Here is a 288358-nt window from a genome sequence, read left to right as displayed (position 1 = left end):
ATAACAACGGGAAGGGGCAAAGCACCAGGAGGAGGGACGTACGGGGGTGGCGCAGAGGCATCGGGCCTTCGTTCATGCCAAAGTTTATTAATCAATTAATCTGACGTATGAAAATCTTTTGAAGGGTACATTTTCTGAATGCCTAATTGAAACTCCCTGTCCGTGTTCCTAACTGGCTCCAATTGTTTATTTTGATCACATAACCGTGCCTTTTCGACACTTGTCATAAGTCTACGCATATGTTTCTCTCTACTCTTTTGTTGCTGCAAAGCTTCTGTTTTCCAACTATGCAATGCGTCAAATGCTTCAGGTCTAGCCTTTTTCTTTACTAATACAGACTCTAGATATTCTATACGAGGGATTTCAAAACTACCATTGGTTGGCCACCAAAGATTAGAATTATGTCTGGTCTGTCTGTGCCAAATGTCATTAAATGCTATACTACCAAAGCCTTTCTTACAGTACATAGTACATGCCGGCGACCCCTCCTGTGGTGCGGGACGGCTATCTTCCAAAGATTATCTGTCACTGCGGAATAATGCCCTAAAGCAGGCAGACAATTTCCCAGGAATATCAAAGTTCTGGTGTTACCTGGTCAAGTAATTGTGCTCGCTAGTACAATGCGCCAAATTGAAATTGTCAGGTTTAAATTAAGAATCGGGTCACGATTCACCTGACCAAAGGACTGGGAGGCCCGATCGGGTTACTAAGGACAATGCTAAGGACCCACGTGTCTGGTGATTTTCAGAAAATGTACCCACCTCGATATAAGGACCCTCGTCAAAACGTCGGCTCGGGCTACAGCTCACCGTTCAGGGATCGGATCGTGCAGTTTTGTGGAGGAATTTGCTTCTCGTCCAGAGTGGCCGTTTCTGTTGGCACTGTCCGATCCCGGTCCGATAGCCGAGCCAACCTTCAACGAGACGAAATCGATCTTGAGGGTCCCTATTCGGGCACCATCTGTGGAATCAGAAAAATACAATATTCACTGGTCGATTCATGGAATTAATGTGCGCCGAAAATTCCCGCGCAGGGGTGCCAAAACGTGCGAATTGCAGTAAAAGTGCAAAAATCGCAGGGAAACCAGCGCACATCGATTCATGGAAGTCCGTGCGTGAGAAAAACATTGGATGTGCGCTGAAAAAGTGCGCGGCGCACACCGGCGCACAGGTCATCCAACAGCATGCGCCACGGCCACTGCGAAATTGCACATAGCGCGGCGCACATCACAAAAGTAGGCGACACACGGGGCGTAACACTCGGAATGGGGAACAACGCGTGAAAATATGGGCGTCATGGGGGAAGTGCAGGAGGCAAGTGCGCAGAACACCCACACGCTCACCCTCAACCCGTATTCATGGAATTGAATAGAGCAAACCAGCGCACGGTCAAAGACGCGCACAGGGCCAAACAAGTACGGCACAAGAAAGCAGGCGGTAGCGTCCCTGCGCCTAAAATAAATGTGCGCTAACAAAAAGCACCCATATACAGCCATGATGAATGGTCCCTACAGTGGCCCTCTAGGACAAATGAGGTGCAAAGGGGTACCGACAAACACGGACACCCGCTGTGTGAAAAATAGCGTGTGCGTGTACTTCGGGGTGCGTGGGAAATTCCACACGCGATTGGCCTGGGTACGTGTGTTTCGGGATGCGCGGGAAGTTCCACACGCGATTGGCCTGGGTACGTGTACTTCGGGGTGCGCGGGAAGTTCCACATGCGATTGGCCTGGGTACGTGTGTTTAGGGATGCGCGGGAAGTTCCACACGCGATTGGCCTGGGTACGTGTACTTCGGGGTGCACGGGAAGTTCCACACGCGATTGGCCTGGGTACGTGTGTTTTGGGATGCGCGGGAGGTTCCACACGCGATTGGCCTGGGTACGTGTACTTCGGGGTGCGCGGGAAGTTCCACATGCGATTGGCCTTGGTACGTGTGTTTCGGGATGCGCGGGAAGCTCCACACGATTGGCCTGGGTACGTGTACTTCGGGGTGCGCAGGAAGTTCCACACGCGATTGGCTTGGGTACGTGTGTTTTGGGATGCGTGGGAAGTTCCACACGCGATTGGCCTGGGTACATGTACTTCGGGGTGCTCGGGAAGTCCCACACGTGATTTCAGCAGGGTACGTGTATTCCGAGGTGCGCGGGAAGTTTCACACGCGATTTCAGCAGGGTACGTGTATTTCGGTGGTGCCGGGGAGTGCTACACGTGATTTGGCCGTGTGGGTCCTCCCAGGTGTTCCCTCTACACCCTCCATGGCCCCTGCAGGCTGCCCACACCACAGGGGACTACCCTGCACCCCTGCTCATGTCCCACAGGCAACCCATCCACCATGGTCATGCCCCCCAGCCAACCCACATGTCACCTTGCACTACTGATCACCAACATATGTCCCCCTGCACCCCCACCCCCAAGCACTGTGGGGCACCCTCCACCAGGCCCCCACTCATGTCCCCCTGCACCCCCACCCCCCGGCACTGTGGGGCACCTGCCAGCAGGCCCCCACTCATGTCCCACTCATGTCCCCCTGCACCCCCACCCCCCAGCATCCAGGGGCACCTTCCACCAGGCCCTCACTCATGTCTTCCAGCACCCCCACCCCCCACCAGTCAGGGACACCCTCCACCAGGCCCCCAATCATGTCTCCCAGCACCCCCACCCCCAGCACTGTGGGGCACCCTCCACCAGGCCCCAACTTATGTCTCCCAGCACCCCCACCCCCCACCAGTCAGGGGCACCCTCCACCAGGCCCCCACTCATGTCTCCCAGCACCGCCACCCCCCAGCACTGTGGGGCACCCTCCACCAGGCCCCCGATCATGTCTCCCAGCACCCCCACCCCCCACCAGTCAGGGGCACCCTCCACCAGGCCCCCACTCATGTCTCCCAGCACCCCCACCCCCCAGCACTGTGGGGCACCCTCCACCAGGCCCCAACTCATGTCTCCCAGCACCCCCACCCCCCACCAGTCAGGGGCACCCTCCACCAGGCCCCCACTCATGTCTCCCAGCACCTCCACCCCCCCAGCACTGTGGGGCACCTGCCAGAAGGCCCCCACTTATGTCCCCCTGCACCCCCACCCCCCAGCATCCAGGGGTACCCTCCACCAGGCCCCCACTCATGTCTCCCAGCACCCCCACCCCCCAGCACTGTGGGGCACCTGCCAGCAGGCCCCCACTCATGTCCCACTCATGTCCCCCTGCACCCCCAACCCCCAGCACTGTGGGGCACCCTCCACCAGGCCCCCACTCATGTCTCCCAGCACCCCCACCCCCCAGCACTGTGGCGCACCCTCCACCAGGCCCCCACTCATGTCCCCCTGCACCCCCACCCCCCAGCAGTGTGGGGCACCTGCCAGCAGGCCCCCACTCATGTCCCACTCATGTCCTCCTGCACCCCCACCCCCAAGCATCCAGGGGCACCCTCTACCAGGCCCCCACCCATGTCCCCCTGCACCCCCACCCCCCAGCATCCAGGGGCACCCTCCACCAGGCCCCCACTCATGTCTCCCAGCACCCCCACACCCCACCACTGTGGGGCACCCTCCACCAGGCCCCCACTCATGTCTCCCAGCACCCCCACCCCCCCACCAGTCAGGGGCACCTTCCACCAGGCCCCCACTCATGTCTCCCAGCACCCCCACCCCCCAGCACTGTGGGGCACCTGCCAGCAGGCCCCCACTCATGTCCCACTCATGTCCCCCTGCACCCCCACCCCCCAGCATCCAGGGGCACCCTCCACCAGGCTCCCACTCATGTCCCCCTGGACCCAGGTCCTAACAATCCTCAATCATGGCTGTTATGGCCAGCCTCCCCAGCCAAAAGGCCCAACCAAGTATCCCATCCACCCACATAGAAAAGGCAATTACATGATACACCCCCAATCTAAAGTATGTAAATGAACACATGTCTGTCACACACACACAATGGTTGCAAGTGAATGTGAAAACCCATATCATGACATGCATGAAACCAATGAGATGATACCACACATCAAAGTATGAATCCAAAAAATGTATTTAAAAAAACATGAATGGGAATGAAATTAAAAAAAAAACAGTGGGAATGAAAAAATGAAACCTGCATGTCCCTTTTGAAATCAAAAACAAGAAATCAGAATCCAAATGAATGTAGTCCAAAATCAAATTAAAAAAAAAAAAGTAATCCAAGGGAAAAACCATAAACAAAACCATTGCTCCATGGTGAAACTAAAAATAATCAGGAAAAGATAAATCCAATGTTGAACTATGTACAAATGAACAATCCAGGGTCCATGAGCCCAACTAACTAAATGAAACCTACCAAAAACTAATACCTAAGAAAAAAACTATATACACAAATGTGGTGCATAGTCCAAGCGCAATCAAAAGAAAAAAAGACCAAAGGAAACCTAACACTAACTAAATAACTATATACAATGGTGGCGGGCAAGTCCAGCGGCTCACTCCGTGGTGTCCCGGGCCAGGGCATCATCGAACTCCTGGTTGATATCCCGGAGGCGGTCCACTTCCATGGCCCAGAGGGTCCGCAGGGACGACGACATGCTCTCCTCCAAATCCCTGCGGATTGCCTCGAGGCACTCGGCCCGCCTCAGGGCCCTCCGCATGAAGTTCTCCGCCCTGACCATTGTGAGCCGCGCCTCTTCCGCCCGCCGCCGCTCCGCACCTATCTGCTGGCCCAAACGCTGCCACACGGAAGACACTCCCATTCCAGGGTCCTCCTGCCCTCCGGCCGATGCCTGCCCCTCTGATGTAGATGTCCCCGAGCCATGATGCCTCCCACGTCGAGCCTGCCGCTGCCTCCGATGCAACTGCCTCTGCCAGCACAATGGCATCCAGGCTGATGGAATCCACCGACGCCGTCGTGAACGTGCCCTGCCCGATGATGCCGTCACATCCTCCATCTGCTGGTGTCCAGTGGCTGGTGTGTCCACCCCTGCTGGACCTCCGACTCCCGACTGTGGCAGGGCTGGGATCCCCACTGAGCTGGCTGCATTGGTCAGGGCAGGTCCACAGGGGACCCTGGTGGCATCTGGGCCGGAAGATGGCATGGAGAACGACTGGCGCATAGTCTCCCCAGAGGAGGAGAGGGCTGCCAGAATGGCCTACACATGTACGAAATCCCTGACCATGGCCACTCCCAACTGGGCCACGTTGGCACGGTGCTCTTCATGATGACGTGCGTGCTCCACCCGTGAAGCACGCACGTCATCACGAATGACACCGTGCGCAACGCGACACCAATCAGGACCTTCTCCATACGGCCAGGGGTCCCCTCGTCCGCAGGTGGAGGGGAGTCAGATGACATGGACATCCCTCCTACCTGCGGACGGGCCTGGGATGGGGCATCCCTGCTGGTGCATGGTGTTGCAGTCACAGTGTCAGGGACAGTGACATGCACAGGCCCCTCCACGGCGACCTGTGCTGCCTCCTGCCCCTGCCCCTGGACTGCACCACTTGCACCAGCAGGGATGCCCCCACCAGGCCCCATGTGCGGCTCAGTAGCGGCCTCCTCCTCCCCTGCGGGAAACCACCAACCTGGATGGCTCCACACCATCTTCCGCCGTTGCAAGCCCCTGTGGGGGCTCACCCACCCCTTCCGCTGCAGCCGTGGGGGCATCCCCGCCGCTTTTCTCCACAGCGCCGTCTCTGCCCTCTTCTTCACTTGCCGCTGTGTAGAAGGAGACATAGAACACAAGCATCAGGGTACTGTACAATGGTCCCCTAGACAGGAAGCAATAGCAGATGAGTGGCACTGTCAAAGATCACTTCCATCATGTCCCTCCACAATACATGGGTCAGTGCAGGCAAGACACATGCAGTAACAGGCATGGCACATGCTATGGACATTAGCATACATGTCCAAGGGACTCTTGAAACATACAATGTTGTTTTGAAACTCACATGCATCATGGGTCATGCCTATCACATGCACACACTTCACCTTAGTTTCATCCATCTGGCCTCGTACACCCCAGACACAGTGGATACAAGGGTAACTAGGCTGCATCATTGAATTTGAACATTGTCACAGACATGTGTCATGCATCCATGGCATTCACAAGTCACTGACACGCAGGTCAGACACACAGACATGGACACATACATGTACATGGCATCAGGACCCATCCCTCACCCCCACCCATGTCCAGGAACACAGACTGGCATGCTCTCGTGTCCATTCGGCAGAGGGCTCCCCATGTTGCATTTAAACACATGCACCAACCATGTGGTACACACATTACTGGCCTCACATGCATGACCATGATGTCCCTGCACACATACATGCGTACATTGCCTATGTCACACATACAGGCAAGTATCAGACAACCAGCACACTGCAACATGCCCTGTCTCACACAGCAATGCTTGGCCACTTACCGCTCAACTCCAGACGGGTCTGCCTCTCAAGGATCTGGGCGTGGAACGCTGGGCGTACACGTTCCAGGACCCTCAGCTGGATGGTACTCATGCGGCCCTGGCCCCCTCCACGAGGTGCCAGGCCTTCAAGAGGGTCCTGGACCTCAAGTCCTCCCAGCGCTTCTTGACTTTGCTTGATGTTGCGGGTTGCCACCCCCTCCGTGTTGATGGCAACCACAAAGTCGTCCCAGATCCTGTCCCGTCCTTCCTTGTTGGCGCGAGATGATCCGAAGAGGGCATCATACTGCCCCAGGACTTGCTCCACCAGGACACCAACTTCGGTGGCAGTGAAGCTGGTGCCCCTCTGCCTCTCTGGCCGGGGGTTGCCAGTGGTGCCAGATGTTGCAGTGCCCGACATGGCAACCCCAGAGGCAGGAGTGGGTGGGCAACTGGGTCCTGGGTCCTGGGGCTGGGCTGTGGAGCGATGGTATACCAGTCGGGAGTCTTCTGTTCCAGCAGGGGTGGACACAGCAACTGGATCCCTGCAGATGGCAGATGTGCAGGCACAAATTGTCAGGGCACAGTGGCAGCAGGCAGCAGCAGATGGCTCGTGGGAGGCTGCTCGGGGCTCTGGGGGGCAGTAATTTGGCCTTTTGGGCAGGAGGGTGGTCTTCCGTGTGTTTTTGCGTGGCCAGCTTGATACGGAGTGATTTGGCACGTGAAAAAATTGCACGTCAGCGTGTAATTCGAGGAAAGGCACTTAGCGCGTAAGCGCGTCAGCACACATACGCGATTTCATTGGACCAAAGGCCCCTAGCGCATAAGCGCATCTGTGACGTATGGCGCACGGGCGTTGCCCTGGCAGGGCTTGCAGATCCCATGTGGATTTCCCCCAATCGCGTGTGAAACTTCCCGCGCACCCCTGAAATACACGTACCCAGGCCAATCGCGTGTGAAACTTCCCGCGCACCCCTGAAATACACGTACCCAGGCCAATCGCGTGTGAAACTTCCCGCGCACCCCTGAAGTACACGTACCCAGGCCAATCGCGTGTGGAACTTCCCATGCACCCCTGAAATACGCGTACCCAGGCCAATCGCGTGTGAAACTTCCCGCGCACTCCTGAAATACATTTACCCAGGCCAATCGCGTGTGGAACTTCCCACGCACCCCTGAAATACACGTACCCAGGCCAATCGCGTGTGGAACTTCCCACGCACCCCTGAAATACACGTACCCAGGCCAATCGCGTGAACGCTCACTTCCCTCCGATTACACGCGATGACACTCGGACGTGCAGTTTTACCACGTGTGCTCTGTCATCACGTGTTATGAGGGAAACACCCGCGCTAAGGGCCTTTGGTCCAATGAAATTGCATATACGTGCTGACGTGCATACGCACTAAGGGCCTTTCCTCGAATTACACGCAGACATGCAGGATTTTCACGTGCCAAATAACTCCAGACCACGCTCCTGCCCAGAAGGCCGAATTACTGCCCCCCAGAGCCCCGAGCACGCTCCCACCTGCCATCTGCTGCTGCCTGACTGCCTGCTGCCCACGTGCCCTGCCATTTGCTGCCTGCACATCAGCCAGGGGTGCTGTTGCTGTGACCACCTCTGCTGGAACCGAAGACTGGGATTCCATCGCTCCACAGCCCAGCCCCAGGACCCAGTTTCCCACCCACTCCTGCCTCTGGGGTTGTCATGTCGGGCACTGCAACATATGGCACCACTGACAACCCCCGGCCAGAGAGGCAGAGGGGCACCAGCTTCACTGCCACCGAAGTTGGTGTCCTGGTGGAGCAAGTCCTGGGGCAGTATGATGCCCTCTTCGGAAGTTCCCGCGCCGACAAGGAAGGACGGACTTAGATCTGGACGGACATCGTGACTGCCATCAACGCAGAGGGGGTGGCAGTCCGCGACTTCCAACATGTCAAGAAGCGCTGGGAGGACTTCAGGTCCAGGACCCTCAACAAGGCCCGGCGCCTCTTGAAGGCAGCGGATGCTAAGGGGCACCGGGGCCACTTGTCGGAAGATCAGATGAGGGTCCTGGAACGCATATCCCCAGCGCTCCACGTCCTGGTCCTTGAGAGGCAGACCTGTCTGGAGTCGAGCGGTAAGTGTACATGCATCATGATTGTAAGCTGTGCGTGTGGTGATGTGCCAGTAGTGTGCAGGTTGCACATCTGTTTGTATGGGGCCGAGTATGGGTGGGGGTGTACAGGGCCGTGAGGCTAACACATGAGAGGGCTGTCATGTGTGAGACATGGATGGTGCTTGTGTGTGTAAGCTTGCATGCCAAATGCAGTTGTGTGGGCACACATGTTTGGATGAATGTGTATGTAAGTAGACATGTTCGTGATGTCACGTATGTATGTTGTTTTCAGCTGCATGTATCAGCACTGTGCACATGTGCATGTGTGTGTATTTGACAAGGGTGCAACAGTGATGCAACATGGATGCATGTGACAGCGGGATGTGGAAGCCTGATTGGTAGATGTGACATGGATGCCCATCTGAACACTGCAATAGTTGGCAGAGGTGTACACATGCATACAAGTGTGGTGGTGTGTGCATGTGTAGTGCACTCCCTGTGTTGCATGTGATGTCTGGCTCAGCTTTGCCTGCTCATGCTGTTGTATGTGTATGGATGGTGCTGGCAGTTGCGATATGGCTGTGGTATGGCTCATGTGTGCAAGTTAAAATGACATGTGTGTTGGCGATGGTGATGCCATGTCTGAGGTTTGCCAATGCCACTCATGTACAACTGTCATGTGTGTATGTGTCCATTGTACAGTGCCCTGATGCCTGTGTTTTATTTCTCCCTGTCTGCAGCGTCAACTGATGAAGAGGGCGGAGAAGGTGCTGTGGAGCACAGCGGCGGGGATCGCACCACCAGCCGGAGACACAAGGCCCGGCTCCCCTCCCAGGTTGTGATCTCGTCGGGGAGTGAGGAGTCCGGTGCCGCGTCCTAGGCCGCAGCTGCCGGGGGGAGGTCCAAGAGGCGGAGGCCGGAGTTGGACTCCTCGGCAGCAGAAGGGGCAGCTGGGACCCCACAGGGCCCAACAGGGGAAGATGGCACGGAGTCATCCAGGTTGGTGGGGGGTTTGGTGGAGGAGGAGGCCGTGCAAGCAACAGAGACGGCGTCTGGAGGTGGGGATTCCACTGGTGCTAGTGGTGCAGTGCAGGACCAGGGACAGGAGGCAGCACAGGCCGCCGCGGAGGTGCCTGTGTGCAATCCTGTCCCTGATCCTGTCACTGTATCATCTTGCACCAGCAGGGATGCCTACGTCCAGACCCGTTTTCAGGCAGGGGATGAGCTCACAACAACTGGCCTTCCTCTACCTGCGGACGTGGCTATCCAGGTCCGGGTTGAGCCTGTCCTGACTGGTGTGGCGTTGCGTCAACGGGCCATGCGAGGTGACCTGCAGTGTTTTCATGAGGAGACTGCACGTCATCTCGAATGGCTCGTTGACCGCGTCGGCCTACTGGGACAGGTCACCTAGGCCAGATTCCTCCGTTTGATGGGGCTTGCTCAGACCACCTCCTCAACTGAACCCCCTATGCGCCAGTCGTCCTCTGTGCCATCTTCCCACCCATTAGTCACCTGGATGCCCTGTGGAGCTGCCTCTGACGGTGCAGCCAGGCTGGTGGAGGAGGCATCCCTGCCACAGTCGGGAGTCGGACGTCCAGCAGGTGTGGCCACATCAACGTCTGCACCCCAGCCAGCGGAGGATGTGCAGGCAGCAGGAGGCAGTTCACGGGCAGAGGCACAGCAGCAGCAACGTGGTGGGAGCCATGATGGCTAGGGGCCTTCGACATCGGAGGGGCAGGCATCGGCCGAAGGGCAGGAGGACCCAGGACAGGAAGTGTCTTCCGTGTGGCAGCGGTTGGGCCACGCCATAGATGCGGAGCGGCAGCGGGCGGAAGAGGCACGGCTCACGATGGTCAGGGCGGAGAACTCCATGCGGAGGGCCCTAAGGCGGGCCGAGTGCCTCGAGGCAATCCGCAGGGAGTTGGAGGTGAACATGTCGACGGCCCTGCGGACCCTCGGGGCCATGGAGGAGGACCGCCTCCAGGACATTGAGCAGGAGTTCGATGATGCCCTGGCCCGGAACATCCCGAAGTGAGCCGTCGGACTAGCCCGCTGCCCTTGTAAATAGTTCTGTAGTTAGTGTTAGGTTTCCTTTGGTTTAGCATTTTTTTGGACCTTTTGGACAATGGGCCACATTTTTGTATATAGTTTCTTTTTTTTAGGTAGTGTTATTAGATAGGTTTCATTTCTTCTGTTGGGATCATGGACCCTGGATTGTTTATCTGTATATAGTTGACTTTTGGATTTTCATTTTTTTTTATGATTTACCCATGGAGCATGGTTTTCGATTTTAATTTTCCATTGGATTTACTTTTGTGGACTGTGACTTTGGACACCTTTCCTTTGGATTATGATTTGTGGTTTTGCATTATTTCACGGACATGCTGGTTTATTTTTTTTTATTTCCATTATTGTTTGTTTATTTTTGCATAAATTTATTTTGCTTTTAATACATATTTTTCCTTAAAACTTCAATGTGTAGTATCATCTCATTCGTTTCATGCATATCATGATATGGGTTTTGACATTCATTGACACTCATTGTGTGTATGTGAGGGACATGTGTCCATTTCCAAACTTTCAATTGGGGTTCTATCATGTTATTGCCATTTCTAAGTGGGTGGATGCAATACTCTGGTGGGTGTTTTGCATTTGGAGGCTGACCATAAGGGCCAGGGATCTAGATTGTGATGACATGCTGGGGGACATGTGTGGGTGCCTGGTGGAGGGTGCCCCACAGTGCTGGGGGGTGGGGGTGGAGGGGGACATGAGTTGGACATGAGTGGGGGCTTGCTGGCAGGTGCCCCACAGTGCTGGGGGTGGGGGTGCAGAGAGACATGAGTGGGGGCCTGGTGGAGGGTGCCCCTGGATGCAGGGGGTGGGGGTGCAGGGGGACATGAGTGGGGGCCTGGTGGAGGGTGCCCCTGGATGCTGGGGGGTGGGGGTGCTGGGGGACATGAGTTGGACATGAGTGGGGGCCTGCTGGCAGGTGCCCCACAGTGCTGGGGGGTGGGGTGCGGGGGGACATGAGTGGGGGCCTGGTGGAGGGTGCCCCTGACTGGTGGGGGGTGGGGGTGCAGGGTGACATGAGTGGGGGCCTGGTGGAGGGTGCCCCTGGATGCTGGGGGTGGGGGTGCAAGGAGACATGAGTTGGACATGAGTGGGGGCCTGGTGGAGGGTGCCCCTGACTGGTGGGGGATGGGGGTGCAGGGAGACATGAGTGGGGGCCTGGTGGAGGGTGCCCCTGGATGCTGGGGGGTAGGGGTGCAAGGAGACATGAGTTGGACATGTGTGGGGGCCTGGTGGAGGGTGCCCCTGACTGGTGGGGGGTGGGGGTGCAGGGAGACATGAGTGGGGGCCTGGTGGAGGGTGCCCCTGGATGCTGGGGGGTGAGGGTGCAAGGAGACATGAGTTGGACATGAGTGGGGGCCTGGTGGAGGGTGCCCCTGACTGGTAGGGGGTGGGGGTGCAGGGAGACATGAGTTGGGGCTTGGTGGAGGGTGCCCCTGGATGCTGGGGGGTGGGGGTGCAATGAGACATGAGTTGGACATGAGTGGGGGCCTGGTGGAGGGTGCCCCTGACTGGTGGGGGGTGGAGGTGCAGGGAGACGTGAGTGGGGGCCTGGGGAGGGTGCCCCTGACTGGTGGGAGGTGGGGGTGCAGGGGGACATGAGTGGGGGCCTGGTGGAGGGTGCCCCACAGTGCTGGGGGTGGGGGTGCAGGGAGCCATGAGTGGGGGCCTGGTGGAAGGTGCCCCTGGATGCTGGGGGGTGGGGGTGCAGGGGGACATGAGTGGGGGCCTGGTGGAGTGTGCCCCAGGATGCTGGGGGGTGGGGGTGCTGGGGGACATGAGTGGGGGCCTGTTGGCAGGTGCCCCACAGTGCTGGGGGGTGGGGGTGCAGGGGGACATGAGTGGGGGCCTGGTGGAGGGTGCCCCTGGATGCTGGGGGGTGGCGGTGCAGGGGGACATGAGTGGGGGTCTGGTGGAGGGTGCCCCTGACTGGTGGGGGGTGGGGGTGCAGGGAGACATGTGTGGGGGCCTGGTGGAGGGTGCCCCTGGATGCTGGGGGGTGGGGGTGCAAGGAGACATGAGTTGGACATGAGTGGGGGCCTGGTGGAGGGTGCCCCTGACTGGTGGGGGGTGGGGGTGCAAGGAGACATGAGTTGGACATGAGTGGGGGCCTGGTGGAGGGTGCCCCTGACTGGTGGGGGTGGGGATGCAGGGAGACATGAGTGGGGGCCTGGTGGAGGGTGCCCCTGACTGGTGGGGGGTGGAGGTGCAGGGAGACGTGAGTGGGGGGCCTGGTGGAGGGTGCCCCTGACTGGTGGGGGTGGGGGTGAGGGGGACATGAGTGGGGGCCTGGTGGAGGGTGCCCCACAGTGCTGGGGGGTGGGGGTGCAGGGAGCCATGAGTGGGGGCCTGGTGGAGGGTGCCCCTGGATGCTGGGGGGTGGGGGTGCAGGGGGACATGAGTGGGGGCCTGGTGGAGTGTGCCCCTGGATGCTGGGGGTTGGGAGTGCTGGGGGACATGAGTGGGGGCCTGTTGGCAGGTGCCCCACAGTGCTGGGGGGTGGGGGTGCAGGGGGACATGAGTGGGGGCCTGGTGGAGGGTGCCCCTGGATGCTGGGGGGTGGCGGTGCAGGGGGACATGAGTGGGGGCCTGGTGGAGGGTGCCCCTGACTGGTGGGGGGTGAGGGTGCAGGGAGACATGAGTGGGGGCCTGGTGGAGGGTGCCCCTGGATGCTGGGGGGTGGGGGTGCAAGGACACATGAGTTGGACATGAGTGGGGGCCTGGTGGAGGGTGCCCCTGACTGGTGGGGGGTGGGGATGCAGGGAGACATGAGCGGGGGCCTGGTGGAGGGTGCCCCTGGATTCCAGGGGGTGGGGGTGCAAGGAGACATGAGTTGGACATGAGTGGGGGCCTGGTGGAGGGTGCCCCTGACTGGTGGGGGGTGGGGGTGCAGGGAGACATGAGTGGGGGCCTGGTGGAGGGTGCCCCTGGATGCTGGGGGATGGGGGTGCAAGGAGAAATGAGTTGGACATGAGTGGGGCCCTGGTGGAGGGTACCCCTGACTGGTGGGGGTTGGGGGTGCAGGGAGACATGGGTGGGGGCCTGGTGGAGGGTGCCCCTGACTGGTGGGGGGTGGGGGTGCAGGGGGACATGAGTGGGGGCCTGGTGGAGGGTGCCGCACAGTGCTGGGGGTGGGGGTGCAGGGAGACATGAGTGGGGGCCTGGTGGAGGGTGCCCCTGGATGCTGGGGGGTGGGGGTGCAGGGGGACATGAGTGGGGGCCTGGTGGAGGGTGCCCCTGGATGCTGGGGGGTGGGGGTGCAGGGAGACATGAGTGGGGGCCTGGTGGAGGGTGCCCCTGGATGCTGGGGGGTGGGGGTGCAAGAACACATGAGTGGGGGCCTGGTGGAGGGTGCCCCTGGATGCTGGGGGGTGCGGGTGCAGGGGGACATGAGTGGGGGCCTGGTGGAGGGTGCCCCTGACTGGTGGGGGGGTGGGGGTGCAGGGAGACATGAGTGGGGGCCCGGTGGAGGGTGTCCCTGGATGCTGGGGGGTGGGGATGCAGGGGGACATGAGTGGGGGGCTGGTGGAGGGTGCCCCTGGATGCTGGGGGGTGGGGTGCAGGGAGACATGAGTGGGGGCCTGGTGGAGGGTGACCCACAGTGCTGGGGGGTGGGGGTGCAGGGAGCCATGAGTGGGGGCCTGGTGGAGGGTGCCCCTGGATGCTGGGGGGTGGGGATGCAGGGGGACATGAGTGGGGGGCTGGTGGAGGGTGCCCCTGGATGCTGGGGGGTGGGGTGCAGGGAGACATGAGTGGGGTCCTGGTGGAGGGTGCCCCTAGATTCTGGAGTGTGGGGGTGCAAGGAGACATGAGTTGGACATGAGTGGGGGCCTGGTGGAGGGTGCCTCTGACTGGTGGGGGGTGGGGTGCAGGGAGAAATGAGTGGGGGCCTGGTGGAGGGTGCCCCTGGATGCTGGGGGGTGGGGTTGCAAGGAGACATGAGTTGGACATGAGTGGGGGCCTGGTGGAGGATGCCCCTGACTGGTGGGGGTGGGGTGCAGGAAGACATGAGTGGGGGCCTGGTGGAGGGTGCCCCTGGATGCTGGGGGGTGGGGGTGCAAGGAGACATGAGTTGGACATGAGTGGGGGCCTGGTGGAGGGTGCCCCTGACTGGTGGGGGGTGGGGGTGCAGGGAGACATGAGTGGGGGCCTGGTGGAGGGTGCCCCTGGATGCTGGGGGGTGGGGGTGCAAGGAGACATGAGTTGGACATGAGTGGGGGCCTGGTGGAGGGTGCCCCTGACTGGTGGGGGGTGGGGGTGCAGGGAGACATGAGTGGGGGCCTGGTGGAGGGTGCCCCTGACTGGTGGGGGGTGGGGGTACAGGGGGACATGAGTGGGGGCCTGGTGGAGGGTGCCCCACAGTGTTGGGGGTGCAGGGAGACATGAGTGGGGGCCTGGTGGAGGGTGCCCCTGGATGCTGGGGGTGGGGGTGCAGGGGGACATGAGTGGGGGCCTGGTGGAGGGTGCCCCTGGATGCTGGGGGTGGGGGTGCAGGGAGACATGAGTGGGGGCCTGGTGGAGGGTGCCCCTGGATGCTGGGGGGTGGGGGTGCAAGGAGACATGAGTTGGACATGGGGGTGCAGGGAGACATGAGTGGGGGCCTGGTGGATGGTGCCCCACAGTGCTGGGGGGTGGGGGTGCAGGGGGACATGAGTTGGACATGACTGGGGGCCTGCTGGCAGGTGCCCCACAGTGCTGGGGGGTGGGGGTGCAGGGGGACATGAGTTGGACATGACTGGGGGCCTGCTGGCAGGTGCCCCACAGTGCTGGGAGGTGGGGGTGCAGGGGGACATGAGTGGGACATGAGTGGGGGCCTGCTGGCAGGTGCCCCACAGTGCTGGGGGTGGTGGTGCAGGGGGACATGAGTGCGGGCCTGGTGGAGGGTGCCCCTGGATGCTGGGGGGTGGGGGTGCTGGGGGACATGAGTTGGACATGAGTGGGGGCCTGCTGGCAGGTGCCCCACAGTGCTGGGGGGTGGGGGTGCAGGGGGACATGAGTTGGACATGAGTGGGGCCTGCTGGCAGGTGCCCCACAGTGCTGGGGGGTGGGGGTGCAGGGGGACATGAGTTGGACATGAGTGGGGGCCTGCTGGCAGGTTCCCCACAGTGCTGGGGGGTGGGGTGCAGGGAGACATGAGTGGGGGCCTTGTGGAGGGTGCCCCTGGATGCTGGGGGTGGGGGTGCTGGTGGACATGAGTTGGACATGAGTGGGGGCCTGCTGGCAGGTGCCCCACAGTGCTGGGGGTGGGGGTGCAGGGGGGCATGAGTGGGGGCCTGCTGGCAGGTGCCCCACTGTGCTGGGGGTGGGGGTGCAGGGGGACATGAGTGGGGGCCTGGTGGAGACTGCCCCACAGTGCTGGGGGGTGGGGGTACAGGGGGACATGAGTGGGGGCCTAGTGGAGGGTGCCCCTGGATGCTGGGGGGTGGGGGTCCAGGGGGACATGAGTGGGGGCCTAGTGGAGGGTGCCCCTGACTGGTGGGGGTAGGGGGTGCAGGGAGACATGAGTGGGTCCTCGTGGAGGGTGCCCCTGACTGGTGGGGGGTGGGGGTGCAGGGGGACATGAGTGGGGGCCTGGTGGAGGGTGCCCCACAGTGCTGGGGGGTGGGGGTGCAGGGGGACATGAGTGGGGGCCTGGTGGAGGGTGCCCCTGGATGCTGGGGGGTGGGGTTGCAGGGGGACATGAGTGGGGGCCTGGTGGACGGTGCCCCTGACTGGTGGGGGTGCAGGGAGACATGAGTGGGGGCTTGGTGGAGGGTGCCCCTGGATGCTGGGGGGTGGGGGTGCAAGGAGACATGAGTTGGACATGAGTGGGGGCCTGGTGGAGGGTGCCCCTGACTGGTGGGGGGTGGGGGTGCAGGGAGACATGAGTGGGGGCCTGGTGGAGGGTGCCCCTGGATGCTGGGGGGTAGGGGTGCAAGGAGACATGAGTTGGACATGAGTGGGGGCCTGGTGGAGGGTGCCCCTGACTGGTGGGGGGTGGGGGTGCAGGGAGACATGAGTGGGGGCCTGGTGGAGGGTGCCCCTGGATGATGGGGGGTGGGGGTGCAAGGAGACATGAGTTGGACATGAGTGGGGGCCTGGTGGAGGGTGCCCCTGACTGGTGGGGGGTGGGGGTGCAGGGAGACATGAGTGGGGGCCTGGTGGAGGGTGCCCCACAGTGCTGGGGGGTGGGGGTGCAGGGGGACATGAGTTGGACATGAGTGGGGGCCTGCTGGCAGGTGCTCCACAGTGCTGGGGGGTGGGAGTGCAGGGGGACATGAGTTGGACATGAGTGGGGCCCTGCTGGCAGGTGCCCCACAGTGCTGGGGGGTGGGGGTGCAGGGGGACATGAGTGTGACATGAGTGAGTGCCTGCTGGCAGGTGCCCCACAGTGCGGGGGGGTGGGGGTGCTCGGAGACATGCATTGTTGATCAGCAGTGCAAGGTGACATGTGGCTTGGCTGGGGGGCATGCCCATGGTGGATGGGCTGCCTGCGGGACATGAGCAGGGGTGCAGGGTAGTCCCCTGTGGTGTGGGCTGCCTGCAGGGGCCGTGGAGGGTGTAGAGGGAACACCTGGGAGGACCCATACGGCCAATTTACGTGTGGAACTTGCCGCACACCTCTGAAATACACGTAACCTGCTGAATTCGTGTGTGAGACTTCCCGCGCACCCCTGAAATACACGTGCCCTGATGGAATCGCCTGTGAAACTTCACAAGCACCCCTGAAATACATGTACCCAGGACAATCGCGTGTGGAACTTCCCGCGCACCCCTGAAATACACGTACCCAGGACAATCGCGTGTGGAACTTCCCGCCCACCCCTGAAATACACGTACCCTGCTGTATTCGCGTGTGAAACTTCCCGCGCACCCCTGAAATACACGTGCCTTGATGGAATCGCATGTGAAACTTCACGCGCACCCCTGAAATACACGTACCCAGGACAATCGCGTGTAGAACTTCCCAAATTCGCGTGTGAGACTTCCTGCACACCCCTGGAATACACATACCCAGGACAATTGCGTGTGGAACTTCCCGTGCACCCCTGAAATACACGTACCCTGTTGTATTCGCGTGTGAAACTTCCTGCGTACCCCTGAAATACACGTGCCCTGATGGAATCGCGTGTGAAACTTCCCGCGCACCCCTGAAATACACCTACCCAGGACAATTGCGTGTGAAACTTCCCGCGAACCCCAGAAATACACGTTCCCCGCTTGGCGTTTGCTGTTTGGCAGCCCTGTGAACTGGTCCAGGGTTGGCGCAGCCCTTTGCGATGAATTGGGGATTTTGAAGGCTTTTCCTTGTGCGAGGGTGTTCTTGGGGGCGTAACTGGCGCTGCTGCAGGGTCGCTGCTCCACTCTGTGCCACGGCTGGTTTTAGAGACTAAAATCCATGAATACGCTGTGCGATGAAATGGATTTTATCGCACTCGGCTGGTGCAGTGTATCGCACGGGGACACTGTGCGCCAGCCGCGTGCGCCACTTTTGTGCGAAATTCTATGAATTACCCTGTCAGGCTTTTACACCATGCAAAGGAAAATACACCGACACGGGCTTGTAAAGATTCCCAGAATCTTTATTACAAAACTGAACAGTTATAAAACAAAGTACACAAATAGCTATTTGGCCGTCAATACATCACAGAGACCCCCAGCAGGGTTCAATGTGAGCAGTGAGCAGGATTTGCTAGCTGGACATCAGCGTATTTATACAGTTTATTATAATGATGTCCAGCCTCCTGCAAGTTAATCATGTACTGGCTAGGGTCGTGCCAGGTTTGTTCCTAAATTACATATCTTGTGCATGCGGTTTACTTTTTAATACATTCACTAACAAACATTATTATTCCCTAGTTTAACGTTACACTCTTTACACATTGCTTTAATACAGATCAAACAAATGTTTCGCATGTCATATTTGGATAGCATTATTGTTCTTGTATACTTGTAGGTTAACAATGCTGATTCAAGTAATCCCCTGATCCCGAGTTCAACAAAGGACAAGGTCTACATGACCCTAACATGTAGCCTGAAGGCAGGCTGGACATTAACTCTCCTACAGAGGTTGAAGAGGTTAAGGCAAGAACAAGAGCACACAAGACGGCCATTTTAGACGACAGGGTGACTTTGTACAATAAACTAAAATGGCGGCTCTAACCTAAAATGGAGGCTTGATTCACTTGAGGTCATGACCTTGTAATAACGATTTCCTCGCAAAGCGACTGGGCATAGGCCAACATATACAATGAGGACGAAACAATATTATATCAGTTCTAACACTCTGACTCAGAGGCACTGCTCCCAGAGGTGCCCGTCTGATCTTTCAGGTTTTCCCGGATTCTGCGAGCCTGGGAATGGCTGGCAGAATGTGGGGACCTAGTCTCTTGTGTCCTGGGATGCTCAGAGGAGTCTTCAGATTCCTCCTTGCTGCCCGGATTTGATGGGTACCCCCCACTGACCTAACTGGACAGAGGTTTTCAGAATGCCCTTAGAGGGCCTACTCTCCCGGGGTTCCCCACTAAATTGCACTGTACTTGGGTGCCCATACCCGGATGCCCGCCCATCCATTCCTGGGAGGTACTGGCCTATGAGCCCTATACTTCTAGCTGGATAGTAATCTGCCATCCCAGTGGCCCTGGGCTCATGTGCGCCAGGGGACATGGGGGTGGCAGAGTCCAGGGAATGGGAGAGATGGAGGCCTCTGGTACTAGGGCTCCTGAGGTTATGCTCAGGTGTTTCCCTTTCCCAGCGAACCTCATCTCTATCAGCCCCTGCTCCCTGTTGCCCTGCCATAGCCTGTGCTTTCAGTTCCTCAATCAAGGCCTTACTAGACTCTATCAGTCTCTCCTTCATGGCTACCTGTTGCTGGAGCCTATCATTGTACTGACAGAGAGCCTCATTTCCTTCTGTGCTTCCTGGTTGGTCCTGGAGTACTGGGTCAGTCTTTGCTGCAGGAGGGTTACCTCCTGGGTACCGTCCCTACTGGCCTGCTCCTTTCTTGCCAGAGCATCTTCCACCCTCCTGATGTGCTCTAACAAGTTCTGATGCTCTTTTTGGAGGTCACTCATTCCCTGGAGGGCCAGGTGATTTTCTTACATTTTCCTTTTTAAGTGGCAGACTTCCTGGCCTAAGGTGTCCCTTTCCTGAGTAAGAGCCTGCCTCTGTGACACCAGGTCATCCCTCTGCCTTTGAAGGGCACCAGTTTTCTGGCGCTCTTCCTCAAATTCTGCCTGGGTGTCCAGGTCTTTCAGGAATAATGTGTTGCTCTCTGGGTTCTCCCTATCTAGGTGGCTTTGCAGGGTGACTACCTACTCTGTGCATCCCCTGTTGAAGTCCAGTTGTTGCTCCAGCTTTTTCTGGCTGTGCAGTAGGGAGTCCAAACCTTCTTGATACTCATTCTGCAAGGCCAGAATTCTGGTATCCTGGTCTGCCCTTTCCTGTTGCAGGATACCCATATCCTCTTTTATTTTAATGATATACTGCCTACTTTCATTTTCTGACTCCTGGCTCCTCTGCAGCCTCTGCTCAGAAGAGTCCAGGTCAGATTGGGCCTTCTCTAATGCCCTCAGTCGCCTATTTGCCAAATCTTGGCCTTCAGCACATTTGTCCTGTATGGCTCCCATATATAAATATAAATATGCCGCTATCCTGACAATCTTGTCGTGCTCATCCTTGGCTTTAGTGGCCATATATAGTTCACTCAGGGCCACGTGTAAGGGGCCCTGATCTCTCCAGATATCTTACCCAGTTGCAGAGACCTGTTGTGTGATTGCCTGCAACCACACATGCTGCTCCTGCTCAGTCCATTCATCTCTCACAAATAGCTTATGTAAGAGGTGCTCTCTCGCTATCTTGATATCTACCAATGTCGCCATTCTGGAAATTGATTTCCTTCCTGACTAACAGAAGTTTGTTATGTTAATTTGCAAAACAGACCATTTCCTGAGAGCGTTCCTTTCTGATGGGTGCTTTTACAGCATAACACAGCGTAGTAGCCCAACAGGATTTATGTATCCTATTAGTTAGCACACTGTATTAAGCTGCACAAGTGGTAGTTCTAATCCAGAAGTTCTGTAATGAGCCCCCAATCTGTAAGGGACTTCAATGCAGTACTCCAACTAAGTCAATGCCTAGTCTGGGATGCCCAATGGAACCCCTTATTTATATATTTTTATGTCAAAGTTTGTAAATCTGGATGATGGACCCTTATATAACACCCCTCTCTTTGGATTTCCTCGACCTCACTGAGCCAAGAAGTAGGTTTGTTTTGCAAATTAAAAGATTTATTTGAAGAATTAAACAATATATATATCACACTTTTATAGACAAAATAATATTTTATGTGATTCAAGGAAATGCAATAATGGGAAAGAATGCAACACATAAATAAACCTTGATATGATTTTAATCAAAAGATAATATGGTCACTTTTTCCCATGTGACTTCTCACTCCCCCCCTATGCAATATGAAGAGATGGAAATGAGGACACACGGGTTTCAGGAATACAATCAAGAATGCAGTTCAATTCCAGTTCCCCCAGCAAGCTTAGAGAGACCATGAATGATTTTAAAACACAGGTCAAAACGCTTTTGAAAGTGATTGCAATGGATGGAAAAATATTCTAAAATGATTTTAATTCACTAACGGATATTCAGAATAAGTGATTGTTACTTTAGATTGGTTCAGGTCAACACTAGCAATGATTCATGAATGATTATCAGATTGAAAACGAAATTCAGCAGTGAAAAGCAAGAAGCAGCTATTTTTAACATGTGGTGAAATTGAGCTAAATTTCAATTCGCTGCACTTTTTCCGCATGCATAAATTGCGATTACGGAAAAACTATAAGGAATAGGTTTATTGGAAAGCTGAGGATCTTAGCTTTAAAATGACAGTTAAATTTCGCTTCTAGGATATACGGTTCAAAAGATACGGACGTTTTTGTGAAGGTAGATTTTCAGAAATAAAGTCAAGATTTCAGAATGACAAATGGAGCTTTTACAGATTTGAAATCACAGGATGGACACAAAATGCTAAATGCAGTTCTGGACAGGTTGAAATGGATGGGATAAGATTATTTTAGTCTAAGAGATTGGTTCTGTATAGTTCTAAACTAGATACTCACTACTAGTTTTGGAAAGGAATGGAAATGGGCCTCGTCACCGATCTGGTCAGGTTTGGACTTCACTCCCCACCGGACAGTCTCAGGCACTGGTTCTGGTCACAGCACGGCCTCTGGTCGGGGTCTGACGGGTTCTGGATACAGCACTGCTCTCTCTGGGTCTGGATATGGGTTCTAGCACAGGGTTCTTAGCTAGAACAGCAAAAAAGCTCAGCGAGGCTGTTGGATTTTGAGATGCCCCTGGGAAGCTTTAGGGGTTAGAATCGGGTTGCAAAAGATCCTGAAGGCCTGTTGAAAAGAATTCAGGGATTGTGTGGTTGTGTCACACCGTGGGGAATCTGGCGGCTGTGGAATAGGTGGAGACTGCGTCCGCCTTTGCTGGCACCATCACGTCCAATGAAAACGTGAGGTGTCGGTCTAGTTGTTCCTGCAGCCTCCCGACACCGGTATTTATACATTTCACTTCCGGGGTCGGGTTGCGTTGCAACGTACAGTTTTCGTTCTGTCTCTTGCCTGCGCTATCTCCGTTTGGTATTCCCTTTCTGGTTATTACTGTTTTCTTCCATCTTTTCCTCCCCGCCTGTTTTTCTGATCCTCTTAATATTCCCTTCCACCCTCCCGTCTTCCGTGAGTGCGCTTCCCTTCGTTTCTTTCAGTTTACTTTTTCCTGGCTACCCTGGTTCCTTCCTCTCTCGCGGAGTTTGTTCTCCTTCCTCTCTCCTTCTTTTCTTTTCTCTCCACTGATTTCCCGGTTCCAACTTTTGCCTGCATATCGGATTGCCCTGCCTCGCCCATTCCTGCTTGGATTTACCTATTGCTCCTCCCGTGTATCGACCACTGCCTGCATTTCGGATTGCCCTGCCTCGCCCATTCCTGCTTGGATTTACCTATTGCTCCTCCCGTGTATCGACCACTGCCTGTTTTTCGGATTGCCTTGCCTACCATTTCTGGCTGGAGTACTTACGGCTTCACTCTTTCTATCGCTATCTGCCTTTCTTGTCAGCACCTCCACCCCTGCTGTGTTGGATCCGTTCCTACTTCACTACAGTATCCTTTGGAGTCATAATACTCGAGCTTCCTTCAGCTGCGGAATCTCATCTCTTCCGGGGTTTTTTATGCCTTTGGCTTTTTCCCCAGTACTCGGCGGCTGCGGAGGGTTGCCACAGATCACCCTTTGGGTGTCACTGTGGCGTCCTACCTTGGTCGCCTTCATCTGCAAAAAAAAGGAGTAAAGACTCGAGCAAAAGACAACCCAACGCTGTCACAACGCCGGAGACTTCAAGGTGAGGTGGAAAGGGAGGAAGGGGAGTCGGGGGCATATTCGGAAGAAGAGGATAAGTTAGACCATACTGACAGTTTGCAACGCCCAGAATCAGATATGGCTACGCTGCAACAGGTCCAGGAATTGATCGCGGCGGTTCAAAGCCTGAACTTGGAAGTTCAAAACCTCAAGAGCACCAATGTTGCGCTACAACAAAGAGTAGCAGAGCGGGATCCACCCACTGCTGACTTACCCCCTTTGCCACTGGTGTCTGGGAAGTTTGATGGGTCGCCTAAGAGGTTACAAGAATTCTTGGATGCCTGCCACCTGCATTTTTCTTTTCGGGCTCATGCCTTTTCTACGGGTCATGCCAAGGTGGGATACATGATAACTCATATGTCTGGCAATGCCTTGGCTTGGGCCACCCCACTGGTTAACAGAACCGAACCGGTTCTCCAGGATTATGATGCTTTCAAAACCCTGATGAGACAGACATTTCTACGAACCGAAAGCACCTACATGGCCTCTGAGGACCTCTTAGATATCAGGCAAGGAAGCTCTGACCTGATGTCCTACATTACCTCGTTTAAGCAGGTCGCAGCAGAAGCTGGGTGGCAAGAACAGGCCCAGTATGCCATTTTTCGAAGGGGTCTTCGAGAAGAGTTGAAGGATGAACTTGCACGTATTGAACGTCCCCTAAACTTTGCAGATTTGATCACTGCAACACTTCGGATCGACTTCCGACTGTCCGAACGTCGAGCGGAGCGCCGCAAGATCAAGAGTGGTGGTGCCATGCCCCTTGTCCCTCCTTCCTCGATGCCACCTCCCTCTACACGTCTTTCACGAGAAGAACCTATGCAAATCGGAACCACTCGTTCCCCTCTCACTACTGAAGAACGCAGACGACAAAGAGAAGGAAATCTATGCATGCATTGCGGATCCTCATCTCATTTACTTCGGGATTGTCCGTCTGTTCCTCCCCGGCGCTCGGTACACGAGCACCCTCGGTAAACTTAGGGACTTATTACCGAGGGAGTGATTCCAGTCCCTTTGTTACTCTTTCAGTCACTACTTCAGACCGTTCAGATGAATCAGATGATGCCCGACTCATGGTAATGGCCGTTACTCTTCTGATTGGCAAGAACTCCATTCAAACCCAAGCACTCCTTGATTGCGGGGCTGCTGGGAACTTTATGGATACTCATTGGGCAGAAAGCCAGGGCTTGTCACGGATTGCCAAGACGGAAGATCAAAAGGTGGAAGGTGTTGATGGGGAACCTTTGAGCTCAGGCCTCATTACTCATGCCACTGAAATCCTCACGATGCACATCAGGCAGCATTCCGAACGTCTTTCTTTTGATTTAATCCGAGCGGCCCACTTTCCCCTGATCATTGGCATTGGATGGTTACGTAAACACAATCCCACCATAGACTGGTCCAGAAACCTGTTGAGTTTTCACTCCGAGTACTGTAAGACAAACTGTTTGGCAAAACCCACTTTTTCTACCATCCAAACCTCCTGTGGAGAAGAAGAAGCAAAGACCATTCATTGTATACCCGCCTATCTCCAAGAATATACCGAAGTGGTTACAGAAAAGATCCCTTTGGAACTTCCCCCCCACCGACCAGAAGACTGTAGCATCGATTTACATCCAGGTGCTTTGGTCCCGTTTTGTCGGATGTATCCTTTGACGGTACTAGAAAGACAGTATCTGCGAGACTACCTTGATAAGAATCTGGCCAACGATCTAATCAAACCCTCCAAATCCCCTGCAGGCGGTTCTTTGTTTTTTATACCTAAAAAAGACACCCAGGAGCTACGACCTTGTATAGACTACTGGGGGCTGAACAAAGTTACTGTCAAGGACAGGTACCCGATGCCCCTGATCTCAGAAATCATCCATGCTGTAGAGTCAGCCACGGTGTTTACCAAACTCAATCTCCGTAATGCATACCATTTGCTTAGGATCCAAGCAGGGGACGAGTGGAAGACGGCGTTCAGAACCCCTTTCGGGTTATATGAGTACCAAGTGATGCCCTTTGGCTTGGTGAACGCGCCGTCTACATTCCAACGTTTTATGGACAGACTCTTTTCGGATCTCTTAGGACACTCAGTCATCGTATATCTCGATGACATTTTGGTCTTTTCCTTCTCTAAGGAAGAACATGTTGCACATGTCAAAGAGGTGTTCCGCAGACTCAAAGACAACTACCTTTCTGTCAAGTTGGAAAAATGTAAGTTTTCTGTAACATCTATCTCGTATCTGGGTTACGTTCTTTCCTCAGAGGGAATATCGATGGATCCTCAGAAGGTTAAATCTATCTTGGACTGGCCGTCCCCTAAATCTGTGAAGGAGATCCAAAGATTCCTAGGATTGTCAAATTTCTATCGGAAGTTCATTCCGAACTTCTCTCAATTAGTACTCCCGATGACCACACTCCTTAAAAAGTCCTCCCTACCATTTCAGTGGACTTCTCAAGCAAAGAAAGGATTTCTACAACTAAAACAGGCCTTTTGCTCCGCTCCCATACTAAGACAATCTGATCGTGGAGACGGACGCCTCTTCAGCTGCAGTAGGAGCAGTCTTGCTGCAGGAATATCAGGGTGAAGAACATCCAGTGTCGTACTACTCTAGGACACTGAATCCTAGCCAGCGTAATTATTCTGTTATAGAGAGGGAACTGCTGGCCATGAAGTTAGCTTGCACTGAATGGCGACATCTCCTTCAAGGTGGTGAACACCCTTTCACCCTTCGTACAGACCATAAGAATCTACAAGTGTTGCGTCAATTTGAATGTTACAATACTAGGCAGGCTAGGTGGGCTCATTTCTTTGCTCAATTTGACTTTAACATAACCTACATCCCGGGAGAGCAAAACGTTGTGGCTGATCGCCTGTCCCGACGTAGTGACTACTTGTCAGAACAGGAAACCACAGTTGAATTGATGTTTGCCAGATCTCCCTGTATCGGCTTGGTATCAACTTTCCTACAACAAGTCAAGGATGATTCAAGAGAGAGATTTGAAGATGAAATGCAGGGAGAGAAGCCGGAGTACGTTCTGAAGGATGGGCTGTATTTAGTCAACGCAAGGTTATACTTGCCAACCACATCCTTGAGAAGGACGGCCTTGTTCTGGTGTCATGATACCAAGATAGCAGGTCATCGTGGAGTAAAAAACACTCAAGATCTCTTATCGCGTTATTTCTTCTGGCCAAAGATGAGGGAAGAAGCCAGACTATACGTACAATCTTGTATCACCTGTCTCCGTAACAAGTCTTCTACCCAAAGACCATTGGGATTGTTGGAATCATGCCCGGTTCCCACAGGCCCGTGGACCACATTATCTACCGATTTCATCGTGGAATTGCCCGAATCTCAAGGATGCACCTGTATAATGGTGGTCGTTGATTCTTTTACCAAGATGGCACATTTTACACCTTTACCCGGAGTGCCTTCAGCCTCGAAGATGGCAGGGGTGTTTCTCAAAGACATATTTAGACTACACGGTCTGCCTACCAAAATCATTTCTGACCGTGGCACCCAATACACTTCGCATTTTTGGGCAGCCTTTTGTCGGCGGTTGGGCATAGAAAGAGCTCTGACCTCTGGGTTCCACCCACAATCAAATGGTCAGACGGAACGTCTCAATGGTACATTAGAGCAGTATCTTCGATGTTTCGTCAATCAACAACAAGACGATTGGGTCCAGTTGCTTCCTACTGCTGAATTTTCGTACAATAATTCTTCCCATTCTGCCATCGGTACCAGCCCTTTTTTTTGTACTTACGGTTTCCATCCCCGTATTTTTCTACCATTGACTGACATAGAGTCCTCAGTCCCTTTTGTTGAAACAACATTAGCAACCGTAAAAGAAGCCCAAGACCGGGCTAGACAGGGACTCAAAGATACACAAGACAGAAACAGGCTCCAAGCCAACAAACACCGGAGACCTGTCCCAGATTGGACAGTCGGTTCTAGAGTGCTTCTCTCCACTAAATTCTTACCACGGTGGGTGCGTCCTTCAAAATTGTCACCTAAATTCATCGGACCATACAAGATAACACACGTGGTTAATCCAGTGGCCTTTCGTCTCCTATTACCCACACAACTACGCCGAGTGCACCCAGTGTTTCACACCTCCCAACTAAAGACATTTGTTGAAGACAAATGGCTTCGGACGAAAGGGAAGGTATCTGTACCTCCGGATCCCTCTAAGGACTTTTATGAGGTCTCCCGTATTTGCGACTCTCGTTATCATCAAGGTCGATTGGAGTACCTGGTCCACTGGAAAGGCTATCCAAGCTCTGAGGACACATGGGAACCCAGATCCCACTTACGTACCCCCTTCCTTCTACGACAGTTCCATGCCAAGAACCCTTCTAAACCTGGGGGTGTGGACCTGGGGAGGGGGCATACTGTCACACCGCGAGGAATCTGGCGGCTGTGGAATAGGTGGAGACTGCGTCCGCCTTTGCTGGCACCATCACGTCCAATGAAAACGTGAGGTGTCGGTCTAGTTGTTCCTGCAGCCTCCCGACACCGGTATTTATACATTTCACTTCCGGGGTCGGGTTGCGTTGCAACGTACAGTTTTCGTTCTGTCTCTTGCCTGCGCTATCTCCGTTTGGTATTCCCTTTCTGGTTATTACTGTTTTCTTCCATCTTTTACTCCCTGCCTGTTTTTCTGATCCTCTTAATATTCCCTTCCACCCTCCCGTCTTCCGTGAGTGCGCTTCCCTTCGTTTCTTTCAGTTTACTTTTTCCTGGCTACCCTGGTTCCTTCCTCTCTCGTGGAGTTTGTTCTCCTTCCTCTCTCCTTCTTTTCTTTTCTCTCCACTGATTTCCCGGTTCCAACTTTTGCCTGCATATCGGATTGCCCTGCCTCGCCCATTCCTGCTTGGATTTACCTATTGCTCCTCCCGTGTATCGACCACTGCCTGCATTTCGGATTGCCCTGCCTCGCCCATTCCTGCTTGGATATACCTATTGCTCCTCCCGTGTATCGACCACTGCCTGTTATTCGGATTGCCTTGCCTACCATTTCTGGCTGGAGTACTTACGGCTTCACTCTTTCTATCGCTATCTGCCTTTCTTGTCAGCACCTCCACCCCCGCTGTGTTGGATCCGTTCCTACTTCACTACAGTATCCTTTGGAGTCATAATACTCGAGCTTCCTTCAGCTGCGGAATCTCATCTCTTCCGGGGTTTTTTATGCCTTTGGCTTTTTCCCCACTACTCGGCGGCTGCGGAGGGTTGCCACAGATCACCCTTTGGGTGTCACTGTGGCGTCCTACCTTGGTCGCCTTCATCTGCAAAAAAAAGGAGTAAAGACTCGAGCAAAAGACAACCCAACGCTGTCACAACGCCGGAGACTTCAAGGTGAGGTGGAAAGGGAGGAAGGGGAGTCGGGGGCATATTCGGAAGAAGAGGATAAGTTAGACCATACTGACAGGTTGCTTCAGGTTCTAGAGCTTGGTCTAGAGTCTGGTCTCTGGATCTATCTGGAGTCTGGAGTCTGGATATTGTCTGGATCTGGTCCGGCAGAGTGCTGCGCAGGAATCGGTTGAAGTGGAAAAATGAGTGTGTCTCATCTGTCCTGAGCAGTCTCTTTTTATGTGTTTTCAAAGTGGGTGGGAAGGCTGATTCTACATGCCCAACCCTCTAAGGATTTGATAGGTCAGAGAATTTCCTGTGACCTGACTGGAGAAAGGATTAGCGTGTCAGAACGAGTCAGAGTGATGCTGTGTTTTAAAATCTAGTGAAGAAACTCCCCTTTGCTTTTACTTAGAAAATCAATTTTTCAAAAAAACATATTTCCCAGATACACAAGTTGTTGAGAATACATGTACACCTCACAGATTAATTAAGGCAGGTCTCTGTTCAAGCCCCATGTTCCTACGAGCTTGGGTTCAGAAATGACAACTTATTTTTGTTTTTGGTGAATTTGCCAAGATTGGTTCTGCATCAAATTTTACATACGTACACACCTTCTCTGAGCATATTACTGTACGTTTTTTATGTTTCTAGCATAAACACTGCAGCTACAATATTAATAATTACAGGGGTTGGTCTCAGAACATCACACGGCGTCCAGCTTAGTCTTGAACTGTGAGTGCATTTTTAATTTTAAGAATCTCCAAGTTGTACATTTTTGTCAGCTTGGAACACTTTGTAAAATGCAATTTTATAAAACATATATTTGCTCTCAATTGAATACACATCTCAGTCTGGTCAGCCCCTAGAAGCTTGGTGAGTCAGATGGTCACATGGCCTGTTTCTCCCAGGGGAGTTGTTGTGGACAGATACACCCAAATCAGCATATTCTATTCAGCTGAAAGAATCCATTGTCTCTTTTTCCTGCCAGCAGGGGAAATCTCCTCCTGTCACAACAGTTCTAATTAACATGTCCATGCAATCTCCTGTCCTGTTGCTGAGAAGGCCCCAGGTGTGAAGGATTCCCATGGAAGCAAGCCTTTTGGGGTTTTAATTAAATCAGATTGCCTTCTATCAATTTCAACAGAGTTCCTTGTAAAAAAAAATGTAACATTTATAACTTAAGGTAAGCAACATATCTTTAAATCAAGTCTTCTGTTTCAGAATATAGCTTTAAATGTTATCCACTTCTTAGCAAGTCTTTCTTTGGCATAGTTTGAGTTCAATTGTTCATTTACAAAAGTGTTTTAAAACGCCGGCTTCTGGTCGTGGTGAGCAACAGTATTGCACCCATTTTTGACAGCTGTCTTTACATCAATATCTTTCAAAAAGGGGATTTTACTTGATAGCATATGATTCTTGCTGACATTGTATTGATGTGGATTCTTGCAGTCGAATAATGTGGATCACCCAACAAGAAGGTGGATCTTTTAGGTGATTTGTGAGCCAGGATTGTAGCAATTTTTGACAATCAAGAACATGAATTCCCAAACAGCTCTGGGTTGCTTTTGGCAATCAGTATTGCTATTTCCAAGTGGTTTCAGGCTACTGTGTGTGTAGCCCAATGGTGGTTTTAGGCAGTGTCCCAATATAGACAAAAGTGGGTGGCAGTCTATTTTTCCATTTTTTTCTGCGCATTTTTGGATGATTTTGAGCGAGCAGCATGCTTTTCAGTGGCCCTTCCGATGTTTCTGCTGCCAGCAATGTACAGTTGTAGGGCTTGGATGCGTAGGTTAAAACATCCCACACATCAACTCGAGGGGACATTTGATATGGTTGTCTTAATGGATACCGTTTTCCGAATACTCGCTGCGGTATTGGTAAAATAGCTGGTGTTAGACAGGGCACAGTCTCATGTCTCCAAGGCAGGGGAGGTAGGGGGTAGGATCCCCTGCGGATGTGTACGCCTGCTCCTCTACACTTTCATTTTCTGAAAAGTTAATTTTTGAGAGTTATTTAGAAGCAGGGAAAGCATTTCCTGTCACTATGGTTGCACGTGTACACCACAGAATCCCAGCAAAGGCAAAGCAGCAGGCACCAGACAGAAACTCTGCAAGGCATGTGCAGGTGCATGAATGGAGCCCTATGATGGCAAATGACCTATGACCACAACACAAGTCACCTAGATGGAAGCCAGTGAATTGGCTGACATGGCTAGGATTTCAACACTTTGCATTGTCCGCAGTTGCAGGAGATTATTACAAACGAAAACCTCATAAATATAAACGAAGGGAACGTTTTCAAATGTAAGATTGTGTTAAAAGAACTGTAGGAAACCATTCAATCAAAACAGAACTGTCCTTTGAGTAGTATACGCCACAAACATGCCCACTTGAAAACTCGTGTTGAGGCAGTTATAATAAAATAATAATAATTTGGCATTTATATAGTGCTGCGAACCCTCGGGTATCTGACCGCTGTTTATTATTACCCAGAGTGTGCGGTGCTCATTTATCACCTCGGAAGGACGAAAGGATAAGTTTGGCCTTGCTAGGACTCGAACCTGCGTCAGCAGACTCTGCACAGATGTCAAAGGAGCGCTCTACTCAGTGTGCTATCGGACCAACTGCTGCCCTGTGTTCTCTGCTCTGCCCTCTCTGATCCCCCTAACCACCCTCCCCTCAGTGCGTGTCTGAACTCTGACAGGTGTTTGTGTTAGAGAGGAAACAGGATGTTTTTCTCGCTGGGCCGCTCCCTGGCGCACTTGGCAGCGGTGGTACACGCATGTTCCTGTACCCCACCCTGCTTCTTTTAGTGCTTCCTTTACTGGCGCATCATGTGTGCATAAGCTGCCCGTGGCTACGCAGGCCTGATGAGCTTTATAGATTATAGTTTGCACAAAGGGTACATATAACGGCTGAGTAAATAGTACAAACAAAACGCGCCTACGGTATCCCATCGCTGATAATGGATGAAAAAAGCCACAGGCCACATCACCCGAGAGTCGCAGAGCTGTGGTATTCCTCTTTTAAAGTAGAATGTAAAACACGAATGGTTCTTACCTTTGCAGGTACATGGTCCTAAATCCGACTGGGGAGGCACTACTTCTGACTGATCAGGTGCCCCAAGTTGCCAGAGATTTGCAGTTATAGATGCGATCTGCGAAGTCGGGGGGCCCATATCGGCCTCGCGGCTGTACTGCAGCAGTCTCCGCTGCATCGTCCCAGCCTTACAGGCTGCCGCCCCAAGCAGCACCAGCAGAGCCTACTGGCGAGTGCCGACTCGGTTCTTCTGTGTGCGTGTGCATGCCTGCCTGCATCTGTGTTCATGTGCGGGGAGAGGGAGAGAGGGAGAGAGCTGCATCTGTGTTCATGTGCGGGGAGAGGGAGAGAGCTGCATCTGTGTTCATGTGCGGGGAGAGGGAGAGAGGTGCATCTGTGTTCATGTGCCTACGTGCCTAGCGATGTGGGGGCCTGGGTGCGTGTGCGTCCAATATGTGGAAAGTGGAATTGTGCTAATTATGACCACAATTCAACTTGGATTTAAGCATTGTTCTAGTTCTGCTAATAATAGAGAAGGGGACGATTAAAGTAAGTTACATGGAGTGTTCGGACTAAGGAACTGTGACTGCAAACTTGCCTTTCAATCTGTAAAATAGACCACATTTACGCATGTGGCGGGGGATGAATTTTGAAATTAATACAAAATATTTTTAAATATATTTGGAGAATTGTATTTCTAAAATGTTATTTTAATTTCTGAATGAGTCAGAAACTGCTTAAGGCCATCTGTTCCAATTATGTGTACCAATACGAGCTATGGGTCAAATAACTGTTTTAAAAAGAAAGCCGAATCTACAAGGCATTGTCAAATAAAAAGCATATGCTGTGGTTTTGTGATGCCTGTAGCCACGGTGTGGACAAAAGTGTGTTGCTAGTGGCTCTGTTAGAATGTGTTTTGCTTATGATGTGGGGTAAATGTGTTGCTCAATGTGGGGAGAAGCCTCTGGAATGGACAGACATGTTATCTTAATCCTCCATAGACATTTCCTTTCAATCTTCTCATATAGTCATTGATACAAAGGCCAACTAACCCCGATATGATTTATTGAAATCCCACTCATTTTTGGCAGATATTACTGCCCAATATGTTTCCAAACGCCCCATTTGGCAATACTTGTTCTGCAGTTCCTTCAACCCTTTTCTAGTTTTGACCAATAAAACCCCCTCTAGTTTACTTATTGGTGGAGAAACCTCCAAAACGCCACTAGAATTGTCTTATAACATTGTATTATCCAACTTTGACCAGTATCACAGGCCCAGGGTTCTTTCTATGGCACCATTTGCCACAAACTGTCCTTGGGGAAAACACCAATCTGCTCTGTAAATTGCCTTTAATCTTGTCCAGTTCAACCAATTCCATGTACTTCTGCTTATAATATGTGTGGCATTTGCGGTACAGTCTGGTGTTACTGTGTGTGGATCCAACTAAAGCGGAGTGTATTTCTATTGCGCTCGTTTTTACGGTAAGTCTGTGAAGTGGATGGTTTCTGATGTGACACCATTTAATATTACATTAGTGTTTCACAATGTACCATACTTAAAACTATGTCACCAATGTATGTTTCTTCTTTTTGAGGAATGTTTCATTTCCGAGGCTGATTAAGCAGAAACTCATTGTGTGGGTGGGTCTTTCTGGGATGAAATGTAGTCACTTATTGTACTCAAGGAGTCCTTTTCAATAGGAGGCTGGGAATGCAGAGGTGTGGTGTTATTTTGTGGTAAGCCAGGGGTGGGTCTGTTCAGTGAGAAAATGAGGAGCCCGACAGGGTACTTTTTTAAACACATATCGAAGTAATCAGACAGAAATGTTGCAGGCTTTAAGGGCGCCATTACAGCCAACGGCTATAATGAAATTCAGTTTATGCAGGTATACACATTTACACCATAAAGGAGGAATGTAAAACCTGATAGGCAGATTCCAGCAGGGTGTTGTTAGTATAGGGGAAATGTTTTAGGACACAATGGGCCTTATTACGAGTATGGAGGCAGCCATGCCCTTAATAAGGGCATGGCTGCCTCCATACCGGGCTCCAATACCGGGTTCTGTGAATGAGGAATTACCGGGGCATTCCAACCTTGGAGAACCCGGTAATTCCTTATGCACAAAACCATTCCCCATTCCCAGGGCTCAATGGGAATGGGGATGGAGCTAGTAACGGGCCCGGAAATAACGGGCCCGTTATTAGCTCCTTGGTCCCCTTGCGGGACCCGGAAAGGACATCTGGTTTTACCAGACGTCTGTTCCGGGTCCCGCTAGGGGACCTCGTAATCAAGCATCCCGTAATGAACAGTGCCGGTCCTGTACCGGCACTGTTCATTACGCGACAACCAGGGTCGTAATGAGGCCCAATATGTATTGATTTGCATTTATAAAGCGCACAAAACACCGCAGAGGCATAATGGCGCTGTTACATGGAATCGGCTAGTTACTTTTGCACGTAGGTGTACTTAATTGTACAGAATGTGTTACATGGAGGGAGATAAGGCTGCACAGGGTTACATAGTGTGTAGCAGATCTTTACATAGCACATAACATGCAGCTGTTATAGTTTGGGTACAGAATTGGCTAGGCCTGGGGACGTTAATGGATTACATGGGAGGTTTAGGCGAATAGTCTAGTTTTCAGAGCTTTGCAAAATGCGAGGTGTGAGGGTTCTGATCTGAGGCCAAGTGGGAGGGAGTTCCATTGCCTGGCAGTGATGAATATGTCACCTCTAGCCTAACTGTGCTAACTCAAAGAATGTATGCGACTTAAGACAAAGAAAAGTATTCATCATTAGTAATAATGATCATGTTTGAAATTAAATGTAAAAAATGGGGGTAAGGGAGGGGGAACAAGCATAGAGACCAGTATTTTCCAGCTATTTGATTTTATTGAAGAAACATGTAAACAATTATATTAAAGAAATCTGTTTTTGGCTTTCAATAAAGAACGGTATGACCATCAAAGGTGATGAAACGTATTTGTGACTTCAAATTTATAATGTACATGAAGTGATTGTGGAACGGAATAATGTATGACCATACATCGATTGTTAAAGTGAAATGCAATCATGTCCTTTGTGATTAATGTTTTCTGCCACCCCTCACTCACTCTCCCACTCACTCACAGGCACGCTACAGAGCTAATCAAGCACCATTATGTTGCATGTCTCCCGCAAACAGCAGACCAATAAAGTTCCTATCATGTAGTAGTAGTAGTTTGTCATCTGTAAAGCGCCTTTATCCGATTAGTATGGCCTCACAGCACTTGTGGGGGATGGGGGGACACCCCAGGGGAGCCAAGTGCAAGATATGGGAAAATTGTCAGAAAGGTTTGAATGCATGTGTGCGTTTGGCCAAATAAGAAATTGGGTGGGAGGGCCGAGCCCCAGTAAGATATCCATGATGCTCAGGCATGTGGATGGGTGCTGAGCGGTGGTCAGGAGGGTGCGCGAGTTCAGGAGACTTGTGTGTCCAGCTAAACTGAATTTTTGACATGGGACTTAGCTGCATTCTGATGGCAGAGATGTGGTGCGCTGTGTTTTAGTCTGGTGTATAGAGGCGAATGTGTGCAGGTGGGCAGCCATGCCTGCGGCTAGTGTCCACAGAAGTGGTGCGTAACTAAGTACCTTGAGTCTCAGTTGGAGCTTTGCTTTGATGTGGCCGTGGAATCTGTTTGTCCAGTCTATTCCAAAATAATACTTAACCTTGCTCTGGAGGATATACTGGGGAGGCACAAACAGTGTCATGGCCTAGGTGTCATGAGGGTAAGCATGAAGTGGGAAAGGCATTCAGGTTTCTAGAGGGAAGAACCAGGAGTGGGCGGCCAGAGGATCCTAGAGGAGAATTATATTCTATTGGATATGCGGTCCTAACATGTCCTACTAGTCCTGCTATGCTCTTTTAAAGAACTACATTATTCAATTAATTGTTCTTAACATAACTTATGTAAGCCTAATTCAGTACCTTACTTTACTCTATACCCATTTCATTTTGATCTCCTTTCACTCTGACTCTGTCGTTCTTTAACACACTTTTCCTAGACACCATATAATTACAGCCTTGAAGAAGTCCCACCATTAGATATGAAACATGTGTGGACTGTTGGACCACTGAATGCTGGAATACATACATTTTTACAAAGAGAACTTGTCTCATTGAAAGACAACTCCTAACTGAAGAATTGTTAACATTGTAATTTAACATGGTTATTTCTTCTGTTTGTAGACTTTACTTTTTGTTAAAGTAATCTTAACTCTTTTGTTAAAAAGTATTTTGTGTCAATTTTATTTCAGAGTTTTTTGTGTGGAGTATGGCATATAGCATATGAATGTATATCTTCTAAGAGTATGGTGTATAATTGTATGGCATATGGATTTTTTAGCTTTTGCCATATATGTATTCTGGATAAATGTATAGTGGGTAGGTGTATTGCATACGAGTGCATGTTGTATGATTGAATACATGGCATATAAGTGTGGTGTATGTTGTGTGATTGTACGGCATATACCTTTATGTTGTATGTGTTTATGCCGTGTATGTGTGTGTGTGTGTGTGTGTGTGTGTGTATGGCATATGAGTGTACGGTGTATCAGAGTATGGCATATGACTGTTTGACATGTACTGTATGCATACGAGTGTATGATGTCTGAGTGATTCACGAGTGTGTCACAGAGTGTAGAACCTCTTGCTTTTTGCCTCAAGTAGTAAGGTATCAGTGGTCGCCGATCGGGAATCCTTCCCTTTCCAAAATGGCAAGCCTGAAGTGAGAAACCCAGAAGGATTATATTGACACTGCATCACTACTGTTTTCTTTGTTCCACTAATGCTGTGCTTGGTAATCCCTGTTCTACCTTTACTCTGACCTTGCTCCTGGTTTCCTCTCTGATGCACTGCCCGCTCCAGTGCTTCTCCCAGACTGCCCCAGCCATCTGGTTAAAGCGCTGCCAGTTTTGGCTACCTTCTCGCCTACACCTGGCCCTGGTTCCCACTTGCTTCTTCTCTCTGGCCCCCTATGTCCTCCTACACCTTCCACAAACACTGTGGGGGACCTTTCTGAAGAGTCTACATTCTTGTCATCCTTCTTAAGCCTTCAAGAGGGTTTTATACCTTTGGTGTTTTTTTCTCCCTCGTGGGGTTTTCCTCCTTGTCTCTACCTATCCTTCCCCTGTAGTGGTCCAGGTGAAGGTGCTGTGACCCAGGGATGCCCAGCCAAAGCAAACAAAAAGAGGTGAGCACCTGCGATCTAGTATTCACTTTTGCTTCGCATCGTAATTAATGAGAGTGTGTTTGGTATGTGAGCACCTAACATATGAGTGTGTGTCGTATGAGTGTCACGTTTACAGCATATGGACAGATGTTGAATGAGTGTATAGCTTATAAGTGTGGGGTGTTTGAGTGTATGTCATGTGTGTGGCCTATGAGTGTATGGCATAGGAGTGTATGGCATATGAGTTTGGCATATGAGGTTATGGTGTATAAGTGGCCACATGAGTGTTTGGTATGTGAGCATGTGCCATATGAGCGCCTGGAATATGAAAGTCAGGTGTAGGGGTTATGTCTGTATTGCACCAGGGTCCCAGGTTGGACCATGTCAAGTGCAAACAGGGACTCCTCCAAACCTGGGTTGCTGGCCTACCCATAGCCAATCCTAACCGAGGCGGGCTGAGCGAGTTGATGGGGGGCAGTCCCTGAACCCCCTGAATGTGCCTTGTATGGGTTAAATGTTGGTGCCACTGGCTATCACACCATGCCCTCTATCCTCTTTTTTGGCCAGAGTTCTTTCTTGTAACTTGCAGGACCACAGTTACCAAGATCGAATTCATCAGCATGGGAGGGAGAACACCTCTTAAAAGATTCTGGGTTGCTGACCACGAGTCTCACTCCTCTGACATCATCCACACTAGCTGTGAGAACATACATCCAGGGGCTGAAGGAAGGAGACACCCATGGCAAATTATGATCAGACTTGGCTGCATAAGCCGAGTGATAGCCCGTGAGTGAAACGGAGACACGGACAAGTGTTTTTTTTAATGGTGTGTGATATTGTAACCTGGTCCCTGGAAAAGTGTAAGTAGATTGACCAGAGTGGTCAGCTGTCCAACGGTAAGGAGGAGGAGGCAGGGAGCAAGGAATAAAAGACCTGGACTCACAAGCGTGGATCAAATGTGTTTGGGTGAGGTCAGGAGGAGAGTTGGTGGACTGAGAGACCAGGTTAATGATGGAAGTTGGAGGAGAGTGCTGAGGAGTTGCTGAAAGCATTGTAGGGGAGTGCAGGTAAGGTATTGTGCGTGAGAGATTGTTACCCGCCTTGAGAAATTGGAGCAATTATTGTGAGAGTGTATGTTAGAGTGAGTGGTATTAGAGAAATAGGGTGTGGGATATAGAGGGCGAAGATAGATTGTGGAAGATAAGATTGGTACAGAGAGAGGGAGAGAAACAGACGAAGAAAGTGTGAGTGAAAGAGAGGGGATGGGAAATGGGAGAAATGAGACAGGTGTAGAGATGGAGGTTGGAGAGATAAATGAAGGATTAGTAGGAGGATGAGAGAGAAGGGAGGAGAGTGCAAAAGATCAGAGGCCGGAAGGGGGAGAGAGAGGAAGCAGGATATAGAGTGAAGGGAGAAGGGGACACATAGGCAGAGAGGAGAGATAGGAGAAGTAGAGGTAGAGAGAGAGAGAGAGAGAGAGAGAGAGTAGAAGGAGAACTGCATAGAGAGAGGAGGAGGGAGATGAGATCAGGAAGAGAGAGAGAGCGAGAAAGAAAGAAAGTGTTGGAAGGCAGACGATTACTCTATCCGTAGCTACTGCCCCTCCCCCAGCCCAATACTGCACAGTTGAGAAACGTTACTCACTAAGGCAACCATACTTCCCATGTCCCAGGCAGGTACAACTGGAGATGGGCACCATCTAAGCTAAAGATGGCAAAAATAAACAAATTGACAATGAAACAATAAATGTGCATACAATAGACACAAAGCAAATGTGCACTCAACATGAAGAACGCAAACACTAGGTAATACGTGCATTTATACATGAAGAATATTAACATGGCATCCATAAGACATGAAGAACACTAACAGAAGCAATGTATATGCTGAATTGAACATAAATGACACGCGACTATAGCCCACTAACATAGAAATGCAAGAGTAATGGGCAGTCATCTTTTTAAAAAATAAAGCCACAACACGTTTCTAAATAAATTAAATGCCTCAAGACCTCATGAGAACTCAAGATGCTGAAATCACAGAAACACAGATCCGTGCAGAACCCAGGCAGTAGTTGGTAATCAGAGCCAATGTTACTGATGAAAAAGGGCGGATAGGAACTTTGCAGAGAAAGCACAAGATAACGATCCGAAGACAAAAGCCATATATTCTTAGATTAATTAAAAGAACAACCAGCCTTTGTGAGCCAGCTGCGAGCGCACTTGCACTAATATTAGCTAAAATCGCAATAAATGCAGGGTGAAATGATTCCAAATGTGGTCTCATCACACGTGACCCATAATTGAAGAACACTGTATATTCATGAGCAACAAACACAGATAGGACACCTGCCTCACTTCTCCTGCGTATTCCCAGATCGAATACAAAGAAATCACCCTGGCGCATGGCCTAGGAATGAGGGTGGTATTTTCTTTAATTGAAGGGAAAGCAGTCAATGGACGTCTCTCCCCGAACTCCTGTCTGGCTCATGTCTTGTTACCTGTCAGTTGCACAAGGTTGGTCAGTAGAAAGCCAACCAATCAAAACCCCAATGTTAGGCCACCCAGTATGTATTATGCCAACCAATAGTTTATTGTAGAGATGATGTCTTTTTACTTTTATCAATTTAGAGGTGGTCTCAGGAGGAGTCATTAGACGAGCATTACCCAATCAGAACTTTAACCCCTACAGAATGTATATATAGTCTATCCCCTTAACCCATAGTTTTTGTAAACTGATATTATTTTATGATGTCATTGATGACACATTTGTAGTATTAAAGCAACTGTTTTTGATGAGCACGGTGAGAGCAACATGTTATGCTTGTATGCTGTCCCTGCTTTATTTGGACATTAATGAATCTGGCTTTTGCTTTGCACTTTGTCCTTTTCCTTAATTGAGTCTGGTTTGATCTGGCACCAGAACTTCTGTGTAATGTTGTCCTTTCCAGGCTGTCTTAACATATGGTAGCAGAGGTGATGGTTCGTTGGAGTCCTTGGATGGTCGAGGCTTCCCTGCCATGGCCCAAAGGCTACTAGAGGTGACCTGCAGAGAGCGGTATTACGGACAACAGAGAGAGGTCGACAGGAGCCCCCTTGGTGAAAAATCCTTTCCGGTCCCTGCAGGACACCCCATAGGGCGGATGGCAGCTTGCAGTTAAGGGAGACTCGATACCAAAGACCCTCAGCAGATCCACAGATGTAAGTATGACATAGGCCTGGAAAAACAGGGGAGGGGATTGTTTTGTATAGTCGGGGCTGTGATGAAATAAAGAGATGAGAGATAAAGAGATATCTTCTGACAAGGGTCGGGTAAGATCATGTGTTACACCTCGTTACGGGGTAATTATAAGAGAAGGATAACCTCACCAGGAGTTGGGAAGACGGATGTAGTGTATTTAATTGTGTAGCAGTTGCTGGTACCAGCCTCATGTTGTAAGACAGTTTTGATTTTGTGAAAAGTTACCTTTTTGTGCATATTGGTATATATATTGTGGTGGGTGTGAAGTTGTGGTGTGGACCGAGGAATGTGGTCCAGGGTGAGAGCAGAGAAGTGGGGCTGCTTAGACCGCAAGTGATGGGTGTGGTCTCACTCAGAAGGTTGGAGGGAACAGCAAGGGTAGGCTGTTCGGAGCATGAGTGGTGTTTGTGGTGCTGCTCTGAGACATTGGGTTACATAGGAGGCATGGTCTTGCGGAGAGACACATAAGTATTAAGTGTAAGAGAAGTATTGTTGGGAAAAGGTGTGAAAGGGAGGTAAAAGAAGGTCAGTAAGAATTGATATAAAATGTGGTATGTATTGGTAAGTTGAACGGTGGTGTATTATCATGGGAGACACTCCCATCATTCAGACATGCAAAGCATTACCCAGGTAAAAGGATACAATCCTTAAGAGACACTGTGGGCAAAATATGTATGCTCTGGCCGCAGGAAGGCACTCATTCGAAGGCAGTACTGCAACACATGCGCACATATTTAAATGCTGCATATAAAGGAAAACGGTTACTGAATCAATTAGCCATTCTGGAACTGTGGAAAATGTACGGGGAAGAGATAGAGGAGTCCGCCGTTAAAGAATGGATGCTATATCAGCATGATGAAGAGGGGACAGTGCCCCTCTTCCTCCTCCCCAGAGCAGTGATCTGCCTTTGCAAGCACAGGGATTACACCCATTATGATTGTTAAAAGCAGTGGTGGGGCACACTAATCCCACATACGCACCACCCGCATATAGCATTGAAGACAGGGAGAGAGAGTAAGAGTGCAGAAAATAGAGGAGAGAAAGAAAGAAGGAATTCATGAAGAATGAGAAAGAGAAAAGAAGCGAGAGGCAAGAGACAAGAAGAAGAAAGAGAAATGGAAAGACAGAGAGATGCAGAACGGGAAAAGGAAAAGCAAAAGGAGGAAGAGAGGGACAGAGAAAGAGATAGGAAGAAGCAGGGAAAGAAGACAACAATAAGTTGATGACATTACTAGTCGACGTACACTCCCTGACAAAGAGAGCGACCAGAGACAAGAACAGAGCGAAAGAGAGAGCAGCTTAGAAAGACGCCACAAGGAAGTAGATGAGAGTCATAAAAAAACATACTCTTCCAGATGAAGGATAGGAAGGGGCCATACAAAGGAGGGTTGGTAACCTGTATAGGAGCAGGAAGAATGATACTAGCAGCAGGATGGGGAGTCGAAGAGGGTCTTTGAAAGATGGAGGGAGGAAAGTATTGGAGGAAGTGATGAGTGGAGCATATAGGACGAGTCTCCTTGGGAGACTAGACTTTGAAGACAGCGAAGATGATGTAGGTGATGATAGTGATGATGCTATGTTCAACGATGAAGAGAGAGAGGAAAGTGGAGGGAGGAGGCTGCATGAGCTCCTTCTACAGGCATGAGGATAGGGAAGGAGATAGTGTGGTTAGATCTGGAAGTGAGGAGGCCAGAGCCTGTTGAATATCCTAAACACTAAGATGCAATCAAATAGTTTAGAAGAGAGAACGCCATATGTGAACATGCTGAGCAATTTAGCAGGACAGAAGATAATTAGTATGACAGGTGCAGTGACAAAAACAAAGGGTGCGAATGCACTCGGACGGGGCGATGTGTTCACCCAATTCCCCTTATCAGAGAAAGGGGGAGGACTTTCTCGCTCTTCTTCATTTCTTCTTTCCTTCTCTTTCTCTCTCTGCCTGCTGCTTGTTCTCTTCCTTTTTCTCTTGTCTTTCGCTTACTTCCTGATCTCTTTCTTTAAAATCATCCATGCCCTTTCCATCTAGTTCAGCATTATCTATCCTCGTGTACACTCATTCAGCATCCTTGCCGTCTAGTCTTTGCCACCCTGCTTATCTCTCATTCTCTGTACTTCCTCCCCGATTTCTGCCAACCTTGCCTGCAAGTTGCACCACTGTTAGAATGGATTTCTAAACTCTGGCATGGTGGACAGATGTTTAGGAGGCCACCCATGGTAGATGAAAAGGGGAACACTTCTGGGAAGATAGCCAGACCAATTCACGTTAGCTTGGAGAGCAGTCATGGCTAGGGCTCAAGAGGGGTGAGAGTGATAAGGGTTCTCGGATGAGCACACACACAACGAAACACCAAGGATTAGAATTAGACAGTCGTATATGAAAATATATACAATTTATAATGAATCATCAAATGCAATAGTAAAAATATCACTTAAGTAATAACACTATGCAACATATATACATTCATTGGAGTCAGTGCGAGAAAGTTAATAACTCCACTAATACCTGTAAAGGAAAAGGGTAAATAACATTTATAGCACAGACGACCTTCAGAGATGGCAACCCTCTAACTTTATAAATCCATCCCTAACATGAATAGAGCCTTGTGCTCAATGTTTCGATGCTCGCGTAAAAGTGCTCTGTCGTGCGTAAAGTTCACAAAGCACTTCTTAGGATGCTGGAAAAAGTTAGGGGAAGAATTCAGAAGGGCCGAAACGGGTTCCAAAAGTTAGAGGAGGGTCTGCTACATGAACAAAGCTGTTCACAACTTTCAGAAGGCTTTAGGGAGCGGATATTACCCAAGCCAAAAGGAAGATCAAAGTAGCCACCCATGCATAAATGCATTTGGATGTACAAAGGGCCACTGATAAGTCACTTTGCTACTCACTGGCATTATCTCGGGTTTGGTCCAGATTTAGCAGGTCTAAAGGTGGTCATTGGAGGTTTGATTTCATACCCTTCATTTGGTTTCCAGATGCATTTTGGGTGCTGACGGAGGTCTGTTATGGGACAGGAGCTGCTACTCTTGATTCAGATGAAGAATGAAGAACACATGGATACAGCAGGCCTCAGGGCACTGGAAGGAATGCAGGAAAACTGACTTCAGCCACTGTCACCGTCATACTGTGACGCAGGGGCACCCAACTCACAGTACAATGCATCCTCCTATTTTGCGATCCTAAGTTGCTGGGACAGTGAAATTCAGTAGAAAGGTGCTTTGTAGGATAATCTAAGATAAGCTGAGATTCCTCAAGTTCGCGAGTCGAAGGCTTACTTTCAGGCTTACAAGGATGCATCAAGGGATATTGGTCCCACCACTCCAAAGGTTTGAAGCACCTTCACAGGTCTTCTGAGATCAAGCGCAAAGCAAGGCTCGGCCGGGACAACAAAGGGATTCAGGTGTGTCTCAGGATCATCCTATGTTTGGCTCGGCTCGGCTCATCAGGATACTTGATTCCTTCTTCAGACTCATTCAAATCTGTTGCTGATTTGCAGAAATAGACACAGGACCCCTCCTCATATCCAAAGTCAGGCAAGTGCTCGCACCTGACTACCCATGAGAAGATCTGCCCCACGCATGCACGCCAGCAGTAGTCCAATCAGGACCACTAGTGTCCTCATGCTCTCATGCAACCATACACCCTGGCAACAGTAGTGTGGATTAGGACCAGACAGTCCCAACCCACTTCCTCAGTACCTACTCACATGGCCTGCAGGGACCCACGAAAGAAGCAGCTTTTGCAGGCAACTGCATGCCCAAATAATTAAGTCCCACACCTGGAAAGGCAGGGGGGATGAAAAATGGCCAAAGAAACAGCTAAAAGATCTTGTGGCACGGCCATGCTGGACACCAGCCACTGTCTTGGGCCTAGTGCGATAAATATGGTATGGCTCGATAAAATGTTATGCAAATATAAGAAAAAGCTTCTGCTGCCATCAGTCTGTCCTAAGGCACATTGTGCAACCACCAAAAATTCCTTATAGAGTGTCTAGGACCAAAAAACACATTGGCCCCATTGAGCAGTACTGTAAGGTACTTTGTGCAATGATAACATTTTACAAACAAGTGCCAACAATGTGGCAAGATTAAAAGAAAAAAGGTTTCTCAGTACTGGCAGCCTGAAGGACGTGTGTGTTTCCCCATAACAATGAGTAAAGGCCAGTGGAGGGAAGCAGGAGTCTTCTCTGTACTGGGTACATTTCAGGTCAGATTCAAAAAGATGAAAGTAAAAGGTTTGGGGTCCGTAGAACTGGAGGGAAAGTTGCTATAAAAAAAAGAAATCTTTCCTAACAAGCGCTCGTCATATTCCACATGTGTGAACAATGGTATTTCTTCGTTTGTTTTCTCCCTATTCATACTATCTTGACTGCTATATCTGGGGGAAGCATATGCGGGTTTAGTGAATCCTGTCGCTGCTTTTGTTTCTCAATGGATATATTTCCTGTACTTCAGGGGATGGATCAGTACTCCTGGGAGGAGCCGTGGCCGTTATGTGCCCCTCGTCATGCTGATTGAGCATCCATTCTTTCACAAGCATGTGCAGTGATCCTACAGTTGTGTGAGGGGTGGGGGGGATTTCAACGCTGTCCTTGACCAAGTTCATAATAGATCTGGTGGCAACAGGGGATCTCAGTCCAAGGCGGGTCGGTGTATTTTGGATATCTGTGAGATCGACGACTTAGTGGACATGTGTAGGATGCAACACTGGGATGTCCGTGATTACACTTTACATTCACAGGTACAGGGGTTGAGCTCCAGACTTGCTTATTTACCAATATACTTACCCAATGTTTGTTTCAATTACCTTTCACCCCCTCTTTAGCTCCCCTCTCACACCCTTCACCAACAATACTCTTTCTTGTGTGTCTCTTTGTGAGACCACGCCTACCGTGCCACCCAATACTCCCTAACGACACCACATATGCCGGTTGCACCCCAGGCAGTACCATTTCACTGCTCCCGCACCAGACCACATCCTTGGGGTCCAAATCACACCTTCTCGTCCTCCACAATGCACACCAATATACCCAAAAATTCACTTTTCACACAACCTTAACTGCCCTATAAAACAACGCTGGTGCCAGCAATCGCTACACAAATAAATACACTACGCCCTTCTTCCCAACTCCTGGTGAGGGTTTCCTTATCTCATTATTTTTACCTCACACAAGGTGTAATACGTAATCTTCCGTGAACTTGTCCCAGGATCTCTCATCACCATTAATACCTTGTATGAGGTGTATTGTGTAGTCTTCTGTGACGTTGTTACAGGCTATCCATCATCATCAATCCTTTATTTTACCACAATTCCCACAACATACAAACAATTCCCTCTGCTGTTTCCGTTTGCCCAGGCCAATGCTATACTTTCTGTAGATCAGCTAAGGGTCTTCGGTATCTAGTCTCCCCTCAATCGCCAACTGCCCTCTGCCCTACGGGGTGTGCCAAGGGGATCGGACAGGAATTTTCTCTAATGATGATGAATTTTCTCTCTGTGATGAACCCTGCGCAGTCCTCACAAAGACCATACCTAAGGTCTCCTCCCAGGTGGCCAGGGAAAGGCAAACGCTTCCTGATCCTGACCCTGGGGGTGGTATTAGCTGGGAGTACCACCTGAGAGGAGAAGGGTCGCAGGGGAACAGGAAAACTCTGTTGGGTGAGATGCAGTATTTGTCTTCCTCTAGGTAAGAAATATCAGTGATGCCAAAATATGTAATGGCTTGCTGTCAGAGAAAGCTTTTAAGTTGACCATCTTAAGGTGGTGAAAACATTCCTAACCTCTTATGCATTGGGAGGAATAAAATCCCTTTTAAAACCAAGGAAACTCATTAAGGTGAAAGCTCCCATGACTCCCAGAGGAATAGTAAAGACGAGTCTTTAAATATTCCCTATTTAGGCCCTGAAGATCTCTATTCCTATGTAAAGCTAAATATTTCATTAAACAATTATGATTCTCCTTTGAGGAATATAATTAAAGAAATAAATTAACACAGTATTAATATTCCCATAGGAAAAAGGAACAAGTTACTTAACTGTAACTGTTGTAATCCAGCATGGGTCTGGCATGGATTCACATGCTCATGAATATTCCCCGTCGTTAGGCTGGGAATCCTCGGTAAAGAAAAATCAGTTTCAGTTTCGTTTCTGAACTGTCTTTCTTAGTAGTAACCAATCACTGGTCGCTGGGTCATACTGCCCCTAGCCAATGACTGCCCTTTCCCTAAGCCCATCCCCCGGCAGCCATCCTCAGATATGGTAGCACGTAAAGTGGCAGTAGGACCAAGTGAAGAGCTGCAGAGGAGTAGGAGGGAGGGTTCGCATGTGAATTCATGCCACTTGTTCCTTCTCCAGCATGGGGTCTGGCATGGATTCACATGCTCATGAATACAAGAATACATAGCAGTGCACACATGCACAACCACGGGAGGTGGCAAGGCTCATCATTAAGCATTTCATCAACTCAACATTAAGCATCTCTTACCTCCTCACCAGGCACATCTTCAGGCGAACAGGTTGCGCAGCACTGCTTGGCCGACTCTGGACTCCTCCCTGGAATCCTAGTCGACGCAGTAGAATCTCGTGAAGGTGTGCGTCCACCTCCACGTAGCAGCTCTGCAGATGTCCTGCAGGGGCACACCAGATAGGAACGCCGTGGTAGCAGCGATCGCTCTGGTCGAATGGGCTCTTGGATGGCCGGGCAATGGTCAGTTTGCCAACCGGTGACAGTGCATGATGCAACCGGAGGGCCATCTGGAAATGGAAGCCTTCGAGAGGGCCTTCCCTTGGTTCACAGGTCCAAAGTTCACAAACAGTTGTGATGTCTCCCGAAGACTCTTTGTGCGGTCCACGTAGAACTTGAGCGCTCTAGCTACATCCAGCGAGTGCAAAGTCCTCTCAGCCGGTGACAAAGGCGACGGGAAGAAAACAGGTAACACCAAGGGCTCGTTGAGATGGATGTCCGACAGCACCTTGGGCATGAAGGAGGGATGCGTCCTCAGCACCACCCTCATCTCGTGGAAAGTCAGGTATGGAGGTTTACAGGAGAGGGCCTGGATCTCTCCCACTCGTCGTGCAGAGGGGATGGCCACAATAAATGCAGTCTTCCACGAGAGGAACTTCAACGGTGCCGAATGCAGAGGCTCAAATGGCAGCCCCATGAGCCTGCTCAGCACCACGTTGAGCTCCCACGCCGGGGATGGAGCCTTCACCGGCGGGAATAATCGGAACAATCCTTTCATAAGCTCCCTCACCAGACGATGGGACCACAGATATGATCGTCCTGGAGTTCTGGTGTAGCGGGAGATAGCCGCCAGATGGATTTTGATGGAGGCATGGGCCAGCCCCGCCTTGGCCAATGACAATAAGCACGGCAGCACTTGAGGGGCCGTAAACCGCAGAAGGTTAATCTTCAATACGCTGCACCAGACAGAAAACCTCTTCCACTTATGTAAATAGCACTTGAGATTTGAGGACCCCCTGGCCTTTGCAAGCATCTCCTTGCAGTCCGCCGGGATATCGTACCCTCCAAACTCTAGTGCTGCAGGAGCCAGGCCTGCAAGTTCAGCGACCTTGGGTCGTGATGGAGGATGGCGCCTCCTTCTCTGGCGAGGAGATCCGCGTCCGTCGGCAGCTTGACGGGGAGGGACGCTGACAAGTCCAGAAGGTCCGGGAACCAGACCTGTCTTGGCCACGCAGGTGCGACGAGGATCATCCTGCACCGGGACCTCTTGAGTTGGTTGATGAGTCGCAGCAACAATGGCAACAGCGGGAACACGTACAGGAACACGCTGTCCCAGGGGAATGAGAAGGCGTCGCCCATGCTCCCCGGCTGGGGAAACCTGCTGGCAAACCTCTGGCACTTGGTGTTCGCCGCCATCGCGAATAGGTCAATCTGGGGACTGCCCCATCGTTTGAATAGCCGATCCACTTGATCCTGCAGCAGCTCCCACTCGTGGCACGAGCGCAGCTCCCTGCTGAGCGAGTCTGCGATGGTGTTCTTTTTTCCTGCCAGGTGGAAGGGCACCAGAAACATCCCCGGGGCGACGGCCCAGTGCCACAGATCCTGGGCTTCCTTGGATAGGGGTTGGGATCTGATGCCTCCCTGCTTCTGGATGTAGAACATCGTGGTGGTGTTGTCGGTGAAGATCCTCGCCACCTTGCCCTTGAGGGACGGGAGGAACGACCTGAGAGCCGAGCCCAGAACACGGCTCAGAGCTCCAGGATGTTGATATGTAGTGACCTCTCCTCTGGGAGCCAAAGGCCTCTTGCGTGGAGATCTCCGGTGTGCGCCCCCCACCCCTCCAGGGAGGCATCCACCATCACCGTCTGGAAGCCCGCACCCGCCGCCAGATGCGCGTGGGCGCCCCACAACCGGATCGCTTGGCGGAATGTCTCGTTGAACAGGATCCTGTCTTCAAAGCTGCCCGCTGCTTGCATCCACCGAGCGTCGAGGAACTTTTACAGTGGACGCATCCGCAGTCTGCACAGGCGCACTAGGTAGATGCACGAGGACATCATGCCGAGAAGGGACTTGATGGACCTCACCCTGGCCACATCCATGGCCAACAGCTGCTGCACCTTGCCCATGATGGCCTTCGTCCTTTCCTCTGAAGGGGAGGCCAGTTGTGCTACTGTGTCGAGCTTGGCTCCCAGAAACAGTGCGACCTGCGACGGAACCAGGTCGGATTTGGTGAAGTTGATGGAGAAACCCAGATCCGTGAGCAGTTGGACGTTCTTCGCTGTGTGCCCGATGGCAAATTCTCTTGTCTTTGCTCGGATGAGCCAATCGTCCAGGTAGGGATAGACGTGGATCCCCTGCAGGCGCAGCCGCGCCGCCACTGGTGCTAGGCACTTGGTAAATACCCTGGGCGCTGACTTCAATCCGAAGGGAAGGGCCTTGAATTGGTAGTGCCGTCCTTGGACTACAAATCTGAGAAACTTTCGACGTGCTTTTAGAATGGGGATGTGAAAGTAGGCATCCTTCAAGTCCAGCGACGATAGGAAGTCGCCCTCCTCCAGCTGCCCCAGCACATGCTGGAGGGTGACCATCCGGAACTTCTGGGCCTTCATGTACTAGTTTAACCAACGAAGGTCCAGGATGGGTGGCCAACCGCCGGTCTTCTTTCTTACGAGGAAGTACCGTGAGTACACTCTGGAGCCCCGGAGCTTCTTTGCGACAAGCTTGATGGCCCCCTTCTTCAGCATCCCCCTTACTTCCAGCAACAGTTGAGGGATGTGTTTTTCCTTCCTGGCCACGGTTGGAATGCGGGGGCACTTCTTTAGAAACTCGAGAGTGTGCCCGCGGGCCAGGGCATCCAGCACCCATAGGTCGGTGGAGATGGACTCCCACAGGCACGAACTTCGCCAGCCGGCCTCCCACCGGGGTGCTCAGTTGGGGGCCCGATGCTATGGCCGGTCCAGTCCTGCTTGGCAGCGGCCTTGCCGCCTTGGCCTCCTTGGCGATGACGATGAGATTCTCCTGACTTGCTGCATCCTCTGTGGCCTCCTGCGACGAGGAGCGGGCCGCCTGGTGGTACGTCGAGGAGCCACCGCTGAATCCTTTGGAGGCACCTTGCTTGCCTCCAGAGTTCCAAAAGGGCATGTCTAAAACTCTGGTTTGCACATCCTGGCGGAAATCGGTCGCTTTAAGCCAACCACGCCGTCGAAGACAAACACCGTTGCCCAACTGGCAGAAACCGGTGTCAGCAATGTCCGTGGCCACCGTTATGGCTTGGTCAGATGCCACCTCACCTTCCTGCAGGATCTCCAGGGCCTTCGCCCTCTTGTCGTCTGGGAGAAAGTCCAGCAGAGGAGCTATCTTATACCAAAGCTCCCAGTCGTAGTCGCCCACAATCGCTAGGGCATTGACCGCCTTAATCGTCGTCGCTGCCATGGCGTCCAGTTTCTTCCCCTCGCCATCCGGAGGGGAGGTTGAAGTCTAAGCCGTAGCCCCTGCTGCCTTCTTCTTGGCCGCCGCCGAGATGACCGAATCCGGGGTCGGCTGCGCCTTGAGGCACAGAGGGGCAGAATCTGGGACCCGGTACTTCTTCTCGTACCGGTCTCTCTTAGCAGGGGTCGTGGGCAGGTTCTTCAGAAGCAACAGCCCCTCGTCCCAGATGTCGTCAAGTAACGGGACCGAGAGGACCGTCTTCCTTTTGGCCTCACGCCGTTGATAGAGGAAACCTTCCTTTTTCTTTTCTTCGGGGCAGAGCTCGAAGAGCTCGGATGCCCTGGCAATCATTGCGTGAAAGGAGCTAATTTCGTCGGGCGGGGAGGCCCGGGGAGATGGTGATGGAAGGCCCATCCCGTCGTCACCACCATCGTCATCTGTCCCCGTTGTGGCCGTCTCTGTTCCCGTGTCATCCCTAGGATCAGGGGAAGGATATGAAGGCTGCGAGGGCTGCGAAGGCTGGAAGGGTGGGGGTGTATGAACTCTCCTCCGTTTGTTTGGAGGGCTCCCCGATGGGCCAGGTTCCACTGGATCGTCCATTGGGGGTAAGGGTAACCTCGTAAGGCCTGGATCACCATCAAGATGGCTCCCGAGTTGTCCTGAGGCTCGGGGTACCGGCTGCGACGGGCGTGACGGTTGGGGAGTGAAATCCTTCACCTCCATGGGAACCTCGTCGGCACCACCATCGCTCTCTTCATCCGCCTCGTCAGGATCCCTCCCGTGGGACCGGACCTCCTCGAACTTCTTGTTGAGGATCTTCACGTCTCCAGCCAACTCCTCTTCAAAGGCTGAATCCGTGTCTGTGATGGCCACTGCCCCACCCCTTTTTCCACCGGGGTTCTCACAGGAGTCTTATCGATGGGCTGAAAAGAGGATTCCCTCTCCAGTGGCAGGGAAACTGGGCCCGAGGTCACCTCCACTGGGGTAGCCTCCAGAGGCTTCGCCAGGGCCGCCACGACTCCCTCGATAGAGGCCTTAGCTGGGTGAATCAAGGCCTTCACGACTTTAGGTGTGCTTGATGTCTTCACCTTGGGGGTAGGATCACTTCCTCGCTCCCTCTCGGCTGTTTCCATCGGGATCGACCGGGGCTTCTCCAGAAGCTTATCCGGGTTCTCCGATTTCCTCTTCCCCGAGCCAGAGCGTTGGCTCATGGTTGATGGCGTCGGTGAAAGCGCGCCCTGCCTGGCAGCTGAGGAGCCCGACCGTTCGCCGCTCCCGGCGCCCACGGACTCGTGGTGCTTAGACTTTTGTTGGGCCCCATCGCTGGAGCGCCCTTAAAGGACTTAGAAGACCGCTCGGACCTCTTCTTCTTATCACCGACTGCTGGGCTCTTCCCTTCCAGCCAGTTGGTGAGGCGGATACGCCGATCCTTCATGGTCCATTCTGACATGTTCTTGCAAAACGCACAGTCCTTCTCCACGTGCGTTTTGTCTTAGTGAAGGCAGTAGAGGCCTCTAGAATGCTCGTCCTCCTTGAAGATATTCTGCAATCCGCATCCAGGGCAGTTCCTGAACAGCTTGGATCCGGGCGTCGAGCTTCCTTTGTCCTGGGCCATGCCCACAGGATAGGCCTCAAGGTCTTCTGGAATCCTCCAAGAAGCGTAACTCGACGAAAACTTCGCCCTTGAGGGCGTAGAAAATTCCGAAACGGGTCCTCGTTGATCAGAAGTTGAAACGGTGGAGCTTGAGGCTCGATTGACCGAAGAAATGAGATTAAACTCTTTGAAAAATCACAAAATGCAGTAAAAGCTCGAGAGCTATAGCACGAGGACTCCCAACACTTGAACGTGCTGTAAAAATCTGAGGATGGCTGCCAGGGGAGGGCCTTAGGGAGAGGGCAGTCATTGGCTGGAGGCAGTATGACCCAGAGACCAGTGATTGTTTACTACTAAGAAAGACAGTTCAGAAACGAAACTGAAACTGATTTTTTCTTTACTGAGGATTCCCAGCCTGACGACGGGGAATATTCATGAGCATGTGAATCCATGCCAGGCCCCATGCTGGAGAAACAGGTTTTTTTTCATTGTGGACTACAAGTCCCCCAATTCCCAAAGTACTGGGACAAAGAAGAGGGCTGCAGAGGCACAAAACTGAAAAGTGCAGTTATTTAGTAAAAATGACCCACACCTGAGGGAGATCGGTAGACTTAAATGGCCCCCCTTGAGGTGCAGGTCATAGGAAAGGAGAAGGAGAAGAGTAGCAGCAAGACGTGAAGTAGCAGTGGTCTCTCCATGTTGCAGCCGAAGCAGAAACTGGAGGAGAGCAGAGACGCCCGGACCACGGTCGCAGGTCATCCAGTTGCCGGTCCTGGAAGGGTCTCTTCCTCTAGGAATTCTAATTGCAGAGTTTGTGTGGTGGGAAACGTACATTTTTAAAGTTTTCCCCCAGCTGAGGCAGTCTCTGGTGGCCTGCGAGCACCAGAGAGCCTTCGGAGCAGAGAACGCGCTGTTTGCGAGTGACAGAGACCGCTAACGGCTGGAAGAGGGAGGTTGCCTGGCTATGAAGATGCAAAAGCAAAAGACCTGGAGGCAGCAGAGTGAGCAGACGCGCACGCCACACCGGGAGAGTTCACTATGGTATTGTGACACCAGAGCACTCTGTAACTGCCCGCTTGCCAATCCAGTGTGCCCTAAGCCTAAACCTGTTGTGAAGAAAGTGCAGGGGCAAAACCAAACATATTTTCAATACTGAACTGAAGTAAAGCTGAACACTAAACCATTTAAAAACCAAGCTGATGTAAAGAAGAGGAGGAGGCAGAATTTGACAAACAGATCAGAAAGATATCGTTGTATGGGACAAAACATAAAGAGCCAACAACAACAGAGGGCGAGAGTTAAAGAGACCAATCCAAGCAACTTTTACCAAAGCCAATAGAAGGCAATTCACAAATCTAATGTTTGTAAAACCTGTAGCCTATATGTAAGGAAGCTCATGAGAGAAACTGGCTTAAACCAACCTACAATGCCAAAACCAAAGAAGTGCTAAAGTGAAACAAAATCAATGTCAGCATTTGGTTAACGTGGAAGTGGAGAAACGAGTGGCAGGAAAGTTGCTTTTCTGATAGAAAACATCCAGGAGGAGTGGAGCTCAACCTGTTTTGCATGGACAAGCACAAGGGTGTGCCAAATAGCACCAGGGTGTTGATTGTGTACCCCAAAATAATACTTGAGTTTGAATTTGTGGAGCAGAAGTGGGGAAACAAGAGTGGCAGGAGGGCTGCCCTTCTGATAAAAGGTATTCAGAGGAATTGGAGCATAATCTACCTTGTTTATGGCAATCGCAAAGATATAATTAACAGCACCAGTGTGGTTCATGTTTACCCAGAAGAAATTCTTAAACTTCATGTTTTGAAGCAAGAGACAATGCTAATGTGTTGGAAGTTAACCTCTACCACCGAAGCACAGATAGTTAATAGTTTATTCTGGCCTGGAAGGAGAGTTCACCAGGTCATTGAACTTTGTATTAGTAGGCCTGGCAGGTGACTGGACCAGGTGGAAGCTGATGAAATACTGTGGTGTGGTTGTGAAATGTCATAACGAAGAAGTGGCAGGAACCACTAATATGTCTTTTTGAAATATTACAGAATCATTCTGACAAACTTACATTGCTGAAGCAGGTGTTGTATAAACTGTTTCAGAATTATCTAACATTGTCTAAGCGAGTGTTATACAAACTGTTGCAGAATAATCCTGACAAAGACAATTTCTGTTGGTCCTAATGAACTAAGAAAGTGCTCTTGGCTTATAAGAACTTGTTTTGAGTTCTTTGTGTCACAAGTGGAAAGAAGATAAACCTTGTTGAACAATTCTGAAGTATTGGAACTTTTTGTTGCCAAAGTGGAATCGAATGATCTGCATTGGAACTTTGTTGCAAGATAGGATTTCCCTATTCTGTTAAAACTGTTGAAGAGAATCTTGCTTAAGTTTGGGGAAGGGGAATTCACACAGATTATCAGGAAAGAACATTATCCTGATGCAAACATAACTGTTATATTTGTTGGGTTTTGAAACTGCAATATATTACCTTGTGGAGTTGTTGTATGTACAAGTGTGAGGGACAGAAACTTTTGTTAGAGAGTTTCCTTTAGTTTATGTTAAGCAGGAACATCCTCATCTGGTTAGGGATAGTGAGGCGTTTATCCAACCTTTTGAGTTAATAAAATGGCATCTTTTGAAAAATCTTCACAAAGTTGTCCGCCTCACATTTCTGACCCCTCACTCAGGGCTCCTGTTGACTTCTCTCTATTCACATGTGATAACACTCTCCAAATGTCACCTCGTAGTCCTTCAGGCCACCATTTGGGAACCCTCTGCAATCCGATGACTCCTAACCAACCTCCACCTCTGCTGCATCTGTAATGCTGGCCTATAAATCCTCAGATTATGCAGTAGGTGTGGAGCCAGTAAAACTCTGACTTAATGTTGGAAAGAGTCAAAGTGAAAGGCAAAATCCAGCTTTATTAATGTCCAAAATAAAGCAGGGACAGCACACAAGCAGTAGAGTTGCAGCTCTCAAGATTTCTCATACAAAACATCAGATTATAAACCAAAAACATGTCATGATGATGACATAATACTAAAAAAACCTACCAGATAAAGGGATAGGTTAGGGGAATTGACTACATATGGACTCTATATGTGTTAAACGTTTGATTGAGTCATGCAAATCTTATCATCCACCTGAGACCACCCCTAAATTGATAATAGTGAATATATGACTTCTCTAAAATATATGATTGGTTGGCACGACATGTACTTGGTGGCTTAACATTGAGGGTCATGATTGGTTGGCATTATTCTGTCCAATCTTGGGCAACTGACAGGTCGTCAAGACATGAGCGAAAATGGAAGTAGAGGAGAGAAATCCTCAAACTGCTTTCCTTCAATTAAAAAAAGATACTATAAAACAGTAGGGGTGATCCTCAATTTTATAGTATCTAATCTGCCCCACCATGTGAGGTAGAGCAGGGACCACCTTGCAACTAATTCTGTAACTTTGTTAATGATGTAATTGGTATTAAGATTAATTGTGGAGATTATATCATTAGTTATTGAAAGACCTATGTAATGAATTTGTGACGATTGCCATGTTAATGCCAAAATAGGGGTGTTAGATCTATTACATGAGCAAGTTAGGGACATAATCTCGGATTTATCAAGGTTTAATTTGTATCCCGAAACTAGAGAGTAATCCTTTATTATGTTTATTAAATGAGGAATCGAAGTGGCCGGGTTAGAAAGATAAATAAGTATATCATCTGCGTGGGCTAATAATTTAGTTTCTATATTGTTTAAAGAAATTCCTTTAATTTAAAGATTTAATCGAATATTTTGGTGTAAAGGGTCTAACGCAAGATCAAATAATAATGGAGAGAGTGGACAACCTTGGCGAGTGCCTCTTTCAATATTAAAAGATGGAGATAAGAAATTAATGATTATAATATGTGAAGATGGAGTAGAGTATGGGATTTTAATTAAATTAATAAAATAATGAGGAATGCCATACCATGAAAGGGATTTATAAAGAATTACCAAGAAACACGATCAAACACTTTTTCTGCATCAAGTGTAATAACAGCGGAACCATAACACAATCAGGAACTGGGAATTAGATTGGACCTTCAACCCTCCCCGGAAACTTGGAATAAAATCTGGACTATATAATCATTCCGCCACATCAGCGGCCTATCTCACCCAAACATATTTCTTCATTATGCATAGAGCATTTATCACTCCACAACGCATCGCTAAAAATCTCCCAGGTTCCTCAAATAAATGCTGGTCTTGTAATGAGCCTAATGCTAACTTCTTACATATGATATTTGAATGCAATTTTGTTAATTATTTTGGACAAAGGTTTGGCAACAATTACAGTTAATTCTCACCTTTTCTGCTGCCTTATCACTTAAAAATTTGATGTGCAGCTCATTCGACATTCCTATTATCAGTCAATCTGAATGTTCTAATTTGTTCAATTTATTTGTTATAATTGCCTTTCATAATTTAACAAGCAACTGGAAAAAAGTAACCCATCTCTCATATATTTTGTGGTAGAATTCAATTTGTTCAATTCATAGAATGGAGCACTGCTTTGCATCAATGAATAATTTGTTACCCAAAGTCCATAAGAAATGGAATAAGTTTATACAGTATTTTATTTATAAGAATTAACTAATGTATCTATAATTTCACTGTGTATACTTTTCCTAGCCCCTCACCCTTTTGTCTCTTGTCTGTTTGTAAGCATATTTTATGTTTATTCCTTTATGTTTTGTCAATGTTTACCCATTATGAAATATTTTTTGGATTGAAAAACTAGTCCATTGTTAACTTCATAAGTTTTCTTACATTATTACAATTTAACCATTACTGTTTTCTATTATTAAGTCTTAAATGTTCTGTTAAAGTTTACTTACTAAATATCTTACAAAAAATGATCTACTATTGTTCATGAATGTATGAATTCTTAACTTATTAAAATTACTTAAACTAAAAAAAGATACTATCCCTTATTCCAAGGTCATGAGCCAGAGTAATTCCTCTGTAGTTGGCCTTGCATGGCACCTCATGCCTGGGAATCCGTGCAAGGAGTGACGCAGCTGTCCGATCTATGTCTATGGCTAATGAATGGGCATTGTTGTTCAAGCTGGGTCACGTGTGATGAGACCACATCAACAATTATCTCTCCCTACATTTATGGGGATTTTAGCTGATTTTAATATCAGTGTCATGTTTTTCACTAACACTAGGAACATTCTTGATCTATTCCCTATGTAGTAGTTAGCTTATAATTATTCTGCACCTGGCCTTCAAAGACTGGTTGTTCTTAAACTTAGGAAAATACGGTTTTGCCTTTGGAATTATTATCTTGTATTCTTTCTGAACTGTCTGGACCGTCCTTAATTTCTCAGCAACCTTGGCTAGGTTTGCATGGCTACTGTCTGTGCCCTGCACTGGTCTGTATTTCGGTGAATTAGGCAGGTTGGGTTTTTCTGGCATCTCAAGGCCTTTAATTCACTTAAATGCATGCTGTGGCTTCCATTTTGGAGAACATGGCTTCCCATTACTGTTGCGTTTCTGTTAGGCAGAATCATATGCAGTACCCTTTGGGAACACCACACACAATTAAGACTACAAGTGACAGTACAAATTCCCCTTTGGTACAAGCCTGTACTACACAGTAAAGTGGTAGTGATGGCTGAGCAGCCAGACTTATCTCAAGAGTAAAGTGAGCAGTATCAGAGGTTACACAAAGGACAGCAATTGCTATGGTTCAAACAAACACTGACTAAAGGTTTCTGAATAAAAGAATATACATTTATTCACACAATCATTTGTAAAACAGTTTACCAAGTAAAGCAGCAGAAAATCACAATCTTAATACACTACACAACACCCAATGAATTCTTGACATGTTAAGTTCAAAATGGAGTGTGAAGAAAATGGCACTCGAGCAATTTAAAAAGGGAGGGAAAGACAGGGTTAGTCAAAATCAAGCAGAACCAACAAGTAAGTAGGCAGGGCAATCTAGAAAAGGCTTACTACAATGATGATTCAAATCAATAGGCCTGGGCCAATGTTAATGGTTCAGAGTCTTTGCAGAGGATCACACGGTTCAGAGTAGTTCGCTGTTAAGTCTTTGCCAAGAGTTTGAAACGAGGTTGGTCAGAAGAAAAGTTACTTAAAAGAGTAGAGAAGGACAAGCCCTCAGATTGATGAATGATTTAAAACACTTTCACCGCAGTCGGATGGAATGAACAAGCGGGTTTGAACAGTACCTTAGAAGAGGAAGAATGCTGTAGCTGAGGCAGAAGTTCCTGGCAGATCCTGAAGGCTCACGGTTCCTGAAGCAACTGTCGGATTGACACAAAGAAGGAAGACTGGAGGGTCCTGCACTCCCCCAGGGAAGAACCAGCAGCAGAGCAAAGCAACGAATAAAAGGTGAGCTCCTTAAAACCCAAACAGGGTCCGGTACTCCTGGCTATCCGGTTCACTGCAGCGATGTACAGCAAATTCAACCAGGGGAGGGAGGCCTTGCTTGGTGTTTGGCGAAGTAGTTGGTCCCACCAGCTCAAGGGAAGAAGATTCCTTGCAGATCTTCTCTGTCGTCGAAGTGTAGGAGATTCGGACCCGCAACAAGGCTTCACCGGGATGTTCAGTAGTTGCAGCGGTCCTCTTCCTTCAGCTTCTCTTCGGTTCTCACGGTCCAGTGGCGACTGTGCCTTCCAAGTCCCAGAGACCTGCTTTTTATGCAGTTTTCCCCCATTCGCACAGCCTGGCTGTTAATCACACAGCAGGGTGGCTGTCCTGGCAGGACAGTCACCTAGCTAATCAAACAAGAGTGTGACTTGGGTCTCCAAGGAGACCCTGTGCAGGGGGCCTAAACTAAAACACCTCCCTCACATCCTGTCTACCTAGACTCTCAGGCACATAAGGAGGGCTTCTGTGCAAAAGCCCACCAAAGAACGGCAAACAAAGGAACCAAACCTGGTTTGGCGCGCAGAGCAAAACATGAGAAATACCTTTACAAAATGAAATGGTGAATAAACCCAGCCAGAACCAAATAAAGGTAAGTGGGGGCCAGCGGATTAAAGTTTGAGGCTATTCCTTTAGCCTAAAACAGTACCAAGGCTATTTTCATATACCGGGGTAGGAAAAATATGGTAGAGACCACTGCCACCAGCAAAATCTTAAAGAAAGAAGAACTAAATAATGTTGCAAGAAAAACAGACAAAAAGGGATAACTATTAACCCTTTCCAGTACTCTATGGAAGATAGTTTGTACTGGGTCTGTGAATTTTAAAAGACTAATAAAGTCAATGGCAACTTTACATGTTCTGGGAGAAAGTAGTCAGTCCCAGAAAATGGACTTTAAAGTGGGAAGTCTGAAAAAGACAACCCTGTGTCACTGCCTTAAATGTGCTGTGTGACACACAGTAAAAAGATGATGCCTATGGAGTAGGTGAGGCTCCACAGTCTATGAACACAAAAATGTAAAACACACAGAAAAACACTTGTAAGAGTGGGAAAAAAGGCTCACACTCTTACCAGGTGAAAAAAAAAATCCTAGAAATCCAGCAAAGCTGCTGAGGGACTCAGTAGGTAAGGGAAATTAGCCATTCTGGAGAATTCTCCCTAACAGTTTCTATGTTAGTGACCTATGTACGTTTGTAGTTCATGTTGCATTTAGCTTATGTTAATATTCTTCATGCCTAAATGAATACAATTGATATTCTGTGTGTATAAATAAACAAAAAAGTGATGGGTGGAAGGTTTTGAATAAATCTGAACCACTGGCACCACTGCTCTGGGCAATATTCCACACTACCATTTTTTAGCCTGTGTGTGCCATTGCAAAAGGGGTCCAACCATCACCTCTTTTGTTTTGCTTTAGTCACCCCGAGTGGGACGGGTACGCTCAGACGTGGGTCCCGTGCCTGTTGGGCGTAGAGACACAAGCTACTCCTCAATGATGATGCATAATGAGGCGAAACATGTCTTGGGATGCTTGTGGCCTCATGCAGAAGGAATGTTACCTAGCAGCTCAGGCTGGACTTCCCATTTAGGGGTGGGACCAAGCCTGATTTGCATATGGTCTTTTCCCTTTCTGTAATGGCTTGGCAGGTGAAGAACGATGGTCTGAAGGGTTGCCAAGAGCAATTCTGAGGTTAAGATTGATTCTAAACCTTCCACCATCCCCTCTTGTTTTTCTTAAAAAATATGTACATCTTTTATGAATATAAGGTAGGTAACTTTTATTCTTTGAACATTTGTATTGTTTAGAAAGCTCTTCTTTGGTCTTTCTTCAACTATTAATGGTGTTCACTCACCCTTGGTGCTTGAGATGATTAAAGCATTAGCGACCTGGGCATCTCTGAGCCCCTGAAACCAACCTCCTGGACTTGCTACAATGATTTTTGATATTTGATATGGGTCTGCACATGAGGCACAGAACGTCGTTGTTGATGGCATGGTTTCTAGTTAAAAATATGCAGTAGTGTTTAAAAGTTCAGACTTCATACCGGTCCATGGGGGTGTGCTACAAAAAGCACTCAGATAATTAATATATATATATATATGCATATATATATATATATATATATTAAACGGCCACGGTAGTGTCCATGTAGTTATGGTTAAGTTGCTGTTTCCATAGGAAGAGCACTTTTTGGGCGGCTTATAACTCCGTTCCCCCTGGACGAATCCTCACCAAACTTTGCAAAATAAGTATATGGCCCACTCTGAATTTATTTTACAAAGTTTTGTGAGGTTTTGTCCAGGGGGGGCAAAGTTATACGGGGGTCCCAAAACTTCTGTTTTTCCCATAGACATAATGGGAAAAAACTTTGCTCACGCCTACAGCCCAAACAGCTGGACGGATTTTCACCAAATTTGCAGCAGGAGCAGCGGCTTGGTCCCGAAAGCGGGCTTTTGTTAATTTGGTGTAAATCCGTCCAGTAGTTTTTTTTTAAATGACCAAAATGTAAAGCAAATAAATGAGTGATATCTATGTCCACTCCGCGGACACACTTCCCTGTTCGCTCCGCGGACAGGACATGGATTGCCCAAGCGGCTTGCGTCATGTCCGCGGACATGTGATGTGCCCGCCGACTGGCTTGGTTGAAGCGTGAAGTGCGTGAGATTTCTGGAGACGCTGGCCATCTTGGATTCTCGTCCGGTGTCTGCGGACATTGCCGTAAAACATATAAAAAACACAACATTGCACTTGTCAAACTTATCAAATAATGTTTGGGGAGGTGAGGGGTGATGAGGATGGGATGGAATATGGCTGCAAGAAGCAAAAAAACATGTTAACTAAAAAACATCCGAACACGAAGATAGCACTTAGCGGTGTAGACCACGCTCAAGCAGTAAAGCGCACGCACACAACTACTTCACCCGCTCTTGACATATACCGTGCCAGTCAAAACAGGCAGACACTTTCTCTTTCAAACTCATCCGAACATGGACACGCGCTGAAGAAAACACGCAGAAATGATGACCGCACACAGGAGTTAACAGAAAACACGTAGCAGTGAAGACTGCACACACACGATGTAGATAACACGTAGCTGCGAAGCCCACGCGCACACGCTGTAGAGAACACGTAGCTGAGAAGACAACATACACGCGTTGAAGGAAGCACGTAGCAGTGTATCTTTTTCAAACTCGCATGCGCGCTCTTAACAGATGAATCCGAGCTCATATGCGCCTTATCCGAACACGCACACGCGTTGAAGAAAAACATGCAGAAATGAGATGAATCCGAGCTCACACGCGCCTCATCTGAGCACGCACACGTGCTGTAGAAAACACATAGCTGCAAAGACTGCTCACACGCGCTGTAGAGAACACGTAGCTGGGAAGAGCACGCACACGTGTTGTAGAAAACACATAGCTGCGAAGACCACGCACATGCATTGTAGTAAACACGTTGCTGCGAAGACCGCACAGGCGCGCTGTAGATAACACGTAGCTGCAAAGACCACGCACACGCGTTGTAGAAAACACGTAGCTAAGAAGACCGCACACACGCGATGTAGATAACACGTAGCTGCAAAGACCATGCACACGTGCTCTAGATAACACGTAGCTAAGAAGACCACGCACACGCGTTGAATGAAGCACGCACATTTGTTGAAGGAAGCACGTAGCAGTGTACCTTTTTCAAACTCACACATGCGCTCTTAACAGATGAATCCGAGCTCACACATGCCTTATCCGAACATGCACACGCGTTGAAGAAAAACACACAGAAATGAGATGAATCCTACGTCACGCACGCCTCATCTGAACAGGCACACGCGCTGTAGAAAACACGTAGCTGCGAAAACCATTCACACGTGCTGTAGATAACACGTAGCTGCGAAGACCAGGCACACGCACTGTAGATAACACGTAGCTGAGAAGACTGTGCACACATGTTGAATGAAGCACATATCAGTGTATCTTTTTCAAACTCGTACACGCGCTCTAAACAGATGAATCCGAGCTCACACGTGCCTCATCCGAACACGCACATGCGTTGAAGAAAAACACGCAGAAATGATGACCGTGCACAGGCATTAACGGAAAACACATAGCAGTGAAAACTGTGCACACGCGCTGTGGAAAACACCTAGCTGCGAAGACCACGCACACGCGTTGTGAAGTGAAGAGGGGTCCTGTATGGAACCCCGCCTTCCCTTTCCATGGTGGCCATCTTGCTAAAGCATTTTCCTTCTTACACCGGGACGCTGCAGGCGTAACGGTGTGGGAAGAAAAATCTTTTTTTTAGCACCCCCGATTCCTGCTTTAGGAACCTAGGGTGCTAATGGCCTTCATCCATTTAAAAGGACGTTATGGTTAAGTTGCACTAATAAAAACCTATGAAAGATAGTAAAAAAATGTTGTTAAAGGGACGTTTTGGTTAAGTTGCGCTACTAAAAACCTATGAAATTCAGTAAAGAAATAGCTCAAGACATCTATTCCAATTATCCTTGACACTTTTTCTGTCAACATTATAATAAGAATCCCTTGTACAGAGTTTTCATGAAAAGTAAATGCACATGTGATGTTATCAGTGATGTCATCAATGGCATTTGTGATGTCATCTTTGATGTACTGGGTGTTAGTCTTAGCAGTGCACTGTGGTGGCGCGAGTTATGGTTGCTTAGCTTACCATAACTGGCGAATTTCAGGGGGTTTTCGGTTTTACTTGGAACCATAACGTCCCTTTAACAACGTTTTTTTACTGAATTTCATAGGTTTTTAGTAGCACAACTTAACCATAACGTACTGAATGTATATATATATATATATATATACAGACACACACACACACGTCCTATACCTTCCATAGGCCCACATGATGTATCAGGCCTAAGGAAGAGGCCTAAGAAATCCTGGCAATATTTCACCCTCAACCTCATTTTCTGAGAGGCAGAGAAGGAAATGAAAGCATGAAAGTGGGGTTTAATGCGTTTACACTTCAATTTCCTGCTTTTACACTTCAATTTCCTGCTCTGCCTACTTTTTCTGCACCGAGAAGACAGAGGAGGGGTGTGGAGCAGAGGTAAGATGCCATCCCTGTCCTGTCAGTGTGTTCGCTTTCCTATGGAATCGGCCTTGGTTTTGCGCATGCAAAAGACTGGGCGGATTCCATAGGAGTACAGTAGGAAACACCATCTGCAAAGCATCATTTGCTTGAAGCCTTTATTTTCGCACGATGGAGATTCAAATTGAAGAGTAAAGGCGATGTTGCCTGGTTTTACTCTTCAGTTTTATAATAGTCCTTATAAATGTTCTAAAATGCTTATTTGCATCTAAATTGTATTTTTTAATAAAATGGCCCGCGTTCAAAGGGATTTCCCTTGTGAACTTGTGATGTAGTTTTATTACACATCTTTCATGACATGTGCATAAATGTGCTTTTTGTAACTACCCGCAGAGAATAGGTGTTATTATATTGCAAAACATAATATACAAATATAATTGTAATACATCCATCCACACAGGCATTCTAGAGAAAGGATTCGGGCTCTCCTAGGGCTCGGTCTTAGCTGTGAAACATGTATACCATGTTCCAGGCCTTAAATGTGAAGGCTGGGTTGAAGTGCAGGGCTGCGGCCAGCAGAGGGGTGTCCTCCTCCACTAGAAGCGGGCAGCCAGCGAAGTGGGCGGCGAGCCCACCTTCAGGCAGCAGCGTCTCAGCCGCCGGTTGGGCCGCGGTCCGGAAATCAGCAGCAACAGCGGCCGCCGTGCTGTGCAGCCATGAAGAGGGGTCGGCGCATCGCTCTCTCTCCGGGGCCCGCGCGCTGCGCACATCCGTGAAGCAGGCTGACTGACAAGCCAGCAGCGTTCTGCGGGCGGCCGCACCCGCTGCCCGCGGGGCACACACCGGGGCCGTCGCGGACTCTGCCCAGGAGCTGGATGGCCGGGAGAGGGGTGAGTGCGACCCGCCGGAAGGTGGTTGCCGAAACTGCGTTTTCTCGTGTTTGGCTGCAGCTGTGGTCCTTTAAGCAACGCAACTCCTCCCCCTTCCCCTTCGCCGTGGTCTACCGCTAGACAGTGATGCCCACGGAAAATACCCGCACACAACTAACGGCTCACAACCCGGCCAACGAAAGGCCTTTACGGAGCCGTCTGCAGGACGGAGAATATACACAACCTGCAGCGATGCACGCATAACCACCAGTGCTGGCCACACATTTACATCCCTTGGTAGTGTGGTGTGCTGCCTCACATCAACATAAGGCTGCACACCTAGCACCCATCCAACCGCTCCCGGTACTGCCCAGAGAGCACCCTGCGCTGCACACAGACACAGTCTGTGCCTCGCTCCCCCGAGCGCCCTACCCATCCATCAGTACGCAGCCCCTACCACTTACAAGCTAGCCTACACCCCACAAAGCCCTCTACAGTTGCAAAGACATCACCAAACTGTACACAGCCACTCTGGTTGTAGATAGGAGCACTGGGGCTTTCTTTTTCACCAGTCATTTCTACTTCCTAACAAAACGTTACACGTTTCTGTTTGCTGCTCCTTTTTTGGGTATTCTTTTGGCTTACTGCACAAAAACCCAGACTCATTTAAAAGTGGAAAAGGTCGCTTTAATGTGACAGGCCAAAGCTTACAATTAAACGCTTACCTGGCTCCATGGCCTTACAGACTAAAGAACTATTTTAAACCACCAATTAAATAATTAAACATTTTCATCCCCCCCCCCCCGACAATTAAATAATTAAATAAAACCACTTCCTCCCTAACTATCCCTTGGACCCTACCGTCTCCTTACCCCTTCTCCAGGCGTCTCGCTTCCTCCCCGGGGCCATGCCCCTCCAGGCTCAATACCTGTTCCACCGGGGTGGCCCGCTTGTGCAAACAGCACCACCCCATCCTTTCCCGTGCCATTCCCCCATTGTGCTTCCCTCCCCCCACATCTAAAGGGGCCATGCCCCCGGCAACCAGAACCACTTCAAGACCCCTCAAAGTCCCCTCTACACCAATCTCCCCCTTCCCATGACCTGCAGCCAGTCTGACCTGCCACATCAGCAACAGAAATTTTACATTACAACTTCACTAGTGCCCCGACCTGTCGCACAAAACTACCAGATAAATAGCTCCTTAAACAGACCCAAAAAACCCCGTAAAAAACTTTACATGGAAGGTAAAAAACCCTGCAGAACACAAGTACATGCCCCCCCTTATAAATAAAAACAGATACCAGACCTAAACCAAAAGAAAGGGGTGGGAGGGCGGGTCAGTCTGAAAGTCCAACCGTCACCTGCCTCACAAACCTTCCCTGAAGGCTTAAGTACCCCCCCGGGAGGCGCTCTACCCCCCACGGCCACTCGCTGGCCGTGTGCAGCGCCAAAATACACCCCGGGGGGAAACGCTTCGCGTTCCCCCCGGGGTCCTCCTTTTGGCTTACTGCACAAAAACCCAGACTCATTTAAAAGTGGAAAAGGTCGCTTTAATGTGACAGGCCAAAGCTTACAATTAAACGCTTACCTGGCTCCATGGCCTTACAGACTAAAGAACTATTTTAAACCACCAATTAAATAATTAAACATTTTCATTTTCCCCCGGCAATTAAATAATTAAATACATCCACTTCCTCCCTAACTATCCCTTGGACCCTACCGTCTCCTTACCCCTTCTCCAGGCGTCCCGCTTTCTCCCCGGGGCCATGCCCCTCCAGGCTCAATACCTGTTCCCCCAGGGTAGCCCGCTTGTGCAAACAGCACCACCCCATCCTTTCCCGCGCCATTCCCCCATTGTGCTTCCCTCCCCCCACATCTAAAGGGGCCATGCCCCCGGCATCAGAAAAACCCTCCACTGAGGTGTTCTTTCTGCCCCACCCCCCCAACAGTTCTCCTTACCTCCGACTCCTTAACCAATCTCCCAGCCAAGAGCTCAAGTCCACCAGATAATGATTATTCCCCAAAAACCGGCAAGTGTACACCATCCTCTCTAAATCTCATCAATCCTTGCTAAACTATCTCCTTACTGTCCAAGACCTGTACCGCCACCGATGCACAAAATTCTACCATCTCTCTGTTTATCCCCTTCCTTGCCCGCTCTATCGGTCCCTCATTTCTCGCTCCCCTCCAAACTCTCCGCGGCAACCACTTAGTCCCCACACAGATGCTTGAGGCCACACTTGTCGGACCCATAACAAAAACCCTTTTTATTTTCCTAAGAAGAGCCACACCCGTATCCCTTACCAGATCATTTCCCCCACCACGAATAATCCCCCCATCTGGAGGCCCATAGCTTTCCCTCAACCCAGCCAACATAGGAAGCAACTGATCCCAGCGCAGCCCCCCAAACCCGGACCATTTTACCACAACATCTTTATAGTTGCAACCCAGTTGCCTGCCAACAACCCTTTTCTCAGCTTCTTTCCCCGCCCACTTAACCGTAGAATGTCCCACAAACCAGATTTTTGACATCTGACCCGACCTCCTAGCAGCATCTGAAAAATAAATTACAAAATCACTTACAAATCAACAACATCCTTATAAATGCAATAGTCCTGCTACCTACTGAAAAATTCTATAAAGGCATCACGTTTGCCCCGGTCCCTGACATACCCTTTGTATCTCCCTTACTTCCAGCGTCCCAACCTTTTCACCTACTCCTCTGAATAGCCCAGCCTGCTGCCTTCAGATGCTGCACCCCTCCTAAATGAATGAGTTCCAACCTCCTAACCTTTCCCACACCACTAGTAACACCTTCCTCAGTACCCTAGCCTTCCTGGCCATCTCCTAATCCCTCTCCGAAAACACCCCCGGTCCTCTCCTACCTGTCCCCCTATATTTCGCACCTTTCACCTAACCTTTAAACAATACACCTAAACCCACTTAGCCCCCCTTTTCCTCTAATCTATTACCCTCCTGCTCACCCTTGCCCTCCACCTTCCATCACCTTATTAATATGACCCTGCGTTGCCCCCCTGCACCGGGGGCCCACGTGCACACCCGTCCATGCAGGCCCTTTTCTTCATTACTCCTCTTCGCCACTGCACCAGGGGCCAAACCTGCACCCCGTCCATGTAGTCCATTCCATATAACTAATCTTCAAGCTCCTTGCGTCCATTACCACCTGTTTCCCACCTGCACCAGGGGCCCTAGTGCACCCCCGTCCATGCAGGCCCCTTTTCTGCCTTACATCTCTCTACCGCTGCACCAGGGGCCAAACCTGCGCCCCCGTCCATGCAGTCCATTCCATATAAATTCCTCTTCCAGCAACTTGCTTTGTTGCTCCACTTTTTCCCCCAGCTGCACCAGGGGCCCTATTGCACCCCCGTCCATGCAGATCCCTCTCATCACTTCCCCCTGCTGCACCAGAGGCGCTCCCGCACCTCCGTCCATGCCGCCTGAAGCTTACTCACCTTGTCGTGCGGCAAGCGTGAGGCTTTGCCACCGTCGTCAATGCCCTCCAAACCACGGCCACCACCCCCTAACTATTTCCACAGTTACATCCCCCCTGCGGCCCTCCCCTGCCCAACCTACACGTCTTCCTCCTCACCCCTCTCCTACCCCCTTTGGATCGCCCCCAAAACCTCTCATCAAACCTTGTGCCCCCCCTCCTTTTACGATAAACTGAGCCCGACCTACCAGCACACCCCAATTTACCTGGCATGCGGTCCTCCCCCCCCACCTCCTTGCCCCGCTCCTCGCCCTGACCCACTGTCCCCTGCCTGAAAACAATCTGTAACCGGATGCCGACCCGCACAACTGCTGCACTCGTGTTTAAATTTGCACATCCACCTCGTGCAGCCTTCTTTATTGAACGCCCAACATGCTGTTGAGGGCTGTCCTCTGCCTCCTCCCCCGCCCCCTCATGGGCGGGGCGACCAAGAAAGGGCCGGTAAGGCACAGGCAGCCCACTTGCTGTGTGCAATGTCGGGGCAGGCCTCGTCTGAGCCATCCATTGCAGCCAAATATCCATCGTCGGAGCCATCCATTGCAGCCAAATATCCATGTCTATCTCCCCCCAAACAGTCTGACTGTCCTCCGCCATTCTTGCTCTGAATTCCTCATCATAGCGTACCCAGGAAAACCCCCCAAAACTCGTGAAAGCCTTCCTAATTACGTCCATATATTTAAGCAGAGCCACGCATCGCTCTGGGAATTTCTCACAATATACACTGACATAAATGATAAATGCTGACGTCCAGTTCTTAATAGTCACTAGGACCCTTGGGCGCGAAGCCAGTTCCCTCTCTTCTTCCTTAGACCCCTCCTTTGCTCTCACTTCCCTATGGAGCAGCTTAAAAACATCTCCAAATTCCTCTGCCTAAATCTTCTCCCTGGTCGCTGCCCTTAAGTGCGCCCCCAAATGTTTTGTGATACCCAGGTACGGCAGTTTTTTTCCTTGCCTTTCACTTCAACCTCCTTTTCTTTTGCAACTTGCACCTCGAGCACCAATTGCTCCACCACCTTGTCCGTTTGAACCTCCACTGAGCAAATGCCCTTCTCATCCCCCAAGGCTCCACTGGCCTGTGCACCAACTTCTTTCCTTACCCCTTGCAGACCAGAACCTTCATTTACCGTCCCCCTTCTCGTGCCCCCTCTCTGCCATGCAGATGACCATTCCCTTTCCCGCTCACCTCTTTCCACACAGCCCGTCTGTGGTCTGGCATCCACAACGCTGCTCCTCATCTCTTTTCTTAGAGGGCTCCTACTGCAGGGACAAAACATGTCAGCAGATTTGCCCAGCCAATTGTTCCCCCGACCTCTTGCCCTCCGACCACCCTGCACCTGTCTTTCCCAATTCCACCTCAAACTTCTTCTCTCCTCCCCCCTATCCCTTAGAGCCCTATAACCTGCTTCCTCCCACTGCCCCCATAATCCTCCAATCCAACTTCATCACCCCTTAAATACAATTGTGGATGCGAGCTCATGCCTGAGTTGAGTTGATCTTCTTCCTGCGAGCCCGGGGCGTCCGCCCCGTCACTCCTTTGACGTCTTCTCGGCGGGGCTGCAGAAACCCATGCCTGGTCCTCTTCTCTCGGCGAGGCGTGCCGTCCTCCACCCTGTAATCCTCCTCTCTAGGGGCCGTGCTGCACCCTCTAGGCTCTCCTTGCGCTGACTGAGGAGGGGCTGTTCTAAAACCCTCTACTTCCACCTGAACAGCAGGGGCTGCGCAGCACCCTCTGGCCTCACTCCTCCTACCCGGGGGGGGGGGGCGTTCCGCGCCCCTCTCTAACCTCCTCAATTGATGGGGACCTCTCCCTCCTTCCCCCACCTGCACTCTTCTGCAGGTATTTACCCCCTTTTCCCCTCTGCCCTGTCACCCCCTTCTGTGCCCCATCACCGCCCCACCGTGGTTCCCTTGACCCACCTCTTTTTGAGCACTCCTAACTTCCCCTCGGCTATCATTGACTCCCTCCCTCTCTTGCTCTCCACCCGAAATCATTTCTCCCCTGGACGCTCTCCTACCTATTTCCCTCCTCATCTTCTTGCCCCTGGATTCCCAAACCTCCCCTCTCCCCGCCGCGGGGGTGCAAGCCACCACTGCTGCGAGAGCCCCATCTGCCGCTGCTCTACGCTGCAGCCTGCCCCTACTTTCCTCCCCTACTCCCGTAACCTCCACCACTGCCCCCTCCAGCTGGGCCTTCGATGCCCTGCTAATAATCTGTAGGGCCTCCCTCAGTGCCTTGGCATCTATTAACCCCTTCTTACTAGTTCCCTGTCCTACCATCCTTAAGCAGTACCGCTGCACACTTGCGCAATGCCCGCTGAAAATCCTACCTAGCCCCGAGCCTTTCCCCGCTTTGAAACACTGAGAAAAAAGGGGGGTTCTGTGCCAGAAGTATGCCGACAGCGGCCCCCCACAGATAAAGCCGAACAAACTTTGCATCGAAAAAACTGGCAGGTAGCCAAAATAACAGGCCTGCCAAATTAATGTATTGTGTCTTTTAAACTTATTAAATTGTTTATCCCCTGTAACAGCCTGCCCAGACAGAAAACGCAGAAACAGGAGAAAATAGTAGATAGTAACCCTAACTGAATGTCACAGAGAATGCCAACTGTCCTAAAATAACAGATGCTAAATTAAGAAATGTTTTATTTATTTATTTTATTTTTTATTTTTATGCCCCCCCTCCTAAAAGGGCAAAACTGATAAGGATTGCCCCTTGAAAACCCCCCACCCGAAGGCAGCTCAGCCAGAGCACTGAGGAGCCAAAACTGAAGACTCCCTAAAAGGAAGTGCAGCTCCTTTAACAGGGCTGCACTGCCTCTCCCGGACACAGCAGTCACTGCGTGTGAAGCTGCAGCCCGTTGTAAACGCCCAGCTAGAAGACTTCCTCCCTGAACTTTACCCCCGCGGGCACAGAAATTAACAAATTGCTGTTTAATCTGACAGAAGCCCTTTATAATCCTCCCACGCAAAGAAAACCTGTCACATAGAGTGCCTGACACCTGAAAGGAAACCCCATCACACTAACCTACGACCCCAAGAAACAGAAAAACAAACGTTCCGCTCCAAAGTCTACACTTCAAAGCTTGGAATGCAACCCACCCCCGCGGGAAACGCCGTGGCTCCTGAAAGCAGAGCGCCTACATAAGTAAGAAATGGAGGTACCTTATTTATGGTACCTCTGCTATTATTATTATTTTTTAATTTTTTTTATAACTAACTGCCTACCTCAAAACCCACTACAGCTACTTTGCTCCACTCCTCAACTCCAAAACCCCCTTTGCAGGCCCAAATAGGGAAGGCTCGGGACAGGCGACAGGACTGATAAATCTGAAAGTCCAACCGTCGCCTGCCTCCCGAACTTTCCCTGAAGGCTTAAGTACCCCCCAGGAGGCGCTCTACCCCCCACGGCCACTCGCTGGCCGTGTGCAGCACCAAAATACACCCCGTTCCCTCCGGGGACCCCCCTTTACCATTTTTATTCTGGTGCATTTCCCTGTTAAATACATGTTTCAAAATCCTACGCTTTATTTCTTAAAGCAAGTGGCCCTCCTTTCCAGTGTCCAGTTGACCGTTTTGTCACGTGACATTATTCATGCTTGCCAACGGAAAGTTTACGTTGCCAGCCTTTGCAGCATCCACGACCCTTATTGTGACTTGAAAAGCTGAAAGGCTCTGGAAATGGCGTTTGAAATGTTAATGTTATCCGGCACCCATATATTTTTCCATATATAGATTTTCACTCCTTAATATTTCATAAAAATACCTAGACCCCTAATTGCTTGTTGGTAAGAGGCGTCGAGGAGTCCTTACACCGGTCATTACTCAATCCTGAAATGTCACACATTTCCCAAGCAAGTCTCGTTTTATACCGGATTGATGACGACAATCTCCTCTATAAAAATGGCGGTACTCCCCCAAGTCCTCAGACTAATTTCAAGCACCAGCACATATCTTGTTTGACGTGTACCAAGCAAACTATTTAGATTGTGTATGCGCACGAGGCCCAAGCATTGCCTCAAGCCTTGTGTTTGCCCCATATCCACTCCTAATTAAGGTTGTGAGGGCTGACCGCACACCAGGTGGAAACGCTACTATTCGGCGCACTCCTGGGCCTCTTTCTACTTCTTTTCTATTTCCTAGGTTAATGATTCTCGATGGCCATGTTGACTCCTCGACATTTTGACCCATTGGAATGCGTGTTTTCCCTTGTCCTTAAACCGTGGTTGGTTTTGCAGTGGCAGGGTTTTTCAGGGGTTTAAAGCCTGCAATAATTTGTTGTGTGTGGTGGTGTGTCACAGGCATTCTTAATTTTATTATTCATTTCATTAGTGGAGTGCTGTCACCAAAGGTCTGAACAATCATTACAAAAATAAAATACCGCCACAAAATAAGAAACGGCTACGTTGAAAATCCAAGACGATACAAAGGAAATGTTTATGTCGCAGCCAAAAGGCGGTGGAGGATAGGCCATTTTCATTTGGGAATGTGATGATGGCAAAAGTGGGATTGGCTGACACAGAAAGTGCTTTAGAAGCGTAGAAAGCAAGAAGTCTTAATGTTATCGAAGGGGACAAAGGCGAGGGAGACACAATGATACGGATACATTTACAAAGGAAGCAAAGACACGCCCACAAGGAGAAGTAAGCAAGGGTAGCTGCAATCAAAAAATGACACTTTGAGAGAAGACAGATGAATTGCGCATACGTTGAAGCAAACATTTACAATATAGGCATTGTAAAAGGAGTGCAGAGGGGGAGGCGGCAGGAGAGGGCAAGAGTGGAGTTGGCAGGGTGCTGCCTGCAGATGCACTGTGGGGGTGGGGGGTGCATTGAACAAGGGGTGGCAACCATCACCAATGAAACTTTTTTGGTAGATGCACAAAAACCCACAAGTCAGCAACCAAATTCACTAGCAACCATTTGGAAATGGTCAGTACAAATAAAGTATTTGTATAATGCAAAGGCTATCATATAACAAATTAAAGTTGAATTCACACTAGGTCACAGTTAACTATAGCGTGGTTGTGCATTTTTCCCTTATGAGGGGAGCAAACTGTCACGTGATTCAAATCGTCTTTGGAATGTGAAGGAAGGAGGTTTCCTCTACAACTCTTTTGCAAGTACAGCCGGCTCTTAAGCCCTCCGGAATAGAAGTGAAGACGTAGAGCTGAAAGGGAGAGGCAAGCTCGTACCCATCCTAAGGGCATATTTGGGATTGCCAGCTGGCTGGACAAGGCGTACTGCAACTGAGACCACTGGTACCCAGGACCTGCTCATGGGAGGTGATGGAACCCCGCAGGTGCGCTCTACAAACCCGGTTAGGAAGTGCAAAAGAAAGGTCTGGCTTCACCCCGAGACCTTTGACTGGGGCTGCCAGCAACCAACGGAACAAGGAAGCCACCCCTGCATGTTTCAGCTGCCTCAACTTTGGTTTGGGTACCTTTGATGCCGATGCCGTGAAAGTTGCTGCAAGGGGAACTCCAATGTCCTCTTCGATTTCGATGCTCACGGCCTCCACATCCCCAAATGTCACTATACGCCAAAGCTCTGCGGTCTCCACACATGAGACCCACTGACTCTTCTAGCATACCCAACTCGACCCAGTCTACCTGGTTACTAGCCTTTTCAACCACCAGGCCATTGCTGCTGCACAACCACAATGCTTTTGTGGCATTCACGCTTGCTCATCGCCAAAGCTATGTCTCTGCACGCGAGGCCCTTGAGTCTTAAAGCGCCCCAGACATGATACCATCTGCTGTTTCCTAGCGTGTTCAACATGCAAGTCGTCAGTGCTGCAAAACAACACTGCATTGTATCCAGTTGATGCTACTTCCTGACTTTGACCGCATCTCGGCGCTGATATGCACAGATTCGTGGTTCGATGCCAAATAACATAGAAAACTAGACCAAAGGTACTGCAAGTCGTTATTTTCCGCTGGCCTGCTTTAAATTGCCAAAATCGCATTTGAGACACCTATCCTTCCCTTTTCCAGGCTACACCTTAAATGTGACCATTTGCTGCAGAACCCATTTACCTGGCTTCCCCTTTCTTAAAACCCAGACTACTCCTTTATTGTATTGCAGTAGTCATTTATATAGCGCCTTTTCCCATTTGTATGGCCTCAAAGTGCTTTGTGGTAGGAATGCCCTCTGGGACCGAAGTCCAGGTATGGGGAAGTTCTAAGAGGAGGCTTAAGATTCGTGTGTGCATTTGGCCAAGATTAGGACTTAGGAGGGCTGGCTAGGCTCCAGTAAGCAACCCAAGAGGTCAGGAACGTGGGTGAGTGCTGAGGGAGGTCACGACAGAGCACTAGTGCAAGAGACTCGATATGTACCCAGCTAGACCATCACTTTTTCGTAGGTTGTCGCTGTATTCTAATGCAAGAGGTGTTGAGGCAAGTCTGGTGTTTCGGTGTGAAAGGTATGCGACGAGCTAGACCGAATTTGTCATAGTCGTAGCTGCATTCTCGAGTGCATGGATGGCTAGCTGTGCCTGCAGCAGATATCCACCGAAGTGGTGCAGTAATACATACTTTATGCTCAGATGGAGATTTACTTTGATGTCGCTGTGTCATCCGATCTTCTGTGGGGAAGAAAAGGCCAGCTACCTACGTAGACTTTTCTATCCGCTCCTGCGCTTCTGCATAGGGTTAATCATTTAATCACAGAGAGACTTGGGGAGTCGAAGTCTAAGCACACAGCGAGGGACAGAACCTCTTGAGACTAACTCGGCATGAATATGCTAATGCGCGGAGGGGAAGAGAGACTTGGCAGGAGGACTCCAAAATGCAGAAATACACGATGGGCTGGTGAGTGCTCACTGGAGTGCCGAGAACATGCCACGTGCTGAGAGACCTGAGCAGCACAGACCTGGGGGTGGTGGAGAGATGAAGTTTCCAGGAGCAGTAAAGAATGTCCACACTTGGAGTTGTGGTGCAATTCGCCTCAACATAACACAAGAGGTGCTGAGAGAGATAGCGGGCCAGAGAGGACGTTTTTATTGGAAGTTGCGGTTCTGACACTTCCAAGGTAGATTGTGTGGCACTGATAGGCCCCAATAGCGCTAAACTAACTGTCACACGAGAACCATGAAAAGCGCTAGCTCTTGAAAGAGCCCTGTGGGAGACCATAGAAATAGAAAACTAAAGGCAACGCGAGAGCATGTGGACCGGCAGATCAAGAACCAGCTAAGTGAAGACATAACTACAAGGCGGACCGGGACTACATTAGAAGACATTCTATCATTTAGTTCATCAATTCGGTGACACTTTAATTTTTTCTTTATTTAACCGTATTTGCAACATTATCATTGGGGACCATCTAGTACAGTATGTTCTATGGCTGCACCCACAGCAGGCGTGTTGCACATATTGCACTGTGTGCGTATCCACAGGCATCAATATTTGCACTCGAGATTGGCGAGTGATACGTGTCTCTTGTGCCAGTAAGAAATGATGTGCTGTGCAGTTAGGTGCAACTTGAAGTATTCCCCTTTGCATATATGCCGCATATACCTATTTTGTGTGCATTTGGTGTGGATATGCATTTTCCTGTGTGTGTGTGTGTGTGTGTGTATATGCATAGTTATTTCACATGTGTCCATGGCGCATGCTCTTTTGTGCTCCATTTCATTCTGCTCAGTGTAGGTGCATGCATTTATTCTGCGCATGCCATTTGTTGCAAGATGTCTCTGCAGTACTTATGTCTATAAACAATGTAATGTGTGTGTGTGTGTGTGTTCCCTCTGCATATGAATGTTACATGTGTATTGTTGCGTCTATTTTGTCTGTGCATCTGCCTAGTTGAAGCGACTCTTTTGTCGGGGGTATGCATGTGTGACTGGGTGGGCAGCGACTCTTTTGTCGGGGGGGTATGCATGTGTGACTGGGTGGGCAGCGACTCTTGCCGGGGTTATGCCTGTGTGACTGGGTGGGCAGCGACTCTTTTGTCGGGGGTATGCATGTGTGACTAGGTGAGCAGCGACTCTTTTGTCGGGGGTATGCATGTGTGACTGGGTGAGCAGCGACTCTTTTGTCGGGGGTATGCATGTGTGACTGGGTGGGCAACGACTCTTTTGTCGGGGGGGTATGCATGTGTGACTGGGTGGGCAGCGACTCTTTTGTCGGGGGGGTATGCATGTGTGACTGGGTGGGCAGCGACTCTTTTGTCGGGGGTATGCATGTGTGACTGGGTGGGCAGTGACTCTTTTGTTGGGGGGTATGCATGTGTGACTGGGTGGGCAGCGACTCTTTTGTCGGGGGTATGCATGTGTGACTGGGTGGGCAGCGACTCTTTTGTCAGGGGGTATGAATGTGTGACTGGGTGGGCAGCGACTCTTTTGTCGGGGGTATGCATGTGTGACTGGGTGGGCAGCGACTCTTGTCGGGGGTATGCATGTGTGACTGGGTGGGCAGTGACTCTTTTGTCGGGGGTATGCATATGTGACTGGGTGGGCAGCCACTCTTGTCGGCGGGTATGCATGTGTGACTGGGTGAGCAGCGACTCTTTTGTCTGGGGGTATGCATGTGTGACTGGGTGAGCAGCGACTCTTTTGTCGGGGGTATGCATGTGTGACTGGGTGGGCAGCGACTCTTTTGTCGGGGGTATGCATGTGTGACTGGGTGGGCAGCGACTCTTTTGTCGGGGGTATGCATGTGTGACTGGGTGGGCAGCGACTCTTTTGTCGGGGGGTATGCATGTGTGACTGGGTGAGCAGCGACTCTTTTGTCGGGGGTATACATGTGTGACTGGGTGGGCAGCGACTCTTTTGTCGGGGGTATGCATGTGTGACTGGGTGGGCAGCGACTCTTGTCGGGGGGGTATGCATGTGTGACTGGGTGGGCAGCGACTCTTGTCGGGGGTATGCATGTGTGACTGAGTGGGCAGCGACTCTTTTGTCGGGGGTATGCATGTGTAACTGGGTGGGCAGCAACTCTTGTCGGGGGTATGCATGTGTGACTGGGTGGGCAGCGACTCTTTTGTCGGGGGTATGCATGTGTGACTGGGTGAGCAGCGACTCTTTTGTCGGGGGGATGCATGTGTGACTGGGTGGGCAGCGACTCTTTTGTCGGGGGTATGCATGTGTGACTGGGTGGGCAGCAACTCTTTTGTCGGGGGTATGCATGTGTGACTGGGTGAGCAGCGACTCTTTTGTCGGGGGGTATGCATGTGTGACTGGGTGAGCAGCGACTCTTTTGTCGGGGATATGCATGTGTGACTGGGTGGGCAGCGACTCTTTTGTCGGGGGGTATGCATGTGTGACTGGGTGGGCAGCGACTCTTTTGTCGGGGGTATGCATGTGTGACTGGGTGGGCAGCAACTCTTTTGTCGGGGGTATGCATGTGTGACTGGGTGGGCAGCGACTCTTTTGTCGGGGGGTATGCATGTGTAACTGGGTGGGCAGCAACTCTTGTCGGGGGTATGCATGTGTGACTGGGTGGGCAGCGACTCTTTTGTCGGGGGTATGCATGTGTGACTGGGTGAGCAGCGACTCTATTGTCGGGGGTATGCATGTGTGACTGGGTGGGCAGCGACTCTTTTGTCGGGGGTATGCATGTGTGACTGGGTGGGCAGCGACTCTTTTGTCGGGGGGTATGCATGTGTGACTGGGTGGGCAGCGACTCTTTTGTCGGGGGTATGCATGTGTGACTGGGTGGGCAGCGACTCTTTTGTCGGGGGGTATGCATGTGTGACTGGGTGAGCAGCGACTCTTTTGTCGGGGATATACATGTGTGACTGGGTGGGCAGCGACTCTTTTGTCGGGGGTATGCATGTGTGACTGGGTGGGCAGCGACTCTTGTCGGGGGTATGCATGTGTGACTGAGTGGGCAGCAACTCTTTTGTTGGGGGTATGCATGTGTGACTGGGTGGGCAGCGACCCTTTTGTCGGGGGGTATGCATGTGTGACTGGGTGGGCAGCGACTCTTTTGTCGGGGGTATGCATGTGTGACTGGGTGGGCAGCGACTCTTTTGTCGGGGGGTATGCATGTGTGACTGGGTGGGCAGCGACTCTTTTGTCGGGGGTATGCATGTGTGACTGGGTGGGCAGCGACTCTTTTGTCGGGGGTATGCATGTGTGACTGGGTGATCAGCTACTCTTTTGTCGGGGGGTATGCATGTGTGACTCGGTGGGCAGCAACTCTTTTGTCGGGGGTATGCATGTGTGACTGGGTGGGCAGCGACTCTTTTGTCGGGGGTATGCATGTGTGACTGGGTGGGCAGTGTGTCTGTCCGTGGGGTTTTGGAATGTGAACGGCTATTCTTTTCGCGTGTTTTGTCCGTCCGTGCTGACCACTGTGATCACTTTTATCCTATCTATTGTGCACAAGGATTCTTTTTTGCTCGAGAAAATGAAATGTGTGTTCGTGTGTGTGAATCATATGCTGTCTCTATACTAGTAACACTCGCGCACATTGACTTTGGATTGCGGTAACATGCGTGTAGCTCGGTCGGTGTATGTGCAAACATCTAGTTGGAAGGGTGGTTGGTGTGAGGGGCTGTGTTTGTGAGCGTGCGGTGTCAGCTGTGACTTCTGTGGTGTTCAAGCTTCCACAGATTGTTTGTTGATACTTGCTTTCCACAGGTGCGGTTTTGTTCTTGTGTGCTTCGCAATATTCTGTGCAGGTGGTGATGGGTGCACACGTGCATTCTGCCACATCGCAATGCTCAGCGGGTGCTACCTTGGAGCTACTGTGCAGGTCCGACTATATCATTCACAGACACGTTTCATAATGGCAAAACCCCACTGGAAAACGTTCTGTGAATTAGGCGCTGTGTGTGTATGTAGGCTTTTTCAAGTGAATATCACAAGCGATGGTTTAAATGCCATCGTGCTCGAGATCCCTGTCAGGCCTTTGTGCGCCGGAGATCTCGGAGCTCATAGTCGGCCGTTTCGAGATGCGCCCTCCGATGAGTATTTGTTGACCTTTTCCTTTGGTCTGTGGAACATCGTACGCAAAAGCACCTATTTTTTGTCTTGAAGAAAACGTTCATGAAACGTCACCAAATGTGACGCGTATATTCAGGCCTGCCTAATCTGTGCAAGTTCATGCCAGAGGGTAAAACCTGAATGGAAACCATGTCCACATTTTCATGGTAAATTAGCGCTTAGCCTTAACTGTAGTGTTCCTGTCAAGGCACTATAATAGATCAGCTACTAAATAATGGACGCTATAAGCCCTTATTCACAGAGCCTTTTCCTATGGGGTTTTGCCATTATAAAATGCGTCTGTGAATTAGGCCCTGAGCTGGTCCAATGACGTCAGCTCTTCATTTCTTTTATAGTAATGCAGGAGATGTAAAAGAACCCACACGGCAGCCACTGGACTCATTGGAAACGAGTTGAAAAGGATTTCTACTGGCTCTACTTGCTGGCGACAGTTGAAGTTCCCGAAAATATGTCGGCCCCCTTTTCTGCACCATCACAAATTAAATGTGTGCGATACATAACAGTCTTGCTTTTTTAATCAAACAGATATGAGAATATCTCTAGCACGCTTCCAGACAAAACTGCTTTGCTTTTCCTAAACATAATATCATATTAACGACTGCTTCATGCATGCTCCAAATACATTTCATGTAAGGCATAACATGTTACTTACATTTTACAGGGGAAACCAGTCAACAGATAAAGCTACACGATAATCTCTATGAAAGCCCTTCCATAAAAATACCTTTAATGGTCCTACAATATGACAATTCTTTCTCTGGATTTTTTTATTTATTTAAAGCTACCCATAATAGGAGGCTAAAGGGTCACCACATTAAAATTACTAGTAACAGCATCTATGTAAGGATCCACAGAGAAGTATTAATAGGAAGATTTATTGTTTCTCAAAACTGGTAGATGACCCAGTAAGGTGAACTCTCCCCACTTCCTCAGCTCATTACCTTGAACACGTTAGCTTAATGTGGTAGGGAAGAGATATAAGAGAAGGTCAACCCTGCCAAACAGCTGCATTCACACAAATCAGGCCCACACTGCAAAAAAATAAACAAGACCAAAATAAACTCTTCTGTCAAGCCTTGGACACCTGGGACTCTTTCCACTTTAGATTGCTAGCAGAGACAACCAATTACAATTAAGGCACACACTGAATATTAACCTTTTAAACAAATCAAAATGCCAGAATAATGTAAAAGGAGGGAATAAGGACAAATAGCTAACGTGGATGTGAATTTGTAAACATTTGTCATCTGCTCCTATGTAGACTATTTTTGTTCCATTAGGTAATGCAAATGTGTCTCCTATGAGAAAAACTTGAAAAAGGTGGGGGAGGCAGACGGGTAAGCATGATAGAAATGAGGGGCTGCCCCCAGGGCAGAAACTTTCTGAAATTCAAAAAAGGTTGCATGTCAAGCTCAGTTATTACTTATTAGGATTTGGAATCTTCAACGTTCCCCATCAGCGTTGTCTCTTGCCACTGGGTGTTGTGTATACATAGATGCGGCACATATGAGAAGAAGTGGATGTTTCTAAGCTCACACAGGACCTCTGTTCTGATGGACAGGCTGACGTTGTCCTGGAAAACATATTGTCAGAGGTTAGGGTATGGCAGCCTGCCAATGAGGAGATGGGTACATAGCATTTCAGTGTTTTTAGGGTTACTGTTAGGAGATTAAGACGACACCCAGGCATTAATTGCAGAAAACATTGTTATTCATGAAGAGTTTGAGAGGAAGAGGAAATTACATGATTTCAGGGAATGGGTTTACAGGAAAAGAAAAACATGGGCTGTTTTTCAGCAGGCACATTTAAATATTCAGTCTTTTATATAGCTCTTATTACCAACAATTAAATATTTGTTAGCGTCACTTCATTTAAACAAATATATAAACTCCGAGGCACTTGAAGACAAAGCAATTTGTCCATGATGACAGTTTTCTTTTTTTTTTTGTTTGGTGGAAGAGCCGGGATGAAAATGTTGATGAAAGAAGGAAAGAGCATTTTATGGATTCTGGTTCTACCAAACTGAGTTTGACGTTCAGGTCTCTTGACTGCTAGTCAGAATGGCTAACAATTTAGCTGTTAGATTATTTTTATTCAGTTCTCAATTAAATGAAGCGACAAGCATTGCACTGCTCGGGAATAAAACCATAATGGCCGCAGATGTCTCGGGCATGGAGGAATATACTCGTGGTCCCTGAAAGTAACAAGTTCGTTATGACTGAGACATTCAATATGTGGTGAAAGCAATACACACATTAGGCAACGCTTACTGTACACTCTCTCCTTGAAAGAGGTTGTGTTTAAAAGTGGGAACACGGATTTATTTTATCATTTGATCAGATTTAATGATTAAGGGGCAGATTTATGGAAGTGTTTTATAATGGCGCAATCCCATAGGAAAACATTCCATGAATCAGGCCCTAAATCTCCAAATGATAAAGGACAATTATACTTAATTTTAAAAGAAAACCCACAATCTGGTTTCGGGATATATTTTGAGCACTCTCACCTTTCGTAAGGAGGAGCCAATTGGCCCGATCGGCATGGAAGAGAAGTCTAATGTTCTTCTGCAGTGACAAAGTTTGGCAGTTCACAATCCATGGTGAACCAAAATCTCTCTGTTATCTCAGGCTATCCTTTTTGGTTTTGCCGATATTTTGGTGTCAATATCGCTAACACCATTGCTATAGGACAAGAAAGTAGGGCCAGAAAGCTTACCATGTGGTTGACATGACAACTGGAAATGGTGTGACATAATCGGCCAACACACAGTTCTATTACGCCGACGTAATCCAATAGTGGCTTATTTAACACATTTTCTCCCAATCAGAAGACCTGGCCCATGTCACATGTCTATCACTTTCAAAGATGGAGCCGTGGGGTGATCGTTCCTTTCAGAGAGCCAGAGGAAGTTGGGCTGTATGTGTGCCACTTTCCTGGCCCGTTAAGACTACATATAGGTTTCCCTTTCTGGAACAGTTAGCGTACAAGCCATTATTTTTGCAAGAGGTGCAGTGCACCCAACAATATACAGAGGCCCTCATAAGAAATCTCATGAGGACATCTGTATATTGCCATTGTAACATGAATGTGTTGTTGCATTTATATTTGGGAAGTGGTAAGAAGCTGAAAGAATTCTTACATCCAATCAGATAGTGGACGTTTTCTATTGCTGTTAAGCAGCTATGTTAATGCAAATGGCCCGGCTTTATCCTTACTGACCCCCAGCCTCTTCGTTTGCCCCACGGACCTTATTTCTCTTGCTCTCCTTGTTGTTTTGTCTTCTCCCACACTGTGTTTATGGCCTTCTAGCCTAATCTGCAACTTGGATTATTGCCTGCATTCCACAATCGCCTCTTACCTTCGATTGTAACTTATTACTGATTCTTATCTTTAATCTGTGTGTATTCTGAAAATATGCTTAACATTTGCGCTGTCTCCATCCTCTCTACGATAGCCATATCTGTTTGTAGTAACTACTGCCTGTGTTTAAAAGTTGGCCTGCATAGGAAACTCATATCTGCATGTTCTGTAATTGCTTGGCTGTGTTAAAGTTGGCACCCCTAAGAAAGTCAAATCTGCTTGTTCTGTAATTGCTGACTCACTGACTTGTTTTGTTTTTACCTCCCCCCCCTTCTTAAAAGTTTAAGAAGGATCTCCAGGTCTCCATCCCAGGCCTCCCCAGAGCGGAAACCTATGTCAATGCCTCTTCCAGACAGACTGTCATTGACATCCTCTTTGTCGTTCCCTCTCCAGAACTTTGGATTCCCCACATGGTCTCTGCGCCCTCCCCTTACTCCTCCCTCTCCCATTAATGGTGGCACCCACTGCAAGACAATCTTGGCTTCCTTCCTATCTTCTAGGGTCTTCATTAATGTCTACTTAAATGTACGCCTCCTCGGAAGACCTTAAAAAGTAGCAACCTGCTTCACTCAGCTACCCTCAACTCTCTCTCTGCCATCAAACACTCCTCTAACATCTGCCACCTTCTTGAGGACCTCGACCTAGATGTCCTCACACTTACCGAGACATGATTTACTGCCAGCTCTGTCCCAAAATTTGATACTCTCCTCCTTGAGGGTTACAAGATCCTCTCTAATCCCAGATCTAACTGGCCCGGGGTTGGAGTGGCCTTAATATTCCCTGTGTGGGTCCCTGCTGTTATCATACCCACTCAAGCCTACTCTTTCGATTGCCTTCCCTGCAGGCTTGGTGTCTTCCCCTGGCCTCTCTCTGACTTGGCCACCATCTACAGGCCACCTGGCCAGGTCCCCCACTTCCTCTCTGAATGGGCTGACCTCCCTCTTCTCTCTTGGCCTCCACCTCCAAGATCCTCCTCCTCAGAGACTTTAATATTCACCTCGACTGTCCTGATGTGACCTCTGGGCTCTTTTCAACCTTTGTGACTCTCTTGCCCTCTCCATTCATCCCTCTGGTCTGATGCACTCTGCCGGACACACCTTGGATGCCCGCTTCTCTTCAGACCTTCCCATCTCCAACCCTCTCATTACTCCACTCTCCTGGTCTGACCATGCTCTCCTTTCCTCTCACCTGGACCCCCCTGGGCCCCCGACCTCCTTCTACTTCATCGACCAATGAAGCGAGTGTCAGTTGCCGCTTTTGCCGCCACCTTCGCTCCCCCTCCCATTCCTAATACTGACTCTCACCCTGACACTGCCCTCTTTAACCTTCAACTCTCCATTTCCAACATTCTGGATATCCTTGTCCCTGCCATGAGTATCCACATGATATCTACCTCCAAGTGGAATTCTTGGTTTGACTCCCACTTGGCCACTCTGAAACGCAAGTGCAGAGCAGCTGGGCGAAAGTGGCAGGCTTCGAGTACATCCCCTGACAAAATGGCCTGCCGCCTGCTCCAAAGGCAATACAAACTCTCCATCTACTCAAAGAAGAGGACCTTTATCCAAGTCTGCATCTCAGTGGCCACTAACAACACAGTGGAACTTTTCAAAATCTGCAAGAAACTTGACAACCCTACTGCACTCTCCACTTCTCCCTGCCCTCCTTTGCCCTCCCGGGCCCTCTGCACTTCTCTGGCCTCTTACTTCATTTCCAAAAGTCAGGACATCCTGTCCTCGCTCTCCTCTACTCCATACTCTCATCCGTCACCTTCACCCTCTTTTTCTCCCATAACACCTGAAGAGGTTTCGAAACTAGTCCGCTCTATGAAAGTCTCCTCCAAGCAGGTACTACCTTGCTCCTCCAGAACTATCAAGGACATCATTGTCTCCCTTGCTCCATCCTTGGCCGATTTCTGCCATCATTCCTTTGCCACTGGATCTTTCCTCACACTGCTGAAGCACTCTCTTGTGCACCTTCTCCTAAAAAAAGCCTTCTACTGACCCTTCCAGTCCTGCTAACTACCACCCTATCACCATTACCTCTTTCCTGTGCAAACTCTTGGAGAAGCTAGCTAACTCCCAGCTTATCCACCACACTGAATCTGTTGGTTTCCCCCACGACCACCAGTCTGGCTTCAGAGTTGCCAGAGGCACGGAAACTGCTCTTCTGAACACCCGTGAAGACTTGCTCTCTAATCTTGATTCCAACTCTCCTTTCGTTCTTTCTTCTTGACCTTTGTTCTGCTTTCTATATGGTCAACCATGCCACCCTGATAAAACGGCTCTATGACACCCTTGGCATCCCATTCCTGGCTCTGGATTGGCTGGCCTCCTTCCTCTCTGACCGATCTTCCCAGGTGCAACTGGGCCCCTTTCTCTCCACCATCTCACTCTGATCAAACACTATAAATGGGTTCTGAAATACACTGCTTCCTGTTGGAGATGTTGACACAAATTACTACTATATGCTGATTGATTCTGCCCCAACACTTTCAAACCCTCTAACATTCCAAAACAGATGGAGGTAACCGGCGCTCTTATGCCAATATCTCCAGCAGGAAGCGTTGTCTTTCAGAACACTTTTATAGAGTTGATCAGAGTGTAGATGCCCTTGGGCCTTAGTTGCGCTCAGTACATTTTCAAATCATAATAATAATAATAATTACATTGTTAGTAGTATCACAAGCACACTTTCATGAATGCTACTGGAATCCTGCTTTCTAATTTTTGAGGCATTCCAAAAAACAAATTTTGCCATGCTGACTGTGAGCCTTTAATTACGTTCTAGCAGCTGCTTGTTCTGCCACTACGTACTGTAACTGACAGACCTTCTATTATTTTTATGTCTATTTCAAGTAGTCTGTGCGTCTATTTCAAGTAGTCTGTGAGATTGTCACTTCAAGTCTTCCTGCATTGTTTGCACAGTAACCTGTGATACTAGGGTTTGGCTGTCAATGGATTTTACAATCAGTCTCAAGTGGCACAGCCGGTGAAGTGGCACAGCGAGTAGAGCGCTCGCTTTTGCAGAGCCTGCTAACGCAGGTTCGAATCCCGGCGGGGCCAAACTCAGCCTTTCATCCTTCCGAGGTCGATAAATGAGCACCACACACCGTGGGTAATAATAAGCAGCGCTCAGATACCTGAGGGTTTGTAGTGCTATATAAATGCCAAATTAATTATTATTATAATAAATTATTCCACTTGTTAAATTTTTCTCAAAATAGAGTTCTTTCTGCCCTTTAGGATCAGCTGCGCATCGTGCCTCTTGCCCATTTTTCTACAAGGCTCTCTGCTGGCATAGTGGCATTGGACTGCATCATTTGTCTAGTTGAATGTGTTCCCTGATATGTTATTAAATTATTCCGGTAATGATACACTAATACTGAATTAAAATAGCTTTTATGGGAGACCACCGGGGGCGCGGACCTGCATGGCTACATAGTGATGAACTCCGCTTGCTCCTGTTCCATATGAGGGCCTTAACTGTTGAACCCATATGCAGCAGACTTACATTTGTTGTTGTGGGGTGTGTGCGTCATGTCTACGGCCCTTACCCTCCCCAAGAAATATTACACCATAACAATTTTGGTCAAGTGTTGGCAATAAAAGGCTGTAGGTTTTTATCGATACAGATATGGTTATGGAAACATAAACAATACTCGTATATCAAAATAATATTATCCTTTTGGGCACCGGGTCCAGAGGTAACCCCCTGTGGCCCGTGCCGCCTTTCTTGTCCCACGACTTGTTGTGGTCACCGTACGGTGTCCTGAGTTTCTTTCCTTTGTTCTTCTCCCCTTTTTCTAGGGTGGGGGGGTTTTTGTGGAAAAGAAAAAGAGCAGGAAGACGCTGAGTACACAGTGAACTTCCCTATACTGTTTGGGTCCCCATGCAGGGTCGACAAACAGTTTGTGTTTTTGTAGCTGCAAGCAGCTCATTATATAGGACCCAGGGAAGCCCCTGGGTGTTTGTAGTATATGTGTGGGGGGCTGTGCACCAACACCACAGGCCAGCCTGCAGCTGACTAATTGGGCCCCCTCTGCCTCGGGCGGGGGGCATCCCCTTGTACTTCCCTGCCTGGGTACCTTGGTCTCCTGGGTGTAATGCACCCATATATTCTCGTGTTAGGTTGAGGTATTTTTATCACCTCACCCTTCCTGCGCTTTGATGTGCCAGACCATGCGGTCTCCCTTATCTGTGGGGAGGAGACGGGCGCTGACCCTGGAGGAGGGCTGCTACCCCTCTCCTGGCCCTGCTGCCCTGTAACAACAGTTACCTGGCCTCACCTGGGGCGGCCCAACGGCATTGCCCAAAACAGACACAGAGTGCTATTCTTGCTGAAAGCTGCTTGCGAGACCAGGAGGAGTGTGTCTATGTCAGCAGTCGAGCTGAACGCTGCATTCTGGTCTACTTTGAGAGACCGGATACGGAGCGCACTTGTTGCAGCCTGGGTGAGCTGGAGGAGGCTCTCCCCTAGAGGATTGGTGTAGCGTGGCGTGCCGTCCCTTGGGAGAGTAGCGGACGTCACGCGAGTGGCGCAACGCTCCCCACGGGAGAGCAGACTTTAATTATGCTTTTTTATTAGGCAGCTGGGGGTCAAACGTTTGTGAGACACTGCCTGAGGTTGCTGGATGGCCGAGGCGCAGCAGGGGTTCCCCCATGGTGGGGCGCTGTGCTGAAGCTGGGACCTGAGAGTCTAGTGCCTGGCCCCTGGAGCGGGAGCAGGAGATATCTGGTCCCCTCCACCCCCAACCGGTGAGAGGCTGTGGAGCACACTTGGAATGGTTGGTGGAGGGGGGGCAGTTGGCGTTCCGGCCCCCTTTGCGGGCTGATCCCTGAGGAGAGGCAGCACGGTATCAGTGAGAGACAGCAGCATCCTGGCCTCCCCTATATCTGGTAGTGTTGGAGAAGTGCACATGCGTTAGGGAGTGGCGATCTTCCTGTATTGACATTGCACATGGACAGAGCTACCTGGGAGGATTAGTTTGCGGTGCCTACATTAAGCGGCTGAGTCTTGGCTTGAAGCAGACAGATGGCCCATGCAGGCCTGCAGCTGTGCCTGGTCCCGGTGGTGTGTCTTGACAGCAGGGTCCACCAGAGTGGGTTGAATTAATAGCTGTGTTAGTGGCCTGTGTGCTGGTTGTGGACAGTGCCTCTGCTACAGGGAATCGCTCTACACACTCTGGGAGAAAGGCCCCCGGCACTCTGGGAGAAAGGACTTAACACCTGAGGTCAAATTGAGTGCAGGTATTGAAACACTACAGCACTTTCAAAGACCAGTGGCTATGGAGGTGGAGGAAAGAGGTAGGCAGCAGCTGCTGTTGGAGATGGGTGGTAACACTCAGACCCCGTCCACGAAGGAGGATATTACAGGCCTCAGTCTCTGATCTTAGAATCAGGGTTGAGGTCCTAGAAAACAAGTTTGAGGGTATCAAGAATAATCACTTCAGTGCAGACCTTGTCGAAATTAAATTTGAAGGGAGGCTGTCTTACCTGGAGAACAGAGATGTAGGCTATCAGTTGAAAATGGGTGATCCGGAAAATGGAGAATACAGGAACAATCTCTGGGTTTTTGGTCTGCAGGAATGGAAAGGAAAGTCAGCCAGTGACGTGGTGAAGATGATCAAGGGACTGGTGAACTCCCTATTCCCGGATGTTGGCGAAATGGAGGTGGAGATTGAATAAGCTCACCAAAGGGGGGTGGCTAGAGGTAGAGGCCCGAGATCAGTGGTCGTGAAGTTCTTGAGATACACTGAGAAGGCGATGGTGCTGGAAAAAGATAAATGTCTATGCAACATACAGTATGAAGGGGGCAACTTGCAAATTCACTAGGATCTTTCTAACGTCACCCTGGCGAGGCACAGGGACTGCCAACCTCTCACGTCCTTGCTGTCTGATAGGGGAATACACTACAGATCGACTTTTCAATTTTCTCTGGTGTTCGAGATCAAGGAGGTTGCCTATCGCATAACGAAAGGTTTGGAAGCAGAGCAGGTCTTGCAGCACCTGTCAGAGTGCCACAACAATGGAGAAGGGCGGCTGGTTGTGGCAGTGGCCCCTGCTGGTAACCAGGACACACTGCAGGGATTGATGCCACGTAAAAGGGTTCCCAGAAGCTGCACATTTTAGAGGCTTAGTACCCCCTCTCCAATGAATTGAACTGCGGGGTGGACTTTCTTGCTGCAGGGTTGTTACCGTCTCTCAAGCACTCTAATGAGATTGTGTTCAGTTTGGTTATTTGATCAAAGTTGTGGATGGGAATGGGAGTGGGGACTATCCTTTCCTCGTGGGCCCATTCTTGGATGGGCATTTTAGGGGTTTGCAGGTTCATGGGGGGGGGGTAGTGCTGGGGGAGTTTTGGGTGTTGGGGAGGAGGGGGTAGGGAGGGGTTATGCAGCACTTGGATTTGCTTGAAGACAGGGGACCTGGAGGGTGTGTAGGTTACGTGTGAAGTGCAAGGAGATGCTGGTTTAGATGGCAACGTTAAGATGTATTAAGGGGGGACAGACTGATTGCTTGTTAGTAGGGACCCTGAATGTGAAGGGCTTAAATTCCCCTATGAAGCGTTCATTAGTTGCTAGGGAATTTCTGAGATCTGAGCTGGATGTCATGATGTTTCAGGAAACAAGGATGATGACTTGTGAGGAGAGACGTATTCCTTCGCAGTTGATCAGGGGGATGCTCTGGGCATCTGGGAAAGTTAAAAAAGATGGAGTTGGAATCCTGCTCCACAAGAGGCTTAAGTTGGATAACGTATGTGTGTGGAGGGAGCAGACTAGGAGGGCGTTGATAGTATTTGGTACGAGAGATGGTATCTGGTTTTCTTTTGCAACAATTTACTGCCCCAATCAAGGGCATAAAGCTTTTCTTGATGAGACACTTGCCTATTTATCCAAAGAAGTGAAGGGCCCTGTCATACTGGGAGGAGATTTTAATATGTGGACAGACCCTAGGTTGGACCGGAGGGCTCCAAGAGTTGATGGGGACGCGATGTTGGAAACCGGTAGAGGGAGGCTTCGAGAGTGCATGAATACGTATGGTTGTAGGATGTTTGGAGACAACTCCACCTTCTGTGAACAGGGGTATTACTCCCCCACCCCCTCATGGGACCTATAATCATATTGATTACATTTCTTTGGGGAAGGACATGATGGGTGGGGTTGGATCCTGTGAACTGGTGCCCTTAGTTGGTCTACGTGAATTTGTCACTAATTAGGTTGCAATGTCGGGATTCCCTATGGAAATGCAGCGATTCACTGTGGAAGGATGTGCAGCTTTGAGAAGAGCTGACGGTGGTCATTAAGGAATACTTTGATTTAAATGACACTGGTGTATTGGACTACTGCACTGTTTGGTAGGCGGCCAAGGCGACCTGCTGAGGTTTATTGATCAGGGAAGGTGCAAACAAGAAAAGGGAAAGGAATCTCTTGGAGGTTAGATTATGGGGGTACATTTAAGTTCTGGAGCGATGATACAGGGTTCCGCAGAGCGCAGCGAGGGGTTAATACAGTAATTGCGAGGTAAGAGGGACGAATTGAAATTGCTTGAACTGGGGAGGCTGTAGAGACAATTGCAATTCCTATGGCAGAAGTATTATGAAAGAGAAGACAGAGCGGGACAGGATCCTTGCTGCACATTTGCGTCGGCAGCGGGCGAATAGATGGGTCAAGGGGATAAAGGGCGATGATGAGTAGATGACGACATCTTCAGAAAGAATAGCCAAGCACTCTCCCGAGTTTTACGAGGGGCTTTATGGCATTGAGGAGCAGGCGGAGGAGGAAGGGATTGGTTGATAGGCGCGAGATGTAACACTCCCAGTGTTAAGTGAGTTAGAGGTATTAGTGGTGGATGCACCTTTTAGCTGTGAGGAGGTTCTCTTTGCAGTCTGTAGGATTGAAACTTTCAAGCATTTATGGAAACTGGGAGGTCTCCCAAGTCCTTCTGTCAGGCCCTGATTTTTGTGATCCCTAAGGGGGAGAGACCCTGAGCTCTGTGGCTCCTACCGCCCCATATCCTTGTTGAATGTGGATTTGAAGATTTTTACTAGCGTGCTGGCCTCTAGACTCGAAGAAATGGTGCCCCGGTTAGTACACGTGGATCAGGTGGGTTTCATCAAGGGTAGACAGGGGGGAGACATCTTTCGGAAGACGTTACATCTCATGGATTTGACTTTCAGAAGGGGAAGGCAATCCAACTCTCCTGGCCTTAGATGCAGAGAAAGAGGCCTTTGATAGGGTCGACTGGGCTTTCCTGTATGCAGTTCTGGGGAAATAAGGCTTTTGGGAAGAATATCACTAATTGTATTCAGGCCTAGCATGCTGGCCCTTCAGCTTTAGTGGCAGGTAATGGTAGTTATTCCAGGGTATTTACGCTGTATAGAGGGACAAGACGGGGGTATCCACTTTTGACCTTGCTTTTTGCACTATCAATGGAGCCACTGGCTGAGAGGCTCAGGAGTTCCCCGGGAGGGGGCAGGGCATCCAGGTTGGGGTGTCCGACTTTAAACTGGGATGTATGCTGCTGACGATGTCCTATGGCATGTGCGGAATCCACACACCTCTGTCCCGGCAGCAATGACAGTGATTGGACAAGACCAGGAGCTGTCCAGGTTTAAGATCAATATGGTCTATTCTATTCTTTTTCGATGACGATGGAGCCATGATGTGGAGATATTGGATCAGTTAGGGATGGAGGTGTGGTTAGAGAGTTTTCACTATCTGGGGATCATCATCACCCGCAGGCTAACTGAATTGTGCGAGGTGAATTACCCACCCTTGCTTCATACATTGTACAGTGACATGTTAAAATGGGAGAAGCTCACTATCTCTTGGATGGGTCGCCTTGATCATTGAAAATGAACTTCCTCCCTAAGGTGCTGTACCTTTTTCAGATGCTCTAAATAGAGGTGCCGGACGCTCTGCTTACGGAAGCCAAGGGACGTAAGTTGCACTTTCTGTGGCAGGTGAAGAAGCAGCATATGGCTTGCAACACCCTGGTGCAGCCCAAGGAGAGAGGGGCGTGTGATTCCCTGACCTTCATACGCATTATAAGGCGTCACAATTGAGGGTGCTGGTTCCTCACTTGAAGGAGGACAGGGGTAGGCAGTGGGTCTTCCTTGAAAATGTTCATTTGAGACCGGCTATGGTAAGGGAATGGTTGTGGGTTCCTAGAGAGAAAATACTACACAGGATGCAGGAACACCCTATTCTAGGGGTTATATGGAACATATGATATGCAGCACCTGGGATGAGGGGTATCACCTCATGGCCATCGCCCATGAGTCATTTGTGAGCCCCAGGGATAAGGGAACAGATCCCAGATTTAGAAAGATGCCAGACCTGGTTTGATGTGGGGTTGGTCAGAGTGGGCCAAACTGTATAAGGGCCAAAAATGCATTTTGATTCAGAGCTTGGAGAAGGCCTTGCATGTAGGGAAGCTGTTGGTGTGTTCTCCTACCGATAGATTAAAGGAGTCCTTACTGCCGATAAATGGACAGCAAGTGTACAAAGAGAGCTCATCTAGAAAGATAACTTTTTGGATACGCATTTGGAGATGAAGGGCTTGATCTTGTTATTGTATGAATCACTGATTGATGTATCGTGGAGCGGTACAGATGGTCTTCTTGCCCGATGGGAGACAGGCCTGTGGAGGGCGCTGGAGGACGGGCTTTGGCGTAAGATGCTGTAGAGCTTTCAAGACCTCAATATCATATCAGTACGAGCTCCACAGTATTTAAGTTACTTCATGGGTGGCAATATGATCCCGTTCCCCTTTCCCGGATGTTTGCTGGGGTTAGACATATGTCTAATCTGTGCCAATGATATTATTGGCACAGATGTGGAGAGGCACATTAGATACTGGCACATATGGTGGGAGTGTGATAGAGTACAGGTGTACTGGTCAGAGGTATTGGGATGGATAAAGGAAGTGGATGGGATAACACGTCCTTTGGAACCATGCTTGTATTATTTGGTCTTGTAGAGGGCGACAGTGAATTCACAGGCTTACCCCATATGGTACATTTACTACTGTTGGCTGCGAGATGCTGGGTGACTCAATGGAAGAGGGAGTAGCTGCCAGGTCATGGGGAATGCTTATCGAAGGCCAAAGATATTTGCACGATGTAAAAGATCACGGCCGCCCTCCACTGGGGGAGTGTCGATATGGAGATGGGTGGTTGAGGTTCATCAATAGACACATGGTTTTATGAGAAGATTCTTCTTGGGATTGTGTAGTGGGGTCATAGTGTCGGGGGCAAGTGGGTGGCAACAATCAGTTCCCTTCCCTGCGTTGATCTTCCTGGAATCAAGGGGTAGATTGCCATAAGAAATGGCCTGTAGTTTCGTCCACACTTTGCTGTATTTCTGTTTTGTTTATGCTGTACATGGTGCCAAGTGGTTTTTGTTCATAGAGTTGCCGTGGGGTGGAGGGGTTGGCGAAGGAATATGGTGAGGCTTTTGATACTGTGGGTTGGGGGTGTGTTTTGCTTTTTCCTTTGCAGTGTTTGAAAATTTATAAAAACGGAAATGTAAAAAAGATAATTACTGTTTTGGTTCCCTAGCTAGCATTAATGTATGTAGAATTGTGGTCTCTTGATCAACTGGATTTGTGGCGGCACGATTTATTACTTCCTAATATGTATTGGGCATTTCGTACCCAAGAGAGAGAGAGGCGCAATTGTTTAGCACCCTAAAACTGAATGTCGCTGCTGCGGGGTTAGTCTAAGTGAACATGAACCCCGCCATGTAACATGGCCACCTCTCCGGAATTTCCTTTTTGTTTTCTTTTTCATGTAGTTCGAATTTCCTGAATCTTCCAATGAATTTGAGCTTTGTGTCTCCGGCCTATGATCTGCTGCTTCTCCGCTCTGTGCGTTCTCTGTGCTCTCTAATTCCCAAAGTGCTTGGCCCAGACTACTGTCTTGCTTACCCCTTACTCTTCAAACTCTGCCACCTTCACCGCTGGCCATGACAGAGCTGTTTTTATTCTGCGGGGTCCCTCCGTGTTTTGGTATTTTACCACTCATTTCACACTATCATCAGAACAGTGGTCTTCAAACTTGTTTGGCCTGGGCCCCCCCTGAGCAAAATGTGGGCAGGCCAGGCCCCCAAAAATGCCAAATGAACAGTAAGGCCATAACTATCACGCACCGTCACTGCACCCTGCTCCCAGTATAGTCCCGGGCTCCCCGCCTGCTCCCATCACACTCTCTGGGCTCCCTCGTCCACTCCTAGCCTCTCCCCACCCTGTTACCACAATTCCCATGCCCCCCGTCCTGCTCCCAGCACAGTCCCTGGGTTCCCCGACCCCCGAGCCCACCCAGCACAGTCCCAGGGCCAGTGGCAGTGGCAGCTTGGGAATTTTTTAAGTGGAAGGGTATACTTATTTCCCCCAGATATGCCATAGCGACTGTGCGTAGCGAGGGAGGCCGAACCAATAATGGGGGATCAGGTGGGTTCTCCCCCAGGAAATGTTTTAAAATAATTGGTTAAAATGTTGCATTTTAGAGCATACTGTAAAAGAAAATTGGTAAAAAGCCAAACAGTTTGCAATCGGTGCTGGGGGGCAGGCATGGTATTTGTTCTATTAGAGATGTCTAGTAAAAAGATACCACCTCTGTCCCCTGTGTCCCACAGCACCTAACACACTCAAACAATCAGTGTGATTATGTGTGTATGTCAGGCACTCTGGGGGCCACAGGGAAGGCATTGTATTTTTTTACTGAGCATCTATGATAGATGTTCAGTAGAAAATACCATCCCTGTCCCCTGGGCTCCACAGCACCTCAGAAGGAGAGCTGATTTTGGTAGGCGGGGAGGGGGAAATGCCTTTGTTGTACAACATCCCCCCTCGCCAAAATCAGCTCCCCCTTGCACATACAGACATGCAGTTCCAGAGCCAGTATTTCCAATGAACTATGCAAGGGTGGCGAAGCAAACCTCCCCCTCCCCCCATGGCCCCATCCTTGCATGGCTCATTGAGCATGTGTGGCTGGGGATCTGAACTGTCAAAGGGAAACAGTGTTTTCCTTTGACAGTTCAGCCCGCCCAGGAGTGGTCCCTCAGCTGGAAAAAGCAGCAGAGGGAGCGCTCAGTGTCTCACTGGGCTGGCTCCTCCATAATGGGAGAGGGGGCCGCTGGGTCGACTGATTAGTCGTGATATTCCATGCATAGTGTGCGCTCGTTTTGAGGTAAGAGCTTGCAGTATGCATGATCTCATTGATGCCAGTCTTAATGTGGAGTTTTAGAAGTAGGCAGCCAGTTTCACAACCGCTCCCTCACATCATCGCCTGGCAAACCTGCCTTTTACCACACAGAAATAAGTTTGGGTAGTGAGTACTGAATTTCTGTTTCATGTATGAAAACAAAAGCCAGTTCCTGATAAAGAAATGGAAAATGTGGTTTTCCTTTCTTGGGTTGTCGATCAAAGGAAACCAGCCTCTCCCTGTCTTCTTTAAATGTCTTTTTAAAGTGCTGCTTGCTTTGTAGGCCTGTGCTAGAAGATCTGTTCATTAATTAGGTGAGCTTCACCTGACACGTTTCAGAACTTGTGAGTTCTGATACGTGCTCTGTTTGAATATATTTTCAGACCAAGTGCCTTGCTCCAAATACCAAAATAAACAACACCTTGTTTTTAGTATTTTTTATCCAGTCATGAACATTGACATTTGTTATCGGATAATGTACGCATTTGGCAAGTACCTTTTAGTTTGCAAACGGACAAAAGGAGAAACATTTGACGATTTTCACATAAAACCCATGTTTTCTGTATGTCACGTACCATGACCCCCAGTATGGCTCTGGGCATCCTCTTCTGCATTTACAGAGAAAGCAAATCCGCTTGTAGACCTTGTCACAGATCTGGCGCCCACCCCCAGGTTCCCGCGAATCACAGAGTTGGGCAACTTTCCTCAAGGTGCACTGCGTCACATGTGTGGTGTCTTCTATTGTGCAGGCCTTTGAGAGGAACTCAGGGCTTTACTGTAGAGGGTTGGGGAGAAAAGGCGTAGGTAATGGGGGTGGGAAAAGTGGAGATCTCTCCATGGCACGTGAGGCTTGTATGGATACCACAAGTAGAATGTAGGGCAAAAGGGGAGGGGGGAGACGTTGAGAGAAAGAAAATGGGAATTGGGGGAATTTAGAAAGTACACTTTAGTGGCATACGTTTAACCTAGAATCCCATATTCCCGCTACTCTATTAAGGCCGCTAATGTTTCGTTTTGGGCTATTAGGTGCTGCTTGCGACACCTATAAGGCAAAACTATTGCCTTAGAGTACAGATAGGGAGAGGTGGCATACGAGGAGGGGCATAAAGCATGAAGAAGGTGTTTGGTTATTTTCCCACCCTTTCACTGCCCATGGCCACGCTAATCCCTATGGCCATTCCCACCTAGTTCTTGCTCCTCCCTGCCCAAAACACCTCCTGATGGTAACTCTTTTTCAGCTCACTTTATTCAAGCCTTACCATCAAACTTTGCACTCCAGTGCCAGCCAGTGTATTTTCAAAGCAGTCTTCTGAGAGTTAATGTCTTAATTGGAGCTATAAACACGCTAGTAGTGTAATAAAAATGTCGAAACTAGGTCTGCCTTCAGCCACTCGTTTTATAAGCACTATGTATGTCCTTCACTTTAGTCCTTTTAAAACAGGCATAGGCAAAGCCAACAGTTTTGGCTTGTGTATAAATATTAGGCATTTGCCTGCCACTGCAATTGGATGCCTTAGGTACTCGCACCATTTTGCACCTGCTACCATCAATGGGCATTTTAATACCACTACGGCTTTGCCTGGCAAGTGCCTTTCCCATGCCTACACAAAAGCCCAAACTCTTGGCATTGGCAGTGCTTGTTTTAAATTGTGTGATAAGGGTTAGATAATATAGCCAACCTCATCTTTATTTCATTGTTACTTTCTGCATTGTTTTAACCACATTTCATGACGAGTTGCAGATTAGGCCTGTTGACCACAGAAGTTGCCGGTGCACTATGGGCCGCCTCCGCATTGAAAGACAAACTGTAGATCTGTGGCCTTTATCGCCAGGCCTTTTAGAATGTGTGCTCATATAGCCAACCCCAAAGTAAGATGTGCACTGCCTTGAACTCCCCGCCCCCCAGTACTTCACTTCACCCAAGACGTGATTCCCAATCAAATTGGGAATGAAAACTAATATAGGCATTGTATGTCTAAAATACATGGGGCTTCATTTCGAGTTGGGCTGTATTCCAGCGGTACATCTGCCGCAATACCCCCAACGGAATTACTGCTACCACCATTTGGTCCAGTGGAATTACTGCCAGATTACAAGTAGCGGTGGTGGAGTAAATCTCAATTTTTGCAGAGTCCATTGGACTGTATGGGGCTTTTGTGGCGGAATTACCGCGGTCGGACTTAATGCTGCAGTAATTTCACCGATTTTGCTGATTTTTCAGTGGACACTGGGAGGATTTACCTCCAGCATAATGCCTGAGGTAAATCCCCCTCTCCAGGGTCATACTCGTAGTATGGCGGTGTGGCAAAAGTGGCAGTAATTCCGTTACTGGCAATTATTTCCCACACCGCCATACTTATGAGTCTTTATTTACTTTGTCATGGTAGGAAAAAAGCGTGAATTTTCTTTTGAGGTGTGACGAGCATATGGCCTTCGACTACCAGTGGTGTGGGAGCAGGAGGCAGGGGCCTAAGCATGACAGCAGTACCATTTGACTTGAGTGTCTTGGTGTTGGGAAATGTAGCCCAATATTTCTTTGTACAAACAGGATGGAGCTGTCGGGTTGAGACATTATAATACAAATTAAGCAGTTTGGATTGAAAACGACTTTCCGCACTCATTAGCCTGGGGGTTTTCTGGAGCTGGAATTGTGATCTCTCTTACAAGGGAAGAGAGTGACGAAGGAACGCGAGAATGGCGAAATAAGCCCGGTATCCTATCTAGAGTAAGTTACCTGTTGCCTCGGCTTCCTGATCATTACAAAACACTGTGACGTTGATCCTGGTGCTATGCCCAAAAGTGGATGCATGCTTCAATCTCTCTCTCTCTATCTCTGCACTGTAAAATGCCTCAAGTGATACCCAAGGGCTTGCGAGATAGAAGCACTTGTATCTGTGTGTCTTCTGTTTTTAATCTGTTAGGCTCCAGTGAGTGTAAGATAACATTTTATAGTAGGCTTTGGTTTTACCCAACAAAAGAAGTGGCTGGGATATCTGTCTCACATAAGTGCTGTGATTGCGTTTCTAGGCCTATTGAAATCGTGTAGGCGGGGTATCCGCATCTCGCCGCGTCTGTACCATTACAGCTTTGCATGGCCCCTGTGGCAGCAGGCAAGTAAGTAAGGCTTGGAAAGGTACATGAACGAGTCTTTGATCCAGCTGAGTTATGTCAATGCCGGAGGCTGGCATTGTTCTTTTCTTTCTTTAATGCCGAAGCTCAAGCAGCAGATTTAAGCAAGCAAAACTTTACAAGCAACTTCAGAACTCTGCTTAAATCTAACAACAACGCAGCATATGCCAAGAAACTCTGGCCATCTGTAGCCCAAGCCCGGCAATCCAGGTTACTTCTGCTGCACCAATCACTAGCTGCTAGCTCTTGAAAAAAAACCTCCTCTCCTCTGTGGTCCTTTTTCTTAGCTGTTCGAACAGCAGGTAAGTACCTTTTCCTTAGCTTCTGTTTATGGGCCGTGTTATTTCTCATTGCGTTTGATAAAGAGTCCGAGGGTGCAGTGCAGCCTCCTCAGCCTCTCCTCGCTCCTGGCACCTGCCTGTGGAACTTCCTTTCCTCCCCCACTATTGTGACTCGGGTTCTCGCGGTTAGGTTTGTTGCTTTGCAGCTTTGCTTGCAAAGTTTCACCTGATGCCGAGGCTGCAGTGAACACTCAGCAGGGTGTGCTCGTGCTGGGCCCTCCAGGCCTGAGGAAGGGGTTTCTGTGAGCGCTCCAGTCGATGGATACAGCAGCTCGTTCCATTTCCTGCCCTGACGGAAGGGTTATATGTGCGTCGTGATCTCCCACCTCTAACCAGCATTTGGTTTGGCGCATAAGCAGAGTATTCAGGGTGCTCGGAGTTTCCCTCGCACCAGCAGGCGCTGAGACAGAGCTGCGCTCTCAGCAAGGGCAGTCTCAAGTAACAGTCTAAATATTGTTTTGTTATCAAGTCCAGCATAGGACGACTGATGGCTCATGACTAGAGAGACTATATATACATTGGGGATATAACCACAACAAAAAACAACTCGGGGACTCGATCACAATTTCTAAATATAGTCCAGCGTTATGTCTCAGCAGGTGCCTTACCCAGACCTTGAACGTTCACAGGGAGAGAAAGCCCCCTTTGAAGCAGGACCTGTACTTGGTGGCCATCTTTAAAAGGGTGCTGGGCTCATCTGTGGGTGGAAGCAACTTTAAAAAGGGCAGTAGCAGAGTGAAGTAGCAGTAGTGCCAATTCAGTTAAGATTGGCTGACATGGAGGCGCACGAGGTGTGTGCCCGTCCCTCAGCCCAACGTGGCCCTCAGGAAGAGTGCAGGGCATAACAAATCGGCCCACAAGAGCAGTAGACCCTCTGGGATGCCTCCACCGTGCCAAAAGCACCTGCCAGCACCACAAGGCAGGATCCTCTTGCCCATAGGTAGTTCATGAGGGCCTAGAAGTTGAAGATGGCTCACCTTTCATGAGCAAGGGGACATTTGATGAATCCAACGTGAAGCCGCCTCACCACAGGCGGGTGAACGAGAGGAAAGCCCCACCTGGAGCCCATTCATCAAGTGACTGAGGAGGGAGCATCTGAGCAAATGTTTGATCCAGAGGATTTAGTGCATGCCAAGTCCTCAGACTGGTCACCCTCACCAGAGTGGCAAAGTACTTCAGAACCTGTCTGTGCCAGGCAATGGATAAAGAAGTGAGGGGTACCAGAGAGCTAAGTGTGCCAGACTAGAAATTGAGGGCAAGGAAGCAGCCACCCCCGACCTGGACTCCAAGAAGATAACATTCTTAGACAAAACTACCAAGGATCCCAGGAAGGGTATCGACCAAGCATGGAGCTTATGTCACGACAAATCGCAAGATCTGGCCCTCCTGCTAGCTAAGATCTTACATTTAGCTGAGGGAGCCATGGATATGGGGACTGCTATGGATCTGCAGGTCCTAGCCGGCGAGGTGCAGTGTATGTCCGTCGCAGTGCCAACTGTGCAATATCAGCAGAGAGGTGCAAAGGGGTCTTGGTCAAGATTGATTCCAAGCTTGGAGAACTTGCTTAACACAGGGCCTTCTGACCATTGATTCTTTTGCGATGTAGATATAAAAAGTTGCCAACAACTATACAGCAATAAAGAAAGCCCATTCATCCAGGAAACTGGTCTTCTCCAAGGTTTTCCAGAAGGTTGGAAGAGACAGGGGCCACTCCTCGCCATTGTTCACTGGACAGGGGGTCCCAAGGCATGAGCGATAGCACAATACTGGCAGGAGCAGAAGGTCAACAGCTTCTTCCTGTTCAGAGTCAGAGATGGATACAGAAAGCTAAGCTGCCCTCGCGGCCTTCTGGTGAGTGCCTCTCTCACAGCATCAGAACCGCTAACTCAAGTTGGAGGAAGGACAGCACGTTTGCGCAAGCTTCGGTTGCTTTGTTAGGTGATATCTGGGTAAGAAAAACAGTCAGTGGTTTTCAACTACAGTTTTTCACTGAGCTAGTTCAAGTAGGCCTACTTTATGGGCAATTTTCAATTCAACTCTGACCTGGTGGTGGAGTTGGACGCCAACTGCAAGGGCTGGGGAGCATGGTGTAGGACCATAGCAACGTGGGGGGGGGTGCAGGTGGAGTGGTCTCCTCAAGAACTGGAATTTGTGCATAAACTGCCTGGAACTGATGCAGTCTCTTTCAAAGCCCAGTCTTTCACCAAAGGCAAGGTCAATTGCTACATCCTGCTCAAAGTGTACAAACTGCCAGCATTGAGGTACATAAATCACCTCAGGGCCACAAGATCCAAGCTACTGGCAGAGTTAGCCAAGTATTTCTGGGTACGACGTCCATTCATCGCTGTGTTTTTTTATGGCATTTTTTGCTGCAGATTTTTTTACCGCAAAACAACCCATCGAAAAATATGGGGGGTGGATAGAGGGATATATTGTTTCTGGGTGTTTCGGGACTAGATTTCAAATCAGTGGTAAGGGGGGGTTGAGGGGGCGACCCCCCAAAAATGAAAAAACAAATTCGATGAGTTTTTGCGGCAAAAAATCTGTGGCAAAAAACGCCACGAAAAAAAACGTGCAATGGAATGACATGGAACCGTATTTCTGGCACTACTGCTTGGACAATCATATTTCGGTAACTGCAAAGTACCTCTTGGGACCAGAAAATGCAGTTGCAGCCTGGAACTTGAGGTAGCTATTGGATTACAGCAATTGGAATTTACAACAGTGTGTCTTTCTACTGCTCCAGACCTGCTGGGACGGTTTCACGTCGACCTAGTTGCCTCTTGGATGAATACGCAGCTTCCAGGAATTTTCCAGCTACAAATCAGCAATGAAAGCATTGGATGTGTTTCTCCATATCTTGGCTCTAGGGTTGAATTAAGCTTTTTCCTCCATTCATGCTCGTAGCCCAGTCATTGATGAACAAAAATTCACAAGAACAAACAGAGGTAGTGCTGATAGCCCCATTGTGGATGATGCAAACTTGTTCTTATGGATTTTCCAATTTGTCTACCCCGATCCTTTCCTTCTGACCAGTCTGAGGGGAGATCCACACCCATTGATCCAGAGTGAGCTTTGAATTTGACATCCTGGAGGATTTCAGTTCATGTTGGAGAGTCCCAGGCCTTTCGGCAAATGCAGTCACTCTTATCAGGGACATCTGGGCTCCTTCCAGTCTGGAATTACTGGTGCCTGGAACAGGATGTAATCAAATAGGTACACAGGATCCTATTTATATGTACCACATCTTACTCCACCAATAGGAACATAGATTATATTATAAAAGAAGGATAAGATGGTAAACTTTCTCTACTTCCACCCCTCCTTCTCCCCCAACGATTAGACACCTCTCCGGCACTACAGGTCTTGACAACATAGACTGCGTGCAACATTCCAAATTTCAAAAAACATTTTTGTTTAATACAGAATATTTAAATTAAAACATAAGATACTACCCACACCTAACACAGTGTACAAAACTACCACTAAAACCTACAAAATCTAAAAAGCTACATTTCAAATAAACCACTTACAAATGGACACAGACGAAATCACATATCACAGTACATAGAAAAAACCTAAATGTGTCACTAAATCAACATATAATCCCAACATGTTTCTGTTCTTTAAAGCCCCTTTCGGGCGAACATTCTTCAGGGGAACCTTTAAAACATCCACTATTCTTCTCAACACCGTGTTGAATGGGTAGTTTCAGGCAACCAGCCTGCAAAGAAGGCAAACAGAGGAAACTAATCAGATCCCCAGGGGAGGGGGTATTACCAAATGTAAAAGTGGAGTTGACTCAGTCAAGAGAACAATTCCACAAAAAGGTTTAGAAATTAAACCAATTAGATTTACCTTAATGTGGTGAATCTTCAACGCACGTCTGTAAATGACAGATAGGCTAATTTTTCTTCATTGAAAAACCAAGATACTTCAAAAGGCGTCTCAATCCGCCGAAAATATCGTCACACCTAGAAAGGACACATCACACTACCAATTAGCCACAGATCACTACAGGACAACAGTCATGAATTGTTCAGGATATATTAAATAAAAATTACCTTCACGCAAGTGAAGCCACCCACAACGTGGGGCAAGGGGAGGAAATCCCTTGTAATGACAACCAAGTCTGCAGATGATTACAAAAGAGGACGCAGAACCAATCTGTAATATAAGAAGGGCGGTCACCAACCATCGCAAAGAGCATTAAAATGCACCGATACACCACGGCTCCCAAATGTGTAAAAAAAAGGGGAAGAAAAGAAACCATTTCAAGCCTAGCCTAGGTCGTGCATTAGAGCTCATGCTTCCAAAAAGTAGTGTCATACACCAGCGGACTTCACAGCCATTAAATGTGTAAAAACATGCTGAACGTGACCAAGTAGTGGGAGATAGTACACAACACCTCATTGTTCAGTAAGTAAAAAACTACGGAAAAGGGATAATAGCCACCAACATCACTAAAAGTAATGTAGCTACTAAAGTTCAAGAACAACATGCTCACCTCTAGATTAGGAGAAACAAACTTTTATTTGAAATGTAGCTTTTTAGATTTTGTAGGTTTTAGTGGTAGTTTTGTACACTGTGTTAGGTGTGGGTAGTATCTTATGTTTTAATTTAAATATTCTATATTAAACAAAAATGTTTTTTGAAATTTGGAATGTTGCACGCAGTCTATGTTGTCAAGACCTGTAGTGCAGGAGAATCTGTCAGAGGTGTCTAATCATTGGGGGAGAAGGAGGGGTGGAAGCCTGGAACAGGATGCACATCCAGTTTCAGCCCCTATATCATCTGTTCTTTATTTCATAGCTATACTTACAGAGCAGATACAAGCATACAGGACAGTGGACGTGTATGGATGGATAAGCCATCTTGGTGGATGGCCTCCCCCCTGTGGGAATACACGCTCATGTGTTGCGTGCTGAAGGGTATTCAGTTATCGACTCTGCCACTGTCACAACTCAGGGATGGTTTTCTGGTCGTTGCAGATAATACCTCCCCACTCTTTTGGGGAAGTTACCTTCACTCAGGGAATATGAAATCTTTAATGGTGATGTGCCAAAGACTTCCCCCCCAAGAGCTCAGCCTAAAGGGATCAATACACCTGGCAGGCCGGGGGCTTGAGTGAAAAGGCAGGAGCAGAATCGTCAGAGCTAGAGGGACAAAGAACAAAACAATTGTTCAGGAAATGCAGCCAAGTAGTGCCGGAAAACAAACAGCCAACACCGCCCACAATTACCCACTCTTACCTGCTCCGTAGAGACAATATACCAGTAACCTACTAGTATCGAAATGCAGAGACAAGGAGGATGTATGGTGAAGGGAAGGTGTGCCCGTATCCTAGGAACACCAAGGTTGAAGCAGCAAAGCGTCCAAAAGGTGTTCAAAGCAATCCAGAGTTAAAGCAGCAGAGCGTCCCAAACAGTGTTCAAAGCAATCCAGAGTTAAAGCAGCAGAGCGTCCCAAAAAGGGTTCAAAGCAATCCAGAGTTAAAGCAGCAGAGCGTCCCAAAAAGTGTTCAAAGCAATCCAGAGTTAAAGCAGCAGAGCGTCCCAAAAAGTGTTCAAAGCAATCCTGTGTTAAGGCAGCAAAGCGTTCCAAGAGTGTTCAAAGTAAAGTAGCGGACAAGAAAAAGAAATGAAATGACCAGGGAAGCGAGCGTTAACCTCACGCTAGTTCCCTTACAGAAATGTTCGGAGTATCAGATCACCAAAACTTAAGGATTCAGAAATGGGAGGTCAATAATGAGTAAGCCGGGTTCATATAATCCAAGGGGGACAATCGAGGGAGGCAGGCGTCGGGAGGCAGACAAGGGCAAGGCAGAGACAACAACTTGATTCGAGCGCTGGGTAGTCAAGAATTAAACAGGAGTCCGGGAACAGAAGCTCGTAACTAACAACAGTTTAGGAGCACCCGATCTCCGAATAGCGGGCATTTAAATACGGTTCACAATGAAGGAAGCACAACAACGTAGTGCGCGTGTCACGTGACTACAAATAGCGGGAGTTGTGAGAATTGTAGTCTCAAAGGGTTCTGCGTGTCGGGTAGCACTGGGACAAACGCCATGGTAGTCTCCAATTTACCCGGGATGTGACAGCCACCAGGATATCACATCCTTTTGTGGGACGTCAATGTGGTCTTGAACGCGTTCCGATCATGGTCACGGAATTACTACCTTTCTCAAATAGTTGTCAGGCAAATTGACTACCTTGATGTGCCTAATCTTATGTCCGAGAGTGTCTGAAGTTCATGCTCTAGTTCTGGCTACGAGAGTATACCTGCCAGGCCGAGTAGTGGTCCACATTTTTAGATGCACCAAGTGCAATTTCAAACGCATTTCATAGCTGGCTTTTCCAGATCAACCAAAGTTGGATGCAGTCCATTGCCTGAAAGCATACAAAGAAGCAGCCTAGGACTTTTGTTCCAAACCCAGAGGACAGCTGCTTATTGCAATAAGAAAGTCGCACAAGTCGGTTTCCTCTCCTACTCTAGCTTTCTTGATAAGATGGACCCTTACGCAAACAGGGATTGACCTATCCCAATATGGAGCACATTGCACCGGACGAAGGAACCATGATATTTCAAGTAGGCGTATGCTTTGAAGACCTCCTGAAGATGTTAGATTGGTCAGGTGAAACTGGTTTTTAATTTTTTTAAATCTCAAACCAATTGATAGCTGGCTTGGTTGATGGTGAGTAAGCTTTAAACTAGCATAATGCTCACCTACTGTGTTGACAGATTTTACAGAATAACTTGTAGGAAAGTCTTGTTCCTATTGAGAACATGGAAGCAAGAATTATTTAATTTCTTTTATTTATAAAAATGCATTTTTGGTATAAAACATATACCTAATTTACCTTTGATAATGGAACGGAGTACATGGGTCATTTACAATGTGGTGAGAGAATGTGACTTGAAGACCAGATGTTGCAGGGGACGGTGGAAACATAAACCGGGAATGAGGACAAGACAAAATGGCATTTCTTAGCAAGTTTAGCTTAGTAAAGTATTCGTAGGCAGTTCTTTGTAACTATTTTTTAGCAAGTCGTAAAGTTTTGATACTGGGTTTTTACACTTCTTTCTTTCTCTTATCTTGTTCTCTTGTGATCTTTTTGGTTCTGTTTGCTCCTTTCTCTCTGGGCTCTTTTGATCTTCTCTTGTTATGCAAACTTGAGACTCTCTTTTGAGTCAATGTTTGTTTGTTTGTTTCTTTATTTGTAACACGCGCCAGACCCGAAGGTATCATGGTGCGAGAGCAAGAATACTTTAGTCTAACTCCTTACCTGATTAGGGTAACCAATACTGGTTTTGTTGCAGTTCTCACTCCCCTTATATATTTCCAAAACTTCCTCTTTACTGAGATGAGTAGGACCGCTCCAGTAATGATTCTCAGTCTTCTCAAAGACCTGCTCCTTACTGGGACAAGTATTATTAACCCAACAGCGATCCTTACTCCTGTTCCACACTGTTTACTCACTGGGACGAGTATAAGTAGCGCAGTAATGATTCTTATTTTCCTCTGTCATGCCGCCACCTCTGATTCGGTTCCTCCTGGAACCCTGCGCCAGTTCCTCTACTCCTCACAGCCTGGGTCTTCTGGGGTGCAACTCATGTACTTCCATATGCCTGCTTCTTTCCAGCGTGGGAAGCCACGCTTCCACGTTTCCTTCTGCTCCACTCCGATAGCATATTTCGAACTCCCGGATTCCTCTCTCTCACATGTCTCTTCCTCCCAGAATTATGACGCTGAGTTGGACTTCCCCGCTGTAGTGTTAAAGTCCTTCTTTTGTGTTTTGCTTGCACTCAATATTACTCCAGTGGCTTTCTTCTTCTCAGTACCATGTAGGTAATTCTTTTCAGATTCTCTAAGGCTTTCATATATATGACAAGAGCAGACATCTACTTACCCATCATGTTTTATTTCAGCAGGCTTTATCAGCACTGGTTTTTAGGTGGATTGGATAGGGAGTTCCTCATCGAAACGGGAGTGCTTGTCCCCAAGAGGGGAGTCTCTTCCAGTGAGATCCTGTGTACTTCTACCCCTAGGGAGGGTATTGCAGATCGAGCTCACTTGCCTAGCCTCATATGGAAAGGTTCCCCCCAGGGAGAAGTGACTGAATCCTGTGATTCATCACAGTATCATGGAACTCAGTGATTTGATTAAACAGTCTTCGCTCTAGGATTTTGGAATAGTGTGGTAGAAGTGAGAAAGGACAAAAGTTGGCAGAATAGTTAGGATCTAGACCAGGTTTATTAAGGAGAGGGATGGCCGTAGCTGTCCTATAGGATGAGGGAAAAGTGGCATTGTCAAAGGAGGAGTTGAAGAGGGAAGTAAGAGGTGGAGCAACACTGGGAGCAATGTGCTTCACAGTGTGCAGGGACTGTGTGGGGCACAGGAAGGGTTCACTTTGAAAAGGATGGTGGGGCAAATTAAAACGATAGCGGGAGAGGAGGGTAGGGGTGGTTGAGAAAAGTGAGCAGGAGGATGGGATAGAACGTAATTAGCGAAGGTAATGTGAACGGTAGACATTTTAGAAGCAAAGTAGAGAGCAAGATCATTTGCAGAAAAAGTAGAGGCAGTGGAGGTGGGTTTAGAAGGTGAAAGAATAGAGGTGAGAGATTTCTGGAGGTTTCTAGGTTGGAAGGATTGAGACAAAATGATAGGGAGATGGAAGTCACATTTGTCAGAGTCAAGAGTAGAGGAATAGTTTTGAAGATCAATGAGCTAGAGTTGGGGATCAAAGCAGTGTCTTCACCTTTGGCAAGTGTGAAGCTTTTTCTGCGTTGTTGTTTTCAGGGTGTAGAAGAGAGGTGTAATGCAGGCCGTGGAGGGGAGCATTTAGGAGGGAGTGCTGTAAGGGAGTAGTGAGAGGACAATGAAGCATAAAGAGCAGTTTTAAAGTTAGTGAAGGCTTCTTCCGTGGATGGGACGGTAAGTTCAGCGTAGGAGGAGAGAGTGAGTGGTGTAGGTCAGAGAGGTAGTCGGGAAGTTTGGACGAGGGAAACTTGCGCTTAGTAATAGTTGTAGATGGAGAGAGTGAGGAAGAAGCTGGAGTGGAGATTGAGTCAGATAATAGAGTTGATCGGAGGGAGGGGGAGTGATGGAAAGATTAGAGGCAGAGAGTTGAGAGGGGATGAGAATAAGGTCAAGGAAGTTTCCATTTGAATGGGTGGGGAGAGAGTGGACAGAACAGTGAGTGGTTAAGTAGAAGAGAGTCAGCGGATAGATTAGCAGAGAGCGAGGGAGGGGAGGTTGAAGTCACCAATGACAATGATGTAATAGGTTCAGGAGGTAATCAGGAGGGAGAGCGTCAATTAGTTGGGAGAGGTGGTCGAAGAATTGACCCATCGGACCAGGTGGCCGGTAGAGAGAGATACTATGCATGCCATATGGGACAGTGATTGTGGAGATAGTGTATCGAACGAGGGAGAATTAGCAGGAGATGGTGAGTAGGAGAGAACTAGGAAGTTTGGAGGATGAAAACAGTTCTACGCCATAGGGGTGTCGCGGTATTCGTTTTATGACGGTACGATAACCTTCTTGCCAAATGACGGTATATCATGGTTATCGCGGTATAGCAGGTGGAGTTAACTGATCTTAACAAATATTTTCTAAAAGGTCATAAATTGACAGATGTATCATCACAAATAAAACCAGGCACCCAGGGCCAGAATTGGGCTTTTGAACATACTTTCCACTGAAATGCCTTGCTTCCACCAAACACAAACACACGTGTGGAGAGGAGGGGATGGGGTGGAGGCCTGCTGCAACTGGCAATACAAATTGAATAGCTTTTCTTAAGTGGTCATTTAGGCTTTTTGCTTCCCCACTGGCTACTGGTGAAGATGAACATGTTGCCATCTTGATAACCTGCATGCCACAGATCAATGGAGGCTGATGGTAGTATACGCTTGTGCACATACACACACACACACACACACACTTTCTCTTTAAGTTACAGCCTTTAGTTTACTTGCGGGCCAAAAGGTGTTCAGTAATCACTGACATGTTACCCTTTGGTATTGCAGCAGGGAATACCCACAGAGATGAGTGAATTTCGCAGTGTGAGTTATTATAAGTAAATTCAATGATAGAACCAGGGAAATCCCTCATTGCCATATGTTTAGAGATTATTATCCATTATAAATATATAAACCCCAAAGCCGCCACCCCAAAGTAAACCCTATTCCTTCTTGGCATTGTATCTATTCTTCGCATTGCTAACATATTGATTTTGTGTAAGGCACGTGTGGTTTATGGAATGGCATTAAAAACTGCTCCAACTGAAACTACTTGGCAGACGGCACATCCAACAGTGCAAAACCAAGACTGCGCAGCAATTGCTTACTGCAGCCTTTCCAAATCAGATTGAAAAGCACACTTAACGGTATGAACGGTATAAACAATGTGACGGTTATTATTGTTCAATTAAGTGGTTCACGGTATCTTTAACGGTATACCGTTATACCGTTACATCCCTACTACGCCACCACCCCTGCCAGTGGGCGAGGGAAAGTGAGTGAATATGTACATAGGGTCATGGAAGGCAACAAGGAGCCAGATGGAGAGGTCCAGGTTTCAGTAAGGGCAATGAGGTCAAGCGAAGGAGAATGAGAAGGGAAGAAGTCATGAGGTAAATGAGGTTTTATTGCAGAGAGCCTGTGCATTCCTAAGAGCAATAGAAAGAGAGTAAGATGTAGAAGCATAGCAATGTGGAGTCTGAGAAATAGAGAGTCGCTGGGGGTAGATGCGAGAAGAGGATGTGTAACAGAAGTTAGGTTTGGATTAGGTTTTGGGAATAGAGAGAGTAGCGGAGTGAGAAGAGAGTAGGTGTCGAGGAGAAGAGATGATGAAGATGGGAAGAAAGTTGAGAGGGGTCTGAGTGAAAAGAGACGTAGAAGGGAAAGGAAGAAAGAGCGCATGAGAAGTGCATGGTGAGGGTACAGCTGAGAAAAAGCAACTAAGGGTACTTACAAACGAGTAGCAGGACACAGCAAAGCAAAGGCTCATTGGCAAATAGGCTGGTCAACAGCTGGTCTTTTCCCTTCACTGTTTCCGCCCTTAACTGGGACGCCCATGGATGGATGCCCCTAGTGAGTTCAGAAGGGATGGCACATGCTCTTGTCACCTGATAGCCAAGTTCATCAGTCCATTATTAACCCCACCCTAGATGGTGACTGTTCTATGGTATATTCCTCTTGATGCTTAGTCTGCATGCTTTACTGTGATCTGAGTCTGTATTATAGATTTGCATTTTGACCAGTAATTCTCTGCAAAGTTTTTGGGTTTGAGAATGTACTGCTTAATACAGTCTTTTCCACCCATAATTGTTTCTGTCTCCTGTGCACTGACAGAGGTTAAGTCAGCATCACAAAGAAGGGAGCGGATCGTTGGGACAGAAGAGGATTGGGGGGTGAGTTTCACATTCGGTTAGTTCAGCAGGAGGTTGTGGATAGCGTTCGAGACATCTTTGAAGAGGACTCTGAGGATAGGAGGGGCTTTTTCAAGAGCTGGAAGTTACTGATTGGTGCAGCAGAAGCCGACTGGTTGCCTGCGTTTGGACTACAGATGCCGATAAAGTTTCTCAGGATATGATGTTTTGTTGTTAGTTGAATATTTCAGCAAAGTTTTGGAGTTATTTATAAAGTTTTGTTTGGCTAAATATGACTTATTGAGTGTTTGCATAAAACAAAGAGAAGCATAATGCTCACATCTTTGCCTTTTAATAGTATCAAAACCTTTCTATGAGTTTTTCTTTAAAAACTTCAGTCAACAAATTATCATCAAAGATGCTAAAGATACCCTTTCTTTACCAGTATATTTCATTTCAATTGGAATAATGCTTCCCCTTTTAAGCTTCTGTGGGATCATTCATGTCCCTCTGTAAGCCTCTGGGCTATTTTGTGTTGGTCTGTTGGCCACTTTCACGATGGAACATCCACCCCTCAGAAGCACGCTGAGGGTTGTAGATGCTGTCTATATCTTATTTGGGACGTAGCTTTTGCTTGTCCAAGAAATGCAAATGTCCAATCATTAACTGTCCAATAGAGAGGTGTATCCATATGTGAAGTAAGAATACACCAAAACACACAGCTCAACAAACCATTTTAGTGGAACTGGGTATCTGCATTCACGGACTTAACAGATGCACTGCGCCACGATTCCTGTCAACCTCCTTTATTAACTTCACATCGTAACTAACTTTTCCCTTCCCCTGTACCTCCCCTTCCGCCCTCTTCCCGCCTTCCTTTGTGTGTGTCCTTAAAGGGGCTGCGTCCCTTTTAACCACGTACAACACCTCCCCCGTGCTTAACATGAAAGTCAGGTTACATCTGTTCTATGAGTCTCAATGGTCTCTTAACTGTCCTGAGGGGTCTGCCCGGAGATTCCCTGCTTTCACCAATCGCGTCAACTGGGGGTTGAAATTCATCTTCCTCGCTTGGGTCTTCAGCCGCTGTTTCTTGTGTCTCTGGCTCTTCAAGATATAGGGCCTGATCACGACTTTGGCGGTAACATCGGCGGTATTACTGCCAGTGGTATTAGCCCCGGTATTAGCCCTACCGCTAATTAGCCCTACCGCTAATAGTGCCGGATCACAAGTTTGGCGGTAATTCCTCATTCCCCATTGAGCCCATTCGGGAATGCCCCATTCCCCATTGGGCTCAATGGGGACAATTCGCGCTCTTATCGCCGGCGGATTTCCCGGATTTCCCGCCGGCGGTAATAGCGCGAATCTTCGGCGGATTTCCCCCCAGCCAAGAGCTGGGCCGAAATCCGCCGAAGTCCTGATTTGGCGGACCCTCAATCCGGCGGTAATAGCGCGACCGACGGATTTAAGGGTTACCGCCAAAGTCATGATGAGGCCCAAAGTCTCTTAAAGAATGAGGAGTTTGAGGTGATGTCCCCTGGTTCTCCAGTCGCCGTGATCATAGGTCCTTTGATGGCTGTGATGACCCGAGGCTCTGGGCTGTAGCGCGTGTCTGTTTTCTTACGCTGAGTTTGCCGGATTAGGACAGCTTGTCCTACCTCTAGTTGGGATTCCTTCTTTCTCCTCTTTCTGTCGGGCCACTCTTTGGCCTTCCCCTTCTTTCCGGCATCTCGTTCCCTGATGGCCGTATCGTCTTCTGGTGTGTAGTCTTCCCAACGGGGAATGCGTGTTCGGGGTTGGTATCTCACCATGAGCTCGGCTGGCGCCCTTCCCGTTGCGTCATGCTCAGTGTTCCTGTAGCTTCTGAGCATACTGCAGATGGCTTGCGTGTGGGGTATCTGCTCCACTACAGCTTTCTGTCTAGTTAATTTTATGGTGGCCACAAACCGCTCCACCATTCCGTTGGCTTTGGGCCAGAGTGGTGTGACCTTCTGGTGGTGGAACCCTAGGTGGCCCGCAAGCCTAGCAAACTCACGTCCTTGGAACGGGGATCCATTATCTGTCTTGACAATGTTCGGGATGCCCCACTCGATGAATAGTTCATCTACGATGGGTGCTGTTTCGGTGAATGATGTCAATGGTATTTGCTTGATGAATGGGAACCTTGAGTATTCATTGATGATTACCAACAGCTATCCACCTTCTTCCAGGGGTCCATAGAAGTCCATCGCGACTTTTTACCAGGGCCTTGTTGGAAGTGTGGTTGGTTGGAGGGGGTTCGGGGTTGACCCCTTTGCTGCTAGTTGGCAGGGTCTGCAGTGCATCAGAATGTCTTCAACTACAGCGTCCATGTAGGGAAACCAGACGTGATTCCTGAGGATCTTTTTTGTGTTGTCAATCCCCCTGTGGCCCTCATGGGCTAGGGTTACTTGGGTCTTCCTTAGGTTTCTCGGAGCTACTAATCTGTTTCCACAAAGTAGTATGCCTTGGTCTGTGGCTATCAGTTCTCTGTGTAGTTTGGCTAGCCGATCGAGATATTTCTTGTCTGCTTCCTCCCCTCTGTTTCCTTTTTTCTGGCGCTCTCTCCATTTGTTGGAGTGGGTGAGGGAAACGGCGGCTTTGATCGTTGGGTCGGCCTTGCTTCTTTCCTCAAATATTGCTCTTGAGATCGTCGGTGGCATGGCATTTGAGGACAGGTAGGAGATGTATTCTTCAGCCTCATGGGCCAGGGTGTCATCTTTGTTCATCGTGGGGTGCCTGGACAGGTAGTCTGCCGGGTTGGCTTCACCCCCGGTTTGTGGGTGATCACGTAATCATATTCTTGTAGTGTTATTCCCCAGTGCTCTATTCAGGGCGGCATTTTGGTTTTGGGGTTGCCAAATATCGAGAGGAGGGCCTGATGGTCCGTTACGAGAGTGAATTTCCGGCCAATGACAAAGTGGTGATATTTTTCGCAGGCCCATACTGCAGCAAGGCTTTCCCTCTCAGCTTGCGAATAGGCCCTTTCTGTGTGTGATAGGGCGCGGCTGGCATATTTCACCACCGCATGTCGGGCGTTGTCCTTGGCGTCGGTCTGGGCAAGGATGGCTCCAAGTCCCACTGGACTAGCATCTACCGTAATGATGGTGTGCCACTCTGGGTGAAAGTATACCAGCTGGCGGTTGTTGGTGAGACTCTCCTTTATGGTCATGAACGCGGTTTGGCAGGGTGTGTCCCAGATAAAAGGCTGGTCCTTTTTCAGGAGGGTATGGAGTGGGTCGGGGATTGTGGCATAGTTCAGGAGGTAGCGCGCACAGTATCCCGCCATACCTAAGAAGGAGCATAGCTCCGCCGTTGTCATGGGGGCTTGGAGGTCAGTAATGGCCTTTATCTTGTCTGGGTCGGCTGTTATTCCTTTGTTTGAGAATATGTGCCCGAAGAATTTGAGGCTAGTCTTGTTGATGTCACATTTGAGTTCGTTTAGTGTCAGTCCTGCTTCTTGGAGGTTCTTGCAAACGACTATTAGGGCTTTATCGGGCTGTTCTTGGTCCTTACCAAAGATCAGAATATCATTGCTATAGTTTAGAGCATTCATTTCAGACGATATCAGGCGTCTGATTGTCTCTTGAAAGATCTCCACCGCAGATGATATACCAAAATGTAGCCACTTGTATCTAAACAGCCCGTCATGCGTCGCAAAGGTGGTGATGGGTCTTGAGTCTGGGTCCAGGACAAGCTGGTGGTAGCCCTGATTGAGGTCTAGTTTTGAAAAGTGTCTCGCCTGATTTAACCTAATAAGCATGTCTCCCAGGCTTGGCCCTGGGTGTCTCTCCCTTTGGATGACGGTGTTTGGGTTGCGCATGTCGACGCATATGCGTAGCCGTCCGTTGTCTTTGGGCACTACCACTATTGGGGATACCCATGGTGTTGGTCCTTCTGCCTTCTCTATGATGTCATTGAGGAGGAGGAGCTGGATCTCCTTTGACACTTGTTCCTGAAGGTGGAAACCGATTTTACGGGGGTGTTGTAGCACTGGTGTGATGTCGGGGTTGAGGTGTAGTTTGATGGCCAAGTTTTTGAGCATTCCTACTCCCTCGAATAGTTTGGGGAACTGAACTTTGAGGTCCCCTTTCGCGAGGGGTCGGCATGTTATTGCCATGATGGTTTCTCGTGTTGAGGGGTGTCATTTTATTACTTCCGACTGGTCATATTGCAGGTCAATCAGTGCCAGGGCGCTGGTCGTTCGGTAGCTGAGGAGGCAGCGACCTATGGACGGACTCTTTATGACGTGGATCGTGGATGTCACTGTGAGGTCGCAATGTGTCAGGTCACATAGAAATTGCCCTTTGGATGTCATGGGCAGGGATGCTCCCCATTGGAAGATGTGTGTTCTGGATTCTCGTAGAGGGTACAGAGGGGCGATGTCACGATACAGGTCTTCATTCATGACGTTTACTGTCGCTCCCGTGTCGACAACAAACTTGTACCTGGTGTGCCCCATTTGTATCGTTACTCTGGGGGCTGATGTGTCTTCAACGTCGATGCTGAGGAGTCGGACGTATTCCCTATCGTATCTGTCTTGCAGGTATTGAGTTTGTTCGCTTCCCCTAGCTGATATCTTGGTGGGGAGTTGGTGTATGGGTCTATGTCCAGTTCATGAGGTGGCAGGGGGTCCCTCATGTATGTCGCGCCATGTTCCGGTGTTTGTATTGGGTCTCGTTGGCGGATGTCGTGCAGTTCATGACCTTGCCTGTCCGGTTCAATCTGGAGTCCTTCTAGTGCCCTTCACAGTGTTCGGACGTTGATAGGAGTTCATGGGTTATGTTGCATTTCTTTCGACGGGGCATTGTTGTTCTGTGTGCATCTCTGTTATGCGGCTGGCAGTTCGTTGGCAAGTTGAGTTCCCCTCTGGGAGTTGTTCCTTGCACATCACTTGAAAGTGGTTTTCCATTCCACATCTTAGGCAGCGTTGGCCGATTGCAGGGCACGGTTCTCTGTGTGGGTACTCAAACCCACACCGGTAGCATTGACGGTCACTCTGAGTCCGTTGGGCAGAGTATCTGGAAGTTGTTCTGTTTTGCAAGGTCGGGTAACGGGTGTAGGGGCTTACGGCTGCGATGATGTCGCCCTTTTTTGGATTTTCAATAGCTGCGGCCTGGACATCAACTCTTTCGTATACTCTGGCCAAGTCCAGTACTTTTTTTAGGGAAAGGGGCTTTTTTAGGAGGTGTTTCCTAAACATCGAAGATATGCACCCTTCTATTATGCGTAGTCTTATCGCTTCGTCATCGTTAAAGTTGGCGAAGTCACACTTAGTTATCTTTCTTTGAAGGCGGATGACAAATTCTCCTATGGATTCATGAGGGAGTTGACCACATTGATTGAAAGTGTACCGCTCATAGTCACGATTGTGTGACGAGTTTCTCATTGATGGCTTCTAGGAGTTTCGAATAAGTGGTGCGGTCCTGTGGAGGGCCGTACGTATGATGTTTTTGATTTCTCTCTCTGCAACATTGGCGAAGATGCAAAGTATATTGGGGGGTTCTTATGTGCCAATGGCGCCTACAAAGTTCTCAAATTCTTCTACCCACTCTTCCCATCGCTGATCCTGGTCGTGATGTGGGTTCAGTGTGAATGGCGCGGGTCTTCTCATTAAGCTGGCGTGGGAGGAGGGTGCTCCTGGTAGTGGTGGCTGGGCGTTCACGTCTGCTGCATCTGGAGCTGACATGGTGGCACCGCTGGGTGTAGTGCAGCGTCTTTGGTGACACTTGAGCACTGGTCTCAGCTGTTTCCTGAGTCACAGTGGCCAAATGGGACGAGGCGGTGAGTTTCGTTCTCCGGATCAGAGGCACTGTTCCTCACGTGTGCATGTGGCGCTGGTGTATGGTGTGGGCGTGGGCACTGTGGGATCACGTATTTCATGCCCCGGGAGCGTGTGTCCCTTGCAAATTATTTCCTTCCTGCTGGTTGGTCAGAGTAGGGCCATTTGCGGCTTGCTCCATGTCCTTTATGCAGTTTGTTTTATTATTTTTTTTGTAATGTCACTTGATGGGAGACGCGGGGTTGTCTGCTACTGGGCTCCCTGCTTGTTGGCGCTGCAGTTACGGAGTGGGAAGCCCGGGTATTTTCAATCCGGGTATTGTTTCCCTTCCGGCCCCCGGCAGAACTCCTTACTTATTGGCGGAGCGTCCGCAGCTGTCCGTTCTTCTCTTCCTCTTGCGGGTGGCCGGAATATGGCAGCCGGGCCTGCTGCACAATGTCAGAGTGCAGCGGCAGCGGTCTCCTGGGCTCTGGTCGAGGCGGCTCTGCGGGTGCAGGCCTGTCACTGTAGTGGCACACGGGCCTCTCTTTCAGCGTTGAGCACACGGGCCCTCGAGGTCAGTTAGGCAGGTCTCGACGAGTTGCTGGGTGCTTGAGCCCGCACTGCTCGACGGACACACAGGCCCTTTCCACCTGCAGGGTACACGGGACCACCTGGTAAACAGGGCACACGGGCCCCCGAACTTCGTTGGGCATGCAGGCCCTCCTTCACTGCAGGGCATGCCGGCCCACCTCCTTGCTGGATCTGCGAGTTTGCTCGCACTGTCAGACGCACAGGCCCTCCTGATCTGCTGGGCGCTCAGGTCCACCGCTGCTGGGCTCACGGGCCCTCTACTGCTGCCGTCACACGAGGGTTCGTGTCGGCCTCGTTGCCAGTTGTTAGGGGCTCTCAATAGTGTGTGTGTGTGTGTGTGTGTGTGTGTGTGTGTGTCCTTGTCCTTTTCCTTAAAGGGGCTGCGTCCCTTTTAACCACATACAACAGTACGTTTCTTTAGAAAGGAGGCTGTGTTTAGATCAAATTAACTGGAACTGAGTTTCACTGATTTTATTTTGTATTGTTAATACAACTAGTTTCATATTACTGAAACGTTGGTGTTGGATTTGAAGCATAGCTCTTTATTTTACTTGGTAGTCTCTTTGAAGCTAATCGCTTCACTTTGACTCCTATTGAGTTGGTTAACTGTAAAACAATGTGTTCGAGCTGCTTGCTCTACATAAGAGTCGCTCGCCACCTTAACTATACACATGCACAGAGCACACCTTTCTTACTCATCAAGCGTCCGTTGTCGCAACCCAATGTCTAGTGAAGAGTGCCCATTTATTGCTCGGTGTTAGACCTTGGTGATTTCTGATTTGCAGCTCAAGTATGTGGATGCAGGGGAAAGCTGGAAGACCTTTGTTTGCTCAAAAGGCACATTTTACATTATTCTGTTCAAGTGGAGAAGCACATAATCTACATTTAAAAACGTTAACCGTTACTTTAAGGCCAGAACAAATAACTTGTGTATTTGATCTGTGTATCCTTTTGGTTTTGCTGTTTGACTCATTTTAATGTATTGCTGATTCAGCAAATGTGGTATGTTAAAAAGTCCGGACTTCCCTTCACTGTTACCCCTTAATTTCGTTAAAAAGGGCACAGCACTGCGGGCCTGATTGGCAGAATATTTTCCGATGGCATTGCGCCATTATCAAATGCGTCCATGAATCAGGCCTAGTGTTTTCTCTTAAAATATTATGACTCGAGATCATGTCGAACTGTTCTGAAATAATATAACGCCTCATGTCTGGGATGACAAATAAAAATCGAAATTACCACTTTTCTCGAATTTGTAGGGGTGCTTTCCAAAGCCCTTAAAACAGTTACATTTGAACTGAAATCTACTTTCAGTGGAACAAAATGAAAAGCAAAAAGGAGGAGCCAAACCCACATCCCTGGTAATCTATCTGTGTCTTGCTCCATTTTCCAACCTCCCCTCCCCTTCCAGGATCACAGTGACAGGACTTTATTTTATGTCTGGTCAGAGAGAGCTTTAGCTCTTTATCAGAGCGGTCGAAGATGTATTTTCAAGTGGCCCTCATGTCAATCTGCTAGCTGCTACTTGATGCTCAAAGTGTCTATCAGGGGAAAAAGTTCTGTCAACGTACCAGACGTTCTGTATGCATGAGTCCAACTGTTTTATGGGGGGAAAGGTTTATCAGATGTTGCTTTTCAGAGCACTCTGCGCATGTCACAGGGGACTTGAATTTGACTTATCAGAGAGAGAATTGAATTGTATTTGTACAGGACCTTGCAGATACAAAGCCGACTTGGACTTGAGGCTTACTCAGCAACGGATTGTACATTGCATTTACTGGACACCTTCAAAAATGAAACGTTGTAAGCTTGTGCAAGATGATAGATGTTGGAACCATAAATTAGATATTGGTACTGGTATGCACATGTTCTGGTCCTGTCTTAGGTTTGTCGCTCCCCCACTCTCCTTTGCTATGTGTGCTGGGCTTGTTTCCGGCAGGTCTTCAGCTTTCTGTTGGCCAGCTCTTTTGGTCTTAAAGGGCACTATTGGTAGCTAAGAAACAGATCTTGAAATGCTGGAAGAGTGACATTAAGCCTTCCGTTGATGGTTCGTTACAGGATTAGACATTTTTTCAAGTAGAGAGAAGGTCGTTTTTCAGAGATTAAAAAAAAACGGACAAATATTCTTCTATATGGAATATCTTTAATTCATTGTATATCTGAAAAATTCCCTTTTGTTCATTTATTTAATATATTTAATATGTTTGTTTCTCTTCTCTCCTTCTTACTCTCCCTGTCTGCTCCTTCTTTGCTCTAACTATCTTTTCTTGTCCTTTGTGTAAATGCTGTGTAAATATACAGTTATGTTGTCTAAATGATGTTTAACTGGTATAATATGATGCTGTTTTTTTATCTTCTGCATGTTATAAAAATATCAATTAAGAAATTTGAAGAAAAAAAAATTGAAAAAAAAAGTAGACACAACACGAGGTTCGACAGCCAAAGTGGGATCTCCATGTGGAATGTTGCTCATGGAGAGATTCAGTAGCACTGTTCTGGAAACCACAGATCTAATATACAACGAGTCATATAGCTGATATAGCACTATCGGCCTCGGTCAGCTAAAAAATAAATCTACATTATTTCATTATGGCTCTGTTATACAGAGCTTGCTTCCAAAGAAAAAATGTTTTTTTTGAGTTCAAAATGTATTTTAAAAAGGAAGCGCATGAACATAAATACATTGGTTGACCGTTATGCCATTTCTCTACTTAACAGAGTTATGTGTACTTAAAGCCGTTGGGCATGTGTAAACCACACAGTTCCTCAACATTGTTATAAATTCTCATGAAGAATATCACCATTCTGGATAAGAAAATTAACTGGGATTTATGATTTTTCTACGCATCACTTGATATCAGCCCAAATATTGGTACTAATGATGTCTTCACCCCTCCTTTTTTTCCCTTCATTGCTTCCCTGTTAATACTGTATTTGATATTTGTGATTACACTTTTCCCAAATTGATTCTGTTTTGCCACAATGTCTCTATCATGATACTTCGCAATGATTGTATCTTGAAATGTTTTTAAAACTTATTGTTCCACAATTCATCATTTCTGTCTCCTCACCTATTTCGTGGTGTGAAACAATTCTCAAAATTAGCAGCCTTGAGAAAGTCCCTTGAGGTCGAAGTACGTGTCGGCTGTGTTTATGTTCATGTGTTTCCCTTTTAAAATAAATGGTGAACTCAAAAAAACATTTTATTTGAAAGCAAGCTCTGTATAACAGAACAACAGTGAAAAAATGTAGCTTTATTTACAAGCTGACCGAGGCGGGATTAGCTATATGACTGGATGCATCTGTTCTAGTGGTGTACGGGCATCGCCACCCCCACTATAGCACGCGTAGCTCATACTGCCACGATATTAACTGCAGTAATTAGTGAGGTAGTACATGGGTTATAGAGCCCTTTTCCTCACTGGCCTAATATACAAGATGCCCTTTGGCATTGAGGCGCTGGCAGCATTGCTTCACACGCAAATGGGTTGAAAGACACCTAGAAGTGATGGGCACACGACAATGAGAAACCCAAAAGGGAGTTAGTGCAGGCTCTAGGGCAGAGGTTATGGATGTAAAGTGAATTGTTTCTTTTCATCTTAAATAAAGCTATGTTTTTTTTGTTTATTTCGATTAATTTTATATTTTTGTGTGTGTAAGACACACATTTTATTGCTATACCTCATGTAGGCCCTACCTGTAGTTGTCATCCCTTATAATGATAAACTCAATCTAGAAATACGCAGGCATTCTAAACGAATAAATCTTGTTTCATTTTAATTTCAGGAAACAGTAACGGTTATGTGACAACATGCGCAACCAGTGGCTAATGCTAGCGGCCTGCTTTTGGGTGCTCTTCATGCTGATGGTGGCCAGCAAGTTTATCCCTCTGACCTTCAGAGACAAGGACAGTAAGTGAACTTAAGTTATATTTGAATGTTGCATCACAGAATATATTGAGTGCCCGACTGCAAATGTAAAAGCTACTCTGCCCTTTTTTGCATTTACCTTGTTTTCACCGCATACTTGCTGTATTGCAATGCCAGCCGCAAAGCATCGATAACCTACAAAAGAACTGCTGTTTCCATGCGGACTAGGGGATTGAGAAGAAAACAACATATCACAACATTTAAACTGAGTGCCAGAGTGCTTGCAGTTTGCTTCATCTGCTTAGTGTCTCTTCTTTTACCCATACTATAGCAATTTGGTACCTATGGATCCCAGTTCAGTGAATACGTTTAAGGCAGCTGCTCTCTCTGTAACTTGTGCCTTCCTATTCTTGAGGGGGTCAAGTACTCCTTTAATAATTCTGAGCACAAATACGAGAACTCTATAAATGTTTCAGTAAATGTGGTTCAAAAAGCGGCTTCCTACGTTTTTTTTTGCAAAAGCATTTGGTACATCTGCAGTCACTGCCCTGGCTCATGCTGTGAAGGACGTAGAAGAAGGAAAGGGAGAGCAATGCTGATTTCAGAGAAAGACTTGCTTTGTTGTGTGCTCATGGAGGGTCTTGATGGCAGCCCTGAAAAAGCATTTGCAAAGTCGCTGTTTTGGCTTTGCTGAAGGGAACATTTTATTTTGGGCAAGCAGAGACCCCATGTTAGTGGTGGGTGGTTGTGGTCTTTAACCGATTATGATCTACGATGATCGATCTTGATTGTCAAAGGCCGTCCACAGTCTGGTAAAGTTCGGCCATGCTTGACGATGGTTGAACTTGGCCTAGCAATGGTAGACCATGGTCTCACGACACTGTGGGTGACCAGGGTTGAGCATAATCCACAATGATTGACCATGATTGGTGATGGTTGACCATGATTTTTTCGGGTTGATGATTGTCTATAAATGATGGTTGACGATGGAGACGAACAGAGTGTTTCCTCTGTGTCTAATCCTAACAAATCTGTGCCAGTACAAATAATACCTAATGCCTGACTGTAAAACGGCTTCTTACTGAGCTGTAGTCAAACAAAAGCCAAGATCTATATCTGCCTCCGAGATGCTATCTATTACTACACATCTGTAGCATTAATTTGGACTCATATTTAGCTTCGCCTGAATGTGCCAAAACTAAAGTGGTAAACCTTCTAGGTAAATGCTTACTTTAATTTACGTTGAGAAATACTTTAAAAGGATTGAGTGTTTGTTTAATCCAAGAGTAAGACTGTCAGGTTTTTCTAAACATTGGAAAAGTGTAAAAGGTTCTTCAAGGAAGAGGTCAGTGATGATAAAGGTACAGCCTAGGAGTCTTCTTATGTACTCTTGGGTGGTTGGGTAACCTGTTCATATAACCTCTGGTCTTCTGGCAACTGAGCTTGAGCCTCATCTTTTAGCTTTTACCTGAAGATTGATCTTCTCTTTGGATTTCAGTGGTTAAATAATGGGATGTTGTGAGAAACCTGTTTAAGTGCTTCAATTCGACCATTCCTTTTATTCAGTTTTTTTCAGTGGGTCCTTTTTTTTCTTTGTTTCTAGATCCAAATCTTTATCTGCTAAGCAGTTAGCACAAACTGCCATAAAAAACGTGGAGAGCCTTGTTACTGAGGTTGGTTCCACTGGAGCCGGCTCAATGACTGATGAAGTTTATATTTCTATTAATTGGTATTTGTAAAGCACATCTTTCGCTTTGTGGATTGTTGTTGCTGGAGCGCAGGCTGGGATCGAATGAAGCATGTGCTTATTTCTTTGGAACAGGATATAATCAGGTTTTAACTTAGAGTGACATTTAGTCCAATCAGATTTAGTTGTGATGGAGGAAGTGAGTTTCATAGTTTAGAGACTTCAACACTGAATCTCATACACCCCTCATCCAGACAAGACAGCAGCTGGTGTAATGCAGCTTTTTTCTCATGTAGAAGCCCGAACTCTGTGACAATGAATGGCCCATTTCAGTTGCTTCATCAGAGAATGTGGCTTTAGTCCATAGATGGCATTATGAGCTACAAACAGTTATTTAAACTGAACACTCGGGTGGCCACTGGAGGCAATGTGGGGCAAGTGATGTATGACCGCAAGGGCCAAATTTACTAATATAAGAAGTAATCATGCCCACATTTTCTGACTCCTCAGGGTATATAAATGGAGAACCTTGGGGGCCCAGATATAGTAAATTGCAATAGTTCCACCTAGAGGACACTACACTGTTTATAAGAATAATCTGGGCACGGAATGAAGAGATTAACAGTTTTTGTAAAACCCTTAATTAAAAAAAAACTGCTTCAGCCACAGATGAGATTTGTGCAGATAAGAGCACTGAATACTTTTTACTCTATAGATCTTTGAGTTGAGATGGAAAAGGGCCCGTAGATGGCAGCCAAACATCTTCGGACCAGCAACTGCTCTTGTCACTAGTAAGTAAGATCTCAATTTTGTTTCCTAGTGGTTTTCCTAGTGGTTTTAGCCTATTTCAACACTTCCAAGCGTCAGTGGTTTCAAGACAAGTGTCAAGAAAGGTTTCAAGACAAGTCTTGAAATTGTGTGTTTGTGTATTTTATGTCTTTTCCGCTTTCCTTTTAAACGAGGAATGATTTCAGTATTCTCGACATGTGTATGATGCCATGTAAGGTAGCTGAGCAATGGTTTGGAAATTTGATGACACATTTGGGTCCAAAGAGGCTTTTTTAGTAGTGGATTGGCCATTGCTGCCTTCAGTTCAGTGCTCATTGAACCTTATTATAAGCAATTTTAAAACCTATGGTAAATCGGTAGGAATCTTAGTGCTAATGACCTTCATGGTTTTAGTTGGGCAAAGATCAGATGGCGGACCTCTAGTTTTGCTGGCTATGATTACTTTTTACAATCGGTCCACTATGGAATAAATAATTCAAGCAGGGGTTTCCTCCCTTTGAAGGGGCACTGTTTATTGGGGGGAATTTAACAAGTAGCATCATAGGCTTCCACTTCTGCGAGTAGTGTTTGTATCTTTTGTATAAAATAACCCCATTAACTAAATTTGCGGGAAGGTGGGATGAGGAGTCAATGCTGACTGGATTTCGAAGTTCATTTAATACCTTAAAATGATCTAGATTTGGTGCTTGATCAATTTTCTCCTGAGTGCTATTTACATTTTGCTACTTTTTACTGTAGATAAATATATGGCTTTGTGTAAATCTTTGCAATTTCAAATTGCAATTAAATTCAAAACCCTCTGCATTGTCCACAAGGCTTTCTGGCGCCTGGGTCCAAAATACCTTCAGCTATCCCTCCGCAAATACCTCCCCTCTCGAGCTCTTCACTCCTCTACCTCCAACTCACTCAGGGTCAGTCGTTTTTCTAAGAAACGAGCTGGGGGTAGATCTCTGTCTTCAGCTGGGGCCTCCCTCTGGAACAGCCTCCCTGCCACTCTAAAACTTGAGGAGAACCATCTCCGGTTCCGGAAGCACCTCAAGACCTTTTCTTCTGCCTTCGCTCCCCCTCTCCCCTGCTGATCTGTTCTCTCTTGGCACTGTGCACCTGGCCACCCTCTGTCTTTTGAGCCCAGTTACCTTCTCATCCTGTCACCCTCCCGCACTGCCTCTGGGCCACCTCTTGCACTGGGGTCTGTACCCATTCAGCCCCCCCCTTTTTCTTCCTGCACTTATCGGACCTACCCTGTCTGCTGCCTTAAACCTAGCACTTGCAAATTGTTGGCTGCATTACCACTGTTTGTTGCCTATATTATTTATTTATTGTTATTTATCTGTTTCTCCTCTGCTTCGCACTTTCCACCTCCCCTCTTCCATGCACTTTTCTACTCCCCCCTCTCCCATGCACTTGCGCGTTCTCAATGTCACTGGGCCTAGTAAGATCGCTGTTTTATTCTCCCCTGTTCCCCTCCCTTGCCTTGTCGCGCTCTGAAACACTTGTGTACGAGCGCGATAGAAATAAAATATCAAAATATCAATCAATCAATTGTATCGCCACATGTGTTCCAATTGTTGTAGTCCATTTTTAAGGTCTGCTAAAAACATAGATTAGTTATTTTGTACTCGAGAATTTTGGTGAGCAGTCTGATTTAAGGTGTTAGGCTTGTTCTTGAACTCAAGCATGAAATTGTCAGAAAGTCCTCTTTAAGTAACCATTTACATATACGCCCAATCTCTGTTGGCCTTGCTAAATTCAGTGGATGAGTCAGAGGGGTGTTTTTGTAGTTGGAGGGCATCTTCAAAATGTACAACAAAGTTGTATGAGTAGCCCAATTGACGGATCTTTTCTTAGAAGCAAAGACCTTGTTGGGTTAGGCCAATAACTATGTGTAGATTAGGTCACTAATGGCTGGAGTCCAGGTTTTAACTAGTTATATTTCGTGTTAACCGTGTCAAACTATGCACTCAATACAGGGATGGACTGGGAACCAAAAGAGGTCCTGGAAATAGTTTTCAAAGTGGCACTATATTACACATTTTCAGCAAGCCCAACCCTTTTCCTATGAGAAAATGTGGAAATAAAATAGCTTAGCACACAAAAGAGGCCCAGGGTGCAGAGGCCTACCGGGAAATCTCCAGAGTTCACTATAGGCCAGTCCACCCCTGCACTCAAATCGTCCAGAATGATAGCATTTGATGCTCTTGCATCAATTGCAATAAATCACCAATCAATGTTGGGTGGGCAGTTAAAATTCTGAAAATATGGTGTAGATGCATCGGAACGTGTAGTTCAAGCAAGAAAACATCAGTTAACTCAACTTGTAAACAGTCGATTTTTAGAAAGAATGCCTATAGATTTGCTTATATGTTAGTTCGAGAAATCTTAGTCCGTTTTTTTATTAGCATCACATTATCTGCAGTGAATAATGTATTGGGAAGGAGGTTCTATGTTATTTTTGTTGCTGTTCTGTTCTAGGATCGCATTATGAATGATCGTTTTTTAGGGGAAGCCTGCACTCTCGCTGGTCAGATCCAGGTTTAGGCCCTTTCTTTTCTGATACAAAATCAAAAGGAGGAAGATCCACCGGGCTCCCTTATTGTACCCGATGGTACACAGCCTAGTCACTATTTCTGTATTCTTTAATTCAAAGACTGTGATGGTCAGCTGTGCAAGTGCCCATTCATGGCCGGTGTCTTGCATGTTTTGAGCTGGTGCGACTTGTCTCTGTGTCTCCATCTGTGCAGCCTGGCCCATGTTCTCGGCCCTGGGCCACACTGGTTGGGCCGGTGTCCAGTCTGAATTGCAAACTGGGCATAAGCATCCACTGGGACCTTCAGTTTTGCTGCCAAGACCTGAGCAGTCTCTGCATCGCTTATAATTGTATTAACAGAGGGCTAGAGCGACAAAGGCAGGAGTTATGGCTCACCAAGTTACCTCATTACTGGGTGGTGACACTGTGTCCATAAGTTGGGCAAATGTTCAAGAACGTGGGCAGGCCCTTGTAGGAAGTTAGAGTGTGGTTAAGTGACGGCCATGCTGGAAATGCTAAGGTACTCTGTGGTTTCTGCGGAGTCCAAAAAAACGACCAAGAATTGGTAGGCACAGTTGGGGGTCACTTGATGTCACGTGCACCGCCCTATCCGCCTTCAGACAAAGTCTACTTGCCCCAATCACTAACAAGTTGCTCGGTCCAACAGTAATGGTTACATTTGTGTCCTACGTCCTATTTAAAACCAGGCAAACAAATGACTACATTTTAGTCAATTACACCAATTGGTCTCCACCCAACCTTCCAAATTGGTCCCTAAGCCATATTAGCTTACTCTTCTTCCTACTTTCTACCTGCTTGGCCACTGCTTTTTCGTGGTTGCCACATTTCAAAGCAGAAGCTCAGCATGTCTGACACAGGACATAAAGAAAGGCAGCCTATCCACGGTTTCTACCACCACCATAAACCTAAAAAATCCAACTACAAGTACTAAACCACATATAAGGGACGATAAGTTAAAGGTTAATCAGTAGATGATGTAAACAGGCAGTGGGTAGTATTAGTGATATGGGGATTGGAGCAAAGGAAGCCGCCACTGCTTCAAACAAAGTAATCCTAGTGAGAAAATGTACTTTTGTGAAGGGGCCTGCATGGATTATACGTTCCAAAGTGAAAGCAGGAATGATTTAAAGGAGATGAGAAATGGGAAAGGAAGCGATAACCAAAGGAATCAACTAAAGAAGTAGCAAAGGAGGGAACCCCCATGGGGTTACAGTTTTTTTCTCCTACAATATTTAGAGAAGTGAGAAAAGAATAGAGTCTTTAATGGATAGGTAGGTGCAGGAGGTAAATTGATGAGAAAGGGGTCTCTAGTGGGGGGATGCTTGTCTGCTTGCCCCGATACGGTTCCAATGCCTATTTTGACTGCCTTGCCATAATGAGGCCAACTGGACATAACTCCATGATTGATGCATGCCAACTGAAACCTGGGGATAAAATGTATGTTTCGGAAGGCACAAACATCAGTCACATGGGAGTGCTCAGTGTCAAAAATCGAGACACAAACTCTGAGGAAACTTTTAGAGAGTACCCCACAAATTGAGGGAGTTCTCCACAAATTCAGTGCACTTTAACATTTGTGGGACCAAACGCGCAACCCAAACTGAAATTCTGGCCCATTGGTGATCTTATCTTCCTCACCTCTAGAGTTGACGTGAGCAGGACAGGATGCCGACAATAGTCTCTGGGACACCGGTGCACACCATCACCCTCACAAGGGCCTGACAATTACTTGTGAAAAACATTTCTTTGTTATTTTTTTATTATGCATGAATGTTTAGGTGATTGGAACTGTGATGCGAAATTTCCAATTGAAGGCTACACGCTGCTCCTGTGATTTACCAATTTTGTGCCTACTTCCAAGACAATGGGAGACTCAAAATAAAACGTATTATAACTTTGGTAATATCCATGATGTTTACTGGTTTGGCATGCAAATAAAAAGGATTTGCTTTTATGTGGATATTCAAATTTTTAAAACGGTCTAGAAGTTTGGGACAAACAACTACTACAGACAGGTTACCTTATATTTCTTTAACTGTACCTCTATGTGCTGAAAGTATAAAAAGAGAAGATGCTTCACCCTTGCAGTATTTTGTATTCTGGGACTTGTCTTTCATTCGGGATGTGGCAAACACAACTACAATGATACTCTATTGGTTTGTGTATTATCTGTTGCTTTAGTTTCTCCCTTTCTATATTGTGTACTTTGCAATTAAACTCCATACAATGGTGTTATTGTAGTTCTTTAGAACTAAAGACAAAACATTTTGTCAATCAGTCTGCGGAGGTGTCTAAATTGCAGAGTGGGTGAAAATCGTGGATTTGCTCCTTAACCAGTCTGTGATCCTGCTCAAATAATTTAAATCGAATTGTGCCTTATCGGTGTAGATTCGGAGGGCCTTGAAAATATTCCATCCACAATATTTGAAAAAAAGTTTCTTTTTAATGGGGCAGATTTCATGTTTTTTAAAGACAAAATAGTGTCCCTTGTGATCCTCTGCTAATGGCCCCTAAGTCAGTCTTCTTGAATTGTTGTATTTTTATGTTCTAGTAGCTTCAGACCTGCCTCAGTCCCGTATTACTTGATTTGACTGAGGATATATATTCTCACAACCAGTCGCTGCACCAAAAATTATAGTATAGCGGATTGACTACAGCCGAACCAGCATTCATTTTCTTACCTGATGCTGCCAGTCACTGGGGTTACTTGGGACAGGCAGAGCTCTTCCCCTTCGGGGAATGGACGCACGTCTGTGCTATGCCATTCTATGCTATGTAATTGGGTGGTGTATAACAAAACGTCTACCATTTTAATGTATACTTAGTGCTCATTCTCTGCAAGGGGTGGGCTAGCGTGACTAACATAGGAGTGGAGAGAGCAGAGTAAAGTTGCTTTTTTGCAACGTTGGGGTTTGCAGATCTGAGAAGAAAGGACTGTGCATGATTTCGAAAGTTTTATATTTTATGAACATTTTGGAGCAGTGGTCATTTGGGTTCCAAGTTGTTAAATTGTGTGGCTGTCCGTGGTGTTTACCGAAAGTGTAAACAGTTCTGTTGGTGTATTTGTAGTAGATTAGTGTGGTATTTAGGGATATTTACTACTAAGACGTATGTTTGGGTGGTGTGTGTTCCTTTGAGTTATTTTGTGTTTTTTCGGTGCTGGGGATGTGTTGTCGGTTTGGGTGGTACGAGGTATTTCATGGTTGTTATTGACCACTAGCATGATAATTTCTTAATTATGAAAAGCCCACAGCTCCCCTGCATTGATATCTCAATATAGTCTATGCCAGGGTGTCAATATCAAATATGTTTAATCTGCTAGGAAATAAGGCTGCTATTAAACAAATATATTTGTTATGCTTCTTATGCTTCCCTCATTAATTGACAATGAAGCTTTAATTTCCTTTTTGAAAACTTCTGCCTTCTCCTCCATGCCTGCTATAAAAACAATTGTGCACCTCTGGTTGATGTCCCACTCTGGCTTTGATTAATAGTCGCCTGTACCACCCTACCCTCAAAAAAGAATATGATGGGCATAGAAACAAGACATGCAATTGTTAAGATGGATTTCTAAATTCTGGCCTGGTGGGCATAGTTCAGGAGGCCTCCCCAGTTATAGTGAACAGGGAAACTCTGAGAGGTAAGCCAAACCCAATCAAGGTACGCGTGCAGAGGGGCCAAGGCTTTGTCTCAGGAGAGGTGAGTGGGGTCACAGGTCCACAATGAGTCCACACAGTGAAATTCACAATTATTCTGCTTGCACAGGAAACGCACTAGAAAAATGAATCAAGCAGGTAATAGTATCATGCAACACATATCCATTTCCTTTTAGTTTTTAGACATGCATACAATTCACTTACACCCCTGAAAGGCAGGTAAGTAATTATGCAATTAGGAAAACCAGTTCACATTTGACTTTAACTGGTATACTACCCAGCCAGGGCTTTTTCATATAACTCAGTTCACAATCCCAAGGGCATGGGTCTTCCCCAGGGTTCTCTTTGCACACTTGACTAATGCCTGGTATACTCTCCTGCCAGATTTTTCTCATGTAACTCAGTTCTCTCTCTCAATATGGTTGCGGTTCCTAGACTCACATGGTTTCCCAGGCTGCAACCCTTTCCATGCATTCAACAGTCTCTCTCTTTCAGGGCTTCTCGCCCTTCCCAAGCAGCCTTTCAGCTCTTCCCCCTGTGCTCGCCAATGCTCCCAAAGCACCACTGCATCCCACCTCCCCCAGCTGGGCTCACCGGCTGTGTTTGGTTGCTTCGTTCTTCCTTGCGCTGTACTGTGAATGCTGCTGCACACCGGTCGATCGGAAGAATGATCGGCGGCTTCTCCACTCTCCGTCTGGTCACTGCGGTCAAAGGGAAGCCTCCTGCAATGAGCCCTGCCACAGCAGAGCAGCAGCTCTTCAGGTCCTTCCCATTAGGATTGCTGGCAACCCCTTAGTATTGGGCATCGATTTGCCCGCTTCTCCCCTTCACTGGACTGTGCCTACTGCCACGGTCTCGTCAAGCTTCTTCAGTTCCAAGCCGCCTGCTCGTGTCGGGTATCTTACTTCTGTCAGCATCAGCTGTTGGGAATTTAAATGTCCCGGGATTGCGTGTCTCCTTCAGCAACTAGAGCGCAGTGCAGGCTTACATGATCTAGTGATCTTCACATCTCCATTCATCCTCCTAGAACCAGTATTTTCAAAGGATTTGCATACATGGGATTCATAGTTAGTTTTGGTCATTCTATTTTCAGGATATTGTAGAATGCTATCAGCAAGTCTTGTTGGTTGTCGAAGGGGATTACTATAATATGCCATCAGGGCATGGAGAATGACGCCTGACACCCGCCTACCCTCCGAGAATGGCTGCCTTGCCCCATGAGGTCCTCCCTCATCTAGCCGCCCCCAGGGTCAGGATCAGTTAGTGGCTGCCGTCCTCTGGCCACATGGAATATGATATGATAGTTTATTTATAACATGCTTAATACCCAGAGGTTTCTAAGCGTGGCCATGGGAAGAGACTATCTCCGAGAAAGGAGTGATGAAATCATCAGATTCATCACAGAAGTCATTAGGTTGCAGGTTCTCCAGCATGGGGTCTGGCATGGATTCACACGCTCATGAATATTCCCCACCGTTGGGCTGAGAATCCTCGGTAAAAGAAATAAAATGTTGCTTTCACTTTAAAACTGCATTTCTCCTCTAAACCAATACTGCCCACATCCAATGACGGTCCTCTCCCTAAGCTCCAACCCTGGTGGCCACCTTCATATTTCTACTGCACGATTCTGTGTTGGGAGTCCTCAAGTTGCTCTCTGAGGTATTCCCGTTGTTTTTTGGAGGATTTCTATCCAAAATACTAACAATTAGGACTGATTTTTGCTTAATTATCTTCGATGAAGGACAGAGGCCGGCAGCAGGGATCGGCTTCCGGCGAAGATCTTCATCCACCGTCGGATCGTCATCAAAGTTTCCAGAAGGCACGGCCTTGGGCCTACTTCTTGCCTTTTCAACCATGTGTGAGGAGAAGGAAAGTGGAAGCCTCTTCAAACTCTGTGCAAAGTGTGGATTAAGGAACGTCTTCATAGAAGATTGGCATCATAAATGCTTGTATTGCCTGCGTCCGGACCACGATGAGGAGAGGTATGCGAAGTGTGCCGTGGTTTCTCGAAGAAAACCAAAAAAAGACTGCTACATCAGACTGTCAGTGTGGCTCAAGTCGAGCAAGGTCACTGACTCAGCCGCAGGGCAGAGCCAAGCCTCATCTTGGACCGGCCGGTCCAAGTAGCAATCTCCCTCCGAGAGGAGGTTGAGATTCTTTGAGACGCTCATAGGGGTCCAAGAGAAGGCCAAGCTCTGTGATGCTAGCGCCACTGGGTTCGCCGCTGATGCAGGTCCCAAGTCAGGCAGAAGGCAATCGCCATCACCAGCGATTTCTACGGTGAGCCTAATATCCAAAGAGGAAGTCCCCAAACACGGCAAAACTCTGTGTGTCCGCGGATAAGCTGATGAAGGACAAGTCTGGGGAGGACTCGTCGAAGCTGGTAAAGACCTTGCAGCCTGCTAGGTCAACAGAGTTGATGACGGCACTGCCGACAAAAGCGGTGACAAGCTCATCGTCGTCGTAGTCAACGACGACCACTGCAAATAGCGGCATGACTACCACCAATCCCGTAATGAGGCCCATTGTCTGTAATGTTTATCTCAGGAAAGGTTTTTCAATGTCCGTCGGGCAAAGTTCCCCACAGCAACACACGTTGGCAACAAACGTTCAGGCCAGTCCAGGCTAGCCTGCTTATTGATGACAGCAAGCTGATGTAAATTTGCACAGAGCTCCAAAAAGGAAGGAGCAAGTATCAATTTGATTGTATGGATACCATATGCCCCCGCTTGTCCAGGCTAAGTTGCATTGGTCCTCCACTTTTCAATGGTAGCACCGGGAAACCGCGTGTCAGAGCTTTCAATTTGATCCAGCTCATACGCTCCTTTTCCCTAGGCCTCCGTTGCCAGGGTCATCCATGAGCTAGGAACAAAGGCGAAACTGTCAAACTCAGCAGCCTTAGAAGAAGTATCCACAACCTCCTCCCCTTCCTCCTCACCTGAATCCTCAGAAGAAGTTAAATGACGGATGGACTTCTTCTTGGTCTTCTTTTTTGAGAAGAGATAGGGCCGTCCGCGGTGGGAAGCCACCCTGGTTCCCTGCCAAGCAGGGAAGCAGGAGGCTTCCTTTCCGCAGGGACCGAAAACAAGAGGGAAAAAAGCGGATGCTCAAAAAAACCCTCTGTGAGTAGGAAGACAGTTCAACAGGTCCGGAAGATGAAGCAAAGAAATTCTGCAGACCCAGTGACAGACGGAGGCTGCCTGATGGAGCTTTTCTGGACTGAAGACCGAAGGGGAGACAAGTCCTTCAAATGGTTCCGGAAGAGACGGGTGACGGAAACAATCCGAACGTTGGAGCAGGATCATCAACTGTAACAAGTAAGAAAGGAAAAGAAAGCAAAGGGAGCAAGCGGGAAGACAGGAGGACCAGAACGGCGAAGAAACGCCGCGGAAAGAAGGTAAGAAAAAACAGAGTGGCCAGGGGATGCCGCGAGGTAGAAACAGGAGAGAAGGGACGGCAAAGGAGCGCCGTCAGGGGCCCAAGGGGCTGAGTAAGAAGCACAGAGGAAAAAACACACGGAGCAAGCAACGAAGTAGAATAACAAAGTTGCAACGCGCCAAACCCAGAAGAGGGCGGAGCTTAAGTAGTGAAAGCCAGGAAAACAGAGCAAAGACTAGAGCGGGAAACCCGGAAGTGGACAGAAAACCCGGAACATTCTAATGGCGCCGCCAGCGCCAGGCGTTCCATAGCCCCCACCGGCGACTAGAAATCGGCGGCATGACAGAAACAAAAGCTGATTATTTCCTATTTTGAGAACATAGATTGTACCTCACAGCTCCAGGTACAGTATGATCAATGAACAATGCAGTCTCATTTCCAGATGCAATATCAGTGCCAGCTTGCAATGCAATGAGTGACGTTGAGGCACCTTTGGCCTTTCGATCTTTGTTGCAATCTCCCCAGGCTCTTTGGCGGGCTTAGGAAGCACTTCTGACAGAGAACTGGCATTGATATCTTGGTGATCAAGTGCAACTGTCTTTCTTTTGATGTCAGGAGCATCAAGCTCCTTCTCATGTGGCAAAGAAAACAGAACTCTTTTCGTGTGTGTTGCGTGGATCCAATGCTTGCGTCCATTCACTCGGACTGCATACTGTGTAGCCAGTAGTTTCTAGAAAGGCCCTGTCCAACGTGTTGCAAGTGAAGATTTTCTTTCAAAATTCTTGATAAACGTCCAGTCCCCAGGTTGCAGACAATGTCCTGGGCCGGTGTATCTGACAAGAAGAGCCTCCTGCACTTACTGATGAATCAAATGCAAGTTTTGAAACAACTGTCTACAGTAATCAATAAGTAATGGGTACTCGATGTCCCTCAGCCGTTTCGGCCGAGGGGCATTCCAAACATTTGCTGGTCTCCCCATCACGATTTCGTAAGGGGAGAGACCAGTCCTTGCCTGTACAGTTGTTCTCATACGTAGTAAAGCTAGTGGTAATGCATCGGGCCATTTCAAATTTCTCCCCAAACATACTTTACTGATTTTGTTTTTCAAAATACCGTTCTGACATTCTACCAAACCGGCACTCATCGGGTGTCTGGACAAATGGTATTGTTTATCAATCTGGAGATTTGTAATATCATGGCCGAAATAAAATGCAGGCCGTTATCTGCCCATATTACACGGGGTAGGCCGAAACAGGGAAAGTATTCCTTTAGCATGGCTTTAGCTATGGACATAGCTGTACAATCATTCAGGGGATAGGCCTGTACCCATTTGCTAAAGGCACAAACCACCACGAGAACATACTTATAGTTTTGGCACCTCTCCATTTCTATGAAATCAAAATGGATGACTTCAAACGGCATAGATGGTGGACCAAAACTACCTACTGGTGTCACTGTTCCCTTTCCAATGTTATGTTGTAAACAAGTCATGCAATTTTGAACTAATCTTTCAGCAGTTTTTCTAATGTGTGGATTCTGCCATACAGAATCCAGGTGTTGAATCATTTTTCTAGCACATATGTGTGTTGGACTGTGGGCCATAGTCACCATTTCCATTACATAGGCATTTGGTAACATCCATCTGTTATTTTGTTTGTCCACCCAGCAACCTTCAGAATCTAATTCTGCTTGACTCTCAGACCAGTTTTCTTTATTTCATCTACAGTAGCTTCTGCTTGTATTTCCTTAACTGTGGCAATTCCATTCTCTATCATGCAGGGTACTTCACATTTTTCAACATACATTTTTGTGTGTAAATCAGTGGCAGTTTGTTTCGCAATTTTGTCTGCAAATGCGTTTCCCTTTCCAACATTACATATTACTTTTTTATGTGCTTCACATTTCATTATTGCTATTAGTTTGGAAGTGCAAGTGCTGACAATAGTTTCACTATCAAAGTGCCATGTTGGATTTTGGTTCCGTGTGATGTCAGGAAACCCCTTTCAGCCCATAATCGACCAAAATTGTGTACCACCCCAAAGGCATACTGACTGTCAGTATATATGTTTACATAGAGATTTGCACAGATTGCACATGCTCTTGTCAACGCTATTATTTCTGCAGCTTGTGCTGAGCTATATGGGATTCTTTTGCTTTCTACAATACTTTTCAGTGTAGTGATGGCATAAGCAGCAGTTGATGTGCCATCTGGTAATTTAAAACAGGAACCGTCACAAAACAGTTCTCCATCTGGCTCTTTCTGTGGGGTGTCAGTTAGGTCAATTCTTCCTTTTGTCTCTTGTTCAGTAACCATTAAGCAATCCAGGGGGAATTGTTTTTCACCCCCTTTCTCATTTGGAGAGGGCATTAACTCGGCCGGATTTAAAGCGCAACACCTTTTAATTTGGATATGCGGTGCAAATAGAACTATTTCATACCTTGTTAATCTGGCTGATGTAAGGTGTTGCGTCTGCGTTCTATTTAAAAGAACGTCCTCTGAGTGAGGTACCATTACGGTTAAAGCGTGACCTAAAACTATTCCCTCGGTTTGTTTTACTGGCGCAGCGTCTGCAGCAACAGCTCACAAGCAACACGGCAAAGCACATGCAACAGAATCCAACGTGGAAGAGAAGTAACAGCATGGTCTATTTCTCCCCCTGTGTTCCTGGGTCAAAACAGCCAAAGCACATCCATTATTTTCATGCACAAATAACTTAAAACTCTTGTCGTAATTTGGCGTGCCCAAAACTGGAGCTGAACATAATGCAGCTTTAAGCAGGTCAAATGCTTCTTGACATTCCATCTTTCCTTGTCAATGCCACTATTGGTTTCACAATCATCGAAAAGTTAGCGATCCACAATATGAAGCCATGCCAATCAAAGCCCTGACTTCCTTCTGCGTATTTGGAATAGGCATATCAGAGATGCTTTCTATTCTTTCTGGTGTCAATCTTCTTCCCTTCTTCGAAAGTAGGTAGCCCAAGTAGGCCATTTCCTTTCGACAATACTGGAATTTTTTCAACAACGCTTTGTGTCCATGTGTTGCCAAATGTGTCAATAATGCAACTGTACTTTCTTTACAAATTTCTTCTGTGTCTGCTGCTATCAATAAGTCATCTATGTATTGTAATAATATGCAGCCTGTCGGTAGCTCTAGCATATCTAATTGTTCCTTCAAAGCTCTACTGTAAATACGTGGACTCTCAGTGTAACCCTGAGGAATTTGTGTGAATGTAAATGAACATCCTCCTAAAATAAAAGCAAACAAATATTTGCTATCTGGATGCACTGGGATACTAAAAAATGCATTCTTCAAATCTACAACACTAAAATATGAAGCAGAAGCTGGAATCATAGTCAAAATCGTAGTCACATCCAGGACTAATGGGAATTGCGGATCTACCACTTTATTTACTCTGCGTGAATCAATTATAAAACGGTAAGATATATATCATTACCTCCTTTCTTGTAAACTGGAAGAATCGTACTATTGCAAATACTACCAGAAGTTTCTTCAATTACGTTTCTTTTAATCAAATCTGATACAATGCATTTCAAAGCTTTTTCTACCTCAGCTGAAATTCTATATTGCGGAATACGCGGTAAGGTAATTCCTTCTTTCAAAACAATCTTTACTGGCTCTACTTTCAAACAACCAACATCATTGTCGTTCACTGCCCAGATACACGCCGGTACTTTACTTAATTCAGTCAGTAGTGGCTTAGATACAAATTGTGATACAGGAGTCTTTTGTGGTGAAATTGTCAAATACACTCCATCCGTAGAACAATAAATGACCGCATTCAATTTCTTCAATAAATTTAATCCCAACAAATTTTTCCCGCAATTTTTTGTCAAAAGAAATGGGCAAGACTCTGTGAATGGAACTAGTGTTATAGGTACTGGTTGTGACACTGGACTAATTACTGGCGTACCTGAGAACCCTACTGAGACATTCTTATGCCCTGACAGTGGTATTTCTGGAACCCGCTGATGGTTAATTGAACATTTTTGTGCACCAGTGTCCACTAAAAAAATGTGCTCCCTATTCCCAACCTTCATTTCTACGTAGGGTCCTTTCTGGTCTATGGGAATAGATACGGGTTCCAACCCTTGTCTCGGGCTGTCCTAGTAGAACAATACATCGTCAGATGTAAAGTCGCCAGAGTAATATGTATTGGACTGATTGTCAAAAACATTCTCACCATTTGTATTGTTTCGTTGTTGATTCTAATTCAGGTTCTGGTTCTTATTACCCTGGTTATCCTGAAATTGTGGCGCTCTTTGGTTTCTATTCTGTCCTTGTATTCCCGGACGACCTCTATTCTGTCTTCTCGGAAAAGTCCCATTTCTATTCTGTATATGCGGGCACTGTGCTCGCCAATGGCCTTCTTGTCTACAATAGGCACATTGATTAATCCATGTTGGACCCCTTTGCATATTGGATGTTAATGCAAATTGGACTCTGGAAGGTGCATTCCCACCACCTCTGTTATTGTTCGCTACTTGCTGTAACAGTACTCTTGTTTTCAAATTCCCTTTGTCCCTCAGTTCCTTATCCTTTCCGAATTTACTCTGTTCTCATAATACTGGGCCATATGTAATACTTCACTTTATGTTTTTGCTTGCCATGTACTTTCAGGTGTCATTATTAAACTTTGAATTTTCAGTAATAACCCTCGCACAAACTTATCAACAAACAATCTCTTCCCAGGTTCAGTGCTTAGATCTTGTCCACTAAAATCTGCAAATACTTCTTCAAATCGATTAAAATAATCTGTCGCTCCTTCCTCTTTGCCCTGTAAACAAGCAGTCAATTTATCCCAAACTATTCTTTTTTCGGGCACTAAAGTTTTCAATTTCTCTACTATTCGCGATGGCAAGGCCAACATTACTTGCGGTGGCTTTTCTCCAGCCTTTCTCTCACTATCAATTTTAGTCAAATTCTCCCATGTATCACCTAACATCGTCGCATCATTTATATTTCTAACCTGTTTCCATATATCTACAGGAAGAATCACGGGACACAGTAACTCAATGTCACTCAGTGTAAAAACAGATACATTTAAAACAGATAACATTTCTTTATAGGTTCCTGCCGGGTTTTTCCTAATATCAGGGACCGTCTGCTTTATAGTATTTACTTCTTGCCTAGAAAAAGGGGCATGTACAAACTGTGCGATATAATAAGCTTCTATCGTTCGTGCTGGAGTCGCTCCATCGGCAGCGACCTCTACTTTCAGGACAAACGTGGGAGGCACCTCCCTCATGGGTAATTGCAAACTAGCAGTTTCTACATTCATTCGTCTATTAAGCAACAAAGCTAGATCAAGTGAAAGAGCAGTTGTTCCAGTTTCAGACAAAGATTCTCTTTTATAAATTGTCATTAAATCAGCGGGACAACATATCTTATTCTTCATACATTCATCCTGTAAATACTCCAACATAACGTGTAATACCTTTCTCTGCATTTCTGGTGTATACTGACTAAACGTATCATGCACTTTAATTGGAGAAATGGCTGCATCCATAATCCATCTAAGTGCATCTCATGTACAAATTCGCATCTCTTCACTATCAGGTTTCAACGGCGGTAAAAATCATTTCTGAACGTACGACATATGCGGATTATCTTTATTAAATACTTCTTTATGCAATTGATCAAGTTCTCCCTTAAACACAAATATTCGGCCTACGTGTTCTCGTACTTTTGCCGTATTATCTCGTAAGTTCGAAAGAACAACCAAATCACGCAACTCTTGGGGTACCACTGTATCAGTCAAATCACTCCATATTTTCACAAGATAATCCCCCATACATTCTAACAATACCTGTTGTTCACCAAGGCCTCTATGATCAGATATGGAACTTTGCACAGCCACTTTATTGTCATCATCAATATACGTTTCGGACCATTCTTTCAGTTCTTCTTTCCTTCCTTTGCTAATCGTACTACGAGTCTGTCTAATACTTCCTTGCGCAGGCCCCATCTCTGTAGAAATTCCTGCTAAAGCGGCTAACTCATGCTCTGAAGGCAGTGGAGGAAATGATGTCACAGGCACAGGGGGAGAGGAACTGCTTACTGCAAGTGCGGATGGAATCACGGGAATAGGAGGTACATAGGAAGGTGGTGCAACTGGGTCAGTACTTTGATGTTAATTTCTTCGCTCATTTAATATTTTGCTTATTAATTCATCTGATGTATCCAAGTCTTGTTGAGGATATATTTTCTGTACATCTAATTGGAAAGCCCTGTCCATATTCCTAATGGCTTCTGTCTGCTGATCATGCTCTAGCGCTTTCTCTACATTCGTTTTATGTCTGTGCGTGTGTTTCTCTCTACTTCTCAATCGGAGATTAGCTTCCTTCCTCCAGTCTCTTACAATGTCGAACGCTGCTGGTTGGGCCTTCTTGCGTAGCAATACGGATTCCAGGTGTTCTATACGTGCTAATTCAAAGCTCCCATTATTAGGCCACTGAAGGTCTGATACACGTCTAGTCTGCCTATGCCAAATCGCATCAAACGCTATTGCCCCTATACCATATTTTATGTACATTTCATGTGCCGGCGACCCTTCGGGTGGCGCGACCTGGCCAGTTTCCAAAGATTGTCTACCGCAGTGAAAAAACTCACTAGAGAGTAATATAATTTCCCAGGCATGGTTAATTCTTACCCTTTTCTTACCCTGGCCGTTTGATCTTGCAAGAGCAACACTCAACTAATATCAGGACGTTTAAGAATCAGGGCACGACTCAACTGATCAACCAATTTGTCACTCAGGACGCAATTCGCCCGTATACAGACGCAACCAAGAATCATTGTGACTGCGTGTCTGGCTCAATCTGCCTCGGTCCAGGACCGTCGCCTCAATACTCTCTGGGCGCTGCTCGTTGATCAGGGATCAGCTGTCTACAGATCTGCGGTTGAGTCTCATCACTTCTACAGGAGCACCCTGAACACCTTCCGATCCGGCTTGACAGCTTCGTCCTCGACTGGTTTTTGCCTTCTTCACCTTCAACGTATACAATGGAGCATTAGTGGGAGGCTCCCTGTTCGAGCGCAATATTTGCTAGGCCATAAAGACTGCATATGGAAACTAAGGCACAATAACCATATACCAAAGTGACACGTCAGACACGAGGTTCGTTTTCCAAACAAGTCTGGTTTATTTCAAAGTATTTTCAGTCGGCCGACTGGGTCCCAACGCCTCACGATGTGTGTTCCCAAACACTGTGAGATGCGAGAGAGAGCGAACAGCGCTCAAGCAGCAATATATATACATTATACATAATCTTTATGTAGAGACAGCTTTCTGTTATGGGGAACCTGGAGCTTCTGGCTCAGCAAGGATATTGTGTTCTTAGCAGGGAAACATTCCTTACTACGTTATCTGTATGACTTGGGTCATGAGCTAAGGGTCAAATAGTTCTAAAGCAGAAAATACCATTCTCCGCGAAGGAGCACCGCTAGAAAGAATATAATTCATGTTTTAACTTCCTTTTACTACAGCGTTTGCAAGACAACCCGGCACCTGGTCTGCTGATTAGATGCGGCTTCTGCTCCCCTTCAAGGACTTAGTGAGAGAGAAAAACAACATATTTCTGCACAGTTTGACATTCCTGTCTGTGTTAGTATTTCAGCATGCGTTCTAACACGTAGTGTCCTATTGCGATCCCTTCAAGGCACACCAATTACGAGGAAAAGGGGCGACACACCTCAAAGGAAATGAACTCCTTTATGACTTGGTACAGGAAACGCAATGGCTATTGCACTGTTAAAGGGATGCAAAAAGGAATAATCGGTGACCTAGTGGACAATACGGGCGGCTACCATTCGTACGGAAAAATGCTGCTATTAATTTGACCTCTTGCTCCATAGGGTGAGATGGAGTAGAAGAAAATGTATAGAAAAGAGAGCCAGTGCAAAGTCCCCTCGTGTGAGGACTGAGCAGTATGTAGATGCTCTCCGAATGCACGGAGGCATTCGTACCACGTATGTACGCAGGGCAGTTGCAGAAGCAGTTTAACTGCAAGGTAATTGTTATGGATGCAAGAGAAGTAATAAATGCAGCTTAGTTGTAGTCTGACAGTTGCGCCTAGACCAGGGAGCCCTAAAATTGTGAAAGCCAGTGACATTGTGAAACAAACCAAGAAGGAACACTGTAAGTGAACTGTTGAATGAGGGTCACATTGACCTGGAGTTGTGTTGAACATTGATAGACTGAAACAAGTACAAGTTGCTACGTTGAAGTCTTGCGGAAGGGAACCCTGAGACTTGATGAACTGCAAATGTTGTCTTGAGGACGGCGCCTCAAGACCCTTTTTCTTCTGCACTGTGTTGCCTTGAACTTGGGGAAGGGAACATTGAGGATTGTGTGGAACTGTTTTGAACTTGGGAAAGGTAATCTCGAGACTTTTATGGAACTTTCTTGAACTTGGGCAAGGGGAGCTAAAAAGGAAACTAAGAGTTGGTAGAAACTCAGAACTTTATTTTTATCACAATTTCTTTATTTATTGACATCCTTACACATTGTTTAGCTTTAGTTGCGAGGGCAGGGATAGGTTGTGGACACAGACAGACTTTTAAGTTGAACTCTTTGACTCGTACTTTCCTTAGTTTCATTCAGGTAGGGAACTCGCACCTAAGCATAGGGCAGGTTAGGCCTTCAACCATCCCGAAATTTGATTTAATAAACCATTTGATTTTGAACTTTGAATATGTTGTCTGTGTCTTGCTTCATGATGCCTTCAACTATGTAGACACATTTCACTCACAAACCTATGTAGAGGGTAAAGAAACAAACAGCAATGTGATTCTTAATGTGGATTGCGCACTAATATATTGGCAACAGAATGGGTTAAATGCTGTTTAGAAGATGTTGAAATGCTAAATTGTGCTGGTTGTAAAAAGTCTTTTGGTTACTCTATTAGTAATATTGAAGGGTATCTGCTCCCATGTAAAATCCCTTGGGGTCAAGTCTGTTTAGAGGGAAGAAAGGGAAAAGTGAGAAAATACCCTTAAATTCCTGCTAGCTTCAAGGTTAGTAGTGATTTAATCTTGGAATGTTAATTCATTCATTGCATTGATATTCGTATCCCTTAGTTGTCCTTCAGGGAGAACTAGTGTTTTGAGCCGTGTTGAGCGGACACCAAACAAGACTGCGTGGTTGACGCCATCTTTTTTATGCATTGAATTGGACAGTGTGTCACCATTGTTCTTATCTAAATCAATTTTTTATCACATTTGTTAATGAACTGAGTATTTTTAATTGTGATATTTGTTTTGTCAGACACAAATGGCGTTGATAAACGTGTTTCTCCTGCCATAGTCCAAATGTTGTTTTCGGGCTCAATCTGGAAATGTGTGTAAATGAGAGCAGACACATTGACAGCACTGACTTTAGGACTCGGTTTACTGAAATTGATGCTTCTTTTTTCCCTTTATAAATCTCCCCTCTCTCTTCCCGTCAGTTAAAGAGTCAAACACTGCAGGGGAAGAAGACAATATTAGGTCAGGCCTATTAGTAAGACATATAGGGACAAGGAGATAAATGAAATGCCAGACAGGAACAGTTCCTGCCCAGTACCCTCACTCCCCATCTGTCTCCCAAGACTAACAACGTCTCAAGAGCCTCTGTGTCAATGTTATGTGATGTTTAAAGAAATGGATTGTAGATGTGTGAAGACGATCAACATGCACTTTCCTCTCTGCAGCTTGTCTCTTCTCCCAGAATGCATACAGTCACCCTTGCAATATTTCAACATTCAAAAAGCTTAGCATAATTGTATTGAAGGCATTTGTCTAATTTATCATGTCTTAATTAATTGAGGCAATTAAAGATACTTATTGATATATGGTCAGATGTACATTTTATGTTATTTGTCTTCTATACTGAGCACATCACCGAACAAGTGGCCTTAAAATGCCGTGCCTTGCGCCTGTGGAGGCGAATTGTGATCCCGCCCAGAGTGACATACAGAACCTGGTCTGTGGGGTGAAAATGTAAAGTGGACCAAGAAGAGCAAGAAAGGAGAAGAGTGGGAAAGGTCAACGAGACAAAAAAAGTGCAGACTTACCTCGCAACATGTAGGGAAATGCAAGTTAAGGGTGAGTGATAATAGTCTTGGGAATTAATGTATAGGTGTCAGGTTGTTGGCCACAAGAACATGTAATCAACCGTAGGGATGAGAACTTCCCATAATGGCCAGCAGAACCTTTAGAACTTTTATGCAGGCCAATAATTGTGTGGTGGTGGTATGTTTGGTGGTGGTATGTGAAGTCGTGTTGTGGATGCGTGATGCCTTGACGGGTGCTCAAGAATTACTAGGAATTGTGGAAGCTACGTACGACTAACCTGTACACACTACCATTGCCATCCCCATAAAGCCCCTAGCAGGCCCCAAGAACTTACAGACAACCCGGTCAAGGGCCTTGTCCCCAGGGACGCCACCCACACACCAAGGCCACCCTCTTAAGAGTGCCCGTGGGTTCTCACAGTTTTCCTGTCTATAGAACATGGATGTCTGGAGCTGAAAGAGTGTGTGCTCTCCTGCTCTTTTGGGCATCACTTGCTTACACCTAGGTAGTGCAGGATGGCCTCAAAGCCTGGGCTTAAAGTGCTGGACAACCCCAGTTTACAGACCTCATGATGGACAGTTGTCCTCTAAAGCGCTTTCCTTATGGGAATGTCTCCTTTGACCAGGCTAGCCTTCCATGAATTATTTTACAACCTTACCACTAATTAAATTTTCTCCTACTGCATTCCAGTGGCTTATTTACTAATTTACTACATACAAAGCCAACACTTGTTCTCTCGTCTACATTCAATGCAAATTTGGTGTGGCTCGGGGTGCGGCAGATCCTGTTTGTCAAACTCTCCTTTTGTGTCCCCAGAGATTATTCTGCACCAAGCCAATTCCTGCCTTCGACACCTCATTCAGCTGGCTCAGGTTTACCAGAACTCCCATCGGTAGAAGGGGGTCCAATATGATTACCTGGTTATTCTCCAGCATGGGGTCTGGCATGGATTCACATGCTCATGAATATTCCCTGTCGTCGGGCTGGGAATACTTGGTAAAAGACGAAACAGTTTCACTTTCACTTAAACTGTATTTCTCCTCTAAAGCAATCACTGTCCTCTGGGTCATACTTCCCCCATCCAATGACAGTCCCCTCCCTAAGCCCCAACTCTGGCAGCCATCTTCAGATTTTTACCACACGCTTCAGTGTTGGGAGTCCTTGAGTTTGCTCTCTGAGCTATTTGTATTTTTTGTGTGTTTTCAATGGACACAAATTCAATTTTTGTTTCAAAGAAGCCTGTTTGCTCTTTTCTTCATCTGCTGACAGACAGTTGTCTGGGAAGTTCTGCGCTCCTGAAGGGCGAAGATCCATCATAGATTCTACAAGGCATTGGGCCTACTTCGCGCCCTCCGACCATGACGGAGGAGAAGAAGGAGGGAAGATCCCTCATCAGGCCCTGCACCAAATGAGGGCTAAGGAATGTGTTTGTGGAGGACAAGCACCTGCCATGCCTCTACTGCCTGCACCCGGACCACAAGGAAGTAGAGTGCGAGATATGCCTCGGTTCCGCCAAGAAAACAACAAAGGGCAGATATTGTAGGCTGGTGGCATGGCTTAAACCCAAGGCCTCTGACCCGTGCTCGAGCAGGGTCATGCCTCAGACAGGGCTGGCCGGTCCGAGGAGTGGTCTTCTAAGTCCTTTTAGGGCGCCTCACCCTTGGGGGCCCAAGATAAGGACAAGAGCTGCAAGTCCGAGTCCACCTGTTTCGCCACGGAAGCGGGTCCCAAAGTGGATAGGGCGCGATCAGCATCACCTTACGCCTCCATTGCCAGCCTACCATCAAGCTCCTCTTCAAAGAGGAAGTCCTATACCCTGGCTAAACCGAGAAATTCGGGAAGCCGTGGACGGAGGCGAAGAAAGCCACGCTCCGTCGACGACTGCTACTATCACGGCAGCTATGGGCACTGATCCTATGAGGGTAGCTCCCACGCTCATCCTTGCTCCCAAGGCACAACACCGCCCCAGTGACTTTGGCAAAGTCTGCAGCCCGCCAGAAGAGGTGTACCTGGCCCAGGCCATGATTCAGGACCCTCAGGGGAGAAAAGGGATGGCGAGGAGGCCCTGAAACAGCCCTCCCAGGATGAGGCTCAAGAGTCCTTACATACCATTCAGGAGGACATTGAAGAGGACGACGACAGCGGAAAAGGGCTGAGTTTTCCTGTTTTGCCTTCTCAGCCGATGGACATTTCCTTGGATATTCTGTCAACTCTGCACACCATCGCCGGATTTGGTGGTATCGGCAGCTGCGAGGAAATGGTTGGCTTACCCGTCCTTGACGTCTTCGGTCCCTCCGGACAGCGAGGGGAAAAGGACGGACGCCATGGGAAAGCAGGTGATTTACACCGCGCTTCCACCATCAAGGCGGCCAATGCACTGGCGATCGTGGCCAGGTACGACAGGGAGTTGTGGTACAAGCTGGGACCGATCCTGTGGTTCCTCCACGAGGACAAGAAGGTAGAGGCCATTGATCTCTTCCAGGAAGGGCAAGTGCATCGGATTACACCATCACAGTGGCATTGGACGTCGCTGACACAGGGTTCCGAGAAAATGGGCAATGGTGCCTGCCTTCGTCGACAAGGTTGGATGAAAGACACTAATTTCCGTCTGGAGGTCCAAGCGAAGGTGCTGGACATGCCCTTCGATGGAGAGAATCTATTTGGGAAGGCCGTCGACGAGTCCCTCCAGGTCATCAAGACAGATAAAGAGACAGCCTGGTCGCTGGGCACTCTCCAGCAGCACCACTCGTCTCACTTTCACTCCTCCAGAGGAAAGTCGAGTAGGTCTTCGAAAAGGTTCTCGACAGCCTTCCAGATCCTCAACGCAAGAAGCCTACGGAGGCCTTTCGAAGGCCTATGGTAGCGGAGGACAGCGTCAGCGTCGCCGAAGCAAGCGTGAACCAACTGGGACATTGTGCCCCTGCTTGTTCACCCAGGTGGGAGGCCAGCTGGCTAGGTTCGTCAGTGAGTGGAGAAAGATCACCACGACAGATGGGTGCTGGACGCTCTCGCTCAAGGACACACCCTGGAGTTCCAATGCAGGTGTCCGCGGATCACTCCGGTTCCCCGTTAGGAGCAGCACATCCCTGAGCTTCTGGAAGGGGTACGAGCCATGCTACGAAAAGGGGTGATAGAGCTAGTTCCCCAGTGGCTCTGGGGCTCCGGAGTCTATTCCAGATACATTCTTTTCAGAAAGAAGACTGGGGGCTGGAGGCCCATCCTAAACCTACGATGTCTGAACAAATACTTAAAGTCCAAGAGGTTCAGGATGGTCACGTTGCAACACGTGCTCAGCCAACTGGAAAAAGTAGACTTCCTGGCGTCGTTGGACCTGGAGGACACCTATTTCCATGTCCCCATTCACAAGAAACATCGGAAATGTCTATAATTTGTGGTGCAGGGCTAGCACTAACAGTTCAAAGCCCTACCTTTCAGCTTGAAGAAGGCCCCAAGAAGGTTTATGACTTGCCTGGCACCCATGGCGGCCCATCTACGTCGTCAGAGCATACACGTATACCCTTACCTGGATGACTGGCTGATATGCACTCACTCACGGGAGCTGGCCAGCGAACACACAGAGAGAACTGACCAACTATTGGCGGATCTGGGATTCTCCATCAATTGTCCGAAGTACTGCTTAATGCCATTGCAGAACGTGCTGTTCCTCACTGCCAGACTCAACGCGGTGGCTTGCCTGGCGTCGCCCTCGGAGGAGAGGATAGCAGCCACTCAGGGAAAGGTGAAAGGGCTGTCGTCAACGAAGACAGTCACGGTACGGGCCATAAGTCATTATTGGGCATGATGTCATCCTGCATCTACCTCGTCCGTCTCTGCAGGTTGCAGATGCGACCCCTACAGTAATTCCTGGACGCCTGCTGGATACAGGTGTCTGGGAGCTTCTCGGACAAGATCTGTCTCAAAGAAGAGTTCCGTCGGGAGATAGGATGGTGGGGCGTCCGCTGCAACATAGCCCAAGGCACGGGATTTGAAAACCCCCCCATATCAGGAGACGGTCACCACGGACGCCTCCCTGGAAGGCTGGGGGCGCACACCGGACGCCTTCACGCCAGAGGTCTGTGGCTGCCGGAGGAGCTAGATATTCATATCAACATCCTGGAGCTATGGGCAGTGTTCTGGGCCCTCAAGCTGTTCCTTCCGTCTCTGAAAGGCAAGGTGGTGAGGATCTACACAGACAACACCACCACCATGTTTTACATCAGGAAGCTGTGGGGCACTTGAACTCTGGCACTCTCCAAGGAAGCCAGGGGTGGACTGGCCTATACGGAACTCTGGAGATTTCCCGGTGGGCCTCTGCACCCTGGGCCTCTTTTCTGTGGTATTTCCAAATTTTCTCATAGGAAAAGCATTGGGCTTGCTGAAAATGTGTCATTTGGGGCCACTTTGAACTTTATTTCCAGGGCCTCTTTTGGTCCCCAGTAATTATTTCCAGGGCCTCTTTTAGTTCCCAGTCCAGCCCCGAAGGAAGCGCAGGGCTTGTGGCGCTGGGCCGTCTGACAGGAGATGTTCCTCATCCCTCTTCACCTGGCGGGAGTCAAAAACACCATTGCAGACTCCCTCAGCAGTGGGAGGTTCGTCAGTATCATGTTGACCATCTATTTGTCCAATGTTTTTCAGGCAACAAGTTCACCCTGGTTGTTGATCATGTTGCAAGGTGTCATGAAGCAGGGCCCATGGGTTCCATGTCATTTCATAGCCTGCCTGTACATCCCCAGGCTTTTTAACGTGCACATTCCATCGAATGTGCTCATCCTTTTTGTTTGTTTTTTGTTTCTTTTGGGGGGGTATCCCCACAAGCCCCCCTCCCACACTTATTTTTTGCTATTGCCCACCCGCCCAAACCCTTATCTGCCCTTTCCCACCCCCCCTACAAAATTTGGTAAGCACATTCGATGAAATGTGTATGTTAAAAAGCTTGGGGATGAACAGGCAGGTGATGAAAGGACATTGTACCAAGCCCATGATCCCTGTCAATGCACTTGCAGTGGTCAACGACCTTATTGGGATGTTTATGTGAGTTGGTTTCCCAAAGGAGGTAGTCTCTGCTAGAAGATCCAACTATCTCTTCATACATGAAGGCTATGTGGGGTCACATACAATCCTTACGACCCACAAAAGAATTATTGGGTGGAAAGCTACAGTGAGTGTTTGAAGAGTATGATGGCTGCTCCTGATGTGCCCCTGAGGAGAATGTGGAATCATTTATGTGCATGTTTGGTTTGGTGTTTGGATATGGGAATGTGCGTCACATAAGGAGGTTCAGGTTTCCAGGTTTCTCTTCATTTGAGCATTTGTTTGACCCCCATGCCTTGGTGAAGGAAGTGTGCAAAATAAATGCTACAGGTCCAACCCATGATGTGGTAGACTGTGTTGAGTTTTAGCAGGGCTCACAAAATCTACTAGCACACTTACATTAGTGAGGCTATTTGCATGATACTCAACCTTGCTTGCGAGTATGGGGAGGTTTGAACATTGTATTTGACATTCACTGCAAACAAAGTTTGTTTGCAGTCAAATCCAAAGAAAAGTTTCACTGAATGGCTAGCCTTTGAAGTGTGAAATGTGTAAAGTGGTGACATGCACCATTTTACACAAAGCGCTTTGTCACCCATCACTATCGGGAAAGTGCATTTCTCATAGAGAGAGTATGTAAACTAAGGAACTCGCCCTAAAGGTCTAGTAAGAATTTTAAGAATGAGCAAGGTCTTCTTAGAAAAAGGATGTAACCGCTAATGGCAAAAGCTAAGACGAGTGTTCAGGCAAGTCAGGCACTGATCACAGAAGGTTTGATCAGAACACCAAGAGGTCCTGCTCATCCTAAGCTAAGGGTATTGAAGGGTAAGTGGACTGGTCCCTACGCTTTCTTTTAACATGGTAAGTCACTTATCTGATTGCCAAGGAAACCCAAAGTGATGCCCACAGGGTGGCATGCGCTGATAGGCTAAAGTCATACATCAGAAGGTGAATGAGAGAGATGATGGAGAAATAAGCCATTCCCTGGCATTCTCAACAGCAGTCCTACTGATGCCTCTGGGGTTGGAGTGAAATGCTCCCCACAACTGACATCGATGCGCACTGGGAACTGTCGAGCTCTACTTGAACAGTATCCTGCCCTCCTCTCCCTGACTATGGATGTGGTGTAAGTATGCAGTAGAGACTGGGTACAAGGATGTTGGGTAAGGTATGTAAACACATCAAATATGTTGGACCTTGGGATGTCTTTTCAGGATCCTATGGTGCTTGTTCTTGAGTGAATAACAAAAGACTTCTGCTTTTGCGTTGACTACAGAGGCGTACATTCAGACATTCAGTTACTAATACTGATGAGTATTCCATCCCACAAGCTGATGATCTAGTGAATAAGTTGGGAGCAGCCCTGTATTTCACTATTTTTGAATTGACCTCTGGTGACTTCCCAAATAGCTTTGACAGCAAGGGCCAAAGAGACCACAGTCGCGGCCTGAGCGGAGCTATACCCATTTCACTTTATGCCCTTTTAGTTTAAAGAATGCAACTTTCATCTTCCAGAAGCTGGTGAACCATGTTCTCACAGGGCTGGAAAAATGGTGTGTTGCTTATCATGACGATATAGGTGTCCTTCGCAGTATTTTGGAAGAGTACTTGGTGCATCTCAACAATGGATTGCTGGAGCTAGGGAGACATAAACTAACCATATGTTTTCAAAGTGCTAAATTGATCATGAGGTCACAGGAAGGAAGGCTACTTTTATCCAGAGCAAGGTTGGGGCTGCACTTACCTGGGAATCTCCCACCGCCCAGACCAAGGTGAGGTGCTTGCTTGTCCAAACTTGGGACAAAAAAAAGTAATTGCTGACTATGGGCCCATCCCATCACCTTTGACTGCAGTGACTACTCCTAAACTTATTAAGAAGGCAGTATGGACAGAAGATTGTAAGCAAGCATTTCACAAGTTTTAGAATAGTTTATGCAGTCTCCTGTGTTGACTGTGCCTATTACAAGCAATTTATTATGTAATCATAAGCATTTGACATGGGCAGGAGTAGCCTTGACTCAAATGGATGAGAAGGGCAATGTATTGCCTTCATTAGTAGACAACTAATCAAGGGCAGAGAACTGAGGCAGGCTACTATCGTAAATGAATGCTACACTATTGTATGGTATTCAAGGCGCTTTATACCCTATCTCGCTGGGTCTACAAATTAAGATACTGACTGCTCAAATGCCCTCAGAGTGGCTTGTGACAATGAAAGCGGCAGGGCTCAAAGTATGCACTTGCCATTGGCTATCAATAATTAACCTGTGGCGAGTAAGAAATTATGGGCTATGTGTGTAGAATTGAGGTATCGGGTCCATTTGTATGCCTGGCAAATAGCTTGCAACTTGACACTTTGCCCCCTCAAAAGGTAAAAAAGTTTCCGGTGCTTGTTAATCTGCTTAGAATCACATGCTGTGCATATGGTTCGACATCCAGTGGTAACCGCGGAGTATTGCATCTTGTCTTTCGGGGACCGAAAGGGGACGTCGGCATAGGCGTGTCTGTAACACTATCCCTATCGTGACGTGTGTAGTACCCAAAATCCCTCACGCGCCGAGGTCCCTCAGATTGTTTTTTTCTGCCCAGATAACTGGTCATCCTATAGCAGAGCTCTTACTAGAGACATTGTTTATCTTTACCGAATTGTCGGTTTATTCCCTGTTAAGTCACTTTGCCCAATAAGAACGTCTTCGACGAAGACTACGGGGGAATCGTCTACGGCTGTGGTTATCGGCGCCTAAGATCCGGCGGCCGGATTTTCCACGTGGTCGGGCCCTCTGGCCGACCTATGCAGTAGGGAGAGTGGGGTCGGGGTGGCCATATTGTTTAGTATGTCTTTCCTCCTTTCCCCTCTTTTCCCTTTCGGTCTGGTCATCCTTCCCTTTTGCTATGGAAAGGACTCCTTTTAGATTCTGCCCTAAGTGTAGGGTCAGATATCCTTGGAAGGACGAACACAGGACGTCTAATGCCTGTCTCCCCCTAGAGCACGACGAGAAGCGGTGTGCGGCGTGTAAACTCCTTCGGCCTAAGACCCTTAAGGAGCGCCGTGTAAAGCGGTGGGCCGCGTACGGCATGTCATGCGTGGAACCTCCCTCCCCCACCACCACGCCAGCCGAAAGTGACGGCGGTACTTCAGATGACCAAACGTCCAACGCGGATGTTATAGACCTTGAGGCGGACACTTCTAGGTCTGCTACGCCCATCCCCGACCCTTCCAGGCTCGACTCTGGTCTTGCTACAGGGACCACACCCGGCGACAGGGGCGTACAAGCACATCACACCCAGCACACAACCCCTATGCCAATTTCAACGCCTTTGTCGAAAAAGGCAAAAGCACCAGCAGGACCACCGAAAACTTCGCCGGTTCCCTCGGATCGCTCAGATCCAAAGCCTTCCCCTCATCCGCAGCAGCGTATTGCGACTGGGCAATCAAAAGAATCCAAGGGCGCTACTCCTAAACCCACACGCGTCGAAGTTCGGGAGCCCGACGCTTTGACGATTTCCAAAGCCTCAGTAGGCCCGAAAACTAAGGCTAGGCCTCTACCTGGAAAACCGACCGCTAGGCCTCCCGGTGCCGCAGACAGTTTTTCTACTGCTGACAAATCATCGGAGACTTTGTCCCCTGACGATTCGGCGACTATCCAGAGTAGCATCGGAAGAATCGCAGCGGTGGTGGGCCTTACTCCTGTTCCGCCGAAAGTCATGGGCCAAGCCGCGGAAAAGATTTTGACAGATTTGATCCTCGATTCCGATGAGACTTATGTAGATAGTCAAGAGCCCCTCTGTGCCACCTTGAGAGGTTCCTCGCGTCGCCACAGTGCGGAGAACGTCATTTCTTCTCGTGTAGGCCCGTTTGGGTCCTCTAAGTGGACCACGGAAAGATTTGAGGGTTACATGGATCGGCTGGAACAGTTTATTTGTTCTTCTGGTCATCCTCCCAGAAAAGGGCTTGGGTAGACCCTAACCCCCAAATTCAAGAAGTTCAGGCTCATTATTTTCAACAAGAAGACGTGGTCCATATGGACACATGTAGAGACATCTATAATGAAGAAGAAGAAGCTTCTTTTCTCGAAAACTATGAAGAAGATCAACAGGATATGACGGACAACTGGGAAGAAACCCAGCAGGAAGGTCAGGACCCTTAGACACAGCAAGATCAGGACACTGATATTTTGTGCCTAGACTCTCCTCCGTCCACCCCAGCTTACCAGGCCTCCCCTGTGGATGACCAAATGGCTTTTAACTCCATGTTAAAGAAAACAGCTGAATACTTCAAAATTGCCACTCAAGAGGCAGTACCTGAGCAGGATTTCGTGGAGGATATTATCAAGGAAAAACCTCCGGCGAGTCAATCCATCCCCCTCCTTAACTCTGTTAAGAGACGGGTAGCTCCATCATTGGTCACACCTGCACAGGCACGGGCTGTGAACCCGAGAGTCGAAAAATTATTTCGGCCTTCTCTTACCGACCCTCTGTATATCAAAGGGCACGCCATCCCAGACTCACTGGTAGTGAATACCACTCGTAAAAGGGCAGGGGTACCCCTTGCCACGGGTGAATCACCACCGGACAAGGAGTCCGAAAGGTTGTATGCCCTGGGCAAACGTGCCACGTCAGCAGCTGCATACACCATTCGGGTTGCTAATAACACTACGTTATTAGCAAGCTATGCTGATGCCCAATGTAACTTACTTCAAGAAGTCCTCCAGGAGGTTGCTGAACCCGCCAGAACAAAGCTTCTTGCCATTGTTTCGGAGGGAAGACTGGTTAACAAGAATGTGGTGAAGAACACCCTGGACACTGCAAAACAGCAGGCAGGTCTCTTGCACAAGGTACTCTTCTGAAAAGACACGCATGGCTGCGTACATTGGGCTTCAGACCTGAGACTCAGGCCTCCCTCATTTTATTTATTTTTTTATTTTTATTTAATGAATTTAGTTGAATTTAATCAACTATTTTCAATTTAAGACAACAATTTATCAAAAGGTTTACATATAAAACACAGTGAATTATAAAACATGCAATCATAAGACCCTACAGATCACCCCAAATGTCACACCATCACTTCTAATGCTAATAGTTACATTTGGGTTTTGCATTATTAAACAATTGATAAGGCAATGAACAAGTATGACAATCACTGTTCCATATAGCAGATATCGTTAGGAATCAAACTATTTTAGTAGATTTAAGGCTCGCAGAATGTTAATTATGGCCAGTCTTATGCTCATACAGTTGGTAGTGGAAATAGCAAGCCATCTATGCTCATGTCTCATCTGGCTAAAGTAAGGCAAATGTTTACTAAAGTGACTTTGTCTTAAATTCATAAGTTCAGGACAGTCCACAATAACATGCTCCAAAGTTTCAATAGTTGTTGCATTATTGCAAAAACGGCATCCTGAAGATTCCCGTGGGATTTCTTTCCTACGGGCTTGAATTTCACATGTAGGACATAAATTAAAACGCATGAGCAACAAAGCATTCCTAACAGCAGGAGAAGGAGATTTGCATAAATAGAAGGCCATGTCTCTATAACGCTTTGCTGAAAAAACAGATGGATCAAAATCTTTATACTTCAAACACAGATCTCTAGTGTCAATCCAATCCATCATGTAGAGTTTTTTCTTAGCTCTATCAGGATCGGTGACAAGAGTTTCAATAGGAATATCTGCATTTAGTAGTATGGTAAGGATGTTTTTAGACCATGTTTTCGGAAACAGATGAGAGGAAGATATCAGGTAACTGGCAACTGTAGCTAAAGTTGATTTATCAAGAACAGATAATAGACATTTTCTAAACAAGCTGCATAAGCGCCAGTTATACATTGCCAAAAGTGAGGTCAAACCTACTTCATATCGAATGATCGGGCCTGGAATGCATTGTGGCAGATTTAGAGTAGCACGCCAAAATTCTGCTTCCAAAGCATGTAGGAATACTGGATCAATTGCACTGTATGTCTCTAGACCATATAAGATGGTAGGGATGACATTCTGAATCCAGAAGATCAGAGCAGGTTTAATGGAGAATTTCCCATATTTATGCATAATGAGACGAGTCTGGCGGATTGCTGCGAGAATTTTAACTTCAATTATCATTAACTTAGAATGAGCGTTCGACGATCCGTCACATAGGATACACAAGTATGTATAATTGGGAACCACCTCTAGACTTATGTGCTCTATTTTCCAAGTCATGCGATGACTGCGCTTGCCTTTCGGAGTGTAGACTATGATTTGGGTTTTCTTATAATTCACTACCAGCTCATTAACTCGAAAATATTGACATAATGCTGTCAAAAGATTTTGCAGGCCAATGGGAGTTTTAGATATTAGTACTAAATCATCTGCGTACCATAACGCTTTCACCTCGATGTTATTCAATTTTGGTGCATCTGCATGTACTTCTTCAAGTGCACTTCTAACATCATTAATGAAAAAATTGAACAACGCCGAGGCGAGAATGCACCCCTGCTTCAGCCCCCGATAGGTAAGGACATCTGATGATAGAAGCCCCTCAAAGTTCAATCGTACCCGGAGGGAGGTATTCGAGTGTAATGTGAAAATGATGTCACTTAAAGTTGACGGACACCCCGCCTCTAACAATTTATCCATCAGTCGGGGTCTAGAAACTGAATCAAAGGCCGAGTGTAGGTCAACAAACGCAAAATACATGGGCTGTTTAACGGACTGTGCCTGATGTTTAATGGCATGAAGAGTTGTTAAATTTACCGAGGTACCCAGACCTGCCACGAAGACTGTCTGCGCCGGATCACGCGGTTTTGTTTGGGCGGTCCATTGGTTAAATTCCTTCAACACCAGCCGCGAAAAAACAATTCCCGGCGCGTCTAGGAGAGCAATGGGGCGATAGCATTTTGGGTCTTTACGGTCACCTTTCTTGTAGATGGGGAACCATAAGAGAAGTGTGCCAAGATTTTGGAATTATCTTGGTGGATAAGATGTAATGAAAGGAATTAAACAAGATAGTAGCCCATTTTTCTGGGTTCTGTTTAAGCATATGATTCGTAAGACCATCCGGCCCAGCCGCTCGTGAGGAGGATGACTTATTAATGAAATCCCTCACAGATTACATCGAGCATTCCAGGGACCAAATACCAGAAGATCTCTGTATATATTCATATTTAGACATGTTATGATCAGCGTATAGGTGGGTAAAATGTTCTACCCATTGCGTTTCTGCAACAACATTTATTTGGGATTCCAGTTGGGAAGAGGTATTGCACTTGTTCAATAATTGCCACACTTGTGCTGAGTTTTTCGAAAAGCAAGCAGACAGGAAGTTCTCACTGTCAACTTGAAATAAACGCGCTTTTCTAGCACACGTCCAATTGCGATATGAACATTTCGCTGTTTTGATTGCTTGGAGCTGTTCTTTTAGCGGCAGGATGCAGGAATAACGTATCTCTTTTCTTAATTGAGCTTTGCGTTGGTGTAAAGCTAAATCAAAGCCGTGAGTATGAGGGCGAGAAGATCTAATATGTAAAAATTGACCATTTCTGAACGTGTCAAGTACCTCAACATAAGATGATAGTGAATTTGTGCTTTGGTGTCGTAAAATAGCTGTGTTTAATGTTTGCAGCAAAACTGGTGACCAATGAAAACGATTCTTACTATTGTTAAGTATCAGCGATTGTTTAAACCAATGTTTAGTAGTGGAGACTGTCTGACAGGGAGTCAACCATTGAAGAGACAATATGTGATGATCACTATGTGTTTGTTTTATGATTTCGAACTTAATGGCGTTAGCATATATGCTTTCACTTGCATAGATGTAGTCTATGATGGAACTAGAGTTTCCCCTTTCCCACGTGTTTTGCGGTGGGATATCGCCCATAATTGAACCATTCATCACTTTCAGATTAAGATCTTTGATAAAGGTGCTCCATCTCATACTTGCATTGCATAACCCCTTATTAGGGGCAGGCAGACATACAAAATTTAGGTCTCCCACCACCATTATGCCAGAAATCGATTGTAGGGCAATAGTTTCAAAAACTGATGATAAGGCATGATAAAAAGCATCATCAGTAATGCCCGCAGGATTACGATAAAGGTTTATGAGAGCAAATACTTGCGGTCCATGAGTGATTTTGACCACCTGGATGAATCTATTCGGCGACAGCCATTCCCCAATTTGGAAATTTTTGCTAGATTTAAAGGCCACCAATAAGCCCGCAGTTGGTCTACCTTTATTGGAAGACACTGCCGGGAGAGAACAAATAATATGATCATCCCAAGTGGGGGCACATACCAGCCACGTCTCTTGCAAGGCTATAATATCGTAACTGTTTAATTGAGCATTCGCAGACCACTGTAGATGTGAGTGCCCTCTGGTATTCCAGCTAGCCAGAGAGATTATTTCTCTCTTCTCAACTATTGATGGTTATAACATATTTTTTGATGTCAATCTGGTCTGTGGGCAGTTAACCTCTGTGCAAAAGGTGCAAGAGCATTCTGTGGTCGGAATCTGTACTGGTATTTCATTTTGAACTGTATTTTCTTGTGTAGGTGGACGGGCAGGGTCTAACGCAAGCAAAAAGCCCAGATTGAATAAGTCCATTTTTGATTTCCATAGAGCGTTCCGGACCAGTCCCGATTTAATCCATAATCTTACAATTGATAGATTATTTTCGCAAATAAAGTAAATCTGGTCAAAATCACTCGAGGACAAGTCCTCCAGGGACTGAATGTCTCCAAAGATATTCAAAACACTAGAGCGACACAAATCATATTTCGGAAAAGGGCCCTCACGACATTTTAAGATTAAGGTGTGGAAAGAATTAAAACGCTGTGTTTTGATGTCTTTTTGGTTATGAGCTTGAATTTTGGACTTCATACCAGAATTCTCATTCGGATCTTTCATGTTTGAACAAGAGAAAGAAGGATTAAATTGGGCCCTTGATCTTTGGGCGTTACTTGGGCGGGCCAGAGACGGTTCACGACGGTGACACTCCTTTTGAGCTTTGACAGAATTGGATAAGCTAGGAACGGTTAGAATTTCAGCTGCTCGATTTAGCTTTGGGAGTGCCTCGGACAGTCTTTTGCCAAGATAGGCATCTACCGCCGTTTTCAGGGCGGATAGACGATCTTCAAAGCCAGCAGATGGTATACAAAGAATCTGAGGACCAGAGCAGCCCCTATCAGTACCGGTCGGGATGGAGTGAGTCGTGCTGCCTTGAATAAAAGGCTTAGGGGGCAAGGTTGAAGAAGCCTCGCGTTCAAAAAGGTCCACCAGTTCATTCAAAGGCGCATAGTCACCCTGGGGGACTTGCGAGACAGAACTGGATGCGGCCTCAGAGGCAACCGTTACCACTAAGGGGGTAACAAGATCTATAACACCTTCCAAGCCTTGAGGGGGAGGCGCTATAGGCGCTGAGGCGCCAATCGCCAAACTGGTTGGTGGAAATATGACCTGCGGATTTTGATTAGGTTCTTTAGCGGACTTACGCATTGTTGTTACTTTGGTTGTCAATTTAGACCGTTTTGAGATTGTGGTTTTTCTCTTGTTTTTCAGAGAAAGAGGCTGCCCTTCATTGGTATTACTGATTTTAGTGACATTAGTGCATGGAAAAGACTGAGGGGAATCAACGCTAATCCATGAATCATTTTTTGGTTAGTTATGGCATCTATGGACTCCACAGGGCAAATTATTTTTTCAAATGTTGGAACCACTGTTAACACGGTTCTAGCGCACCGTGAATTCGAATTATTGTTCAATTCCGGACCTGACGAACTCTGCAAAATGGTGGACTTGAGAGGGGCTGTGGCCAACAGGCTCGCAGTGCTCAAATTTTCTAAGGTAGTAAATCTGTGCATAATAAGGTTTAAGGTCGAGGGGGAGGATGAATTTTGCGAGCATCGTTGCATCCACTCCCCAATTTGATCAATTTTAGTTGTTTGGAGCGCTATTTTTCGATCCAACTCTTCAAAGAGTTTGAAGAGACTTAATATTGTTGTGTTCACGGCCCCTAAGGTAATCTGTAAGAGGGCCGGATTTACAGATGAGTCACTAGGGGTTTTTGCTGACAAGCAGCGTCTCGGGGTTGGTTGTATGAAGGACTCTTCAATTGCATGCCTTGTAGAGTCCATAGAGCCAGGAAGATTGTAATCCGTGATGACAGACAGTCTCGAACTTTCTAGGTCAATATTACACTGGCGTGAGGGTGTATTGATTGTTACAGATTCTTTAGCATTCACGTCAATAATCTCAAACACATCCACACAAGCTGTATCACCTACTGATGGGTGGGAGGTTTGGGGCTGCAAAATTGTTCCAGGCTCGATAATAGACTGTGTTTGAAATGTTGCACTAACAAGTGCGACCGAATCATCCAGTTTGTCTTTCTCAACTACAGTTACCATTTGATTAACCTGAAAAATTTTAATAGGAGTTTGAGGTAAGGTGAGTAGGGTTTGATCAGAAATTATCACAGTAGGGATTGATTCAATTAGGCCTGGAGATGGGATGTTTTTAAAATCACGTGGCTGCTTGTTCGTTGCCGGCAGCGCACTTTCCAACGGGCCTTGAGTATGGATCCCTACTGCAGGATCATTTATTTTGTCATAGAAATGCCTAATGTCTTTATTTAGGGAGGGTGTTTTAACAACAGGAGTAAGAGTGATAGATTTCTTGGAAATTCGCGAGGAACTCCTTTTTTCCTCACTCAATTTAAAGTTATTACCATTTACTGGAGTTTTGAGCGTTACCTTTGGTGCCACAGTGTCAGAGGTAGCTTTACTAATCAACACATCACCCGAAATGTTACTCGTGTGAGTTGCTGCGGCTACCTCTGGCATGTCTGTTTTTAGCGTATACAGCATGCGAGACATAAGTAGCCTTCTAGTTTGGCTACTTCTTGGAGTGTATAACAGACAGCTAGTACCAATATAGACTGCGCAAGTGAAAGTAATGAGAAGAGAAATGCACTTTGAAACGCTGATTAAGAAAGCGTTACAAGAATTACCATGCAATAAAAAGCGCTTAATAAGTTTAGACGTCTTTGGAACTAGGGCAGAGTACACTCTTATAGTAAGATGCCATGCAATGTATAAAATGCACTAAACCCAAAGATTAGCAAAAATACATACAATAACACAACAAGGACAGGTTGAAACACTATACTAGAATGCAGTAGATATGGGTCTCTTTCAAAAAATAGAGTTAAAGGTCAGGGCTGGATAAGGGAGCAAGTATTTGTACTGAAAAATCTGTTTAAAAAGGACAGACAAGCAGCGATGATCCTAAAAAGCTCCCAGTAATAGGGTAAGGAACGCCCGACAACTCGAGGAGCGGCCAGAGTCCGACTCTCCCCCCTTACCCTAGTTACAATTTGAAGTTGAGTTGATGGCGGAGCGTATGACCTTAGTCAGATGTACTCACAAGGTCGCAGGACGAGGACAAGGACAAGTCACAACCAAACAGCAAAACAGCTGCTCCAGCCCTTAGTGCCTCCAGGGCTTAACACGGCAAGGGTGGTTGGGCCGGGAACTTGTGCTGGGCTGCGGTCACGTGATCCGTCACGTGAGCGTGGTGGGCCCCGCCTCTTTCAGGAAATACAATAGGCAGGCAGGCAGGCAGCAAGAGCTCTGCTCGCAGTGCTGCTGGGGCCAAAGTCAGCCTCAAACAAAGTCCAATGCTCGAATCGCAGAGCGCACTTTCAGGGAAGCGAATGCACACCGCTCGGGCGGTTGAGCCGGGAACTTGTGCTGGGCTGCGGTCACGTGATCCGTCACGTGAGCGTGGTGCGCCCCGCCTCTTTCAGGAAATACAATAGGCAGGCAGGCAGGCAGCAAGAGCTCCGCTCGCAATGCTGCTGGGGCCAAAGTCAGCCTCAAACAAAGTCCAATGCTCGAATCACAGAGCGCACTTTCAGGGAAGCGAATGCACACCGCTCGGGCGGTTGGGCCGGGAACTTGTGCTGGGCTGCGGTCACGTGATCCGTCACGTGAGCGTGGTGGGCCCCGCCTCTTTTAGGAAATACAAAAGGCAGGCAGGCAGGCAGCAAGAGCTCTGCTCGCAGTGCTGCTGGGGCCAAAGTCAGCCTCAAACAAAGTCCAATGCTCGAATCACAGAGCGCACTTTCAGGGAAGCGAATGCACACCGCTCGGGCGGTTGGGCCGGGAACTTGTGCTGGGCTGCGGTCCCGTGATCCGTCACGTGAGCGTGGTGGGCCCCGCCTCTTTCAGGAAATACAATAGGCAGGCAGGCAGGCAGGCAGCAAGAGCTCCGCTCGCAGTGCTGCTGGGGCCAAAGTCAGCCTCAAACAAAGTCCAATGCTCGAATCACAGAGCGCACTTTCAGGGAAGCGAATGCACACCGCTCGGGCGGTTGGGCCGGGAACTTGTGCTGGGCTGCGGTCACGTGATCCGTCACGTGAGCGTGGTGGGCCCCGCCTCTTTCAGGAAATACAATAGGCAGGCAGGCAGGCAGCAAGAGCTCCACTCGCAGTGCTGCTGGGGCCAAAGTCAGCCTCAAACAAAGTCCAATGCTCGAATCACAGAGCGCTCTTTCAGGGAAGATTGAGGAGACTAACCTCTTCGGCAAAGCAGTGGATGAAGCGTTAGAGACAGCCAAGAAGTAGCATGAGGCTATAAGGTCGTTAGAGACAGCCAAGAAGTAGCATGAGACTATAAGGTCCTTGCACCAAATTACACAGAAACCCTTGTCGCAGAGGGTTAATAATTCTCGGCGGTCCTTTCGAGGGCAATCCCGTGCTCGTCAAAAAAACTACGGCATGGGTAACTTCAACACAAATCAAACATCTGGAAGCCCCACTTACTACCTCTCAAGGGGTCAGAAACGCGGCAAAGGGAGAGGCAGAGGCCCCAATCCCAGAGGAGCCACAGCCTCTGGTCAGAAATGACCACCAAGTCCAGGTCCAGGTCCCCTCCCATGTCACCCCGCTCGGGGGGCGATTAACATCTTTCCTCAAGGCATGGGATGGGATAACTTCCGACCAGTGGGTCTTAAAGACAGTCGGCCATGGTTATTGCGTGGAATTCGCCCGACCTCCACAGTTCAGACCGCCGCGCTCACGGTGCCTGTCACCGGACCATCTGGAGATCCTGATCCAAGAGGTGGAAGCACTGCTGGGAAAGGACGCCATAGAAGCCGTCCCTATTCTTCAGGTAAACAAGGGTATTTATTCAGTGTACTTCCTTGTACCCAAAAAGGATCTCACCATGCGTCCTGTTCTAGATCTGCGCCCAGCGAACAAGTTTATAAAACCCCAGAAGTTTTGCTTGGTAACACTGCAGGAGGTGATCCCATTGCTGAAACAGGGGGTCATCATGGCAACTTTGGACATGAAAGATGCATACTTTCATATTTCAATGTTGCCAGCGCACAGAAAATACCTAAGGTTCATGATCCAGGACAAACACTACCAATTCAAGGGACTCCCCTTCGGCATCGCTTCGGCACCAAGGGTGTTTACCAAAGTCCTGGCAGTGGCAGCAGCACACCTGCGCAGACTATCAGTCCCAGTTTACCCTTACCTCGACGACTGGCTCATCACGGGGGACTCGTTCGACGCTTGTTTTTCGAACACCCAAAAAACAGTAGATCTCCTCTTCAGCCTGGGCTTTTCAATCAACGAAAAGAAATCCAGCTTAGTCCCCAGCCAAGTAAAACAATTTATGGGAGCGCTAATTTGGACGGAAGATGGTCTCGTCTCCCTCGGGTTGGGGGAGCCCAGGAGACTCCACACAAAAGCCGCCGTAGTGAGAAACACTGCAGCATTTCGAAACACAACCGTGTTGTGTTTCTGCCTGCAGCAGCTTTCACTTTGAGTCTCACGGGCTCCCAATGAGGAGCCTGGGAGACTCAAAGTGACTCAAAGTGACTCGAAGTGAAAACTGCTGCAGGTAGAAACACTGCAGCATGGTAGCACACCTGAGTTGTGTTTCTGCCTGCCTTGGCTTTCACTTTGAGTCTCCCGGGCTCCACCAGGGGAGCCTGGGAGACTCAAAGTAATAGCCACGGCAGGCAGAAACGCAACGTGGTTGTATTAAAAAACGCTGGGGGCTCCAAGCTGAAGCTACCGCAAACATAAATACGTTTTAAAAGCTGCAGTTTTCTTTCTAAGTTTTCCGGGCTCCTCCTTAAAAATAAGAAATAAGCACTTACCCATATGCAGCTTTCCTGCCTTCAGTCTCTGGTCTCCGTCCTCCGGCACCAATGAAGCAAAAGCCATCCAGTGGTAGTTTTTGTTTATTACAGCCGGCTGGCTTTTGTTTCATTAGTGACGCAAGGGCAAGCACAGGAGGCATCCATTTCACAAAATGGATGCCTCCTAGTGCTTCCCATTTTTAAGTTTGAGCTTCATTTGCTCAATACTTTACATAGGGACTTTTAAAAAAAATATGTTTTAGATACATTTTTGATTATTGGCCATCTTTTTAGCCAATAATATTTTTGAGCGCACTATTCCTTTAATCCCTGCGCCCCGAACAGCCAGGACCACCTTCTTATTACGGAGGTCATACCATTACCAACAGCCAGGTTGTATAGACCTAAGAGTGAGGGGGAAACACATGCTCTCTTAACGGTGGCTCCTCTGGGAGCAGTGCCCTGAACCTGCTTCTGGAAGCACTCGAGGCCTGCTCTGAGCTTTATCTGAATGGCTCTAGTAGTGTGGTAGGCTAGATTCTCTTGGCCTGAGGCTGGGCTATTCTCGGAGGTAGCCTTGTCTCCACTGAGGTAGCCTAGTCTACACTTCCCCACCTGGACGGTAGTTACATTGTTTCTCTTTTCTACACCATGGGAACTCCATTGGTAACTGATGGAAATTTACCGGAGAGGCTTCGTTTGCATAGGAATGATCTGGTGCACTCCAATTACTGAGGGTTAGGTGTGTATTTGTCACCAATCAAGGGAGGCCACTTAGATATGCGCGAATGGGGGTTGGTACCCTCAAAATGACAGGAAACGCATCAGGATGAGCTGGGAAGAACTAACTAGCAAATCCCTAAACAGCCAGAAAATTCATGACCAGGAGAGTGAAAGAGAGAGAAAGGTGCTGGTGCAGAAAATGCGTGTCAAATTAGCATAAAAAAGAAGCAAGTAAACGTCCCCACATCATTCCTGTGTCTGCTGTCAGACTGGAACCGTATTCAGGCTTCATGTAGCTGGACATTCTCCAACAGTTGGCACAAAACCCTGAACGAGTGCACAATCATTTGACTATTAAATAAAATCCCAAATGCCAAACTCTGCACCAGTCTGACGTGTGTAGCCTTGTTCACCAAACCTGCTGACCCAGCTCCCTTTGGTCATGTGCCCAGAAAATACTATGGATACACACTTCCATCTGTGTGCCAAGCCCACCCACACCCAGGCTTCTCTAAACGTACTTCACCATGGCGTACTCTTGTTGATTTTGGTAAAACCACTAACTACCATGATTTTATAGGAAAATGTGGGACACTGTCTAGCTCACTGAGTGAGAGAGGTAAACTAGTTCAACCCGCTGTTTTTAAACGGGACAAATGACGTGTTTTAAATCCCATTTTCAAGTATCGTGGCGAATTATTGGTATGTGTTCGTGAATTCTCTGCCCCAACAAAGTCATGTATGTGCTCAAGATCAACGTTGAAGTGGTCAGCACAGAGGTACTTACTTACATGTTGCAAACATTTTGTATGTGCTCCATTATCAATATAAAGAAAAGGTAGTTACTGCGTCATACAATGTTTTGCACGCTCCTGGAACCCTGCTGCTCTTGTTTTGTATCGAGACTGAGAGGCCTTCTTCCCCAGTTGTGTTTAGAAACCAAAATGCCATCTTTTTACATGTGACGTTTACGTTCGTCACACAATGAAAATCTAGCATGCTTTCCTATGTTTTGTTAACTATACACTTCATCGCATTTTCTAGAAAATAATGAATTGCATAGAAAATGTGCACATGTGCAGGCATAAGCAATGCATCTCCCATAAGAGTTACATTGCCCTTATCTGATGTGCACAGTGTTTATGGCCGACCAGGAGCAAACAATAGCACCTGCAAATACCTAAGAAACCGGCCTGCATGCGATAAATTGTTCACAAGTCAAATTGCCTTCTACCCCCTTGAATTTCAAACCCTGAAAAATATGTTCATCCTTCACGCCATCAAAAACAATTCTAATAGCTGTGTAATAGAAAGAAAGTCTAAAGCAGGAATGTATTACAATCCCAGTATGCCAAGGCCAAGTAGTGCATCATGTCTGCCTGCAGGTGGCATTGTCATTTTCACAAGAGGATTATTCAGTGCATGGTTTGCTTCTTGACTTTCTTCCTCCTTTGTTCACTTTGCATCTTTGCAAGCCCGGCTAAACGAGTCACTCACAGCTCTCAAGTTTCCCGTGGCTACACGCGAGAACACTCAGTCCTGGTTTTCTTTCCTCTTTGGTTTGTGGGACTTGGCGGTTTTTTCTTTCCCATTTGAAATGTAGGGAAAACTACAAGTCCCAGGATTCCGAGCAAAAACAGAACTGGCCATGGGAAATTTGAGCACTGGTGACATTGTTTCTTTCACATTTTTTTTACGCTAAATATGTGGAACTCACAAATCTGTTCCCTTGGCTTGATGAGAAATTAAACGGTTGAGCTTACAGTTTATATGCATAGTTCAGCTATCCACTGTCTTTTCTCCCTAAATGTAATAAATATACACACGTACTTTTAAGAGCAAACTAATGAACACATCATATATTATAGGTTCTTAAATACATCAAATAAACTTACATATGGAAAAAGTGTTGTCAGAACAAACAAGAATTGCATATTTTGTATTTATTGCAAATTCTCAATTTTTCCCTGACAATCACAAAATATATATTTTTCCTCGTGACGTAGATGTTGGGGGCATGCCCTGGACCACCGGGCAGGCCCCATACACGTGTCGGGAACACCCGACACAGTCATTCTGGGCGGCGATCACGCCGCATACAATAGAGTGGGGGTCACCCCACTCACTCCAGATCACTGGAGCAACCCAAGTGGCGGGGTCACCCAGCACACGTCAGCCCCGGCTCTGGGGGCACCCAGGCCGGGGTGCCGCCGTCGGCCATGGTCACATGGCTAGGCACCCGTGAGGGTGGCGTTGCCCAGCAGGGGCGCCGACCCCGCGGAGGGCCCCGTCCCTGGCCCTACTTCACGCGGTGCTACCCCAGCAGGGGTCACCTAACAGGAACGACACCGGAGTCAGTTTGGTCTCGACTGACGAGCCCGGAAACGGCTCGTTCATTTTATTAACTTGGTCACGTGGCTTCCCACGTGGCCAAGACAACACACTGGGAGGTACCATGTCTCCCAACAGGGGAGACATGCAACACTCCTCCTTTTTCATAACGACAAAATAAATGGAAAACTATACCATAATACATACACTACCACTGCGAACCATAACTCCCACGCACATGCACCGTTTATTAACCTGGGTGAGTGGGTCTCATGTTACTGAACGGCACCAATGAGGGTTCATGGCACCACATAAAGCCTTCCACATATACCGACGTTCACCAGTTTACGTTGCCCCCCAGCCTTGATGGGGATGTCTACAGTGTCCATCGGGGCACCCGTGGAGTCGCAGGAAACCAGTTTGGACCCTCGCCAATGTTCATTTAGGACAGTCACACCACAGTTCAGTGGCCGGCAAAGCCGCACCTGGGGACACCAGGGGCCACATCGGCCTGGTCCTTCACTGGTGGTGGCAGATCGCATGACAGGCTGCTGGCGTGGCCATCTTCATGCTCAGGGCAGGCAGTGCCGCACTCGGGGATGCCGGGGCGCCACCCCAGTCCGATCTCTGGGCGGTTGCAGAAATACTCGGGCAGCACAATGGCAGAGTGGGGCTTCAACGATGGGCCACTCTCAGCACTCCCCTTTTCGCACCAGGCTCATTGATATTCCCCAGCCGTGTCCACTGGCGGCATGCACCTGGATCAGTTCAGAAACCAGAATCCTTGAGGGCGCACAAGCACTCCCTTGGGGAGCCGCTGCCCTGAGGCTGGGCAATGGGCAATGAATTCAGCCCTCTCCCGGTGGGATGTGCTGCCCTCTCCACATGTTAGGGGTGGGACCCTTCATGCCAGTCCCTCTGGGTAGGCTTGGCGGGGCTACCCTTCTCCGATCCTGTGCCCCCTTTTTTTTCACTGGGGCCGATGGGCGCAGAGGGCAGTGCTCCAGGAGGCACCCACGGGCCCCGGCTCTCACAGGTGAGTGTTTTTAGTTTGGCTAAAGGCACTCGCTGCTTCAAGCAATCTCTCTCTCAGGAGCAATGTTGCCCACTTGAAGTAATACTAGCTTTTATCATTTCCTCATCTCAAAACTGTCTTTCCTGCTGCCAAGTACATTTTGAAATTCATAAATCAATAATAATTGTCATTATCGATATATAGTACCTGATTTTGTGAGGAAAAAATGATTTCCGCACAAAAAAACGTCCTTAATGTCGTCATTTCCATTAAGTGCATTTTATGAGTGGTGCGAATGTTCTAAGAGATGTAATGAATTCAACTAGCTGTTAGTGCAGACCGTTTGTGGCCCGACACTATTCCAGATCTGCCATTTGGAGCATTGTGGAAAGTGATTTTGTTGTTAAATATATACCACTGTTCCCAGAGTGTCAGTTTTTGCCTATGAACAGGCCTGACATAAGTGTCGTACCGGGCATTTTTACTCATTCAAATCTTCTAAATATGACACCTTTTATCTTTCTAAGCACCATCTGAGAGTAGAGGGCAGGTGATTTGACAAAATCCAGAGCACGTCTTTTGATTCGTATCTGCATGGAGGAGAATGCAGGCCATGTTTTTCTCCGAGCTGTGTGCACCAAGCATGCCAAACAGCACACACACAGACGAGGAATGCTTTCTTTCTGTTCAACTTCTGTTGTGTTTCGTGACTGTTTATGCTCGTGGAGAGGAGCATAATGTATGCATATTCTCCAAACAGTTTAGGATCGTGGCAGCAATAAAATGGAAAATGTTGTTACAATTGGGAAGTATCCTTTTAACAAACATGTGATGCTTTTTCAGCGAGTGCTTGCACTGCACAAAAGTATTTTTCAGAGTTCCTACGCTGTGTGCATTTCCTTAATGTGTAAGAGGACGTTTTCCACAAACATAATAAACTTGTGTGAAGGCAGACATTTTTGCTACACAACTGTTTTGATTGCACTCTTACTGAGGCAAATTATCTTTACTCTTACACTTTAATTTACAGTCCAATTATCAAACCTGTGTAAAATACTCTAACCTCAAAACCTTATCGGGTGCACGGATGAGTAGGCACTTTCTAGTTGAAATGTCCATTAAACCTTAACTTGGAGTCAATGCACTATAAATGGTCAGCGGCAGCAGGGCCTTTGTTCAATGGTGAGTGATTGTCATTACATCAATCACTCTTTCATATTTTCAAGATTACACTTAAAACATTCAAGACCCGACTCTCCAGCCAGCACATGCACTGTTACAAAACAATAAAATGGTTGCATTTTGCAAACAAATTAAAAACCCAGCAAAAAAATGTCCCTGCACTGGTGATTCAGATAGCTAGTTCAAATGTTTAAGTAGCACTTTATGCAAGATTCCTCTAACTTCTAAGTGGTGTGATTATTATTTGCTTGGGCGATAGTTTACTGACCTCTGAAAGATGTAAGGGTAACTCAGGGCAGCCAACATTTGACCATAAGTTTAGATATAGATTTTAGCATTCAGCACTTGCCTCGGCACTATCGGATCACAACACTGGCATGCTAGTAGTACGAGTTCCAGCAAAGGAGGACTTTCATTAATCATCAACAGACAATTCTGCGTTCAAACCTCAAAACACATAATACAAGTCACGTTTGCTTTACTGTATAATTTGCCAGGTTGGTTTGGGTCTTCAAAATTAAAATATATTCAGAAGAGAGCAAATGTGCCGTCCTCTGTAGAGGAAAAATGGAAGGAGTATTGAGTGACGTGTCCTGCAATATTAACATCCCCCTCCTGCAACATGCTTAAGGAAGTGAATCCGCTCTAAAGTGGCTGGGAATGTTACACAAATAATTTGTTCTGTGGTTGAATTACTTCCATTTCCAGTTTACAAAATTCCTATTATCTGGAGTTTTTCCGATTCCAGAAGCAGCTAGCCATTAAAGTTGAACTAGTCGATACCTATTTTATTATTAGGGTTATCATTAGGGTATTTATGGAGAGTGGACCTAGCTTTGGGAAGCAATGAAGCACTTTGCAATCATAGCGGGAAGAACACAATGAGGGAAGCAGAGACAAGAGCGGCAGCTAACAGGGGCAATTGGCAGCATGGGGAGAAGACATTGGGGAGCAGATCACTGAGTCTCGGGAAGGGTGGGGAGTGCAGGGTGTGTGGACCTAGGTGTTAAGAGGAGCCATCCCTAAAGAGGAAGGTCTTGTGCTATTTCCTGAACTGTACAAGTGGTGGGGCATGTCTGATGTTGACGGGGAAGAGGTTCCAGAGTCTTGGAGCATAGACAAAGAGGGCCCGTCTTCTGATTCTTTCTTTCCTGCACTGTCGTAATTCAAGTCTGCACATTTCCTTACTTCTGGTGGATCATAGGCCTCATGAGATGCCGAGTGTCTCAGTGAGGTAGCTTGGGAAATTCAGGATGACAGCCTTGTAGATGATGCGACAGGATTTGAAGATGATGCAGGCTTGCAGTGGGAGCCGGTGCAGTTCGATGAGGGTCGGTGTGATGTGTTAGAATTCGCAGAGTCTAGCGGCAGCATGCAAGACACATTTCAGGGGTGCCAGCGTAGTCGCTGGAAGGCTTTCCAAAAGGGCATTGTCACCATCCAGGTGGGAGAGGACCAAAGCTTGGATAGCGGAACTGAATTTGTTTTCTGGGGTGAAGGGCTTGATTTTCTGCAGGAGAGAAAGTTGGTACTAGGCTGTGTGTGTCTTCCTTGCTATGTGCTTTTTGAACGTGAGGTGCCTGTCGATGTTGAACCCAAGGGACTTGGCACAGGGGGGGCAGTTGGGGTGTGAATCCCTAGAGGTTCATAGCAGAGATCCAGGTCTGGATGTCAGGGTGGTTGGTCAGCAGCAGGAATTCAGTCTTGGAGGGGCTGAACTTCAACTAAGGACTGGACATCCAGGACTGGATCAGTGTGAGGCTGGCCTTGAGCCTGTGGATGTCTTCGATGGAGGATACCAATGCTATACTGTTGCTGTTCTGTGTCGGTGTGCTCACACAGTTTTGCCATTCCTAGTCTACGCGAGGGGAGCTTGGATCACTTAGGCCCTGCTGGGCAAGCTCTTTGTGATGAGTATTCCGACTGCTGAGGCCTAAGCAGTTCCTGTTCTCTGCAACTGTAGCTTGCATTTCTGAGGCCATTCAATTACCTGTTCAGTGTGGGTGTGCTTGCACTGCTCAATACCATGCAGTTCCTTCTCTATCTAAGTGGAACTTGCACTGCTGTGACCAATTATCTGTGGTAATCTTGTACTATAGAGACAGACTATGTTCCAGTTCCATGTGAGGAAAGAATGATCTACTGAGGTCAATGGCATACCTTTTCTATATTATGAGGGTGTGTTCACTACTGAAGCCCATGTTGCACCTGTTCTATGTGTGGGGAGCTGCTACTGCAGAGACCCATTCTTAATTTGTTTTATGTGTGTGTATCTTCTACCCTGGCTTTACCTTGCACTGATCCACTCCACCTGTTCTACATGATGACCACTTGTCTTGCTGTTGACCTGATTCGCCTTTTCTGTTTCTGGGCAGGAGGCCTCCTACTCAAGCATACCTGTTCTGTGGGTGGGAAGTGTTAAACAGTTTATGCTGTGGTTGTACCTATTCTTTGTCTGCACGGGACGCTCAGAGTGTTAGTGCTTTATTGTTCCATTTGTGAGAGGGGTTTGTTCTACTGCACACTATGCTTTACTTGTTGATTGTGAGGGAAACATGCTTTTCTATCATGATGTGGACCTCTGCCACATCATAATGATTTCCATACAGTTTTCACTTTTTGCATGCATCGGCTGGATGTCACATACTTTATACTCTCTTGTGAAGGAGACTCATTTTTACTCTCTTGAAATCACATTTACTCTGCAAGTTTAAAAAATGGGGAGTAAAATACTTCCAATTCAAAATCTTATATGTAGCACTACTTGTGAAACTCAGACGTTTACAAAAAATAGTAAATCAAGATTTAAAGACTATGATGATTGCCACAGATTATATCATGGTAGGAGGATGTCTGTTGTTTTTTAATTTTTCTACTTTCTCAGGTGCTACACCGCTGGTTTTGATACCTATTTGGCTAAATGAAAAGAATATGCCAGGATGGCACAATAGCTGAGCTTTCGAAGGCCCATAGCAGGGCTCAAAATGAAAATTGGCTAAGCAGGGTCTAGAAAGAAGCTCCTGAGTATCCAACATTAGTACCTGGTGAGGGTCAATCAGAATGTAACAAACATTCTGATTGGCCCTCGCCGGGGCTTTACCTGACTGGGAATCCCTCAGCCGGGATTCCTTGCCATTGTTCCTGGCGGAGGGGGGGGGCAGCCCCTGAGCCAATGAGGAGGCTTGAAACCGGGCCATCCCTGCTCGAGTCTCCACACGGCTGGAGGCTGAGACCCCCCCCCCGCCGGGGATTCAGGTAAGTGTTTTTTTTCCACCCTCCCTCCCCTGCAAACAACCCCCTCCCTGCTCTCCCAACCCCACTTACCTTCTTATTTCTCCTTTTTCGGGAGCGAACCAGCTGGGAACACTTCTGTTCCCAGCGCGTCCGCTCCCGATGGCGGCCATGGAAAGGGAAAACAGACTCTGTTTTCCTTTCCCCGGTGGCCATTTTCTTTGACATTTTTTATTATTATTATTTTTTCTGTTCCAAAAACGCTGCAGCATTTCGGAACAGAACAGATGCTATTAGTACCCGGTCTTGCTGGGTACTAATTCACATAGGTGTGTGTGTTTAACATCAGTTGGCCTGGGGAGCCAAAAATAGCTCCTGGTAGCTGTTGATGTCAAGCTACGCAGGCTCTGCTAGGCTACAAGCAGGTGCTAATTAGATCCCAGATCCCCTCAATTTGGAACCCTGCCATAGTGTTCATCAGAAACCAGGAACATAGTAATTTGTTCAATTAGTTGGACCAAGCATAAAAATGTTCATGTTGGAACAGTTGCTGATCCAAGTAGCTTTGTAAAGCAAGATTGAAGGAGACACACATGTTAAAAAAAATGTTTATCGTGCCTTAATTTCACCTCTGTCTGTAACATACTAGAAATCACAATGCTGAAACAATGCTTCCATGTATGAATGATTACTTTCTAGGCATAAAGTGAAAGGCTTTGATGTTTTAATTTGCATCTCACATAACCCGTAATCCTCTGCAATATAACGTCAATATCTATTTTGACATTATTCACTGCCTGAGTAGATAATAATGGCAGTTAATTTACACTTCTGACATTATCGGTCCAAAGTGAAGCAAGGACTGATAACCGTTTTTGTCTGGGGTCATCGTTCCGTTCAGATATAATAGGGTGTCACTTTCAGAACTCTCCCACTTTATTCATCAGTCTCTAGAACCCATCAAGACAACATGTGTACCAGCTTTTTCTGATGACCTTTACCCGTGAAAGGAAAAGCTCATATTAGGTTAAGTGTACGTTACTTACCCAACCTCGTCTTACCGCCGGAAAGATGCGGTCAATGTTTCTTTCTTCCCCACTACTAGGTGGTCCCTGAAAGAGAAAAAACTAGAACAGGTAATCAAAGTGTACATTACTCACTCTCCCTCATCGTCTGATCCATCGATGATCTTGTAGTCCCTCAGAAGGCTTTGGATCATACACCAACAGGATTCAGTCAATGTTTCTTTCTTCCCACCACTAGGTGGTTCTTGGGAAAGAGGAGCACATCTTTAAAACAGTACAGGCTTCTCCAGCAGGCCTCAATATCTTGCTGTGCGTGGACCCCGGGAAATAAACGTTTCAACAGTTATGTTCATGGTAGGGATCATGCTCCCCAGCTCTGTGGATTGGTCCTTTGCCAGTCCCTTATGTAGGTGCAGTCCCAGAAGAGGTGGTACTCCATCCCTTCGGGAAGTTTCTGAAGTGGTGCAGTCCTCTGGCATGCATGAAGGCTCTCAACTGCAGACCCTCCCCCCCGGACGACCATCCAGCCGATGTCTTTCTGCTTGTTCGCCAGCTACTCTGATGCAATGTTCTCCCACATGTGTTCTGCTGTTGCTGAGGGTAGGGCACCAATCTGCTTGCAGCCTTCTCTCTCACGGATGCATGCATTGGTGGCTCCTGTCTTCCACTGGTCCGGTGTCACTGCCTCCAGTTGGAATTCCCTCACAGATGCCTCTGGTTCTGCGCAGCACCAAGATGCCGTCCAATTGTATGGGATCCTGGTGTTCCACTCTGCCCTCCCCAGTTCATGCCAGACATGTAGGCGGAAGGAGCGGGCCACCAGGAATCCCATGTGACTCTTGTTGCTACTCTTTAGTGTGATCCTCGTGCAGTTGCAGGTGAAGAAGCCTCTCGGGATGGTGGGGATGTCCGGCACTCCCATCTCTCCTTTCTCGTGCTCCTTGTACAATGTGTCCCTTTTCACTCGGTCCATCTTGGAGTTCCATGCAAAGTAGAACACCATCTGGGTGATGGCCCTTGCTGTCCTCTTCTGCACAGGCCAGACCTGAGCCACGTACTGTAGCACCGGTAGCATGTCGTTCCTCAGGGCCAGTGTCTTCCCTTTGATGGTCCACTTTCACAAGCTAAGAGTCCCCACTTCTGTTTGTCCTTCGCTACTCGTTCGTCCCACATTTATCTGCGGCTCGGTCGTGTCCGAACCAGACTCCCTGGATCTTCATGTGGGCCAGCCTGATGGGAAAGGGCAGCGGCACATGTGCGGTGTTCCAGTCTCTAAAGAGCATAGCCTCTGACTTTGTTCAGTTTATCTTGGCCCCTGATGCTTTGCAGAAGTCCTCGCAGTTCTTCACAGGGCCCTCACAGAGCTTTCACCTGAGCAGAAGGCTTAGAAGTCATACATGTAGAGGGAGCACTTCACCTCGCCTTTTCAGTCGCTTCCTGGCACCTTGATCCCTCTGATAATAATATTGTATTTCTTATTTAGCGCTACACACTGGAGCGATCAAATAACAGAAGACATTATTTCTCACAGAGTGGTACTCATGTCTTTGTTCTGTCTGATGTGTTCCCCCAGGAGTTCTATACCACAAACAAACATAAGAGGTGAGAGTGGGCACCCTTGTTGGACCCCTGACTCCTCTGGGAAGGAGGTGGTCTTCCAACCGTTAACCATAGCAGTACTGAAGATGTCTTTATACATTACATTCATCATGCCACAGAAGAAGTCTCCCAGCCCCAGTGCCGGTCCACGAACTCACGGGAGACTCGGTCGAACAGCTTTTCCTGATCCAGGCAGACCAGAGCCGCCAAGACCCTTCGGTTCTTAATGTACTCGATAGTGTCACTGTTCTGAACCAGGATGTCTGCGATCTAGCAACCAGGTATCAAACGGGACTGGTGTGAGTGGCATATTTGTCCGATCACACTTTTCAGACAGTTAGCTATTACTTTTGCAAGGATCTTGTAGTCCACATTCAGAAGGGAGATGGGCCTCCAGTTCTTGAGGTCCTCTTTTTTGCCTTTCTGCTTGTACAAGCGTGCAATCATGCTTTCTCTTAGAGTCTGTGGCATGCTACCCCTTTCTGCCGTCTCCTTATATAGACCGAGCAAGTCAAGTCTGATCAGGTCCCAGAGTTTGACATACAGTTCGACTGAGAGTCAGTCACAACCCAGGATCTTGCCGCGCTTGGAGGGCATAACTGTCTGGTGTAGCTCCCCCAGTATGGAGGGAGCATTCAGGCTTGCCCTCTTCTGGGCCCAGTGTCTTTGAGATCCCAGCCAGGAACATGTCCGCCTGGTCCCTCTCTGACCCCTTCAGTGAGTAGAGGTTGCCATAAAAGTCGATGACGACCTTCATGACCTCTTCTTTACCACTGTGAATGGTACCAGCTGGGTCACAAAGTTCTACTAGGGGCGTGGCTGAGGAGGATGGCTTCTTGAAGAAAATTGAGTTGACATGTTTGTCCTTCTCAAGTGGCTTGATCCTGGAACAGAATATGACTTTCCTGGATTCTGCCTGGAAGTGGCCTGCTAACCCCTTCCTGGTTTACCCCAACTCGTCCTTTATGTCCCATCCTTGGAGCTTGAGTTTGAACAGTCTCTGCAGTTTGCTTTGCAGCTCTGCTTTGCAGCTCCCTGAACGTTCTCTTCTGTTCCCGTGCCGCAGCTCGGCTTGCATTCTGGAAGCATTCCCTCATACCTCTCCACACTGCATATGCCTCTCTAAGATTTGCCTTTGTCTCCTCATCATCCTAAAATGTGCATTTCAGATTCCAGGATACTTGTCCCCCTGGGAACTTTCCTGAAAGCACCCCACCTGTAGCTGATTGCTCTGTGGTCCATATAGTGGACTGCAACCATGGAGCTCTGAACAGGCTTTACCGTTTAGGAAGTGAAGATGCATATAGCCAAAAAGGCATGAACTGCACGGCTACAGATGCATGCACTCTGCAAAATCAAACCTTTCATCCCACCCAAACGTATTCCGTATGGCATTCCAAGCCCTCATTATCTCGCACCTCGATGGGGGAAGTGCCCTCCATACTGGGCTTCCAGCCACACACCTGGCCCCCCTCAAAGCAGCACACCACCTTGTGGCAGGTGCCCGCAAATTCGACTGTATCTCCCCAACCCTGTGCATGCTTCACTGGCTCCCCCTTCCTGCTGGGATCATATTCAAAACAGCATGCATCACCTGCAAAGCAGTCTCAAAAGGAACACCAACATACATGGCACTAAACTACACTCCTCTGGACGTTCTCGCACCTCACGTAGCAAAACTATCAAAAGGTTGGAGCCAAAGTTAGCCCACAAAGAGAAGACTCGCAAGCAGTCCTTCTCCTGCCACACCCCGACCATCTCGAACTCAAGCCCGGTACACGCTCAAAATGCCCCTACCATTCTCCAGTTCTGTAAAACACTAAAAACATGGCTCTTTCAACAATACCTGCTGAAGGAATTAAAGTCCCTCTTTGCCTCCACCAACAGTACTCCATTACTGTATAAATTCTGGCGCAATCCTGTTGTAAAGCGCTCTGCTGCTCTTGAGCTACATTCGCGCTATAAGCAATACAGTAAAATAAAAGATAATGTGAATACTGGAGTGCACTGAGCCATCGGGGAGGCTCCGGGAGAAGTCCTTCCATTCACCCCATGCCTCCAATGACACCCCCCCAGGGAAGCCTCCCCAGCAATCTCCTGGAGCTGCCTCGACACCACATCCGTTCCGGCAGAGCCTGGGCCGGTGCGTCCATCTTCCTCAATGGTGCAGTTAAAGTCACCTCTCCATCAGGATGGTCCTGGAGGTGGGGAGCAGCAGACTCCGGCTTCGGAACACTTCCAATCGTTCATTCTTGATCCGCACGCTGTCGTTCACTGAGGTGCCTCCCTTTAACAATGATGGCGACATCTGAGGACTTGCAGTCGTTCCCCCTGGACGAAAATGATGGATTGTGCCTCCAATCCACCTCGAGTTGTTTGTACGACACATGTAGGCAAAATGCTATTAGCACATAATGTTTTCTCATAGTTTGAGAATGCAGTTTTAAATTGTATAGTTTAGCAAACACCAGCAAGAGAATGGTGGGTTTTAAAAGGCCGGGAAGAAATCCCTTTCACCTGAAATGTGAAAGTGGAATACCCCACTTGAGCCAAGTGACACATGCCACAGCGCCACCTATTAACCATCACTGGAATTTCAGAGCCGCAGCAGCAAGGCATTGTGAGTATGCAAATCATCAGTGCAGTATAGTCCTGACAGCCTTGTGGTTGGAGCATTGGGGCATGTTTGGTATATTTGAGGCAAATGGTATAGTAAAATAAGTGTGAATGATAACTTTAAACATAACAGGGTGATATAATTTAAAGGCAAAACAAGTGTTATGTTATGTTACTTGGCATTTATATAGCGCTCTATATATCAGTGGTATGACCTCAAAGCGCCGGTAGGTTGAACGCCCTCGGGAACCGTAGTTCTGGTCAGTAGAGAGAGAGATGGTGTCGTAGGGTGCGTGGGTGCACCAGATATGTGTGCAGCTGATGTAGTTGCTGGGTGGTAGCTGGAGATATCAGTTGGATGTGTGCAGTCTAGTGGGTGGACACCCAGACGGCTCTGGCTGCGTTAGGCCTGAAGGACGCATATGTGAGCAACTATGCCGGAGTGTGCTCGGTTAGCTGCGTTTTATTAGGGTGATGAGGTGTTCATGGGGTCATATTCGTTTGTGAACAGGTAGGCCGAATTAATCATGTGTATAACTGTGTTCTAGTTGAATGATGGTATATAGAAGAGGGTAAGCCTAGTGATCTGATATGACGGTTATCTTTGAGGCGCCCGAGACCAGGCACGTGAACAGGATGGCAGGGAACAGAGCGACGCACGGACACATAGAGACGGGGGTGGGTTTACAGCGACGGCGGGGGGTACAGATATATAGCAACAGTATGGGGAACGGTGTCTAACATGTGTTGCTTAAACAGGTGAAATGTGCATGCCAACGTATATGGGTGAAATATCAGAAAAATTTACAAAATTACTGTCAGTAGCAATAACGGATCTCATACAGCGTCAAACTGTTTTAATGACCCAAGTCAGGGTTTATTATTTAATTTACTAGGTGTGCTTTTATGATTTATGATGAGTCGCCAGGGAAGTGAACAAACAGCATCATGTCAGTGGAAAGAAAAGAGCGTTTGCGCAGCTTCATGGAACAGTGATGCAATACCATGTCGTGATGGCGCGTTGTTCCAAGAACTCGATTGGTTCAAAAATCAACCATTGTCCTCAACTTTATTCTTATGAATTTTAAAAATGGCTCTCTGCAGTGCTGTGCCGTGTGACCGTCCCTGTCTCAGGCGAATACCTTACTTTGCACATTCAATGCCCTGTCCAGGGAGAACACTGCATCAACATTACCTGCCAGTCACTGTGCTCACTGACCTCTTTAGCAGACCCCCGGGGATCTATATTATCAGTAGTTAAATACTGCAATTCCCAAGACCATCCCAGTGTGCGTCAGGCTTGATGATGGCTCCTACCCTATTTAGCTAGCACACAAGTCTCCTGACTCCACTATCCAAGTAGGACTTCAAAATATCTATTGGTTTTGCGGTTGTGGCTATACGGGCTGAAGGATGTGGGACCCCACAATGCTGTCATGGTTCCACTGAACCATCAATGCATGCCGCGGTTTCACCATGTCACCGTCCTTTGTTGTGACCCTTGATATTAAAGATCTTAAGAGGCGGTGTTTCACAAATATTGGTGGGCTGGCACAGACTATTCTCACTCATGGCCGTGCTGTGGCATTCTGGATGGCGCCAGCTTGAGAGTTCACCATAGTCTGACATGGAACCCAAATCCCTGTGTCAGCCTCTGTTTCTTAGATTGAGTGCCGTTGAGTTCTTGAGCTTCCGCCTCCTTTAGTGTCCCAGACTAGTCTCCCTTCAGCACCCTGCCCGTGGGTGGCTGTGATCAAGTGGTGGCTTCAGTTTTCTAGTTCAACGTGTCAGCCTGTCTAGGTGTATTCTTGCTCTGGGTTCATTGCAAGTCTCACGACTATACATTGCTTTTCAAAGATTTCTTGCACTGAACAAGATGTCCAACATTGTTTGGTCTCTTATATATGCCCTTCGAATCTGTATCGCTCGCTGCTTTGGAGTTATGCCATCAGATCATCTGCAGATGGCTTTGCATCTTTACACTTTACACGAGTGTGCTCTGGTCCCCTTTCATTCTTGTCCTAATGAAAATCTGCTCTGCTTTAGAAGCCCTGCTTGATTTTCCAGTTGCACGATCCCAATGACACAAGGCCTAGTAGAACCGTGATAGTTTCTTCATCTGTTCCCCCCTTACCCCCCACCTGCCCTCTTCTGTCTTGTCACGCCTTGAAACACCATTTGCTGTATAGGTACATTATACCCAATAAAATAATTAATAAAAATAAGCAATTAAGATGGTTTAGCTGCACACATATTTTAGTTTCTCATCCCTGCTGAATATTGGTTGTAGGACCTTGAATGTTCTCTTCCGTTGTGTCATTGCCGGGTTGAAAAGCGACCAAGTGTACTTGTTCTGTTGATCTGCTCTTTCAGTGTTGCAGCAGGTTTTTGCCTGGTAGTTTCAGCGCACTAGTAAATTTCCCAGTTGCTTAGTCTGGTTGAGAGACCCTCATGCGAGCAGGCTCTATGGTACGTGGAAAGCATTCTAAATCCTCTTTCTGGGACATAAGTCAAATTGACTCATAGTATTGTGCTATGTAGCACCAGGTAGAAAGTGGCACAATTGGGCCACCGACTTCCCGACGCAGACGTGGGTAATGCACTAGGGCAGTTTATCTCGCTGGAGCTAACCTTCAACTCTCATGTTATTTGTATGATTACAGGTTATTCCATTAAATCGAGACCAATGACGTGGAGTGCTGTGGCTCAAGCAAGGAAGCTGCCAGTGGCTGAAGCAAACGTTGAAACACTGAAGGTAGACCAACAGGTACTTCATTATGAAAGTTATATAACTAGAAAAGCAGACAGGCATCCAATATTCTAGGGTGCTTTTTTAATCATATGTCACTCTTGTGTTTAAGCCTGCTCGCTGTAGGGTAGTGGCAGTAGTCGTATGTACCCCCCTGAACAAATGTAGGAATTTGAATAGGAGGATCATGCTTTTACCACCAGTCCTGTCAGCAGGTGCACAAAAGGTCCTCTTGGTTATGCTTCCTGAAGTAGCTGATGATATCCTGTGTGTCAGGGTATTTTTATTTTGCAATGACTTTTTAATTTCAAGAGCACGTGAAACATGGGTGCGAGCTGCAGGGATGGCAATAGAGATGTAATGAGCAGGTGCTAAAGCAGCTCCTGGGTATTTGGCATCACAGAGTCAGCAGGCGCTACCTCTGGGCAACAAGGAGGTAGTACCTCGCATGCCACTAATCTCACTTCCTCATAAAATGTAAGCCCTAATTTATATACAACCCTTTATTGTATAAATGTCCTCTAAATGTACCCCAGTGCTCCATTATATGCATTCCCAAATATAGAGATTTAATGTCAAATGGGTGTGTGTTTATAACGCCAGATGACCTAGAGTCAAAAGTAGCTTCTGGTGTCAAGCCAACCAGGCTAGATTATAGCCCGGCGCCAAATAGCTCCCAGCAATTTTGAACCCTGAAGCTACTCATAAAAATATTACCAGGTCATGACTCTGCAACATCAGCCTCTCCTATTGGTGTGGCCACTATCTTGTAACTCCAAAAAGAGGTGGATTGCCATCTTTCCTCCTAAAAGAAATTCCTGAAACACAGCTATGGGTACAGTACTGCCAGTATAGTAGAGAGCCAGCCTGCAGTGAGCTTCTTTGCCATGGTCCTCCCATCAACTGCTTTTGGCAGAACTAGACTTTAATGTGCCCCAGGTCCTTAGTCCCAAAATGAAGCAGATGCAGGAGACCTAAATCCAAAGTCTTTCTAGTGATGGACAATGCTAAAGTTAATAAGCAACAGGAGATGTGCATCACAGTTATGTGAAGAGGTACACTTGTTCCTTCGTCTGAGTCTTCACAACACTTGACTTCTAGGCGACACCATTCACCACAGAAGCACATTTCCCTAAATAATGCATGAGGCATTTTAGAAAAACTGCATGCAATATTTGACTTTCATCCATTTCCATATTTGTTTTGAGGACGGAAATGCATTGTGCAAGTGTCGTTTGTAGCATGTGCGGTTCCTATGACGACTGCATGCGCTGAATACCATCTGCAACACTGTATTCGAAATAGAGCCTGCTTTTACCATTATTGTCCAACGCCTAATGATGACCTTAGTATGAGCTCTATCTTTTCTTTTGCATTGCAAATGTCATGGCTACCTTCAACAATGGTTGTCGTTACAAAATGTTTCTGGGCATAGCTCTTGAGAACAAATGTCCAGAATGTCTGTGCTACACAGAATTGTTTCAGTACTGTAATTTGAAAACTCTTTTTTTTGTCTTAACACGTAGTTCGCTATTAAAACCAAGCCAACCCTTTTGATTTTGTCAGCAGTTGTTTATTAAATGAGGTGTCTTTCTTCGGCTGGGGCCTCCCTCTGGAACAGCCTCCCTCTGGAACAGCCTCCCTGCCTCTCTGAAAATTGAGGAGAACCATCTGTGGTTCCGGAAGAACCTCAAGACCTTCCTCTTTGCTTCTGCTTTCTCTCCACCTCTCCCCTCCTGAACTCCTGCCTGAAACTGAAACTGCACTGGTCACCTGGCTACCCTCTGCTCTTGGGTCCAGGTCCCTTGCCTGCCAGTTGCACACCTGCAATGCCCCCCTGGCAACCCTTCCACCCTGGGGCTGTTTCTGTGTCCCTGCAGCCCCCTACCAGCACTTGACACCTGATGTCTGCACTTACCCTTGCACCTGCCACCAGCTGAACGCGCTTCTTATTTATTGTTTTTATTTATTTTATTTACTGCCTATCCTGTGTACTTCACTTCCTCTCCCCTTTCCCCTCGCACTTTCCCCTCCGCCTCCCCTGCACTTGCGCGATCTCAATGTCACCTGACGTAGTAGGATCGTTGTCGTCTTCCCTCTGTTCCCCTCCCTTGCCTCGTCGCGCCTCAAAACACTTGTGTATAGGCGCGTTATAACTGCCATATCATATCATAAAGAGATAACATGCGGCCCGTGGAAGCAGCAGCGCTCTGTCAGACTCCGCCTGTGCTGCTGCTGCTGCTGCCAAGCACGGTAACACGTCTGTAATCTCATTTTGCCGCGCGGCAGATGGTTTGTTTCAGCGAGAGCTAATGCTGTAAGAACACGATAATCTTTCAGGATTCCCACAGTGTGGAAACTACGCAGAGTGTCTCTAAATAATCTCGTGACCCGTTTTAAGCATCATTTTAACAGAAGTTCTTAAATGCCACCCAGGTTTCTTCACACACATTTGGGGAAACAAAGATGTTCTGTTCGGAATGGGGCACAGGTACTCAGGTATTCAGCCAGTGAGATGTGCTCTCCAGACATAATGCCACCGATCACAGAGAGAGAACATACAAGCCTGCAGAAAAACTATCTGTGACTCCCATCCCTTCCTCCCCAGTCTCATGTCCAAAACCAGGGCAAGTGGATTTATAATAGAGAGCGCCATCGCTGTGGCAAAGGCAAGCAGGCTTCCTTCTCTTCCAGCTAGAAGAGCTCTGCGCCCCCGGGACATTCCCCCCACCCAAGTCCCCACTAGGTGGTCCAGTCCCACGGCTTGAAGACCGCTGTTCGGAACTAATCAGCCAAATGTGCTGCTCTCTCTAATGGTGAGCATAGGGGCATTGGCAGTGATGGTCACCCTTTGCCACTATTGGCCCCTTGTCAGTGTGTGGGAACTGACTGGAGGGTAGTATGTGAGGACTGGCACTAAAGGTTGCTTTTAGGTACTTGCCCATTTCTGACCTCAGAAGGAAGGAATATGGCCAACAAAGAAAATGGCACAAAGAACCGTGCTGCAGCCATGAGTAGCAGCCATTTTGAGAATATGGTTCTCAGAAAGGCATTGTGACAAAATATTAAGATGCATGGCTGTGCACCAGAAAAAAAGGTGAAGGTCGATTCACTGCCAGCAACCTGTGCGCTACACATCACAAAGAAACTAGAAACAGAAAAGTGGACACTAAGAGTCTCTGCATCACTCCACTGAAGGGGGCTTGTGTTCTACTATCAAAATAAAGTGTACACACTAAGGGAGACACGCTCAATGCACTGGTAGCCACGGGGACTGCCCAGAGCACTTCAAATGAGAAGCTGGTGAGTGATGCAAAAAGGCCTCACCCCAAAAATCTGTAAGCATCCAGACAAAAAGCATATCTGCTGGGGTACACCATTGGAAAGAAGTAGCAAAAAGCCCACTTTCTACCATTTCTTGGGTCTGAAGAAATGTTTGCAAGAGTGCTTGAGTCGTGGCCATCTGCTCCGCAGTTTCTGGTGAGAGACGCAAGTACCGTATGCAGCAGCATGCCTAGGTGTTTTCTTTTGGGATACCTGATCTAAGAGCCATAGAGGCTATCATTTGACACTCTGCATTGTGCATTAGATCCCCTGTGCAGGCACATGCTGGCCTGCTATCAAGAGCTACAAGACAGGACTCCTGGTCTTGTGGCTTCATCCCCATAGGACCTACCCTTAGGAACTCTCTGAGCTGTAGCCATGCTGTGTTGGCGTGTTCAACAAGGTTCTGAAAGGTAGCAATGGTGTTGGGGTATATAAGGTACTTGGCCAGTAACAGGTGATAGATGTCTATTGTGAAGTAAATACCCATTGCTAGCACATTTACGCCAATTGTCGTTAGAATTTAGACTTGTACGAAGACATTGGGAAAACACCACCAGCCACCTGAAAACATTTCAAGAGATTGGATCTGTATTAATAAAGACAATGTTAAAAAATATATTTTAAAAGAGGATTAAAGTGGGTAGGGAACGTTACTTACAAGTAGTTGGTTAAGTAAACTAAAACAGCCCAAGGGATGACTTTTCCTGTCAAAACTACCCTTCGCCAACACTTGCCTTGCGTACTTTGAAACACATTGTGTATAGGCGCTATATAAATAAACGATCATATCATATCATACTTTGATGTGTGTTTTGTTACAGACACGTAAATCTGGCCAGGGGCATGTGGTTTGAAAAGTCTTCAAGGATTTGCCTCAAGAGTACATTGAGTCACTTGTTAGAGTCCTGTACGCTTTCCCGGGATCTTGCTTTATTTTCTCTCAGTAGTAAGCTTCCCCCTACCTGCCCTTTGGGACTTCTCTGCTTTCCAGTGGTTGTATGGAGAGGGACTTTTAACACTCCCCCAGTCATTCAGTCACTCTGCTAGATGAAGGACGAATGTGTCGTGGAGGATACCCCTTTTCTGCTGCATGCTGGGATCTTCAACGTTTCTTCGTCCTCCCTCTGAATCAGCCGTGGTGATAGTCTTGGGTCTTTCTGGGCCGCCTCCCCATACCATGTTGTGGTTCCCCTGATTGTATGTGGCACGCGGGCAGTGCCATGCACTGGCAGGGAAGTCTTGATGGTGCTGGACCCAACTGCAGGATAGTCGGTCAGGACATTGACTAAAATATGGCAGGCAGGAGATGGGCAGGGGGCAATCGGAAGGCCAGCAGGAGGTAAGAAGAAGGTAAGGAGGAACTGGCAGCAGCAAACTTGAGTGACCACCGAAGCACTAAGATGCACTGTCTAAATGAGAGGCCGTGATTATATAGCCCTTCCAATAGCCGCGTCGTCACATTTCCATGGATGTGCCACCATGGTGACCAAAGACCCCCCTCCCACAAATAGGCATGAAAACTGGGACGAAGCGCTACCTCCCCATTGCATCTGCAGAAACATGGCTGGTGCCGCAACACACGCTGCCCTAACTCCTACTCAAAACCTGTCTTCCTTCCATCCTCACAGAGTCGATGCTCCCACTTACCTAGGGCCTGTCACTGCACTGGAAAACTAGCCCTCAAGCTAACTCCAGTCTTGCCTCCTCAGCGTTCCTCTACATGCTCGTTCCTCCCTCCACTCCTCTCGGGCAACAATGGCTTCTGTTGTCTTTCTTTCTGTCTCCCACTGTCCTACACCTCCCAGGGATGTGCTAGCATTCTCATTCTTAATTTTCTTTGTCCATTCCCCTAATTTAACTAGCGTTCCTTTCTCCTTGCCACAGCTCCCCTTCCTCTCTTCGGTCAGATCTCTCTTGCTCTCATTCTCTCCCTCGCTCTTGCGCTTTGTCTCGTGCTCTCTCGTCCTTTCTCTCGTGCTCTTTCGTGCTCGTGCATGTAGTGTGACATTGCCCAAATGCGTTTAATTCGAACATTGATTCTCTCATGCCTTCGTGCTTGTTCTCATGCTCTCTCTGTCTCTCTTGCACGCTCTGTCCCAAGATTCCCTGGAAACATGTTCAAAGTGCCACCCTATTGCACATTTTCAGCCAGCTCAACACTTTTCTTATGAGAACATTGGAAAAAATGCCCAGGGTGCTGGGGTTTACCGGGAAATCTCCAGAGTTCCGTAAAGGTCAGCCCACCTCTGCATACATGGGCCTAACATGTATACTGTTAAATGTCCCTCTTAAAGAGGCCACAGGATTAATGCGATGGGACCCTGCCGACTAATACTTGTGCTGTGAGGTAGTCCATGGGCTCTTACCCCATACAATCATCACTCCCCACATCACTGAGCCCTATTGCGAATGAGGCAGCTGTCGTTGTTTTCATACAGGTAGTCGGTTGACTGTGAAGTGAACGGTTTCCGTGATCTACACACTTTTGCGCTGCCGCTCTGCGCGTGTGTGTTGCGCGCACATGTTTGGGTGCGCACACTGCATTTCTTTAGTGTCTGGGTCTTTTTGCGCACTCATTCGTTTTTTTGTTGGGATTGGTAATGTGTGAGTTGTTTGTCTTTTTCATGAATTGCAAAATGTTGATACCCCTCTTTCCTAGGGTTCTCAAATACAGGTAGACCCGTTACCAATAGCGAAACAATTGATACTGCACATTTGCAAAAGATATGGACTATTTTAGTTGAGCAACCGAAAACAATCATTATTCTCAATCATTCAGTCTTGCTTTGCATGGGGCATGTTTTCATCTGCAGTCGTTAACACCTCACACAAGATCGGAAAATGAGAACATGTGATAATTCATTGTTATATTTGTTTTGGTTATTGACTAACCTTTACAAAAGAAGAAAATACACAAGTTAAAATATCAAATTAGAATTTCAAGGTGAATTCACATATTCACATAGCACAATAAGAAGTATCATATCGAAAATGTCCATAAATCACATACATTAAAACAATTGCCATATACATAATATTTAGTTAAAGAAATAATAATAAAAAATAACATATTCAACCTCTAACCTCAATAAACATGAAATAGAAAAAATATGAAATAGAACACAATTGATAGAGACAAAACGGATACAGAGATCTAGTTACTAAGGTAACTTGCGTATCTCAGCGAGGAAGCAGAGTAATGCTGCTGTGTAGCATATTCCCCCATGAAATGTCTACATAAAAACTTTCTAAATTCAAAACAAATTTTTTTTAAATGATCAATCCATTCATAATTCAATATGAATTCAATAATTCATAGTTTGGTTACAGAAACAACGTTAATGTTGCATGGTATGTCTATCTGAGTGGACCTCGAGCAGGAAATATAGGGGGCAGTGTTGGGCAGTGAACATCTGCAACCCTTACCCAAGTGGTCCTTCTGCTACACATATACAGAAAGCTTGATGCATCTCTGGACCGATTGGGTGCTGGCTGCATGGGAACAATGAGGTCATGATCTTGCCAAATCCCTGTTTGACGTTCCACTGCCAGAAGAGCTCCAAAGTGCACGCCCCACATCGAGGTAGATGTCCAGGTGGTATAAGGTAAGCAATGATGGGGGCCTGTGAGTGTGGTGGCGTGACATTGCCCAAAGGAGTTTAATTCGAACATTGATTTTGGGTGTGACCGGAGCGGATCGAACATTCTTTTGTATTCAAGATGTCAAAGGTCATGGGGCACTGCCCTTCTAGCTGGAGACAGTATCCTGGAAAGCCTCCTGATAAATGAAAGCACTTTGAAGGATTTGGCAACAATTAAGGGAGATTAATTGAGGCTGTAAAAGGAGAGGGCTTTATTAAAAATGAAGGCTCTAGGCGCTTTCAGTTGGTTTCTATTTGCAACAGATATCAATGAAAATGTTATAATTAGTAATGTATACCTAAAGACCTAAATTCTACCTGAGATCCTAAGGTGTTCATGAGATTGAAAAAAGCAGTAATGTTGCATATCGGTTACTAGCCAAAATCTGTAACTTTGGGGGATTATGATAAGCATCTGATTATTGAACTATACATTGTTATCTGTTTTGATAGGGAAGTTCAAATTATATTTTAGGTGAGTCATAATCACTTAATTAGAGCAATTGCTCGATATGGCAGTGGAGATGGCACAGATTATTCAGTATGTGAAGGCTCAAGCGTGCATAACTCGGGAATAGGTGATCGGCACTGGGCAAAGCCTCCTTGTAGAATAAAGGAGTGGGACTCTGGAGAAACGTGCTTGGCTACTTTAGCAACAAAACATCAGGAATTTGAGCTAAAATGTGTGGCAAGCTGCAGGAATGTCGAAGACTGCTTTTCCTACGTAATCTTTCCAGCCAAAAAATTGACCTGAAGGAGAATTGAAAAAATTAAACCATGAAATGGGTCTTAATCACTAGTAGTGTTCAGTATTCCAAGTATAGTTCTTTCTCATTAGTCCTTGTGTTCCACCCTCTTTGATCGTCTGCTAGAGGCCTTTGAGCAAATTCTGTACTGCTGCCTGTACGATAAGTGGGTCTAGTGTTGCTGGTATTTTTATGCTTTGCAAAAGTGGTAGAGATTCTATTATAAACAAATTTGTATTATGAAGGGGGGGATATTTTTCTTTGTTTCGACTGGCATTTAGGCTACCTGTCTCCTGTTGGAGTTCTCCCGTCATGTAATTAAGGACTGGAACAAGGGCACAAGGGGAAGATATTATTTGGGATTTGTGGAAATTGCATAACTGCTTCACCTTTGAATATTGTTATTGGAGGTCCTCATTTGTTTGGTCCGGTCTATTATTAAATTGAGTTATTTCAAAAACTAGCTGTACCCGGCGTAACATATGCTGTTCTAGAATATTTTAAAGGTTATTTACTGAATAGCGCACTTTTATTTATTCACTCATATATTTAATTGTAAATACAATTAACAATCTCGTTATTCTCAGGTAGAACACTTAATGAGCCGAATGATCGAGCTCTTGAGAGAGCAACATACAAGTTGCCTGTAACTACCTGTAAAACAGTGACCAAAAAGAGAACACGATATTTGAGGGGCATTTAGAGCAGACGCTCTTATTAACAGCAATGGAATGGTGGGAAAGATTTTTAATTGGTGAGAAGGTAAGCTTGATTTTAACAGTAATGAAATTTGTAGAACATATTATAAAAGTGGTGGATTAACTTAAATATATGGATATGAAATGTGATATATTGGATACAGGGTTTGCTATTTTTGTATTGTGGAGACGAGAATGTGGATATATGATAATGTATGCATATAAAAGGTTTCAATTTGTTAACAATAAACCTAATTTAAAAAAATTAAAATAAAATAGTTGCCTGTAACTGAATACAGGTTTCGGAAGGTATAGGCAGATTCTGTCAAACGTCTGCCCCTGTGACTTATTAAGGGTCATTGAAAAGGCTAAACATATAGGAACTTTTTTTTTCTTTTGAATTTGAAAGGCCTATTTGTATCAGATGGAATGTGAGGTATGCACGGTGCAAGAACAGTATCTAAGTTTAATCCATCGGTTACACAGGCCTCTATGATGTGCCTTTGAAGACACGTAATTGTCAACCTTGTTCCATTGCAGAGTCCACGTGATGGCATAAGATTGCGTAGTAGCATAATTACAGCGTATAATTACAGCACCTACTTTCAGTATGAGCTCATGAGGAGGCATTCGTCCTACAGCATTTTCCTCCTTATAGACTAAAACGGTGAGCCGGCAATTAACTGTTCATTGACACTGGAACCGTCATGCCCTATGTGAAGTGAAGTGGGGTTGGAAGGAAGTAATTTGAAATTATTTTGAATGTTTGCGATAGTGGAATGTGAAGATGACAACGGAGAACCGTGCTCATTCTGTTTGTTAAAATGATAGCTGTTGTTGAAGTGGAATGGCACACAGAGGTGTTTGCCATTTGGACAACAGAGGGCAACCTAACACTGAGTACAGAAACATACGTAGGTGTTTTATATATATATAGATATGGATGGGTGGTGTGGTTGTTTTTTATAGAAAGATTAAGCTGTTTGGTGACTGTTCCGAAGACTTTATTTGTTTGGTTTTATGCACCTGTTGCAACCTATCTGAATTTGGAAACGTTACAATAGTCCACACTTACTATGCCATTGCTCTTGATAGTTGGATGTAGGAGTTGTAGGAGCATTGCCAAGCTTCAGAGCATAGAAAGTTGTTAATATGTACCACTGTTTTTAAGGGAGATTTGAGATTAGTTGATATTTGTTAGACCGTCTCTTAGAATATAGGATTTAAAGGAAGGGGTGATGTCATGCTTCATAGGACAGGTGAAACTGATGCTTGATGAAGTTCCTTGTCTCACTGTTAGAGAGAAGGGCTGGGATGTCATCATGCCAGGTTCTGCCGCTTGCTAACAAATGCTGGGTCCGGGGATGGCGCAGAGGGGATCCCCTGCCTTGCCCCATTCATATGACAGGGTGCTGCCGCTTGCTAACAAATGCTGGGCCCGGGGATGGCACAGAGAGGATCCCCTGCCTATGCTGGGCCCGGGGAAGGCGCAGAGAGGATCCCCTGCCTTGCCCCATTCTTATGACAGGGATTTGTCACTTGAAGCCGACTTGTGGTCTTGTCCCTTTCAGGTACCCTGATGATATGGAAATGTCAGCTGCAAACAATATCGTTTTTGTGCTTAGTGAACTCAAAGTCATGCCTTGCCCTGAACTTATAAACTCTCCTCAAAACCCTGGAAAATTGTGAAGAACACGTGGCATGAGATTGCTTGGAGCTCAGGAATAAAAAAAGGACAGAAGCAGTGGAAGAAATGTCAAACTTGGGTTCCTGAGTCACCACACTTGAAGATCCTTCTATCTGCTGAGTTTAGTCTGCAAATGGGTTAGGCAAGGTTACACTCTGGAGGCTAGCTTCTCCAGCATGGGGTCTGGCATGGATTCACATGCTCATGAATATTCCCCGTCGTCAGGCTGGGAATCCTCGGTAAAGAAAAAATCAGTATCAGTTTCCTTTCTGATCTGTCTTTCGTAGTAGTAACCAATCACTGATCTCTGCGTCATACTGACCATAGCCAATGACTGCCCTCTACCTAATCCCCGCCTCTGGCAGCCATCTTCAGATTTTTACCGCACGTTCAAGTGTTGGGATCCTCGTGCTATTGCTCTCGAGCGTTAGTGCTATTTTTCACATTTTTTCTCAGAAAAATTTCTCTTTTTTCGGTCAAAAGAGCCTCAAGCTCCACCGTTTCTTCATCCGATCAACGGGGACCCGTGTCGGATTCGTCTACGCCCCTCAAGGGTGAAGATTACGTCAAGCCGCGCTTTTGGAGGACTCCAGAAGTTTCTCAGGCCCATCTCGAACATGGCCCAGGAGAAGGGAAGCTCGACGCCTGGAAAGCTGTTCAGGGTCTGCCCTGGATGCCAGCTTCAGAATGTCTTTAAGGAGGACAAACACTCCCTTTGCCTTTACTGCCTACATGAGGACAAGACGCACGTGGAGAAGGACTGTGCGTTTTGCAGCAATATGTCGGAGCGGACCATGAAGGACCGCCATCAACGTCTCGCCAACTGGCTGGAAGGAAAGAGCCCGTCAGGCGAGAAGAAGAAGAAGAAGTCCGAGCGGTCTTCTAAGACCTTTGAGGGCGCCCCGGCGACGGGGGTCCAACAGAAGGCCAAGCACCGCGAGTCCGATGGCACCGGGAGCGCCGAACGGTCGGGCTCTACGGGCGCCAGGCAGGGCGCATCCTCCCCGGCGTCATCAACCACGAGCCAACGCTCTGGCTCGGGTAAGAGGAAGGCCGAGCACCCAGCCAAACTTCTGGAGAGACCCCGGTCGTGCCCTAAGGCCCCATCGGAGGGGAAGCGAGGTGGTGACCCTCCCCCCAAGGAGAAGGCGGTGAGCGCACCTAAGGTGGTGAAAGCCTTGATCCATCCGGCCAAGGCCTCTATCGAGACAGTAGCGGCGGCCCTGGCTCAGCCTGTGGAGGCTACACCAGTGGTGGCGACCCCGGGGCCCAGAATCTCCCTGCCATCACGGAGGGAGTCCTCTTTCATGCCCATCGAACCCTGTGAAAACCTCCGACGGAGAAGAAAAAGGGGGGGCAGGAGGTCGTTGTGGACTCGGCCTCAACCTCTGAGGAGGAGCTGATCGAAGTCTTAGGCCACGGCTCTGGCGTGGAAGAAGGCCATCCTGTCGGGAGGGACCCTGACGTGGAAGACGACGAGGGCGTCGAGGATGCCGACGGTGCTCCTGATCACCCGTCGGTTCTCCCTCAACCAGTGCCGCAAGACAACTCGGCGGCCATTTTGTTGGCTATACAGTCCTTATGCTCGGAGATAAGGACGAGACTGACGTTACCACCAACGGAGGAACCGCTCCCGACGGGGGACCCGGAGCCAGGCCCTTCTGGGAGCCCTCCCCCTAAGAGAAGAAGGATTCATCCTCCACCTCCTTTTCAGCCATCGCGCCCTGTTCAGCCCTCCTCCCCGTCCACGACACGTGGGGATGATACAGAGACTGACACGGCCGCGACGGGTACAGACGACGAGGTTTACGACGAGGATCTCCCGTCGTCACCTCCCACCCGGGCTTCCCCGCCCGACGAGATTGGATCGTTTCACTCCATGATCGCCAGGGCATCCGAGCTTTTCCAGCTCTGCCCGGAAGAGAAGAAGAAGGAAGGTTTCCTTTATCAACGGCGCGAGACCAAGAGGAAGACGGTCCTCGCTGTACCTCTACTAGACGATATTTGGGATGAGGGCCTCGCCCTCCTCAAGAACCCATCCACGACGCCGGCTAGAAGGGATCGGTACGAGAAGAAGTACTGGGTCCCGGACGCGGCCCCCTTGTGCCTTCAGGCACAGCCGACCCCGGACTCGGTCGTCTCCGCGGCGGCCAGGAAGAAAGCGGGGGGGGCGCGGCCTCTACGTCAACCTCCCCGCCGGACGGCGAGGGAAAGAAATTAGTCACGATGGGACGCAGAGTCATCTCGTCAGCAGCGACGACGATTAAGGCGGCCAACACCTTGGCTATCGTAGCCCGCTACGACAGGGAGTTGTGGTACAAACTGGCCCCCCTGCTGGACTTCCTACCAGACGACAAGAGGGCGGAAGCCCTAGAGATCTTGCAGGAAGGAGAGGTGGCATCGGACCACGCCATTACGATTGCGACAGACATCGCTGACACTGGATTTCGCCAGTTGGGCAACGGCGTGTGCCTTAGGCGGCGTGGATGGCTCAAGGCTACTGACTTCCGTCAGGACGTGCAAACCAGAGTCTTGGACATGCAGTTCGACGGAAACAACCTGTTCGGTGAAAACTGTGGACGATTCCCTTCAAGCCATCAAGGCAGACACGGAGACGGCCCGGGCTCTTGGGGTTCTCCAGCAACCGCGGCCGCCCTTTTGGAGCGGCAGAGGCAAACAGGGTGCCTCCAAAGGTTCCAGCGGCGGATTTTCCACCTACCGTCAAGCGGCCCGTTCGTCGTCACATGAAGCTTACAGGGGACGAGGCAAGTCAGGCGGACCCTGCCGTCGTCGCCAAGGAGGACAAGGCGGCAAAGCCTCGTCGAAGCAGGACTGAACCGGCTGTGGGGTCGGGCCCCCACCGAAGCACCCCGGTGGGAGGCCGGCTGGCGAGCTTCGTCAGCGTGTGGGAGTCCATCTCCACCGACCGTTGGGTGCTGGACGCCCTAGCTCAGGGTCACGCGCTCGAGTTTCTAAAGAGGTGCACGCGCGTCCCCCCCTGTGGCCAGGAAAGAACATCACGTCCCTCAACTTCTCTTGGAGGTAAAGGCGATGCTCAAGAAGGGCACCATCGAGCTCGTCCCAAAGAGGCTTCGGGGCTCCGGAGTTTACTCAAGATACTTCCTCGTGAAGAAGAAGACGGGAGGATGGCGTCCCATCCTGGACCTACGACGACTGAACAAATTCATCAAGGCACAGAAGTTCCGGATGGTCACCCTCCAACACGTCCTGGGTCAACTGGAGGAGGGCGATTTCCTGTCGCCGTTGGATTTGGAGGATGCCTACTTCCATATTCCCATCCTAAAGGGACACCGAAAGTTTCTCAGGTTCGTGGTCCAAGGGCGTCACTACCAGTTCAGAGCCCTTCCCTTCGGATTGAGGTCGGCACCCAGGGTGTTCACCAAGTGCCTCGCACCGGTGGCGGCGCAGCTGCGCCGAGAGGGGATCCACGTCTACCCCTACCTGGACGACTGGCTCATCCGAGCAAAGACGAAGGAGCTCGCCGTGGAGCACACGGCAAGGACCGTCCAACTACTCACGGACCTGGGATTCTCCATAAACTACGCCAAGTCCCACCTGGTGCCCGCGCAAGACGCTCTGTTTCTGGGAGCGAAGCTAGACACAGTGTCGCTTCTGGCCTCTCCGTCGGAGGAAAGGACGAGGGCCATCTTGGGCAAGGTGCAGCGGATGCTGGTTGCGGACGCGACCAGGGTGAGGTCCATCAAGTCCCTCCTCGGAATGATGTCTTCTTGCATTTATCTCATCCGCCTGTGCAGGCTCCGGGTGCGCCCGTTGCAGGAGTTCCTGGACGCGCGCTGGATCCAGACGACGGGCAGCTTCGAGGAGAGGATCACACTTGATGAGAGTTTCCGACGAGCGATCCGGTGGTGGGGCACCCGCGCGCATCTGACGGCGGGCATGGACTTCCAGACCCCCGGCCACCAGGAGACAGTGACCACGGATGCCTCCCTGGAAGGGTGGGGAGCGCACACCGAAAATCTGCACGCGAGAGGCCTTTGGCTTCCGACGGAGAAGTCCCTCCATATCAACGTCCTGGAGCTCCGTGCAGTGTTTTGGGCCCTCAGGTCCTTTCTTCCGTCCCTCAAGGGCAAGGTGGTGAGGATCTTCACCGACAACACCACCACCATGTTCTACATCAGGAAGCAGGGCGGTACCAGATCCCCAGCCCTGTCCAAGGAGGCGCAGGATCTGTGGCATTGGGCCGTCGCCCAAGGGATGTTTCTGGTGCTGTTTCATCTGGCAGGGATAAAAAACACCATCGCCGACTCGCTCAGCAGAGAGCTGCGCTCGTGCCACGAGTGGGAACTACGACAGGATCTAGTGGACCGCCTCTTCCGACGGTGGGGCACACCCCAGATGGATCTGTTCGCGACGGCGACGAACTCCAAGTGCCGGAGGTTCGCCAGCAGGTTTCCCCAGCCGAGGAGCATGGGCGATGCTTTCTCGTTCCCCTGGGAGGGCCTGTTTCTATACGCGTTCCCTCTGTTGCCATTGCTGATCCGGCTCATCAACCAGCTCAAGAGGTCACGGTGCAGGATGATCCTCGTCGCACCTGCGTGGCCGAGGCAGATATGGTTCCCGGACCTTCTGGACTTGTCAGCGTCCCCGTCAATCAAGCTGCCAGTGGACGCGGATCTTCTCTCCAGGGAAGGAGGCGCCATCCTCCATCACGACCCGAAGTTGCTGAACTTGCAGGCCTGGCTCCTGCAGCATTAGAGTTTGGAGGATACGTCATACCGGCCGACTGCAGAGAGGTTCTTGCAAAGGCCAGGGCGTCCTCAACTCTTAAATGCTATGGACACAAATGGAAGAGGTTCTCTGTCTGGTGCCACGCACAGAAGATTAACCCTCTACGGATTACGGCTCCCCAGGTACTGCCGTACCTTCTGACGCTGGCCAAGGCTGGACTGGCGCACGCGTCCATCAAGATTCATCTTGCTGCGATCTCCCGATACACCAGAACCACGGGGCGAACGTCTTTGTGGTCTCATCGTCTGGTGAAAGAATTCATGAAGGGACTATTCAGATCGTTCCCGCCGGTGAAGGCTCCTGCCCCGGCGTGGGAGCTCAACGTGGTGCTGACCAAGCTCATGGGACCTCCGTTCGAGCCTCTGCACTCAGCTCCGTTGAAGTTCTTGTCGTGGAAAACAGCGTTTCTTGTGGCCATCACCTCCGCACGAAGAGTGGAAGAGATCCAGGCCCTTTCCTGCAAACCCCCGTACTTGACTTTTCACGACACGAGGGTAGTGCTCAGGACGCACCCCTCCTTCATGCCCAAGGTGCCGTCGGACTTCCACCTCAACGAACCCTTGGTGTAGCCTGTTTTCTTCCCGTCGCCTTCGTCGCCGGCCGAAAGGATTTAGCACTCGCTGGATGTGGCTAGAGCGCTGAAGTTTTACGTGGACCGCACTAAGTGTTTTCGGAAGACGTCACAACTTTTTGTGAACTTTGGACCTGTCAATCAGGGGAAGGCTCTCTCAAAGGCCTCCATTTCCAGATGGCCCTCCGGCTGTATCATGTACTGTCATCGGTTGGCAAACTGACCGCTACCTGGCCGTCCGAGAGCCCATTCCACCAGAGCGATCGCAGCTACCACGGCGTTCCTATCTGGTGTGCCCTTGCTGGACATCTGCAGGGCTGCTACGTGGAGGTCGACACACACCTTCACGAAATTCTACTGCGTCGATCGGGATTCCAGGGAGGAGTCCAGGGTCGGCCAAGCAGTTCTGCGCAATCTGTTCGCCTAAGGTGAGCCTGGTGAGGAGGTAAGAATTGCTTAATGTTGAGTTTGATGTAATGCTTAATGTTGAGCCTTTGCCACCTCCCGTGGTTGTGCATGTGTGTACTGCTATGTATTCTTTATTCATGAGCATGTGAATCCATGCCAGACCCCATGCTGGAGAAGGAACAAGTTACTTACCTGTAACTGTTGTTCTCCAGCATGGGTCTGGCATGGATTCACATGCGAACCCTCCCGCCTACCCCTCTGCGGCTCTTCACTTGGTCATACTGCCACTTCACGTGCTACCAAATCTGAAGATGGCTGCCAGAGGCGGGGCTTAGGTAGAGGGCAGTCATTGGCTGTGGTTAGTATGACGCAGAGATCAGTGATTGGTTACTACTACGAAAGACAGATCAGAAACGAAACTGATACTAATTTTTTCTTTACTGAGGATTCCCAGCCTGACGACGGCGAATATTCATGAGCATGTGAATCCATGCCAGACCCATGCTGGAGAACAACAGTTACAGGTAAGTAACTTGTTCCTTCTCTGGCTTCCTTCACTCCAAATCTGCAAATCCTAAATGGAGGAAAGACGATAAAAATGCTTGATCTACTGGCCCGTCAAATGAGGAAAAGAGCGGCTAAGATCATGATAGGCAAACCATGGAACAGCAGAAAGTAACAGATCATGTTTCCACATTCAAAAACCCACACACCTGAGCTTCCTTAAGCAGGCAAGGTACATGAGGGTATGGGTGTTTGGAGATGGCGCTGGTGCCGGTGTTGAGTAAGAGTGAGTTGGATGCAGAAGGCGGGAGTGGAGCTGAAGAGGAGAGAATGAGGTTGGAGAGTGAGGGCCATTAAGGAAAATAGAACTGGAGAGGAGGAGACTGGAAAGAGAGGACCACAGGTGGAGCTTGAGAGGAGAGAAGGAAAAAGGAATTAATAGAAGTCTGAGAGAAGGTAACGAGACGAGGAGGGCCGATCATTAGGGCGGAGGTGGTAAACATCCGGAAGGCGTAGGAGAGGAAATGGGCAGTACAGCTACGGTGGATCAAACTAAGGAGAAAGAGGCCAGGAGGTGAAGGAGAGTCCCCAAATACAGTGAGAAGGTGCAGGCATGCTATAAGCCTGAGAGAAATGATGTGAGGAGGGGAGGCAGAATTAGCACAAGTGTTGAATTTCAAAGTTCGTTGTTGAAAAGGTGAGACAGGAGAATGGTATAGATCAAAGGAGACAAGAGGAGGAAGAGACTCCCTTGGATCTGGGCTTGTTCCAGCTTGTTGAAGAGGCAGAAGTGTTGGAGATAGGTCCACCAGACAGGGGGAGAAAAATACACTGTAGAACCCACCCTAGACAGGTTAGGTAGGCCCCTTGGTGGAACCCCTGGTGATTGCATGACTATACTCAGCCGACCCTCTTGCTGCTGCTGCCTAAGTGTATCTTGTAAGTGCACACAGGTCCTGACACCCTTTAAGAGGAATCTCACCGAGCACAAGTGAAACCAGGACGAAAAGTAGAAGACCACTTCTAAAGAAAACAAGAAACAAGTGCATGTACACTTTAACTCCAGAGTGTATATTGACCATTATCTCCGGGAAGGGAACCAGGACTAAGATTTTTTGTTGAACCAGCAACTTATTTTCTTGTGAAGGGCAGAGACGGTTGTTATGGTAAAGTATTTCTTTTACCTATAGACTCTGCCAGACTGTCCCAAAGACACAGGTGTCACCCCAGCAGGCTACCGATGGCTGGAATATCAGTTGTGGCTTTGGACGGTTTACTCAGAAAGAGACACCATGCTCAGGTAGCTTGGGCATGGAGCAATGGGGGAGCACATTTCCCTGGGGAAATGCTGCTTATCTGAAGAACTGGTTGAGGGCCAGAGACGACATGCCTCTAGCATTCTCTGCAGCATCAACAAAGTCCTACGGACTAGCAAAGGGGCTGTGCTGTTAGGTTTTGTAAAGGATTTGCACAACATAAATGCCCATCCTGAATAAATATCTACTTGAAGAATCCAAATGAGTGTCTTTCTAATGTTGATCCCGCACAGCTTGAAGACAGAGGCCAGGACGCATTCTCTGGTGCTTTCTGCTGGGTAGGGCTCAGTGGTAGGTTGCATGCATGGATCCTTTGCACTTCCCCGTTCACTTCTTCACGTCCCATGAGGAGGCAGGTATCGGTGCACATGAGGAGGCAGGTATCGGCGCAAGGAAGTTCAAGAGTTGGAGCAGTTACCCGAATACCTGCATAAAAACACTAATACAGCAGGAATCCTAGCAATCGGGCAGAAAAAATGATTAAACCTCAAAAACAGAGTAAAACAGTTACGTTTTAAAACCGGCTGACGGGCAACAGAAATGACTCTAACCATAAAGGAACTGGGAAAGCTTTTTTTATTTGTATGGCAAAGCTGTTGAAAGACTGTGACATCGATTCCTCAAGACCTGGATCTACCCACTTCTTGGTGATGTTATATGGATCTACCCACTTCTTGTTGATGTTATATGCCCAGAATAAAGGTTCATGGTCTTGGTATTCGAAGTCCTGAAAATGTACTGCTTCAGAAGCAAGACCGGTAATGTTTAAGTATAACCTATCAAGATGAAGCCAGCGAAAGCTATGAAAGACGGAGGTATTGCATTTCTCGTTTCTTGCCCCTTCCACACAGCGCATTGTAGCATGGGGCACTGCCATAAGAGGCAGCATGAAGGTTATTGGCAAAGCAGCCAACATTGCATTCCCTAGGTTCCTCCCGGATAGGACAAGGGCTTAGACTACAGGGTGCATGCAGGTCAGCATCCAGAGTAAGATGTTGTTATTCGTTTAACAGAAAAATGTGTTACTCTAATAACTTGGCAATGGCCTGAACCTTGAGGTTTAATACTGAGCCCTGAAAACAGGAAGAAACTCTGCAATCTCAGCTGGACTGCCCAAACTGGGGTATTTTTCCTGCCGAATGTTTGTGTTGGTGGGGTATCACTTAAGGGAGGGATGTGCCGTTCAACCCTCAATAGTCTGTCAGCGCCTCAGATTTCAGGCATCTCAAAGTTGCAACGCACATAGATCTCTCTTCATGATGATGCTTAAAAGTGCCCAAACACTCCATTAGATCCTGCAGGTCCTCTACAAGGCATGGGTTTTAGGATGGGACACTAAACAGAAACTGGGCAGTGCTTTAGCTCAGTCTCCTTCCATCCTATTCTCTCCAGGATAGGTATGATGCAACCATCATACGTGAACCACTCGCCTCACAAACCCCACAGAACTAAAAAAAGAAGTTGAAGTGATATCGTTTGATCTTGCTTCCTTTTGTGAAAGCAAAAGTATTAGATAAAATAGCAAAAGCACAAGTTAGTAGGCTGTGTTTAGGCGAGATTAGTTTCAACACTTGAGTTCTGTACACTATGACCAAAAGGACATTCAGTTTTTGCAGAGAGCTGAGACAGCTCCTTATAAACTCCTCAACATTAAATACATGTCATTGCTTTGAACTGTACACTAACAAATGAGATTGTGCACACACACACACACACACCCTGAAATATGACCGTGGTCCATTGTATTATAATGTATTATGCAAGATGAAAGTCGAGAAATGTAAATTATCGGTGCTCATCCACTGAATGCATCGATGCATAATAAACGTGACAAACACTCTTTCAAACCACGGTCTTCGCTATTCATAAAAAGTCTCTTCGTGAAACTAAAAACTTTGCTTCAGTCATCGCTTTTGGTTTACTAATGGCTTGGCTTTACAAATTGGGTAAATTAAAGTGCCAAGTAAAAATGGTTGCACAAATGCTGCTCATGCAGATTGAACGTGATGTTAAAGGGATACAGGACAGTTATTCAACTTGAAATCCCAGACTATGTGGGTGCATATTGGTTGTATTGTACAGTAAAGTAATGCTGACATGATTCTTCTCAACATTTTGAAAAAATATGCATTTGTGCTTTGAGAGGGTATTTGCTTCTATGTAAATCAGACTTGTGCAGATCAAGCAGTGATAGCCAAATACAATTGAAAACAATGGATTCTTAAAATCCCAAAGGTTGAAAATGTTCATAACGGGTCAGGCAAAGGGGTTCCCCTTAGAAAATAGTGGTGAAAAAGAATATTTCACAGCACAGTTCACACAATTAAGAATAGAAATGATGGCATATCAGATATATCTGCAGAATGTAGTACCAAAAAAGTAAAATAGGTGCAACCAGCATTTACCTCATTTGGGATAATTGATATAGAAGATTTGACTGACAGAATTTTGTTTATGGTTGTTAAAATCAAGACAAATAATTGGATGACAAGGTGCCACTTTCAGATATCTCAGGGAACAATCTCTAGGGTTGATGCGACCCGTACCTTGATCTGTTGGCTGCGTCCGGTTTACCTCACTAGAAGTCTAAGGAACAGAGCTTGTTTTTGATAAGGTTGCAGGAAGACTGCTTGGAACATGCTCTGGATGAAGCCTCACTCTGTGCACTGAAGCCACTGCTCACGCCTAAGTGGATTTAATAGTTCAATGGAATTACATAGACAGTTCATCCATTTCCAGGAAGTACCACTTGCTGATGGCTAAACGTTATGGTCTTTGTTGGTTTATGAAAATGTGCTTGTTATTTCCTAGCAGTATCTTGCGTCTAATCTTTTTAGAACTCCTCATTGTCTTTAGACAATAGAACAAGCACGGATTACAAGCAGCAACGTTTGTAAATCTGTTGTCATTCTGGCTTTACAAGAGAAAGTTTATTAATTGCGGCTGGTGGAAATCACTAAAAATGTCTTATAATAGTGCTTCTATCTGAACCTGATGTGCCTTGAACAATCACTTCATGGAGTTGATGGTATCTCTAAAGGATTGTTGTAAATTGTTAAGAGATAACTACCACAGGACCTTAGGGACTGTAGGCATATTTCAGTCTGCACAACTCATAAATATAGTAAGGAACTTGGTTCTCTAACCCTGCTTCACTGGGTAGGGAACAGTAAGAGGAATGGAGATTGTCTGAATATAAAACAAGAGGCGCCAGAATGTTACTTTGCTTCATTTATTTGTTGTGTGGTTATCTTTAAATACCAAGAAAAGGAGCACCTGTAAAATGCAGGTAGTTACCTTCTCGCCAGAGAGACAGCACCTGACATATGACACAGATTTTGCCAAAAATGGAACATTTGAATTGCATGTGACCAAAACGCAAGAAGGTCCAACTACTGGGTTTCGACCAACTTTGAAATAACAGCAAGACATGCGTAAAGCCTCTCTTATAAATAAGGCTTTATGCTTTTTTTCTGGAATGTTTTGGCATGTTTTTTTAAATATAGCCTCTCATTGTGAAAGGCTTTGCTTTAACTTATCATTTTCTCTTTTACAACATGTGAGATCATGTTAAATGTACATAGTGTATTTCTTTCCAACAGTAATCAAAACCAAGTGGATTATCCTATCAAGAATATATATCGGGGGTGGCGCTAGAGTGCCCAATCTGGCATGACGTACTCTCTGTGAGCTCTCTGTGTCAGCTCACAAAAATCCTGAAAGAATATAGCCCCGGGCGACTCACCGAGCAGTAGAGTAGCCCGTGGAGATCTGAGAACATTCTCACCTGCGGGGCATGCAGTCTGCTTTATGGGAGGCACCAGATAGACAGCAGGTGCTGTGCGGGGAGCAGGTCTGCCTCGCCAGCAGCGCAGCGACTAGACATGTATGTGTGGCCAGTGCAGAGAGGCTGGACCCTGGTGGTGGCTCCTGCTGGGGCCGCTGTGAGGAGTGGAGCTAAGGCCAGTGGGCAGCCTGCTGGAGGAGGCTGCAGTGCTGCATGTGCAGGTGGCTGGGCGATAATGAGGAAGCGGACGGCCTCAGATGGCAGCAGCCTGAGGACCCGCACCCCCCTTGGTGTGCTTGGGAGGCGAGGCACTTGCCCAAGGACAGTGAGTCTGTGGCGGAGGCAGTTTGGTGCCCGGTGGCGGCCATAGCAGTAGGTTGCAGAGGTGCGGCCATGTCGCCTGGGACTCTACCGTGGACACGTGGCCCGACTGGGCTGTACACTATTCTGAGGGACCCCTGTGGGAGTGCAGTGGCATCGAACAGTGCTGGGGCAACTCCCATGAGAGGCACATTAGCGGCTGGATTGTCCCGCTGGCGCTACTGGGGAGTTGAGTTTGGAGCCTGGGGAGGTGGACTAGCCCGCGGGGGCTGGTCTTGATGCTCTCTTTCCTCTGGAAGTGATACCAGCAGTGGGTGGTGCCTGAGAATCGACCTGGTGTTGGCTGGCCCCTTGGAGGTGTGGTAGTGAGGTGCCGGATCCTGCAGTGCTGCAGACTGTACCTGTGTGGTTCCTGGCTGCTGGGTATGGACCCCGGGGAACCCTGGAGGTGTGGGACTGGCGCACAAGAAGAGGGGACTGCTGCGGAGGCCCTGGATAGTGGGATGCCAGCCCTCACTGCGTGACTTTCCTTTGAGGTTTGTGGCCCATTTTAAGCATCCCGGAGTGGTTGTGGACTGTCAGGCCGGTCCTGCTGGATGGGGTTGGGTGATCCTCCCCCATCCTTGGTGGCACAGTGGGTCTTGAAGGCTGGGCCCCACAAAGGTGAAGAGGGATAAGCTGCAAAAGAAGCTCACCTTTGTGGGGTGGGGAGCTCTCATCCAGGGCGGCCCCTGTCCAGATGCTGGCAGAAGACCATGGCGTCGTCCTCCAGAGGGGCAGCCTTGGAGACGGAGGAGGACATCAGGGAGATACTCTTGGACCTTAAGGCAGGCATCAGCGCTCTCGACTCAAAGCTGGACTGGTTGTCCTCCATGGTAGATATGCTTCAACATCGGTTGGACAAACACGGGGATCGCCTGGACGAGGTGGAGCACAGGGTGTCTGGGCTCGAGGACAGCTCAGTGTCGATCTCTGCAAGAGTGTCAACGTTGAAGGTACATCTCAAGGGGGTGTCTGCCAAGAATGAGGACTTGGAGGGTCAGGCTTGCAGAAATAAAATCAGGCTGGTTCGGATTAGGAGCGGCAGGGGCAGACCAAGATGGAGGAGGTGTATGGTGAGACTGATCTCTCTGCCCTGTTCGTGGTTGAGAGGGCGTATTGCATCCCAGCAGCGCAGCCTGTTCCTGGGGCCCCTCTGCATCCCATTTTATTGCACCTACTGAACAACAGGTACCGGGACACTACTCTTCGGCTGGCCAGTCAGAAGGAAGAGCTTCAATATGGTGGCGACAAATTTCATGTTTTTCTGTATTTTTCAGCGGCGTTGCAGGCCTTGAGATCTTTTGTGTGGGTTAAGTGTTGGCTCTGGGACAATAAAATTCAGAACTCTGTTGTTCCCTGAGATGCTGTAGATCCAGCACAAGTGCAAAACTCAGTTCTTTATGTCCCCGGTGTTGGCCAGTGCCTTACTGGATGGACTTGCTAAAGTGCACCGGCCGTATCATCCAAAGCCCCAGAATGATGCCAGAAACCAGGGCTGCGAAGGGCAGAAAGACCCTTGAGGGAATGTTGAAAGGTGTGCAGGGTTAGAGGGCAGATTGATAGTTGGAGTGTTGGTTGTTGGTGGCAGGCACAAGTAATCCTGACAGTTAGGGCCACTGGGGTACTTCTTTTTGCCTATCGTGGGGCGGGTGGGACAATGCACGCTGGGCTAGGTCTTGGTTCACCGTGTGCGGCACTGTTTCTATTTGATTTGTTGGGTGGGTGTCTTGGGGGTGGATTAGGGTTGTCTGTCGGGGTGGTTTGGGGGGTTGGAAGGGTAGGGTTGGGGAGGGGATTGTGTGTGTTTCTGTGTATGTTTGGAGTCTGAGTCCTCACGGGGCAGTCCACTGGCCCACAAGGGTAGGCACAGGCAGCGCATCTGGGATTAGTGGGCAACGCATATCCTGGCTGATACTGATGTGTGGGGATGGCCTTCAGGGTAGCTACCTGGAATATGAGGGGGGAAATCAGTCCGCTAAGGTCAGGAAGGTGGCACAGTATCTCCGTAGGCACCGGGTGGAGGTGGCCTTTATTCAGTAGACCCATCTGACCCCCTCCTCGGAAACCCAGTGGGGCTCTTATTGCGGTTGTCACAGGTATTTATCCTCATATTCTTTCTATGCATGGGGGCGGCCCTATTGATAACTAGGGGTTCTAAGTCTCACCTGGTCTCTGTGGCAAGACATGATGGGGGAAGGGCCCTGTTCGTTTGTGGCATCCTGGAAGGGTGTCAGTAGCATGGGTGAACACATATGGGCCAAATGTGGACAGTGCCAACTCCTTTGATTGGGTGATGGTTCAGCTGGTGGGGTGTCAGGATGCTACCATAGTGTGGGTTGGGGACCTGAACCTGGTGCTGGACCCGCTGCTGGATAGATCTGGTGGTTGCTGGGGCTCCTTATCCAAGGCGAGTAAACCGGTGCTAGAGATATGTGCGACTTACAATTTGATTGATATATGGAGAAGGCACCATAGGGACGTGGAGGAATATACCTTCCCCTCCTGGGTTCATGGCTCTAGTTCTCGGCTGGATTGCCTGTTGGTGTCCCGTGATGGGAGACTTGCTTGGGGCGATTGTCAGATTCTTTTCCAGACCCTGTCGGATCACTCACCAGTTGTTCTGGAGTGCTTGCTGGGGGCAAGGGGTGGGGTAGGGTAGGGTCCTTACTCTTGGCGCTTTAAACATTCCCTGCTGCATGATGAAGTGTTTCTCCGGAGCTACAGGGCGAGATCGTGGCTATTTCGAGCATAACATGGGCTCCGTTGCCTCGCAGGGGGTGCTCTGGGAGTGCTTTAAGTGCTTCATTAGTGGAATAAGTGTGGCCAAAGAAAACATGATTCTCTGGCCGATCAGGGGGGACCTCAAGACTGGTAAGGCGCCATTGAAATGCCTGGAGGGCGAATTTACGGCCTCAGCAGACCCCAAGACCTTGGCTGAACTACGACAGGATCTAGATGAGTTTAGGGCGAACGCGGACCGGGAGATTAAGTTTCTTGGCCGGGGCCACCTAGTGCAGCAGTTTGGAGTGGGACAGAAGCCCGGGGCCCTCTTAACCCGGCTGCTGCTGGCAGACAAGAGGCCTCCACAGGTGGAGTGCATTCGGGATGCCCAAGGAAGTCCCTATGTGCAGAGGAGGATATTGCAGCAGAATTTCACGCATTTTACCGGTGCCTCTGTGGGTCCAGGTATTTGCAGGACGTAGAGGGCCTACAGTGCTATCTGGAAGGGGTGGAAATGTACTGGGTGGACTCATTCTGCGAGAGGGGCTCAATGCTGTGAGAGGTGCTCCTGGAGGTGATCTTGGTGGTGATTAAGGAGCTCTCCGGGTCAAAGTCCTGGAGAGTTTTACAAGGCGTATGCCCCCATTTGTCTGAGGGTATGCACAGTCGCTTGCCTCATGGACGACCCCCCCCCCTCGCTGCAGGAGGCAAATGTCATCCTATTACATAAAAAGGAGAAGCCGGCTAAGGAAGCCAATCTCTTTAATCAACGTAGATAACAAAATCTATGCCAAGGTGTTGGCTAACTGTCTTCTCCCTCTGATGCCGGGACTTGTATAGCAGATCAAGCAGGATTCTTTCCTGGCCGGAACACAACATATGGTCTGCGTCAGTTTTTTGTGATCCTGGCAGCGCTTGACTCGGAGACACTGGCGGACGCAGTTTTTTGGGATGACGAAAAGGCCTTTGACTCCATCGAATGGCCTTACTTATTTGCAGTGCTCCAGAAATGTGGCCTGCATGCTCGTTCTGTCTCCCTGGTATCCCTCCTGTATGTTAACCCATCAGCGAGGATTGTGGTGGGGCATACGTGGTCCGAGAGATTTGATATGGGTGAGGGACACGGCAGGGCTGTCCACTGTCCCTGCTCCTATTTGCTTTTGCGATGGAGCCATTGGCGGCCACCCTGAGGGAGAGACACATACAGCGAGCACTACAGTTGGGACTTCACAGGATGATGGTCTCTTTGTATGCATTTAACGTGGACCTTTTTCTTACCGACCCAGTGCATAACCTGGCCCCGCTGCTGCGGGAAGTGATCTAGTTTGGGGAATTCTCAGGCCGGAGGTTCAACCACAGCTAATTAGTGGTTTTCCCTCTCGCTGGTGGGACAGAGGAGTTTGAGGACAAGTTCGGGCTTAAGTGGGACTCTTCTGGGGTCCGATAGTTCTGGTGGAGGTGTCAAGCGATCGCGAGGAGCTGTTCCGTGATAACTATGGCCAGGTAATTTGGTCTTTCCAGGACACAGTGGTGAGGTGGCAGACTCTCTCGCTCACGCTGCTGGGTCGAATCTCGATCGTCCATATGATTGTGCTCCCTAAACTTCTTTACCTCTTTCTCAACGTCCCACTGCTCCTTTCTGGTGTTTATTTCTTGCGGCTGCAGAGTCTTTTTCTTGATCTAATATGGGCAGGGAAGCCAGCGAGGGTGGTGTATGCCACGCTGACGCAGCCTATGAAAGCATAGGCCTGGCCCTGCCGGATTTGGAATGCTATTACTGGGTGGTGCAGGCACACTACCTAGCCCATTGGTACTCCACCCAATTTGTCCGGCCTCATGTACAGGTAGAGAGGGGGCTGGCCAATCCTAACCTGTCGCGTACGGTGGTCCTAGGTTCCTCTGGAGTGGCGCCCAGCTCCCTGAATATCGTGAAGGTCACGTGTGCGTTCTGGAGGAAGGTGGTGGATAGGATGGGCATTGGCACTCTGTATTCAACCCTCCTTCCTGCCAGGTATGTGGCTGGGGTGGCTATCACTGGGGAGAAAGCTTACCTGCAGTGGGTAGAAAAGCTGGGTATTGCCACCTTCAGGGATTTCTTTGTGGGGGATGTGTTTCTGTCACTGCAACAGGCAAAGGATAGAGGGGGGAGCACAGCATTGGATTTTTTTTTATAATTCATGGTGAATAATGGCTTTAGGGTCATGTACCCCTTTTTTCCCCGACAGCCCCCTACATGGGCTCTGTTGCAGGAGGTGATTCAATCGCAGGGTGAGGGCCACTTGGTCTCATGAATATATGGTAGCCTCATGGCGGATATTCCATGGGAGGGGGACACGCTGAGGCGGCGATGGGAGAGTGATTTTGGAAGAGGCATCTCGGGTGAGGACTGGAAGTATGTTCTACATCAAACCCAAAACGTGTCCCTGAATTCAAATTCATCCACTTTAATTTTGTGCATCAGGTCTATCACACCCCATCCAGACTCCACAGGCACTTCCCTTCTACCCCAGACTCATGTGACGAAAGCCCAGTAGGGTTTCTTCACCAGGCCTGGGAGTGTGTGCAGGTATCCCGGTTCTGGGTGATATCCTGGGTAAGGTCTCTTTGATTATTTGGGAACATCTAAAGTCTGATCCCAGGGTGGCACTACCACAAGGACCTTGCCACAGGGGACGAGACACCTGGTAGGCCTGCTCCTGGTGCTGGCTTGCAGGAGGTTGGCTATGTCCTGGGGAGGAACCTCCCACCCAGCATGCAGGAGTGGCTACGCTATGTTGCATATTGCCATTACATGGAGGTAGCATTTATGCAGAATTCATGCGGACGTTACCATTGCCCGCCTGCCCGCCTACGGTGTCGGCACCCTATGTACAGTACTTAATTACAGTGGCCAAATAAGCTTGTGGTGGGTTACTGTGAACACATTTCTGTGTATTGCATATTGCTGATCTTTATGTCATACTCAGGGTCGATCATTGTTTGGATCAGACACCTTGTTTGTGTTGGTTGTTGTTGCAAAATGAAAATAAAGTATTTGTAAAAAAGAATATATAGCAGAAAATACTGCGATGCAAATAGAATCCTACTGTAAATGTATTAAGTGTTCTACTTATATGTGAGATGTTCAACAAAGAATAAATTACTGTTTAAATCTACATGGCCAGATTGTGTTTTTCCAATCCTGGGTTGATTGGTTCTTCAGTGAGCTTGACAACAAGCTAAACAGCTCTTCAAACTACATGAAAACACATTCCTGATGTGGAAGGCGTAGTGCCCCAGGAGATTAACTTGGCCAGCTAGAGACAAGCAGGCCTATTTATCTTGCATCAAAGAAACTAATTTGATCCATGCACTAAACTCCCAAACTCCAGGTCTCTAGTTAATGGGTTTCCCCCACCACACGGGCCCATCTGAAGAAATATGTTCTTAAAGAAATGCAGCTTTCCATTCCTGTAGTCTCAAATCCATGGGGCTGATATGAATGAACTGATATAAATGTAATTTGGCCACATGGTGTAGAGGCCTGAGAATCAATTTTCAAAGCATCAAAGGCAGGAATGCACTTAAGATTTTACCTTGTGACATTAGCTCGCTAATAAAACCCACCAGATGTAAAACTAATTGACGAACAAACAAAAGCAGCCTCTGTCAGCTAACTATATTAATCATTGACTGAGGCTTCACAAAGGGGCATTTGAGGGGTCTTCGTGTGACCTATACTAGCACAAGGTTTCACATTCACAATTCAAGAAATAAAACTCTTGCCAAAGGCCTTAGAAATGCATTTAAATTGAATTTTTGACATAAACTCCACAAGCATATGACTTGGAGCAAACAAAAAGGTGTTCTGACATCCTGGGATATTCCTGCATATAATTGAATAACTTCCTAATATTTCATCACATACATTCTTGCTTCATGTCCCTAAATATGTGAGGATTGTTGGAATCTAGAAATCCATGTTTCATCAATGTGTAATGTTGATATGAGACGATGTGGAAGAAATATGATTGAGTTCAAATTATTCAGAACACACCCCTGTCATAAACTGGAATATTCTGTCCTATTAAAAAGAAGGGGTGTATTCTATGGGGGTGTCATCCTGTTGAGCTAGCCAATGGAAAGACTTGACCAATTAAAAAGTGTGATGTCAAATGCCATATGATTACACATTATATAAGCAGAATCACACTGGGTATAAGCAGAAACACACAGGGAATAAGAGAGCTCTGAGATTGTGGATGCTGTGGAAAGTGGAACACCTGTACAAAAGCTTAGGAATTATCTGGAGGTGTTTGATCCTTGTCCATGAGGAAGCCTAAAGCAGACTTTACCTGATGCAGACCTGGTTTCCTAGAGGCTGGAAAAAAAGAGACCAGAAGGTTCCTTTCTGACTAGTAGATTACTCTGAAATCTGAGGGTCCGTTGCTCTGTGGCTAAAATGAAGGATACAAAGTGAGTATAACAATTCCCCAATGTAATTCGATAGAAGTCCCCTAGAATAATTACCCTGCTAAATGCCTCCAGTTTTGAAGAATTGATGAGAGGGCTAGTGCAGATGCCTCTAGTGGAAGCATATCCCAAATAGAATTCTTTAACTTTTTAGTGTGAAATGCAACATTGTTTCTTCACTATATTTCAAAGCAAATTCAAATCTAATTTGTCGTCGAATAAATAGCATTTTCCTGCGTACATGGCACAGTGGCCAATTAACTATCAACAACCGAATGTGAATAGGATGTTATAACTTGCTAGTGTGAAAGTTATCCTGCTTTCACTGTATTCAAAGCAGAGTGAGATTACATTTATATAAGAGCAAATAGCATGTTCTGTCTTTCTCTATGCTGTGTGTTTGTAGTGTAGAACTTGTGAATCATAGCTTAATTAACTGAACTCTGTGGTTTTCACAGGTGTATTCTGATATTTGTGAAAGGGTGTACTTTATTTATTTACAGCGCACATAACCCGCAGGTATCTAGGCACTAGTTTCATTGTGGAACACAGTGGATCATAGCATTCTAATTAGTAGACTCTCCCGGTATGTGTCTTTCAGACTCGGTCCCTTCTAACCCAAATTTCTGGTCACCCCACTCCCCTTCCTCCTCCTCACCTGTAGTGTTTGGTTCCTGTCTTTCCCCGAACCTCTTCTGCCACCGCGTCTTTTTTTTGGAATGCAGGTAAGGTCTACCTCGGAAGGAAGCCACCCTGACCTTTGAGCAAGAGGTCTAGGGGGGCCCCTCCTCCGTGGCAAACTGGTCCAGGGGAAAAAACCGTATCCAACAGTGGCTCACAGGTCTTCCCTCGGATGGCTACTTGATGAAGGGATCCAGCAAAGGTGCAAATGAATCCGGGAAGAGCGAGGACTGGATGGGCCAACTGAAGAGTGTCCAAGGTGAGGACGAGGCTAGGAGACAGGTAAGTAGTACCAATATAGGGAGAAGGTGAGGAAAGGACGAGGGTCCAGAGAGGGAGGAGATGAGGGGGCGAGTAGAAGAGAAAAGCAGGGCTGGCGTGAGAAGCGAGCACTGAGACAACGAAGCACGGAGGACAGAAGCAGAACACAGGCAGTATTGCTGGAACAGAAGGGAAACAGCGCATCAATCCAAAAGCCTAGGCGCAAAGGTTGCAACGCGTAGGCTTCCGGGTTGAGCCCAGAGAAAAAGCTTCCGACGGCGTTAGCCTCAGATGCCTAGACGGTCACTGCACGGTGCGTAGGAGCGTGGCGGCCTGATCTAATGGCGGCCTAGACGCCATCAAGGCCAGATCCGCCAGCCCCCACGGCGTGTGACAATATGCCCCCCTCCCCTTCCTATGCCACCTGGTTTGCCCGGATGGAGTCGATGGAAACGTCGGGTCAGAACAGGTGCATGGACGTGAGTCTCAGGTTCCCAAGAGTCCTCTGATCGGGGATATCCCTTCCAAGCCACTAGATACTCCAGTCGACCCTTTCTATATCTGGAATCCATAATGCCCGCTACCTCATATTCCTCAGAGGTGGACGGAATGTGGCAGGGTATGTCTCTATTCTTTATGGTGGGGGTGTCAGGATCCATCGGACGAAGGAGGGAAGAGTGAAACACTGGATGGATGCGATTCATACTTTTTGGAAGTTACAATCTAAAGGTGACAGGGTTCACCTTCTTCGTGATCTGAAAAGGCCCCAAATACCTAGGAGCCAATTTGGTTGGATGGAGCCACCGAGGCAAAAACTTAGTTGACAACCAAACCCGATCCCCTTCCTTCCAATTGGGGCAGGGTAATCGGAACCGGTCTGCATGCCCCTTGTACCTCCTGCGGGCCTTGAGTAGGCTCTGCTGAGCGGTTTTGTGAGCTGCGGCTATTTCCGCTAGAGTATATTCAATAGTGGCAACGTTGGTGGGAGGGTTATACACCGGAAGTATGCCACGTGGGTGCATACCATATGTGCAGAAAAAAGGGCTAAGGGCTGTGGCAGTATGTATGGCATTGTTGTACGCAAATTCTGCCGTTGGCAGTAGGGCTACCCAATTATCTTGTAAACTTTGATGTAACACCTGAGGTATTGTTCTAGGGAGGCGTTGAGTCGTTCGGTTTGACCAGTGGTTTGGGGATGGAAACCAGAGGAGAGAGCCCGCTCGATGCTTAACCGTTGACACAGGGCTCCACAGAATCGAGAAGTATATTGACTGCCACGATCAGATATTATCTTATCGGGTAGTTCATGTAAGCTGAAGATCTCTTTGAGAAATACCTCTGCCATTTCAGAAGCGGACGGCACACCTAGGAGCGGAGTGAAGTGAGCAAGTTTAGAAGAAGAATCCACTGTGACCATCAGACACGAGTTCCCTTGTGACAGAGGTAAATCTACGATAAAATCTGTCGAAATCTGGGACCAGGGCCGAACCAGTAACTCTGGTTGTACTAGTAAACCATAAGGCTTAAGAGTGGAATTCTTGTTCTTAGCACAGGTTTGGCAGGTTCGGCAGTGTTTCTTTACATCTTGAGAGAGAGAGGGCCAGAAGAAAGAACGAGATATTAGTTTGAGTGTGCCTCGTGAACCTCTATGACCTGAAGTAACGTGATCATGGCCCCGTCTCAGGATCTTTAGTTGTAGGGTCCTAGAAGGGATATATAGTCTCTGATCTACTAACAGCAAGCCATCTGACCATCTGACTAGTCGTCGTTGGTTACTGGTCAATTTAGTTTCCAGATCAGGTGTGGTGACGGATCTAACCTCCTGAAGGAAGGAGGTAATCACACCCACAATTCTATTCCGGGGAAACATGTACTCTGGGGGCGGGACCGACTGTATATCTGGGGTGTCTCGCCTAGACAGGGCATCAGGTAGGCTGTTTTGGGTGCCTGGTATGTATGTGATGGTAAAGTCATATTGGCTAAAGAAATGAGCCCTACGAGCCTGTCTTGAAGTCACACATTCCATGCTTCTAAGAACCTGTAGGTTCTTGTGATCTGTGCGAAGTATGAACGAATGAGCACTACCATGTAAAAGGTGTCTCCACTCTTCGCATGCGGTTTTGAGTGCCAACAGTTCCGTTTCAATTACGGAATAATTCTTGAGTCTTGGAGAGATAGGTCACCGGGTGTTCTTTCCCGTTTCTGACTTGTAGGAGTACAGCTCCCAATGCGCCTGCAGAGGCATCTTCTTCGACTATGAAGGGTTGGGTCTGATCCGGCTGACACAAGACAGGAGCAGTACAAAATTTCCTCTTTAAGCACTGGAAGGCTTGATTTGCTTGGTCGGTCCAGGTAAAGGTTCTTGCCTCTTTCTTAAGTAAGGCCGTAATGGGTAGTACTATTAGGGAAAACTGTCTAATGAATTTTCTGTAGAAGTTGGCCAGACCTAAAAACCTTTGTACTTCCTTCAGCGAGGTAGGAGTGGGCCACTCTAGGATGGAGGACACCTTTCTTGGATCCATCGTGATGCCATCCTGGGAGAGGATATGACCCAAATAGGGGACCGAGGAAGCATCGAATATGCACTTCTCGGGTTTAACCAGGAGGTGTTGAAACTGTAGGCGGAGGAGAACGTTCCTGAGATGCCGAGTATGTTCCTGTGGAGAGGATGAAAAAATCAAGATGTCGTTGAGGTAGACAATGGGGTTAATGTATAATAGGACTGAAAACAAACGATCCATGAAGCGTTGGAAAATGGCAGGGGCGTTGACTACGCCAAATGGCATAACTCTGTATTCATATAACCCAAAGGGAGTCCTGAACGCAGTCTTCCATTCATCTCCTTTTCGTATGCGGAGGAGATGATAGGCACTCCGCAGGTCTAATTTTGAAAAGATGGTTTCTCCCTGGACGGCCTCCAGTATGTCAGAAATGAGGGGTATCGGAGAACGGTCCCTAACAGTAACCTTATTCAGGCACCTGTAATCGATGCAAGGTCTTAGCTCCGATGAATCTCGTTTGGGTATGAAGAATAGGGAGGCTCAGCTGGGGATTTTGAAGGTTGGATCAGACCGTTAGTTAAATGGGAGTCCAAGTAACTACGTAAAACCTTCTTTTCCGTCATAGATAATGGCAACATGCGCCCGAATGGTTCTAGGGCATCAGGAACCAGTTCTATGGCGCAATCTTCTGGGCGATGTGGAGGTAGTTCCAGAATTGGATTGTCATTAAATACTTCCTAGAAGTCAACCAATTCGGAAGGAACACTACAAACATCACACACCTCCTTGCGTTCGGGGGTCAGGATTTGCACAGTCTCTTCCTGTAGTTGTGATAGGCAATTCTGCTTACAGAACACAGAATCAAAGGCCATAGTGTTATGGGTCCAATTGATGACCGGTTTGTGTTTCCTAAACCATGGGATACCAAGGATGATTGGGAAGGGAGCGGCTTGGATTAGGTTGAACTGTAGCTGTTCCGAAAGTTGAAGTATTCGCACCTTAAGATGTTCGGTAGAGTGGGTTATGGGCCCAGAAGAAAGGGGAGAACCATCTACGCCTTCCACTTTTTGGACGTCTTCTCGCTTCAGAAGGGAGAGACTTTGTTGATGTGCCCAATGGGTATCCATGAATATTCCTGCAGCTCCACTATCTATGAGGGCCATTGTATTGAGTACCGTGGTTGGTGTTTCTAACTGGATGGCAACCACCATAAGGCGCGAATCCATGGTCTCAGTGGACGAGGCTACTGTCACAGTAACATAGGGACATGGAGTTAGACCTCGGATACTTGTCCCCGTTAGGTCCTAGGTCGATCGTTTCCCGCTCTCCTTGGTGGGACATCAGGAGAGCTTCGAAGTAGATGAGTACTAGATCCGCAGTACATGCAGAGGCCTGTCTCTCTTCATCTTCTTTCTTCCAGAGTCAAAGGGGCCCGAGCAGATCCTATTTGCATAGGTTCTTCCTTGTTTCTCTGGGGTGGCAAAGGAGGCAGAGAGGAGGTACCAGGAGTGTGGGACACAGGGGTCTTATGTTTCCTTCGTTCTGCCCTTCGTTCGTTCAAGCAGTAGTCTATCTGTAGAACAAGAGACATCAAATCCGATAGGGTGGTTGGTCAGGCAATACGGGCTAGTTCGTCTTTAATCTCCTCCTTGAGACCGCAGCGAAATATGGTGTATTGTGCCTGTTCTGGCCACCCTGCTTCTGTAGCTAGACGCTTGAAAGTAGAAATATAGGTAAGCAAGTCACACGACCCTTGTTGTACGTCGAGAAGTTCTTCAGCTGCCACATGGGTAATTTCAGGTTGCTCAAAGGTTTGTCTAAGAAGAGCCAGAAATGCCCCATAATCCCGGATGACTGCGTTGTTGTTTATGACCAGTGGCGTAGCCCATGCTAGGGCGTTTCCAATCATGTTAGATACCATGAATCCAACCTTAGTGTGGTCGGTAGAAAAGGTCTGAGGGCGAAATGGAAAAGAAATGGAACAGGCTTCTAAGAATTCTTTCAGTTTCTTAGGGGTTCCATCGAATTTTCCTGAAGACAACATCATGGGAGGCAAATCAGTCTCACGGGTTTCACGAGTGGTGATCGTCTGTCTTAAAGCGGCATTATCTGCCTTGACATTTTGTAGCTCCACATTCATGGCCTGAACAGCTGTTACCAGCTCTTGAATTTGCTCAGCGGTAGCCATTGTGACTCTCTGGCGTTGCAAACTTTCAGACTCGGTCCCTTCTAACCCAAACTCCTGGTCACCCCACTCCCCTTCCTCCTCCTCACCTGTAGTGTCTGGTTGCTGTCTTTCCCGAACCTCTTCTGCCACTGCGTCTTTTTTTTGGAGTGCAGGTAAGGTCTACCTCGGAAGGAAGCCACCCTGACCTTTGAGCAAGAGGTCTATGGGGGCCCCTCCTCCATGGCAAACTGGTCCAGGGGAAAAAGCCGTACGACATAAAAAAAAACCCTATCCAACAGTGGCTCACAGGTCTTCCCTCGGATGCTTACTTGATGAAGGGATCCAGCGAAGGTGCAAATGAACCTGGGAAGAGCGAGGACTGGATGGGCCAACTGAAGAGTGTCCAAGGTGAGGACGAGGCTAGGAGACAGGTAAGTAGTACCAATATAGGTAGAAGGTGAGGAAAGTACAAGGGTCCGGAGAAGGAGGAGATGAGAGAGCGAGTAGAAGAGAAAAGCAGGGCTGGTGTGAGAAGCGAGCGCTGAGACAACGAAGCACGGAGGACAGAAGGGAAACAGCGCATCAACCCGAAAGCCTAGGCGCGAAGGTTGCAACGCGTAGGCTTCCGGGTTGAGCCCAGGGAAAAGGCCTCTGACGGCGTTAGCCTCGGGTGCCTAGACCATCGCTGCACGGTGCGTGGGAGCGTGGCGGCCCGATCTAATGGCGGCCAAGACGCCATTGAGGCCAGATCCGCCAGCCCCCACGGCGTGTGACAGTGTCCTCTAAAGCCCTTGGTTAGCCATCATACATTTTAATAGGAAGGTCCCAGCACATTTTACTATGCTTTTGCTGAATTTCATTGTGGGTACCACTTTTGCCATCTCTCAGTGCTCACCCATCTCGCCTCCTTTTCCGTTTGTACATTGAACCTCTCTTTAATGGAATTCGACAGTACAACATTGGGTACCACCCGTATGCCGATGAAGCCCAACTCATTCTCCATCTCAATCACCCCACTCCTCAGCTTTCACAGCCATTCAATTATAGATAAGATCCAACTGGTTAGAGCCCAAGTCTGAATTCATAGCCCTTAGTGCACCTTTTATTGCAGCAATCGCTCCACTTAACCCTAATTCTTCCCCTCTGGAGTTTCCTTCTTCCCCTACTCCTTCTAGCCATCCCAGATACTGTACTATCCCTGCACACTTACCTATAGCCCCAGGGATTTCTCCCCTATGTACAGAGCTCCATTGCTTCCCAGCTAGGTTTGCACTTAATAAGTCCCATACATACAACATACATACAAGGAAGCTCCTCCTGTCAAAAGGCCACCCACCATTCTGAATGATGTTTTGATCTTGTCCATTCCTATGCACATCATCAGCGTCCTCGTGGACTCCCGTATGTCTCTGCACCGTCAAGCTCTAAAAGTAAAAAAAAAATGCTTTTTTCAGCCCAACCCCTTCCTTCAGATTATGCAGTAGTAGTGAGCACCGTCAGTCCCTGCCTCGAGTACTGCCATTCTCTTCTTCCTGATTTTCCTTCGTCCTCCATCAACAAATTACTGGTGGTTCAAATCGCAGCAACCAGACTTAAGAAAGTGGGACTAAGTTTCAGAAGTGCGTAAATCCCTTCACTTGCTTGATGTTTAATTGTGTTGTAAACAAATGTTTCTAGGCACCGTCATCTAAAAAATGCCGGGCCTGGATCATTCCTTCTATTCCTGCCTGCTCCTAAGATTAACCAAAATTGATTTGCTTCTTAAACCCAAAACGCAATGTGTCCATTGGGTTGCGCTGCTTCTCTGTCTGGAGTCTGTGACAAAGTCCCCGGCCTGACCCTTGTAGTGAAGGTTGAGGCAGCGAAACGGGCTGAGTGGATTGGGGAGGATCCCCTTACTACCTACAGCTTGCCACAACTGGTAAGCAGGGGATTGCCACATGTGGCCAACTTACAGCATTTTCCCTTTAAGGAACATTTAGTTAATATCCAGTAGCACTGTTCAAATGATGTGTAGAAGTTCACTCACAAACACATACACACAAGCAAGCAGAATTAGCAACACCACAAGGAAAGATGCACATCTACTAGGATTGAAGCAAGATCAAGCTCCTGCTCATTGGTGGGAGGTGTCCGTTGTGGTCCAGAAATGAGCCACCGTTTTAGCAGAGTGAAGGCGCCGAGAAACCGCAGCACCTAAAAGCGAGTGTGGCATTGATCCCCTCTTTGTGGATCTGACATCTGAGTCCTTATTGAAGATGGCGGGTATCAAATTCTTTAGTCCATGGCGCTGCTGCACTAGACTCTGCACAATTAGTCACACCATGGAAGGTTTTAGTTCTGATACCAGTCAGCCAATGCACAATTCCCACCCCAAAAGGCACAAAGGTGAATCCGTTTTTTGTATTGTGTGATAAATGGGGAGCCAGTCGTGTGGAGCAGAAGCACATTTGCGAGGAGGCCGGGTGGAAGCGAACATGCACTGAAGAGGATGACCATCATTGTGAGGACTATCATTGAGGTGGGGGCTAGAAGAGGTGGGCCATCATTGAAGAGGAATGGGAAAGGTGGAGAGTGGGGGGTGAGAGAAGTAGAGAAGGCGGGGCTCGGAAGGTTAGACTAAAAACATTAGTGTAAGGCGTCTGCGGGAGAGAGAGTCAAGCCCTAAGTTTTTTTTTTAAATGGGCAAACCTGGGAAGGGTGGAAGAACGAGCAGATGGCACATTGTCTATGTGCAAGAGAACAGTGAGGAGTAAGGAAATAGAGATGGTTCCCTTATGTGGGGGTATGTGGCAGAGTGGCTTAAAAAGGGGATAGTACAGCTTAGTGCAAGAACCCGGGGTCCAGGAAAATAGCCAAAAGCCTTTAGAAACCAGAACGCGTCCTGCTGTGTGGTTGCAGCTGTAGGCCTTGATAAGTCTGCCCAGTTTTGACCTCCAGCACCGATCCAGGTCGCGATTGCAGAATCCAGACCTGTGGTCAAGGGAACCTGCCTCACCACCCCAACAAAATTTGTAGAAGGAGCCAAGAAAGCTGAAAAATCAAGAAAAGTGCTGGGGCACTTCAACCCTGACAGTGAGTGACACAGGAAATCTTGAAAGACAATTGTGTTCACGATGATCACAAATTCCCCAATAGAACCCTTTTTAAAGGAATGGTTCACCCAAAAAAATGTATTTCAAAAATAGATAGGCAATATAAAAAAAAAACGATTGGCATTTTTTTTTTTTCAAAGTCCCTATGTAAAATTTTGAGCAATTCAAGCTCAAAGATAGCCCCATTTGGGGCTCTAGCCTAAAGCCCCAAATGGAAAGCAGATTTAGGCAGAAACACGAAGCGGTTGTGTTTGAAAATGCTGCGGTTTTTCTTTCTAAGTTTCTCAGGCTCAGAGGAGCCTGGGAAACTTAGAAAGAAAAACCGCAGCGTTTTCAAACACAATAACGTTGTATTCATGTTTGTGGTCGCTTCAAAAGCGACCGCAAACATAAATACGTTTTTAAAGCTGCAGTTTTATTTCTAAGTTTTCCGGGCTCCTCCAACCCGGAAAACTTAGAAAAAAAAACGCAGCTAGTGCTTATTTTAAAAAATAAATAAATAGCACTTACCGAGATGCAGCTGCAGCTTTTCTGCCTGTAGTCTCCGGTCCGCGTCCTCCGAGTCCCGGCACCAATGAAGGAAAAGCCACCCAGTGGTAGCTTTTGTTTACTACAGCTGGCTGGCTTTTCCTTCATTAGTGCCGCAAAAGCAAAAGCCAGCACAGGCGGGCAGCCATTTCACAAAATGGATGCGCCCATGTGCTTGCTTTTTCAATTTTTGAGCTTGAATTGCTCAAAATTTTACATAGGGACTTCGAAAAAATAAAATGACAATCGTTTTTTTTTTTTATATTGCCTATCTATTTTTGAAATAAACATGTTTGGGCGAACCATTCCTTTAACTACAATCCTGGGGTTTTGCCTATTGTGGAGTCCATTTTGATTTGTGCCCCCTTCTCAGAATTCAGAACCTAACCAGCTTTGCCTTAGGCCCCTCCTGGGGTAGCTCTGTTGCTTAGATGACATGACTCCCCTGATTTTGGCAATCTGAGCCTCCTGTGTGCAGTGATGATCAGTGCCAAGAGGTAACTTGCTTTTCCGTCTGCACCATACAAGTTACCTCACTCACTCACTATGGTAATACAGACACAGACATAATCCTCCTCTGGCTTGTGCAGTTGTTAGGAAAGTATGCAACGTAGAAGCAGAATAATAAGTGTTATTCCATTCGCACACATTATGTCTAGTGCCTAAAGCTGAACCGAATCAGGATGCCATGGCACTCCAATAACACACCACCATGTTCACTGCTTTTTGGTGTTTGGGTGTGAGCATTTGCTTTCTGACTCGTGTTCATTTCAATTGCCAACCACCGGATTCAATGCTGTGTCTGTGACCAAATGAAAAGCATCGTATTTATGCCTGAAAGTAATGTGAGGCATCCAATTTACCAATTATTATTTCGGTATAGCTCAACCAATTATTCGTGCACTTCCGACAGACCCATTTGAAATTAAGCGACTGCTTTTACTTTCATTATTTTGGCAGATGGATTTTTCAATAATGCCACTTACAGAATAACAAATGTGTACATTGTCCCAATCGTCCTTCTAAGGTGACTAGCACTCTTCTATAATGAGTGTACTTCGGGTCTACAGCAGTAATCCTGAATTGATGGTGGGCTCCAGTCTAGCCAGTCCCTTGCCAGTTATATGCAAGGTTCCGGTCTCGAATCACTCTTGCATGTCCTTGACTCGATGCTGACTGAACCCGCTGAGGGAAGGGCTTTTACTCTTCTAGCTCTTGACTGTCAAACCAACTGTCTCTTCTGTCGGTTTCCGCTATACTTTATTTTCCTAATCAATACACAAGTCCCATTAGGGATGCCGTGCTTGAAAAATCAGCGCTATTAACCCCCTTTCTCTTGTGTTTGCTCACATCTGAAGAATGCTTCTCCCAGTGCGTTTTCTTATGATATAATCCTAGAACGCAACAGAGCTCTTAATTTAAGGTTGCCACCAAGATTGTATACCTGTAGCCGTTTTCTGATGGACTGCTGAGACAGGGATCTAGATAAGATTTTGAAGTGAGACTAATTCACTTCAAATATTTTAAATTTTGATGTAAAGTGATTTTTGTAGTGTGGGAAAGTAATTTCAATTTCCAATGGGTGTATTTTTGCCCAAGAAAAACTATATTTTTACTCCTAAATCGAATACCTGTCTGTAATCCTTACCTTATATGCACCTAGTAAGTGGTCGAAGTATACGAAAAGAAGTAATGGCCTGTCTCTGCTCCCCACAAACCCCATCGCTATGCCCACTTCCCCACGCAATCCAAACCCACCCCCAAACAAACGCACCTGCTGTTTAAGGGAATGTTCAGTCGAGTGCACTGAAGTGCAAGTTTCAACTTCTCACTTTTAATTTAAAACGAAACCATTCCGGAAAGTATAGGAACAGTAAAACATTTTAAAAAAATAGAGGATCACTGCTCTGAACCGCTCCCGCCCACTTCCACCACTACACCTTGTAAAGCAGGCAAACTAAAAGATGTATTTTAAAACGTCCTCATCCGACAAGAGAGTAATGTTAGAGATCGTTCTCTTGGCACTACCTACCATTCATCAGAACATCACTACACTACCATTTATCAGAACATCACTACACTACTATTCATCAGAACATCACTACACTACCATTCATCAGAACAATCACTACAGTACCATTCATCAGAACATCACTACACTACCATTCATCCGAACATACCTGTGGAACTGTGTGGGTCTAAGAGGGCAGGAAGGCTCATGTATAGTTTAGTTCTTTCCAGGTTTATTCGAGTATTTTCACTCCATGTTTTATTTGTTGTGCATTTGCCTAGTTAGAGTACAGATGGCTTGTACACTGCCTATCTGTTGGGGTGCGTACACCAAATATTCCAAATCACATGTTCGACACACTGTTAATTTATTTAAGTTTTGTAAGAATTGTTAGTGTAGCTGGTTGTGGAGGGTATCAAAGTCGATTTTTTCTCTCCCCACCTCTCCCCAGGAATCGAATAGGAACTGCAAAACTTGAAATTGTCACAGCAAGGGTGGTGTGGTTGACTACTGAAGAACGAAAATGTGTTCCTGGGAATTCCTACATTGAGTAACCACTGCATTGCCTTAACCACTTGTAGGAACAATGACCTTCTTACGCACATAGCACTGGGATTTGAGCCGCAGGGAAGACAACTCAAATAAAACAGTCTCAGAACCACAGTCCCCCTGGCCAATTGAAGACCGCACAAAAGGCATTAAGATGGCCTCTGCCTGTGCAGCCTAGGATCTGGACCAGTAGGGAGGCATGCAGAGCTTGGGGCGTTCTGTGCATGAGGCAGTGTTATTGTGGGAGTCAAGAGACACTTGGTAGCAAGAGAGAACCCCTGTGAACCTACCCGTAGCAAACTCCAGGCAGTGGCTACTGTTGATGCCCAGGAGGACCTACCATTGGCCTTAACGACCGTGAGGCACCTCGGGTAGTTTCACTGGTCCCTCCTTTGTTCCAGCTCGTTCTTTCACCTCAGGTTGCTCGGTATATGGAGGGAAAAAATTGCAGATGTTGATCAGAGGGAAATGGACAATGGTTGCAAAATGGGCAGTTTAAGCCCCAGCCTGGACAAAAGTCTGATGGACCAGTTGGACACTGTGCCTTTGAGGCAAAGAGCGGCACCATTGTAGACTCTAAAGGGACAGTGATACAGAAGGGATGCTCCTTGGGCCTGTCCATTCATGCACTAGTGGCATTGTTGATATCTGCGGGTGCCTGCAAGCATATATCTGTGGGCAGGGAGAATGGCTACTTGGTTGGAGGGCTGAGGTAATCAAGTTGCGCTCCACTGCTCGTCCGCCTTTCCTGTTGATACTACTAGAACCTCGGTGGACTATGACATGGAACGAATCCGAGAACAGGTGCTGCGCAGGTGTGGGAAGTTGAAGGTCTGGACCTTTGCCTGTGCAACACTGTGGAAGAAACACACTCTGGCTTGCACCAGAGTGCAGGATGGACGTGGCACCATGGACATTTCAGTGCATTTGACTGCACCAGTTTTATGGGGGCTCAGCCACTCATAACACTTTTCTAATGCCCCGACCCCTTTGGCTCGCACCCCTGTACCTTTATTTTACCACCACTGTCCCTCTACCCACCGTAGACCTGGATGATAAAATGTCCCTGGCCGAATTCGGTGAAACGGCTGTGGTGAGTTGGGTTGGATACCAAACAATCCTGCCAAATGAGGTTTAGGAGCAATAGATTCGCCAAACTGCCTGCACCACATTTGTAAGTACTCGCTCGCTCCCGGTGAAAGCTATCTGGAGAAGGAGGCTGAAGTAGAAGAGTTGTATGCTGATGCTTTGGTACAACTAGTATGGAAGGGGGAGTCGCCTGGTATCTTGCTGACCGCCCTGCTCGTTTGAGCTGTTTTGAGATTGCAGACATAGGGGTTACTTTGTACCCATTAGTGAACTTTTTGGAGAAGTGTCTAAACTGCTCATCTGAAGGCTTCTAAAGGAACTTGCTGCTATACCAGTAGTATCACCATCACACGTTTGTATCGCCTAAGCTTGTTTCACTTTTATGAACTCCTTATCTTGCTACTGGTTGCAATAAAACCAGCAGAGGTAATTCCCAAACAGAAGGAAGCAAATCTCTGCAAGGCCAAAGAGGGCCCTAGCTAGATGATAACTTGCAGCTCACCTGTGCAGGGCACCATCATGCTGCGCGGGGAGCGACCAGACGGTTAAGGGACCACTGAGCTTAACATGGAACCTGAAAGAGGGGCCGTAGACGCTGGCTTGTGGTTTAGAAGATGTAACATTCCCCTGGTGGGCCTGCCGATGCATTAGATGGGGCGCTGTGTAGACCTGTTTGGTGGATCGAGGATGTGCTCCAACTGTGAGGCCTTTCAAAGTTTTTCTCCATTGAAAGAGAATATATTGTCCTGGTCACCAACCCCCACCAGGTGACTCCTTCGTGCGATAGTCGCAAAATTGTTTAACTTCAGAGACACCATCAAGCAGGCAGCTCAATCAGTGGGCATGGTTAAACATGGCATCGCTTATGTTCAAATTACCCCAGATAACATGCTAAAGATATACCAACTGCAGAGATAGTTTGAAAAGGTGAAGGGAAATCTGCGATTTGACGGCATCCAGTACATGCTTCTGTATCCGGCTAACCTGGTGCTACAGAATGGAAACACATGTTTTTATTGCAGATCCGAAGCAGGTTTGGAATTGGATTAGGAAGATGGGAAAGTCTGCACAGATAATTCTGGAAAAAGTAGGTCCCAGAAAGGACTTTGGTTGTTTACTTAAATTACTTGAAGTAACAGGGGATGGTGAAATGGGAAAAAGATGAGAAAGGAAGAGACGAGATTACCTGTGGGCACTGATCGATCCACGTGCCCAGTCAACCCTGGATAGTGGCGAATGGCTGATGACCAGAACAGCCACATGATCGGTTGAGTTGAGGCAAAGAGAGTGAGTGTGGGGGAATCAGGTGAGTTTAATCGATAACCACATTCTCATTTTGAAGGGGGTAAATAGAGAGGCATGCGGCTGAAATAAGGAAAGGGGTAGTGCTTGAAATCGGACAAAGGTTAAGAATGTTCATTATATAATAGGTCACTGCTATTAATGGAATGGGGAATGTTTGACTGAGAGATGCTACTGGTGCATTCCTTAGTCAGCGTTGAGTCATATGACAGCCACATGACAAAATGGGCATTGTCTTGCGAAGCCGGGTGAGTGCCATGACATAAACGTATACGGCAATGAGGGTAACAGGAGAAGACTTTGTGGGCCTGATGGAAGCATGACTAATGTTAGTAGATGGTTCACATTCATTAGCACCCTGGTAGGGGGGGGGGCTGGCTAATCCGGAAGCACAGAACCTGTGTTGTATTATCTGGTATAAGCCTACATCCCAGCGCCCCCTTCGCTTCCTTGCTCCTCATTCCCTTCCACACTCATCCCTCACACCTTAGCACCCTTGCAGGTTAAAAAAAAAAAGAAGTGTGGCACTGCACCATAGCCTCCCATGTCTGTTTCCTTAGTTATGACGTCACGGTCATTAACACAGAAAATGACTTTGGAAACTACAGTGTGACACTGCTTTGACTTGCCCTATGTCAAGGAAATCACACCTTGACATAGGGCAAGTCAGGTCTTTTTCCATCCTGACATTTAAGTTATTAGGTTGTTTTTTTTTAACTCTGAATCTGTTGCCTGTGTCTTGCTTCATGATGTCTTCCCACCTGTCTATGCATTTTCAAGAGCAATAGGCAGTTCATAACACGTGGTGTTTGGCTGTGTGATGTACTCGAGATATCGCTAGCTGCCCAGTTAAATTGTGGTTATTTTTGTACTGAACTGGTCTTACCTTCACATTTTTCCCAAGGGGTAAACTCCAGAATAGTATTTGAGACCGCCAAGCCTAGAGACCAGGTGTGGCCCAGTAAAGAGTGCACTGTGTTAAATATGAGTATAGTGTGGTGGTACACAAGGAGGACTCAGACCAGAAGACATTCTGTTCAACAAGAATTATTATTATAAACTGAAAGAAATGCCTTTCTATCCCGATTGCTCGTCACAACCATAAATTAAGTCTTTTGTCCAAGCCTATCTCATACCGGACCCTACCACTAAAGGAAACTCAACTTAAAGTAGGCAGTATAACCTGCTTCTAGAGTTTGTGTAATCTTGACCTCTCCTTGGTTTATGAGGTATTTCTTCTTGACTTTACTAATTATTGTCTTTGTCCAAAAAGAGTACACAACACAAATAGGTTTTTCCAAACACCCACAAAGTCTCAAGCACCAGAAACTATGAACGTTTTGATTTGGTGTAGACAAAGGGATAGCTCCTTAATCCCTTTCCACCATCTGTTTTAGTCTATCACCCTATGGTTCACTCTTAGTTTGTCACTGACTTTCTCCTCAACTTGTTCTAATCTTATCTCTCTGTATTCTTCACATTCGATGGGCTGCCCAATCTCGCACTCTTATTTATCTCCGGGGGTTGTTTGATAACCCCCTTTTAGAAACACTTCTTGTGGCTTAGTGTAATGTATGTTCAATATGTTCTTATAACTGGTCTTTCTGCCCTTTCATAGTTGTGTTTAGGAGGCGGTTCCTTTTCTATGGGCTTTACCTTTCAGTGTTTCTCATGACCCCTTTTGAAGTACTCTTCCTCTGGTTTGGCATCATTTTTATACTCCATTTGATTTGTTGTTATAGTTTCGTCTACTGCCCTTTCACCATCATTCTTTTTGAGAAAATGTTCCTTTTCCATTGGGCCTGTGAGCCCATGACCTGGGTTAGGCAATCCTTTCTACTTCCCTTACTCCACCATGGTCTCTCTCTGCCCCTCCACGGTGAACACCCCATGCAGATTCTCTGACCGGGGGTTTGCTCCAGTGAGGCGGTTTCTAGTTGCTCCACTTCTCACCTTCTTCCACTCTCTGGCATCCTACGGAGTGCTGACCAACGTTTCCTTCCTTGCTGGCTGTTTTGCTGTTGCGATCAGAGTAGTTGTTCCTCTGTCCCAGGGTGGCGTTGGCGTTGTTGCTGGGGCTTCCTATACACCACGTCCCCAGCGTGGTTGCGTCTCCAGCCGGGACGGGTTTTCTATGTCCTGGTCTCGCTGTGGTATTGTGGTTCATCACCTGCTTGGCGGCATCTCTCTTCATCACCAACACTTCTCTCCGTAACAGCTGATTCCACTGAGAAGCGCAGCCACAACTCTGCCTGACATACTTACATCAGAGGCTCGGCTCTGCAGATCACGTCTCCTCCATTCAAGGCAGACTGCCTTCTCATCCTTATCCTGTGATCAAGAGAGGGCATGTTGGACAGAATCACCTGTCACCTCCTCTTGGTCACCAGCATTGCCTTGTGCCAAATGTCTGTACCTGTCATCAAGATTGTTTTGAGTCCCATGTTTAAAGGAAATATCATCTTAAATTCCCATAAATGCAGATATTGTTTCCTTTATAGGGAGTTCCACATGGGAATGAGAATCTTTGTCCCCTGGGGAAGGGGGGGAGGGTCGCTCCCAGTGAGGTCTCTCTTCCCCTGACCTCTAGGGAAGGTTTTGCTTTTGAAGTCTCACCTCCCTAGCCTCAAAGGTGGTGGCTCACCCCTATGGGAGAAGGGTCACATTTCCCAGGTTCATTAGAGTAGATAGAAAATAAAAGGGAGAGATGAGCTGCTAAGGACCAGTACACAAATTCCAGTCTGTGTGACAACTGAGGGAAGCTGTCGGGATCACGGTAGGTCATCATGCCTGCTCGGAGAACTCTGCTCACACTGTTGCAGCAAGATACATGTCGGAGCCAAATGGCATTTGCAATTGTTCCCACAAAGTGCTTGTGGAGGGGAAGTGGGTGCCTGTACGTAGCTAGGCACATGGCCTGGGGGAGATTTAAAATGTATTCAAATAGATTTGATTAGTAGAAGTATTCTTTTAAATAGCACCTAAAGAAAGCAATACTTTAAAAATACTGCAGTGTTAAATCCCCTTTCCTCCAGAATCATTGGTTATCCCTGCCTGGGGATGAGAAAGGCGTCGTCCTTTCATTAAAAAAGAGGTGGAGCGATTGCGGCTAGCGTAGTATCCCCCCTCCAACCCCACACCATACTGCATCCTCTGTCCCTAACTAAGTTTTTCCAATCTTAGCCTTTTTCCATTCTGCTGGCATGCACAGCTGGCCTACAATATCTGGGTGTTGCATTTTGTCCCTCATGTGGCAGGAATTTCCCAGCAGCATACCCCCACATTTTGAAGTGTCTAGGCCATAAAAACGTGTGGGAGCTTTCTGCTTTGTGTGATGCTTTTTCAGTGCATTCTCTTCAGGATCGATTTGCATGGTGGGAGATATTCAAAAAAATATCCTCCACCACTCAACCTGAAGGAGTTTGTCTAGAACAAGACTGAAAGGTCATTGAAGGGTAAGTAAATCTTTTTTCTCTGCAGCATCTCAGCCTGGTTACACCTTTCTACATGCCTCCAGTTGTTTGGGTGTTTCTCCTGACTTACCTGTTTTTGCCAATGCGCCAGCGACCCTGCAGTTCCCCCTTGCGGAACTAACATCGGTCTTGGGGCTGAAAGCTTTTTGGCACCTGCTAAAACCATATGGGAGGTAGCGCTCGAGCGCTCTAAGGCTCGCCCTGGGAGATCTCATTCTCAGAACCATCAGCCTAGCACGAGGGTGGGTTCTGGGTTCCCTCTTGACGCCCAGATTTCAGCCACTTGGCTTTACAGCAGCCACTGATTCCTCTCAATTTATTTGCCTGTGACACAAACCTGTGGTGTTTGCAAGATGTTGGCCTGGACCGATGCAGGTTCTGGAAGGCCGGGGGGCTAGCAGTCAATTGGCCCAGTCAGAGTCAACTTCTTATCAGAGGAACAAGAACCATTCTTTTCCACTATCATGGGCAGAAACATGGCTTCTAGGAAGGACTCTGTTTTCTTTGCTATGAAGGTCATTTGGAACTGTTGAAGGTCCACACATTACCATCAGCGTACAGAGCCCTATGTTATCCACATCCAAGTTTAAACCTTTCAGCCCCCCTTCTCCACAGATTTACACTGTCTGGGGGAGCCTGGGGCCATCCATATGTAGGCCCCACTGTTACTTTGAGGCCCACTCCATGCTGTCCATTGAGAATTTAGTTTTCCCATAATGGCAAAAAATGTTGCCATCACAGGCAATGAAATGCTGTTTGATGTGCCTAATTAAGTAAGTGCAGGTCTCTGTTTCCATATCTCCAATACTGTTACGTTCACCGCAATCTCTGCTACCCAAAGAACCTCCTTCAGTCAATCGCTCAGGCCCTGCAAATAGCTACCCCGGGGCTCCCAGCTCCAACGCTGCCTTCCCATACTTTAACCCCAGTGGAGGAGACAGATCGCACTGACAATGCACTGGATGAAGCAGGAACATAAGTGTCTAGCTCTGTCAGCGCTTTCCATAAGTGGTTGAGGGGCTCATGAAATGTATGTGTGTTCTCATTCCTGAATCTACCTCATCGAAAGGAGTATTATCTTCAGTTCTGGCATTCTTTCAGATCTGCCACCTATATTCAAAAGTATGTCCTTACTTAAGCTTGAAAGATCTGGGAGAAGCGCCACTCTCTCTAGCTGGTTAGCCCTGAAAGTCTGATACTATACAGACCAGCTCCATCGAGAAACTATGCATGGCTTTCATTCCTCGGGCGCAGTACTCGGTAGTGGCTGCTGCGACTTTGCGATAGAGCTTAGGTGCAATTCCCTACAACCAGCCCCTAAGGTCTGCAGTAGGCACTGGGTCTCCTTCAAGTGGTGCGTGACGAATGGAGTTACAACCCTTCAATGTGAGGTACCCTACTCTGTAAGGACAATGGACGACTGGAAAGCAATTTCTCTGAGGGAGACACCTTGGTGTGTAAAGCACCAATCGAAACCATAGCCTTAAAGATCATGACCGTTTATTTGGTGGCTAGAACATCTGCCTATAGCAGGAGAAATCAGATCCCTGCTTCATGTAGCTCCTTTCCTGGCGATCCTCCAGGAAGCATTGGCCCATACAAGCAAACCGGCCTTTCTCACCAATAAGTTGTCCACATTTCTCTGATTCTTCCCTTACTCGACATGAGTAAGAGGAGGGTTTTCACCCTCGCAATTTTAGGAGGGCCATTTTGACCTGCTTGAACAGATCTTCCCCTGACAGGAGATACCTGGTTTGTTCATTTCAGGGCTTTGGGTGAAGAAAGGTAGGAAGGCCTCATTGGTAACCATCAGAAGGTGGATGTGGGCAACCGTTCTTCTGCCTTCTGCTCCAAAGGTCTCTGACTGCCCGTCAATATTCAAGGAAGACTTGCGGGAGAAGTGGAAACATCTTGGGCAGAGGAAAAAGGCGTTTTCCTATAGGATATCAGCAGAGTGGCAACCAGGTTCAATCTAGCACTTTTCTCAGACATTACTGCCTGAATGTGGACAGTCGGTCAAAAAGTACCTTTGGTAAAGCTGTCCTGAGGGTGGTCCTTCACTGACGAAACTGGGAGTGATGACTTAGTGAAGGGGTTTGCCGTAGTATACATTGGGGGGCCATGTGTTTTTGTCTTGTAGGCCCCTCCCATTGCTGCCTGTTGTTTACCTGAAAAAGTAAGTACTAGACTGCACAGGGTGGACTTGGAGCTAACAACAGATTGCTTAGAGGTAATATTCATGACTTCATCCTACTCTTCCTCATCACAGTAGTCAAGATCTACCTCACCATCCCTTCATTGGTTGCAGGACCCATGACCACCTTCATTATTTAGCAAAGGAATTCTGAGATACTTTCGGTATTGTATTTCCAATGTGGAGTGTGTGGGTCTAAAATTAAGAAAAAGGCTTCCTGCCATGGAGCTTAATACTGCAAAAGTAAGTGCTTTGACAAGGATGAGTAAGACTGAGAATAGAGTTATGAAGATTACGAGTAAATAATTGGGTCAAGCGAGAGCAGCAGCGGTGCTCAGGTGCTCACGCCAATTGCCAAGGAACAGTAGGGCATACTGGCTTTCTTACGTTCAGCTGGAGTGTTTGGTCAGTATCCAGACTCTAAAAACTGCATATTTAGACACCTTTTACGAGACCATGTGCTTATAGGCTTGCATAGCTGCCAGTGTCGTATCACGTAAGGCACCTTCAGTCAATCCAACCTTTTTAGCACTTGCAATCGGGGACAGGTCGTATTTTTCACCCTCGTTAGACGCACGGGGCCTTTGTGCCAACATGCATCTTGCAATTGGCTAAAACTGTCACACGTGACATGCTCTCAGCCACTATGATGAGACGCATAGAAATAAGGGATTAAATATTGATCCTCAGAAAAGACGTTTCCGATATTCTTGCCATTTTGTTTTCAAGCACACAATGTACTTGGACGTTATCTATGATAAGTCGGGGTGTGGTCATTTTGATGTACAAGTTGCTTGTTGCTTAGTACAAACACAAAGCATGCGTTGTGCCTATGGGCCTCCTCACGAGTTGGGCGGTATCCCGATTGGGATACTACCCACCTTTATTTGCGTTAGCGCCTACCCGTCTGGCGGTTACCGCCGGATCACGGGTTGGGGGCTAAACCTTACTCCCCATTACCTATTGGACCCAATGGGAAATTTTCAGCGCTATTACCACACGGTAATACCGCCAGCAATAATTGCACCGAAAATTGGCATTTTCCCACTTTGTTTATCCCCAGCTGTAAGCTGGGGGTAAACATGCCAGACTCGAGATTGGGAGGAGCAGTAAATGCAGTGGTAACACTGTTACACTGCATTTAAGGGCTACCGCCCAACTCTTGATGAGGCCCTGTGTATCACAATGCCCCCTATCGTACTAAACAAATACTTCATTGTCTGCTCTATTAGAAAGTTTCTACATTAAGAGAAGTAAATAAAGCTATCCATTTATTACCAGAAGTGCCTTCCCAAAGCCCATTGTTCTTCCACAATTCTGTTTGATGGTAGTGGAATAGAACTTAACAATGTTTCAAGCCCATTGGACGATTCTATGTTGCTCCTTTGTCAAGTCACTTTTTGGCGCGTGTGCCTCACTGCTTATATGATGCCCTGTTCAGGGCTGTTTGCACGGCCTCAATGGGGTAAGGAGCCGTCAACTCTTCAGAAATAGCTGCACTTAATGAGGCTTGTATGTAATTTAAAGTGGTATTGAATCACACCCTTCTTCCACTATTGGTGGCCTCACTGCGCGTAGCTCTGTAAGAAAAAGAGGGTGGTCATTAGTGGGACTGTGGAAGAGACAGATGCAAAACATGTGGTGTTGATGGGTGCAGATTGGAAGTGTGCAGTTTCTGTGTGCCAGTATGCTTTTCTAGGAGTTTGGCAGAAAGGCTTTGTGGGAGTATGTTATCCATAGGGAAGAGCCCAAGATCTTATGGACTACTGTGCTTTGAGTCTGGTTAGCCGCTGAGTTGGGCGAGTGTGATGGGGCTAACAAGGAGAGCTTAGTCATGGTTTGGTTAATGTTAATGTGCTAAATACCTGTTCCTCCGTCCGTCCGTCTCTCTCTCTCTCGCCGTCTCTCTCTCCCTCTCTCTCTCTCTTCTGTTTTCCCCCATCTCTTTCCCTCTCTCTTCCGCCCCCTCCCCCGCCTCAAATTGATACTTTGCATCCTGTGTGAAACACAACAAGCATTTGCAAGCTGGCAGATCAGAGGAAAGGAGCACTCTGGAAATTACATTCAATTACCATAAGCTACTTGCTAAGGATTATGGGAGGCAAGACCCTTTGGTTCAGAGAAAGGACTACTTGAAATTTCAGGGCTGCGGTCACCCGTTTCACCATCCTTCGTATGCTGATGGGCAGGCTGAGAGACGCCGCAAGCCTCACTCTAGCATGCTGAAGTGCTGCTCCCAGTGGCACACTAGTAATATGGGAGGCAAAATGATGTCTACCCACATAGTGGCTTCATTTACAGATAACAAAAGAGCAAACTGCGTAGACTTAAGATGGCCTAAATCCTCACTGAAGGCAGTCAAAGCCTTAAATAAAGGCATAGACCCTCCCTCGTTGGCGCAAGGATCAAAGGATCTATCGGCAATTGTCGCTGCACACTGGCTTGCCGGCACAAGCTCCTACTTGGTCATACTGCTGCTGGGTCCTGGCAGGCTTCATGCTACACTGGGTGTCTGTCAACTGTTGCGTCTTTCAGTAGGCTCCTCTCGCCACTTAAGGCAGGCTCCATGCTGTCCTTCGACGGTCATCAGATGCACGGCACACAGTTTCTAGCCTTGCAACAGCTTCTAGTTGCACTTGCTGCTGGCAGGCACCAAATTGCAGGGACGCATAGCTTCTCTTCTAATTTGATAGTTCTGTGGGGCCATATTCTATTCCATCTTCTCCCGCCCCCACTTTTACCCTATTTTCCTTTCTTCTTCCACAGAATATGGCTTTGTTATACCCTGGGAGGGCCACAATACACACTTTTCTCAAGCAGAATACCTGCACCATAAAACCACTATGGTGGGGATTGGCACAGTGGAAAAGCTTTATAACTAGAGTCCTAACATATGAGACAAGTATATGGGCATATCATGTCAATACCTGGAAAATGATGGTACTTTATGCTAACATCTTCAAACTGGTTTCAGTACCTGAGCGTGTGATGTAATTGCCTAAACAAAAGTCAAAACAGTTGGATTTGCCAATGCTTGCTTTTGCATTTCCTGTCTGGTTCTGTTTATGTATAATGGGAAAAGGTGAAGAGTCCCAGAAAGCAAACAAAAAAGTATAGCCATGCGGATTACCATTGCAACTGTTTGCACCAATTCATAAAGGCGTGACTGGACCTTAAATAATATTAATAATTGAGCAAGAGATATAGTTAGTTGGGTTTTAAATAACCCCGCTTTCCAAATTCTACTCCTGAATCCCGATTGAAATGTGGGGCTTGCAAGTTGCTTGCAGGGAAATGCAGCACGTGCATTATTCCTCTGTGCTGCGTTAGAGATTTCCCTTTTATTATCTGTATATGTTAAGGCACCAGATAAGGATGTCAGCGTGTGGAGGGGCGAGGGCCAGGATGGAGTAGAGTTGGACAGTCTGGTAAAATAATAAATCTAGGTGCCTGCTGCAGAGATCTGTGTGTAATTTATATGTTGGATTCCAAGGGGAAGTGTGAGGGGAGGCTGACCCCGTGTTTGAAGGTTCCAGAGTTTCAAGGCGAATCAAATGAGCACTCTGAACTGCTTGGCAATTATTGATCTCTTACAAATTTTGGGGCGCTCTTCAAAACTCCAGAGGAAGGATACTGTGCTATAGAATTTCCGTTCCATTTCTTAACAATAATATATATATCAATCTCTAAAGAGAGCAGGTGGGGTTGGTGTAAGCTTGCGGTGAGTCTTCCCCTTGCAAGTAATTCACCTAAACAAGCACTATACTTGGTTACATAGTCAAACATTTAAAAAACTTTGACTTAATATATTTTATGGTGCTATTACTTTACATGGGCTGCTCCATGTCAAGTGTCAATGATCTGTCCAGTCCTTTTTCCCTTTGCGTTAGGGTGCACACAGCTGTGCGTTTGTCATTATACATGCATAACTGCAAGTAGCAGAATGCAAACAAAACCTAATACTTTTTACCATTCATAAATCTGATACACCTTTGAATGAAAATGTTATACAGATTACAAAAGCACTGGAGTAAAATTATGTAAGCTGGTATACATATCTACGTATCAATTTATGTTTATAAGCAATATTTCAATTATTTTTTAACTATTTTTAAATGTTACCTATTTCTCAAATGTGTTAAAATGTATTTTATGTATTAAGGTTTATGAATACCTTGTATGCATCAATATATGCTTATATCTAATAACGCATAGACACACTACATTAAATTACTTGGAGTCCAAATGTGTTATTCCAAATCAACGTCCACTTTTAAACATTTTGCTAATATAAATCCAAGCCATACTAGCGATTCTCAAAGAGTGATCATCCACACCCTGAAGTACACAAGTGGCAAATATTTTTGAGTTTAGGTGTTGTTCATCTTTGACTGAAATACCCATAAAACGTGCAAAAACCTTATTGAGATGTGTAGAGTCAATGCATGGATGTCTCATAGTCTTGACTAATGGAATCTTTGCACACATCCCAGCAATATCTGTCTGCTCTTGATATCTTCAACCAACCCTCAGTGATTTCAAGCAGGTTACATCTGAATTTCTCCTTAGACCAGGGGTCTGCAAACCTTGCCTCTCCAGGTGATTTGGACTGCAACTCTCATTGGCACTAGCCATCATAGTCAATGGCGAGGGGTCACGAGAGTTGTAGTCCAAAACAACTGCAGAGCCACAGGCTGCAGACCCCTGAATTACACCTTTAGATGGCAGTAGATCGCATGAGACCGAGTTCCTGGGAAAACCTCAATGTTTTCAGCAGATTTCTTTTATATAATGAACATTTGCATGGTATTTTCATGATATAACTTCCCCTTGACCACTCATGTGTACATATTATAATCCTCCATAGGCTTGTAGCTTATATGTAGGATTTCCAACCATAAATAGCATTTGTGTCAAAGGGGTATTCTTTCACTGATCCCTGTGAGAAACCTGAAGGTGTCTCACTGTCTGAACCGCAGGGATCTTTTCCTCAGGTGGCCGGGCACAGCCATCGCATTTGGATCCAGACCCTGGGGGTGGACAAGTGCGGGAGGATCACCTGGGTGAGGGGTCCTCGGGGACTGGGGGTGAGACATCCAATGGTGAGACGCAGTATTCCCCCTTTCTGACATTTCCTCCACCTTTATAGGTTATTCTGAATCCTGTCCCGTTGCCCCCTCCCCAATTCCAACAAATACCACCTCAGAAATGAGGCATGGGAGAACCGGGAGAAGGACATTACATATGTCACCAGTGTACAACAACAAGACTATCCCCCTTTTTCCGACAATTTTCTTACCTAACATCATTAGTGAAAACTACAACTCCCACAATCCAAACTTCCATTCTAGAATCCAACTACTGGAATGAAGACAAAGCAGATGGGAGTCACAAGGATTACCCATAGGAATCAATGGACAATGGATTCCAATGGGCAGTCTCCATGTTGTCCTGATAATGAGGTCAGGCAGAGTCAGGCAGGGAGGGACAACTACTCACACCTGACTCCAATGAACTCTAGCTGGGAGTATGAAATCAGCAGTCAGAAACAGCATTTTGAGCCAGCTACGAATACTGGAGGGTGCCAGAAAGCCAGAGAGAGAGAGACCCAAGGAGCTGAGAGGGACCTGGAAGTCCTGAAGGAGGAAGGACTAACCATACACTGAGCCTGACTGTGCAGTGGAGGCTGCAGTGTGGAGTGGAAGTTGTGGTGCCTCCAGGAAGCCTAAACCAGGGGCAGCTGGGTTGCCTGGTGGCACGCACAACAAGACTCCTCCACGGGGCGAGAAAGGAGAGCCCAGGCCTCTGGGGGGAAGCTGGCAAGACCCTGACCCAGGTAAAAACCTTGAGAATGCTGTTTCGGGGAGCGACCTAAGTAGGAGCAAAATGTCAAGAAGGAAATTATGGGACTGGAAGTCCAAAGACATTTCTTTCGGTTTTTGCATACATCTAAAGAAGGGTCTGAGCTCAGCCGAGGGAGACCCTTTGTGAACTTTGAGAGGGGTCCGAGCCCAGAAGAGGGGGGGCCCATTGTGAACTTTCGAGAAATTGTGAAAGCTGAAGAGAACAGTGTATGAAGCATTTGTGGCAAGTGACGCAAACACAATTGAAAACAGCGGATGAGTTATTGAACTTTGAAGCCAAGATACCATACCGTAGACAGAGTGGTCTGGCACCACGTGGATGCTCATTCGAAACTCTTTGTTAAGTATCCATCTGAAAGATGGCGAATGTGAAGAGTGATAAAGAATTGTGAAATCGAAGTGGTCCTGCAATTGGTCAAGCAAAACCATGTGCACATTCAAAAGTCTTTGATAGTTGATGGAAAAAGGTATATGAAAATGGTACAAGCCCGGATGAGGGAGATTAGTTGACCAGTGTGTGAAAGAGGATCTGAGCCCGGCAGAGGGGGATCTGGGATGATATATGATATGATATGATAGTTTATTTATATAGTGCCCATACACAATGTGTTTCAAAGTACTCCAAGGCAAGGGAGGGAACAAGGGAAAATACAATGACATTCTTACAGGCCATAAACAGTAAGGATGTGAAATTAACTATCGTACTCGGCCTGACAACATTTCAGATAGTGCAAGAGCTAAAGCATAGATAAAGAAGTGAGGGGGAGAGTGGGAAGGAAATAGAAACAGACAGGTGACTACCGTACTAGGCCTGATGACATTTCCGGTAGAGCCAGAGAAAAAAAAGGTGAGGGAGAGGGGTGCAGAAAGGGAGGGGAGGAACAAAACAAGCGACTATCGTACTAGGCCGGACGACATTTCAGATAGTGCTGGGGGGGGGCATCCAGGGGGAGAGGGGAGGAGACAGACAAGGTTGCTATCATAATAGGTCCAGGGACAATTCTGATAGAGTAAGTGCATAGAAGAAAGTAAGGGGAGGAGTTAGGAAATGGGAGAAAGGGAGAGGAGGAGAGAACAGAGAGTAAACAGTCAACAAGAGTGACAAAGCAAGAGAGGAGCGCAAATACAATTGCAGAAGTCAGTATTAACACATAATGTTTGAAGCCTGGATACAAGATGAAGATGGGAACAGCATGATTCAGGGCCACCATGAGAAAGGGTGACACACTGTGAATCAGTGAAGTCCATAAACGTCAAATCCAGCATTGGCCACAAGACGGTGATGGTGAAACCAGAATGTATCAGGATAGACTCCTGCAAAAGTAGGCTGGAGGAGGGCGGGGGAGCAGGGTAGAAGAATCAATCAAAGCAGGCAACACCTGTGTGTTATAAGAGGGGCACCAGGGAACATCACAGGGGGACCAGAGGGGTGGGGATGGCCTGTGGGGACAGAGGGAGTAAACACATGTTGGTGCATACTTACCTGCTGTCTGAGCAGGGGTTCGGGCCCTGGATCCTCCTGGTCCGAACAGGTCCAAACAGGAATTAGACAAACACAACAAGAGGTTGAGGGATTTGAATACCCACTTCTAATCAACCCTCATCCAGTTACTTCACCTTTAGATACAGACACAAAAGGTTAGAGGGGCAACAGGCTCTATTGTAACCAAATGAGGGAGAAACCAGTGAGGTATAGGAGAATCTGCTTCTACTACATTTATGAAGCAAGTCAAATATGCCAAAAAATAAACAATTTAATTCATATACAAAATAGCACCATGCAAAAGGCACAATGTTAAAAAGATTAAAGTCAATTATAAAGTAGAAGTGAAAATATGTTGAAAACACAACATGAGGTTGTCCATGTCAGGTATTTGTTCAACAAATAAAACAGTGCACATTTCTAACAGACAGCAATTTGGTTAGATTATGGGCTTGTAGTTAGCTGCCCTATAATGTCAGTGGAGTCGAAAAAAATTGTCATGTGCTGTGCAAATAAGCAATTCAATTACATCCAACATTCCATTCATTCTCACCATCACTCATTCATCCACATATTATCAACAAATACATCCAACATGTTTCTTTCCATAACATAAAGTGCATGAGTACAAGGAAATTCGTCAGGGACGGTCTGGGGTAAACAGGTGTGCACTGTCGTAAACAGTATGCAAAACAACAGTACCATCAACAACAAGATCCCAACTGATGGAAAACACAGTAAAAATTACATATGGCACTCCAATAGTGCTTTGAAAGTACTTCGTAACCCTTTCACATGAATGAGGGGTAAATGGTGCGTCCACGACGTGACAATTGGTAACACAGGGTATCACCTGCAATAGAGAAGACAATGGGGTCAATGTCTATTTGTCTTTTGACCATATGTCCAACAATCAACAATATGCACTCCTGAACTGATAATTATTCTGGTTAAAGCAAAAACAGGGCAACCAAATTTCCTAACTATCATACATTAATATAGAGCACATGAGGAGAAGAGGCAAGAGTAAAAGCAAAACTGCACCAGAATTGCACCCTGTGGCTAGTTATTTACCACACTGGGTGGTTCTGGAAATTCAGCAAGAGTTCTGTGATTCAAAATTCTGGCTAAAAACACTGTTGATCTCATTATTTCAGCCTTAGAGATTCATTCTTCTGCGTTATAAAGGCTAAGAAAGAAGTGCTTACCAAGATTATTGTGGGCAACATGTTCAGGAAAATGTACTCAAGAGCAAGTAGAGTGGCAAAATCCAGCCTTCTATCATGCGACAGCCCATCCAACAATGTAAGCGGTGTGTATAAGGGCGACCCTTCAGCAGCTATAGGGAAAGTGCTGTTGGAAAACACATGGGGGAATCAATTTAGAAAGTTTCTTAGGAAACTGTGTGTGTTTTTCCCAGGTAGATGGAGCTGGTTGAGGTGAGAATTAACAAATACAGGTCTGCGATCATTGTATACAGCACGTTCAATTTACCCTGTATCCGATTTGCCAATCATCCAATGCTGAACTTCTAGCGATGTAGCTTATCATGGCTGCCTGGAGTAATTACTGGGCAGCGGCGACGCTATGCGCTGACAAAACGGCAAGGTACGTTTGTTGAGTGGCTGTTGGCCCGAAGTGCTATACAGCTCAGCGTGATAGTGAGCTAAGAAGGAAAGGGAGGAGGCGTTACAACAAGGTGGGTGTATGGGGTATCAACACCACAGTTAAAGTTTGTCTCAGCCATAGCTAATTCCGAATATGCGAGCATGTCAAGCATGCCGTCTGCCATATGAATCGCTTACCTGAAGTGCATCCACTGCTAGACTTGGGCCGGATCCTGACACGTCTGGATCGCTAAGTGTGGAATCATGTGACCCACAGGGTAGCCTCAAATACTAAGGTGTGCGTCGGACGGCGTCGTTCACCATTGGTTGGGGCCATGTATTCTGTATACGTCATCCAAGTGCCGAGGGAACAAACAACCCCCCTATTTGGAAGTGGGAGAACGGGAGATGTATTCATCAACGTTATGTGTGGGTAAAGGGACCAGTCCTGAAAGCAGGACACACGAGACAAGCAAACAGGGACGAAAGATCCCCCTATTGTTAGGTATGTCGCTGTACATGTCACAAATAGTATGTGATGTCAGCCGTACGTAACACGCGGTAGGACACAATAAAATAAAGTGTCCTGTCTAGTAGTCTGTGTGTGAAGCTGAGAGGTAGAGAATATCGGCAGATAATTGTGTATTACACATGAAGCCAGTCAATTTTTTCGTTGAGGCCAGAAATTGCGCTTTTGGTGAGAAAAATAATTTGTTGTTCTTTGCGCAATAGTGTGCTTTTGTCTCTGTTGGAGTCCACACTTGGCAATAATTTGTACAGAACTGCCCACTTGAGGTCATCTGGTGTATGCATGTTTTCTACCCAATGGTCAACCAGAGGGGCATTGTTGGTTCTATTCTTTAGGCAGCTTTTATGTTCCCCAATTCTAAGTTTGACTTTTCTGTCAGTTTTTCCAATATACACTTTTGAGCACGGGCACCAGATGGCATAAATTACCATTGCAGAGTTACAGTTAGTGTGTTTATTCTGTTTCCACAGTGAGCATAGGCCCAAGTCGACCTCTGTGCTTCTGCTGGTGAATTGGCAATAGATACAGTGCCCACAGGGAAAGTGACGTGTCACGGGAGGCAATTTCCAGGTCTCTGTAATTGTTTTCTGGCTGCGTTTTTTCAGAGAAATGTCATTTCGAGTCACAAGATCTTTAATGTTCTTCAATCTGGAAAGGAAAAGAGGCTGGAGGGCTCCTTAAGTAGGGAAAAAGAGCGGCAACCAGGAAGGCACTAGGTGGGTGGGGCTTGCTAAGTGGGGAAAAAGAGCGGCAACCAGGAAGGCACCAGGTGGGCGAGGCTTGCTAAGTGGGGAAAAGAGCAGCAACAACAAAGGCACCATGTGGGTGGGGCTTTCGAAGTGGGGAAAAAGAGCGGCAACCAGGAAGGCACCAGGTGGGCGGGGCTTAGGCCAGGTGACCAAGATCCACTTGCACCTGCTCCCCATCTGCAAAGGAAAAGAGGCTGGACGGCTCCTTAAGGAGGGAAAAAGAGCGGCAACCAGGAAGGCACCAGGTGGGCATGGCTTGCTAAGTGGGGAAAAAGAGCGGCAACCAGGAAGGCACCAAGTGGGCGGGTTTAGGACAGGTGACTAAGATCCACTTGCACCTGCTCCCCATCTGCAAAGGAAAAGAGGCTGGAGGGCTCCTTAAGTAGGGAAAAAGAGCGGCAACCAGGACGGCACAGGTGGGTGAGGCTTGCTAATTGGGGAAAAAGAGTGGCAACCAGGAAGGCACAGGAATACACAGGAAAACACCCAAAAAGTTGAACATTGTGTTAAAAGGTATCTGAGCCTGACTGAGGGGGGTCCTGGGTGAACTGTGAGCCCCCCGAGAAAGAATATACTGTGAGAAATTGGATGCATAAATGATTTACGAACATTGTGTTGTAAGGACCTGAGGCCAGCTGATGGGGATGCGAGGTGAACAGTTAATCGCCGAAGACATTGAGTACTTGTGAAAATCTGGAAAAGGAAAAGAACTTTGTTTGTTTTTCGCATCAGGCCCTCTGGGTGAAGAGACTTTGAAAGGCAAATAGACTTGGCCACGAAATGCCTTGATGCTAATGACTGAACTGTATCCTCATGCTAGAGAGACCAGAGACTGTCTTCTTCCCACATGTAGGTGGTCATAACGCCACTAAGGAATCCTAGTTTGCTGTAGCGAGGGTCAGAGAAAATAACAAAAAAGAGAGCGCGTTTTGTGTTTTTTCAGAAAATGCCAGTAAAATGATGTACAAAGAAGCCTTTGGGTTTTTTTTCTTGTAAGAGCTAGGAATAAATGGTTTGCTATTCTGAATTCGCCATTTTCCAAGCTTTCGAGAACAGGTTGAGTGGAAGCAAAAAAACATTTTTTATGAGTTTATTTCAAGGTAGGCTATTTTTCCCCTTTTTATTTAATAGGACCTGCTTGGAAGGAGTGGACTGGGAGGGTAGGAAAGCTTGATGGGAACCCAGAAAGGCATACATTTCTCAAAAGTAGACAATTCTTAGTTCAGGAAGGGGTGATTTGCGCTGGTCAGGTAACAACATTTCTATAATTTGGGGAAAAATTGGAAAAGTAGGTGAAAACAAACTATGTGCTGGACATGTTTGTACTGGTAATGTAATGGCTTCCGTCAGTATTGAGAAAAGCAATGCACGGCCAAATACCCCCCACTCATCTATTTAGGAAATCAAATTTTTGTTAATTTTTCAGGAAACATGCAATACTACAGCCAAAAACGGAGCCATGGTACACAGGATTATTATGCTGACTGACCAAACAGACATACTTAGCATTTGGAAATAAGAAAAACGAATGTGGTGAAGAATGGCAAGCAAAAATGTTTTGAAAGAGCACTGGCAGACCTTTTGAAGGATAGGTGACCTGTGCAGGTTACAAAAGCGCAGTGTGCCGAAAGCAGTCCCTAAATGTAGGTCACATTTGGGAAAGTGAAAGGGCTGTGTAAACTACATGCAGTAGGAAATGTTTGAAAACCAAGAGAAAAGAACAAATGTCCTACGTTCCCACAGGTGTCCCGATGATAATGATACCTCACATGTGTTGGTGCACTGACCGGCGCACAAAGGGAAAGGCTAAACCACTGGTATGTCAATCGCCTTTGGGAAGACTGGATTTTGCCGTCTGGGCAATCCACAGATTTGGGCTTTGGGTGTCGCAGCCACCAAGGAAAACGGGGAACCCCATACATTTCTGAAAAGAAGATACCTGTGGGGATTGAAAGGGATGTCACTTTCGCCAATCACCGTAGAATATATTTTCCACAAGGCCCAACAATCTCCAAAAGGTGGAGAAAGAAACTCAATTTTCAGACATTTTCCACCAGAAAACCACAGAAACACAACGGCAACAACACATGTCCTACCTTTCCATGTTCCCTCAGGTGTCCCGACGAAAACGGTTTGTCACATGCATCGGTACACTTACCTGGGCGCAAAGGGAAAAGGCTAAACCACTGTAACTAAAGGAGGCGTAAAGTTGCTTAACAGTAATTCTGCAAGGTTGCTACAAACCCTAATATTTAGTATTTCAACTGAGCATATATAATGTTCCTGAAAGTTTTCAGATGGGGCAGACAAAGCTGGATTTGTTCTGTCGTGTCTCCTCAAGGAACAACGTAATTTATGTAGAGTTGACTCTGGGTACTGAGATGATTTTTGTTGTAAATCTAGGAAACTATTTAGGACAGAAAGCAAAGAGGAAAGAGAAGGTTCTATCTCCCTGCCTGTCTATAACTCTATCACTAATCTAAAAGTGGATAGAGTAAGAAAAGAGAAGTGTATTTTCATTTTTAATCTCTCATTGTTAACCTCAGTCCCAGTTTCTTCGTACGTGGTTATGTTCGAAACAGGAGAACCAGCGAGAAGCCTTACTCATTTGCAATGTTAATAAAAGATTGTCAAGGGTATTATGGCAATGGTTATTTTATCAGCCAGTACTGTAGGCTAAAATGAATCCCTATTAAAAAGAAATGTTTACTCTTAGTGAAGAGCTAAAAGAAATGTTATTCTTGATGAAGACTCATGCTAGGGGTCTAAATAATGTGATTAGCAGATGTGCCCCTCGTTTGTTCCAGGGAATGTGGCAGGAACTTTCCTGCTATCTCCCTGTGTCTGTCAACCAGCTTCTGTGGACTATCTAGTTCTTGTCACCTTCTTCAGGACAGTCTTCGTATAGTGGTTCTAAGGATTATCTGCAGTTAGGTATGACTGCGTATTCAATTCAATTGGTCAACCTAATTACGTATCCAAAACAAAACAGTCCATTTGGAATGATCTCACCTCTCTTTGTTTGAAGAGACGCTCAAACTGTCTGGGTCACTCTTGTGACTATGGTCTGAAAAGCTTGTAGAGGTGAGTATGACAGTGAACCTCCCGTTGTTTCAAGTCTGCGGGGATCCTCACAACCGCATCGCTAGACTATCCTGGAGCTCTGGCTGGCCTGCGTTATAGCTTCTCCCCTCGGGAAAGGACAGGATCCTCATGGGGATCCCTGGGACTGCCACTGTGCTTGGGGATGGTAGATCCACATGGGAGATGGATGCCCAAGGCCGGGAACATCACCTCCAACCATCCTGGAGTTCGAGCAGGGCTGCGCTATAGCTTTTCCCTCCGGGAAGGCATTGGCATACTGCTGGGCTTACCTGGTGGGGAAAAGCTGTAACACAGGCCTGCCAGAGCTCCAGGATGGCCGGGGGTGACGTCCCTGGCCTTGGGCTCTGTCTCCCATGTGGGTTGGCCGTCCCCAATCCCAGCTGCGGTTCCAGGGAGCCCCGGAAGGGTCCCTGTCCTTTCCCAGAGGGAGAAGCTTTAACGCAGGCCAGCCAGAGCTCCAGGATGGTTAGGGGTGATGTCCTGGCCTTGAGCATCTGTCAAACATTTGTAAATGCACGGTAACTTTGCTGATGTTTGAGCGCATGAAAAGTGAAGAAAATTGTGCCTCCTATAGGATCTGGTAAAACCTTTTTTGTCAGACAATCTCAGAGTTACCTGTTTTAGTACAAAAAGCCTGTGCGACCAAGAAAAGAGAACACATTCCTAAAGACTAAACTGGGGATCTTGCAAATAGGAGGCTGCTATCCCTAAACAGCTTATGTGTATTGGCGTTATAAAACAGGCAATCTATTAATCGTACTTTCTTTTTTCTTTTTAGCCGACTGGAAAAGTACTTGAAGACACTGCTCATAAACCTCAGATTCAAATTGATCGAATGGAGCTCCTCAGGAACGTGTGCAGGAATGCCTCCTTGAGCAACCTCACGCACACCACTGTCTCAAAGTTTGTCCTCGATCGAATATTTGTTTCTGACAAGCACAAGATTCTTTTCTGCCAGACTCCTAAAGTTGGCAACACTCAGTGGAAGAAAGTTCTGATCTTCTTAAACGGTACTTAAAAATATTCATTTTGTTATTGAAACATTTATTACTCATGGAAATATTTTTTCTGGTCTTGTCACTATTGTTGAGCTCCAACCAGGTGGGAACCTACGCACAGCCTGGTGTTGCAAATTTAAATGAATGCAGTTGCACTTTGTTGCAATTTTAGAAATCGTTTCCCACTTAGAAAAATATCCATGGTGATGGATAAAAGATTGAAAAAACTGCATTTTATTGGGGCTTGATTTTTGGCCTAGTTAAATTTACAATTTGTAGCTTTGAATTCTGTGAAATTGTAATTCTTTCTTTTGACAGCCCTACTCTACCTACATACTGTTCAAACTTTGTCCTGGTTGCATTGGTAGACCCACTCTTTCATCCTTGACCAAGGTCCTCTGAAATGGTTTATTTACTAATCTCTTTACTAAATGTTCTCAAGTTAACTGCAACTGAAAGTTATTACCCACCCACAGATGTCCACAGAAGAGCAGCTTGCAAATGCACACTTTCCCCACTGATGCCATTTTTCGCAGCCAGTAATCGGAGTAGGATTTCATTTCCGTACTATTTCCTCCACATTCTCAAGCATCAATCTCTATTAGTAAGCACATAATTCAGAATGCCCATCCTATCGTTAAGCTTCTACCAGGCTTCATTCAACCAGTGTCGAAAAGGAAGCAAAGCTGTTTTACGTTGCCTTTGGCCAAATATTTCTTATAAGACCTTTCCCAGTTTGTTGGCATAGTGCACCTGTGTATTGATGAGACTCAATAACTGTGTTTTAAATAAATTGATTCACTCAATGGTAAACACTTATTTACAGCTGCTGAGCAAAATGCCTGCCTTTTACTGAGCTTTTGCTGTCACAAATTCAATCACTCCTTTCCCCCCCTCTAAAATAAACCCAAATCTGCTTCAAAAAGATTTGATGGTGAAGATGATCCTGAATACATGTCCAAAAAGTGTCATCCAATGAACCTCCGATCTCTTATCTTTGGTCCTGTCCCGCCCCACAACACCACACTGAAGCTAACTGTTGCCCGATAAGTGCCATTTTATCTTCACTTTGAGGGCTGCAACCAACGTACTGAAGACACTGAAATTTCCCACAGGTCCCGTAGCCGCCCTCTGAGAGCTTTCTCTCCACTGTCGTACATGGGTAATGTGTTCTAACTAGGAAGCCTCATTGAGAGACCAGGGGGAACCTACAAGGGTGGAAAGCATCAATTTCAACAGAATGAAGAACTGTGTGGTTGGCTGCAGTCGCAGCAACAGGGCTTTCTTAGATGCAACGCCTGAGAAACTGTAGATCTGGCTGGTGCAAGATGCAGCAACGGGAGTGTTGTGCATTCAGCCGAGGCAGCAGTCCATCATTGCCCTCACAACCTGTGATTGGAGCATATCATGTGCACTCAACTGATCCTCAATTACATTTTTGGTCGCCCTACCAAGGGAGATGTTGGCGGACCATCACTGCACGCATGGATGCTGGCTTTGGTAAGAGTGGCTGTGAAAACCATGATCAAACTACAGTGCAAGTAAATTAAAGCAACACAATAATAAAAGAAACAAGGCCCAGTGAGTGGAAATCAATGCTAATCCATGAAAGGCAAAATAATTGGTAAATGTGCTGGCAAAATAATTGTTTAATGTACTGCCATGCATTGTCCCTTCTGCAACATGATGTAACTCAGTCACTCATGGTTGGCAACTCCACCAGTACCTCATTTTAACAGCACAATTATTACTGCGGATCACCTAACTGTTGCCACACCTTCTAGTATAGGATCTTCACACTCTTGCTCAGCACTCACCACCAACCGGGCACCACTATAAAGTGATCAGCAACTCCGACTTTGAGGGTGTATCTTCATCACGCCCTCACCTTAAAAATTTGTGATGATATATGAATTAAATGCTGTGGGGTGCTTTGTGATGAAAAGACCCGCTATGAGACGTGTAACTCTCTACCCATGAGGTAAATGCTAAACTTTATGAAATCTCTGCTGGGAATAGCAGTTACCAACACTGACTGAGAAGCGCCTATCATGTCACCACAGGTCTCTTTACTCTGATCAAAAACATTCTGGAAAACTCCTAATAAGAAGAAGTGATCCTGAGCTGACGTAGAACGTTCAGACTTCTCCCTTTCCATGAGCCCCACAGCAGCGTGACATTGATACATTTGGCCTGTGCTTTCTTCTCTGGCTCATGCTCTAAGAAAGCTCTTCACAGTCCAAGAGGCAAGCAACGCAGGACTCACTCAGCCACCAGTGAATTCTTCTTGACTGCTTCACTCTTTCACATAATATTCATGGGGTGTGTTGCACTTAGAAATAAAGGAATTCATTCATTCAGATAATAAACCAAAGGAATTCAATACCAACATCAAGTACTTACCTAAACAATACACTAATTCCCATTAGAGCAATTTAGAACTTGACAAAATGTCTTCCAACCCTGAACAAGATTCTCAGTGTACACCAGACGTAGAGGTTCTTTCTGTATCAGAGGCAGTAAAGAGTGACAAACCACAACCCCTTATCACCACCAACACCAGAGAAAGCCGCTGGTATCCGGGTCAACTGACATTAATATTTTCAAGAACTCTGTAAAATGACTACCATAGTGGCTGCCAACAGCGTTGATTTTCAAACAATTAGGTCGTGAATGAAAATGACTGCAGTCAATACAATCGACCTCTGCGTTTCCCAGTCCACCCCATGTACTACCATCAACCTCATCATTGACAAAGTAAAAAGAAAACTAGAAGTGAATTTTACACCAACGAAAGATGTTTTTTTCCAAGGTACCTAAAACCTGGAGCAAAATTGTCTGACAAAGAGAACAGCAATGGAAATCTAACCTTATTATTTATCTTCTTCCTGCAGGAACAAAGAATTACTCATGCAGGGAACTCCACGAGATCAACTTCCCCCAGATCTTAAAAACTCACTTACAGCAAACATGAGAAATTCACTGTACCCATAGACTACTGTCAGGGACAAACATGCATTGGCAAAACTAAGAGATTTGCCTTTTATGGAATATGCATGTGAAATACTATAATATTAAAACCTAGTCATAAGATGACAACAACTGGAAAATGGTAAGAGTACCTGGGCATATGATGTTGGTGCCTGTGTAATGCCTATACACAAGTCAAAACTATTTGTTTTGCCAGTGCTCGTTTTTGAAAGTGCAAAGAACCGATAGGAGGACATATTTTACTGCTAAATCCAGTGCCTGAATGCACACTTTGGTAAGAAATTCTGATTACAGCAGGAACTCATTTACAGCTGCACTTAGCTCTTAGAAGATTGCTTTGAAATGCCATCAACTCCTCAGCTCAGGTTCATGCTTCTAACCTGTACCCCCCCCCCCCCCCCCCCCCATTGCTACCAGCTCTCACCTGACTCTAATGGCCAATCTGACCTCCTTAACTGGCAGCTAAATTACTTGCACAGTTGCCAGAAATGTAAAATAAACATTTATAGCCCAAGTGGACCCAATAACCAGCCCAATTGTACCTTAACACCAGGCTAACCAGCATTGATGTTACGCATATAACATTTTCCCCTGGATAAGACACGAGTAGTACAACGACACAGATTTAAACACAACATTTAATGTATGAAGTCAGTCTTTTCTCTGAAGCCAAAGTGAGTATGCAGTCAAAGTGAGCATGCAGTGCATTTATGTTACATAAAATGAGCTCAATTCCATTCCTAAATCAGCCACATTGGAATAACAGGTGCAGACCTCTCAAGGCGCTCCACATCATGTGTGGGTAGCTGATCCATTCATGCTTTCCCCTCTCACAACTCTGAAATCTTCTCTGCTCAGTCACACTGCTTCAGAAACATAAACCTTCCACGCCCATTGTAAGTGGCAATTCATTAATTGGCCCATGCCAAAAGGCTTCCCTAAACGAGCAGGATCCGAGCCCTGGAGACTTTGGATCTGCGGGCAGCCCTCTGTTTAATGGCCAGTCTGCATACTTTGCCCCTTTTTCACTCAACCTCCTCCCACCCTAGAACTCCACTGCATGCCTTTAGCCCTTCCCCACCTCTTCAGCAAAAGTCATTAGGAATACCTTGATTTCAAATAGATGCAAGGCGAACAGTAACCTGCAGTAGCCCAAAAAGCTGAACACAACACTGCACAGTCATGGGCTCAACAGAATTTTACATATCCCCAAATAGGCCAGACTGATAACCATGATTTTTTAGTATAAATGTGCTTTTTTATATATGGGAATGACAGGATGCAGAGAAGGGACCAGAGGTAATATTATGAATGGAGTAACAAGATTATTTGCCCAATCAGGATGTGTCTGATGCGCTCATGTCATGGTCAAGCAAATATCTGATTGGATGATTGCTCTAATGGAAGGAAGCAGCAAACCAAACTATGCCAAAACCAAAAGCCCATATGTTACTGTATATAGGAACACTTTGGCCAAGTGGGGATTCACCAAATTTCAGCTGAAACAAATGGCTTACATATTCCTGGCTGTTGGTAATTGGAGATTGGCTACCTGTAATTGTTCCATATAGCACTGTAATTAAGAATTTGATGTTTGTCTGAAGTTCTCTAGAATTATAATAAGTCTGTCTAGTATCGATCAGAGTAATCCATATACCATCACATTTCAAAGTCTATTTAATATCCCTATTCCATTCCCCTGCATATACCATAGTAGGGTATAAGCAGGGGGGATCCCAGCCCTCGAATGACCACAGTCAGAGGCTTCTTGATTTTAGTTATCAGATCCAAGCCACTGTCTTACCCTTGATGGACCACTTGAAATGTGGGCTGATAACCTCCCATCAGCATTAATTAGATGATGTTGTGTGTATAAATATTGTTCAGCTGTGGCCGCGGAAGTATAGTTAAGGTTACATAGCATTTTGCGAAGAAAAGTGAAAAACTGTTTTCCTTTGTAACTTTTGTTCTCATTGATGAATGGTCTCCAAATCTTGCATGCAATTGATCTGGCCACATCCAAGCACTCGAGACCTTTCTCTGTTTGCATGACCAAAACCATTGAACGAAAGTGTTTTGCCTTGCTATTTCTATGAAGGCTGAAATATCATGCTTTTGTCCCACCCACCTAATGAGGTTTGGCGCTTGTAGACCTTATCCTAAAGTTGTGCGTGCCAGAACGATTTCGAAAAATAAAGTTACCCAAAGTAGAGCTATTCACTTTTCAAGCAAATCAGTTTTTATCAATATATCCGTACGTATGCTATGCAATAGTTGTCGAGAAAAGAAACAGAATGAAAAATATCCTACAAAATGTACCTACCTACTCCTCGCATAATTATTAGGTTTCAGAATTGATGGAAAGTCACTCTCTCTTTAGTACGTTAACAGTGGAAGGTGGTGGAACCTATATTTCGCACACCAAAGTTGAAATGTTTAACAATCCAATACATTTGGTAAACTCTTGCCAGTTATTTGAAGAAGAAAAAGGAAAGGACTAGAATGGTTACCCGGAAAAAATCCAGATACCATCCCCCTTGCAAAAGACATACATTTCTATTGCACGCTACACATATTATGAAACCTTATGCACCCATCCTCTGACTACCTTGGCTTGCACCTATGTGAATATCTAAAACTTGCTGTGAGCAAGATTGAATTAAATGTAAACTGCACACTGCACTCACGGGCAAACATATAAGATTCCATCCACTCCACTTCTTCACCCAGTCATATTGACCTCTGGGCAGCCTTCTGTAAAGAATTTAACTTAATTCCTCCTCTTCTGGATATTTTCTATACATGTATTAATGGTAAACAAATCGTGGGTCAAGCAGCGGCAGCCATGATTGTCATCCTAAAACCAAAGACACACCCACACTTTAAGCTAATGTCCCATATCACTCCTAAATTTAAGATAACATCTACTCAGAAATTATAGCAACATATCTTGATTTGTGTGATTGATGACCTAATCTTTCCCGCTTAGCTCTGTTTTCAGAGAGTTCACTTGTCACGCAATATTCCCCTGGCTTTTCTCCAACATCTTCCCACTGTCCAAAGGCATCCATGCACTGGTGGTGGTAGTCACGCTCGTTGCCGAAATGGCTTTTGCCAAATGGCCTTTTTGGAAAAAACAAGTAACATCTTTTAAGCAATAGATTTATCAACATGATAATGGCCTTTAGAAACAACCCAAAGTTCGTGTCTTCAGAAATACTTACTCAAAAGGCACCCCGTTGTCTCAAGGCAAGAAACCAGGTTGCCTCCTTTTTCCTACCCTCTTTCTCCTAGCTCTTGAAAAACTCATCATGAACTCTGTGTTTGAAGGCATCGCATCCAGTGAACTAAAGATTGATGCTTTCACTGTTGGCACACCTCTCTTCTAGAGTGACACAGGATCCACCAAAACCTCATCTCCTTCCTTGACTCATGTTCAATAGTCTTAGGATGTAGACTAAATAAGGCAAAATCAAGTTATTCCCTTGAACAGACTCTGCATGAAATGAAGTCTAAAACACATCTCAAATGCCATTCAAGTATTTAGGAATACAATTCCCTTCAGGCCTTTAAATAACCAGAGGTCCCATCCGCACTACTATGATTAATAGGGTCCATGAGCACCTTTTAAAAATGGTTACTCATTAACCTAACTTGACATATCAGATTTTCTTTGCACCCAACGAAGACTAAGAATTGGCTTTACAAATCTTGCAACATCAGAAAAAAAGGTGGGCTGAATGTACTGAATTAGCAATTATACTGCTGATTATCGGAAGATCATTCCCTCTATCCCCCTCTGCCTCCAAATTGGCTTCAAATAAATAAAACATCGCATACATAGACTCCGATACAGGCTGGAGATGGGATGGAAAGAGCTGCTAATAAAATCAACCTCCAATACTTGACTCATGGAACTCTCTCAAGAACCTATTAATCATAGTGCTTGTTATTGTTTGAGATGAAAATCGTATATAAAAAAATGATGTATATCTTCTAATCCTACACTTTATCCGTTACATAAAAAAAATTACATAATTGTCCACAGAAGCCAGAACACATAACTGAATTCCACAGAACAAGATTGCCTGACTGTAGCTGCACAACGCTATAAACACAAACCATCTTGCCCTTTTGAAACATGACATGAAATAAATTAAAAGACAACAGGTCTGGTTTATTAAATGTGTAATTCTGATTATTTGTATTATTATTTATTTATTAATTTATTTGGTATTTATAATGCGTATATACAGCTAGTGGTGTACCAAGGCGCAACAAGACAAAAGAGGGAGGGGGAACAGGAATGAAGAATAAACAAAAAACAGTCCCTCTAGGCCTTTTGACATTCAGATTGTGGAAGTGCAGTAACAAGAAGTGCAGCGGGGGGGGGGTTGTGGGGATGGTTGGGCAGAGCGGAATGCACTTACGCTAAGGAGGGAAAGGAAGTGCAGGTTGGAGTGGAGAGCACACAAGTGCTGGGGGAGAGGGGGAAGAGGGCCCCAGGACTAGGCAAGTGCTAAGGGGGTGCCCGGTGGACAAGTGCCAGGGTAAGGCAGAGAGTGCAGGTTAGGGGTGTCGGGTGATCAGGGGAGACCAAGGTGTTGGGGTAAACTGGGCGACGAGGGCCTGGTGCCCTGTAAGAATCGGAAGGAACCAGGCAGCCAGTCAATGCAGGGGAGGTGGAGAGGGATGGAAGAAGAGAAAGGGAGGGTCTTCAGAAGCTTCCAGAACTTAAGGAGATCCAGCTCAAGTCTGAGAGGGGCATGGAAGGCCATTCCAGAGGGGGGCTCCTGTTGAGGTGAGCAATCTGCCCCCACTATCTACTTGGAGAAGCTTCTGATCTGCAGAGAGTTGGAGCTAGAAGACTGAAGGGCTCTAGCAGGGAGGTATTTAGGGGTAGAGAGTTTGATGTAGTGGGGTCCCAGGTCCCAGAAAGCCTTGTGCATGATGCACAGGGTCTGGAAATTGATCCTCACAGCAACCAGGAAGCCAGTGGAGAGATTTGAGGGCTGGGGAGATGCGGGCCCTGGGCTGGAGGCCAAGGATAAGTCTCACAGTCCTATTCTAGATTAGTTGCAGTGGGGCACAGGGAAGATTTAGGCAGGTTGAGGAAGAGGCTGTTGCAGTAGTCCAGTCTAGAGAGAACCAGGGCTCTGGAGACAGTGGGCCTCATTACGAGGTTGGAGGTAGCCATGGCGATATTAGCGCCATGGCTGCCTCCAAACTCGTTCTGATTCCGGCCTGGTGAATGGAGCAATTACCGGTCCATTCCAAGGTTGGTGGGACCGGTAATTCCCCATTCACCAGGGCCATTCCCCATTCCCATTTGAGGCCACATAGGGCAAATTGCGGTACCGTTATTAGCTCCAGAGTCCCTTTGCGGGTCCCGTCCTTAACGCTGATAAAACCAGGCGTTAAGGGAGGACCTGCAAAGGGAACTCATAGTAGGGCGGTACGGGATTACCGGCACCGGTGCCCTTACCAGTGCTGGTAATCCCTTACCGCCCACCTCGTAATGAGGCCCATTGAGTTTCTGAGAGAAGGCAAGGAAAGGTACAATGTCTCTGAGGAGATGCAGCTGAAATATTATTATCATGGTATTTATTCAGTGGAGGCCTAGCTTCTAGAAGCAACGGAGTGCTTTTAAGAGGTATACACCAATATAGATACATAGCAGAACTCTTTACAGAGGTGTACAACATTACAGATGCATAATGGAGCAGTTTTCAGTGGTGACAGAACAGATATACAGCGCGGGGTAGAATACAGGGGGCAGAGAGGAGGGGTTCAGCTGTATTGGATGGCTGCGAGAGGAAGGGTGGGCAGAGTCTATCGAGTCAGGTGGTGCGAGGGGCGATGTGATGGTCTATGTGTTGAGGAGGAGAAACTCCTTGAAGAGTTGGGTCTTGAGTTCTTTTCTTAAGAGAAGGCTTGTTTTCTGGTCCTTTCCTTTTTGCAGCAACAGATTTCAAGTCTGCACGTGTCCTGGCTTATTTTGGTGTGCTGTCCGCCGGAGATGTAGAGTTTCTCTGCGAGGTTCTGGGTGACTTGTGGGTGACTGCCTTATAGATGATGCAATAAGACTTGAAGGTGATTTGTGCGTGCAGTGGGAGCCAGTGAAGGTCGATGAGGGCCCAGGTGATGTGGTCGAATCTGCGTAGACCCTAGATGAGGCGTGCAGCCACGTGTAGGACACTTCTCAGGGGAACAAGGGAGGATGACGGGAGGACTTTGATGAGTGTATTGCCCTATCCAGGTGGGATAGGACGAGTGCTTTAATGGTGGATCTAAAGCTGTCTAGAGGGAGAGCTGATACCAAGCTGTCTGAATTTTCTTCGCTTTGTGTGTCTTGAAGGAGAGGTGTTTGTCGATCTGGAAACCATGGGACTTGGCGCAAGAGGTGAGCTTGAGTGTGAAGCCCTCGGAGTTCATGGTTGATAGCCAGGTCTGTATGTATGGGAGTTCGGTGTTGTTGGTGAAGAGTTGGATTTCTGTCTTGGAGGGGTTGAGCTTCAAGTATGCACTGGACATGCAAGAGTGGATCAACGAGAGGCAGGTTTTGAGCCTATTGTAGCCTTGATGGAGTCAAACTTGAGGTATAGCTGTGTGTCGTCGGCGTATTGGTGGATGATGTTCTTGTCAATTCCCTGTATAAAATCGGCACATCCTCTCTATGCTTGGACAGCCATATCTATTGGTTTTTCCAGTGCTTGTTATTGTAGCTTTGCAATTAAATTCCTGGTTCTTCCACTTTATTTGGTTTGTCAGCTTGCCAAGTTCCTGTTTGCTCTGCAACCTTAACTGTGATCTCCATTACCTGACCAGCACCTATAATACCAGTCTCATTTGCATACCCATGAAGCCCTGTTTGGATTGAACACTGCTGCTACATTCCTGTAAATCATGTTGTACTATCACACAGTGGATTACAACGGTTTGAGGTGAGAATTGAGTGGATAAACAGTTGTAACAAATAAACCTTGTCCCCCAAACGTTAGAATTCTTTCATTATTTTGCTGTCCAATGGTTGTTCAGTACCAGACCATGATGAGAAATATCACAAGCTACAGCAACAAATGTGAGGTGCGTCACAGCCCTCCACCAGACCTACAACAATTTGTCAAAACCATTGAACTCACTTGCAATAAATCAATGCACTCGTATAAAATGTGTTACAATAGAATGCAATACTTAATATATTATAAAAAAAAAATCATTGCATTACATGCAACACCTCAAAGTGGTAGTATGCAAAGAAAACCATGAACATCTTCCTTGGTGATATAACGCAGAGATTAATGCACTAAAATCCACTGTTTAGTGCTGCAAGTCAAAGATCAGGAAAAGCAAAACAATATCAGGGAAACTAAAACACATAAGTAAATAGTAGCATTATCAGTCATGTCCTACCATTCTGAAATGGCTCCCAAGAACATACTGCTTTATTTAAGATCCAATTGGCTAAATGAAAGGCGCACTCTGCATCCAAGAGCAGCTAATTGGTTTGCCCTGCTAAGCCTTGTTCTTATATTCTTAAATCACACAAAAAGTGTACTAAGCAGCATGAAAACAAAAGCAGCTCCTACAAGCCACATTAGACAGCTGTCCCCAATTTACACAGTTGCAGTAGCTTATGCAAAGTGACTGACACGACAGCAAAGCTTTCAACATTACCGACTTTCTCTTCATCACACAGAAATGTATTTGTAGCCAGGGCTTCACTATATATTGTTGCCACCGCTCTGGCAGAGAGCTCAAGCTATACGGTCCTCCCTCTCTAGCCAGACCTAATATGCACTTAGAATCTAAAAACTTATAGGCATCACAATTTACTGCTCATTATGTTAACTAGCTGTTGTGGCAGGAGCCAAGTTCAAACTGGCCTCTATTACATTTAAACTACTATGTTGAGGTGTTTCTCGCTCCTTGGCCAATAACACAGTTTGTGAAAGCACCAGAGAATCAATAAGCAAGCAATCCCATATAGGCCAAGCAGTCGAAGCTATGTTTTCTTTAAAAGCTGAACCCCTCGCTCAAAACTTTTTAATACGTTCTTTTCACACCACCTCTAATTTTGTGTTGTTCATAAGATATATAAATGCTGCTTTTTATACTGGAATTATTCTCGCTAACCTCCACAGCAGCACACAGATAATATAAAAAGCACAAACATGTTTTTAAAACATGAGTTTCAGTTATTTTTTGTTTGATGAATTTGAACACTGGGCAAGTGTTCACCTTCCCTGCTTTTAAAGAGCTCTTGGAAGTAATGCAAAATGTGTCATAATTAAAAAATGCAATACAAATAAAAAATGCAATACATATGATCTGCTTCTCCTCGATTATACTCCGAAGGGTATTCAATGTTTGTTCGATGCCGTCGGAAGTTATGCCACCGAAAATGGCCTTAAAATAAACACGAGCAAAACTAAAATATGGTCTTTCGAAAAGCAAAAAAAAACGCTGCTCTGCCTCTCATGGTACATTCATAAAGAGCGTATAGAAATTGTAAGGATTTACAAATACCTTGGAGTTTATCTAGATGATAACCTTACATGGAATCACCACTGGGACGCTAATGTACTCAATTGCCTGAGGAGCACTTACTCCATCAGTGCATTTATAGGTCGGCAGGTCAATTCAAACAATTCTATTGCTGTATAGGACGAAAATCGTTCCTTGCACGTTACATGGTGTTGAAGCATGGGGCGCTACCTTCCAGTCACAACTAAACAAACTTGAATAAAAAATATTAAGGATCTTGTTTAGAATGCCACGCAATCTGTCTATTGAATATCTTAGATTGGAATTCAAACGGAAAGGTATTGTCGCTGACTTCAATTACAGGATGGAAATGTATTACCCAAAAGTTTTTTTTTTTAATAATGCAACAATTATTGGAAGACATTTTTGAAGGCTATAAGAAATTTGATAACCCGGATCGTTTCTGCACCTTGAGTAACCTCATGCGAGTGAATGCGACCTGGCTATCTTGTTCTGACCAAGAATCATCTGGAACTAGCTCGGCAGCAATAACATCACGGTTGAAATGCTGTCTTCGCATGTATGGATACAAGACTGATCTTATACAGCTGGCGTCACATCTTACCAGTGGTCCCTTTATTCATTACCTTATGAATCGTGAGCATGTACCCAGCTACACAATAGCCTATCCGCAATATCTTCTGTTGAAGTTTAATATAACCCTTCGGCTTGCGATCCATGGGCCCAGAATTGGCCGTACCCGAGAAGATCGGATGTCTCGCTAATGTGGTCGTCACGAAACTGAATCTGTGAAAAATATCCTATATTGCGAGAGTCTAAATGAATTGAGAAACACATATGTGAAGTCCTATGACAATAAGATAAATTGTGGTGACTCAGCTTACATGTGGGAAGTGGTATTAGAGGGCAACAACATCAACTGTATATAACATGTGGTCAAACTTTATTCGAAATGTTTAGAAATATTTGAAATACTGTCATGAAGCATGCTTTTAACTTGTCTAAAACTATTTATCTTTGTAAGAATGTACTAGCCATTTTGCTTCAGTTTGTAATGTATACAATATTTATTTATGTATGTTTTTGTATATACAAAGCCGGTTCAGCTAAATGTATATTAAATAAAATGAATTGAAATTAATACATGAGTCCATTAATTTGTTTCGTATGTCTGCCTTGAGTGTTTTTGCTACCAATGGCCTCTTGCATACTAAACTTGCAGGCAGGGTTGCGGACAATCAATCGGCATGATTCAGAAAGTGCTTCTCACAGTGTCCCAGATCTTGCCCTTGCCCTACTTGTGTTTGCACTTCTTCCTCTGGTTTCGCCCTTTTCTTGGTGTTGTAGCACTGCAGCACAATGCTGTCTTATAACAGGGCAACCAAGACTGCAGCCGGAGTTATTACGAATGCAGCGGTGGTTCGTCCATAATGGGTGACCGGGCATCGACCCACCCATTTTTGACCAGCCGCCAAGCCAGCCTAGTGAAAACACTGAGCCTTCCCACAGCTTCAAAAAAATGTGTATGTGAATCTGTGCATGACTTCTTGTATAGGGGTGATTCTATGTTTGGGTGCACTCCTCAAAGAGTATATGTTGTGTGGGTGCATGTGTGAATGAGAGAGTGTATGTTATGAATGCGCGGGTGAAAGTTATCAATGCCGTTGATGTGAATTTGTTTGGATGCGTGAGTGAATGTGTATGAACGTGTTTGGTTGCATAGAAAATGCACTCCAAAATCATAGGCCCATTCACCAGCAGGGGGAGGGGATGCATTGTTTACTGGGCTTCAATGTTAAATCAAATATGGTATCATGTTTGCTTCAACCATGATGGCCAGTTAAAAAAGGCATGCTAGTAGCATAGAGCATAGCAAGACTGCGTCCAGCAGTGCAATCTAGTCTTGCCACATAACATTTATAATGTTTACGTGATACGCTTTATGTGGTTAGACTGGCCTACTTTGCTGTAGCCAGTCTAGTTATGTTTTCGCATTTTAAAGCAAACAATGTTTGCTTATCATATTTGCTTGCTTTAACCATGATGCCCAGTAATAAAATGCCATGCCAGAGTAGAAAATGTAACTAAATTAGCTTTAGCAATGCAGTCCAATCTAGCCACGTAACAACGCTTATGTTTGCATGATAGGTGCTGTTAAAAGGCTTGATTGGCCTTCATTGCTGCTGCTTGTCTGGTTAAGTTTTATTACTGTGGCATGGAATTATTTACTGGGCATTAAGGGTAAACTAAACATTATGAGGGTTATTACCTGGCTGGCTGGCCAACATTAGTGCAGCTAGTCTGAATATATTTTCTAATTGTGGCACAGCATTATTTTACTGTCCAATCTAAAAGGAGCATGTTTCTATATGGTCATTCTGGCATGTAGTTGTGCAGCCGTCATGGACATGTACAGGCACAGCAAGCTAATGTGGGCAAAGTCCACATGGAAATGTGTTGGGAAATGCTATGTGTGCTGTCGTTGAGTTGCATCTATTGGATTTATTCATTTTTTACCCTACAACACCAAATGTAAATTGTGTGACTTTTGACCCAATGTTTCGCAGAAAGTGTGTTGCAAAATGCACCAGTTTAACCCATTATTTTTGTATTTTTCTAGGCGGCAGAACCCACCCGCACCCTCCTTTGGTTGGTTTGGGCTTCCTTGCTGCGCTGGGTTGCTTGCGCATTTTCGTGGGAAATATATATGCCCCTCCAAGTAATAAGTCCCCAGCCGCCACTGTATGAATGTGAATGCAAAAATCAGTGCCTGTTAAAAATGATTTTCCAAATAAATAGTTGTCATTACTTTTCTTACTGTGAAATCGATAATTACTGTAGGGGCAAATGTCTGTGCAGTGGATAATGCTTGGTGTAGTAATTAACTGTCCTCTGTACCCCAGTGGCTAGTCACAATTGATTTGTATTGTCCATTTCTTGCTTGTAAGGCTTGAGCTTTGCTCTTTGTATTTTGTAGGACATTTCCCCTCTATTAACAAGATCCCTGAACACCTTGTGCATGACAATGAGAAGAATGGCATTCCTCGCTTATCTTCCTTTAGTAAACCGGAGATCCAAGAACGGTGAGTACACTCAAGAGCTTTGCTCTCTGTTGTCAATGATTGTGTGATTTCTCAGTCTTATAAAAAACTTTATGTGCCAGGCTCATCAAGCCTTTGATTTAGCTGCCACACTTTGCAGCCCGGTCAAACGCATGTGTGCATTCTGGGGAGTAGAATTGTTTTGAGGGTGACAGTGAAACATCATAAAATGTGCACCAGGACAAATTAGTCTCCCAATTAAGTAGGAAGGTCTTACAAAAACGTGTCAATGGGCTTCTGATTACTCCCCAATTCTGATGTTAGAATTGTTCTCTCGCCTGTGAGGGGGGAACCTCTTGATCCACAGAAGAGTGGAGGAACACTTTTGAGGGGGAAGAGCCCCTTGAACCCGGAAGAGTGGTCTACACCAGAAGGAGTGAAATCGACTCTTGGTGTGAACTCCATGAACAGAAGAGGGAGGAAGTGACAGAAAGATGGAGAGCCCCAAGAAGGGGAGGACGGGTTGACAGTAGACAAGAGGAGGAAGCATAAGTCTTGAGGGAGGCAGTGAGGGTCCCTAGAAGTGGGGGGAGGGGAGCGCTGCGTACCAGAGCAAACTAAGCAGGAGACAATCTGCTTGGAACTTTGTGCTATGCCATTCGTTTCCCCTTTTAATATAAGCTCTGATCCCAAGAGCTTTTAGGTTCCACCCATATTGAACCAATTCCCATCTGCCATTCATAGATCTTATGCTTGCTTTATAAAAATCCTTATTCCAGTGTCAGTATCTCTGCGTGCCCATGAAAACGTATACCATCTAAGCCACTCGCACATCGCAACAGAATAACCCTCCCTACAGACATCAAAGGGAACACTGCACCTTTACAATCAACTTACATATCACACTTTTGCCCAATAGGCAAGTCACGCCTCTGGACACAAAGGCTATGCGCGTGACACAGAGCACTTTAGAACAGACCCACAAACAGATCTCTGGTTCCTTCTGAGCTGCATATGCATCAAGACAAGGGCGAAGTTATCTCGTGTGATCCCTCTGTTCCCACTAAGCTAACTTACCCCCTTCTCTTTCAGATCAGAGTGGCTGGAGAAAATGCACATGGCAGTGGAGTGCCGTATAAATCACAGTAACATAACATACTGGTTGAATTTCCTTTCTAGCCAGGGCTATGTTTTAAGTAATTTGATAAAGAGCACCAGACTAGTAGGAGCATGAGATCTGAAATTATTAGTTGTTTTCAAGAATTAGAGAGAGGGAGGCTTTCCAGAGGATAAACTTAAATGAAAAACATGAACTAAAGCATAGCATTGAGGTTGGCTCATTCATAATGTAACCTTTGGGCCATAAACTCGGGAAGGGTCACTATCCCAAGTGATAATGACCTCTCCCGAGGTACATAAGGCTATTTGCACATAGTGATAGTCGCAGTCGGAGCAGGACATTTCGGCGCGGCCGTTTCGGCGTGAGACGATTTGGCGCGGCCGGTTCGGCGCGACAGCCCGCGCCGAACTGGCCGCACATAAATGTCCTGCGAGTTCTTCATGCAGGCCCCACAGCCACGCAGACTACACAGCTGGGCCCGCGAAGGTGGGGGCTGTGCTGCTCGGAGCAGTCTCGTGAGCCCGGCAGATCTAATCTGTCCTGTGCGCTGCACACCAGTGCACATCGCCTGCTGTTTAGGGAAACGTTGAGTGCAGTGCACTGAAATTGCGAGTTTCAACTTCATCCCACACTATTTAAAAATCAAACCGCTCTAGAACAGTTTCATTTTAAAACAGTGTGGGATGAAGTTGAAACTCACACTTTCAGTGCACTGCACTGAACGCTTCCCTAAACAGCAGGCGATGTGCACTGGTGTGCGGCGCGCCAAAACATCGCAGCGCCAAAACATCCAGTCGCCGAATTGGCCATGCCGAACTGGCCGAGGCGAATCGGCCCGCGCCGAACCGGCGGCGCCGATACAGGGTGAACCGAGTCGCAGTATATGTTTTTGGAGTTTTGCTGTTTAAGTAAAAACATTACTTTAACAGCGAGTAAATTATATCACAAAAAACTGATTTGATACATTAAGTGTGGTTTTATTTTGTATTGTTTAAATAACGAGGTCGACTTCAGAACTTAGGTATTTTAATTGCAAACCTGGTAAAACTGAAGTGGGTCTAACATGAGCAACAAGAGGTATTGATAGTGCCTGGAGCATTGTAATTGGTTAAGAGAAGGTCAATAACGATCTCCATGTGCTAATATAAAAAACATTTGTGACAATTCAGCATCTAATGATTCTGGTCTTTTGCTTCTTGTCCAAGATGTTTAAGGTATTGAGGAATCTGTATAGTGTCAGGCAGACATCCAATGACTCTACAAAGAACTGTACTGTGTGTAAAAGATCCCATTAATGACGTCTTCAACCATCTTTTCAGTTTAGAATAGCAAACTACATTCTATGATATTCATATTCAGACCGCAAAAAGAGCCCATGTGCGTTTTAGGTTAACAAGCAACTTTGTCAAGGCAGAATTTTGTGGCACAAGGCATCTTATCGTCCATGTTGAACACTATGAAAGAAACAGCATTCTAATAACCTAGTGAAACAGTAGAACATTCATTAAATTCCTAGTGCTGCAAATTGGTGCAAATTGACCACAGTCTTTAAATGCTATGACAAAGATACTGTTAAACTAATATGATGAAATACTGGCCAGTTTTCTTCCTTCCTAATAGTGCACATAAGAATCCATCTTTAGACATTTCTCTTATCAACAAAAAGAAATGGTATTGGTACAGATTCACTATCTCATGCATTTATAATTTAAATATACTTGCTCTATAAATGTGCAGGAATTAAATTATCTCAAAATAGAAAAATGCCTCCACTAGTCAAGTAATCCTGTGCATAAAACTTTTACTGGGACTTGATCCCTGCTTGCTCGTTTCTGTTCTTCTAGATATCTTCCTATAGTTAATCCTTCCATAGGGATGCTACACTACTCTTTGACTCCTCATCTCAAGAGTGACCATTTCGTGGTCCGATTGCCCTCTGTGTTTCGTAAATCAATAAACATACCGATGATGAGAACAAAAACAAAATGAAAGCAATGTTACAAGGTGACATCTGACCCTTCATGTTTTGAAAAAAGTCAAACTGGTGCACAAAACTCTTATGAATAGATATTGATTATTCATCACTGCTACTATTTCCTGTGGATCCCTCTTATTCAAGTAAGCTTTTTATCATATAATTCATGTATCTTAAAAAGACATTGCTTCTCAGAATTTGAATTTAAACCAGCGTTAAAAGCCTTCAGGGGAAAAATCCCATTGGCTTTACTGCAACTTAGATGTAATGCTTGGGCGTCAAAACCTGTAGCTATGCTGTTTATTCAATCATTGGGCGGCTCCTTGTGATAATATTTGGCCAATGGCTGTGACGTTGGCTTGCCTGATCACCCTGAGATGTTCAGAAAGTCTTCACGTTAAGCCTACACCAGACCATACTCTCCACATATGATGTGGGTTGGGACATTAGAAAATAGTTTCACCATTTATCAAGAAGTCGATCTTAAACCTTTTAGATTCATTATATCTAATTTCCAACAGCTTGTTCGTTGTATTTGTGTAAGTAGTATAATTTCATACACTTGAGATATCCCTTGGCACTTGTAAATGTGTCTTTTAGTAATACACTAGGACCCACCTTTTGGCCTGACCATCGTGGCTCGCTTCTATGTGATCTTCGGGAACTGGCCTACTTTGTCGTGTCTTCATCACCTCTGACTAATCTTTTCTTGAAGGGATTTTCAATGTTCTACCTTTCCCTGGATTTTCCCTCCTTCCCATGTTCTTTGGAAGAGCTTTCATATTCTGTTCCTTATTTACAAATATGAATTAAGGTTATGTGATGGTGTAGGCAATGTTGCTTGCTTGTCTTCCTAGTTATTCTAGTTATCCTGTCATCTTTTAAATCTTTTGTGGGAAAGGTTTGGACTACATTTGAATAGCAGAAGTGTCTGCTATGAAAAGTGTTTGACACACTCAGAGTTTATGAATTTAATTAAGATTTCCATGATGTGACACTAAAATTACATGTCTGAGTGGGTCTCCTCCCTCAACCGAATATTCACAACCCTCCTGGTGGACTGTCGCTAGACGTGAAGTTGGACATTTCAGGAAGCAGCCTGTCTCCCGAGGACCCTTATAGTCCAAGTAAGGGACGAGCCTATTTGGGCCAAAGAGGAGACGGCCAATTAACTGTTAAATGCTCTAGGGAGAGGAGCAAGGACCGCAATATGCGATAATTGGGACGAAGGAGGACACACTATATTATGGCAATTACCTTGTTTAGCAGTATTGGGCTGTGCAGCAGCTGTTTAAGATTTTGGTGCAATTTTAGAAACCATCAGGTGACCAAAAGGATCACAATGAGTGCTTGGCTCCCCGGGTTTGTGACTGATATGGTGGGTGGCATCCCCAACTCAGGCAACCAATAACAACCTTGCAAAAACAGCCAGATATAGACCAGAGGATAAACACATGGACACTGGGGGCGTTTTGAAGGACAGTGTCCTGAGATATAATGTGCAGTAGCTCTTGTATTCTGTACAATGCTACATTAGAGGAATTGTGCTGGCTGGTATGCGATACTGGAACAAGCCCTCTTTCAACAAGAAAAGCAGCTTTCTACCTCCCCTCAGTCTTATATCCATAATCCACTCTAATCCAATAACGTTTTATTTGTCCAGCTCCTGGCACTTTTGCCTACAACTCAAAATACAACAACACACCTAACTAACCAATATAAATATTGCTTATTTCCCTTGTTGCACAAACAGCGTTTTCTTTTCCTCTCTCCCAGTAAACAGCATAGGGTTGGCAAGAGACTCCATCTGTTTCCCACACGTGGGCTTCTGTTTAAGAAATCAGTGTATTCTGGGAGTTGTCGTCTTGTTGCTCCCAGTTGGATTAATATACCAGAAGGAAACGATTCGGACAATAACACAAAGGTTTGGAGACATGTTGTCCAGACACATGCAGTCAATTCTCTAGTCACTGTAAAACAGCAAGCGCAAACGAAAGTAAGCCTACTGACATGCTACAAGACTATAAATGAATATTCATTCGTCCCTTCCCTGAACATTATGCCTTCGTTTGCCACATTCCTTCAATTTTCCATTCCTGACCGAGGCGCCTTTCTCCTCCATTCAGTCTCTGGCACATTTGTTTAAGCCAGCAACAAAAACAAAGCCTTTTGTTGTTGCTAGCTGGTATTGATGGTAAAAATACAAAATAGCACTTGGCTTTCTCAGGTGAGTTATTTAGCCAGCTGCTGTCTTCAATGTCCCTAACTGATGGACGCCCTGGGCTGTGAACTGCTTAACCCGTGCATAGAAATAGCCCTGCTTTGGAATAACCGCTGTGTGGCAACATATGCCTGGTTTTTCAGCCAACATCAAAACCGTTTGCATTCTGAAACTTGACATTTGGTTTTTATTTTATACTTGTGGAGTGTAAGAACCAAAATACAAAGTGTGGTATTAATAAAAATCGAGGAATGGGTGCACTTGGTTGTGACACGTGACATGAAGCTACAAGTGTGCTGAGCACAGTTTTGTAAAAAATTGAATGAAGAGGACCCAACAGCACATAAGTGCTAATGTTGGCAGCCCCCTGCATGCAATTTTGCACTTAATGCAAAGTAACTACGACAGTGTGTTAGCTCGAAATATAAACCTGTTTTCTCCGGTGGTAAAGTTGATTAATCCGTCATTTTTTTCTCTTTTCAGGCTGAATTCATACTTCAAATTTTTGATTGTGAGAGACCCTTTTGAAAGACTCATCTCTGCATTTAAGGATAAATTCATCATCAATCCTCGGTTTGAACCCTGGTACAAGCATGATATTGCACCAGCCATCATTCGCAAGTACAGGAAGAACCATACAGAGACCAGAGGGCTGCAGTTTGAGGATTTTGTGCGCTACCTGGGAGACCCCCACCGCAGGCAGCTGGACCTTCAATTTGGCGAGCATATAATCCACTGGGTCTCCTACGTGGAACTCTGTGCCCCCTGTGAAATAAACTACAGTGTGGTCGGGCATCACGAAACACTGGAGGCTGATGCCTTGTACATTCTAAAGGAAGCCGGAATAGACCATTTGGTTTCTTACCCAACAATCCCACCTGGAATTACTCTGTACAACAGAACCAAGGTGCAGAGCTATTTCTCCAGCATCTCCAAAAGAGATATTAGGAGACTTTATGCACGTTTCAAGGGTGACTTTAAGCTCTTTGGTTACCAGGAGCCGGACTTTTTGCTTAATTGATGCCTCAGCGTTTTGGACCTTTGCAAAAATGTTGTTTTTCCATATTTTAATTTTAAAGCTTAGCTCAGAGGTAAGTGTCATGCAGAACGCCATTTTCTTTATTGCGCAGCAACAGAAATTAAAAACAACTGGCCAGAACCCAGAATTAGATGTCCATCGTATGACCCAATTCCGCCAGATACACCATCCAAGATCTCATTAGGTCTTCGGTGCCAGCAAATGAAGTCTTTTACAGAACATTGGAGCTAATTTTATTGTTTTTTTAAGAAAGAAGGATGAATTTATTGTCACCATTCATGGGCACATTTTTTGAGGGTCAGAGTTCCCCAGCACTGTATTTGATTGATCTACATCTTAACCATTTACCATTATACTTGATGAACGGCAATACCACCTCCTCACTCACAGTGACTGAAGAGGAAAGAACCTTGAGCTCAGCAGCTTCCGGTCCCTTCCTTTAGGTTACAGGAACATACTTGCAGATGTCCTCTTTTTCACTCTTTACACATTACATTCGGACTGAGAATTGGATCGTCTCAGAATATCCTTTCTGTGGGATCCTGTTTGGTGCTTTTTAGTTTTGTTTTAGGTCCATCTCTGCCCTTTGGGCCATTATACATTGCATTCCTGCTTATGGGTTCTGCACTTCTCCTTCCCAGTGACTTGGGGTGCATTCGAAGTCCTGGATGGTTGATTTTGTCGTTTTTTAAGATGTCAAAGTGGCTCATGGCTTGCAGGTAGGCAGTGACTCATGTTGGGAAGATGCAGTTCAGGTGCTGAATTTGTTGGTTGCTCTTCCAGGTTCACTTTCCTATTTTACCATTAATATGTGTCGGTCAGCATTGTATTCTTAACATCGGCCTGTTTATCTGTTTTTGTTAAACGCACATCTGTTAATGTTCTGCCTTTGTCTGGATATTTTCCTTCGTGAACCTGCACGTTATAAATGTGTTGCTGTGTGGGAGGCAAATCTTGTTACTCTGCTTGTGTCAAGCGCACCTGGATAACGCTGCTGTATCGCTTGAAGCTCTTTCAATAAAATGGATCATGTGCCTGGTTTTGTTTAGGCTGCTTTGATATTAGGGCCATTGACTTAACATTACACAACTACCCCTTCAGGAGTTACCTGGTTTTCGGATTATTGAGTGTCCCCTTTGCCCTGTTTTTCCCCAGTGTTTGTTGTGTGCTCTCTTTGGCATTAGGAGTGTTGTACCAAAGACTTCAGGGATTCTTCCTCTCAACTGCTTATTTGTTTTATGTGTATTTTTCACCAGGTTTCTTCCTCTACTTTAGCTCAGTGTGTTGTATCCCGGCAGGCTTGGATATTTCTGCTTAAGGCTCTGTTTCTTCCAGGGGTGCTGTAATCTGGAAATCCTTCTTGATGGGGTACATGTTTGGCACTCATGCTTAGGCTCATGGATTGGTCCAATGACAATATTCTTCACAAATGTTATTGTAAACCTATTGTAAATTCTTCTGCTCTGGTCCTCGCCCAGCTTTGATCATGCATAATAGCAAGCTGTGCCGAGACATCACGTTTTAATGGCTCTTAGTTAAGACGAGAGCCATCATTTCATTAATGGCACAGAGGCAAATATAATGCCACCTAAGGCATTTTTGGGGATGGGGGGGTTTCATTAAGCCTGCATACTTGTGAAGGAATAGCTATGGGGCAGTTGTGTAGATGACTTTCTGTTGCTGATCTCTGGTGGTCCCAAATGTCCTACTCTTTCTCCCTCATGTGCAGACCAGGGGTCCCATTTGAAGTCCTGGAAAAAAGACTGCTTCATGTAGTGGCACCTAAACCCTTATGGGTAGTTGTGGTGGGGGGTGTGGATAGTGGGTCTGGTTCAGACGATGGCAACGTAATCTGGAGTTCTGGGATTCATTTGTGTCTAATTGTTGCTGCTGTGCAAAATAGATGACTTTTATGCATGTTTGTCCCTGTGGCATTAATATTACTTTCCAACGTCATAACTAGGAGTAACCAAAATATTTCTGCATAATTGAACCAATTGTTTTTTTTTTCTTATAAGCACCATGCAGTCTATGTTAATAGATAAAATCAGGTTTATTCCTTCCAGCTCACTAGTTGACAAAATGTATGCACCAATAGGAGATACATTTCATCATATTGCATTAGGCTGTCTACACACAATGAATGTTTTTTGCAATGTAAAATAATTCATGTTAATGTAATTGTTATTGTTTGCTTAATATTCCTATCAACACCATGTGTTGATCATGAGCTAAAATGCTACAATGTCGGTGAAACGTAAGCCTGGCCTGAAAATGACCAAAACAGATGAGGTTCAAACAGTGAAAGTACAACTTATGCTCTGCCTTAGTTCCTGTAATGGTTCTACTGCTGGAGACTGCTTTGCAATGGAAAGTGAATTCTGATGAGCGGCCGATGCCCTTTGCACGGATTCTGCAGTACTGTGCCAGCATCTCTGACCATCATCCTGGGAGAAGAGTCCATGTATACATAGCCACTGTTAACTGTATACACTCTGATGGAGCATTCAGTAGTCTGTTTCTCCTATATGTTGCTATTGCATGCTATTTTATGACAGTCAATAAGGCTATTTTTATTTCACCATCTCTTTAATGTGAGCTTCCACAGCTGCAGCATTGAATACCCACACAAAACAAAAAGTAGATTATGAAGGCAGGGTATATGTGGCAACTGCAGACTACTAAGGCCCTTTGTTTTCTTCCCAGCAAAGAGCTAAGTGTCATGCTTTTCTGTCTTGTGTTACGGCGGGCTTGGGGTGCTTGTTTTTTTCCTTTTTACTTCCCATGTGTTTACCTTGCACTGCTTGTGTCCCATCTCCCACCTCGATGCCAGTAGTAGGTTCACTTCTTACATATAAACCATTGATCTCAGACCCTTTGGTCTCGCCTGCATGTTATTCCTTCTGTTATTAATTTCCCCTGTTTTCCTTTGGGACTGTGCTCGGACATGTGCAGACCCACATATAATGCCCCACTTTTGGGCACACCGCTAGATCCTCCCCAGCTTGGGGCCAGCCAGCCGCCGCCAGTGCTCGGAGCCTTATTGCTGCTGCTTCATTAGGGTGCTTTTATTCACCCACAAGGATCCTGTCATCATTTTGATCTACCATGCGGAACGCCGCCATCACCCAACACGGAGCTGGGATTAGGCAACCCAGCGGATGAAATTCATTCCAGGTGCAGCGGTGGGTGTTAGCTGGTCTATGTTGTAGCAAGGGCTATCAAGCAATATATAAAGGGTGCAATCCACGAGTCTTAAGATTGTGAAGATATTTGAAACTCCAACCAGGTTTAAGAAGTTAAACCCAGCGAAAAGGATTGGGGTTAATATAAGCCCTGAGGAAGGCCATGAAGCGGTTGAAATATGTTTTGACTGTGGTTGGACATTAAAAACAGATGAATATATAAATTCCTTTTGAAGAAAAAAGAGTGTTGGACTATTTATTATAATCAGATATTGGTTTATGTGAGGTGAAGAGGGGTGTATGGGCGCAATTAGCCAGGTGTTACTCTGATAAATCATTTTGAATTGGCCTGCATCATTGTGGAAGGTGGTAGCATGCAGTCTGCATTTTGATAGCTATTTTCTCTTGTGATACTGAGTTTTCCATGCTTCCCTTTTGCAGTTGTTTAATGTCACTGGTCTTTGTTCTTACAAGACTTATGACTGGCATTTTTGCACATTTAGGTTAACAGTTGGTTATCGCAGCAATCACTTGGCACTGAAAATGACTGTGTGTTTGGTGGGGAGAGAATGGGCCATGTAGTGATTCTGGCTCACCTGCACCCCACTAATCTGTACAGTATCAATAATGATACTAATTGCTCAATTTCATGTTAAGAATTGTGTTTTGTTAACTGCTATGTTTTGTCCTACTTCTTTTAGCTGGTTCTAATTTTGTAAAACTAATATGGATTTTCTTCTAGACCTTTGCCCCTGGGAGTATTCAGTGCTCCGCCATGCTCGTGGAATTAAGCCTCAGGCAAGAAGTCGCTAAGTCTATTAAGGTTGGTGTTGATTAATGCGTGAAGCTGTCCCTTGAAAAGCCTTACAATTGTTTAGCTTTGGCCTCTCTTAGTACAAGGAATGTTGGCACCACTGGCATTCTCTTGTTTTTAGCCATTTGGGTGAGGTGAGATCTCTGTTTAGACTTGACATCCTAAGAGTGGAACATCCTCTAGCTCCCTTCTTTTCACTTAAGGGGATTCTAGAATCCTATCTTTTCACAGTATAGGCAGGACTTCTGTGGTGTCATGCGTGGATCAAATAAATGGCTATCCTCCATAGCCTAACCGATAGAGGGGACCACAGCAGCACTAGAGCAAAATCTCCATTAAGTAGTGCAAAGCTGCAAAATCTCCATTCAGTAGTGCAAAGCTGCAAAATCTCCATTCAGTAGTGCAAAGCTGCAAAATCTCCATTAAGTAGTGCAAAGGTGCAACATCTCCATTCAGTAGTGCAAAGCTGCAAGTTTCATTCCAGGCTTCTCAAGGTCCCTATATTGACAGGGAGCTGTGGGTGATTTGGCCAACCATTTTACCCATAACACCATTGATGCTGGCACAGGAAGCGGGTCTGTTTGATGAGCCTCTTGATGTCTATGGGGACCAACATTGTAGCCTTTTGAAGGTTTTGTGGCCTGATGTGCTTCCTTTTGTGTAAGGGCTTACACCATCTGGCTGTCATTTTAATAATCCTCATAGAGCTTACAGTGCCATCTTATGTGTGCCTGCCCTGTTATGGTGATTTTTGGCCCATGGAGTGTATGGTCCACTGTATCAGGACTTTAATTTACTAGACTGTTGACACCAATGCTTTTGGTGTCTTCTTCTCCTTGTCTTCCCAAGTGGTCAATGGCCTGGATTGTCTAGATGTGGTTGGACTCTTGCAAGAACCCAGACAAGTCCTGAAAGCTCTCTTATGACATGCTTTTGGATATGATAGGATCTTTGGCATACATTCTTGAGATGCCCGAAGAGGGCCAATTCAGTTGGGGTTCCTTTTGATGTCCCTCTACAGTTGGATCAGAGCTAGCATGCGTTTATCTCTTTAGCAACCTTGGCTGAACACTGTTTGGCTGTCCTTGTGCATCACAACCCCAGCTTGGCCAATAAGATGCTGGTGGTCTTATATATAAAACTGCATATTTCCAACGCTAGACGAGGCATTGGTTTGAAGTACCCGCAACACAAGTCCAAACATAATCAGTGATCCAGTACACAAATACATGTCTTTATTGTGTCATGGCAACACAAAAGCTTCACTCATTTTTCCCTCTACTTAGAGCTTGCTCACAGGTATTTTGAACAGTGGACATGAAATTAAGCTACAGGGCACATTGCATCAAAATGCCACTTCTATTAAATGTTCATTACACAAAAGCAAAACATACCTAGCATTACTAAAATGCTGGCCACCTTATAATGACAGAACAACAAATGTATACTATTGTATATAAAGTACTTTCTTACAAAAGTTATTTATAAATATATATATACATATGATATGGCATTTCTAACGCGCCTATACACAAGTGTTTCAAGGCGGGGGGGGGAGAAGGGGAGACAGACAACGATCCTACTAGGCAAGGTATCATTCAGATCGCGCAAGGGTAGAGGGGAAGGGAAAAGTGCAAGGGGGAAAGGGAGAGGGGAAAGTGCAGTACAGGGTTAATGGCATACAGGATAAATAACAAGGGCCAGCTGGTGGCAAGTGCGAGGTAAGTGCAGACAAGTGCTGGGAAGGGGGGGCTGTAGGGATACAGACACAGTCCCGCAGTGCAGGGGTTGCCAGGGAGGCAGTGCAGGGGAGAGTGGCTGGGCCAAGGACCGAGAATGGTGAGTGGCCCCGTTGCAGATTCAGTGCAGTTTCAGTAAGTTTAGCAGGGGAGAGGGGAAGAGAAAGCTGAGGCAAAGAGGAAGGTTTTGAGGTGCTTCCGGAACCGGAGATGGTTCTCCTCAAGTTTCAGGGAGGCAGGAAGGCTGTTCCAGAGGGAGGCACCTGCAGCAGAGAGAGATCTGCCCCCAACTCGTTGTTTGGAGAAGCGGCTGACCCTGAGGGAGGTGGAGGCGGATGAGCGAAGAGCTCGAGAAGGAAGATATTTAGGAAGAGAGAGTTGAAGGTATTTTGGCCCAAGGCCCCAGAAGGCCTTGTGGACAATGCAGAGGGTTTTGAACTTGATCCTCGCAGTCACTGGGAGCCAGTGTAGTGATTTCAGTCCTGGAGAGATACGGTCCCTGGGGTTGAGGCCAAGGACAAGTCTCACAGCCCTGTTCTGGATGAGTTGCAAAGGGCGCAGAGTAGAGGCAGGCAGATTTAGATAGAGGCTGTTAAAGTAGTCCAGCTTCGAGAGAACCAGGGCTCTAGAGACAGTGAGCTTCTGGGGGAAGGAGAGGAAAGGAAGGATACCTCTGAGGAGGTGTAGCTGGTAGTGTGACTTCTTAGAGACGTCGGATATGTGAGGAGAGAAGAAGAGTGTGGAGTCGAAGATGACCCTGAGGTTTTTTGCCTTGCAGGTAGGTGCAGGAAGAGGGCCAAGATCGGCCGGCCAGAGAGCAGCACTGCAGGGAAGGAGGGAGTGGGTGTGCCGATGAGTAGGATCTCAGTCTTACTGGCATTAAGGCAGAGGTCGTTGGCGGAACACCATTCCTGGATAGCAGAAAGACAGTCAGAGATGAGGGAAGGAGAAGAGGAGGCCGAGGATAGCCTGAAAATGAGCTGGCTATCATCCGCATAGCACTGAAAGTTGGGGCAGAGAGCGGCGATGCGGTGGGCAAGGAGTGCCAGATACTGGTTGAAAAGCCAGGGAGAGAGGTTAGATCCCTGGGGGACACCAAAGGTAGAGAAAAAGATGTCAGAGAGGAAAGACCCCAGTTGGACCTGGGAGGGTCGGTTGGAGAGGAAAGAGGTCAGCCACGCCAGAGCCTGACCAGTCAGACCCAGGTTATCACGGAGACGGTTGAGCAGGATGGTATGTTTGACAGTATCAAAGGCAGAAGAGAGATCAAGCAAAATGAGAGCACATGGAGTGTTAGAGTCAAGGTTCGAGAGCAGGTCCTCACGGATGTTCAGGAGAGCAGTTTCCGTGCTTCTGGCAGCTCTGAAGCCAGACTGATGGTCATGAAGACTACCAACAGCTTCAGCATGGAGATTAAGCTGGGAGGTGGCCAGTTTCTCCAGGAGCTTGCCCAGGAAGGGAGTGATAGAGATTGGGCGATAGTTAGCTGGGCAGGTGGGGTCGGAAGAGGGTTTCTTAAGAAGGGGGTGCACAAGGGAGTGCTTGAGAGGGGATGGGAAGACTCCAGAGGCGAAGGAGTGATTGCAGAAGTCAGCAAGGGCAGGAGCCAAGAAGTCAATGTGGTCCTTGATAGTTTTGGAGGAACAGGGGTGGACCTGTTTTGATGAGACTTTCATAGATTGGACGTGTCTCGAAACCGCGTCAGCAGAAAAAAGGGGAAAGGCAGAGAAGGGGAGAGGAGCGATGGCTGCAGAAGGGCCAGAGGAAGAGCAGGGAATAGAGGGGGGAGGTGATAGGAGGTGAGTGAGGACAGGATGTCCTGAGTTTTTGAAATGAAGTGAGAGGCCAGTGCTGTGCAGAGGGCCTGGGAGGGGACAGGAGAGGTAGAGACTGCAGCAGGGTTGGCCAGCTCCTTGCAGATTTTAAAAGAGTTCGGCCGAATTGTTAGATGCCGCAGAGATGTGGGCTTGGATGAGGGCTCTCTTCTTGGTGAGAACGGAGAGCCGGTATTGCCTTTGGAGCAGGCGACAGGCCAGTTTGACATAGGGGACACGTATATTTATAACTAATTATGTTCAATGGTAACTTTAAAAGATCAGGTTTAAGTGGCCTAACAAAAAAACTGCTCATACACCAGTTATACAATCTTTGTATCCATATATAGAAATGCCACTATATTGATGTTAATAATCTGTAAAAATAATTCACAAAAGAGCTATTGTTAGCTTAATTTGTGCACCTTATTATAAAAAAAGCAGCACATATACACTAATGCTTTGATATACAGTTATGCCCACTTTACCCCACTGTCTTCAACTGTACATTATTTAAGAGCAATTTAGTTTACTACTACAATATTACGCAATATTTATGAATCAATTCACCATGAAAAGGTGTATAGCTCTTCATCATAGTTATGTCTAGGTGGAGTTTTCGTGTTCAGGACACGAATACATTTTGTTTCCATTCTTTATTTTGTACCTACCTGTAATGTTTAGCAGTCGAGTATGATTGGTCCTCTTTTATATCGCTCATATGTGCTGTAAGCTCAGTACCAACATATTTCTCACAATGAGGGTGATTTACGCTAGGATGTCAAAGGACTTTTTGGGCCTCCTTACAAGTTTGGTGGTAGCCTTGCCGGTAAAACCGGCAGGCTGCCGCCAAACTTGCACATTTTTCCGATCCCTGGCAATGGGGAAATACAGGGCCATTACAACCATGGCGGACCTTGTATTTCCCCATTGCCAAAGGCCGGAAACTTGTACTTCTCATTCCCATTTGAGCCCCATAAATGGGAATGGAGAGGTCGGATGCACCGGCACCATTCAGAATAGTGCCGGTGCATCCGACATGCTCTGCTCGTGGGTGCCTTTCTGCCCGCCAGGTCCGACCTGGCAGGTGAAAAGGCACCCGCGAGCAGAACTCATAGTTTGCCGGTCCGGTAACTACGGTACCGGCAAGCTTACCGGTACCGTAGTTACTGGACCGGCAAACTTGTAATGAGGCCCTATAAGTTTCATTTTAAGATCCTATCGGTCATTATCACATGCCATTGTTTCTTGATGAGCGACTTCACTCTATCCTCATATGGGCTAATCATCCTAATCTTTTCTTTTCTCAGATCAACCCTACTATGACCCATTAATTGCTTCTCCTTTTCCTTCCTAGTTATCAGAAATGTACAATAGCACCTGGAGCGTTCCAAGTGCCGAATGGCTTTACCACAACAAAAAATTATCCCAGGCCCAAATAATAGGTCAGATTCAAGGAATATGGCAAAATACTGCTTTATTATCGAGTCAGTAGAGAAATCTGGCAAGCAAAACAAATCTCAACTCACACACTCTCATTGCATTTCGGGTACACAAAAGGTTTTATACCTCAACATATGTCAGCTATGATTTCATCCTACGTAGCTAACAATAAAAAACAGTATCCCGTCATTTTATTGGAAACAAAAACTTTCAGAGTGGACAATAACACCGAAAAACATTGCAAACATGAATTAAATAAATAAAGGGTAGTGGGGTAAGGGGTTAAAATGGGTTGGGTTGGGGTGATGTTAAAAGGTTAAAAAAAACTCTTTTTTTCTGGGATGAAATTTACCACTCTGTTATTGTTGCAGTAAGATCACATATATCCACAAAACCTACTGGGTGGAGGGATTGGTTAGTGGAAATGTATAGATACAGTTTTTCTAAGTGTTCGTATCATCATTGGATGACTCATCTGGTAGGCATGCCTTGAACCACCTCGAAATACGTAAAATTCAGATGATTACGTAATAACAGCAGCCTATTGGCCCTTGCAGCAATGTATGGTCCACCATCACATAGGACTTCATGATTAGTTGGCACGCTTACCAACCTTGGACATTCGGTTTGTTAGCAGCATATAAGCAATGAAACCCAGATGCAAGGGGACAACTGCCTTTTTTAGCTAATTAGCCTACCATCTCTCATCAGTTAGGCCATAAACCAAGGCTTCTTCTTTGTAGTTGACCTTGCTGACTGTTCTCTTCCTCAGAACTCTAAAGGGAGTGATGGTACATTGCTATCTTCATCTAGAGATTTATGAATAGGCCTTGTCTTCCGGTCCTGAATCAAGTTTTATCAGACCATAATTTTGTCCATTCTGCCCTTCTATTTAGTCCTATTTGATTCCATTATATTGGGTGCGATTACTCTTCTTGGACTCTGGAGACTTGGTTTCTCCATTCTGCATGTGCTTTCTCGATCTTTAACTGAGCAATACTTGGCACTCACAACTGTTTACTCCTTTACTTAATCTAAGAGAAATGTGTCCCACGTACATAGCTTGTCCTCTTCGACTCCTTTCGAGCCATATAGTTGCCCTTGCTGTGACATCCTTGATTCTGAGCCAAACAAATACCCTTTGAATCCTGCACAAATTTATATTCCACTGCCTGTCAACATTGCAGCCTTGGTTTCCCTCCTCGAGGCTTCTTGCTTACTATTATACCATGCCGACGTCCATTTTCTTAACATGGCTGCTTTAATTGCATTCTATTTTCTATTTTAGCAAGCTTCTATGTTATCTTATCTACATTGTGTTTCTGCATATATATATCTACTACATCTCTTATCTTCTTAGTGTATATGGTTTTCTTCATATTTGCATATATGTTTACTTCGTTACTTCGACACTTCAATCGCATCTTCGTTCTTTAGATATCCATACATTGAGTTCAGTGCGTCCACGTATCTTCTCTCTTTAGTGGCATCACTTTACATCTGTCAAACTTCATTTATAGTTCTTCTATATCCATTGGTGTCTGCAGGTTCATGTGTACCACATCAGTTTGGGAATGCATTCAGTACGGTTGTCTGATCACATAACGTCTGTCATATCTTCAATGTGATATTGGGATGATACCAGATGTCAAACACATTGCTTTCCTGCTGTTCTTCCATTATGACAGAGGTGAGGGGGCGGGCTCTATAAATGACGTGTACAACTGCCTCTCTACAGAAAATGCTCTCTATTCATATTGCTGACTTTAAGAAACTTGTTTTCAATTACTTTTTTTAGAATAACATCTTTGAATTTATGTACATTAATTCTAGAATCAGCAAATAATCATCCTGCAAACAATTTCTTCTGATATGACGAAATTCATAGAATACTCGACTTTAGGTTTTCTGGATACTTGCTATGGGTATGTAATATAGAATTAGAGCTGGTGGGTTTTCTAAATTTGGCGGATTGAAGCTTACTATTTTCTACATAAATGATCACATAAAAAAACTGTTCTTCACTGTGTTACCTCTGAATTGTAGATTGAGATAATTGCTATTGAGGAACAGCATAAATTCCTGTGATTTAGAAATCTCACTATGCCATATGATGAATAAATCATCGATCTATCTCAACCACAAGGCCATTGTGTGCGTGTGCTCAGTGTTAGCTTCAAGCCAAACTCTATTTTATTCCCAAAAGCCCATCATTAAATTGGTCTAGGGTGGAGCAAAGGTAGTGCCCAAAGCTGTTCCTCTCAATTGTTGATTATAAATACTGTCAGGCAAAATATTAGCATTTCAACAAACCTCTCTGAATGTTTCAACAGATTTACAGATGTAGTTCTTAGAAAGTTTCACATGCATCAATCTCATGTTGATGGTCAATGGATGTATATAATTAGACTACATCCATGGTTACAAGATTATGCCGGTAAGATAGCTCAGCGGGTTGAGCGCTCGCTGCTGCGATCTGAGCGTGATCTGCAGGTCGCAGGTTTCGAATCCCGGCAAGGCCAACTCAGCCTTTCATCCTTCCGAGGTCGATAAGTGAATACCAATTTCGGTTGGGTGATATTGTATGTAAATATGTGCTCTTTAAAGCACTTTGGATAAAGGCACTATATAAATAACACATCATTATCATTATAATTCAAATGATCTTCAAATATGAGGGAAGACGCACAACTAGAGGAACAGGTACCTCATCAACATAACGACTGGTGTTTTCCAAAAGCGAACCATTAGAGGCAACTTTGGGTCTCCCCGGTTGTCTCTTTAGACACTTATGGACTATGCAGAGTCAGAAGAAGGACACAGACTTTATGAGACAGTTTATTTGTAATGCGTTTATTAAAAAATCAAAAGAAAGCCTTTCTTTCCCTATCAATATGGGGTGTTCCCTGCCTACTTTATTAACTAAGGTGCTTGTCAGATGTAAATAAAGGTTCAAAAGAATCAGTCTGCTGTCCAAAGCTAACCTAACTGATCCTACCAATATTTTAATCAACTAATGTCAGGAGAAGCACTCCCTTCTACTGGCAGTTGGGATTTTGCACTTACGTTCTCTTCTTTCCACAGATCTGATCAATATACAATCCTTAAATAGTGTCTTGTTATTCTATGTGTTACTTCCTTCAACTCCCTTAGCTGATTGCTTATCTCTTAGTCTCTCCTGGTGAGGTGCCACTTGCCTCACCCCTAGGAATGGTTTTTGTGGAGCGGGCTCACCGCCCTAGCGCATGGGAGTTGGGGGAGGGCTGGGGAGAAGGGACACATTCCCTTGATTTGTTGATATGATAGGAAAATCCGTCTTCAGACAGTATCATTCATCATCATTAATAAGTCCAGTCTGATTCCACTCATTTAACCATTGGTTGTAACATGCTTTGCTCTTCATAGTATGCGTAATTTAGAATAACACGTAGCGTGCCTCAGTTCGCAATAAGCCTCTTTACTGAAATTTCTCTAACATAATAACCACATTTCCACCTTTTTCTTATGGTTTGAGGACTAAATTGGTGTTCTTTTGAAAATCAGTCAGGAAATTCCAATCTTCTTTTCTCATGTTGTCTTGTACACCTTTAGTGAAAAGTATACATTTCTTCAGATCTATCACCAAATCCTAAATGATGCAGCCAAAAGCAGTTATCGAAGGATTAAAATGTGTTTTTTTTTTTCTTTGTCTTACTTTTGCTAGGCCATGTGTTGTATCGATACTTAGAGCTTGAAAGTCAATTGACCTCTCCTCTGCACTGTATGGGCTATCTAGTGATGCTAGGTCTTTGATCCTTGTTAAATCTCCAATAGTAAGACATATCTGTCCTATTTTAGGTATTGACTTATACATGTATATGTATATATATATATATATATAAAGAAATCTATGTGCATGTCTAGGACAAATGGACAAACCATGATGAAAAAGGGCAGGCATGCGCTACAATACATCAAATGTTTCATTCAATAATGGTTTTCTGTGTTCTGGAGAAGATAGGAAACTATTGCATTGGTTTTCCACAGTTGTAGTGGGACATGCAAGCCCAAGGCTCAGTTTTGCACATTTCATTAATGGTGACAGTTTTGCTTAGTGACCTATTCCATCAAGTCAAGTTTGGACTTTACTTATCAAATGTCCGGTCACTTCATCTAATATGTCAACAAACTCTTGTTTGATTAGCAAAAAGGAAGTGTTTCAGAGGTATTTCTTTAACTTCTCATCTTGCTAGTAACACAGTTGTCAACAGCTTTCACCAATCTCTTGGCTTTGCCAATAAGGCAACATTTTTCAAAGGCTTTCTACAACCTCTTTGCTTAATTAATAATGGAACATTCTTCAGTAGCTTTCTAAGCTTGCCCAGCAAGAAGCAGTTTTCAGAAAGACATTATTTAGCTAGAGCAGATTCACTGAAGTGTCTACTACCTACTCCTGATTATATCATTTTACTAACAGAAATTGGACTGGCTGCATTTAGTGTTGTCTTCTCTCCCATCAACCCCGGCAGTTATGCCCTAGTCATGGGGAGAGGAAAGCCGGTGTTATAAACGTTAGGCTGCCATCTTGGATTTCATCTGGCTTTCAATCAACCATCTTGATGCTGTTTTCTCTCCATCATAATTTGGTCGCTTTTTTCGCCATCCCAAGGACCACAGCATTCTGAAACCACGCCATCTGCCACTGGGTGAGATGCTGCAAAGCTGCGCAGAGCAGTTTGGTTGAGGCAGAGTAGCATTATCAGAACACCAGAGTTAAGGTACTTGAGCATTGGTTTGTGTTTTATTGTCCTAGCCTTTGTGCCGATTCATCACATAGAGTGAGAACAGGCTTTCAAGAGGGGTCTGTGGCCCTTTATAAATGTTCAGCTGCTCGAAGAATGGGTGGTTTGCCAGTATTTCAAAACGGGGAGTGTTGGCCTGTTCAGGGATTTTCTCTTTCCCAGCAACTTCCTTGTTAAGGTATGCTAACGCGGTATGATCATGTGACAAAATAGACATTTTATTTGTAAATCATTCTGATGGATGCAGTATTCCTGGATGTTCACACTGGTGAATCTTGCTTCTTTACGCACGCGTAATCTGAGGTTTTGACCATGCATACATCTTGGCCTACATTTCTATCAAAACATTATTTTGCTTCTCACAGTTTGACTGGAAAGCAATCATTTCTTTTGAGAAGAGGCTGTATTACTCCTTCCTTGTTTGCTCTTCCTAGCTTTTTGAAAATGTGCAATTGACATCTAAGTTTATTTTCAGGTTTGGGTTTCATGTCTTTGCCTTCTCAAGAAGCTGCATGTTTTATGTGCATTTGTTCGAGCAGTGCATTCACCAACAGTCACAGGCAAGCTGTGACATGATACTGGCTTGCTAAGGACTGGACATAGAGCTAGGTTTTGGGTAGGCCTTGTTTGCACGTTGCTGTGTGACACATTCATCGATTTGAAGAAGGTAAACAACTGAAGTACCATCTGAAGAGTTTAGGAAGAGATAATCCAGGAGAGCGAGAACAGGATGTGCGATCGCAAGAGAGGCACACACATGACAAGATATTGTATTACACCTAAAGAAGTCTGGAGAACATACCAATGATTGTTGTAGGCACAAGGCACTCTATGTCAAAGCGACTGACATGCCACAAGAAGAGAACACCTGTGCTTTTTCTATGGGCTTTAACTCACTCAGGAAGACCTCAGTCACGTTTTAGTACCACTGATTTGCATATCTGTCGGATCCAGCCAATAGAGGCACTCCAGACATGGATCCCTTGCTGTCTGTGCCCAGCCATGCTGCTGCAACTCACTAATGGGGCTCTGAGTCAGAAACATGTACCCCGGGTTGCAGTTGGAACTCTTTTTCAGAGATTTGCTTGGCATTTTGGAGTAGACTTCTTTTATGGGTGGAATCAGACTGATATAAATGGGTGTTGTTCTCAGTAGAGGATTGATCCCATTGTTGTTACGGTTGCTTTAAGTTAAGATTCAACAACTTGATCAGCATGTGGGTTCCATATTATATGTACCTGGTGTGCTTGTGTCTTAATGCTACAATGGATCCCTGTGTTTTTACCGCTCATGTTTCAGTTGTCTTTGGTTTTAAATTTTGTGTATTGAGCAAAATGTGGGGTGGAGGGGATACCCCACAGCCTCTATTTACCCCCACACCAAATCCTTATCTCTTTTGCCAAACTCAACATCTTGACGGTAGAATGATTTTGCTGCACTAAAAAAGGAGTGTGACAAGGGGCCTCATTACACAGAAGGCGGTAAGGGTTAACGGTCACCGGTAAGGATACCGGTGACCGTTAACCCTTACCGCCTTACTACGAGGTCCCTTTGCGGGACCCGACCTTAACGGCTGTTGTAGACCTTGGTGCAAATTACGGTACCCTAATTAGCTCCTTCCCCATTCCCATTATGGGAATGGGGAAGGGCCATGGAGAAAGGGGGAATTACGGCCCCGCCAACCTTGGAATGGGGTGGTAATTCCCCTTTCCTCCATGGTGGTACCGGTATGGTATCGGCACCAACCATGGTGCTAATAGCACCATGGTTTACCGCCTTCCGTGTAATGAGGCCCAAAGTGTTTTTTACTAACAACTGAGCACCCGGGATGCACATGTCTTAACAAAGTGGGAGGTTTGCCCATAAAACTTGTATAACCATCCTATTTCTGGTGCGCGTTGACACCTGCTGTGTGCCTATAGCCACCTTAGAGCAAACATTTAATAAAGTCCCTTGGAGGATGGTCCCCTTAGAAACCTGTCAGTGTCTGGTTTAGTCCCACTTTCTGCCCATTTTCACCGCTAATTGCGCTGGCACTGATGGCGCTGTTACTTCCCCATAGAGTCCTATGGACTCTACACTAAATGGGGAGTAACAGCCTTAGTGCAACTCGGGATCTGGCGCTAATAGCGCCGGACCGAGTTGCAATAATACTATTTGCATTGGAGGTATCCCGGCGCAATTTCCACCGGGATACCGCCAATGCCGTGTTGAGGCCCAATGTAATGATACTAGCCTTTGGGTCCCTAAAATCTCAATTTCCTAGTCACAGCCAGCTATGAAAGTCATAATTATATTCAAAAAGTTCAAATGCAGGATAGGTTTAGGTTGACGTTAACGTTTTACAATCCATATGTTTACATTTTTCTGTGTATGTTTGCAGGTTAACACTGAAGACTGGAAGCACAGGTTCAATAGGCTTGATTAGGGTCTATCCGCCGTTTTACCCATAGTGTGATAGTATGCGTTGTCATACTTTTGCTTCCCATTAGGTGTGTAGTAGCAACTGGGATGCACTCACCAAGAACTGAGTTGAGTGACTGTCTGCAAAAGATGCTCAGGTCATTCCTGTTTTGTATCCTGTTAATATTTGTGAAGGGCTTATTAATGCTTATGCTCAAATGAAGCTGCCTTCAATGTAAGCATTGTAATGTATGGCCTCCATTAAGATGTTAGACTTGCAGACCGAAACCTTGTAAATGAGTTAGACTTTTCTGAGATCCTAATCGTTTATTGGCTTTCCCTCCAAGGTAGTCTATTAATCGCTGTTCTCATCTTTTTCTCTAGGCAAGCATTTTGTCTGGGAGATTGCAAACAAAAGATCTTATGTGGATATAACACGATATTGCCTTTTATTTGTTTTAGTTTTTGTATCTTGTATCTGATTGGGTTTATAGATATGCATATTTTTGTGCTTATCGAATTACTTGCAAAGTGTGGATTTCAGATTCCACGTAGGAACCTTTTCCAGAGATCTGCCCTGAGATAGAAGCATTAACTTCCTGCCCTATAGCAGTATGGTATAAGCTGGGGCGGTAGTGTTGGACTGTTAGTAGACTGAACCCATTCCATGGAATATCCTGAATAGAACTCTGTCGCTTACCAAGTCTTCTGGGAGTCGCTCACAGGTTGTGTAAGGATCACAACCTATAGTATTGTAAATATCAACATTAGTAATGTTTTCCACTAATATAGAACTGGAACATTTCTCTCCTTGCAGATGATATCATTGAGAAGGATGTATGTCTTCACTTCTTCTGCATTCACTTTGTCGCATTTACCTCTTCATACCTTTACTGCTTCTCTCTTTCACTTCTTCTAACATTCACTTTGCCATTACAGGAGGCGACCCCCCAATCACCCCTCCTTCTTTACTTACCGATATTCTTCCCTCTAAACCCCCTTGACCGCAACCCTAACCTTACGGCTAGCCTCCCCATATCCATTTTCATCTTGACAATTTAAAGATGAAGTAAAGGTAAGGAGAAGTAAACGCATTAAGAAGTAAGTGTCTGCTGAAGTGAACGTAGAAGAAGTAAGTGTGGAAGATCTTGTTTAGGCAAAATAAAGGAGGGGTATCCATTCAGAACCCCTTGTTATGTTATGGTATGTTGTGCTCAGTGCGGGTTTTTATGCTGCAGTCTGTAGAAGTTACATTTTCCTCCTTGGCAGGCTGAACTCCTGCCTGTGCTGAGCCAGTGGCACCTCCTTCCAGGAGTGGACTGGCTATAGGGAACTCTGGAGATTTCCCGGTGGGCCTCTGGACCCTGGGCCTCTTTTGTGTGGTATTCCGAAATGTTCTCATAGGAAATGCATTGGGCTTGGTGTAAATGTGTCATTTGGGGCCACTTTGAACATTATTTCTAGGGCCTCTTTTAGTTCCCAGTCCACCCCTGCCTCCTTTTAATCATGTAAGCTGCTGCTGTTCAAGCTCAGAGGTCAAGAAGTGCCAAGGGTCTGGCTATCGTAATGGGAGGTGTGTCCATGTGCAAGTGGTCAGTAAATGTTTCCGGCAGCACTAGCAGCAGTTTTCTCCTGTTGTTACTTTGGTTTTATACAGCTGTGATGGCACATGGCATGTTCCATATTATACTTCTGCATTCTGCAAGAAAGTGTTGGCACAGTCCAAATGCTTCCTTAATGTGACAAGCCTGGCCAATCGGCGCTGAACTGCTTGTAACATTTTTGGTGCACCCTTTGCAATTGCCAAACAAGAGTGACCTTGGCCTGTGTACCTCGAACACATAGACAATCATTCCTATGCCATTGGGCAATCAGAAATGTTCATTCTGTCTTGGTATTGTAACTGTGTAGATGTGTTTCACTTTATTATTCCCCTTTTGCCTCAGAGCTCCTGGCACTAAGAGCTACCGCCAGGCTTTAAACTCTTCAGTGGCATGTGCACCAAAAAGATCCAGGTAACCGGCTGCACATTTGTGGTGTGTTTGAAAGGAATAGCAGCTAACTTGCCTTCTAAAATGTCTTCCCCTGCATTGCCTTAGGCCACGCCGTGTAAGGTTTATTTCTGAAAAGTATTTTTAAAAATCCATAAAAGCAACAAAATGCATAACACTCGAAAATCTAAAAATACCGTATACAATATATTCTCCATTGTGATTTCAGAAAGACAGGGTTTACTACATTGAAAATCTCTGCCCAGTTGTTTTTTCTTTCATTGAACAAGGACTGAGCTGTTCCACCACATGGAATTATGTGGTTACTCCTCATACAAAGATTGCCAATTGAGCTGTATCTCTCATATATGTGCTTTCTTCAACCTCCAAGTTGTAATGCTGGCAGATACAGAGTCTTCATCAGTGAACCGTCAACATCTAATGCTGTCATTTGCTCTTCTAGCCAATGTCGCATGTGAAAGACTGTTTTTTTTTCCCCACCGCTGATTGTCAGCGAATCCCAGCGATGTAAATATGCCCAACCAATCTTTCACTAATCCTCCCTCGGTTTTCCTGTCTGAGCTATCCCTTTGGATATCAAGAAACTAATCGTGGTTGCTTCTTCTGAAATCTACCTGGCAGCTTTGAAGAAAAACCACTGGACATAATGCTCTGTTTCTGAGAGTTCGCTCAATTATCTGACCAGCTAGGTTGTCAAATTTATTTGCATGTTTTGTAAAATGAGAGCTACTTTTATTTGGTAAATTAACACATGATGTTCCTGTTTTGTCTTAATAGTGATAAAATTTAGGGATCCAGGTATCCTTAAAATGTGACATTCGGCATCATCAGTTTCATTTCCTCTGATTTTCCAACCTTTGAGCATAATGTAGGCACTTTGGCTAATAGATTAATTATAGTCCTAGAAAAACTAGTTTGACACATACATGTTAAGTCAAGAACAACTGAACAGTTAAAAATCACAGTTTATTTCGTCATAACCCTGTGGTATCAATATGGACCTTGCTGTCAGGTTAAAATAGTTGTAATATGTAAAATGCATCCCATACATGCCTTCACTCTAGTCCTGGTTTCACATTGCATTCTGGGCCTTGCAGTCCTAGATTGTCCCTCAAACCCAGCACTACAACTCCAATAATTCAAAGGTAATACCAGGACCGGACGAGCATCTCCCAAATGGAATGGGTCATGTTGGTATATATAACATCCTCGCTTGTGCTGCCATCATAGTTCAAGTTCAGCCTCAAATGCCAGTTAATGTCTCCTATGCCTGGTAGATTTATCATATATAAGGTACGTCCTCACACATGCCGTTGCCACCAACATATGCCAAGTGCAGCCTCAAATGCATCAGTAAAATCCAATTAGTGAAACTATACGGCTCTTATCCCTAGTAAATGTAGATTCTGCATGTGTGAGGTACATCCTCACAAATGCAGTTGCTGCCAACATATGCCAGGGTAAGCCTCAAGTTGTATGTCCAAGCCAGGGCCACATGTATCAAACACAGTGTACCTATCCACTCCAGTAAAATGAAAAGTAGCACTCATTCAGCTTCCTGACCCAGTTCAAGTAAACATTGACACTCTAGCCCCCCCAACCCCTCAGTTCTTAGCTTTGGTTCTCGGCACAGAGCTCGACACTGTTCATGAAAACACCTGCATCTCTCCAACGTCTCCTCTACATCATGACACAGAAAAGAAAAGGCTGGTTCCCATCCCTCTTCCCTACCCAGACACGTGGAAGCTGCTGAATGGCTAGGGGAGAGATAGGGGGGTGGAAACGCAGAATGTAAACAAGACTCGGAGCTGTGTTTACTTTCTGCGCACAGCATTGTGGGCCAGAGAAAAAAGGTTGGAGATCTGTAAGGAGGCCAGCAGGCAGCATGTTGAACAACCTGGAGGCCTTGATGCCCTCAAAAAGGACTTTTGCCACTCTTTCTCCAGAACCACTTGAACCTACCTTTTTCATCATTAAGATTATCTGACCTGCTGCATAAATCTGTACCTAACAAACTGAGGAGTAACTCCCAAGTTATAGGACAGTTTGCTTGTAATGTTGGAACTCTAAATTCCATTCTAATTTTGTTGACAACACCAGTAGTTATTTCTTGCTGGTGGCCTCTGCATGGTTATGTTGTTGCAGTTGTAATACTGAGGGTCGATGGCAGTACTTAATGGGTCATGACTATAATCCCATATCAATTTGCTAGCCATATTATGACTTGAAGTCTGATTTGTTTGCTTTCTTTGCAAAACTCAATGAAAGGAGGCACTGGAGTTGCCAAAAAGTGTGTGCTCTTTAGAAGAATTTAGAAAAAATAAATCATCCTATACATTTGTTGGCTATTAGGCCTAATTGTGAAGTAATGTATTTTAGCATTGCTTGTTTTCTAATGATGCTTTTTTCATTGGAACAATAAATAATGGGATGAAAACGACTTTGTGTTATTGGAACGAAAGAAGATTACGCATGTCGACAAAGTGTAAAAACAGCATTGCCAAAGCAGCTATTTGAAAAGCGCCATGGAATGTATTTGAGCCACAACGTGAAGTAATGTGTACACAATGAAAACACTAAATGATGCAAAAGTGCTAAGAAGTGACCGTTGTAACAAGATGTCATCATTGTTTTTCAAATAAATGAAGGTGAATTGGCTAGGGTACTGGGGTTCAGCGAAATGTGTTTGATAAAGACTGAAAAAAACTGGAAGGCATTGGTACGCAGTAAATATGTTGGGATGAAAGAAGCACGTTAAAAAAGAATTCAACAGTAAGTTAAAAAAAATGTTCATGGCAGCCAACTCAGTAAAACTGGGGGAATACAAAAACTTAAAAACACAATTAGGTACAGGGTACACTAGGCGAGCTAAATAACATTTAAGCTTATAATAAGGCAGGTATAAATAGTTAACCATGTGAGATATCCTCTACTGAGACCACACACAATCTAAAATAGTTTTGTTTTTTTATAGCGTTCAACAAAAATAAAAAAATCTGTTTACAATACAGTTCCACATTGAGTCTGCTTAATCAGCAATGAGTTAACCCAAAGGATGGGTGAGGCTGGGGATGCTTTTATGGCAAGCCTATACATTTTTGAGTTTGGAGGGCCTGTAAAATAGTGGGGGGGGGGGGAAGTGTTGGGAACACCAGGCAATGCACGGGAGGGTGGAGGGGCCAAGCTATTACTATTAACAAGTATCAGTGGGTGCTGGGAAAAGCCGGATATTTGGGGAGTGTGGAATTCGGGGGGAGGCTTGGATACGCTTTGTTGTGTGATGGTCCTTGTGTTGAAATAACAATGCTACAATCAAGAAGTATGGAATAAAGAACACTTTGGCGTTTTGACATTCAGTGTTTTCAGTTCGATCAAATACGATTTTGCTTTTCCAAAAATTGGTTTAGTGCCATGTTTTTATTTTTTGTATATACTGAAAAAAGACCCTTTTCATAATGGTGATAGCCATAACCCTTTTTTTTATAGAAAAGGAAAGGTGGACCGAGATATACTGTCCATTTATAAGCCTTTGGGCCTCATTACACGGAAGGCGGTGAGCCATGGCGCTATTAGCGCCATGGCTCATGCCAGTAAAATACCGGCACCGCCTTGGCGGAAAGGGGATTTACCGCCCCATTCCAAGGTTGGAGGGGCGGTAAATCCCCCTTCCGCCATTGCCCTTCCCCATTCCTGCCCCATAGGGCTCTATGGGAATGGGGAAGGCGCTAATTACGGCACCGCAATTTTGCGGTGCCGTAAGTAGCTCCGAGGTCCCTTAGCGGGTTGGTTTTTAACGCCTGCAAAAAGCAGGCATTAAAGCACCAACCCGCTAAGGGACCTCGTAGTAAGGCGGTTATGGTTAACGGTCACCGTTACCATTAACGGTGGCCGTTAACCATTACCGCCTTCCGTGTAATGAGGCCCTATATCTGACTTGCCATGTTTAGCTAAAGGCATTGAGACGCCAATGACACAGCTCGGACAGCTGCTAAATTCTCAGTGACGTCTAGTCTAACTTCTGCAGTAGAACTGCGACAACACATTATAATATATAGAAGGAGCTCTGAAATAAGCTGACAGGGGTGAGTAATTCAACTGCTTTATTCTCTGGACCCCCTGAGCAGCCGCCACCAGAGAAGCTCATAAATCAACTGACCCATGTGGAATGTTGATCCATGAAGCTGGAACAACATTCCACACGCGCCAGCACATAAAACCAATTACAACATATCCTCTTCCCTTTAATAACAATGCAATGTAAAACAAAATACATCTGAAGAACAACAAAGACAAACAAGCAAAAGCATCATAATAAAGAACAAAGAAACAATAAACTACTACTTCAGGACAAACAGTGGCTGTTTATGCACCGCCTTAACAGCAGTCGATCTTTTTGAAGACAAGGAATAATGGTGCGCTACAACACATCTTTGAGTTTGACAGGTAGTCCACAATGTCTAGCCGGACGCCCCTCCTCAACACGCTCTGCTTCAACCATCCTTCCAACATCTCTACCCTCCTGGACAGCAACAGCCTGTCCCACACCTGCCTCGCCCGCACCACTGTCAACTTCCCCACCCACTGATACATTCACCCACTTAGGCGTGAAATCCAAGATATCACCTGCATCACAAGTAACATCTTCATTTGCATGGCTCTTACCACCATCAAGAACCACAACACGTCTCTTGCTCCAAGTGGATCCATCCTCCAACCGTACATGTCCTTTCCCACTTTTCACCACTCTCCTGGCAGGCAAAAATGCACTCCCACCTTTCTGAACAAATCTGGGATTTTTTATGCAAACCATATCACCCGACACTACTTGCAAATCCTTCCTATTCCCTTGGGACAATCTCACCGCCTCCTGACGGGCCAAAACTCTTCGATGGACATTTTCCAAATCCAATCCACATGGGCCACCGGCACCGCCACCCAAGCCAAAGGGCAAACACATCCTGATGTTTCCATCCCCTTTTTTAACCAGAACTACAGGAAACAGCCATTCTGAGGACTCAATAGGCTCAATGATTCCAGCCTCCATCAATTTGTTCAACTCTGCCTTTAAACCCTCCTTTGCCATCACTGGGACACCTCTCACTTTATGTACCTTAGGTATGGCACCCCTCTTTAGAATAATTTGATGGGAACATCCCTTGAGCTTACCCAAGGTATCGGAGAACACATCAGGAAACTCTGATCTGAGTGACTCTGATGCCACTGACCACAACCCTCTCCCACCTCCAGAACGCCAAGTACGGGTACTTCTCTCCCCGGGCGTATTTCCATACCCAAAGCCGCTTGTTCCTCCCAACCCAGTATGCTGGTACCCTTGTGTGCCACATACAATAGTGGCCTGCCGACCCTTGAATTCAAAGTTGTACAAATTATAACCCAACACCTCATTGGGATTCTGGCCATAAGCACTAGGGTTGATATCAACCGCCCGCAATGTTGAAATCTCTTTTCCCAATTTTTCCACATGCACTTCCGGAGCCACCAAAGTATAAGGCGACCCAAAATCAACTAACATCTCTAAGGGATGACCATCCACCAATACTGAGACCCATGGACCTTTGCGAGCCATCCCGTCCACATGCAGAATCACACCTTGCTCAGGCTTACTAATAGCCATAACCTCCTGAACAGAAACACCCTCATCCTGTATTACATTGGGCACCCCATTGAACTTGCACATGCGGGCATAATGACCAGTACGCTTGCATTTCCTACATTCCATATTACCAGCAGGGCATACTTTAGAGTCGGTAGAGTGACTTGACCAACCACATTTTCGGCAAAACTCCTTCACCTTAGACCCTTTGCCACTTTGATTACCACTCCTTTCAACCCCCTTTCTATTTTCCATTCCCCCACCCCTATTTCGAGGCAAAACTGCTTGAACCCCATCCCTTAAGCTTTCTCTTTCGGTGACAATCTGCACGCTTGCCCTGGAAGCTTCAATTGCTCTGGCAATCTCGAAAACCTTTTCCAGTGGCGTATCACTTTCGATCCATAGTCTTTCCCTGATTTTCTGGTTGCTTGTCTTCATCATTATTTGGTCTCTAATGTACTCATCCAGGTTCCCAGAAAATCTTCAAGTAGCCATAAGGGCTCTCAACGCAGTCACATAAGCATCAATGCACTCTCCAGAACCTTGTGCTCTGGAAAATAACTTATATCGCTCCAGCACCACGTTAATTCTCTTGCCAAAGCGAACTTCCAGTTTGTTTAATGCAGTTTCATAAGCGCTCACTATCCTCTCCCCTTCACCACTGCCCGAAATGGTCACATCCTCACCAGGCAAATGTCGGAAAACTCTCAATCCCTCAGTGCCAATGCAGTTCAACAATGCCGCCTCCTTCTCGTCATCATTGTACTTGTTGCCACCAGCTGCCCTCAAGTACACTTTAAAAGAGTCAACCCACTGGTCCCAGGGAGCAGCCTGCTCACCTGGTGTGGGCAAAAATGCAGGTGGAGGTCTGGCCGCAGTATGCAGCATGTTCCGACACCAGGTCCACGTGTCCAATTGCAAATGTAAGCGCAATTCCAACTTATTGTATTTCCTTTCTTTAATTCTTCCTTTCCACTTTCTTGTTTAGTTGTCCCTGCGGTTACACAACTGTCACACTAGACACAATGTAGCTCAATTTGCATATTCCACCATACGCTCACCAGTATATATGCAGCTCACCTTGTATTGGGAGTCACTTGCCAGGCAATCCAAAATTGTTCGCACGACTTGTCAGGAACACTCACTGTCAGCACCCTTTTCACCACAGGGCAGAATGCGTCAGCTTGATATCGCCGGTGCTGGCCCTTCTCACGCTGATTGCAGACATGCGTGGGAACACCGGCTGCTCTTCACTTGCTAGCGCCTGTTAGCCACACCCCAGAACCCAGGGGGCGTGTCTAGGAAACCGTCATACAATCAGTAGGCACCAACAACGTTACGGGCTGTGAGCTGTTCGACAGGACGCTCCGATACCAGCGCAATAGAGCTGGGAATGTGCCACTGCTGTAACGGGATTTTGTGCCTGCCCCAGATGAGGGCACGGCTGGATTCGCGTCCACTCTTTCCTGGAAGCCGCGCACCCTGCCCGGGTCTGGTGAGTTACCCTGACTCACCCAGGCGATCCAGTGGAGCAGTCCCTCCTGTGCTCCAGCCGACTGCCTCAGATGCCCACGGCAGTACAGCACTCGGGGCCTGGCGGGTTGCCGCGGCCCTCCGGAGCACCTGGCAATGTAATCGCCCCTTAGCTTGAAGCAGCACAGTGCCCTGGACCTGGCGGTTTGCCGCGGCTCAGCTGCAGGCGCGATCAGAGGTTGAGCCGGCTCCGATCCGCAGCACCTCCGGTCTCAATTCTGGCCCCGTAGCGTCAACTCCCTGCCATCCAGACTGATGCTACAGGCCCAGCAACTCCTGCACGCATGGGGGATGGGGGTCCAGACTCGTTGCCAGTGAAATAAGCTGACATGGGTGAGTAATTCAACTGCTTTATTCTCTGGACCCCCAGAGCAGCCGCCACTGGAGAAGCTCATAAATCAACTGACCCGTGTGGAATGTTGATCCATGAAGCTGGAACAACATTCCACACGCGGCAGCACATACAACCAATTACAACACGCTCCTCTTTGCTAGAGAACAAAACCAGCCGTGTCATTTTGGGTTTTGGAGCATTTGGTGGTGCTACTCCACCTATATGCCAAAATCATTGTTATCAGAAAATGAAGAGAAGTGGTGGTGAGATGCAGCCATTTGGTTGTCATGGTGACTCAGCGCTCTAGGAATGGAACGAGAAAAGCACTGGTTGTTAATGTTTGCGCCCGTCCGCCAATCAAACAAATGAGCATGCGTTTAACAGTCATTCTGCAAATCACGAGTGTTGTAAAGAATCTCTGCTTTCCTGTTTTGTTGTGCTGCGCAGTGATCATTTTGCTAGCTGTTTTGCCTAAACATGTGCTCAGCTGCTTCCTTTGCCAGGCATCCCCTGCTCTCCCCAGCCCCCACTTCCAGGGTGCTCTTTCAAATATCCTCCCCATGCACGCCTCACCACACCTCCAATGATGAGAACATCACTGAAGAAAGAATGAGCTTTCCGAGGCAGAGGAATGGCCTTCCAGAGCAGCATGTGGATAAGTGTAGTAATTCACCCGCATTCATTGGAGAAGTGTAGTAATTCACCCGCATGCTTAGAAATGCAATGAGATGGTGTAAGAAAGCTTGTGAACACCAGGAAGTATTTGATTATTGCAATCGTCGAGAATTTTTTTCTTTCCCATTCACGAGACCCTGCAAAGTCAGTAAGGTACCTCAGTGGGTTCATGTATCCGCTGCAGAAATCTTTGTGCAACACAGACGTAGTAGGTTCAACCTTGCTGGGATTTGCTCAGCCTCTCGCCCTTCCTGTATGGATCAAAGTGCAGGATTGAGTTGAGTGATGGGGAAGTCAATGTTCACAATGCCAAGGGGAAGGAAGTGTTCTATCTGTGGTGTAGAGGAAGGTGTATGTAAGCATGGTGACAGGAATGTCAAGACACAAGGGGGAGGAGCAGGAGATATAATAAAGAAGCTTGAGGGTAGAGCCCGCCAGTTCAGGCAGCATACCCATTAACTTTGTGTCCGTGTCAATCATTACTTGATGCCACAGGGCTTAGAACACTTATAAATAAAAAAAAAATAAAAAAAATCGCTGTGTCAGGCCTATCAAGACTCTCATTAATGCCCCCCTCCAACATTACACTGGTGACAAAAGGGGCTGGCCCCGTGCCCCGCCGCAATGCTAAGCGTGAAGGGAGCAGGGATGGCAATCCAGGCAGCAGGCCGCGCTCCGAGACGCAGAGAAGCACGGGAGCCGACGTGCTTCAATGGAGACACTCAGGCCAAACCTGCTGACGGTGCAAGCTGCCATGATGATCCCTGATGGTTAGCAGAACGATTGAGGTGGGTGCAATCATGCCAGCCCCAACGAGCAATCACACTTTGGCAGCGTGTTCAACACACGTGAAGAGCACATGACGTGAACACAGCGAAGACCCAACAGAAAGAAAGGAGCTGTGTATCACCAAGCCAGGCAGAGCTTGTACCCAACTTGCACACTGCAACACGTGGCTGGCACGCGCAAGCACCTAACACCCCCCGCCCCCAATGCACAGGACAGCCCCATTGCAAAAGCAGGGGTTAGAAAAACATGGTAACACACGCCGACAAGCCCCGAGCTGAAGCACGACATATCACATCACAGAGCCACATGTCTTAGTGACAATCGACACCAGCCAAAAGTGGAGCCCATGGGTGCACGGGAGGTGTGCCAGGCAGAAATCTCCCACACCCAGAGGTGGCCACGTGGCTAGACTTGTCACAGGGCACGTTCATGGAGCCATTCGACCCATATGCAGAAGGTGCTGCCCTACACTGGGAGCTATGGCTGCAGCAATTCAAGCTCTGCACTAAATCAAGGAAAATCCCAGCAGTGCAAGACAAACGCACCTTCCTCATGATGAATTTGGGGACACTGGCGCTGCGATTGTTTAACACGCTGCTCAATCAAGGCCTGTAAAACGACTATGAAGCAGCCAAGAAAGCCCTTGACAACAAGTTCAAAC

The 288358-nt window shown here is 46.9% G+C and overlaps 1 protein-coding gene across 4 annotated transcripts; it reads left to right on the top strand.

Annotated features, from left to right (window-relative positions):
* Positions 1-63346: 63346 nt before the first annotated feature.
* CHST10 (carbohydrate sulfotransferase 10) lies at positions 63347-281189 on the top strand. Of its 4 annotated transcripts, none has more exons than XM_069636701.1 (6): positions 63347-63633; positions 118639-118763; positions 176404-176495; positions 239447-239678; positions 254143-254248; positions 260006-281189. In XM_069636701.1, exons 2-6 carry the CDS (start codon positions 118664-118666, stop codon positions 260541-260543), a joined length of 1068 nt encoding a protein of 355 aa, XP_069492802.1. In that variant the 5' UTR covers positions 63347-63633; positions 118639-118663; the 3' UTR covers positions 260544-281189. The 4 variants fall into 4 exon arrangements, with proteins under 4 accessions (XP_069492802.1, XP_069492800.1, XP_069492801.1 ...); XM_069636699.1 differs by having other exon boundaries at positions 63349-63633; positions 176404-176507; XM_069636700.1 differs by lacking the exon at positions 63347-63633 and adding an exon at positions 70146-70268 and having other exon boundaries at positions 176404-176507.
* Positions 281190-288358: the final 7169 nt, after the last annotated feature.

This window comes from Ambystoma mexicanum, chromosome 7p (genome assembly GCF_040938575.1).
Source record: "Ambystoma mexicanum isolate Mex_15411 chromosome 7p, UKY_AmexF1_1, whole genome shotgun sequence".
Taxonomy (NCBI): Eukaryota; Metazoa; Chordata; class Amphibia; order Caudata; family Ambystomatidae; genus Ambystoma; species Ambystoma mexicanum.
This window is presented reverse-complemented; position numbering and strand designations above follow the sequence as displayed.

Coding starts and splice junctions, on each gene's coding strand:
- CHST10 (XM_069636699.1), top strand. CDS start 118,664: ATGCGCAACCAGTGGCTAATGCTAGCGGCCTGCTTTTGGGTGCTCTTC. Junction 239,679..254,142: donor AGTTCTGATCTTCTTAAACG/GTACTTAAAAAT, acceptor TGTATTTTGTAG/GACATTTCCCCTCTATTAAC. Junction 254,249..260,005: donor AAACCGGAGATCCAAGAACG/GTGAGTACACTC, acceptor TTCTCTTTTCAG/GCTGAATTCATACTTCAAAT.